Here is a 288,358-nt window from a genome sequence, read left to right on the forward strand (position 1 = left end):
ACAGGTTGCAGTTCTAACCTAACCTAACCTACTTTTCTGGCAGCAGTTTGTTTTCTGTAGAGGTCGCAGTTCTAACCTAACCTAACCTACTTTTCTGGCAGCAGTTTGTTTTCTGTAGGGGTCGCAGTTCTAACCTAACCTAACCTACTTTTCTGGCAGCAGTTTGTTTTCTGTAGGGGTCGCAGTTCTAACCTAACCTAACCTACTTTTCTGGCAACAGCTTGTTTTGTATAGGGTAGGAGTTATAACCTATTCAGTATATCATACGCTATTATATTTTATAATCATTATACTAAAAGATAGTATATACTATGATCGATATACGTTATGTATGTTATATAAACTGAATTTAGAGTATTTGAGTGTTATATAAAAAATCATTATACAAAATGAATATTATGTTAATTGACCGTTATTCCTAATAAAAATATTGTTTTTGATGTTATAGCAAACGTTCATTATATCTTGTGAATGTTATTAATATGAAATTATATATTATGTAGTTATATCTCGTGGGACGCACCCCTTTGCTCAACGCCGTTTCTTAGTTTGATAGAGACGGGAAGAGTCATTTTGGAGTATGAGCGAGATAAGAAATCAAATTTCCACGTAATTTAAGAGCAAGGTTATGATATTGACTCATTCTTTTTACTTTAATTTAGGACCAGTTTTCTCATAAGAAAAAAAATAAAAATAAAAAACAAATTTTCAGATTTGAATTAATTTTTTTACAATAAATGTTCAAACTGCCTTCCTTCAGCGGCAATGCACGCACGACATCAATTTAAAGTAAACATGTGGACCGGGATACTAAATGGCAGAATAATTGGACCTTTTGAGCTGCCAGAGATTTTGAATGGACAAGTTTATTTGGATTTTCTTCAAAATACTTTACCAGATTTATTAGAAGACGTGCCACTGAACATTTACAGAGAAATGTGGTTCCAGCAAGATGGCTGCCCAGCGCACTATGCCCGTTTAGTAAGAGAACATCTTGATGAAGAATACCTGCTCAGGTGGATAGGGCGCGCTGGGACAGTCTTGTGGCCACCCTGTTCGCCTGATTTAAATCCCCTAGATTTTTTTTACTGGGGAGCGGTTAAAGAGAAAGTGTACTCAAAAACAATTGAGAATTACGCGGTTGAATTTGTAAATAGGGGAAGATTTGCCGGGAAAATAACCCGATCTTTTTTAAGAAGATGTCGTGCGTGCATTGCCACTGAAGGAAGGCGGTTTGAACATTTAATTGTAAAAAAATAATTCAAATCTGATAATTTGTTTTTTATTTTTATTTTTTTTCTTATGAGAAAACTGGTCTTAGAACTGGCGCAAACCTGTGGTACTAAGTACTGCGGATCGCAAGGCGGCATGGGAGAGTAAGGTGCTACACGGGCGGTTCTACAAGGCCCTCACGGGACCCGACGTGGACCTGCTCGCGTCGGTGAACTGGTTACGATTCGGGGACCTCTTCGGAGAAACCGAGGGTTTTGCCTGTGCAATTGCGGACGAAGTGATGATGACGAACAACTATCGGAAATATATCCTGAAGGACGGTACGGTCGACATTTGTCGGGCATGCCGCCGTCCCGGAGAGTCACTCAGGCATATCATTTCTGGTTGTTCTCATCTTGCTAACGGCGAGTACTTGCACAGACATAATCTCGTAGCCAGGATTATTCACCAGCAACTTGCTCTTCTATACGGCCTTGTGGACCGCGAAGTACCGTACTACAAGTACTTACCTGCGCCTGTTCTCGAGAATGGTCGTGCCACGCTCTATTGGGATCGATCTATCATCACTGACAGAACTATTGTAGCCAATAAGCCTGACATCGTGATAATAGATCGATCGCAACGTCGGGCCGTGCTCGTTGACATCACCATCCCCCATGATGAGAATCTCGTGAAAGCCGAGAAGGACAAGTCCAGTAAGTACCTAGACTTGGCTCACGAGATAACCGCCATGTGGGATGTTGATTCGACGATCATTGTCCCGATAGTCGTTTCAGTGAACGGTCTAATAGCGAAGAGTCTCGACCAACATCTTGAGAGACTCTCGCTAGGTGGTTGGATCAAGGGTCAGATGCAGAAGGCGGTGATCTTGGACACGGCGCGGATAGTCCGCCGGTTCCTCTCTCTGCGGCCCTGACCACCGGTAGCTTGGGCCCTGCCCCGCTGCTGGCGGCACCCTAGGTTAGGTTTTTTATAATGTGTTTATATTAATTTTTATTGTTTTGTAAGTGTTTTTATATTTTACTTTTATATTCATATTATAAATAACCTAACTTAAGATGAGAAATGAATAATGAAAAAAATAGAATAAATTATGGAATTTGCAGTAACAAGAGTTAAAGAACCATTAAATGGGTGGATTTTTTAGTGAATTTTTAAAGTGACCATAATTTTTTAAAGAACATGAGTTAGAGTTTTTTTTTATGATAACTGTTATGACTTGGTCTATCATCCGTTTACGGCTTGACGTCGATTTCTGGGACACCCTGTATAGAAGACACAAATAAAAATACTAGAATATATATAATTAATATACTACTACATATTTCATACATACTCATAATATATAATATATAATGATGGACACTACTCGAACTCTTGTTTCAGCAGATACTTATGTAAGGCTTGTCTAATATTGAGAGGGATAAATATTCTGTGTTCCTCACCATTAACAATTGAAACAGTACATGATAATGATGATGATCCTTCCGACCGATTTCGGCCATGGCGACCACTTCGACCCCTAGTTTGCTCTGCGCTCGTGCGCCCGAAGATGGCTGACGTAGGTAGCCGATCTTCGAGCTGAACCCACACATTGAGGGCACGTGAGTACACCAGCCACTTAGTGGTAGTGGACGGCAGCAGGCTGGCGACGGAAACTGTATCTACATACATATTAAGCATATCACTTAAGTTATGTTATAAACATAAATATAATTTATTTAAAACATGTAAGTATTTAATGGTTACATTCATATAAAACAAAGACTTAAAAAATAGTGATGGTTTACATGAGCCTGAACTAGGATTGCCTGTGTTATTGTGGGTCTTATCGCTAAAGAGCAATCTCTTCCAGACAATTACAAATAGTGTCCCACAATTTTTAATCGTGTTTCTTCATATCAAATATCCCGACCAATCGAACCGCCAACTAAATTAAAACTCATTACCTAGTATTATCGAATGTGGCAATTACCTGGCATTCTATTATACTCCGGGCACAGGTGCGTGACTCTTGTACTAATGTATCACATGGAGTGACCAATCTTATACCTTATTGGGACGAGATAAGGTTTACAAATGGTTGCTTTTTAGGCCACAGGCAAGGTATGCAATTTAAGGTCAGAGCACACCAGCTGCGTGTGCGTAGACGTGTGCTCAATTTTTTTTTGTAAAAATATAATTTTGTTCAAAGTTTATGATAAGACTGATTTTTTGTGTGGCGATGGGGAATAGGTAGGTAGGGGTAGGTATCTACCTGTATGTAATCGTCTCTGTAAGGCGAAATCTATTGCGAGTAATGTCATAACAATATCATAAATTTATAACAAAATAGAATGTTAGATGGCTCAGACTAAATGCAATTAGGAACTAACAATTTTAATAAATGGTTTTTAATAAGTTTATATTTGCTGCATTTGTTAATGTGTTATATGTTAGGATATTAATTACCTATGCAATGTAAAAGAAAAAAAAAAGAAATTAAATGAATAACAGTAAAGAAATCAGGTGTATTATATGATTTGTGTACCAAATCCACAAGTTTTACGTAAAGACAATGTATTTCGAAATTGTATGTAAAAAAAATCAAGTTCTTTGAAAATGACTCGAGTCTCTACAAAAGACTCGGGTCTCTAACAAGTTAAAAAGAACTTGAACTTGAAGCAGAGGACTCAAAGAACTCGAGTCCTAACCAACACTAATTTAGATAAATTTATGATTTTTTTGAAAGCAAATAAATATATTTTTTAAAGTGGTATTACTAAAAGAAATTAATATCTAGCTTACTTACAGCATTTATTTACAAACAAGATATATACAGTGGTATTACTAAATTAATAACTGGCTTAAATCTAAATCTTGTTAAAATTTAAAATAAACATAGGACAGGAAATTGTTAGTTACACAATGGTTATTACCAGGGATGTAACGGATGTGGTTTTATCGGAACCGAAAACGGAAACAGATGTTTTCAATTTAGTTTAACGGAACCGAAAACGGAAACGGAACCGATAACGGAAACGGAACCGAAAACGGAACCGGAACCAGAATCGGAGCCTGACTTTTTAACGATGTATTCGTTTTCCCCTTTTTAGAATAAACCTTCAGACAAAGTTTACACTTAGCCGTGTCCCCACTAACTTCATCAAAATAGTTCCACTTCGAACTTGATTCCGGCTTCGTTGTGCGTTTTTTTACACACTAACATTCACCACACACACTACACACAGTCAGTAGTCAGTACACAACAGAACACATACGATTTTAATTTTAATAACACGAATAAAACAAAGTATACAAACAATTAAACAACAAATTAGCGTAGCACGTGGCAAGCGGGGCGATGAGCGAATGACTGGTATGAACCTGTTTGTTTTTGATGTACGCCGCCGCCGCGCGAAGCATTGACATCCGTTATAACTTCCGTTTCAAACATAACGGAACCGGAACAGAAACGGATGTGTAATACCAAACGGAAGTTCCGTCTTAACGGAAACGGAACCGGAGCTCCGTAACATCCCTGGTTATTACACACCTATCATAATTTTTATTTTACCGATATCGTAATTATCTAAATACTATCGTTTAGTGTATTTACCTAAAACTAGTGCAATAACAATAGTAATTAATGTACTTTATATAATGTAGTGTATAGTAATTAGCCACTCCTAACAAATAAGAAAAAAAACAAGCCGTTTGAAGCCTTATTGTTACGAGTGGTCAATTACTATGTACCTAGTGACCAATAACTACAGCAGTCGCCCTACTCAGTTTTCCAACAAAATTTCGGACCGAAGTTCATCATTTTCCTCAACCCAAGACTAATGAAGTTTATCCTTAACACAAAGGGGATTAAAAAACACGACAAAATGCTGCTTAGACGAATTAGAGAGTGATCAGAGTACCAACTCGATTAGTCCACCTCCCTAATCCGCCCAACGGTCACTTAATTCTCTTTTAAAGCAATCTTTTCGGCCGCTAAAAGTATTTCCAAACGTATAAATAATTTAACGAACGAGGACGTAAAGTTTGCGACCGCCTCACATGCAAATCGAGTCAAGCGCTTCGTCTCGCTCTACCCCATATTTGTTTAACGCGTATGCACGAGACGAGAGACCGCGGATGCAAGAGAGAGAGGGAGGCAGTCGGTAGTTGCGTTCTGCTAAGTGAATCAGTGCCCGCGCTCGCTATTAAATCAGGGCGAGAGGTGGGGAGGGGGAGTCGGCGGGTGGGGTTTGTTTGCTAGGCCGAGGGCGGTTTCAGTCTGGCGCGAACGCTCGCGCGGTGTGGATGTGCGCGCGGTGACCGCGTGTGTACGGAGTTGGCGGGAACATTCCCGCCCACAAAACGACAAAATATTTTCAGACGCTAATAAGGTAATGTGTTTGTGGTGTTTTCAAGGTTCGTCGAGTGGTTGTATAGGGTTTGGTTCGAAGTTTTGATTTTTGCTGAAAGTTTTTGAAAACTTTTTTTAGGTTATGGCCATATTATGACACTGAAATATTTTAATTTCATACTAACAAATGGAAATTACTTATAGGTACAGTGCCATGTAAAAAGATTTACTTGACCACAACATGCCGGCGTCCTTTTTATTTATTTTTTATTTGGTCATATTAGAACACATCAAGTATTAACGAAAGAAACACATTAAATTACTTATTAATAACCTATAACATTTAGCACTTAAAAGTAAACTTTTAACCCAAAATAGCGCAACAATAATAAAATAAAAATAGAGAATATGCGCTACGCGCCTACGGCGGCGCGGCGTAGCACCTGCTACGCGCGCACGTGAAAGTTTCGTAGCGCTTCTGAAGTAAGTGAAGGAAACCCTTTATCACAATATCTTGGATTTTAAACGCGTAAGTACCATCAGGCCTATTCGGATTTCGAGATAATCACAAGATCTTGAGACGATTTAGAGATCAACTAGATCTACATTAGATATCGACTAGATGTGACTTGGATATCTAAGTCATAACTTGTCGAAATCGTTCAAGAGGACCGCCAGAATCGCGGAAACGTCAAATTTGACATATCTATCTTACAAATATCTTTTAATTATCCGTATCGTAACTTGTTGAAGTCTAGTAGAAATCTAATTCATTTTCCGAATCGAGCCGTAAGTGAAGGAAACCTTTTATCACAATACCTTGGATTTTAAACGCGTAAGTAACATCACTCAAGTAACTTCATATTTTTGAATACGTTTTTATAAAGTACACAAATTTTACTAAGCGATGAACCTTATAAGAGCTACGGTATAATTATTAATGTGTCAATGGGGATGGCTTATCTAAGTTTACATAAAAAATATTGATACGTACACAATGTTCATTGATATAAATCCATTTATTATATAATAAGTGTTATAAAATGAATATAAAACTAAATTTAACTACAATTAAAATAACTAAAGCTAAAAAAAAAATTGATATATGTTTTTTTTATTAATTCTTATTTATATTCTGTCTTTTTCAATTTAATAGTAAAATATAGTTCGGTTTTGATCAACATGGGGGCGTATTTAGATTTAATAACAATCTCGGTATATTTCGCTCGCACTCATATTATTCCTATGTAGAGGGATGGAATAAGATTAATATCCAATTAATATCGTATTTTTAAAATATGAATGATCCTCACGGGTGGGCCACGGGTTGTAGCGATATCGCAGTAACAAAATCGCTTGATGCCACACGGCTAGTTCGCCTTTTGTACATCATAAAAATTTTCCTTTGAACAATAAAATTTAAATAAATTAATAGTAAAATTAGTAAATGCTGTGATATATTTTTCACAGTTCCAGTAAATATGTTACCTACCGGATTGCGGATTTGTTAAACAAATAAAAAAAATAGGTATACAAAGTAATCAATCAATCATTTATTTCAAATGCCGCCGGTACTTACCTGAAATTACATCGGTTTGAATTTTTTACATTCTGAGCATATTTTAACATAGTACTTACTAAGTTTAAGGGGCAATATTAAAGTAGGTACCTACTGGTATTTTTTAACCCTATTAAAATCTAGACAGATGCTTGTCAGCAAGTCACATCAAATCACTTCGCACTCCAATTCTTGGTTTTTAAATCCGACGCGACGGAAAAGGGGTTCCAAAACCGGCATTAGCCTGTCAATCGCCGCCATCTTTAAATAAAAGAAATGCTTCATTGCCAGGAAAGAAAAATAATATTTACAAAAAAGAATAAAAAATACAGTAGATAACTTAAAAATATTCAAATGATTACTTAACCCCATTGGATAATAATAATGTCAAACTAATTTTGTATCTTTCAAGGGAACGTCTGCGAACGACACATGCTAATAATTGCATTTTAATTTGCTTTTAAGCTTAATAATAATGTCTGTGATCTTGTAAACCTACTCTATAGTGTAAATAGTCATAAATTAAATAGTTTTCTAGTTTTTAAGATATTGACATGTAAACTTTACTTTATGTTTATAAATAAAAAATCTGAATCTGAATCTGATCAGCAATAGCTGTTCACAGACAATATGATATTATAAGACAGGTGCCCAGTCAGGTACCTGATTCAGGTAGCTTGAAATTTAGTAAACACTATAATAATAATCGTATATAACGCTATTTTAACTTGTGTGATGTCCACGCCGATTTTCCCAAAAGTTTATGACTCAAGTTTTTTCTTAGTCGGCCGCAGTCGGATATGTACATAGTACAAACAGTAACACTCTTAGCTGTCCATCGGTGGACCTTATGCCTTTTGTAATAAGGTTCACGAACTGTCAGTTAACAGTGTGGGCGATGGTACGCTTCATATCGCCGCTATACTTACTCAGCCTCGTATCTGCAACACTCATTTGATGACAAAAACACCCGTATTCCAAATGAAAGAAAAGCGACATTTCCATCAAATGATTGTTGCAGATATGAGGTGGAGTAAGTATAGCGACGATATGTAGAATATTAAATTCCAGTCAATTAATTTGAACGTCACAGTCTCAATCGGCAGTAAAGTAACGTAATAAACTTCAATTACTGCTCGATTTGCTGCATTGAAATGTGATCATGAAGGCGCCACTGCCATATGTACCTACATATATTTATTTGCGTTATATAATTTTATTGTTTAACTCACGTGCATTTAGTTAAAATGTGCGGCTGTCTGCCCTCTTATTCATAAAACTTAGCGAAACTCAATTAAATTTAGTCTCTCTGTAAAGTAAGGACACTAATCACGAAGAATTTGGTACATTGACCCGCTTGTTACTATCTCTATCGCACATGCATAATTATGCCACTGTGCGAGCGGGAAATCACCTATATAATTTTTTGCGTGCGATAGAGTAAGTAAATGGCGGGTCAAGGCACGAAATTATTCGCGCTTAGCGTCGTTACTTTAACAAACACATACCTATGTCAAAATGACGAATAGTACAAGCGATTATGATTATAAAGGGCTTGTTAAATTTAACTGACGTTTGCGTTGACAGCGCGTTGTAGACTGTTCTTAGGCTTTTGTCCAATGTTAGGACCGTATGGTGCGTGATTATGATAGCGGACGGGGTAGAAGGAATAGGTGGTAATAAAAAAAATATTATGTTGATGGAAAATTAAAAAAATAGTTTACTACCTTGAGTGTGGTTTGAACTCGCGACTTTTTAGAAAACGGGTCCAAAAGGTTTCGTCAGTATAATTATTAATTACATTTTTTAGGCAAAAAAATAAGTATCAGTTGCGCTTATACAATACATGCTTAATAAAAAGCAAAATATGTTAAATTAGTAACTAAATAATATTGTATTCGTTTACCGCGATGTTATTCATGAAGTAAAACTATTTAGATGGATTATATCATGTATAATGAATTTAAAATACATTCCGACGTTTCGAACCCTTTACAGCGTTCGTGGCAAACATTTTAAAAAGTTATTATAATCGAATATATGTAGCATTCGTATATCCTGTATGTCTCAGACTGGCACGTCACGACGCATCTCAATCTCCGAGTCAACGCAATAACGATCAATTACTGTTCCGTATGCGTACATTGGAAACTGGTCAGGCGCCAACAACCAATATGTTTATGGCCTTATTCTTAACTAAGCGTAGTAAGTAAGCTTAGAGACCTTAGAGTGCTTAGAGTGCTCACTACATACATATATGCCTATCCTTACTTAATAATAATACGTTGACATCCAAAAAAAGAAGCATTTCGTGTGTCTTACAAAATTGTCAAACATATAAAATTCGACCTAATTCGTATGTATATAGGTACCTGTGTGGCTACTACCATCAGTTTGGCACTGACATAAACGCTGTCGAGAACGTAACTTACTTTCTATGCATCTCGCTCGTACTCGCATATTAGTGCGAACGATTTGTATATTTATAAAGTAAATTACGTAGACGTTAGGGTATATGTCAGTTTTGAGACTGTCAGTGACTCATGGTACGGGTACTTGTCGATATTACTAAAAACTCACCAAACGAATTAAATGTAAATTACAGAAATTACAGACAGAACGGAACCATCTAGTTGGAATCGACCAAACTAACACTAAGCACGACCAATCTAATTACCGCGAGTAACATAACTCCGTAGACTTATTATGTAAAGCCAGTTTAAAGTTGATATTAAAAGCCTCCGCGTTCGCTAACTCGATTCGCCTGAAGTGAGGGGGTTATTCTAGATATGTGAATTATGTGCAATTTCCTGCCTCGCACAGCTAAGGGACTCCCGCTTTTATCACTCCGCTAGCCTAAGTCAATAAGTTCACAATATTACTTTACACTCTGAACACGCTACTCGCGTAACGCACAAACATCGCAGTAAGAATGCATACATGTCCCTATAAGCTCCATATGTAGGTACTTAATGTATGTGGCATGAAAACTTAGCGTGGTCCCGCTCTACTACCTATAAATGTATGTATTCCACTTGCTACTAAGTTGCTATACCTAAATGAATTAATTTAGTATTAGCAATTGGTATCGTTCGCTTCAGGAATAGCCTCATCGCATACCAATTATATGCAAGCTTCGAAACTAGGGGCGCTATAGCCTTTTGTGAATACTATAGCAGCCAGCAAATTGAGTTGTTTGCGTGTCGTTAATATGCATGTGCAATAGGGCTTAGGTGTAGTGTGAAAATTGTATGGAGGTAAGTAATGAAGAGGTATTTACATAATTATGTATTCAATGTTTGCAATTTTGTATTATGGCTAGTAATGAGCGACGTATTAAGGTAAACGTACTAGTGCTCGACATGCTAATGCCCAATAGATGACACCTTGCTGTCACTTCTATTGACAATGACTTAAGTATCAAGATGACATGTACTGGGACCGCGTCGAGCACCAGTACTTTTATCTTATGTCAATACTAGCAAACTGAATGATAATAGTGATAATAAAAAAAAATCTTAGTATTGATTAGATTTTAACGATTTTCGCACATTATTTAAAGTGAACGGGAGTACACTTATCCTTCTGTAGCCTTACCACGACTTACTTTCTATACACATCGCTCGAACTAATATGCGAGTACGAGCAAGATGCATAGAAAATAAGTTACGCGCACTCTAGCGAATATGTCAGTGTCAAACTGGTGCTAGCCGTACTACACCCTATACTTAAAACCACGTTGGGCGCCACTGTAGTAAGGGTTACTCTCCGCAAACGAAAACAACGTAGGTAATTATCTCAGTCGGCTTATTTATTGCAACACTAACTAGGTATCGCAGGATTAATGTTGGAAGGTGTTCAATAGCTTGAATGCAGCCAACCAAGCACTAATCCGGTCCTAGCATTTGACATCGATCGGTAATTTGCATCTCTGAGGTCGTATCATGATTCTGGGTCAAACATGAAACGGTGTCCGCGTCTTTTCTGTCGACATACACAAAAGTTAAGGGCTATAAAGGTTAATTTTCTTATTTAACCCTTATCTCTTGTGTATGTCTACAGAAAAGACGCGAACACAGTTTTGTGTTTGACCCTTCTACGTCGACACATCGTTAGAGTCAGACCAAGAATAGTCTGCAGCGGATTTGATAGCCCTCGCAGTGCAAGTGTTATTTTAAACGTCAAACTTCTATGAAATTATGACGTATAAATGACACTTGCACTGCGTGGGCTATCAAATCCGCTGCAGACTTTTTATGAACCGACTCTAGCGCCTTCTATCTCGGGGGTAGCGCCATCTATTGACGAGTTTGGGTACCACACTTTTATTTATTTTACCTGATGTCTCGAGTGATGACGCTATGCTCTTGGCATCATCGGAATTATCAATTTAAATACCCAGATATAAATAGGCTAGTAATCTAGGTAGATTTCATCAATGAAAATAATTACATATTACATTTTATATAATAAAAAATTGTGTTCATAATATATTAATAAGTTGCCCCAAACAGTAAAGTGTTAAGTACTTACTTACAATAAAAATAGGTACATTTAAAATTACTTAATTTACAAAATTAAGTATCTATAATTCTATACGATAGAAATTGTATACCTTATGAAATCTACGTTCGGATACTCGTCAAAACCCAATTCGTCGTACTAAACTAAACGCAACAATATAATATTGTAGCACTAATAGGGTCAGTATGCGAAGTTTATTCAATAGAAATAACGCTCAATTGCGCCGCGTCATAGTAATTGTTCGTAATTGATCTCGACGGTTCGTATTCTTCCAATCCTGTACCAAGTATTCGTCTCGGGCTAACTAGTATAAGTGTAACCTCTATCTCTATATCTTTAGGTATTTAAATAAAAGTAAACAAAATCTACCCTCAAGAGGTAGATGATTGAGGGTAGATGAAAACGTTATACGATCAAATAATGTAGGTTAAAGTCAGGTCGTTCAGTGACTGATCCAGGCGGTTTTGTAATTGGGCGGTTAACCAATAAATGTTATAAGTACCCGAAAATGTACAAATTGTTTGTTTACTTTTATTTAAATACCTAAAGATACAGACTAGTGTCTCCCGAGCGTCGGCGTGTAGTCAACCCTATGGCTGCTGCTCGACGCAACGTTGGAGCAAGTGCGCAGCGTCGCCATTTTCCATAGCGGTGACTAGACGCCGACGTCCAAAAAACGCTACTTTGGGGTGGCTCTCCTATCCTAGGCTCAAAAATTTTCGATGTATATTGATCGTGCTTTAACCTGATTTTAAAGTGACGCTGAGTCGAACTATCTTCTGGGCTTGGTGAACCTTACACAGCACATGACTCTGAGCTATACAGAGGGTTCTGTAAAAGGACGTGTATGGTATGGGAAAGATTGTCACTAACGTCGTTTAGATTGATGGCGAGAGTATGGTAAGGTATGCGGCGAAGGTATGCGTGTAATTCAAATTGTATTTTGGTTGCCACAGACTTGCAGTTGCAGAATGAAGTTTAATTTATGGTGCATTCATGCCAATTTTTATTCGTGAAGTAAAAATAAAACGTCAACTGTAAACAAGCGAAAACGAAAAAATCTATCGTAGGTACTTGGCGTAAAAGCACAAAAGTTTAAAATAAAATACTTATATCTATGTACCTAAGTATATAGGTAATTAATCATCACGCTGTTTACTTCGTTCAGTCCCATCGGACAGATTTATTTACTTTGTCTGCCTTCAAGAATGACTCACGCAGCTCACGCTATAGCTCGTTTTTTTAGCATTAGAAAGAACTTGAAAGAAGGTACGCGATCTTGACATGTCTTTTAATTGAAAAACGCTTTTTAAAAATCAGTAACTATAACTTATGAAAGCAGAAGAATATAAATGATCGTATTAGATTCATAATTGTTACATATTTGCCGTAACTTATTTTTAAAATGTGTATTTTAATTAAAAGACACATCAAGATTGTTTACCTTATTTCTAATGCTAAAAAAACGAACTATAGAACGGTCCGGGTCCGGGCCGAGCCGTATGACACTTCGTTTTCTATGATGGATGATCGGAGATCACGTGATGCTTCGATCACGCTATACAAAAAGAGATGTTGGATGCCTCGTCCCGTACCCGGGCCGTTCTAATAGTACTAGTCATCACTACACCTTATGAAACAGTCCCCCGCCGCGTCTGTCTGTTTGTGTGTTTGTATGTTTGTTCGCGATAAACTCAAAAACTACTGAACGGATTTTCATGCAGTTTTCACCTAATATCAATAGAGTGATTCTTGAGGAAGGTTTAGGTGTATAATTTGTTAACCCGTGCGAAGCCGGAGCGGGTCGCTAGTTCATAATATAACCCATTCGATGATATAATTCCTCTGTGGCTCACATTTCTGTTTTGTAATTCAATACGTTTTTTTCCATCGCACTGCCCCGAGTAACCCGTTATTAACAGTTAATTTAAACGCTCAATTGATCTCCATTACCATTTATAAAACTCCGATACCGTCGTGATTAAATATTATTGATTGTTTAGAAACAAGCGGGCTGAATCGTATTGTTGAATCGTAAAATAATTTGTTTCAATTGATAACAATGAATTTACATATTATGCGGTGCAATGTACCTGCATGTATGTACTGCATGGTGACGTTATAAATGAACTTTCGCATAAGTTGAACCTAATGCCTCTATAGTTAAATACTAGCAAGCTGCGTTTGGACCAATATAACTATACCTACTACATACCTACGCCATGGCACGCGTAGCGTAGAAACCATGAATTTAAATTGCTCTAAAAGCTCTTTATTCTATACAGACCCGTTTGTACACTACAACCCGAAGTGGATCTTGGCGTCTGACACCAAAGACCGCCATGCTTTTCTGTCCACAGCCGTTTTCTGTCCAAATGACGCCGCCGAGTTCGCTAAAGTCGTATTGCACTTCGTCTCTCCAGCGGTATCTAGGACGTCCAGATGGTCTTGGGCCATATATCACTCCAGAATACGCCTTTCAGACTGCACGGTGGTCATCGATCCGGACTATACAGCCATCGAGATCTGGCCGCTTTCGTTTCTACAAAGACGTGCGGCTCGGAAACCAGTTTTTAAATTTACTGCCCATATAACCATTCCAGTCGCAGAATCACAAAGTGGTAACTAAATGTCAGATGTGTCGTAACAGAGTCTACACAATGTGTCTAGAATTGTTTCGAAACAAAGTGTCGTCGCCGTGTCTACACTTTTCCGTAACAAGGTGTCGACACATTTGTGTGCACTTTGCGTGCGGTTTGCGACTAAATCTGACAGCAAATTTGTGACAGCAAATGTCAATATAAAATACCTCTTGAAAACCAAGGTTTGTCAAACTACTATTAGTGTCTCGTGTGCTCGTAATTCTAGTAAGTCATCATGGGCAATGCAAATGATAATAATCGACCGAAATCATATAAACACCCAACACCCGTCAACCTTTTACAGAAAAGTTTTTAAAGAAATTCAATAAGCTACTTAGGTCAGGCAACGAATGCTCCAAAAGTTGTAGAGGGAAATGCTCGGAACACAATTTTTGACTCCGTAACTCGGTTTGACAAGTTAGGAGGTGAACATATCAAAAGTCCCCGGCCGTAGCCCTTGAGCGGGGGGGAGAGAGGGGGCTCTGAAGGTCCCATTTTCCCGTTTTTCGATTATATCTCGGAAACTATGCATCTCAGCGACATGGCCACTTATACAAAATGAAAGTTAATTTCATTTGTTACAAGTTTATTCAGTCAATTTTTTCGATATGTTGAATAGTTTTTGAGATATCCGCTCTTGAAAGTTTATTTAGGGCTCTCAATTTTATCTTGATATATCTATATCAGTGAAGGTGCTAGGCCGTATTTGGTATCGTTTTCGTATAAATCTGGGGTGCTGAATCCATTTAAGATATCACATTGACACCATTCCACAAAATAAAAATAAATCTTTTTAGGGTTCCGTACCTCAAAAGGAAAAAACGGAACCCTTATAGGATCACTCGTGCGTCTGTATGTATGTCCGTCTGAATACACAAAATAGTTCTTTACCTATATATGACAGGAAAACCTATTAGAAATGTGCAGTCAAGCGCGAGTCGGACTTAATGTACGGAACCCTTAATACGCGAGTCCGACTCGCACTTGGCCGGTTTTTTTGAAACTCTTCTTGACGCTTAACCGCTGAACCGATTTCGTTGAAATTTGGTATAGAAATAGTTTGCGTCCCGGAACAGGACATAGGATAGATCTTATAACCAAAATCATCTTTTGAAGGTGTGAAAAGTGGCGTGGAAATTTGTACGGGAAATCAATAACCGCTGAACCGATTTATATGAAATTTGGGATGGTCTACATCTTTGATTTAGTTAAAAATGATGAAAAAACATGACTTCAAACCTAAACTTAAACAGTATTCTTCAAGAAGTCAATTCTGAATTCCCCCCTACACCTCATTTCACAACTTTAAAGGATGATTTTTGAGATAACTTATTATATCCTGTCTCGGGACTCAAAATATATGTGTACCAAATTTAAATTAAAACTGTTCAGCAGTTTAAGCGTGAAGAGGAGTTTAAAAGAAAGTATTTTAATAAGTTTATATGTTTTTACTTCGGAATGGTGTCAATGTGATACCTTAACTAAATTTGGTACTGCGAATTTATACGAAAACGATACCAAACATGGCCTCGTAGCTTTACTGTTGTAGAAGTCAAAATAAAATTGAGAGCCCTAAATTCTTATTACTTGGCCAAACTTGTGTAGAAGGAAAAGGTAAAATAAAAGTCTTCGGCAGGAATATAAGACACAAATATATATTTTTTTTGCGTTAGTATTTCATTCATCAAATATAAACATACCTTGATTATACTATTCTAGTGAGATCCTCATAGATAAACAAAAACATTTACTTAAAAAATTACAAGGTCGAAATGTCACGGAACTTGTGAGAGTAATACCTATGTGAAAAATATAAACTTTTATGACAAAAAAAATCTGGACACAATTTAAGAATCACCCAATTGCGTCGAGGAATCATCTGTATTTTTGCTTGTTTCATTACCTCCTCGCTTCTTTTTTGTCCTTTGTATTCTGTAGCAATTTGTTAGATCTGAAAATAAAGATAACTTGCGTCGTCACGGATGTCGATTTATAGGTTTTAGGGAGTGCAGAATTCGAAAACGATGATCATTTTATAATCCAAGATGGCGGCTACGTATTTTGTCATAAAAGTGGAATCCAAAATAGTCATCATTTTCGAAATCTGCGCCCCCAGAAACCTATAAAACGACATCCATGACGACTTTTATGACATAGTGCATGGCCGCCATCTTGGAATCCAAAATAGTCATCATTTTCGAAATCTGCGCCCCCTAAAACCTATAAAACGATATCCATGACGACTTTTATGACATAGTGCATTGCCGCCATTTTTAAATTGAGAATGTTATCATTTTCGAAATCTGCGCCCCCCAAAACCTATAAAACGACACCCATGACGACTTTTATGACATAGTGCATGGCCGCCATTTTGGATTCCAAAATGGTCATCATTTTCGAAAGCGGGGCCCCCTAAAACCTATAAAACGACATACATGACGACTTTTATGACATAGTACATGGCCGCCATCTTGGAATCCAAAATGGTCATCATTTTCGAAATCTGCGCCCTCTAAAACCTATAAAACGACACCCATGACGACTTTTATGACATAGTGCATGGCCGCCATTTTGGAATCCAAAATGGTTATCATTTTCTAAATCTGCGCCCCCCAAAACCTATAAAACGACACCCATGACGACTTTTATGACATAGTGCATGGCCGCCATTTTGGATTCCAAAATGGTCATCATTTTCAAAATTGGGGCCCCCTAAAACGTATAAAACGACATCCATGACGACTTTTATGACACAGTGCATGGCCGCCATTTCGGATTCCAAAATGATCATTATTTTCGAAATCGGCACTCCCTAAAACCTATATATCGACACCCATCTCGACTTTTATGACAAAGTGTTTTGCTACCATCTGCATGCAAGACATTTCTATTATTTTTACGTACAAAAATGGCACCCTGTCAACTTTCAATCGAGATTTAATCGATAATTTATTCGATTAATATTCAGATTAATTCAATTTCAATCTATGTTAGGTCGACTAAACTAATCGCGATTAAAATTTGAGAATTAACTTTTTTTATTCCATTAATTAGTCGAATAAACAGTTAATCGATTAATGCCCATCTCTGACCGCGGCATTTTTACACTTTGAGAATATCTGAAAACAAATCAACACAAGGAGCCATTTTGCAAATCCAGTAACATACCATGGTATAATAATATACTCCGCCTGGTACTCCATTCCCGTCTTTTCTAGGTCACCTAACTGACACGCGCTTACGTCATCATGCGACAGCGCTATATGATAATATGCGATAGCGCTATATATAGCGGCCATGTTGTTGTGACGTAGCCCCGTGTCACTCTGGGAATGGAAGACCATGTTTTATTAGACTATGTAACATACCAGTAACTTTGTTATTACTTTTGACAGCGCGTGTCATGTGTCAACACAGAGTCGACACAAAGTCGAAACATTGCAACTACTTTGTGACTGCAATATTTCTCAGCCTTAAACCATATTTATACATCATAATTAACAAGTTTGGTAGTATGTAAAGCGTTATTTCTGTTATTTAAGTATAGTATACGCATCGAAGTACTAAAAATGCTTCAAATAATATAGTTATGAACACAGGCACTGAGAAGTAAATAATTTCATTTCCGGCTAAACTAAAACAATGTGGTGGCGCGTTGATTATATTACACTTAGTTTATCAAATCACTCGAGCAGTTTAATTCCCCATAATAATTTAAGTCCTATTGTAATATAAATGCAAACAATATATAATTACGTCTTGTAATCCGTTTTAGAGATGGCGTATTAATGTCACTTATTTTTATTTAAGTATTTTTCCATCTGACAGTTTCCATTTGACAGGAACAAAATGAACGAATGAACGAATGATTTTGGCATAAAGTAGTCGCAAACCCGAAACAATGTGTGCACACGGCGACCACACTTTATGTCACTTTGTGTCATGTGTCGACCCTTCCCCATTTCTGGTAACTGTGTCGACACGGCGACGACTCTGCGACTGGAATTGTGACCGAAACAGACGGTGTCGACACAAGATGTGTCAACACCGCGTCGTAACGGCGACTGGAAATGGTTGTATGGGTGGTTTCTACAGAGTCTCCTTCGTGATTTCTGGCGAAGTTGTGGCGCAGCTCAAGCTCAGGATTTATCTAGAAGAGATGAGCAACATCTTCTGGATAATCTTTTGATGATATCTCAATCTTTGATAAGTTTCTACTTACCATCTAAAGAGCCATTTGACTTCGAACCGCAGGGGGAAATAAAAAAAATATTAGTTTCGTTATGACTTTGTCACAAATTTTTCCTTTGGGTACCTGATATTATTAAATGATATTCCGTTCTTTTGCACAATTTATTCACAATTTCATTATTCCTATATTTTGATTAATAACTTGCACGAACTAATTCAACCTTCATAATGAAATAGCCAAACTCGCCGGTCACTGCTATGGCAAAGCAAATCGTCTGAAAACTTTCTTAACATCCTATTCACTTTGTATTGTATTGTAGTTCGGGCGATTTTCCGCAACTCGACGTCTTGCGCCTATTTTGCGTGATAGGGGGTGGACTAGTCTTGCCAGCCCAGCTCCTCGAGGAATCCTATCAGACCTTTGATGTTGAGTAGGACCTCGGGGAGGTCACTCGGGGATCCGAGATGTTTTGCCCTGTATGGGGCCAATCCGCTGCATTCCAACACCACGTGAGAGGCTGTTTCTTCTTCCTCCATGCATCCACGGCATAGGGGACTGTCTGTGACACCTGTTATAAAAAGATGTTTGTTAAAAAGTCCATGACCTGTTATGACACTGGTTACCATACTCAGTCGAACCTTTCCTAGTTGAAGGAGCGCCCTTGTGAGCTTACCGTTCATGCTCGGCATGGCTTGCTTGGCCTGTCTGCATCCAGTTTGGTTTAGCCAGTGTTCTGTGTGTAGTTTCCCTGTACGTGCCAGCAGCATTGAGCGTACCTTACTAAACGGTATCGGGAGGATCGGTTCCGGGCCAATCGCCCCCGCACCCGATCCTTGTCTGGCGAGCTCGTCCGCGGCGTCGTTACCTCGGGATCCACTGTGTCCTTTGATCCATTGTAAGGTGATCTTATTGTTCTGACATACCTCCATTAGTCGTTCGTGGCATTCGTGTATAAGTTTGGATGTGACTATATGGCTTTTTAGGGCCATTAAGACTGCTCTACTGTCGGAGAGTATGCGGATGGAGGATCCTACTACCTTCCTTGCAGTGATGGCAGCCGCCGCGTTAATGATGCCCATGCACTCAGCCTGGAATACCGAGTTATGGGCTCCTAGCGGAGTGGTGATTGACATGTTCAGGTCTTCTGAAAAGGTTCCAGAGCCTGATCCGCTGTCTGTTTTGGACCCATCAGTGAAGATTCTCAGCTCCCGGGGATTGAGTCCTTCGTAGTTGTCGTCCTCAAATAATTGTATTTTGTACCTTTTGTCAAAGATGGCTTGTTTGTGAATTCGATCCGTGCCCGCCATGAGCACTGGAAATTCGCTGTATACTTTTTCCAGGCATGCTGTGTGAAGAGCTCCTGTGGTGTTAGACCATATATTGAGGGTTCGTAACCTTACCGCTGAGAGACTGGCCTCTTGTTGTATGTGTAGGTGCAGCGGTGAAAGGTTTAGCATGACCTCCATGGCTGCAGTCGGAGTGGACCTCGTGCAGCCAGTGGTGGCCGAGCATGCGAGCCTCTGGAGTCTTTGTAGCTTGTCTCGTACGTTGCCTAGGTTTGTTCTTGGCCACCAAACCAGAGCACCGTAACAGAGTAGGGGGCGGATTATAGTCTTATAGAGCCAAAGGGTAATTTTCGGGTTGAGTCCCCACCTCCTACCAATCATCCTTCTGCACTGCCAGAAGACTACTCCCGCCTTGTCTATGCGTTTGTTGATGTGATTGTTCCAGTTGAGTTTACTGTCGAGCGTTAGCCCTAAGTACTTAACTTCATCGGTCAGCTGTAGCTCAGTCTGGAAAAGTGTTGGTCTGGTAAAGTTGCCAAGTGCCCTTTTATTGGTGAACATTACCATTTCTGTTTTGGTGGGGTTAACTGATAGGTCAAAATCTCTACACCAGCGTTCTACGATCCGAAGAGCTGCCTGGGTGAGGTCGCATACTGTACTGGCAAATTTACCCGATATTAATATTGCCAGATCATCAGCGTAGCCTATTGTGTAGAAGTGTTCCTCGTTCAGTTTGGTTATGAGGTTGTTGACTACTAGGTTCCACAACAGAGGTGACAGAACTCCCCCTTGAGGGCATCCTCGCACCGCCGCTACGGCCTGCGGTTCACCTACATACCTTATTGTCCTTTGATTTAGCATGTTCATGATCCACTTTACTAGTCCGGGTTCAGCGCCGTGGCTTTCCAAGGCGTTCCCTATACTGGAAAAGTGAGTCTTGTCAAAAGCGCCCTCTATGTCAATGAAAGTGCCGAGGCACATTTCTTTGCCGTGGATGGCCCTCTCAATGCGGCTTACAACCATGTGTAGAGCCGACTCCGTAGATTTACCTGAGCTGTACGCGTGCTGGTTGTTGTGCATCGGTATGTTCTTTAGCGCTCGGTCCCTCAGGTCCCTGTCGCACAGTTTTTCCAAGGTCTTCAGCAGGAATGATGTGAGACTGATGGGCCTAAAGGATTTGGCAGCTGTGTAGTCGTTCTTACCTGGTTTAGGTATGAATACCACATTTACATCTCTCCATCTCCTGGGCACGTACCCCCAGGCTAGGCAGGCTGCCATGATGTCGGTCAGGGTTTCCTGGATGAGTCCTAGACCCCACTGTAGGAGAGCGGGGAAGATCCCATCCGGACCAGCCGCCTTGAAGGGATGGAAGCTGTCTATGGCCCACCTGAGTTTCTCAGCGGTGACGACTCTGTGCGCCATTTGCCAGTTGTTGTCCGTTGTACTGTATTCCTCGTCCTGCTGATCTGCATCGGCGAGACTTACGCATCCTGGAAAGTGAGTTACCAGGAGAAGGCGTTGGGTCTCTGCAGGGCTAGATGTGTATGTGCCATCGGGTTTACGCAGTGAGCCCAATTGTGATGTGGGCTTGTGCGCTAAGGTTTTCCTTACCCGGTTGGCGTGGTCAAGTGTTTCAATGCTGCTGCAGAAGTTCCTCCATGACAGGGATCTCCAGTACCGCAATCTCTTTTTGTACCTGGCCTTGGCTTCGTAGTAGTTATCCCAGTCCACCTCAGCCGTTGTGTTCATGGCCCTGTTGAAGAGTCTTCTGGTTTTCCCCCGGAGTCTCTCCAGTTCTGGGCCCCACCACTGGTGACCCTTTATGGCAGTCTTTGCCGGTGGTTTTAAGGGGCACGCCTTGTGGTAGCTGTCTACGAGGGTATCAGTTAAGATATTTACCTGCTGTTCTATCTGAGCCGGTTCCCGAAGGTCATCCCTCGGTGGAAGCCGGTCAAGGCTTTCCCCTAGGACCTTCCTAAAAGTGGCTCGGTCCGTTTTCCTGGGATTCCTCCGGGCGGTTGGTGTGTCTCTAGATGCTAGTAGATTGAAGCGAATCCATCTATGGTCTGAGCAGGAGGCCTCCTGGGAGACTTGCCATCCCATAATTAGTTCACTGACCTCCTCCGAAGCCAGAGTCAGGTCGATAATCGTCCTGCATCGTTTGTTTACAAATGTTGGTTCAGCGCCTATATTTAGAATGTTTAGATTAGTAGTCACAAGATATTCAACAAGTGTCTTACCTCTGTTGTTGCTGGTCTCCATTCCCCACAGTGGGTGGTGTGCGTTGGAGTCGGCCCCGATGATTATTGCGAGGCCTGATCTCTCGCAGTGGCTGACCAGTCGTTGTAGTTCGGCAGGCGGTGGCTCGTCCTCTCCGGGCATGTACGCCGAGGCGAGGACTAGGTCGCGACAGCCTGTTGGCAGTGGAACTTGTAGTTTAATCGCACACAGGTCTCTGGAACAGAATTCAGTGAGCGGTTGTGCAATAATATTGTTAGTAGTTAGGATACATGCCCTAGGGACGGCATGTACCGTGGAGTAGTAGAGCTTACCTTTCGTGTCGGACAGCCCGCGTATGTATCCATTGCCCGCCCATGGTTCTTGTAGGAGGGCAACGGCTGTTGGCAAACCTACCAGGCAGCGTCTGAGTTGGGCCGTAGCGGCCACGCTGTGCTGGAGGTTTGCTTGGATGACACTAGTTGGTGTCCATGTTGTCGGTGGTGGGGGCGGCATCTTGCATCTCCCCTCCCTCCTTGAACATGTCGGCCAACCCCGACACTATCCAAGCCGACAAGTCCTCACCCTCGGATGATGACCCGGCTGGTCCCTCACCAGTGCCAAGGAGCTCATCCTCCGAGAGTTCGGGTATCGTCGGCTTGGGTAGAGGCAGGGGGGCAACTTTCTCCCCGGAGACAGACTTGCTCTGCTCGGAGGTGCCCGCGGCCTGTTCGTTGGGGACCTGTACTCCCGTTACCCTTAGGGTGGAACCTTGCAGGGTGGGAGGCTGGTCCAGGTATTTGCCTCCGGGACCCCTGAACCTGAGGTAGACATTGCCCACCCCACAGTTCAGGGATCTCCCCCTCTCCATGAAGGCGGGGACGAGGTCTTCGGGGATTGTGAACTCGACAAACCACCCCTGGTCTTGCCGTAGTATTTGTATAATGGACCAAGACCCGACCTTGGCCCATTCGTTCTGGTACCTTAGTCCGTCAGCTGCCTGACGGACGTCTTCCCAGGACGAGTTATTAATGTTGGGTATTAGGAGCCCGCACTTAATTCTCCTTGCCATCTCCGACTGGCGAACCGCCTTAAGGGAGATGTCTGGCAGGGTTAGGGCCTGGACACATCGCTGAGACCAGGCGGCCGAGTATTCGTCTTCTGCGAAGACCCTCAGCTGCCCCTCAGCGAAGATGGGCTTGCCCTTGAATTTGGGTGGCCTGGCTCCTACGAGGTTTCTCCTCGCCTCCTCCACGATTGCTTGGTGCAACCCGCGGAGGATGGCGTTGGAGTGGTCAGCGGTGATCTTCCCCGACTTCGCGTCAGTAATGACGATCGTCAGGTCAGATGCCGCTGCTTGTGCGTACGACAACGGTTGGCTTGGGCTCACTAGTCGCTGCTTTTTGTTGTCTCCTTGCGGGGAGAAGGACTCATCTCGCATCCTTTTAGCAGCGGCTCGTGCGAGCTTACCAAGTCGTCGTTTGGAGGGATCTGCGGCCGAACCCGTAGGGCTGTCGCCCGACGTTCCAGCCTTAGGGGGTAGGGTGGAACCTTTTCCCTTCGGCGGAGGCCTGGCAGCAGCAACCTGCTTGTTCGGCGCCGGTTTGGGTGCCGGCTTCTGGGAAGCCTGCACACCCACACCGGTTGCAGAGTGTGTCGGTGTTGGTGTGTTGTCCAGTTGCTGCTCTCGCGCTAGACGAGCTGCACGCCTCTGGTTCTTGTTTTTCTTCTTCTTCTTAGCCACCCCACCTTGACATTTAACAGGGGGGGGTGGGTTAGAGGAAGAAGAATTCACAGGTCTGGCAGGGTGAGGCTTCCCAGCAGGGGGTCGCTTCTTGGACCTTCGGTCCACTACCTGCCAGTCCTGGAAGGGGTTTGGGCCGGTCTGCTCCCCAGATGAACTGGGTTGCGGACGGGCCGGGGTTTCGGTCTGACGCACTGTCACTGGAACAGCTTGTCTCGCCTGTGTGGCTTCACCATTAGCGATGGACGCTGCTGGATCAGCTTGGGGTTTTTCGTTAGACCTGGTATCCATAGTTCGTAACGATTAACTTCATCCTCATCGGCTCCCACCCTACAAGAGCCCACACCTTGGGAACGCTTACACACACATATAAAAGGTGCTTTCAGTCGTTAGGACACCGACTCGGGTATAGAAGTGAGAAGTTGGCTAGTTGCGCGACATCGGAAATGTGTGAAGGTGGGACGTAGGGTCGTCCAGGTCAGACGCCCTCCGCCCGATTCACCTAAACGCACTTCCTCAGCATGGCCTTTCACCACCGCATCAGCAGCCGAAACTGCCTCTGCGGCCCTCTCACTTCTCGCCGTGAGCCCACCTACGGTTCCTCACTTGACCATTTCCCGGACTGTGGCTAGTAGCCCGGGCTACCGTTTTGCCCGAAATTAGGGCCGAAGCAGACGTGTTCCTATTTTATTCGCATTCCTATTCACTTTATCAATAACTATAAAATCAACCTTAAGTCGTAAAACACAAAGTTGATTTTAGTATATAAGATTAACGGAAGATACGAGGTTAAGACAGTAACGTGTCGAAATTCGATACAGCGGAGGATAATTGAACTCATTAAGTCGCTTGCCAGATAAATTAATTATGTTTCACGTCCAAATTGATCTGGCCGGGCATGCGTCATTGTGGTACGAGACGAGAATTATTGTGACAAAACGAAATAGTTTGATATCACTTTATACTAAAATAGGCAAGGTCTCATTCCTATCTACCGCGAAAACCAATCGAACGTTATGTGTCTCTCTCTCACTTTTGTGCATATTCGAGTGATATAGAGACAGATTTTCGATTTTCGTTTTTGCGGTAGAGCCTCCGTTTCAGCGCCACTGACCATGTTTTCTGTGTTCAGCGCTAAATGACGAAATCTTCAGGAATCCAAAGACCACAATAGCTAAAATTAGCCAGATGTCTCAAATGATAACATTTGTGGACGCTGAATATCGTTCGGAGTGGAGATGAAAATGCAAACACGCAGAATATGGAATGCGTATCCGAGTAGTCGAGTATTCTACCCGGATAAACGCTAAGTTGAGACTTGGAGAGATGAGGAATTTAGAGAAATAACTTAATTAAAGAAAGATGCATCGTACGGCTAATCAGAGAGGACCTATGATCACATGTGCACCTCTAGCACAACTGGCCGCGACAGGCGCGAGAAGAGACAGATCGGCGCGACTTGGCGGCTTGTCGCGTGTTGGCAGCACAACTCACGCGCGAGAGCCGCGACAATCTCGCGATCAGGTGTCACTGTCAGAAAATGACAACGATCGCGACTTTGAACTAAAATCCGTAGCACAACTGCCTATTTTGAGACAAAATATTCTCTCGGCTTTATGTCAATCCGCGAGTTGAAGTCTACGCGACTTTATAACGCGACTCGCTCTCGCGGGTGGTTTGCTTGTACTTTTTTAACTGAACTCATGATAATTATAACTTAAAAACAAGTTTCATATATTATGTAATAATATAATTTGTATAATTACTTATTGCCCTAAGGGATAAGGAAGTATGGAATAATCACTAAATGCGCTTTACGCACTCTTATATCGATTAATCGATCGAATTCAGGTTCGTAAGTTTGTAAAAGTAATCCTAAGACTTCCTTACACAAAACTTTCATCAACCTAACAACGGAGCCCGCTTGCTTGTACATAAACGAAGCCGATGAGGTGGAAAGGTACAAATGTTCAAAACAAACTATCCAACTTATTAAGTAAGCCATAGTCTTAGTAGTAGTATTTAGGATCACGGTTAGATGTCTAATTTCAACAATCTCTTACTATTTAGGTACCGTTTGGAACCTTCCTCGACTTCAACAAAACATCTACATGTGGCCTGTGCCCGCTGCATCGTACTGTAACAGAATGATGTAATACGTGGCTGTAACAGGATCATGTCCGGCTCAAAATCATGCTTTGTATGAAATATTATCAGTCATCACCCACTAAACCATTCCGTCCCCTGCCAACACCATACCGTGACGTGACTGGACCAACCCGACCAACAATATTTTGAAGGAGTCGTTACGCTCATGTCATAGTCTGCGTAGCATAGGTACGGTTATCATATGGTCTACCATATTGAAACTCCTCTAGATCACACCCGCGTTCTAGATGTTTCACTTCATGTTTGACAGGGCCTGATACGATCATGCTATGATACGTTGCTGTCAGCATTAGGTATGAAGTGGGCCTTGGGGAGCTAATCATGGCTTCTATGAGTTGTAGGTACCTACCTACTTTATGTTTGTTTAATTTCAGGTAAAAAATACAGGAGTGAAAAAAAAAGCAATATTTAAATTAATAGTATATTGCTTTGCCTTATATATTCTTGCAATATTCGACTTCTTATTATTAAACCTAATATATTATTAAATTTATTAACATCTAGAACCACAATAGAGAAATTGTAAGAATCTTCTTTATTACCCTTGAAAAGTATTTTCTCTCTTCCTTTTTATTCGACATGCGGTGTAGGACAATTAAATATCACCCTGGAAAGAAAATTGGTTTGTAAACAAAAAAATAAAATATGGTCGTGACTTCATCGAGGACTATGAAATAAGCTTTTCATATCAATTTGTCAAATCATAAACAGTTACACAGTACACACACATGCCATCCATTATTGGCACAATATTTGCTTATGAAAGCAGAAAAATATAAATGATCGTATTAGATTCATAATTGTTACATATTTGCTGTAACTTATTTTTAAAATGTGTTTTTCAAATTAAAAGACACATCAAGATTGTTTACCTTATTTCTAATGCTAAAAAAAAATGAACTATAGATAGGTACGCCATAACCATTATGGTTATTATAATAGTTCACTTCCTCGGTGGTGTTCTTAAAGCTAAAGCGCTTCTCACATCTTAGTGACTTTAGAAACGGACAGCTCCGCGTTTGAAACCTACAAGCTTGCCTAGTGTGTTTCTTTTCCTGACTCTCCACTTCGGGTCCCGTTGGCACATTCCTGTTAACAATATTTTCATATCTCATGCTCTGAAAGTGGGTCGTTGTTGTTCTAAAAGGTGCGCAGAAAGTGATACGTTTATGCTCTAGCGCAGAAAAGTGGTGTACTCCTCTGCGTCCCCGTCCCACGAACAACTGGGTGGAAACAAAGTTGAAATAGTGTCTTTATTTCCTCGCCTGGAACAATTGGTAATTGTTTAATTTTACTAATCCCACGTTAATCCTTTTTTTATAAAAAATGATGTAAATTGTTAAAAACAAATTATTCTTGATTTCTTTCGTTGAATTCTATTTACTCGATTTCATAAGGCGGGAACCAAAAGGAATACGCCAAAAATATGTTTTTAAGCCTTACACTTGCTTAAATGAGCAAAGGCAGAATCTCATACAGCCACAGTTAAACGTTTGTACGATTTTAAATTGGTTTTTAAAGTTATTTAGCACTATATTCATGAAAATAAAATAAAATACAAGTTAAAAATGTATTATATTATTAATTAAATTGCTATTTAATATTTAAAATACTTTTATTATGTTATTACGTGGTGCGGCGCACCAAGGTCGCGGTGCGGCCCGGTAGTCTGTTGTGGCTTTTAGAACGAAAAAGTATAAAATTAAAAAGTAAGAGGCAATCCCGCTGATTTTCATACTAAAATGAACAAATCATTTTAAAATTACTGCAGTTTGGTAAAAAATGTGTGTTTTCGAAAATATTGCATTCTAAATGATTTTCGCTAGGGGTTATTAATCTCCCCACATGTAAAGTCTCCGATTGCAAGTAAGTCCTAAGGAAAAAAATCATGGCCGTAGGTCTATTGGGTACTTCAATTACTGATTTTGCGAAATTGCCTTGTCTTGTTTGATTTCCTCGCATTCGATATGAAAAGTAGAGTGTTTAACTCGGGTGAAAGGCACTATTTCCGTCTCGGGCTATTGGCGCTCTCACTGCGTTCGAGCGCCAAACTACCTCGACAGAAATGGGTGCCTTTCAACCCTTGGTTAACAATCTACTATTTCCTTTGGGTGCTGGGATATCAATCGTGTCTAGGATAATGCTGGACTTATTCTGAAAAAAAAAACACAATTTACAACAGGAATATGAGAACCAAACCAATAATAGCAATTCCATTAATTATAGTTATTTACAAAAATATTTTATTTAAAAGGTTTATTAAACAGAAATTAATAAACTATATATTATATATTTTAAGGAATATTATCAAAATTTAGTATATAAGGCTCTATTACTTACATTTTTTTCATATTTTTTCTCGTAATTAAATGTTGACAAAATTTGAAAGTTCCTTGACTTTGACAGGAAAAACTTAACCATCGACAATAAACTAGATTTTTTACCACCAAAGAACGAATGAAATAGCGCAACCCTGTTTCCGATTCAGTGTTGTCACATGTAAATAGCATTTATGTTTAGACTTTGATTCCATCGGGGAACACTGATGAGTCGCGCCGCGACTTTGAGTTCTCTACGCGGCTGTTGCAGTCGCGGGTACAAGTTGTGCTACGGAAATCGACAGATTTGACAGCCGCGGGAATGTCGACTCGAGTCGCGGTCTAAGTCGCGGATGCAAGATGTGCTAGAGGTGGTGATGTGATGTTATTATTTACTAGGTTACATATTTACATATGGAAGTAACAGGGTAGCTAGCGACCAGGGGGGTGATTTTTGAATTTCGTTCGCTCGATTTCGCCACTCGAAATTAGGTGAAAAACGGCGAAATGCAATTTTTTTAAATACGAGTGATTGAAATTTGGAATCTATTGGTATTGACCACTCGCTTTCAATTCTATTAGTACAATTTAAATGCCTAGTAGTGGAGATATTACCTTTAGGCAATTAAGATGAATGTTACTAACACGCCTTTGTTGGTCTGCAATAAACGATTTTTTTTTATTATTGAATGAAATATGTACACGAAATCGAGCTGCCGAATTTCAAAAATCGGCCCCTGTCTTTGTAAAGATTTTCGAAGGAGACCTTTGTATATTAGAACTGGCAAGAGTTTAATGGACTAACACGAAATTAATTGAAAAATTTGAATTGATGTCGATCTATAAAATTGGTATTAGCTATACGAATATTTACAGGTATTTGTACCTATGTGCCAATATCCCCGTGTTAGCTCAGCTGCTGTTAATCATATCTCATACACTTCGGCACAAACCAACCAGTATAACCACGACCTCCGAATACGTTTAGTTCTTACTAATCCCAGGTATCGGTTAAACTAGAGACCAACTCACAGTCGATGAAAAATGCTTGGCGAATAGACAGGCAAACAATTTTCGTTCAAAAACGGGAGTAAACACAATTTGGCGCGCAATCGTGTTTGTATCGCTTAATTCGACGACTCTCATTAATGAATTGGATTAATTTCAGTTAAAATGTCTAATTAATGTTGTGCCTGCGCTCGTTACGCGTAATGTTTAAATTTCGTTAATTATTTTCATCGGTTTAATTTATAAGTTGATGTTGCTTTTATCGTATAATACGTTGTATTTGGTCGGTTAACCAATAAATATCATAACTACCCGAAACAGTACAAATTGTTTGTTTAATTTTATTTAAATACCTAAAGATACAGAGTATAGATAAAGCCAGACCAGCGGGCTCAGCATGGTTCCATTTTTATCGACTATCACTATGCCCGTCACATTCGCACTTACATACTTGTTAGAACGTACAGGCATGGTGACAAATGATAAAAATGCGACCGTGCTACTAGGGCAGGAATATACATATATGATCACGCGCCATGTTGCGGAATTACACTGGAACTATTTTTTTTTCATGCTAAGTATACTGAATTGTCACCACATGAGAATAATAGCGCCCTCTTGGCAATGATCATATGTATATTACTGGTCAGGCTTTACCTACTGAAAATTTGTCTTTGACCGAAGTTTCTGTTTTCGGTTTTGGCATAACGAATGAACGAAGTTTACAGGCTAACTAATTCTTTTAAATAAATAATTTAAAGAACAGATAAAATCAGTTCTCACACGAACCCCGTCGCTGCCCGATAAAAGATCCTTTGCGTCACCGACAATTTCACGTGATGCCAAAAAATGCGGCTTTTGTTTTTCCTCCAATTGAATTACGTTGTTTATGGTGTAAAAGACCTACAGGTCTTTTAATGAAGTAAGTGGCTGGATGTGTGTGATTTAACCACTCGCCTAACAAGAATGTCCTGTTCTCGGCTATTCATACCGCAGGTGTTTTGTTTCGCACATTGAAGTACTTTATAAATAAAGCGCCTATTTATGAGGAGTATATTTGTGGGACATAATCAGTTTTTTGGGTTTGTCGTCAATGGGCAGATTAATATAAAAAGGTATAGTCTCGTTTTGCTTGTAATCTCATTTGTATCTTGATGGTAAACTCATATTTTTTTATAATTCAAACGTAGTTTTAAAAAAACAACTCCCGTTGTTTTCTCCTTGTTTTGTTTAAAATTATTTGAGAAAAGTTAAATAAGGGCTCACATAGACGTTGCGAGAATTCGCATGCGAGTTTCATTATATTGCGGTATTTGATCGGTCTGCTGAATTGGATATAATCTCAATAGTCTGCAATGTAACTAAAATCGCATGCGGGTTTGCGCGCCTTCTAAAGAGTACTAACATGTCAGCTAGGCGACAACAGTAGCACCGTTTTTACTTAGAAGGAATGTTTTCGATCTACTCCAGTAAATAGCTCATTATGCAAACTTGCAAAGGCCTTTTAAGTACATTCGCCATCAGATATATCGGAGCGGCCAAGCTGCTCACAAATATCTGAACACGCCTCTATTGTTAAGGCGTTAGAGTGCGTGTTCAGTTATTTTTGAGCATATATGAGATGGCGACTGTACCACAGAAATGTATGTTTGATAAAGTGGTAAAAATATAAAACCTGAGTTTTAAGTGTGACACAGGAGAATACGCCAATCTTAAGCAGTCCTATTCCCGACAGTCAAACTGACGGCTCGATTCGGAAAATGAATTAGATTTCTACTAGACTTCAACAAGTTACGATACGGATAATTTAAAGATATTTGTAAGATAGATATGTCAAATTTGACGTTTCCGCGATTCTGTCCCCTTGAACGATTTCGACAAGTTATGACTTAGATATCCAAGTCACATCTAGTCGATATCTAATGTAGATCTAGTTGATCTCTAAATCGTCTCAAGATCTTGTGATTATCTCGAAATCCGAATAGGCCTGTGAGTCGGTAATCGATTAACGACATTACAATCACTGTCAATCATTGATATAGAATAAGAACTGGATACCCAATCAGCCGCAAAAAATGGCCCCGCAAAAGTAACGTTAAAACAGATCACGCGTTACTTTTTCGTTTAGTCTTGTATGGACCGCTCAAATGTGAAGTTGTCAACAATGTCGTAAAAATATGCAAAAATAACAATGATAAAACAAGGAAAAAGCATGGAATGTATTTCTTTCGGTTAGTGCTTTGGATAGCATTACATAATTTATGTAATCTGGTGGTAATTTCATGGTTTTGAATAAATTATTTTGTTAGTACCAAAGAAGGGATGTGTAGGAACAAAAATCTAATGAGTCGATGTGAGGTTAATACTTTTTTATTTTTATATGGAATTCGTAACATATAATATTATGTTTAAATTCAAGATTTCCAAGAAAACCTATGCGACGTGCAGAGTGGACTGCTATTATAGCAAGAGATAGGGGTGACGCAGTTTTAAACAAAGGCAAAACGGCACTTGTGTGTTCAGCCCATTTCCTTGTTTCCGACATATACACGACCAATAAGGTCATCGACTAACTGTAAATGCTAAACCTGTCTGAACACAGTGACAACCACAGGATTTTTTGATAAAGACCATAACCAATCAGTACCAGTAGCGACCTAAATGTCCCCGTGCACTATATTGCAAAGAACTAAAGCGCGAAGATTATTATGTAGATCTAAAATACACAGTTATTTAATAAGTTGAATTTATTTCAAGGAAAATAATATTTAAAGACGAATGCTTACTTATTAAAAATAAATTTGTTTTATGATAACTTACAAGGGTTGTTACCATGAATTAATTTTATTTGAACTCCCGATCAAATTAAATTTGTTTCATTTATTACTTTGATTTTTCTGTACAGTAATACCTATTAAAATGTACCAAAGGGACTCTATTCGTTCATTATTCTCGTTTGACGTTGTTTGACGTAAATACAATGGTGACGTTACGTTTAGTGCCATCGGACTTAAAAGTTTTAACAGTGTTGGTACTAATGTTTACAAATTTGACACTTAATGCTTACGACAGTAAGTTCTTTTCCGTACAAAATATTTATCTTGACTCAAAATTTACGTAAGCGTTTTTATCATCAATGCAAATTTTCCGCTAATGTCATTCTGACCCACATTTTGTTGACGTTTTTGTTCCGCTCTGTGTGTCTATTTCTAATATTAAGTCAGTGCTGTCAATACCTGTCAAGACAAGCGTGTCAAGGTTGGCGCACGAGGATGCGGCGAGTAATGATAAATAAATAGGATTATGAGCCCCACGCCACGGATTAAATAATAGTTACTCAGTAGCAGGACGCTGTAATACGGAACTATATACTACAGTTTATAAAAAGATGAGGAAGGGCGGTAAAAGGGAATCGTAGATGGCGCTCGCAACCATGGTATCTTCTTTAATATCGACTTTGAGTATCAGTTAAAACCTGTAGTAAATGTTGCTCTCGAAGATGGTACTTTTAGGGTTCCGTACCCAAAAGGTAAAACGGGACCCTATTACTAAGACTTCGCTGTCCGTCCGTCCGTCCGTCTGTCTGTCACCAGGCTGTATCTCACGAACCGTGATAGCTAGACAGTTGAAATTTTCACAGATGATGTATTTCTGTTGCCGCTATAACAACAAATACTAAAAACAGAATAAAATAAAGATTTAAATGGGGCTCCCATACAACAAACGTGATTTTTGACCAAAGTTAAGCAACGTCGGGCGTGGTCAGTACTTGGATGGGTGACCGTTTTTTTTTTCATTATGGTACGGAACGCTTCGTTCGCGAGTCCGACTCGCACTTGCCCGGTTATTTTATTTTTGTATGGAATTAGATAATGCCACAGAAAGATAATTGACCGTCGCCTTCCCCAGCAAATAGATTTTTCCTAAAACCTGTGCTGTTATAAAAATGTTATTTACGTGAAACTAGAAAGTATAAATAAAATGTTAAACTTTCGCAACTACATTTTTCGAAATCCCCGCCGATTTTTAACCGACTTCCATTTCATAGAAGGAGGAGGTTCTGTATTCGGTTGTGGCTATGTTCTTTTTTTTTTATTTTTTTTTTATGTATGTTCATCGATTACTCCGAGACCCGTGGGCCGATTTGAGTAATTCTTTTTTTGTTCGAAAGGAGGTACTTCCAAGGTGGTCCCACATTAATCTGGTGCTGTTCTGATGATGGGATCCATGAGGAATTGAGGGAACTCCTCAATTTTTAAATGCACATGTAGGGTGATTTGGGTGTTTTCTTAAGCAAATCGAGCATTTTCTCTCGAAAACCACCAATTTGATGAAGTGGACCTGATGATGATGATTGTTTTGATGATAATCATGACGATTTCTTAAAATGTACGACGTTCAGCGATTATTCCGAGACCCGTGGTCCGATTTGAGCAATTCTTTTTTTGTTTGAAGGGAACTGCCTCCAAGAGCGTTCCACATTAATCTGGTGCTGTTCTGATGATGGGATCCGTGAAGAATTGAGGGAACTCCTCAATTTTTAAAGGCACATGTATGGTGATTTGGGTATTGTCTTAAGCAAATCAAGCATTTCCTCTTAAAAACTAATTTGATGGAGTGGACCTGATGATGATGATTGTTGATGATAAATGATGATGATTTTATAAGTGTAGATTACTCCGGAACCCGTGGTCCGATTTGAGTAATTATTTTTTTGTTTGAACGAAGTTACCTCCAAGGTGTTCCCATAATATTGTTGGTTATAATCTGGTGACGGAATTCATAAGGAAATGAGGGCACTCCTCAATTTTTAAAGGTACGAGTATGGCGACATCGTTGTTTTTTATAGTAACTCAAACATTTCCTCCCGTTAATAACCCATTCGATGAAGTACAACTGTAGCCTTACCACGAGTTTGACACTACATCTTCGCTATCGTCTTCGTAACTTACTTTCTATACATCTCGCTCGCACTAATAGGATGCCAGTACGAGCGAGACGCATAGAAAGTAAGTTACGCACACGCTAAGCTAATATGTCAGTGTTAGACTTATGGTAAGGCTACTGAGGAGTCGGGAAATGGCGGTTGAAGGGTTGGTGGTTCAGGCTTCAGGGTCGAGGGGTTCCGTGATCAGGGGTTGATGTGCTGTGAGGTTGAGTGATCTGGGGGTTGAGGGATTGGGTCAGTGGCGGGGCGGAGGATGGATTTTGTGTTTGTGCACTGTAGTGACAGGAATGATTACGAATTTAGTGATACGCATCATTATTATTTTCATTCATGCGTCACGCGTCACTCATAAGCTGTTAACAATGCCTTACAATTAAAAATGGAACAATAAAAACTTTTACAAAAAAAAAGAAAACCGACTTCAAAAAGGATAAAATAAAATATAATCGTTTTTAAGTATATGCGTTACTAACTGATATGTTTGAAGTCGGTGCCAAGACAAATAGTAACAATACCGGTCAAAAATAATCAGCTTTATGTCTATAAATCACATTACAACTGTACTAATAGGTATTATAATAGTGAAAGTAATTCTGTCTGTCTCTTTGTCACCTTTTCAGATAAACAACTGCCATGTAAACTGGTGAAATTTGCCATGCAGGTAAAAAGTTAAAGCCCTGTAGATGGTTCTTGAATTGTTTTATATTTTGAAATCAAGTTCTCTGGATAAGAGGCGGGAAATAACTCAGTCCCAATCCCACACCTGAGTACTATGATGGACGAAATTTAGTAAAAATTGCTGTTTAAAAAACATATCGGCAATCGCATTGGTTTTATACTAGAACAAACATGGTACGGACTGCGCCAAGGTGGATTGACAGTGGGTTCTTAGGTATCTACAGAAAGTATGATAATTGCTGTCGTGTAAGGCAATCCTTGTTATGGCAAACATTGTTACCGGATCGCCCTAAAATCATGGTATGTTTCAAATTTGGCTTGGCACCGACTTCAAACATATCAGTTAGTAACGCATATACTTAAAAACGGATTATATTTTATTTTATCCTTTTTGAAGTCGGTTTTCTTTTTTTTTGTAAAAGTTTTTATCATTAGTGCATACCTACCAAATACATAGTTATAAATAGTAGAAGACGAAATTAAGTCTAAGGCACTTGTCCTACCGCCGACGATGAGCGATAAGCGAGTAGAACGATAAACTAGAAACGAGTGAGCGAGCGGCGAGAAGCGAGTGTTAGCTCCAATAGTTTTGTCGCTCGGCTATAGGCGAGTGTTCGAGTGCGACGGGCTATTACTCGCGTCAATCGCTCGGGCGGTGCAGCGTAGCCGAACACGCAGACTGATTGGTCTCGCAGCTTGAGTTCTAACTACGAAGCGAGCATCGCCGAGCGAGTACCGCTGAGCTAGTTTTATCTTATCGCGGCGACAAACTAGTAGAGCGAGTGTTCTCGCCGGCAGTGTGAACAGCCAGCGATGAACTATTAATATATGTGTCTCTTTTACTAACACAGGATCCTGATCTTTTGTTCGTTTCTTGGGCGAGAAAATCGCCGATAGTTAATCGCTTACTCGCTCTTGGTGGGACAAGTGCCTAAAGAAAAAATCGTGTCTCTTATTTGACAGCTCAAGTATAGATGTCGCTGTACGGCCCCAAATATTTTGCGGTAACTCTGGTTCATTGACAAAAAGTGACGTTAGACAACCGAAGTTAGGTACCAGAAGGCTTACCGCAAAAGCGAAAATCTAAATTTTGCTATCTGCCTCTCTACCTATCGCACTCACATATTAGAGTGATCGAGAGGCTGATAAATAAATTTCGAGCCTCTGTTTTGGCTGTCAAACTTGAGGACCTATTCTACATAATGCACGTGTGTTTATTACAGACGGTCGGAAACCAGCCAAAGGAACTCTGTAACGAATAAACACAACCACATCGATTTGGAAACTATTGATAAGAGATACTTTCGCAGTGACATTGAACACGTAACAAGCAATAATGCCGGTGATAACAGACAGTAAGGCGGTAACGCGATAATATAATAAATGGGATTATGTCGACCCCACGCGCCGACAGGACGAGCCAATACAACGATGGTTACACTCAGCGCATACAAGCATAGGCAAAATAAAATCACCAATGCAAATTAACAATTATTAATGTGAAAGTTATTTGCTGAACTTTGCATTCAAAACAGAGAGCATTATATCGATCCATATCTATTTAAGGAGTCCATTTGCCTGAAATAGCTAGAATATTATTGAGGCCGTGGTTTTCATAGATTTTGATGTTTAAAAATAGATACATAACTTAATCTAATAACAGTAGGTATTGACATTCAGAATGCATTTTTCTCACTCTAGAATAGGTTAGAAAAACCTTATCCGTTTATCAGGCTGACTGTTCATAAACGACGAGATATGGTTAAAAGTTCTGATAGATTTTACCCTTATTAATTCCAAGTATGTAACATACACTATAGGTACCTACCTATTTACCTATTGACAGAGAGCAGAGGTGTTGTGAAGTGTATAGAGGTTATGATGTCAATGGGTGTTTTCAAATTATTTATCATATTATGTAGGTATTCAATTTGTCAATGATTATTATATAATATATATTCAAATGTCAAGAAAAGCAATATTTAAAGCGAAGTTCTTTCGGATGATATTTCTGCTTATAATGCCGATGGTTCTGGGTTCGAATCCCGGTAAGGGTATTTATTCGTGTGAGCAGGGATATTTGGTTCTGAGTCGTGGTTGTTTTCTATTTATTTTAGTATTTTTAAAATATATATGTACCTATAGCATTGTCTGAGTAAGTACCCATAACACAAGCCTTCTCGAGCTTACTGTAGGGCTGAGTCAGTGTGTAAGAATGTCCTATAATATTTATATATATTTTATAATACTTTTTTTTTAAGTATTTTGTTTCCGTCTTTGACAGCCCTGCGCGCTGACGTCAGAGCGTCGCCCGCGCATCGCTTAGCTCTATTGCTCCATTAATGTCATTTATGCTCGCCAACACGTGGGCCATTGCAATTGAATTTCATTGCCATTTTCCTCTCGCAAACAAAGTTATGTCACTGAAAGAATGTTAACCAAATTGTCTGAGATTGCTGACTTGATTTTACTGTTTGGGTATGACGTGAGTGTTGAACTATTCAAGCATTTCAAATGATAATTCCCTATACTCTGTATCTTTAGGTATTTAAATAAAAGTAAACAAAAAATTTGTAATTTCGGGTAGTTTTAACATTTATTGGTTACCCGACCAATTACAAAATCGCCTGGATCAGTCACTGAACGACCTGACTTTAATCTATTTGATCGTGTAATGTTTTCATCTACCCTCAACTGGCGTAAGGAGCGATTTGAGGGTAGATTTTGTTTACTTTTATTTAAATACCTAAAGATACAGAGTATAGCTATAGAGGAATTTGAATGAAAGACTATCTAATGTTAACTGAAACAGGCCTATTCGGATTTCGAGATAAAAACAAGATCTTGAAACGATTTAGAGATCAACTAGATCTACATTAGATATCGACTAGATGTGACTTGGATATCTAAGTAATAACTTGTCGAAATCGTTCAAGAAGACCTCCAGAATCGCGGAAACGTCAAATTTGACATATCTATCTTACAAATATCTTTAAATTATCCGTATCGTAACTTGTTGAAGTCTAGTTGAAATCTAATTCATTTTCCGAATCGAGCCGAAAGTTTGTGATTATCATTGTGTCAATGATCTGCCTATCTATATTATAGGTAAGTATCTATTGTGCTTAGTGCATATAGGTATAGGACAACCAGGGAAATAGACATTCGTGGAAAACAGACATTTATTTAGGGAATTAGACATCATGGACCGAACCGATTAAATCTATCTAGTCAGCCGGCCTAGCCAAGGTTACAATCGCTATCGCTTCGACAACGAAAAGCATTATGTCTCTCTATCACTCTTCCATATTGGTGTGACAGTGACAGTTGCGTTTCGATCGCTACGGAGCGTAAGCGATTGGCATCTTGGCTACGCGGCCAGGTTTTCTGCCTTCGCCATCGCTAAAATCAGATAGGATGACGATGAGGACCTGAATAGACTGATCTAATATAACGATTGCGATATGCCGACCGGTTACATAAACTCCCCCCGACGGGCAAAGGACACGGCGCGCATAAATCAATTAATTTCGATGAGTAAATTGCTGCTGCACCGACTGAGTCCGTTGCAACGTATGTGCACTTATGCACGTCGTAGGTGTTTTTTCGATCAGTCCATTCATACCGTCATACGAAGTTTATGAAAAAAGGTAACGGAATAAAAATAAAAATATTTAAACACTTTTTCTCTTTTATTAGGATTGTAAGATCTCGTGATTCTTAGTAGAAATAACATAAAAATACCCAAATTAAAATATTGTACAACTTTAAATAAAATGGCCTATTTTTATCCCAGTAGCAATTTAATGGTAAGGGGTCATCCATTAATATTCACACGAATTTCCCTCCCTCCCTCTTCCCCCCTCATTGTCAAACTTGTTCATATTTGACAAACCCCTGCCGCCCCTGGTGTGATGTCACATTTTTTCAACGAAATCGGCAAATCGAATTAAATAGGTTGTATGTACCTATTATTATTATTTAATTAAATCTTTTTGAAAAAAAAAACGTTACTAATTTTATAATCCAAAACCGATTAGGAAAGAAAATTAAACGAATAAAAATGATTTTCGTCCCAAAAACTTGTTATTTTACCGTACAGCGAATTAAATAATTTAAGAATAAGAATAAGAATGATTTATTGCAGTACTGTGTACATTTGTGGATGGTAATCATGATACAATTAGTTTCAACAGTTACCCATTTCGGGTATGCAATACTTAAATAACTTATGAACTAAACTTAAATAACATTGCAAAGATAATTACATACCAATTAATGCTCAAAATATTCTTTCAGACTATAAAATGTTTTATCTAATAGCCAGTTTTTCAACCTTACCCTGAATCGGTTGTCTTCAAGTGCCTTAATATCAGCTGGAAGGTGATTAAATACTTGAATAGCTGTTACAAAAGTGCTCTTTTTGTATATAGACGTGTTTGTTTTTGGTTAAATAAGTTAAAGTGATGTCACAAAGTTTGTGACTCCCCCATTCCCCCTGTCACAACATGTCACATTTTCTTGACCCCCCCCCTCCTAAACGTGTGATGTTATAAAGGATGACCCCTTAAACGAGAAAGTGGTACCATTTGCCCCATAACGACACCATATCCGTGCTGTATTTACACTAACGATTGGAAAGCGACAAAGCCAAAAATGAAGCCATCTAGACCACGATCACGAATCTAACACTATCCCGATTACCATAGAAACGAGCCGCCGATTACAGGGCGCGATCTGGATCACGGCTTAAAGATCTATAGATCTTTATTCTTGTGCGCGCGCACTGTAATTGTGTTCGGCGTCATAATCATAGATTATGCGAGCGCTTTGATTGAATATTAATCTGGTGTTATGTTGTGGGGAAATAGGTATGCGGTTTTAAACGGTGTGTTTAGTGTTGGGTTATGATAGATTTAATTGCGATTTTAATGGTGGTAATTGTTAAAAGAACAATGATAGTTAATGCTGGCCTCGCAAATCTCTGTCCCTACGCATTTTAATGATCGTATTTGGTGATGTAAATAGGTATGTTAAACATTTGTGACATTTATTTATTTACCATTAGATATGTATTTAATTAATTTAAGACAATTTTATAATGCGATTAACACTAGCAAAAAGCAGAGCTTTGTAAGGGCTCGCGGAGGTTTTCTACCTTAACGTACCGAACCGGTTGCTGTCCGGTAGGTACGCCTGTCTGTTACAGCTTTTACTTTGTCCTTTAAAAACGTGTCCAGACGGCAAAATCAAATTGCCAATATCATCCACACGTAATATACAATTTCATAAGTGCATTACAGCCTACACGGTCGCCCGGTACTTTTTGTAAGGAACCCAACTGGCTTTCCTACATAATGTTGGGTCAACGAGCCAATGTTTTTGAATTTATTTTTGCGTCCACTCCACACAATTCGACAAACTATCCCGTCTGGACACCTACTGGCGGTAATCACGCTGCTCCGCACATAAACTAACACACACAGTTCCACTAGGTACAGCCAGGGTCCAGCATCAGCTCTATCTTGGGTACTGCTCTTCCAAGTTCTCATTAAGACGTGTCAGATGACCAAAACAGCGTGTGCCTATGTTGCACCAAACCTGAGTTCCACTAGGTACAGCCAGGGTTTAGCATCAGCTCTATCTTGGGTACTAATCTCCTAAGTGCTCATCAAGACGAGTCGGATGGCCAAAACAGCGTGTGCCTATGTTGCAACAAACCTGAGTTCCACTAGGTACTGCCAGGGTTCAGCATGAGTTCTATCTTGGGTACTGTTCTCCCAAGTGCTCATCATGACGAGTCGGATGTCCAAAATAGCGTGTGTCTATGTTGCATCAAACCTGATCGAGTTCCACTAGGTTCAGCCTGGGTTCAGCATCAGCTCTATCTTGGGTACTACTTTCCTAAGTTCTCATCAAGACGAGTTGCATGACCAAAACAGCGTGTGCCTATGTTGTATAAAACCCGAGCTCCATTAGGCACTGTCAGGGTTCAGCATCAGCTATCTTGGGTACTGAAAGTACTGATCTACCCAGTGATCATCATGACGAGTCGGATATCCAAAACAGCGTGTGTCTATGTATGTTGCATCAAAGCCGAGCTCCACTAGGTACTGCCAGGGTTCGGCATCGGCTCTATCTTGGGTACTACTCTCCTAAGTGCTCATCAAGATGAGTCGGATGACCAAACCATAATGTGCCTTTGTTACACCAAACCTGAGTTCCACTAGGTACTGCCAGGGTACTGGGTCATTTTGCTGAACTGCACGCCGACGTTTCGATTGGCGTGCAGTTCCCATACAAGTTGCAGTCGGGTTGTAGTCCGTCTGTATCGGCCCTAAGTCACTGAAGTTTGTATTAATTATGCTTATCTTTATTTATAATTTTAGCAGTTCCAAGCAATAGTAACACTAAAGGCGCCATTCATTAATTACGTAAGACAATTTTTGCCAGCTTTTGACCCACTCCCTCCCCTATATAAGAAATAATAAGAATAGGCTGACCCCGTCCAGCCACCAATATAATTTATTTTCAAAAAAATATTTTTATGAATGTTTATTTGGACCTGTACAAAGCTACTTGAGCTCGTTTAAGCTAACTCTGCACCGTGTTTGATAGCATAGAGTGTGGAAGTATTATTTTAAAGTTTTTAAACGTCATAATTTCATAGAAATTAAAAAAATATCGCATCTTTGTTTCTTTGTGATCTTACTTAAGAACTATGAAAACCCCCTCCCAACCCCTTGTAAGAAAAAATAAGACATGTTCGACCCCCCTCCACTCCAAAATCGTCTTACGTAATAAATGAATGGCGCCAAAACTGTATCTCGAACTGAAAATACCCGATTTAAGTTTGCTAACACAACATGATTGATCATCACATCGTCAGCGTCACAAAACATACGAGTAAATTGACCTCCGTAGTAAATATACAGCAAGATTGATTGTTCTAGTAGGTATTCACAAAAACTTAATTGCTAAAATGGGAATCAAACCAAGTGAAGCGAGGTGGGTTGAATCCAAAATTGTACCCACTTTGGTATTTATCGTTGTTAATGGCGTAAGCGCCATCGACATTATTGAACTTGAAAACACCACATGGGTATCGTATTGTCTGAATACCCACAACACAAGCCTTCTTAAGTAGTCAATTTGTATAAGAATATCCAATATTTATTTATTACTAACGCCATCTGTTAGAGAAAGAAATAATTAACATTAGCACGAATGTTAATTCATCATTTTGCCAACAGATGTCGCTAGTAGTAATACAAAGTGTTATTACTTTATTTTATTTTTTCAGGTTTATAAAATTATATTTTTATGTTTGATAACACATCTAGACATGAATTTAAATTACTATGTTAAATTTCAAACCTAACAGTGCAGTAGTTTTTCCGTAAAGTGTACCACAAGAATGCATAGTTCGTCGATTAGTGATAGGGCTCGCTTCGCTCGCCCTAATTAGGTTAAGATACTTGCGCTTGAGTTTACCTCTATATAAATTAAATTAAATTTGGCTGTTTTGGTTCCAGCTGGCGAGCGGCGGTGGCGGCGGCCGAGGTCTCTTCTGCTACCACTGCCCGCCGAGTCTGCCACCGCACCAACACAGACTGCCCGCCCTGGAGTACCCTTTCACCGCCTCGCATCCTTGTAAGTACACGGACCACTACTGGCCTGGTCTCTTCTGCTACCACTACCCGCCTAGCCTGCCGCTGCACCAGCACAGACTGCCCGTGGAGTAGGTACCCTGTCACCGCCACGCATCGTTGTAAGTGCACTTTACCACTAATGGCCCGGTTTCTTCTGCTACCACTGCCTGCCGTGCCTGCCATCGCATCAACATAGTGCCCCCTATGGTTAAGATTAATGATTGAGATTGTGAGTACCGGTCTAGTGCCACGATTTCCCGGTTGAGTGACGACTAAATGTTCATTTTTTCTATCTATCTGTTGAAAAAAAGTACTTAAGTCTCAGTAGGCATTTTACAATGCGCTTATAACATCAAATAAAGCTACGCCGGCTCTAGACCTACACCTCTGACCCGAGAAGATTTAAATCCCTCCTAAATTGTAGGAGTGTATCCCAATATCGGACCGGCAAGAAACTCGGTAGAACTCATCTTTTCAAAACTTTTCAAAGATTGTATAACACAACAATTCAAAAGATCGAGCATTTGTTGAGACCCCAACTCGCCCCACAAATTCCCCATTTTATTAGCGCCACACGCCACCACACCAACATACTCGTAGGTCAGCAACGATTAGTTCACTTATCGGTCGGCAAACTCCTAACTAAGTTCCTCCTCCAGTCCCCACTAACTCCATTACTCTAAGTCTCTAACCTAACCTCTTGTCTTGTACCGATTTTACAACTCGATTTTCATCGCTAACTCGATACCAGTATCGATGGACGGCTAATGAATCTGTATTATTGAATTTGGAATTCGGTTACGGTTTTAATTGATTCGAAATTTGAAATTTTAAAGCGGTTAATCGGATTTGCAGTTATTGCCGTTGATACTGCGATGAATTAATGAATATTTTATTTATGTTGCACTTTATTCATTTGCGGTTTTTTAAATTTCATAAAATATAAATATGGAGATGGAAAAAGTTATAAAATATAAATGCCTTTTGATCATTACAATCAATATAATTATATCTACATACATGCAGTTAAAGTATCTCAGGGTTCAAGTTAATAAGGTTGTAAGTCAATTAACTACTTACTTGTGCAATAACTAATTAATTTATTTAAACCAAAGTACCAAATCAAAATAAATAAAATGAAAATAAAAATAGTTTTCAATAATAATTATTGGAAAAGTAGGTATAGATTTATTTGCCTTTTTGGTAACTTATAATTTATTAACAAAAAGAAACAAACATTACAATAATTATACATAGGTAAGCTTTTAGGCTGTAGCTTTGAGTCCACCGGTCCTTTTCAGTCAAATCCACATCCTCTAACTTTTACCTAAGTACCTATTCCTGCTCCATTTTCGCACTGGAAGGCTCTGACATTTTGACTTTTAAAATACAATAAGTGCATAATTTAAAAAAAGTAATCACCCAAAGGAGTCATATAATAGTACATTGTGCAACATGGGGCGTTAGTTGAATAATGCAAACGAGAGTAAGTTAAATCGCGACAGCTTGCCGGAGCGATTTATAGACTCGAGTTTGCAATATTATTACGCCCCGAGTTACACACAATGTTTTTCATCACACTTGCGATACAAAAATTAAGTATAAAGACAAAAAACTGTTAACTATGGCACTAGAAACTTCATAACTCCCTAGGGAGAACGCTTTTTCTATAACTCCCGCTAAACCTGCGTGCAATTCCACATTTACTGAGCGAGTGTGATGAAATAGTACATTGTGCAACATGGGGCGTAAGTTGAATATTGCAAACGAGAGTAAGTTAAATCGCGACGGCTTGCCGGAGCGATTTATAGACTCGAGTTTGCAATATTATTACGCCCCGAGTTACACACAATGTTTTTCATCACACTTGCGATACAAAAATTAAGTATAAAGACAAAAAACTGTTAATTATGGCACTAGAATAGAAACTTCATAACTCCCTAGGGAGAACGCTTTTTCTATAACTCCCGCTAAACTTGCGTGCAATTCCACATTTGCTGAGCAAGTATGATGAAAAAACAGTTTCATCTTAGAGTCGGACCAAAAAAAGTCTGCAGCGGATTTGATAGCCCACGCAGTGCAAGTGTCATTTATACGTCATAATTCTATAGAACTTTGACGTTTAAAATAACACTTTCACTGCGTGGGCTATCAAATCCGCTGCAGACTACTCTTGGTCTGACTCTAGTAACCAGATCACTAAAGCTGTTTAGCTCAAACTGCCCGCTAAAAAACGCCCCAAAAGTTCCAAATTCAAAAAAATCAGTTTCTTACGGTAACCCTCGCGCGAGGGGTGGTAATGTGCTAATGAATAGAAGGCAGACGAGACGGGGTGGCGCGGGGTGGCGGGGGATGGGCGGGGCTCCCTTGGGATTGGTCGCCGCTGGCGTCATCTATTATTCATAAAATAGTTTTTGAGTCGCGCCAATGTCGCTTTAACCGAGTTACGTCCTCTAACTCAATAAGGATCATGTCACTTTTGATTAGTCCCAGCAGCTTTTTTGCGATCAAAGAGAACATAACTGCGTTATTCGGCCTTATTTAATTACGCCCGTCGAAAATGACAGCCAGCGTAGCTAATTTGGATATTGTTAATTTTTAAAATCTATTAACGAATTGCTGGATGGGAGGTTTTTAAAAGCGTAGGTAAAAACGCGGCTAAGCGGATCGTTTAAAAATGCATAAAGCAATTTGGCTCTGAGTCGGGCGGTTAGCAATCACATCGCGCGATGAGCTGCGAAACGTTTACTCAACTCTTTCACTGGTGTGTATACTGAGCTCGATGGACTGAGGTATATTTACCTGCCGGAACCCAGAGGTAAGTACCAGCGGGCTTATTAACCCCTAGCATCCCACGGACCTAATACTAATTAAAACCATAATTAAATGGAACTGTTATGTGTGATTTAAATACAAACAAAAATAGCTTTATCCGCATGATAAAATAAGTGTCACTTTTAACACCACGATATTGAAAGAAACTGACACTGTCATTATAACGCTGACACTAATACGACCGTACAGTTAACTTCGCAAAAGGGGTCATCCATTAATTACATCACACGTTTAGGGGGAGGGAGGGGGCCAAGAAAATGTGACATGTTGTGACAAGAGGGAGGGGGGAGTCATAAACTTTGTGACGTCACTTTAACTTCATCAGTAACCGAAAATGTATATAAATTATTTTATACGCTAATTATCATTTAAATAACAAGTTTTTGAAACGATAATCGTTTTTATTCGTTCAATTTTATTTTTTATCAGTTTTGGGTTATAAAATTACTAATATTTCTTTTGTCAAAAATATTTTGATAAAATATTAAATAAATATTTGCCGATTTCGTTGAAGAAATGTGACGTCACACCAGGGGGGAGGGGTTTGCCAAATGTGACCAAGTGTGACAAGGAGGGGGGGAGGGGTAAAAAAACCTAGAAATTCGTGTGACGTAATTAATGGATGACCCCAAATGTAAAAAAAAAATTGCTTTTTGGAATGCACTCCATACGGTCGGAAACAGAATCAATCTTTATAGGTAGGTACAGAATAAATTTAGATGGTTTAATGACTGAATGAATGAATGAATTTATTTATTACAGACAACATTAGGTCCACATATTGTTAGTTTTGAACTTAATCTACTTAATCTATATGTTAATTACTAATAATAAATATATAAAAGTGATTTATATCTATATCCCCACGCAAGCCTATCAAAAGACCGGGATTTATAGGCCCGTGTTATCTAAGGAGATATAAATATATAAAAGTGATTTGAAAAAAATAATAGTGTAGGTTATTCCAATATTAATCTTAAAATACGCCTCTGACCACCATTCCAAGATCAACGTAACTAATTCCAACCCACTAAAAACGCCTCTAAACGGTTCTGACGTCCATACTTTAGTTTATTTAATCCCAAAAGCTTAAAAGAAATAAAACTCATCACCACCAAGGATAGTTCGCGCCGGCCGGACGCTGCCAACTTTTCAATTTCCGCTCCCAGGGATTTTTCTACGTGATGAGAACTCAATTATTAACACTCAATTAATGAAAATATTTATAATCCTGTGTAATCCCCGCTTTTGTTATTTAACATTTCTTTTTCGCCGGAATTTAATTCGGCCTTTATTAATCTCTGCGGTTTTAGAATTTGCGTTTTCGAGATTTTGTGAAGAGGTTTTATTTTGTTTGTATGAAATTATGTGCGCAGATCAAGAATGGACAAATCGTACCTACCACCAAACTATGTATGTACTTAATTTTAAGTATTTACATAAAAAATTGGTATTTATCAGATGGTGATCAACTCAACAGTACTATTATGTATATCTAACAGATAAAAACTATCAAAATAGAAATACATGAGTGAGTCAGATAGGTGCACTTCGCCTACTAATGGACAACATATCGGCGAGACGTCAGGTGGTAACACGCACCTGATTGGTTAATTTTTTCGTGATTTAAATCGCTTGTCCGTCTTGCCCGCCACCTCGTCTGGGCCCCCCTTCCCCTACCTAACCTAAGTCTGTTTTAAAATATTTTAAAGTTTAAAAGATATCACAAGTACCTAGTAGATACCTAGATAAGTTGCTTTGAGGTCTTTACGGTACCTAGCACAAATAAAGTATAAAAACATCTAATTAATAAGATAATTAAAATGTTTTCAGGAAAGTGTTCAAAACAATCTAAATCCCACTTTTCCTTACCCACTCGAAAGTGGACTTCCCTATCTATAATTATTTTATACCAACCCTTATGACACCTATAACAAATCGCTACTCAATCTAAGATGTACGTTACTTATAAAACAGACAGTTCATTTTCCAATGTAGCATAACAGTCACCGTAAGACTGTACAACTGAAATTGCGTTGTATTTGCACAGCATAAAGTTGATTTTTGAATGGGATAGGAGCCGACGCGGTAGAGTGAGTCGTTACGCAGTTGAGTCGCCAATTAGTCGCGGCACCTGTGCTTGTGTTTGTTAATAAGTGTTTGTGTGACAAATGTGTGCGTTATCCAGTTTACTACAAAGGATCACTACTCTACTACACATACTAGACGTCAAAAGAATAGAATCGCTACGAATTTTTTAACCGTTCCCATAAAGGAGTTTTTTTTAATTTTTATTCTTGCACTTTCTCTAACCCGAACTCTAACTCATGGTGTGTTTTTTACTTTATTAATCTTTGTTAGCTTATTTATCTTTAGAAGAATAAAAAAGCAGTTCGCCAATCCTCATCCTTGTCTTAATTCTCTAGAGCAGGAAGTATATAGGTTATACATACCTAAAGGCGTATTTTGATTGTATATAATAACAGGTAACGAATTTGATCTTCTTTATTCTCTGTCCAATATTTCATTTCACGTATACGTCTTCGGGAACGAGAATAGGGATTTAGCTCATGAAACTTGACACCGAATTATTATACCTACGGGTACCTACAGGTATTAGGTACTAATAAATAATTCCTCCAGATTGTTTGTTAAGAGCGCTCTTACAAGAAAAGTCGAAATAATGCAAAATTGATGATACTAGTCGACGAAATTCAGGACTTTGCGCTCATTATTAGAAACAATGAGTACTTGTTCCAGTAAAAGCGTCTTCTTATCTTTATAAATATCGTTGTAAATATTAGAAAAAGGACTTATTAAATTAGTAATGATTTTTTTTCTGATGGTCGTTTCCGAAAAACCCCGTGAAGCACTGAATGGCGAGCTCTTATTTGGAAATGTTGAGAATTTTACTCTGCTAAACCTGGCTATTTTGTATTACTAATACCCTGTACTTTAGGCATATCAAACTATATTTTTCCTACATACCTTTGAGAAAGAGAAAATCAAAGTAAAACGAACTCGATTTTCTCTCCGAAACAAGTGTCAATTCCTACGAAAATCTACTTAATATCGAAGTCATTTTCATACTCAAGCAATCTGCAACGTTTGCTTATACTGTTGGTATACATTAGTGTTTATGAAATTCTACTATAATTTTTTGGCAATTTTTTGAAAACTACTCTATATTACCGATGACGCGCGCTGCGCCAGCTCAGTGCCGCGGCAGAGCTTGTAGAGGCAGGACGTGTGTCGGTCGGCTCCGCACATTTTCAACGGCGACGACGAGGTTTTTTATCATTGTGTGCGGCGGGCGCCGTGTAAAACGCTATACTGTGTGCGTGTAAACCGCAACGAGAGACTTTGATCCTAGCACCGTTTTTATAGTATTATAATTTATAATGGTACAGTTTAATAAACTACCGGACAGGATTAAAAATATTTGAAACGACCTGACATTCTATATGTATTTATTTGACTCAAGATAGTACTCAGGGTCTGATGATGGAGCCGGAAGGTGGTCACCAGTACCAATCAACAATGCAACTAAACCACTTCGTGTTTAGGCTCGTTTTATTCGTCTCAACAAGATCTTTGACTTAAGATAGTACTCAGGGTCTGATGATGGAGCCGGAAGGTGGTCACCGGTACCAATCAACCATGCAACTAAACCACTTCGTGTTTGGGCTCGTTTGATTCGTCTCAACAAGATCTTTGGCACAAGATAATACTCAGGGTCTGATGATGGAGCCGGAAGGTGGTCACCGGTACCAATCAACCATGCAACTAAACCACTTCGTGTTTAGGCTCGTTTGATTCGTCTCAACAAGATCTTTGACACAAGATAGTACTCAGGGTCTGATGATGGAGCCGGCAGGTGGTCACCGGTACCAATCAACCATGCCACTAAACCACTTCGTGTTTAGGCTCGTTTTATTCGTATCTATAAGATCTTTGACACAAGATAGTACTCAGGGTCTGATGTTGGAGCCGGAAGGTGGTCACCGGTATCAATCAACCATGCAACTAAACCACTTCGTGTTTAGGCTCGTTTGATTCGTCTCAACAAGACCTTGGACACAAGATAGTACTCAGGATCTGATGATGGAGCTGGAAGGTGGCCACGGGTACCAGTCTACCATGTAACTGAACCACTTCGTGTTTGGGCTCGTTTGATTTGTCGCAACAAGATCTTTGACACAAGGTAGTACTGAGGGTCTGATGATGGATCCGGAAGGTGGTGACCGGTACCAATCAACCATGCAACTAAACCACTTCGTGTTTGGCTTCGTTCGATTCGTCGCAACAAGATCTTTGACACAAGTTAGTACTCAGGGTCTGATGATGGAGCTGGACTGTGGCCACGGGTACCAGTCTACCATGTAACTGAACCACTTCGTGTTTGGGCTCATTTGATTTGTCGCAACAAGATCTTTGACACAAGGTAGTACTGAGGGTCTGATGATGGATCCGGAAGGTGGTCACCGGTACCAATCAACCATGCAACTAAACCACTTCGTGTTTGGCTTCGTTCGATTCGTCGCAATAAGATCTTTGACACAAGTTAGTACTCAGGGTCTGATGATGGAGCTGGACTGTGGCCACGGGTACCAGTCTACCATGTAACTGAACCACTTCGTGTTTGGGCTCGTTTGATTCGTCGCAATAAGATGTTTGACACAAGATACTACTCAGGGTCTGATGATGATAGACAGGTACCCGTCGCCACCTTCGCGCTCCATCATCAGACCCTGAGTACTACCTTGTGTCAAAGATCTTGTTGAGATGAATAAAACGTGCCTAAACACGAAATGGTTTAGTTGCATGGTTGATTGGTACCGGTGACCACCTTCCGGCTCCAACATCAGACCCTGAGTACTATCTTGTGTCAAAGATCTTGTTGAAACGAATAAAACGAGCCTAAACACGAAATGGTTTAGTTTCATGGTTGATTGGTACCGGTGACCACCTTCCAGCTCCATCATCAGACTCTGAGTATCACCTAGTGTCAAAGATCTTGTTGAGACGAATCAAACGATCCTAAACACGATGTGGTTTAGTTGCATGGTTGATTGGTAATGGTACCTTCCAGCTCCATCATCAGACCCTGAGTACTGTCTTGTGTCAAAGATCTTGTTGAGACGAATCAAACGAGCCCAAACACGAAGTTGTTTAGTTACATGATAGACTGGTACCCGTGGCCACCTTCCAGCTCCATCATCAGACCCTGTGTATCTTCAGTGTCAAAGATCTTGTTGAGACGAATCAAACGAGCCTAATCATGTTACTACATGGTTGATTGGTATCCGTGACCACCTTAATCATCATCAGATCCTCAGTACCAGTTCGTTTTTAAACCCTCGTTGATACAAACTTTACAACCTATAGGTACCAAATGCAATGACGAAACATGTAAATAAGCGAGTAGGTACCTATAATTTCTTTCGAGTAATATACCTTCATAAGTACAAGTATGGGGCTATTCATAAATTACGTCGTTTCAAATGGCAGGAGTGGGGGGGGGGGTCTGGACATCGGATGATGGTAACATGACGTAGGAGGAAACAGATTCATCCGAAGCTTGATTTTTGGATGATTTGAGGGGTGGGGGGGGGGGGGGGGGGGGGTCAAAAATCGTCAAAAATAGATGACGTAATTTATGAACAGCCCCTATGTACATTTGCACTGCATTTAGTATTTTCGTACTTACCAAATAACAGTTTTAGAACTTTAAAAGTTAAGTACAGTTAGTGTTGTTATGGTTGATTTCAATATGCTTCGCGAAGGATCAAGAATGTTTAATCCATCATTGTAGTGCGAGTGTGGTAGAAGGGATCGGCGTACTGAGCTCGCACGGCCTGCCGCAGCGCGTAAAATACCTAAACTCGCTCAACGCCGAAATGTAATAGCGCTCTTAATGATCGAGGTAGGTAGGCATTATGTACATACTACTAAAATGATTAGTTCATAACAAAATCGGGCAAGTGCGAGTCGGACTCGCGCACGGAGGGTTCCGTACCATAATGAAAAAAAAACCGGAATAAATGCAAAAAAAAACGGTCACCCATCCAAGTACTGACCACGCCCGACGTTGCTTAACTTTGGTCAAAAATCACGTTTGTTGTATGGGAGCCCCATTTAAATCTTTATTTTATTCTGTTTTTAGTATTTGTTGTTATAGCGGCAACAGAAATACATCATCTGTGAAAATTTCAACTGTCTAGCTATCACGGTTCGTGAGATACAGCCTGGTGACAGACAGACGGACGGACGGACGGACGGACAGCGAAGTCTTAGTAATAGGGTCCCGTTTTACCTTTTGGGTACGGAACTCTAAAAAAATATGTATAACACCAATAAGTTAATAATAACATATTAATTAATACACCATTACATTTCATTATTTAAGTGTCAAAAGCGTCTCTACGTGTTGGCTCCAGCTCCGCGCACGCCTCCCAAAGGTCCGGAGTACCATTGTTCCGTGATGAGAAAGACATATAGTACATTAATATTGTAGGATTTAAATACGCACTCAATAAACCAAATTACCGCCCGAGTGCGCTACTAATTGCAATGAATAAACTTCTGAATAAAAATATCCCGTCATAATTATACCCACAGATTACTTCCTACTAGACAAAGCATATAAGACAAGTCGAAATCACCACTATCACTATACACATTGGTCTTATGAGAGCGCGACTTCTCTTTTAACTTGCGTCCATGTTTTCTCTCACAGTTTGTACTCGTGTATCTGGAAATGGTCACAAGAATTAAGTAAAGGAAGTATCCACTTCGGAAATTGACACTTTCGTTTTCATAAGAAAATGAAAGAAAATTAGGATTTTTTTCCATATAACGTAGTGGCACCAGTAACTGACAGGGAACAAGTAACCCACCACTTCAATTATCCAAGAAAATAAGAGTAGGAATTTCATAGTGAGGCAACACTGCAGTAGCTGCACAACAGTACCGTATAAATGCGCCTCTATGGTCACAAATCCCTACCCCCCTACTTAATATTATCTATTTTCTTCACAAATCCCTACTTAATATAAATGCATAAGTAACTCTGTCAGTCTATTACCTCGTCACGCTTTAAACCGCTGAACCGATTAAGATCAAATTTGGTATAGAGATAGTTTAGAAGGACAGAAGTTTTCATCTATCATTATCATCATCATCATCATTCCATGCACAGGAGAGCAGAAGCTAGTGCTTCATAAAGCGGTGTCTGCCAGAGGAAGTCTGTGTAACCACCATATTACTTTATCCACCGTATACGCTTTTATTCGCGTTGACCGCACGTAATTGATGCGATATTAATATCGGACGATTTAACGAATGTTTAAATTTAACGCCATATCCAATTAGCATTTTAAAATGCTCAGTAATGCGCACAAGAACTATTTACGGGAAATGAATTACATATATAATAAATTTAAAAGTGGAAAAAATACTGTCTTGGGTGAGACTTGAACTCACGGCCTCTGGATCGATACTCAAGCGCCCTGCCATCTGAGCAGCAAGACCTCATCCATAGCCAGCAAATCTTTCCACCATATTAAGGGTCAAGGGGACCCTAGCGACATTTACCGTAAACTTAAGAGTGTTACACTTCTTAAAACGGCTACCGGAGTTCCAAGTCATATACCCATAGTAATTTAATTTGTAACAAGCAGATGCTCAGATGGCAGGGCGCTGGATCTTATCGATCCAGAGGCCGTGAGTTCAAGTCTCAACCAAGACAGTATTTTTTCCACTTTTAAATTTATTCTAAGCTTAATAGCATCGTTCTGCTTGTTAAAAATTAAAATTAATTAATAATATTATATTTAAATAATATTCAAAAAAACTGCACTGATTATGCCGGAGGCCAATTCGAACTCTTATTTTGATGTCATTCGCCGTTGCGTCTCGAATGGAATTCATTCATAAAGTGGGTATGCACTTTTGTAGTTCGCTGTACGAACAAGTACCTACGAGCGAAATGCAAGCGCGAAATGATAACAAACTGATATCATTTTGACATTTACTGATTACCTAATGATATTGCGTCCGATAACTATCTGCAAAAACGTTTGTACGCAACATTATAAACAATTCCAAAGAAGTGAGATATAATACGAATAAGTTCTTCCATAAAACATAGCATAAAGACGATAACAAAAACTGCAGGCGTATTATGGATGGCTTTATCCAGGTTTATCCACGATTATCCACGTGATAAAATAACTTAAATAACCGTCACTTTTTAACACCGCGGGATAGAAAATGACGGGCAACGTTTTATCACGCTGTCACGTAGACAAGGACGTTCATCATATCCGTACTGATTGTATTTCAGTTTCATCACGCCAGTAGAGTTCCAAAGTCAATTAAGCATGAATTAAGCAAAAGTTCATATTCCCGAGTGTCCCCATCCCCACTGCAAGCCCGGACAGAAGCCGAGGTAATGGCGCGGGTGTCCGGTCTTTTCACGACGTGGGGTGACTCTAGCTTTTATTGCGTTTATGGTAATTTCGGTTTGTGATGGTATCGATTTTCTACATTATTGGTCTGTATAAAGAAAGAAAAGACCGTAAAATTGCAATGTAATATGATGTACTCGTTATTAGGACATAATGATATACTTATGAAGTAACATTTTCCCCGCTATTTTCATAATAAATCTTGTGACTTTCAGATGAGCGTTTCAGATTGTCAAAAAATCCCAAACTTAAAATTTGCCAGTTTCATGTCTATAAGCGACGTTTTTGTGTGGCTGCTCGTTATGTGCTTATTACCTTTACAAATTGACTTCATCTGCAGTCTGCACTTGGTTGTCTCAAGATACGACTTTTCTATATGTAGGTCAATATTGACGCTTATAGAGTCGGACCACGCTAAGTATTCACATCAATACGTCAAGTATTGAGCTTATAGGGATATTTATGCAATCTTATTGCTAAGATTGTGCACCGTGGTCAGACCCTAGTGGCAGATTATGTCACCTTATGATCGCTGTAGAGTCAAGCTCAGGCCGCGGGCTCTAGACGCACGCTGCGAGCGAGGCAGCGGGCGGCAACCGCCGCAGCCGCCGCTGTCATCCTAAACAGGTTACTCGGTTCGGCTCTATTAGACGGACTCTATACTGACGAATGATGTTGTTTCAGACACGAGTTACTCGTACCACCCGGCGATCCACGATGACACGTTCGTGCGGCGGAAACAACGGCGGAACAGGACAACCTTTACGCTTCAGCAGGTAACAAACACGTAATAAACCCACCTAAATCCCACTAGATCCATTTATCATTTCAACTGGATCTATTACTAAAAAAAGTTCTCATTAGATCCATCGGTCCGAAGTTGGATCTAACGAATAAAATTCTCACTAGATCCATTTTGGATCTACTGGTTGGATCTATAGAGAATGAAGGGGAATAACGCTGCCTTTACACTGAGGCGAAGATGATGAGAGAAGTGCGGGACCAACAGCATTGTTTGTAACAATTGTAACCCACATACCTTCTTCGCTCCGCTGGACGCTGGCAAGGCGGCACAGTCATCTTTATCACTCGTGCTCATTGGTCGATTGGCCTATCACACAACATCTTAAAGCTTTAAAAATATGCATAGTTATAGATGGTCAAGCAGATCTTGTCAGTAGAAAAAGGCGGCAAATTTGAAAAATGTAGGCTCGAAGGGATATCGTCCCATAGAAAATTTGAATTTTGCGCCTTTTTCTACTGACAAGATTTGCTTGACCAAGTATAGGTACCTACTTCATAATTCTCTTGTACAGTACCTACATAATAAGGTCAAACAGCACTTTCCGCGCGTATGTGAAAAGTACTGTAAAACGTTGTACAGTCAACAACAGAGCTATAAATACAGGCAAAGTGCCAAAAATATGTATACACGACTTTAATGTACAGGCAATAAAGTACTGTATACATATTTTTGACACTTTACCTGTATTCATAGCTCTGTTGTTGACTGTACTCCCTTCGATCGTGTTTTAATTTATCGCCACTCGTTTCAAATTTCCTCTTTTCCGCATTTGTATCGTGTTGATGATGATGATGCATCCCTCATTAGGGACATAGGGCTCGCAGAAGAATTCTCCAATTGTCACGATCTTGAGCGGCTTCTTCCAGCTCTTTCCAGCCGAGTCCAGTTGAGCCAGCCTCTTTCTCAACCGATCGCCTCCATGTAGTACAAGGCCTCCCCGACCGCCTACTGCCGGCCGCGTGCCAGCGGAGACCCTGCTTGGCCAGATGGCTGTCCGGCCTACGGAGTACGTGTCCGATCCGGTGCCATTTCCTTTCGAGGATTTCCCTTCCTATGGGCTTCTGTTACGTCATCTGCCATAGTCTGACGTTTGAGATGGTTCGTGGCCAGTAGATCCCTAGAATGCGTCGCAGGCATTTGTTTACGAACACCTGCAGACGATTGGTGACATCTTTCCTCACAAGCCATGTCTCGCAACCGTACAGCAGGACCGACTTGACGTTGGAGTTGAACATCCTGATTTTCGTACGTCGAGTTATCACGGTGGACGTCCATATAGGCTTCAGCTGCGCATATGCTGCTCGCGCCTTGTTGATGCGCGATGCACTTGTATCGTAAATAACTATTATTTCACAAGCTCACAGTTGTGTCTTGCGTCCTAAATCTTTAAGAAAGGGTCACTAAGTAACGTCCCCCTTTGGAAAAAATCTATTGTACTACATAGTAACGGTACAGTTTATGTTTAATATAGTTGGAGGAGCTGGAGACGGCGTTCGCGCAGACGCACTACCCCGACGTGTTCACGAGAGAAGACCTCGCGCTCAAGATCAACCTCACGGAAGCCCGCGTACAGGTCAGTCAGCTTTACACATGGACCTAAAGCCGACCACTGACTAACAGGCCGCCAGACGATATCGGCCTGTCTGTTAGAACAAAAATTTGACAGTTCCGAACAACTGACCGGCCGATATCGTCCAGCGGACTGTTAGTCAGTGGTCGGCTTAAAGGATGACTCACGTTAAACCGGGCTGGGTCCGCGCCTGCGCTTCCGGCGCTTACTTTTCTACGACAGCTGACCGGTGATCACGTGATGCTTTCCATAAAAAACGAAGCTCCGGAAGCTCCGGCCCGGACCCGGCCGGGTCTAACGTGAGCCATCCTTAAATCACCAAGTTAACGTCGCCAACACAAAACTTTGACTTCGAAATACCTATTACGCCGATTTTTCTCGCTCTGTATTTACGAGCGCAGCCTCACATTCTCAACTTGAAAGGTTAAAGTTGTGTCATGTAGGTAAAATGGTCATATTGCCATTTGATTAAAGGATGACTAACGCTAGACCGGGCCGGGGCCGGGTCGGAGCTTCCGGCGTTTCGTTTTCTATGGAAAGCACCACGTGATCACCGATCAGCCGTCATAGAAAATGACAATGTCGGACGCCTCGGCCCAGGCACGGCCCGGTCTAGCGTGAGTCATCCTTAACAATATGGACAAAAAACCTTGAATCTGTTAAGAGTCCCCGTTTATTAACGTAGATGCCTAATATTTCATTTTAAGTAGGTACAACTCCTTAAAATGTATGTAAAATACATCTATACCAAAATTAGCTAACCAAGACATCATAAATGTAATGTGATTACTTATTGTATACAAAATTGAGGCTCATGCAAGTTTAAGCAAGGTGCACACTGGCCATAAACCGGTGAAATACGAGCTTTACACGCGAACGTATAGCTTGAGGAGTTTATTGCATGTGGGGATGATTGTATAAATACATATGCGACTTTAGAGTCACAGACATGTTAACTTTTGGAGGTAACTGAGGGTTTTTTTTTATTTTTTGCCATTTTATATATATTGTGACCTTTTTTGCCACTTTTGTGTTATTTCTAGTCAGGATTGCGAGCCCTTTTCATCCTGATAGGAGAAAAAAAAGTGTCCTAAAATTTCCATACATTTTTCAAACTTTCCTTTTTGCACCATACAAAGTATATGGGGAAATGGTAACACAATAGGAAAATAACCATTTTTTAATCCCATTAGGATCGAATTTTCTACTCAGAATCACGAGTTCTGATTCTGAATAGAAATAACACATAATTAAGTGGTAAAAAGGTCACAATATATAAAAATGGCAGAAAATAAAAGAAACGCTCAAATGTACAATTTTGTACGTATTTATGCACTATTCCTTGAGGCCGATTCTGTTTTAACAATTCGTCAAGGTTTTGATCTTGTTATGATACGACTTTAATGATCGCTCACGGTCTGATTGGTGCGTTGGGAGTTGTTTCATTAGGGCTCATTTAGACGATGCGAGAACTCGCATCGTCTAAATGAGACGTAACCAACAGTCCGCAATGTAACTAAAATCGCATGCAAGTTCGCGCCCCGTCTAAATCAGCCCGACATATGCGCTCGCACTGTTAGATGCGTGACTTCGCTACACGCGAACTTTGTGACGCTACGGCGTAGCACTATGAGCGCAGCGTAGCAACTTTACCGTAAAACCACCCGACTATAGTCACAAAATCTCCCAACTGTAAGGTCCAAAACTAACTCGAATAACTTGGTTTACGCGTGATTATTGTTTGAATGACGGTCCTGCCGCTAAATATGGTCATAAATGGAACAAAAACCCGGAACATACTAAAAATATTGTTGCTATTTATACTAAATAACGTGTTGACCTTGTGGATCATAGTTGTAGTATTGTGTGGGTTTACGCTATACATTTTTAGCCTTATGCCTAGCCTATACCGAATTCAACAACCAATCTTTTTTTTTAATCATTTATTTACCAACAAGATATATACAGTGGTATTATTAAGGTGGTTCGCCTAGGTTACTCAAAACTTAACTCTCGCTAGATGGCACCACTTTTGCAAAATTTCAGGTTTTATTTTTTTGTGAAATGGTCATGGTATTTGTATACTTAAAAGTATGTTTCGCGCACTCTTTAAATAAATATTGAACTATTAAAATAAACATTGAATACTTCATTGTGCAAAAACCACCTTTTTAATTCGACGGAGTGTTGCTGTCACGCTTTTTCCTACTATTACTCACACATGCAAACAGTGTTTCCGTGATCCTTGTAGTAGACAATTTCACACAACGTAAGTATGTTGCAATAGCGTAACGGTATGTTCGTGGAAATACGTGCAAGAGGATTGGGGTTCAAGACTGGTGCGAGTAGGTAATTTCTTTTTGTTTATTTTAGTCTTTTTGTGTTATCTTACCTTTAAACGAGCAATTATTATATATATATTTTTATTTATATATTTGGATGATATCAGAAACGGCTCTAACGATTTCAATGAAATTTGCTATAAGGGGTTGGATCTCTTAGCTAGGTCTGATCTGTGAGAAAACGCGCATTTTTGAGTTTTTATGTTTTCTAAGCTTTGGTCGGTCTCCCAGATATTCAATCTCTTCTTCCTCGCGTGGGGTCCGCTTGGCATCTAATCCCAGAATTGGCATGGGCACTAGTTTTTACGAAAGCGACTGCCCTGACCTTCCAACCCAGAGAGTTAACTTATTGGGATTAGTCCAGTTTCCTCACATTGTTTTCTTTCACCGAAAAATAGGTATCGGTATATAAATAGGTTTCGGTAAATAGGTATCAAATGATATTTCGTACCAAATATCATTGGTACGAGCTGGGGTTAGAACCCGCGACCTCCGGATTGCAAGTCGCACGCGCTTTCCGCTAGGCCACCACCGCTCCCCCAGATATTCAGTATTAGTTGGTATTAGGGTATGTGCGGAAAGAGAAGAGTCGTAGAATGTATGGGCTCCCCTACATTTCAAGACTCTTCTCTTTCCGCACAGACTCTATCAATAAATTACTTTATCAACGTTTTCAAAAAAAATATTCAATACCTGATTTTCACAGCTTTTAGGGTTCCGTACCCAAAGGGTAAAACGGGACCCTATTACTAAGACTCCGCTGTCCGTCCGTCCGTCCGTCTGTATGTCACCAGGCTGTATCTCACGAACCGTGATAGCTAGACAGTTGAAATTTTCACAGATGATGTATTTCTGTTGCCGCTATAACAACAAATACTAAAAACAGAATAAAATAAAGATTTAAGTGGGGCTCCCATACAACAAACGTGATTTTTGACCGAAGTTAAGCAACGTCGGGCGGGGTCAGTACTTGGATGGGTGACCCTTTTTTATAGATAATGGTACGGAACCCGTCGTTTGCGAGTCCGACTCGCACTTGGCCGGTTTTACCTAAAATAAAATGAAAACATTTATTTAAGTATTTTTTTATTTTGAATTCAAGTACAAGTACATTTTTTTCATATTTGTTATCCGTAGTAGTCCCTGTACCTGAAAGAAATATAATATCATGAATCATGATAGGAAAAAATCTCTGATGTAATAGGAAGAAAGATGATGCAACAATATGGATTCTAATAATGTTATAATCGAGTTATAATTTACTTACCTGGTAGTAACTGTAATTGTGTTCTTCATTCATGGACAAAAAATCCATTATTTTCAACCACAGGAAATATTATACATTTCTTTTTTATTGCAGTGAGGATGTCCTGATTGTAAAAATCAAAGAGATTAGGTAGAGTACAATTTCTAATTATCTTTGTAAAAAATAAACAAATACGCGTAGTCATTCGCTTTTTGAAAATAAGAAAAATTAAATAAACATATAAAAAAAAACAATACGAAATTTAGGTGTAAAAAAATTACAAAAAGTTATATCCCAGCATACAATGCTGGGGATCGAACCGGGAACTTTCCGATTGAAAGCAAAAAAGCGACTGTTTGCAAAACACGCCATGATAGTTCTTAGCTAAGCTGACGAATTTCGGGTACTTATTCTCGCTTCAGTCAATTAAGTACCTGTCAACAAAATTGCACTAAACATGACGGCACTCCAAATTCGCGCCGTGGTCAGCCCGGCAACGTCGGAAATAGTATGGCAACGTCGCAAATGTATCTGTACACGACATTTGTGACACACACATACGTAAAATTGATGAAAATTTAACTATGATTATTGCATGATTTCTGTATGAAACATTGTTTTCCTATTAATTTCGCGCAAACGAATATTCGAAAGTAGATAAATGCGGAAATATTTATGTACTAATAGTGTGTAGTGACTTAATGCAATGCGATTGAATTTTGTATGAAAATCGAACCACCTTAAACGAATTTTAAAACTAGCTTAGATCTAAAATAGGCCCTTGAGGCATTGTACCAAGGATGCTGGCGGCATTTCCTCGCTGTATCGCAATGCTGATACGTTGTGCGAGGTAGCCGCCAGCTCTTCGTTCCCCAGTTATATACGTCAACCAGACGCTTCGCGATTTCTGCGAACAACTTGTGCGCGCTGGGACCCCATGGACCTAGATTTTCAACTCCAAATGGTACAAAATGGTACTCTCTACCGAGGCTCTTATATTTATTACGTTTTAAAATTTCGGCGCTTTCCGACAACCAAACTAAATTTTAATGATACAAACATACCTATGCTACAAAAGTTATCCAATAGCCACAAAAACATAGCTTTTATCCCCGATACGCAAACTTTCTAGTGGAATTCATTTTAGATATTATTTCCGTTGCATTCGGAAGATATTGGTTGGTTAGTGTAGGTACGTTCGCCTGTGATAGGTATTTGCGTAATGGAATTGACGTGAAACCCAACATTCCATTTAGGAAATAGTGCCGTTCATGTAGGTGTACAGTGCGTACCAGTAAAAACCATTACTATACTATATTTTCTAAATGCCGTTATGGAATTTATCTGAATGTCTTTAGGTCTAGCAAGAATAAATATTAACTCTGTCGCAAATACATACAATGTTTAGGTATAGATATTAACTATATATAACTATAAACTATTGTATTGTAATGTATATATCGTATCAATTGAAACGTAATTGTCACGAACTAACGATATGAAATTATGATTTTATTAAGTTCTGCGCTTTTGTGCAGTATCTACTGTTAAAAATAAACTTTATTTTACTAAAGTTTACATCGAATAGACCCCTAACTGGAAAGGGGTCTCTATTGTTTCCCAAAAAGTTTTAAGTCGTAATGTATTGTTTGTCCGCATTTTCGTTAGTCATAATTTATTTGGTTCGCGCGCGTAACTTTTCAGGATTGCCATAAAACAAACCTAACCTAACTTATCTATTTATTTATTCGTATGGCATTTACAGAGTCGCTAATTATCAATTACAATATTTACAATACGATATCTAAATTCTTCTATAGGATAAGCTTACGAAAATTCTGAAAGTTAACGGTTTCAGTTTTATGACTAATTATAATATGAAAAACAATAAGACGTGAATGATTTCTTCATCTTGTTGTCCCACATTTGATACATAACTACAGTCAGGCTGATACAACAATAAATTCCTAATAACTACATAAGATAAGTACTTACATCGCGAAGACACCACACGAAAACAAATATATTCCGCACAGCACCGGATCGGCCCCGCATGTCGCTCGAAAAACATCTAGGTAAATTACGTCATTTGCATGCAATATTTGGGCACGCGCTGCGACTCGGTTTTAGGCAAATTGCTGGGAGCAACCGGGCGTGTTTTATTTATGCCCAAATAAAAATTGCCCAATTCCGTCGGCTGAGCACGAAACTGTCGGAATTTAGTGGCTCGCTGTCGCTTCGAGGCCTACGCGAATGGTTTTTATGGCCTAAACGGGAGTTCGGAAATCGGGGCAAAGTGTTTGGTTAACCCTTAATGGGCGGAGGGGTTCGGAAAGTAATTTTCGCGGTTGTTATTTTTTGTGGCGTTTTATGGCGAGGGTAATGTGATGTTCACGCGTTTAGAGCGTTTATAGATGCGTAAGCCGTGGCTGTTCAAATGTATGTTTTATATTGAACAATTTAGCGCGGAAAATGTGAAAATGTATTAAATTACCTAAAATAGAAATAGGTATACCTATACTTTGACAACTAACTACATTAAAGAAACTCTGCGATAAATACTAATGTATACTTAGTCAACATCAGTACTGGCGGCACTAGAAATACTAACATACCAAAGAGATACATTAAGTACATAATTATATATATCTTTATAGTCTGCGCCCGTTCCTGACGCAGTCTAATTATTCTACTTAAATGTATGTAGATTGTAAAGACATATATCTTTCTTCTTCTTCTTCTCGTGTCGATGGTTTCAGACTGTACGGGACCAGAAGGTAGCGACATTTATCGCCCTGTCTGTCACATATATCTTTATGTTAACCTATTAGAGTATGATAAATACTTTTTCATATCTCATGCTCTGAAAGTGGGTCGTTGTTGTTCTAAAAGGTGCGCAGAAAGTGATACGTTTATGCTCTAGCGCAGAAAAGTGGTGTACTCCTCTGCGTCCCCGTCCCACGAACAACTGGGTGGAAACAAAATGGAAAAATAGTATCTTTATTTCCTCGCCTGGAACAATTGGCAATTGTTAAATTTTACTAATCCCACGTTGATCCTTTTTTTATAAAAAAATGATGTAAGTAAATTGTTAAAAACAAATTATTCTTGATTTAATTCGTTGAATTCTATTTACTCGATTTCATAAGGCTTGGTTCCCCCAAAAGGAATACACCAAAAATATTTTTTAAACCTTACACTTGCGTAAATGAGCAAAGGCAGAATCTTATACAGCCACAGTTAAACGTTTGTACGATATTAAATTGGTTTTTAAAGTTATTTTGCACTATATTCATGAAAATAAAATAAAATACAAGATAAACATTTCTTATATTATTAATTAAATTGTTAATTAATATTTAAAATACTTTTATTATGTTATTACGTGGTGCAGCGCACTAAGGTCGTGGTGCGGTCCGGTAGTCTGTTGCGGCTTTTAGAACGAAAAAGTATAAAATTAAAAAAAGTAAGAGGCAATCCCGCTGATTTTTATACTATAATGAACAAATAATTTTAACATTACTGCAGTTTGTTAAAAAATGTGTGTTTTCGTAAATATTGCAATCTAAATGATTTTCGCTAGGGGTTATTAATCTTCACATATGTAAAGTCTCCGATTGCAAGTAAGTCCTAAGGAAAAAAATCATGGTCGTGCGTCTATTAGGTACTTCAATTAGGTACTGATTTTGCGAAATTGCCTTGTCTTGTTTGGTATCCTCGCATTCGATATGAAAAGTAGAGTGTTTAACTCGGGTGAAAGGCACCATTTCCGTCTCGGACTATTGGCGCTCTCACTGCGTTCGAGCGCCAAACTACCTCGACAGAAATGGGTGCCTTTCAACCCTTGGTTAACAATCTACTATTGACACGTAGTCTAATCTGCTACTTTGATGCTGACTGTACCTTCTTTACTGTATATCCACTTTATCGGTGATGTTGCATTCCCTCACCCACGACCAATTTACTTATCCGACCCACACCAATACACTTATTAAAGTTTTCTCCCATCGATCAAAAACGATCCGTAATTCGCTCTCAAACTAAACTAGTCCATCCACAATTGACACAACTGACGGGCACGTAAGACCAATTTGGACACGTCGATCTCGCAGATCCACTTCCATTAGTTAACTAGCATTGTCAAAAGCCACTCTGTTGGCAAAACCACCAAAACAGTTGAGAATTGAACGCTGTACATGACCAATTCTATTGGATCTTTGACTACTCATTGGTATAGTTGTGGATGGGGTAGTTTTAAGGGGTCTGGTTGGTCTGGCGGTCTGTAACGCGTTTAAGTCGTTCATCTCGGAATGGTATTACGGTATGAGTCCCTTCGTCCCTTTCGCACCTTTCGGAACGTGTTACCGGGATTAGGGGTGTCGCCGAATGATTTGTGGCTTAGCGGACTTAGGATATTTATGGCGGCGGAAATATTGACGGAAACTTGGCAATTCGACTATGTACGATTATTTTGTGTAGTTGGATATACTGGTTTAAGGTTCAAAATATCCGCTTTTCACTGGGTCTGCGGATATTGCATTTTTAAAATAAAAAAAGGAATTCGGCTTTGGCTCTGTACAAAAAAAATGCTTACCCCTTAACCCTTATTATTTTTTCTGTTTTGCTTAATTACACGGAATTAACACTAGAGATGTGATGTGTGTTCGATAGTTATAGTCAGTAATAAATATAACTGACCGAGCGTTAGCGAAGGTCTTTATGTTTTATGTTTAAATAGTGTTCAAGTTCTTCTTTACTCTAGGCGAAAATGCACCAGCGTGCTGCCCTTCCGCCTTTGCCACCGGGCATGACATTTCGCGGCTGTCGCTCTTGCATTGGCCTTACGAGTCATATACGATAGTGCTTTACTCTTATATACTCGTACGCTGCTTTAACCATCTTGTTATTGATGTTAAAGACCAATCTGATTCATAAATCATAAATCTTAAATCTTTATTTGCAATAGATATAGTATTTTACAGATCTTAGGCTAATATATACAGGATTCTTTTCCCGGCCTAGCGCCGCGCTGGGATCCGCTTTCCTGCTCAATCTTCTCCACTTTGCCCGGTCTTCGGCATCCCCAGATGTGAGATGTGTGTTCTCTCTCTCTTTTGACGACCAGTCTGGCCTAGTGGGTAGTGACCCTGCCTGTGAAGCCGATGGTCCTGGGTTCGAATCCCAGTAAGGGCATTTATTTGTGTGATAACACAGATATTTGTTCCTGAGTCATGGTTGTTTTCTATGTATTTAAGTACATATTTATATATTATATATATCGTTGTCTGAGTACCCACAACACAAGCCTTCTTGAGCTTACTGTGGGACTTAGTCAATCTGTGTAAGAATGTCCTATAATATTTATTTATTATTTATTTATTATGTCCACTGTCACGACGTCCAGCCAGCTAATGATGTTGATATTTTTTTGTGTTTCTAACTTATTATCTAAGTACATTATCCAATTAGTTGCAATTAAGAAATGATTTAAACCACGCACTAAAACTAAAAGTGTGCGTTTAGTGTTAGTTTAGTAGAAGTACGCTCCCCTAAATACGCTCTCCGCGCAGGTACAACGATAATGCCAAAAACAAAGGCCGATAATGCTGGTAACCCTAAGAGCTGGTAATATAATTGAGTCGGCTTTCAATTTGATTCGCATCCTCGCCCGGCGGGAGTGTCGGTGATAATTCGCCCGAAAAATATAAAAAGGAAGCTTTGGGAGCAGCTGTCAGAGATATTGGATTACCGCGAGCCGCGGTGGTGTGTGGAACATACCTTTTTAGTGGGTTTTGACCGTATTGAATTTTCACTGCGACAGATTGGATGGGAACTGTCCCATAACATACCTATAGGTTGCTTTCAGACGCAAATAACAATAGGAAGCTATTCACTAAATTAGGAATCGGATTTAATAACCCGGAAGCCTGTAGCAGCTTATTAATTGTGAGTTCGATGCACAAACATATTATATATTTCTTGTAAATTTTTAATACGAGTAAAGTAAAAGTAATGGCTGTATACTCTTTCTCGTTCTCATATCTTTATATGCACATACTTAAGCTCGATTCGATACTCACCGAACAAACACTAATTTTATGATTCTCAATGGGTACTGAAATATAATATTAATACCTAATTTAACTTTACACTACTCTAACAAATAATACATATCTAAAAATGTTTTGAATGTTAGTATCATCCAAAAATATACATTGTATCTATAACGAAACAGACAGAGACATACCTATCTAAAACAACTATCAAGTTGTCTTCCAATGAACTCAATCACTCCAAAAGTGGCTTTAGAGATTTCTTACAATTAAATTTCTTTGTAAAATCACACTTCAGCCGTCACTCGTAATTATTTCGAACAAAGAAACTAAAGCGAAAAATCTAATTCAATACGACTTTGATTTAGAGTCCTCGAGCCTTTAAAACAGTGATCACGGCAAACAAGGCATTACGAGTACAATGGTGCTTATGACATCCCTTCCCACTGTGAGAAGAGGTCAACTTCTTTTAGAAAATACACGGGAAAATCCACCTAATCCTAATCATGGGAAAGTTCAAAATCAAATGCAGATATTTCACGATGGAGACCGGAGTGATTGCAACATCCTTACCTTCTGTTCTCAACCGTATTTCGCTGTTTCTATTGAACATTATGCTCAAAACTGAAGTGTGAAAGAGATGACACAAGTCTTTTTTTGTTTTTTTTTTAATGTAGGTGTAGTAGTAGGGTTGTTACCGGCGGTTCCGCGGACTCCCAGTCTGTCGTACAAATAGAGAGCCCTTACGAATTCGGCAGAAGTGTTGTAATATCACTTACTTTGAAAGAACTTAAACTTAGCTTTAAATTAAAGCACATACGCCATTTTTAATTGAAATGGTTGTATAGGGTTGTGCATTGTTGAATTTGCGACGCTTTTGAAATAATTGCTTGTTAAAATGTTAGTTTGGAGTGTTTGCGCTGTTGAAGTGTATTGTGATTTTTGTAGAGCTTTTAAACATTGTTTTAGTTATTATATTGGTTCAAGGGCATTTAGGTATTAGGTATGTAGATTTTATCATTTCTTCAGCCATCATGATTTAATTTTTTTTAAATATGTATTAATTATTAAATATTTGTTTCATAATACCTGAAATTGTAAACTTAGATTTAATGGTTACATATATGACGCTTGCATAAGTTGCATATATGATACACTTAAGACCTTTATCACCTGTGTCTAGAAATAAATAAATTCAGCTTACCCCTTTAAACCCCATAAAACCATTAAAGTAAGAAATAAAATAAGCGGTTTTACATATTATTAACAATATCAGTGGTAGTAGTTTCTCCTAAATTTTATCTATCTACGTCAAACGGTCCCTGAGAAAAACGTATTTAACCGCTTAGCAAAACTATTTAAGTGATTCCATAAGTGCTCCGTCAACAAAGTTTTGTACGGAGGGAGGACTTAAAATTATAAACCCTCAAACTAGACACTAGAACATAATTATTGTATATCTTGTTACACGTCTAATTCGCATTAACCCATATTCAAAAAACACAATCACTTCTCCAGCATCGTCTTACTCCCGATAAAAAAAAAAACAAATCAGCATTAAATCACCCGGTGTGGTGTCACATTTCAATTTGCTCGTCCAATTCGCCCCCCGCGGCCGCGGTAACCCTAGCGCCGTGTGACAATGGTTAACGATGCGACACCGACTGCTGTCTGTCGGCGCGATTCGGGAAATGAATTAGAGATTCACTAGATATGAAATAGTAAAGATATGTGACGATCGACGGCAAAAGGTACCTTATGGCGGTTGGCGCTTACGCTATTATTAACGCCGCTCCAATATTCAGCCGGGGCAATGGTACCTTTTGCCGTGGAACGTCACATATCTTTACTATTTCATATCTAGTGAATCTCTAATTCATTTCCCGAATCGCGCCGCTGTAGTAGTGGCTATGCTATGTGCAGCTGATGTAGTGCATAATTATTTTCCTTCGTATTTTCACGGAAACGTACTCGGAACGTGTGTTGCTATTTCAGTCAGTCTCGGTACAAAAAGTACTGAGGTTGACTGAAGTAGCATGACAAATACGAACCTTTACGAGAAATACGGCGGAAAACAATTATGCACTACATCTTTAGTCTTTCGTTCGTAGGGCTTTTATTGAAGGAACACTAGAAAAAACGGGTTACTTTAAACCGAAAGTTGATTTGAACTTCTGGTTGAATCATTGGGTATTATCATATTAGGTATATGGAACAAGCCAAATTATAAGTTCTGACAGGGGTTCGAACGCTACAGGATGGGCTGTAAATTGTTCGACAGATTTTGACCACAAATGACTAAAGTAGTACTAATATAATCTGATTGTAGCATTGCTGTTATCTATACACATCTATACATATTTCAAATGTATCTACCAATCATCAATATTATAAATGCGCAAGTGTGTCTGTCTGTCTGTTACCTCTTCACGCTTAAACCGCTGAACCGATTTTGTTGAAATTTGGTATGGAGATAGTTTGAGGCCCGAAAAAGGACATATGTTTTATCACAGAAATCACCCTTTAAGGGGGTGAAAATGGGGGTGGAGGTTTGTATGGGAAATCGATAAAAAGCAGATTGGATGAAAAATAAGCTACCCAAATTACTAACTCCACGCAGACGAAGTCGCGGGCAAAAGCTAGTATACATATAATTTGAAGGACCTTACATTCCTTACAACACAGAAAAATGAGAGCAACTTGACCCTTTAAAAATCTAATAAAGACATTTAACAAAAGCTTGTGAACAAAATAATAAAACAAAAAACAAGCAGTAAGCACCGCACCCTCCAAATGGGGGTTTGTCACTCCGTCAATCAGTCCGCGTTGGAACCAAACCGAGTGGAAGACGCCACTGTATTGTGACGCGTGTTTAATTGCTTGTGACGCACACAAACAGAGTTTAAGGTGCAGCGGGTTCAGCCAGCAGTTTATGAAAAAACCGTAGGGCTTTTTTTAAATCATAATACTGTTCCCAAAATTTCAATAGGAATCTTGAGGCTTTAGTAACTTCATCGATTATATCATAAAACGCAACATTAAAGTAACTATTTTACGAAATCCAAGAAATCGATTACTTTTTTTGTTAATTTCAATTCAATTTCAATTTCTTTATTCATAACAAAAACAATCAAATAAAAAATATAACAATAAAATTAAATATAACAATTCAAAAACAATCTTGCGCTCAGTGCTCATCAGGGAGTTGCGTTAAGCAGACCACTGACTAACAGGCCGCCGGACGATATCGGGCTGTCAGTTAGAACAAAAATTTGACAGTTCCGAACAACTGACCGGCCGATATCGTCTGGCGGACTGTTAGTCAGTGGTTAGCTTTAGGAGAAGAACCGGAGGTCGATTTTTGAACTTCGAGCGCTCGATTTCGTCACTCGAAATTCTGTTCTCTTGAAACTAATTAGTGTGAGTACTTTTTTGTACCGATAGCAAGATCAACCGCCCACTCCAAAACGTCAAGTGTTTAGATGATGCTACCTACTTACCTACGTATTTAGCTTAAATATCGAGTAGTTAAATCAGATTCACTACTGTTTTTTCTATGTACGACTTAGGGATTGGGGTTGGTCACTGAACTGTGCGTAAAATTTATGCATATTATTTGTGCATTATTTTCTTTGCACTTAGCGGCTAAGGTTATTAACTATATAGTTGTGAACTAAAATGTAAGCTAACATATGTCCTTTATTACTGAATAAAGATATTTGTATTTGTATGTAACCGTGTGTAAATAGGTATATTCATTCACCACAAGATTCTTCTGCTAACAATAGGAAACAACCAAATTATGGAAAATAACAAATATCTCCATTCCTTACAATATTAATGCGCAAGTTGGCGTTAAGTTTTTCATCACATGATTAGGGGCAAATTATCCCCCTCCCCCCTTTGCCCCCTCTACCCTCCGTTGCTGGGATCCGGCAAATCCTCGGTTATCCTCGCTAAGACCCGGAGAGCTTTCTTAGAGGCTAAGAAATCAAATATGGGGTTTGGATGTGGCATACACACATTTTAGGTTATGTTCAAAACTTAACTGATTTTCCATTTACTTAGACTTGATTTACTGATTAGAATATAATATAAGATATCATATCATAAATAATGATCAAAGACGTCAAAAGTTATCTATTAGGTTAGGATTGTAAATGAAATTCAATGAAGTGCTTAGTACTTTCATATCATCTGTGTGTATTCATGTTTTAGTAGACTTCAAACGCATGAAATTTTAGATCAAAATTCTTGTCAAGCGAGATGGATCTAAAACCGCCTCGTTCTAAGCCAGACTGGTCAGCAAGTCATGTCACAAAAAAACCGCACTGGTAAAAAAATATTAAATGCAGCTTATGAAAATTAAAGAATAGCATAAAGGATGACTCACGCTAGACCGGGCCGGGGCCGGGCCGGAGCTTCCGACGCTTCGTTTTCTATGGAAAGTACCACGTGATCACCGATCAGCCGTTATATAAAATGACGTGTCGAACGCTTCGGGCCGGTTTAGCCTGAGTCATCCTTAAAAGGAATAAAAAAAAACTTGTGAACGGTTTGCCGGGTAAGCCCTGTTTGATGGCCATATTTTGGAGGTAAAATTGTAATTTTTTTTTGTTTTTACATTGTCTATTCTCGTAGAAAGCACTCATTATCCTATCCCACCGATTCCCACATCCTCGCCAAGTAATTAGATTCCACGCGGAGTGGTGTAATTCTCACAAAATGGAAGATGTATCGCATCTAACCTGTTTTGGCAAATTATCTCGTGGATTATTCACCGTCTCGCGGGACTCGGCTTCAGCCAGACCGCGTTTTAAAAACGCCCTTTGATCGCGGTGCGTTAAGGAGCTTTAAATACTTTAAGATAACTTTAAGTGCCTGCTTATGCTGTGCGGCTAAGACAATGATTTTAATATCGCAAATGTAAAAGAAAAAGCAATCATTTTCATCGGAATCACATTCGTATCTTTCATACATATCTATATTTAAAAAAAACTAATAAAAAGTCAGTAGAGGCAATCAATGTTACGTTTTGAGCACCTATAAAGCGTTAAAGTTAAGTGTAGGTACTCTACCTAATAAATTGAATTGAATCTGTTGGACTTTTAAGTATAAATAGTTAAGACGGCGTGAAATTGGCTGCGATTCCAGTGCGCTACAAAATTTCGTTACAATTTTCAATTTCAACAAAATTTTGATTTGAAATTGTAGTTTCATTTATTGAACTTGCTTACGATTATAGCTAAATATATTGTCTGAATTCTAAGCAAATAGGTAAATAACACAATTTATGCATTAAGAATGCGGAAGAATGTTAAGAGATATTAATAGTTTGGTTTCGCATTTTGTTTATTTAAGTAGTCTGAAAAGTATAAAATGACAAAATTCGAAAAGGGCATTAAGTAACGGGGAAATAAAATTTTGGATAATATAATTCTTCCAAACCCCGCCCCGTCACATCGATTCTAACCATTTTCATCAATGTACAAGCAAAGCTGACACATGTAATTTCCATAGGCACATTCCACGTGTTTCAACCCTCTGTGTCAACTGCCAAGGGTATGAAATTATGTTTTAACCCCGACTCATATCGGAGCCTTTGGTTCTAAAGGAACATCATATCACAGAGTTCCATTTTCTCAGCATATTTTCAGTAGTCATTAAGCTTTAACTTTCCCGTATGAAGTGTTTTAAAACATAAGCTGCGCTGACATAATTACGCAGGTAGAAACTTTTAAGTAGGTGAGTGCAGAGACTTACGGTTCTAATGTGTGTTTAAAAGTTGTTTGGAATTCATTTTGTATGGTTAATCATCGCTTTTAAGATGAAGGGTGTTTTTGCGTTTCGTCTTTTCGCTAATAGGAGTTAAAGGGAGGGAAAATTTGTTTCTGACAACGTAGTTATTAAAGTTTCAGTATTTTTTTGTTACTTTGGTTAAATATCTTAGCTTAGGCTTCATGTGCAATCGATATCTTCTCTCTCTTCTTCTTCTTCTCAGCATATTTGCGTCCACTGCTGAACATAATATATGCCTCTTTCATGGATTTCCATGTTGTTCTGTATGCGGCAGTTGTATGCCAGGTCGGCATCGGTATGACATTAACATATAAATAAACATTACATACAGGGTAACACTTCCCAGTTTCTGTATCTTAGAATGTATCTTATAATAATTTGTACTTGATACGTAACACATGTATTTACGTTATGATCATTGATCACTATGATTCAATCATTAAATCTTAATAAAAAGGGATATTTTACGTATCATTTTGTAGTAGGTCATTAGTAGGATAATAATGTTTAAAAATGCAAAAACCACACATACCGCAAACCAATCCACTTAAAAATAAAAGAGGTGATAGTTCATTGTTGCAAAATCGCTCCGAGCGCCCTTAAAACAGCTGAATAAAAGCTTCCATTCCCTCTATAGAGCCAGACAAAGGAACCAATTGCAGACCACCCGCTAAAGAGCCATTACACACTTCACACTGCACTAAACAATACATTTGTTATTATTTAACCCGGAGTAGCGAAACGCAAACAAACGAGCCAAACTGTAGGTAATTATGAGCCCCCTACAGTGAGAAACACCCCTTACTCAAGCGGCGGAATATACCAGTCTAACAAGATACCTATTGGTCTTAAAACATCCCCTCGTTCTTTCTATACTCGTCTACTTGCGAAGGGTGAGGGGGATCAATGTTAAATGGTTGTTTTAAGTTAAGAATGACAAGGTTGCAAGTTGACATGTGTTTTTGATAGATTACAACCTTGTGAATTTTGGGCCGATTTTGTCGTTTAGTAAGCGTTGATGGTTTTCATTAAGTGATTGTTGTAAGATTAAATGGGCGAGAGCTAATTTGTTTGTAAATTGTTCGCTTAATTGTTGCTACTCGAGCTTGAAACTTATGGGTGAAGTGATATTAGCTGCGTGATTATTGGCTTAGGGTTCCGTACCCAAAGGGTAAAACGGGACCCTATTACTAAAACTCCGCTGTCCGTCCGTCCGTCCGTCCGTCCGTTCGTCCGTCCGTCTGTCACCAGGCTGTATCTCACGAACCGTGATAGTTAGACAGTTGAAATTTTCACAGATGATGCATTTCTGTTGCCGCTATAACAACAAATACTAAAAAGTACGGAACCCTCGGTATGCGAGTCCGACTCGCAGTAGTCCGGTTTTTTTTAATTTTTTGTCACTTTAAATTTATGGATTACGACTCAAAAGTTATCACAACGGTTCATACAAGGGCATTTCTCAGGAGGGCCATTTTTACGTGTCCGGGGCAATAAATGATTGAATTTACTGTTCAATAAATCTGAATTAATTTAGGCATGATCTTCAGCCTATGTTCCGTCTGGGACACTATCAAATTATTTATTTATTATTTATATAATACAAGAAAAAAAAATTCAAATGCCAAAAATGATGTTCGGTGGGAGTGTCCCGCACCCAGATTTTATGAAACAAAAAATTAAAACTCAAGATGGGGCATTAGATCGCAGTTATTATGGGTATTCACGCATAAGGTATTAGTTAACTTATCATATTCTTTATATCACAATAATGTGTTTGCTCAACTCATTGAATAAAACCAAATTTACGATGTGTCCCGGGCTAGTGCCTGATTTCGGTGTAATTTGCAAAACATGTCAGTACTCCTTCAAAGTTGTAAACCAGGAACTCAGTGTCTCAAACATAGTATGCTTTAGTTGTGCCTTAACCGTTGAATAGAGTAGAGGTACAGTCACAGTATATTAAAGTGATTTTTTAAAGGTTTCACCGTCCTTCGGTGGGTTTGGTTCTATGTTTTTTTGAGATCGGTGGTGCAATTTACTCCGAAAGTTTCAGTGCATTTATCGTTATGCAAGTGCTTAAGAAATCCTCGAAAGTACGTAAATCCATCATTATTACATCTCCTCTGTATCACTCATGCTATTTCTGCAATTGCTAAAAAGCGATTAATTTTGACATCACTGGTGTTGATTTCCTTGGATTCGGTGGATTTTTTGACCACCGATATCAAAAAAGTGATCACTGAATTCAAATCCTGCTTTGTAAACTAGCTTGTTGTACTAATTTATCACACCTTAAAAGTGCAAGATACGTTGTATAAACGTAAAATTATGTTTGTAAGTAAATTAAGTCATAATAGGTACAAAAAATCACTAGTTTACTATGAGTAGTTTTTTAAACCAGACGTGTGTTGAAACTTGTAGACCCAATGTTTCTTTCTCTGTCTTGATGTTCTCTTCAAACCAATGAAGTAAATTATGTTAATTGTCCTCTGTATCACCTGAGGCCCTCGATAACTTTAAACGTGTCAGCCATGTTAAATGAATGCAGATCCCACTTCGTTTACAATAACTTGTGTATGTAAGTACTATGCAAGGTGCACCCAAGGGACGGGATGTTCAGAACAAGGGATTAAAAATAAAGTGGCCTTCTAATGTCGAGATCGCTTCAAAGGCACTGAGCGTACCTTACTGATCGATATTTCTAAAGGATAGCCATAGACACAAATTGAACATAGCAAATGTTTTAACAATCCTCAATGTCTTACGTCTTTATGTCTAAATATAGGAGTTACAAATTAGCTCAAGTGTTTCAGAATGCTGGAGATCTCCAGCACCCTCAAATAATTAACAGGTTATTAGATCTTCAAGCATTAGTCGACCACTTCAAATAGTTTTAAATTGATGGAGTTCACGCTTTAAAACTCTGTTATTCAAAAATACTTGTTTTCCGTATTGCATCACATTGCTTTATAAGTGCATTAAATATTTTTTGAGCATTGAACACCACTCAAAAGTTTCTTGTTTATCGAGTGTAGGTAACATAAGTTTCTTTTTGATGCGTGTGCGGTCGGATTGTGTGAAACAAACATCTTCTCCTTTATGGCACTAATGTGCGAATTTGTGGTCGACATGTCTGAAACTCGTTCCAGGACCATACATCGCCCACCACCCTATTATATGAGAGGACAGTCAAATAGTGTGGGATATCTTCTAGAGATGTTGTTTTACAAGCCGTAATTAGGTTATTTTAAAATCTTGGGTCTATATCTATTAAATTTATGTAAGCTTTCGAGATCATTAGCCTTATTACATCGCTTATAATCAAATAAGAATGAAAAATATGATTAAAATGTAATATGATTGAGATATAAAATTGAAATGTGATTTTTGTGTATGCATTATTGAATTCGGTGACGCCAATTGATTTCAGTGCCTGCACATGATTTCGGTGTTTTTTCAATCTCAAATATCTTGAAAACTATAAGGTTCTAATGGAGGCCTCCACTACCAATATTTTTTATTCTAAGGCTAGATTTTAGGAAATAAAGTCGCATATCAAATAAGTTAAAAAAAAAATTTGGCACCGAAGTCAGGCACCGAAGGTCATCTCTGAGAAACGCCCACAAATTGTCTTATGTTCAATTTTACTTGACATTACTTGTACAATACACTCATGTGTGCACTAAATGTTGGTTATTTTTTTTAAATTATGGTTAATGTCATATGTTTAACAGCTTAATTCCAATGGTTGGCAGTCTATACATTGCTTGGAATTAAGATTGAAGGTGACAACTATAAGAAAATTCACATTAAATATGTTATTGGAGTTCTACAAGTACCTACCATGTTATTTTATCTCAATTGCAAAACTTTCGAATCCATAGCACTATGTTGAAATGTGTTTACCTTAGAAATTCGTAACTTATTTCAATATAACATTTTTTATTCGGAGGCTTTCTGAGTAACTTCGATTAGGATCTCGATCTATCGGAGACTTAGAATTTTAAATTTTGTCGTATACCTATCTAATATGTACCATCTCCAGTACCTACGGATATGATGGTCGTTCTTGTCTACGTGAGAGCGTGATAAAGGGGCCCACTGATTAACAGTCCGCCGGACGGTACCTATCGGCCTGTCAGTTAGAACAAAATTTTTACAGTTCCGAAAAACTGCCACTGACTTGCCATGACAGGCCGATACCGTCCGGCGGACTGTTAATCAGTGGGCCCCTTAAAGCGGTGTCCGTCACTTTATACCCCGCGGTGTTAAAAACTGACAGTTATTTTATCACGTGCATAAAGCCATCCATAAAGCGCCTGAATTTAATACTTTCACTTAAACATACCCATTTCTAAATAAACTAACACGTTATCATGTAAACTCAATTTTCTCAAAGCCTGACACGAAAATAACCGTCCACTAATCCTAACATCCCAAACTTAATAACACCTCTATTATCACTAACATAATCAAAGAACATTATCGCCAACCCTGGCTAACATCGGACAAAAAACTCCTCACACGCTGTAGGGGACTTAGGGCTGCCGCGCTGAAATATTAATTCTACCCTTAACGATAAAAACTATTAGGAGGGAGAGGATTATGGGTGGATTATTATTTTAACGAAATTAGCTTACGATAGCCGAGGGACTTGGGATATGCATAGACTATGACGGAACAGACAATTCACTGGCGAGTTGATGTTTTGCCATGATATCTTTATCACAGGTACTTTTAGTAAGTGCACAAGTAGGTACCAACCTTTAATTTTTCTATAAGTTTTAATTGCTTCAATGACCATGATAAAATTTATTATTTAGGGAGTTTATAGTAATTACTGAATAACTATTGAACTTGTTATTTAAGTAGGGATAGATTGTTCTTAGAGTTTTATACAATTTGAACAGACAACAGACAACACGTCACACTGGTAAATAAATACGAGCAAGATGCACAGGCGAGTGATGTTAAAAAGATATAAAATTGATATCAATTTGTAAATCTGAATTGGCCGCTAGAGGAATCGGTTACCGTAAAATGGGGTGAGTAGGTGCAAAACTGACATTCAAACCGCGATAACATTTTATTTTTACATATGCAAACTGAATGGTGTATAATTATAATAAGTGTTCCGGACGTTTGTATTTTAGTTTTTATTTTATTTATGGGTAGTTACATTTCATAACTTTGAAGATAAACAGGAAATCCCACCTCACCCCCTAGTCCCTCGTATTTGGGGTGAGTTGGATTTTCATACAAACGTGATTTTGGAAGATTGTTGGATCGATTTTATTTTATTATGAGTATTACTATAGCTCCATTTTAAATTGGAATACTTTTTTTTTGTAGCAGTAGCCTTAAAATTCCTACTCACCCCCCTTTCATCCCTTCTGTCCCCATTCATAAACCAATTCTCCCCGCGAACCCTACTCACCCCATTTTACGGTACTAATCTTGACTCTGTCTCTGTCATCGCAAAGCTACATGCTACGCAGTAGGCCGAAGCAATGGTTTTTCCGGCCAATATGCAAACGTGACCCGCGGCAATATTATCGTGATTATCGGCCCAATTCGAACGTTTGTGTTTGAAGAAACGTCGCTTTTGACACTGACATATCTAATCCATATCGTATCTAGACGTACCTATGTATCTTAAAGTTCGAATTCGCCCGTAGGTATGTCTTTTATGCAATTATACTCCGTAGTCCCGTCCCGCGTACTAAATACCTACATATGTATTTTAGTTATTCCATTCAAAAAGTAGACTATGTCAAAGTAATCACATTCAAACATAGCAAATTTCTCGTGCTAACTCCGTTACATCTTATAGTATAATTTATACCCTGGCACGTCTGTGTCGCTCATCACTGCGAGATTTCATAGCACTCACCCACTAGAGGGCTTATTAAAAGTAAATTGCGAAAATTGCAGTGCAAATGTGGCCCGGCGTCTGTTCGGCTAACCAGCTTACCACCGCCAACCTAACTTGATCTATCGTACCCTTGCCGTTACTTCTAATCACAGCTCAACTCTAATTGGCGATAAATTCCAAACGACCAATGCCTGACCTGTTACTCTGTACATTTTCTATGGAATGGTAGCTCATTCATATTGGTCCTTAAGTTTCGCACCCCTGTACTTTAGGGGTATATCAAAATGATATTTAATCTTTGAGTTATAACAAGGCAGCTTAGGGGTGGTAATACTGGTTGGAGTGGTGTTATTTTTGATATTTATGGGTCAAGATGTGGATAATCCTTGGATTTGGCTGGTAATGTGTTTGGGAGGATGATTTATCATTATTTGTTGCGTGATTCATTAGGTTGCCTACCTACACATTTGTTCATCAGAATCGAAGTTTAGTAATTAGTATTTAATTACACAAACTGGTCCACCGCGATATAATTTCATAATCTTAACTTCCGACGTTTCAGCTGAGTTGCACCAGCTCAAAATAAATAAATAAATAAATAATGTGTAATTAAATATGTGTACAAAACGCGAGAGTTTAAAGTATTTAGGAATTAGTTTTGTCTTATACAGATGTGTATATATTTCTTATATGTACTATGTAGATACTTTTATTTGCGAATTATAAATAATGAATTATAGATTACTTGCAGGGGCCCGTTTCTAAAAAGCTTTTAACTTCTAATACAAGTCCCTTTCTAACAAAAGCTGTCAAAAAGTAACATCCGCTTGTATTACAAGTTACAAGCTTTTGCGAAACAAGGCCCAGGTACTTACATATACAAGTTTTGAAAAGCGTTAAAAATAAACTTCTAATTCTATTAATACCTAGGTACTTAGCTCCAAATATTATTCTAATTTTTAATGATAAAGAGATGAACAATCGTGCTATATAAAAAAACCTACTCACATATATTTATTACATTTTATTTAAATTTTCAATTACTTACTGAACATCCCTGACCAGTTCCGTACTCTTCCAAGCCACTGCTCCTGAAAGACACGTGACAAAGTACTAGTTTATACAAAACCTGAAGAATGAATGAATGAAATGAATGAAAATTGTAATTTCAGGCAACTAGTAGCCCATACATAAATACGTAAAAACTAGCATACATATTTCAAAACTAAACACTACAAATCACATGTATAATTTGTGTTAGGTGTGGTTCCAAAACCGGCGGGCGAAGTGGCGGAAAGCGGAGCGGTTGAAGGAAGAGCAGCGGAAGCGGGAAGGCGTTGAAATGCTTCCGAAGAGGGACCCTGCGGATGATAAGGTAACATATGAGAGATCTTGAAGTGAAGGATGACTCACGCTAGAATGGTTTGGATCCAGGCCGAGGCGCCCGACACTACGTTCTCTATAGAAAGCCACTTCCGAGCATTATAATGACCACGTGATACTTTTTTTTATAGAAAACGAGGTGTTCGACGGCTCGACCCGGACCCGGTCCTTTCTAACATCTCTTCTTCGTCGTAACCTCATGACTGAGGGTCGTGACCGCCATAAGTTGCGTTTTCTTGGATTGCTCTCCAACCTGGCCGATCTTCTGCCTTCCGCATAGAGCCCTGGAACTTGACGCGTGTGACTGCCTCAATGGCATCAAACCAGCGTGTGGGTATTCTGCCTCTGCCTCTTCTGCCCTCAACCTGGCCACCGATCATCAACTTCTCTAGACTGTCGGGTTCCCGCCGGGCCAAGTGCCCAAAGAACCCGAGGATTCTAACATAGGTCATCTTTAAGTCGTTACATAAAAGTAGTTTTGGGGTATTTATGAAGTTTAGCTTGATAAATACCCCAAAGTGGTCAGTACAAATATGGCGCCAATTACCAGCAAGGGCAACAAGAGAACAGTACATTTAGATTAAGTTATAAGTACGTGTTTATTATCTTAATAGAAGATAAAGAACTATCTGTCATCATCATCATCATGGTTCCCGTTTCTCAAACAACACGCCTTACCCCTGCTTGGAATGAACAGGCCTATTCGGATTTCGAGATAATCACAAGATCTTGAGACGATTTAGAGATCAACTAGATCTACATTAGATATCGACTAGATGTGACTTGGATATCTAAGTCATAACTTGTCGAAATCGTTCAAGAGGACCTCCAGAATCGCGGAAACGTCAAATTTGACATATCTATCTTACAAATATCTTTAAATTATCCGTATCGTAACTTGTTGAAGTCTAGTAGAAATCTAATTCATTTTCCGAATCGAGCAGTGAATCTTATATTCTGGTGTGTTGCAGGGTTCATCCGAATGCATGTCCCGCGGCTCCGCTGAAGCCTCCCCCGTGTCGGGCGTGGCGTCCCCCCGCGCTTCGCCGCCGGTGACGCCGGGCTCGCCGCGCCGCTCGCCGCACCGCTCACCGCACCGCTCGCCGCGGCGGTCGCCCAACAGGTCACCGAGGCCTGACAGGTCCTTTCATTAATTAGTGATTAATTTAAATACCTATTGGTCCCGCCGAGACCTCTCTTGTACGCATGGTGTCGCCTCGCTGCAGATCAAAAATACGCATTTGTTCTAGAAATCGATATGCAGTTGTCACTGGTTTTGTAGCCACACACGATTATTGAATCATTACATGTATGCAAGTAGGTACATATTCCACTTTTTTAGATGAAGGTGAATCAGGAAATCATAATGAGGATTCCTGCGAGGCTAAAAATTGGCCGCGATTATATTTATTTATTTTATTTAAACCTTATTGCACAATAAAACAACTTTATGTACGAAAGGTGAATATTCCTATTCTCTATCCTATTCCTATTCCCTATTCTCGTGTCCTCAACTGGCCGCTATCCTCCTAAGGCCCAGCCATACAAATGAAAAACCCAAAATTTGCCACTGATGTTTGAACCTATAGTACAGGGATTAGAGTTGATTTTTATTTGTTTGAAAGTTTAGCGAAACATAAGAAATGCAACTCTGTTCCAATTGAATATGGTTTAAATTTCATCGAACTGAAGAAATACTATAAGTAGGACCGTGGGCCTTAGGAGGATATTCTACTTAGCCTTGTCGATAATGTTTCTGTTACTAGTACCACGTCAGAGACTAACTTACTGGTATTGCCAGGTCGGAGACCAGCTGTCCGTCGCCGGCGCCGTCCGTCGGCAGCGCGGGCTCCAGGGACGCCGCGCCGGAACCGCGGCCTCAGCACCACATCTTCTCGCCTTTCGACCAGTGAGTGCCTTATTTATTATTATTTTTGCGAGTCTACTGTGTCCCATGGCTGGGCAAATGCTTCTTCCCTTTTCAACTCGTCCCGGTTTTAAGCTACAATTCCATTTACTTTTAGGTAGACTCGAGCAACAACTTTCTTAAGGGGCCCACTGATTACCAGTTCGCCGGACGATATCAGCCTGTCAGTCAAACGCAAAATTTAACAGCTCCGAACAACTGACAGGCTGATATCGTCCGGCGAACTGGTAATCTGTGGGCCCCTTTAAAATGAAATAATCAATTTACAATATCATTACGAATGGTACAGCCTGTCCGGTTTCTAAGATCAAGTACGCCATATGTAGTTTTATTATGGAGTACTTGAGAAAAGCGGACAGGCCAACTAATAAATAGGTATTAAAAGATTTAAAAGTTACGTTTATTTACCTAATAATCCTAACATCCATCTATTTGCCTTAGCCATAACTTTTTACGGTCCGTAACGAGTTATTTAGTCAGTCGGTGGCCAGATACTCATAGTATGAGCAATTAGCAATTAAGGCTACATGTGAGGTTTAATGAAAGATAATCGTATTGCGCGCGATGTTCGCTTGACTCACGCGTCTTCATGGACTTTTGGAGAATTAGCGTTTATTACGCAAAACATTCCTTAGTGCAATAAAGATGTCTGTGATGGCCTTACTTTTTAGTTTCATAAAATACTTCATTTTTACCGACTACATCTACAATATACAATACCTAACTCGGCATGTCAAAGTTGGCATATTTCATAATCACTACACCTTATAAAACAAAATCCCCAGCCACGTCTGTCTGTTTGTATGTTTGTTCGCGATAAACTCAAAAACGACTGAACGGATTTTCATGCGATTTTCACCTATCAATAGAGTGATTCTTAAGGAAGGTTAGGTGTATAATTTGTTAAACCGTGCGAAGCCGGGGCGGGTCGCTAGTACATATTACATAAGAATGTTTTATAGAGACGGCCTCCTACCCTAGCCTAGCATAGCATAGTTAAGGGTCTTACAAGGATTTGTAGAATGAAAACATCCTATTGCAATCTTACTGCGTCCTAAAAACCTAGATATAATTTAAATTAAATTAAGGTAAATAGTAGGTAAGGGGTACCTTGTCTACTTATGAGGTGGTAGGATAAATGTAGACATAAGTATTCATCCTTATTAAGGGTCCTTGCTTCAAATGTAGGGTCACGGTGCTTGTTCATTGTACTGTATCCATTCGGAATCACGATTGATCAAATGTACGTTAAACATATTGTAACAGATATCAGCCGCTACATTGATTGACAGTGATTTAATACCAATTGAAGTGATAACAACCGTCCAATGAAGCTATTTGGGCTGCGGACCGTCAAATTGTTTAACCAAGTGCCGATGTGTTGTAATTTATTTGATTCAAGCATATTTAATAAACAAATGAAGATTGAAGTACATATTCGTAAACACTGATCAAGATAATCGAATAGGTAGGTACGCTATTTGAAAAAAAAAAAAATATTTTATGCATCCGGCTTTTACCACGGCTAAGGTTCAGCGTGCGGTTGTTTGATGCGATAAAAGCAGTGTTGAACGCATGCGTTAACGGATTGTGGGAAAAATGGCAATGTTTTACCGCGTAAACAATATATATAGTGTCATTAGATTATCTAATGTAATAATATCATTTTTCCTACATTCCTTTGATGGCATGCGTTCTACGCTGCGTTTATCGCATAAAACAACCGCGCGGTAAGGACATTAGGGTTCGGTTGTCAACCAAATGAAAACTATTAGTAAACTTATTAAGGTCTGCCATCTAACCTTCAAACCCAAATGAGAAACAAGGACACCTGGGTTCTGGTTTTTTCATGATGTTTTTCCACTGAAGAGTTAGATGATTGGCCAGAAAATAAATTGAAAATAGTAAGTATATCTGTCGATTAAAAAAGTTGACTTGAGTGACGTTCGTTGCCGCATTACTGCCGCAATTATGACGTACATTTCGTCACTCATTTTATCTAGGAGATTGGCAGAAACGAGCAGTCGTTTCTGTCAACTTCCTTGCGTCCGCCGGGCAACAACTACGTCGCAACAGTAATGCAGCTGCAGTTGACACCCAAACGTCATCTTAAAGCACATACCTAGTTAAGAGCAAGTTAAGAGATACCTAGATCATATTGTGCAAATCCGTGCTCAAGTCAATCATACTCGTAGCGATACGATGAAGTGAAATTCACTACATTAAACCTATTCGAATATACACGACGGTAAATGCGTCGTGTATAGTATGTAGATGTTAATGTTAATGTCATGTTACGTTAAATAATTAACCCATCAGAGTTCACTAAACACGTAATCGAAACACATTACTCGCATAATTGGGTTTGATTGAGTATTAGTGTAACTAATCCAGCCGAGTGACAGATAACTGAAAACAGAATTATATTGGCTGTTGGTGTAAGTGATAGGCTATTGGAGGGGCGGGATTAGTCAAAGACTGCGTTTATTTTTATTGAAGCATGATCAATTTATGAAGGTTTATTCTAGACTGTATTTAGGTGTTTATTATGGCCTCCTTTCTTTAAAAAAATTATGGTACTTAGACAAAGGTCATTTAAGAATACTAACTAAATAATACCTATACCGGGTGTGGCCTGTAACACGAGCAAATAATTAAAACATAGATTGTACTCCTCAAACGGTGACACTTTTGTGCAAAAACTTTAAATAATTATGAAATATTTAGACTCCCTATTTTTCATACAAAATAAATATTATCTTCAATGGACGCCATCGCCACGCCATATCATTGCGATTGACGTTGCTTGTCACGCCTTAAACATAACAAAATTCGCAATACATTGCGTCTTAGAATACACTTTAAAGTGTATTAAAAATCAAACTACAAGTTATTTTTAAAAGTCGCTGAACAAATGTTGGTCAGTATGTGGAGTACAGCCTACAGTTTAATTTTTTGCTCATATTACAGGCCACACCCGGTATGTAGGTACACTAGTTTGTGCGATAACGATTGCCATATATACGTAATGAGCTTTCAACCTATCTTAATTTAAAAGGAAATACCAGAGGGACAGGTAGCTGTTAAAATGCAATTAGCAAAGAAAAAAAAAACAACTTTGACCCCATTCTGACTGTATTTCAAATACTTTTCAGTTGCTTGTGAATTTATTTTACCTTATTTGGGATTTAGACATTTTATATATAGAGAAAGCTTTATTTTCGACTACTTATTATTTATGATATTTACAGATAATGGTTATATGATATTTTCGTATACACATAGTGGCTTATTGTAGTCGTTTATGCAATTCCGCTTTCGCTCGCCACTTACGCCTCAAATTCATCTTCGTTGTACAAGTAACTTGGAAGATTCCCCTAATCGAATTAACAGTTTAATTGTCGATAATAATGATCCGGGGCTAACTCGACTCCAATTGAGAAATTAACTTTGTGCTCGCTTTAATTATTCCCGACATCATTACTTAATCAAGGGAGATTGATTTCTGCTTTGTTTATACGTGACCTAAGTGATTAAAATGATGAAGGTTGCAGTGGTCCAATAGTGGTCAGTATTACTGCAATGTTCTGCCGCCAGAGTGCAGCACTATGTTGTTTAGTAAACCATAGAGTAACTTATACATACTAGGCCTTAAACAGTTTTGACAAGTATTCACAATGACATTGATGCATCAAGGCGGTTTGTTTACAGGTGGCCTACCGCGAAACGCGAAGATCGAAATTTCGTTATCTGCCTCTCTATCGATCGAATAGGCAAGAGTGATAGAGAGGCAGAAACCGAATTTTCGATTATCGTGTTTCGCGGTAGGCCCTGTGATAGCGCTTGTGACGCCCTCTACGCAGAGTTTTGCGTAATATTCCCAATTTAGTACAGTGGCGGTATCATGGTCGCATTTTTACCACTTGTCATGTCATGCGTCACTTTCGCACTTACATACTTGTTAGAACGACACGCTGACGTCGCCCTTACAGGGTGACAGGCATGATGACAGATGACAAAAAACCGACCATCTTAGCCCTACTGGCTTCGCTAATAATTTTGACGTCTCGAGCTTAATAGTTAAACCTTGAATTGGAAAAACTACTTACATTCAGATTGCTAACATAAGTACCTAAGTATCCAGTTGTCTACACAGCTAGTACTTAGGGCATACTGAAAATTCTTAGACTGGCCACTTAGAAATAAAAAATCGGGCAAGTGCGAGTCGGGCTCGCGCACGAAGGGTTCCGTACCATATAAAAAAAAAAACAAAAAAAAAAACGGTCACCCATCCAAGTACTGACCACTCCCGACGTTGCTTAACTTTGGTCAAAAATCACGTTTGTTGTATGGGAGCCCCATTTAAATCTTTATTTTATTCTGTTTTTAGTATTTGTTGTTATAGCGGCAACAGAAATACATCATCTGTGAAAATTTCAACTGTCTAGCTATCACGGTTCGTGAGATACAGCCTGGTGACAGACGGACGGACGGACGGACGGACAGCGAAGTCTTAGTAATAGGGTCCCGTTTTACCCTTTGGGTACGGAACCCTAAAAATAAGTCTTCTCTTATATCAGAATCCAGAAACTTTCAGTATGGCCCACGTATGGCGATGTGGGTACTTACTTACTTAAGTTGGGGCACTTAGTGTTCGGTGTAAGTACCTACGGATGTCTAGGTATACATATCCGATTGTTGAAAATTTTATTACTTGAGACCAAAGGTACCTACATAACAATATCCCATAGTTTAATAATATTTTATAGTGTAGTAGTTAATAATATAATAGGGTGGATTTTTGAACAAAAACAAGGCAAAATAACAAATTACAATTATTTTATTCAACGTTCTTTTAAATCTATGCGGGGTAACTAGGGTAGGGTAGACTTGGAGTTGCCAACAATATCTTTTTTAACGTAGGTACTCGTACCTACTGTAAATAAATAAATACTATAGGACAATTACTGGATTAAGTACTACTACTGACTACTATTACTGGATTACTGGACTGTAAGTATGCCTAATCAATGTAATGGCAAAGCAATACCTACAGTCAGGACAGGTTACGCATTAATTTCTTCACAGGTAATTGTGGATGACATATAGGTAGGACATCTAGACGTTTTGGTCCAAACGCATGGTATGGATGGATAAATAGAGGCGCTTCCCGGTCCGGATCCGGATGTGTCCCGGCTTACGGCACCGACTTATCGCCTCGCGTGGGATAGTCTGACCGCTCCTTAATATTTCAGTGCCATCGTCACTCGCATATTTTCGGTTATTAGAAATACGCAACAACAATACACCTCTAATGGATATTTCAAGTGACTAAAAGCTTGATCTTCTTTAGGTAGGTACCGGTACTTTGAATCGCGGGGAACCATTGATAATCATATGTAATGTAGGTAAGTACAAAAAGTTGACCACCACTATGTTTACTTTTTCTAGTATCACATTTGGTTGGGCAGTGGCCGAATCCTATTCGAAATATAAAAATCTTATCTTAATATTTTATTCATGTCTTTGAGCCAAGTTAAAATTTATATCCTTGACATACATAAACAACCACATATTTGCGGCGTTCGCGGTAGAGACCCTGGGGCCGTGGTGTCGTGACGCTCACAATCTTTTAAGGGCTTAAAAATGGCCCTTTCCTAGGCCAACGAATAGGCATAGCTATTCAGCGTGGGAATGTAGCCAGCCTTATGGGCACCCTTCCGCAGGGGACAGGTGACCTAAGATAGGTGTGTAAGTTTTATTTATTTATTTTATTCGTTTTAATTTATTTAGTTCATACTTAATTTTAATAATAGTTTATAAGTTGTGTTATTGAATAAATCTTTTCATGACGCCAAGAAAAACAAATGAATGTTAAATTGACTCATCTCGCTCTCGCTGATCAATAACGCGCATAACAAAGTAATTGCGCCAACGGGGTCGCCGCCCTTTGGGCTGTAACCCTAATAACAATACATTCTGCCGGGAATTCGGGACGAAAAGCGGCGCGCGCGCATGCCTAGCCAATTACATACGTTTTTACTAATACTATTGACCACATGGAACATTCGTAGATTGAGGCGTATTCAGATTGTTATACGCGTTATGAATTTGACCTGGACTTGCCGTTTCTGTTTGAAGAAATGTCCAAAACAAATCCAGATCAAATTCATCTGTTGTTATACAATCGGATATTAATGCCAGAAACGTTTATAAGGACCATGTTTAATAACAATTTAAGGAAGCGTAAAAAATGTTTCAGCATCCATTTTTACCTTACGGAAATAAGTCTCGATGTAAAATTTAACATCAATATTGTAATGCAAATTCTTATGTCAAACTGTTTTTCTTAATCATATTTTGTCATAACTTTTTTATTTATTAAAAATGCATGTTTATTCAATGACTGTTTCTTGTATTATTGTTTCTGTGTTATCTTATCTCCGAAATATCAAATAAAATAAAATAAGGCATTATGTAATCTTACCTGCCACATTTTACTGTTAAAACAAAAGGTACGCGATAAAACAGAAAAAATACAACAACATCACACGTTCCATACAACAAAATCACAAAGGTCAAATCAATGGTAGCCCTACAGGGTGCCATCGGCACGGGCCGAATAAACCTACCTATTTGTCACATTAATGTGGGCAATTACGGCATGCGGGCGAAGGGGTTGAACAGAACAGTAGCCGCGAAACGCACGCGTAGGGTAATTGCTGCTTTTAATTAAAGGGGCTAATGCGATGACCGTATGGGAAATGCTTGCGGAGTTGATGTAACTTGTTTCTTTTTATGAAATACAAATTTATGTGTAACGATTGGCCAATAATTATAACGTTTTGAAACAAAGTTGTACAAACATTTCTATTTTATTTATTTGGTATTTGCTAATGGCGTTATTCATAAACGCGTTACTGGCCTGAATTAGCTATGAAAATCCTATGCCTATGCTATGTCTTTATTAATCATTTTGACTTATGTATTTGTAAGAAAGGGATAAAACATAATTTAAATAAATCAGGCCCGTAAAGTTTGAATCAGGCCCGTAAAACTATATTGTTAAAATATGCTTATTATATTGTCCCACAAAATACAGTTTTGTCTATGGGGCCAAAGTAGTAGGACAATCAAACAATGTGCTAAGTTTGTTTTGTGGCGATGATTTAAAAGCTCAATATATTCATTAGTAGACTGCAATCCGCCGTAAAACCGCCACCTACACGTTAATTAAGGCGTTTATTAAGGATATCTACTAAAAGAGAAATTATATTGTGATGCGCTTGAATTTCAATTTATTGATGATGTGAATGAAAGTGTTACACTCATTGCTTCGATCAAACTTCAACCATTGTTATTGGCGTCGCTCATCAATGAGCAACCAACTGATGTTCATATTATTAGATATGCACAGGACCCAGCAACAATAGAATATAATAGAAATGCCTACTTTATTTGCTGTAAAACATAAAACTTGACCTATATCACATCTTATTCTAATATATTCTAACACCAAAATGGATGCCACTCAGCATATGCCGAGGACTAAGGATACTTAGTCATGGCGCTGGTTTTCAGGGCAACCAGAGAAAACACAATAAAAATAAAATAGAACAAAACCAAGCTAACATGTGGGAGAAAGTAAGTTTGAACTATTAATAGACAAAAAACAGTACAATATAATACAAGTTAGTTTAGTAGGTATCAGTACAGAAGAAAGGTACCAGTTGCCCTTGATTTTAAATACTGAGTAGAGCTTTACTAAAGGATGCATCACTGTACTGTACATGTATACAATAAATAAACAATAGACTCACGTTAGACCGGGCCGTGTCTGGGCCGGAGCTTCCGGCGCTTACTTTTCTATGACATGATAGGCGATCACGTGACGCTTTCCATAGAAAGCGATGCGTCGGAAGCTCCGGCCCGGACACGGCCCGGTCTAATGTGAGTCATCCTTAACACACAAATAAATGCCCTTACCAGAATTTGACCCCGTGACCTCCTGCTTCACTACCGACTAGGAGGCTGTTTAAAAAAAAAATTCACAGATTTCGTGCCTCTACGTGACGTTTCGTGAATCTACGGAATACGAAAAAATATTGTAGCTGAGCGACGAGAAAGTCTGGATAAGGAAAAAGTTACAAAATAAAACTACAACGTTGAATGATAATTATTTTATTCTTAGACTAACACAAGTATCCTGGACATAACGCATGTGAACAAACAAATTGCAAAATTTCCACACGCGTATCCAAGTTTGAATAATTGTCGCCGTGGCGCATAAGTATAGGTACATATTTCATTTTTCGATTAATAAGCAGGATATATTAATGTTCAAAGTACAAGAAAATGATTACACGGCAAATCCGTAGTCAACTCGAGAAGTGGTGATCGGCAGCGGCCCATTTGCTGCAAGATATGAAATTTTCTTGACAGCAGTTTGACGCGACGAGAGATGACCATAACAGCGTTTGTCTATGTTGCACCAAACCTGAGTTCCAATAGGTACTACCAGGGTTCAGCATCGGCTATCTTGGGTAATGCTCTACCATGTGCTCATCATGACGAATCGGGTGTCCAAAACAGCGTGTGCCTATGTTGCACCAAACCTAAGTTCCGCTAGGTACAACCAGGGTTCAGCATCAGCTCTATCTTGGGTACTACTCTCGTAAGTGCTCATCGAGACGAGTCCGATGACCAAAACAGCTTGTGTTTATGTTGTATTAAACCCGAGCTCCACTAGGTACTGCCAGGGTTCAGCATCAGCTATCTGCTAGCAGCCGCCAGCAACATGCTGAGGTGAGACCATTTCGTGGCACTTTTTCTTTTTTATGTTTCTCCCTCTCCCTCTCCCTCTCCCTCTCCCTCTCCCTCTCCCTCTCCCTCTCCCTCTCCCTCTCCCTCTCCCTCTCCCTCTCCCTCTCCCTCTCCCTCTCCCTCTCCCTCTCCCTCTCCCTCTCCCTCTCCCTCTCCCTCTCCCTCTCCCTCTCCCTCTCCCTCTCCCTCTCCCTCTCCCTCTCCCTCTCCCTCTCCTCTCCCTCTCCCTCTCCCTCTCCCTCTCCCTCTCCCTCTCCCTCTCCCTCTCCCTCTCCCTCTCCCTCTCCCTCTCCCTCTCCCTCTCCCTCTCTCCCTCTCCCTCTCCCTCTCCCTCTCCCTCTCCCTCTCCCTCTCCCTCTCCCTCTCCCTCTCCTCTCCCTCTCCCTCTCCCTCTCCCTCTCCCTCTCCCTCTCCCTCTCCCTCTCCCTCCCTCTCCCTCTCCCTCTCCCTCTCCCTCTCCCTCTCCCTCTCCCTCTCCTCTCCCTCTCCCTCTCCCTCTCCCTCTCCCTCTCCCTCTCCTCTCCCTCTCCCTCTCCCTCTCCCTCTCCCTCTCCCTCTCCCTCTCCCTCTCCCTCTCCTCTCCCTCTCCTCTCCCTCTCCCTCTCCCTCTCCCTCTCCCTCTCCCTCTCCCTCTCCCTCTCCCTCTCCCTCTCCCTCTCCCTCTCCCTCTCCCTCTCCCTCTCCCTCTCCCTCTCCCTCTCCCTCTCCCTCTCCCTCTCCCTCTCCCTCTCCCTCTCCCTCTCCTCTCCTCTCCCTCTCCCTCTCCCTCTCCCTCTCCCTCTCCCTCTCCCTCTCCCTCTCCCTCTCCCTCTCCCTCTCCCTCTCCCTCTCCCTCTCCCTCTCCCTCTCCCTCTCCCTCTCCCTCTCCCCTCTCCCTCTCCCCTCTCCTCTCCCTCTCCCTCTCCCTCTCCCTCTCCCTCTCCCTCTCCCTCTCCCTCTCCTCTCCCTCTCCCTCTCCCTCTCCCTCTCCCTCTCCCTCTCCCTCTCCCTCTCCCTCTCCCTCTCCCTCTCCCTCTCCCTCTCCCTCTCCCTCTCCCTCTCCCTCTCCCTCTCCCTCTCCCTCTCCCTCTCCCTCTCCCTCTCCCTCTCCCTCTCCCTCTCCTCTCCCTCTCCCTCTCCCTCTCCCTCTCCCTCTCCCTCTCCCTCTCCCTCTCCCTCTCCCTCTCCCTCTCCCTCTCCCTCTCCCTCTCCCTCTCCCTCTCCCTCTCCCTCTCCCTCTCCCTCTCCCTCTCCCTCTCCCTCTCCCTCTCCCTCTCCCTCTCCCTCTCCCTCTCTACGTTATCTACGCCCGTCTCAAACAGGATAGATAGAGTTAGACCAAGAAAAATCTGCAGCGATTTTGAAAGCCCACGCAGTGCAAGTGTTATTCTGCCGTCATAATCCCGATAATTCACAACAAACACCGATAACGAACTCTGCGAAACATGAAGTCATAAATGTCCTGTGAAAAATGTCGTTCTGACTTTTTGACTATTTTAAGGTTAGGCTACAGGGCAAACCCTAAACCCGATCGTCTTTGTTTTAGGCTCAAATTGTAGCTGACTAAATTGTCCAGAGCCGTTTTTCTCAAATTTTTGATATCATTCTTCGTTTCCAAATTATCGAGCACCAAAATCAAAAATTCGGAAAAAATTGAATTTTATTTTCACTATTTCGACCATAACTTTTTTTGTTTTTGACTTTCTCGAATAATTATTTTTGCACCTTACAGCTCTCGTGATTATGCGTCTTTTGAGCCTATTTTTTAATATCATATCTTTACAACTTTCCGAGATATAAGGGGATCGCACTTTTTCGTGAAATCGGACCGTATACTGGAGCGAACGAAAAGACATTTCCAATGTCAAAAGGCCTAGGTTTGAATGTCAGGTCACTAGCCTATAATACCATTCGTATGAAAGCGCTCCAAAGTGGCATTAGGCGGAGGAAATCATTCAATTAGCCGTCTAACAGCGTTTAGCGTCCAACTTAAGTGCGTTAACGAGTGCACATGCGCTATTTCACAGTAACGCGATTACAGTCCGACCAAGCTGACTCGGCACAGCATTGGCAATGACAAAGTGTGGCAATGTCATTATTAATCTCAAATTTCTATGAATATATCCCTCGCTTTATTCTATTCAGTCGGTTCAAAGTTAAGTTAGACACGAACTCTACCAGTCGGGGCATTTCTCTATAACTCGGACTAACTCTTTACCTATTTTAAATTAATTTTGCGTTAAAGATGACTCACGTTAGACCGGGCCGTGTCCGGGCCGGAGCTTCCGGCGCTTACTTTTCTATGACAAGACAGGTGATCACGTGTCAGAAGCTCCGGCCCGGACACGGCCAGGTCTAACGTGAGTCATCCTTTAAGCACAGATTTCTCCTTAAATTATTTTTTACCAACCTATTAAAAATTGTATAATTATTAAGGTTGTTTGGAATGGATGGATGAAGAGTTGATTTCACTTTGATGATTTTACTTCTAATATTAACTAATTTGCCTGAGATTATTTACTAGTTCCTATAAATTTGAGCCTAATTTAATATTAAATTACCTACACCGATGCCCAATGAACAGGGTAATAATCTAATAATGGGAACATTTTTGTATCGGAATGTGATTACAGACTTCAAGGCAGATGAAGTCGCTCGACTTCGCTTAATTTATCGCTGACACAATGTCGCGGGACATTTGTCCCCTAGTGTTCTAAATAGTTGTCCCTTAGTTCCCCTAGTATCTCTCTTCCGAGCTATATATCCCAGATGGTGATGGTGTCAGCTTTCCGTGTCTTTCGCTCCCACTTCGCCCTCTCCTCGATGCAGTTTTCGGATACTTTGCACTCAATCATATCTTTTAGCACTACGTCCTTCCATCTTGTTTTCGGTTTACCTCTGCCTCTTTTACCGGGGATGGAAAGTCGTAGTGCTAAATTTCCGACGTAGTCTGGTGGTCTCCTCCTTACATGGCCATACTATCGCAGCCTACTCTCCTGCATTTTGTCGGCGATGTCACGCACGCCCAGGTTGCCTCGCACGTACTACTATGCCTGGCTTAAAAGCTAGTTTCTAATATATTTACAGACTCGTAAGTAGATATGTGGAGATGACGCGTTTGCGTTTGTTGTCATCGCATAAACAAGGCAGCCCATTCAAGTCAATTAGCGCTAGTTAATGAGTTAATGAAACCGTTGAGACTCCGGCCTTCCTGTGTCGCGTTTATATTGTCTCTGCTGCGGTTATTGTTGTATATGGTACAGTCATAGCAAAGACTTATTCGGTAGTATAGAGGGCTATTACCATAGTAAATTTTGTAGTCACGGTACATTTACTGCCATCTATCGACACACGATTAAAACTTAAGAGCGCTATTACATTTCGGCGTTGAGCGAGTTTAGGTATTTTACGCGCTGCGGCAGGCCGTGCGAGCTCAGTACGCCGATCCCTTCTACCACACTCGCACTACAATGATGGATTAAACATTCTTGATCCTTCGCGAAGCATATTGAAATCAACCATAACAACACTAACTGTACTTAACTTTTAAAGTTCTAAAACTGTTATTTGGTAAGTACGAAAATACTAAATGCAGTGCAAATGTACATAGGGGCTGTTCATAAATTACGTCATCTATTTTTGACGATTTTTGACCCCCCCCACCCCTCAAATCATCCAAAAATCAAGCTTCGGATGAATCTGTTTCCTCCTACGTCATGTTACCATCATCCGATGTCCAGACCCCCCCACTCCTCCCATTTGAAACGACGTAATTTATGAATAGCCCCATACTTGTACTTATGAAGGTATATTACTCGAAAGAAATTATAGGTACCTACTCGCTTATTTACATGTTTCGTCATTGCATTTGGTACCTATAGGTTGTAAAGTTTGTATCAACGAGGGTTTAAAAACGAACTGGTACTGAGGATCTGATGATGATTAAGGTGGTCACGGATACCAATCAACCATGTAGTAACATGATTAGGCTCGTTTGATTCGTCTCAACAAGATCTTTGACACTGAAGATACACAGGGTCTGATGATGGAGCTTGAAGGTGGCCACGGGTACCAGTCTATCATGTAACTAAACAACTTCGTGTTTGGGCTCGTTTGATTCGTCTCAACAAGATCTTTGACACAAGACAGTACTCAGGGTCTGATGATGGAGCTGGAAGGTACCATTACCAATCAACCCTGCAACTAAACCACATCGTGTTTAGGATCGTTTGATTCGTCTCAACAAGATCTTTGACACTAGGTGATACTCAGAGTCTGATGATGGAGCTGGAAGGTGGTCACCGGTACCAATCAACCATGCAACTAAACCATTTCGTGTTTAGGCTCGTTTTATTCGTTTCAACAAGATCTTTGACACAAGGTAGTACTCAGGGTCTGATGATGGAGCGCGAAGGTGGCGACGGGTACGTCTGTCATCATCAGCTCCATCATCAGACCCTGAGTAGTATCTTGTGTCAAACATCTTATTGCGACGAATCAAACGAGCCCAAACACGAAGTGGTTCAGTTACATGGTAGACTGGTACCCGTGGCCACAGTCCAGCTCCATCATCAGACCCTGAGTACTAACTTGTGTCAAAGATCTTGTTGCGACGAATCGAACGAAGCCAAACACGAAGTGGTTTAGTTGCATGGTTGATTGGTACCGGTGACCACCTTCCGGATCCATCATCAGACCCTTAGTACTACCTTGTGTCAAAGATCTTGTTGCGACAAATCAAACGAGCCCAAACACGAAGTGGTTCAGTTACATGGTAGACTGGTACCCGTGGCCACAGTCCAGCTCCATCATCAGACCCTGAGTACTAACTTGTGTCAAAGATCTTGTTGCGACGAATCGAACGAAGCCAAACACGAAGTAGTTTAGTTGCATGGTTGATTGGTACCGGTCACCACCTTCTGGATCCATCATCAGACCATCAGTACTACCTTGTGTCAAAGATCTTGTTGCGACAAATCAAACGAGCCCAAACACGAAGTGGTTCAGTTACATGGTAGACTGGTACCCGTGGCCACAGTCCAGCTCCATCATCAGACCCTGAGTACTAACTTGTGTCAAAGATCTTGTTGCGACGAATCGAACGAAGCCAAACACGAAGTGGTTTAGTTGCATGGTTGATTGGTACCGGTGACCACCTTCCGGATCCATCATCAGACCCTTAGTACTACCTTGTGTCAAAGATCTTGTTGCGACAAATCAAACGAGCCCAAACACGAAGTGGTTCAGTTACATGGTAGACTGGTACCCGTGGCCACAGTCCAGCTCCATCATCAGACCCTGAGTACTAACTTGTGTCAAAGATCTTGTTGCGACGAATCGAACGAAGCCAAACACGAAGTAGTTTAGTTGCATGGTTGATTGGTACCGGTCACCACCTTCTGGATCCATCATCAGACCATCAGTACTACCTTGTGTCAAAGATCTTGTTGCGACAAATCAAACGAGCCCAAACACGAAGTGGTTCAGTTACATGGTAGACTGGTACCCGTGGCCACAGTCCAGCTCCATCATCAGACCCTGAGTACTAACTTGTGTCAAAGATCTTGTTGCGACGAATCGAACGAAGCCAAACACGAAGTGGTTTAGTTGCATGGTTGATTGGTACCGGTGACCACCTTCCGGATCCATCATCAGACCCTCAGTACTACCTTGTGTCAAAGATCTTGTTGCGACAAATCAAACGAGCCCAAACACAAAGTGGTTCAGTTACATGGTAGACTGGTACCCGTGGCCACAGTCCAGCTCCATCATCAGACCCTGAGTACTAACTTGTGTCAAAGATCTTGTTGCGACGAATCGAACGAAGCCAAACACGAAGTAGTTTAGTTGCATGGTTGATTGGTACCGGTCACCACCTTCTGGATCCATCATCAGACCATCAGTACTACCTTGTGTCAAAGATCTTGTTGCGACAAATCAAACGAGCCCAAACACGAAGTGGTTCAGTTACACGGTAGACTGGTACCCGTGGCCACCTTCCAGCTCCATCATCAGATCCTGAGTACTATCTTGTGTCCAAGGTCTTGTTGAGACGAATCAAACGAGCCTAAACACGAAGTGGTTTAGTTGCATGGTTGATTGGTACCGGTGACCACCTTCCGGCTCCAACATCAGACCCTGAGTACTATCTTGTGTCAAAGATCTTATAGAAACGAATAAAACGAGCCTAAACACGAAGTGGTTTAGTGGCATGGTTGATTGGTACCGGTGACCACCTGCCGGCTCCATCATCAGACCCTGAGTACTATCTTGTGTCAAAGATCTTGTTGAGACGAATCAAACGAGCCTAAACACGAAGTGGTTTAGTTGCATGGTTGATTGGTACCGGTGACCACCTTCCGGCTCCATCATCAGACCCTGAGTATTATCTTGTGCCAAAGATCTTGTTGAGACGAATCAAACGAGCCCAAACACGAAGTGGTTTAGTTGCATGGTTGATTGGTACCGGTGACCACCTTCCGGCTCCATCATCAGACCCTGAGTACTATCTTAAGTCAAAGATCTTGTTGAGACGAATAAAACGAGCCTAAACACGAAGTGGTTTAGTTGCATTGTTGATTGGTACTGGTGACCACCTTCCGGCTCCATCATCAGACCCTGAGTACTATCTTAAGTCAAAGATCTTGTTGAGCCGAATCAAACGAGCCCAAACACGAAGTGGTTTAGTTGCATGGTTGATTGGTACCGGTGACCACCTTCCGGCTCCATCATCAGACCCTGAGTACTATCTTGTGTCAAAGATCTTGTTGAGATGAATAAAACGAGCCTAAACACGAAGTGGTTTAGTTGCATGGTTGATTGGTACCGGTGACCACCTTCCGGCTCCATCATCAGACCCTGAGTACTATCTTGAGTCAAATAAATACATATAGAATGTCAGGTCGTTTCAAATATTTTTAATCCTGTCCGGTAGTTTATTAAACTGTACCATTATAAATTATAATACTATAAAAACGGTGCTAGGATCAAAGTCTCTCGTTGCGGTTTACACGCACACAGTATAGCGTTTTACACGGCGCCCGCCGCACACAATGATAAAAAACCTCGTCGTCGCCGTTGAAAATGTGCGGAGCCGACCGACACACGTCCTGCCTCTACAAGCTCTGCCGCGGCACTGAGCTGGCGCAGCGCGCGTTATCGGTAATATAGAGTAGTTTTCAAAAAATTGCCAAAAAATTATAGTAGAATTTCATATACACTAATGTATACCAACAGTATAAGCAAACGTTGCAGATTGCTTGAGTATGAAAATGACTTCGATATTAAGTAGATTTTCGTAGGAATTGACACTTGTTTCGGAGAGAAAATCGAGTTCGTTTTACTTTGATTTTCTCTTTCTCAAAGGTATGTAGGAAAAATATAGTTTGATATGCCTAAAGTACAGGGTATTAGTAATACAAAATAGCCAGGTTTAGCAGAGTAAAGTTCTCAACATTTCCAAATAAGAGCTCGCCATTCAGTGCTTCACGGGGTTTTTCGGAAACGACCATCAGAAAAAAAATCATTACTAATTTAATAAGTCCTTTTTCTAATATTTACAACGATATTTATAAAGATAAGAAGACGCTTTTACTGGAACAAGTACTCATTGTTTCTAATAATGAGCGCAAAGTCCTGAATTTCGTCGACTAGTATCATCAATTTTGCATTATTTCGACTTTTCTTGTAAGAGCGCTCTTAAAATAAAATTGAAAATGTATAAATTAATCAAAATATGTATACGGATAAATTATTTTTAATTTTTATTGTTCCATACTGACCCATGTTCTTTCACTGATATGTGTTAAAATTGTTAAATATCAAACGGTGTCGTCGACGCCATCTAGCCGAGAATAGGTCAAAGGTATGGCGCCATCTATTCGAGAATGACTTTTTCTTGATTTCCGAGGCACGTTTTTTTCTTAGACTTTATTCATCTTATACGGAGTTACATATATCTTTGGTCATAGATAACTTTAATTTTAGGGGTATAACTACGCGGTGTACCAGCGCTCGGTAGGTAGCTGTATCAATAGAGCGGCTGGATAAATAAGCTGATACCTATGTGCAGTTTTTTTTCCTTTTAAGTTTCTTCAGTAGCATATCAAAATATTTCCATTAATTCATTTCTGTATCTGTTAAAATGCCTCTTTATTTATTTTACTACAATTTAGCGTAGCGCATACTTATGTATTGCTAATAAGTGACTTATTAGTCTCATTACCGACTTGGCTTAATTTGAAGCCCAAGTACCCAAAAATCGGTCTTGCTTTTGCAACCATAATTAATATTAAAAATAAAATTATGAATTTGGACTAATTTTAAGAGTTTTTGGCAGACTACATCCTTTGGCCAGCGAATACCAAATTTAGTCAGACAGACTATACTTCTGAACCCAGCGTGCCAACACTCGCCGCACCGACTGTATATTCCAACTGCGCGGATGCATGATCCAATTGTCCGCTAAATTGATACTCTATTTGGCTCAATTAAACATTAATTAGTGCCACTAATGAACACCGAGCCGCTCGATGGTATGATTGCTTTGTATCTAAAAGGACAGAAAAACTAGAGTTCTGTATAGAGATAGAACTTTTTGTTTCTGAAGGCTAAGAAGTTTGTAAAAGGACAGAACGAATGATTGTTTTATATAATGATACGCTTTTTCTAAGTACCATGTAAAGCGGTACTGCCAGTTTTAAAGTAACAGGCTTTGTACGTTGTACATCTATTTTTATTAGTGATGCAAAAAACTAGGTATAGAATGTCCTTATCGTATTTTTTTATCGTGAGCGCGTAAATAGGTGATTTTAAATATAAATTGGTAGGGGTACAAATTAATGAATGACTATCAAGTTTTTTTTTTGACCTATTCTCAAAATATGTGAATGTACATTTTAGAGTGCGTTTGAACTTGCTTGCGAGAGCACAGTTTTTGTACGACTGTCCTGTTACCGTCATATATAGTAAAACAAATCATTTAATAGATTTTCCACGGTCAGTTGTCAGTGGCTAAAAGCAGAACTGCAACAAGAGTTATTTAATAAAAAACACTTTAAATGCTATTCATACGTCCATTAAACCGCCCTCAAGTAGCCATTACTTTATCCACACCACTTTATAAATCAAGCCGTCAATGAATCGACGCCCAAATCCAAACACCATAAAAAAGCACTATCTTAATAGCGAAACAGATTTCAATCAACGAAAACGGACAATAGGCTGCGTCCACACTCACGCACAAACTTATTCATACAGTCATTACTCGAGATATTCCGCTATAGTATGTTAGTTCCACACTTACCAACCAGCAGACATAACTTTGTGGTAGCACAACCTCCCACTGCGTTAAAAAGCCGAGTCATTCCGAGCGCCACCGACTTTCTCCGAGGGGTGCCGCCCCCGTAGCTAAAGGGCATGGCGATTGTTAACGCTAAATTGACTCAAATCTGGTACAAAACAAACGAATGGCACGTGCTAGGCGAAGCGTGTTCGAGTGTCGCTATTGATGCTAAATGTACCGTAATTGGATCTTGATTTCCGTTTGTCGTATGTCAGGAGAGTGAAGATTTTCGAAACTAAAGCCCGGATGCACTGATCGTCTCGAAATGTCTTCTATTAACTACCTCGAAGTATCTGAATTATTCCCAAATTACCTACTTGTGATATCAAGATGATGTTTATATTTTTTGGTAGTGTTAAATACATATTCGCTTCTGAAGGCTTTTCTCGATGTAGGTACTAAGGAGTTGTTTACATTTGCGGTGTAACATATATGAAAAAAAAACTACCTAACTCCTAAATATGCTTGAAAGACAATCTTATTCCAATACAATTTCCTTTCAACAGTTCATTATTTCCATTCCCCGATGTTTCTCCACTTGAAAAGGTGTCTAAATATTGACTATAATGATAGCTATTACTTCCACACCACCGGTCACTTGACTCAGGCCCATATGTATTCAGCCAAGCCGTGGGTATCCCGCTGCGCGCCGCGGGCGTCGACAATTGCGCGCGTGCCGCGCGTATAGACCCGGCTTTACGGCTACTGACGCGCACAATGAATATATATCGTTTTAATACGTTTTGTGGTTAAAAATGATACTTAATGTGCTTAATGTTGTGGGGAAATGGTAAAGGTTGAATCATTATGCTTACGAAAAATAATCGCAAGGAATGCTCCATTGCATTTTATCCTACACTTGTATCTTGTGTTTGTTTTTAGGGTTCCGTACCCAAAAGGTAAAACGGGACCCTATTACTAAGACTTCGCTGTCCGTCCGTCCGTCCGTCCGTCCGTCCGTCCGTCCGTCCGTCCGTCCGTCTGTCACCAGGCTGTATCTCACGAACCGTGATAGCTAGACAGTTGAAATTTTCACAGATGATGTATTTCTGTTGCCGCTATAACAACAAATACTAAAAACAGAATAAAATAAAGATTTAAATGGGGCTCCCATACAACAAACGTGATTTTTGACCAAAGTTAAGCAACGTCGGGCGTGGTCAGTACTTGGATGGGTGACCGTTTTTTTTTTGCATTTTTTCCGTTTTTTTTTTCATTATGGTACGGAACCCTTCGTGCGCGAGTCCGACTCGCACTTGCCCGGTTTTTAACATTGTATAAGTGCTACAGCTACCATATATGAGACCTAGATTATTGAGCTTTTTGCTTTCTTGGGGGAAATTGTTCATTCCTTTTGTTATTGTACTTAACTCTTTTTTTTATTTAAACTATAGACGATATTGTGCCTTTTCCCGCACCCATCCACAGATTAGAAACGCCTGCATACAATCGGGTGTTTAACCGATAAAAAATAAATCAAACGAACACTGTGGCCGCCCGCGCGGAAAGATTGAGTGGTCTTTTTACGTAACCCTTTGGCCGTCGGCCATAATGCGGGTGCATTTTGTACGGGTTAATTATGGGTAATCTTGGGTTAGGTGTAATGTTACTAAGTGATTACAATCTTTTTTTATATCATTAAAACTAAATTAAGAACCATTAAAATTATTTATATTTTCAACTTTAAATTCTAGTAAGTGCTTAGTCTTGTGAGTTATTTTGTCTCATATTACTTATCTATTAACAAAATCATCACAGCTCAACCACAAATCTTTCACAGAATTTCGCAACTAGGTCGGGTAATTTGTATTGAAAAAACGGGAACACGCAAACAGCTCTAAAACACATATGTATACATCGCCGTTGCTTCTTCGTGCAGGTGCTAATTTTTATCTATTGATTTCTATGATTTTTTTTATTAAATATATAGGTGGCAGGTTAGGTGGTAGGCAGGTTGTAAAATAGCAGATTTCTAGCAGTAGAAAATATGCAAAGATATAAACAAAAAATAAATAATTAATTAAAAAATTTTTAGCTTGTAAGGTTTTTATTTTATAATAATATGTATGCTAGTTTTAAGGTATTTATCTATGGGCCAATAGTTGCCTGAAAATAAAATATTTTCATTCATAAACAAGCATGCCTTCCAAAACATTATCTACATCTGCATCAAAATAGAGCGAAGTTTCAAAGAATTCCACTCCAATTTCCTTTACAATCAAACTCCAGCCGGCCCCAAACTATCCCCAGAGCTCATAATTACGCCTTATCCGATAAACTCCGAACTCGTTAGCGTAACGAAACTAACGTAACGGGAACGAAACGGGTGTAACGGTAACGTCATTACGGGCCTCTGTTCAACAAGCGCTCAAATCATAGAGCATGGAGTGTAGAAAACTAAAGTGCCGAGTGTTCAATCTACGCGGAAGTTCTGCATTCTACTTATTTGATAGGATCCATATAAAACCTTTACAATTTCATTATTAATGTTTTGAGCCTGCTGACTCTATGTTGTCGCATTTTAGAGAAAGCGAATACATAAATCAAGCCGAATTTATATTTGATTTATTCGAAAGTCAACGTCTTAATTATTGGGTAAATTATTTGCCTTTGTAATAGTACAGTCAACAACACTCCCAGCTGTACATCGGTGGACCTTATTACAAAAGGCATAAGGTCCACCGATGTACAGCTGGGAGTGTTGTTGACTGTACCTATATTCCAAGATATATTCAAAACTCTTGAATACCTACAGCTTTTGATTTTTCTCAGTTCGCTAACCTTTTTCATTTGTTATGTACTACTCTGCTTATTTCGCACTCATGAAATGTGCATATATACGTGATGGCATCCATCTTGCAAACTTCAATATTACTTATTTAAATTATTTATATTATCTTTTTGCCTGAGACACAGGATTATATTACACTTTTAAATTTAATCTAAGCTTAATAGCATAAGCTTAATAGTATAGTTCGCAGACGTTTCTGCGTGTTAAAAAATAATTTTATATTTCTAGTTCAGGCGCACGTAACAATATACGTAATAACGTAAAAGTGCACGCATTATGTAGCATTAGCAATAAGATTTTATTAATAAATTATTCTTATTCTTAAAGTTTTGTTCTTATTATTAGAGTTTTATTCTTATTCTTAAAGTCTTATTCTTAATTATGTTTATGCCTAAAGCGTCATTGTAGATCTATGGTTGTCGAATAGACCTCCTCGTTTGTCGTTGGTGTTCCAACTCTTTTTGCTCACTGCCAATTTAATTTGAGACGTATAGATGTTGGATTAGGATTCGATTTGGCGCGGCGGGCGTAGACTTCGTTAGGGCCGGACGCGGTCGGAATTGCGTTACGGTTGCCATGGTTACGGGCACGTTACGGGCGACTTTAGGAATAACCCTTTCGAACTATCACTCTGTAGAACGTATTCTGATTCTGTATTTTCTTACAGTCTGTTGTAATTTTTTTTAACTATAGTCTGTGTAGTCATTTTGTGGCACAGAAAGAGGAGACAAATTTTAAACAGATCTTCGTCTTTTCCAATAACACGATGGCTATATAATATACGTGAAGTGAATCTATAATTAAAAAAAACCTAAAATAATCATAATAATTAACGTTTCTCATAACTATCTAAGTAGAATAAGTTCCTCTTATTGTTAGAAAATCCTCCTAAATTAATAATCGCATTTCTTAATATCGAATTAATTCAGTTTCAAAAAGAATTTCTCAGATAATACAATAGGAGTTGAGAACAAATTGTCACGATGACTAAAGCAATAAGCCACAATAACTTAACTACTAGTCACGGCTGATGATCACAGTGAACACGATTAAACAGTATTTTAACTCTTAAAACATAAGATGTAGCGGCATTCTTTCAAACTATATAACTTGCTCCAGTATACAGGATGTCCCAGAAATCGACGTCAAGCCGTAAACGGATGATAGACCAAGTCATAAAAATCCAACTCATGTTCTTTAAAAATTATGGTCACATTAAAAATTCACTAAAAAATCCACAGCCTGTAATGGTTCTTTAACTCTTGTTACTACAAATTCCATAATTTATTCTAATTTTTTTATTATTATGTAATCTTGAATAATTACAGGCTGTGTATTTTTTAGTGAATTTTTAAAGTGACTATAATTTTTAAAGAACATGAGTTGGATTTTTTTTTGTATTTTTATGATAACTGTTATGACTTGGTCTATCATCCGTTTACGGCTTGACGTCGATTTCTGGGACACCCTGTATAAGTATGAGCAAGATCTACTACACGTGATGTCAAAATGTGATCAAATATGGTAAATGTATAAAGATGTATTAATGTATAATGTTTTAATGGAGATATTGTGGATCTCGTATTCGGGACTTTGTTATTAGGGGGCCTAGCAAGATGACAATCGTTTGCGCTACGACAAAAAAACGCTGTCTCTCTCTCTATCGCACTAATATGGAAGAGTGATAGAGAGAAAGAAAGCGTTTCATTGTTGTAGCGTAACCGATTGTCATCTTGGCTAGGCCTCCAGGACCGTCAGCATGACTTGTTGTGTTGTGGTTTTTAATTAATTTACGTATACCTACCGTGTATCTAACTATCCTTTTTTTCCTGTCCTTTTTTGAATGTACCTAAGTACTTAAGTAGGTGCGTAGTAAAGGCGTAAGCGTAGGCGCGCCGCGTAGGCGTAAGGGGGGGTTTAACCGTAGTAATTTTAAAAATAAATATTACTTTTTCCTAATAAATTAATGGTAGGCGCAATTGCGATGTAACTAAAGTTAAAATACTGTTAAAATATTTTATTGCGTTCCAACTTATGGACAAATTGCGAACAAATAACAAATTAAAATTAGCCAAGTTTGTGGGGGACGATCGCTCCCTTTAATTTGCATCGCGAGCGAGGCGAGGGCGGTTATTATACTTATTATATGAATGAATAGTAATCGTGACAACTTGTCTTAATGTGGGGAGACGTTTTCATTTATTAAGAGTTTTCAGTAATGAAGAAAAGTTATAGAACCGCATTCAGAAGCAAAGTGAAACCAAATTGGAATATTATTTTATGTTTCAACGTAGGTAAATATTTATCACAAGGTTCAGTAAGTAGGTGCCTAACTGCCTTTACTTATTAGTTATTTATTAAGTTAATCAAATACAATATTAACTTAAGTTAAGACTACAAGGATGTACAGTCGCCATCAGATATATCGGAGCGGCCAAGGTGCTCACAAATATCGGAACACACCTCTATTGTCAGGGCATTAGAGCGCGTGTTCAGATATTGTGAACACCTTGGCCGCTCCGATATATCTGATGGCGACTGTACTGAACACGGCTACGGTTACGGCCTTATGTATGTAATTCAGAAACTAAATTGTCAAATGGTTTGCTGCTGCTAGTTTGACAGACTAACTACAAATGCCTCTGGTTTATATCTATCGACCCAAATACTCCTAGAATATTTTGAACCACTTTATGCGTCTTATTATTTCTTTGTTTATGGTAGATAGTGTAGATACCCATCGTAAAGAGCGACAACTGGGAGCGTACCTATAATTGGCCTGATGACAAATTTTGAAATCCCTTTTAATATTATCGGTACACTTGTATTGGTTCCGAAAAACACAATATTTCAGCTATACTCATAAGATTTAACATAAATAATTGCATTTTATTATAGCTAGTTTAAACCTCGCGCGAAAACGCCTCACACGCCATTTGTGACGTTATAAATTATGGTGGTAGACATTGTTTACATACTTACAGTTACGAATTTCCCTTGAATTCGAATGATATTGTTAATTCAGCACCATATATTACGATTAGGGGTGATAAATACATTACAAAAATTGTTCACAATAAGTCATTTTATACAAAGACTCTCATACGGTTGCAATTTAAGATGAATTATTTAGATACATGTAAATTTTGAGTGAAAATCACCGAACGCCGGGTTTACTTTTTAATTTTTAATTTTTTCTAGTTACGACAGCCAACATGGCATGGCATGGAACTATCATAGTTCCATTCAGCCAAAAAAATTAAAAAGTTTTTTTCTGTAATATCGTATTATTTAGCGTTTTATTTATATAATAACAAATAAATATTTACTTTATATCGTGTAATAATATTTTTTGGACGTAATAAATGTTTAGTGGCGAAATAATATTTTTTTTGAACTTCCAAACTCTTTGGTGAGGACGTAATGGATTACAGTCAATGAGGTTGTCTATGTTGCTCTAAGAAATATGTCATACATTGACGACGTCAATTCTTAGCTCGCTTCTGATTCGCGTTTCAGTCAAAATGGCCGATTAGAGAATTTTGCAGTTTTATTTTATTGAATATATTAATAATCCTAATGTTTATACTGAGATTGGGCCATTTTTTAGAATCGTATTTACGTATATGTATCTTTGAAACCATTATTTCCATGATTCTTTGTTACTGTCATCAGGCCAATTAATTACCTATTATAGACTTCTCGAGGCATATGTCAAAGGTAAATATACACTGCTTTTACGTACACCTAGCCAGAAAATAGCATTACTTACTACTTTGTGATTGGATAATTTTACAGATGGCTGTATAAGTGTCGTCATACCAATACAAATGGGAATTCAAGCTAACATTGGTATTAGACATAGACACCAATTGGTGTCTATGCTCGCCATTAAACTTCTCATACGTATGTGTTCCTCATATGTTCCTAATTCGTAAAGTTAAAACACAAACTCAATACAAGTAGGTAGTGAATAAGGCAAACAGGCAAGTGTAGTCGCCCCGCACCAGTCAAAGGCAAGCAATTCCTCACAAATTGCGTTTCGCATCCCACGGGCGCCCGCGCGCCCTTATCGAGTTTGCTCTCAAAGAGCCGCCATTTTTAAAACTTCCATCGACTCAGGTACATCGATTCTCGGCCAATTGTGGTAGCTTTGTTCTCCTTTATAGGGTTGACGAAGTTAGAGAGTTTCGGCGCACGAATAATTTGTGTTCCCGACTTCAATGCGATTACGAGTTGCCGGAATCCGATGGTAGGAATCGAATGAGCAACCGCTCCAGCGACGCTGGCGAACTTGGTTTGCGAATTATAATATCAAGCGGCGATCGCCGGATAACTCAGCCAAGTTTGGTGATGCTAATTCGAGCTGATTTATACTTAACTAGGTTCCTTCTGCGAGTTCGTTCGCGTAGAAGTTACTTAATAAAAACTTTCGATCACATTTTTACCCCCTTATGGGTCGAATTATCCTCTCCATCTCCTACGAAGCTGATCAAATCCCGGCGTAGCTATTTCATTGTGCTAATTATTTCTTAGTTATAGATGTTTTATATGTATTATCCACCTCAATTTAGCCCGCCACTCAAACCATATTGAGCATACTTTGATTCGAGATTAATTTGTGTTTTGTAAGATAGTCCCATAATATTTATTTAAAAAAGTAATTACTGGAACACACGGACGGCTAATGAGCCCATTTCTATTCAAACAAATCGGTAACTCGGTAACGCGAAAATGCGCGACTTGGAGCTGTTTAAACGCAAAACAGCGTCGCGCAGATCCTTGTTAAGAGATAAATTAGAAAATTCGCGTCCAACGTGGAAATGTATTCGCGGATCCAATCTCTCGCTCCCTCAGGCGCGCTCGTAATTGCTTAAGAGAAAAATCCAAATGAGAAATGAAAAGGGAATCCCTTTTCCAAGGAAAAATTATATAATTGAATATCTCTTTCGTAAGTATTATGAGGTATAAAATATGATAATTGAGTTTTTGCCTACGGTGGGCGAGACGAGCTGAATGCATAAATGAATGAGATGGTCTTGTTTGGTTATGCTGTTTCAGATGTTTTCATGCTTATTATTATGTAGTAGAATTTGTGAATTTTCATTTTTTATATATTGAGTTGGCATTAAATTAGTTTACAACGAAGTCACTCTAGTACCTACTCCTAGATACTTATCTATGAATAACATTAAAGTCTTTGCCTTCTAAATTAGATACTAATAGATCCCACTGTCAGTACATCACTTTCTATAACTATTGCTATGTCAAACAACAAATTGCTTTTCGTCGGTATACAATTTTATTTAATTCACTAACAAATAAGGATCCTATTCTTACAATATACGAGTATTAAGATACATCATTATCGATTTTCCCTAAACTAAACCTCAATCAAACACTCAAACAACAAACAAAATCAATTGGCAAGTGTCATACCGCCCCATCCACTTACGACATCAAAGATCGAATGTATCGTCAGAATAGAAAAATCGCAATCTGATTTCCGTGGCCCGGGGCCGGTCGCAATCTCGCAATCACGCATTTGTCGTAAGGTTGTTAGTCGCGACTGAGTCGTGACTCGCCTGCTTATGCGGACGCAATGCGACAGCTTTTGCAAATCTGATTTTGAATGGAGGTGATTTATTTAATATGAGAATATACCTAGATAGGTAGGAAAAGAGATAAAGAGATATTCGGAATATATGTTAAATATACAAATGATATCAATTTGTTACAGGGCAGCAAATTGAAAAGCTATTTGATACCTACCTATCGCCATTTGCAATGCATAATATTTACATAACTTTATTTATAGTAGAAAGACTTACAAGCTTGCGGAACACAGCGCTACGTACGCTATTTAAGTATCATACAAAACGGAACCATACATGATAAAAACTAGAATAAACACTATTTATTATCAAAATAGGCATTTACACGGGCAACTTACTACAGCCTACTATAAATCATGTCATGCTCTAACTTTCCGCCTTAGGGCGGAGCCCACACCCCCGATAACTGTTATTACACAAACGGGTATAAATAATAGGTTCCTGCTCAGGTAGGGAGCAATTTCATTCCTGAATAATGTATGAAAGTCCGCCTCCTAAATGTGTTACGATTTTTCATAATACCTTCTTTTTGATGTTGCTATCGCGCGCCCTCTATTGGCGATTCTTTGCAGTTTAGTTTTATATTCCTTTTACGGTTTATGGATATGAGAGTGTTTTGTTTAGGTTATTACGCTGAATAGTAGATATCGTTTATATGATTGATGAAATTGAATCGAAGAATATTAGCTGAAATGGTTTTTTCAATATATTGGACTATATAAGTATGGAGCAACAGTATAAGAGTTACTTATACTGTTGCTCCCCATACTTATAAAGTCCAATATATTGAAAGTAATTCATTGGACTACTATACAGTGTGTAAGTCTAATACGGGCGATAAATTAAATCGGACATAGTATTCATTAGTGTAATCATGAAGTAAAAGGTTTAGGTTAAGTTGCAGTTCATTACGAGCCCATAATTAATTTTTTTTTAATTTCTCAGCAGCAATGTACTGTAAACATGGTTGCGGTACCGAAATGTCAAATGTTCATTAGCAATACAACAATAGCATTTACAAACTTACCTATCTGGAGGAACATTCACAATACATGTTAGCATTACACTGCGTTTAATGTTTTGTAGTTATTTTGGTAGATTAAAGTACTACTAGGCATGTTAAAAGATATTAAATCTTATTTATTTATCATGTTTACCAACAAGAAACTGACTTCATTTTAATCAGTCACGATAACAGCACTTGACGTGATTATTTCTAATCTGAGCAATAGACAAGAACCTTTGATAGCACACCTTTTTTGAAAATTAATTTAATATCAGTATCTCATAAGTGATTATTGTGTATTCATTTCGTATTTAATTTGCCTGATTTTTTATACCAGGATGGCGGAAAATAAGCATACGGCCCGCCTAATAGTTGTACAGTTATTACCAAAATTATTTCGAGAATTAACTAAACCGTCTAAACCAAGTCTAAACACCACAAAACTTGGTACATTGTGTGAAAACGTGGTAAACTCTTTGGTGGAATTGCAAGTTTCTTATTTTATTTCAACTCTGATTTGACAATGTCAGTCTTTCGATTCAAAAGTAATCGTATGTTATAAAAATGCCTCGTTTAACAACTTTTACTGCTCCTGAATTAATGGGCATGATTTTAATTTACGGTGAAACACTACAAAATGGTCATCGAGCGCTAGCTGTGTACAGAGAGCGATTCCCTCATCGGGTTGTACCAAGAAACGCTCGAGTAATTGTAAACGCGATACAGCGAGCTCGCGAAGGATTGTCCGTAACTGGAAGGGTGGAGGGAGCAGCTATTCACGATGAGCTTCCAGTTCCATTGCAAGACCGAATCCTTCGCCATTTTGCACTTAATCCTGAAAGTAGTACAAGGGATGCAGGAAGACGATTTAATACGAGTTGTTATTTTATGGAGTCAATCAAACGTCGTTGCGAAACCTGTTCTGAAATACAAGGAAGGCACATCGAGAATAGGTATTTGCGGCGAAACCGGCAAAACTAAACTCAGGTTTCTCAGAATTTGTATTGTTGTAAATTGTGTTTTTTAGTTTTCTTTTTAGTTGGTTTTCTTTAGAAGTATTTCAGCAACTTCAGTACATTTCAGTTGTAATTTCAATGGGTCGTTATTAAAATAAATGATTGCTTTAATAAGATTTTTTGATGTAATTTGATTTTAAACTAGGTAGTCATTTCGTCAGATAAAAAACATCATACTTATTTATTATTTACCCACTCATGACAGTTAATGACATTACATACGCAATAGGAGTTTTTGAAAGTAACTGTCAACGAGCGTTTAACGTGAGCGTGTTTGCATTACATTGCGGGCTGAATTATTTTGTATGGACAAAATTATTGTTGCAACTTTAAGTAAATGTTATCTAATTACCTTTACTTTGTCCTATACTAACCACCGTTAAGAGATTCGCCCGTATTAGACTTACACACTGTATAGTAATATATTAAAGGTAAATTACCTAAATGTTACCGTGTTGTTACATTAAAGTTAACTGCGGTGTGGACGCACCTTAGGGTTGCCAGATGGTCGGGATTTGGCGGGATTCCCCGATTTTTAGCATGTATACCCGATTCCCGACAAAGTGAAAATTGTCCCGAAAAACAGCTTTACGTTATATAACAATAATTTCAAGTTCCGAACTGACGTCGAGTGTAGTGCCAATAATGTAAAATATCGTTGTTTTTAATACAATTAGGTACTTTAATTGGAATGTTTTTTTCCCGACTTAAGTCCCAAAATCCCGAAAAAAATATATTTTTTCCCGATAACAGCGCCTTTCGATCTGGCAACCCTAACGCACCTATATGTAATGTAGTTACATTAAGAACCGAGAACACTCATGAACCAAGTAAGTACAATCTTTACTATCGCGCTATAATAATGAACAGACACAATACACATATCTATTACAAGTAAACAGTGATCATTAAACGTAATTACGCAATAACAGATGATTACAATTAATAGTAAGTTGAATTTATGTAAATGACCCTCATATCGCGCTCGCTCGTGGTGGGATTGTGTTTCGTCAGGATCCGTTAATTGGAACCCTTCCACAGCGGCTTAATTAATACAATTTAAACGCGTAATTAGAGGGCACACGTGAAATGCGACTAGTGATGGCACGCAGCGACATATATCGATATCGATTTTTACTGAAGATACGCCATAGGATCATACTAGAGCATAAAACATACCACTGATGCAATCTTAGCACTACTCTCTAAACTAAAAGCTATGTTTTACTTAGTCTTAGTTGCCTAAACGTTTTAGGCGTAGTGCTCGACGCGGTCCCAGTACATGTCATCTTGAAATTTAAGTCATTGTCAATAAAGGTGACAGCAAGGTGTCATCTATTGGGCATTAGCATGTCGAGCACTACGTTTACCTTATTAATAATTTTGTGTCATTAAGAGCAGTTTAACAAAAATACTAATAAAGGTATTAGGTACGCTTATGTGTAAAGAAGAACACACTTTACTCATTTAACTTGCATCAATATTCTTTAACCATATTTTTCCATACCTAAGCCCATTTAATTTTATAATTTATTGATCCAGAACCTTGAAGCTGTAGGTAACCAGTTCGCTCTTTATTGTCTTGATTGATGATTATTACTGAGAGGCAGATTTTAGCGCCGTCATTGTTTCTAAGTAATTACTCAATCTCAATGGACTGAAATCGCAATTTATTCGTCGAATAAAATAGTGGTCTCTTGTGGCCTATATTAGGTGCCTTCTTGTTAATTATTACGTTTTTAGTTTAGTTCTTCGAATTCAGAGTTAAAACGAGCCACTCGTTAGTTTATTTTATGGGGTCATTAATTGACCGAAGCGAAGCGAAGGTCTACGTTTTGACTCGGGCATTTTGCTTTCGTATGTCCGGATGTTCTCCTCTACAGGTCGCAATTCTTAACCGATTCTCGTGAAATTTTGTAACCGAATTTTATGACTAAATAATTTTTTTTCGTCAATCCGGTTTTTGGAAATTTTAAAAAATGGCGGAGTCGTGATACCTGGCGCCTAAACAAATAGTCGTATCGATATCATAAGAGTTTTTTTCTTTTTGAGACATGTTTACAGAGTTAATAGCAAAAAATGCAGAAAAAAATTATCGCTGGTTTAGGCGGTATTTAGATATTTAGTTTTGTATTTCCGGATGTTCTCCTCTACAGGTCGCAATTCTTAACCGATTCTCATGAAATTTTGTGACCAGATTCTATGACTAAATATTTTTTTTTTGTCAATCCGGTTTTTGGAAATTTTTAAAAATGGCGGAGTCGTGATACCTGGCACCTAAACAAATAGTCGTATCGATATCATAAGAGTTTTTTCTTTTTGAGACATGTTTACAGAGTTAATAGCAAAAAATGCAGAAAAAAATTATCGCTGGTTTAGGCGGTATTTAGATATTTAGTTTTGTATTTCCGGATGTTCTCCTCTACAGGTCGCAATTCTTAACCGATTCTCATGAAATTTTGTGACCAGATTCTATGACTAAATAAAAATTTTTTGTCAATCCGGTTTTTGGAAATTTTTAAAAATGGCGGAGTCGTGATACCTGTCGCCTAAACAAATAGTCGTATCAATAACATAAGAGTTTTTTCTTTTTGATATATGTTTATAGATTAAATGGCCAAAAATTCAGAAAATTTGTATCACTGGTTTCGGCGGTATTTAGATATTTAGTTTTTACTTGAGAATGAGTAGCTAAATTTCGTCAGCTTTAGTAAGAACTATCATGGCGCATTTTGCAAACGTTCGCTTTTTTGTTTGCATAGGGAGGTCCCTGGTTCCATCCCCAGTAATTGTATGCTGCTACATAACTTTTTGTATTTTTTTATACTTAAATTTCGTATCAATTGTTGTTTTTTATTTTATTTTTTTATTTTGAAAAAATGAAAAAAATCGTATTTTTTATTTATCAAGCGCGGGCTAAGCGCATTCGTTTATTTTTTGCAACAGATGATGGCTTTTTGCGCTTTAAAGAAAAATTGATTCTTGAATATACGGCGCCATACCTTTGGCCTATGCTCGTCTAGATGGCGACACCATTTTATATTTAACAATTTTTACTCATATCAGTAAAAGAACATGGGTCAAAATCATATGGCGTTCTAAAAATAAAAAAAAACATTTATCCATACATATATACATTTATTGATAATTTTTTTTCATTTTAATTTTAATCCTGTATCGAAAGATGGCAGTAAATTTACTGTGACTACAAAATTTAGTATGACAATAATCCTCTACTACATATAGGGACCGTGCGCGTTGGAGGGTCTGCCATCTTGTGGCCTGAATCGGAAACATGTACATTGCCAAAACAAGTTCTACCATCTATCGTTCTTGTAGGTACGTTTCCTTATGCATAGTAGGTTCTGTCATCTTGTGGGCTACATCGGAAGCATAAACGTCACATTTACGCCTCACGCCAAAAATCTGACGGCTCCTATGCTACCCCCTATTTATAATTCACGCACGCCCACTATAGGGACCGTGCGCGTTGGAGGGCCTGCCATCTTGTGGCCTGAATCGGAAACATATGTGCACATGTACATTGCCAAAGCAAGTGCTACCATCTACCGTTCTCGTAAGTACATTTCCTTGTGCATAGTAGGTACTGCCATCTCGTGGACTACATCGGAATCATAAACTACACATCTACGCTTCGCGCCAAAGATCTGACGGCTCCTGTGCTGCCCCCTATAGTTCATGCACGTCCCCTATACACTTTATTCTCTTTAGATTAGATATTTAAATTCTTACTCGAGAATAAGTAACCAAATTTCGTCAGCTCATCTAAATGCTATCATAGCGCAGTTGGAAAGACGCTTACAAGCAAGGATATGGGAATAGGTACCCGGTTCGATCCCCAATAAATGCAATTTTTTTTATTTATTTTTTGCACTTAAACATCGTATTGCTGATTGATCAAGTGAGCGCGAAGCGCGAGGTAAGCGTATTCGTTTGAGTTTTTGTTTGAATATTTTTTTAGCGGTTTTAGTTCAAGGGCATGGCTGTTCCAGGAGTCAATTTCCACTTACGTTTATAGCATGGGCGGTCACCATCCATAAATCGCAGGGGTTAACATTGCCTAGGGTAGTGGTCGACCTTGGGCTCAGGGAACTAGCTGTAGGTTGCTCGTACGTTGCGCTTTCCCGGGCTCAAAGTCTAACTAACAATAATGTTAGTTAGACTTTGAGCCTTTTAATTTGGATCGCCTCGCTAAAATGGCCCATAATTTCCGCAAATAATTTTTTCTTCGAGGCAATTACTCCGTTCTCATTTTTTCCCAGTGGAATTTCTTCGCTTTATTTAATTTTTCGTGTACATTTTTTCATAAATTAAATTTTCCTTTTCTCAATTTATTCCCTTTTCTTTTTAATCCCAGTAGTTAAAATAACCAGTAGGTTTTTTTTCACTAACTAAATATTCTCTATCTCCACATTTTCTCTTTTTTTAATGCTAGTGGTAAAAATAACCAGGTTTTTTTCAAATAGGTAGGTTAGGGTTATTTTTTTTGATGACCCTATAAACGAAACTGCTCCCAGAGATAGGTAGGTTAGGCTTATTTTTTTTTGATGACCCTAAAAACGAATCTGCTCCCAGAGATAGGTATGGTTAGAGTTATTGGCTGACAGCGTTTGGTTTTTTACTTGTAGTTTTTTAGATTATGTTTTAATTTTAGTGTTTTTGATATTTGTTGTATGTGAAATACCTACAAGTAACAAATATAATTACTACACTATTAACATACAGTAACAAGAAAATATTATCCTAGATTTTTAAAAGAACGAAAACTATAAGGAAAAGATTAATTTAAAAATATTAAAAATAGGCCATTGCGGAAGAAAACCATTGGGAAAATATGGGAACGGAGTAATTGCTACCGAGAATGAATGATTTCGGGAAATTATGGACAACGCAAAATATGAGAACGGAGTAATTGCCCCGAAGAAAAAATGATTTTCGGAAATTATGGGCCACACTCGCGCACGAAGCTTCTTAGTTGCAATTTACAGGTTAATTCAAAGGTAATGTTGGTTTCCTAACATAGGTAGAGTTAGACCAAGAAAAGTCTGCAGAGATTTTGACACTGGCACAAATAACATTGGCACTGCGTGTGCTGTCAAAATCTCTGCAGACTTTTCTTGGTCTAACTCTATCCACTTTTCTATACAATTAGTATGGCGACGTGTATACTTAAGGAGCATCGACCGTACACTGACATCGGGATGATATTTTTATCATGTTATTTAGTAGTCATCGTGCGTCTCGCTTGCGCCAATACATGTACGGACAAGAACGAGTGAAATGCACGATAACTAAATGACATCAGTTAGATGTCTTTCTGATATCAGTGTAAGTTTGAATTGGCCTGTTAGCCAAAAATTGTTTCGTATGTCCATATGTTTTACTCTACAGGTCGCATAACTAAACCAATTCCCGAATTTTGTAAGCAATTGATAGTTAAGTTTTATGGTCAAATTAGATTCTCTAAATTCTTCAAAACAACGGAACCATACATTTATTCAGTTTTAAACTCTGCTCGCGAGGTCTACAGCTCACAGAGCCACTAGTTTACACTGTTTTAATGCTCATCTTTTTACGATTCTATGGCCAATAGCCTGTTTATTCTTCACGTATGTGACTTTGCTTACAGAATCATGTAGGTACCTATATTAATTCGCCTAAATTGTGTGACTAATTTTGTTGGTAACGTAGGGTTCATGAGGTTAAATTAATTTGGTCACAATCATAATATTAGTATGGATAGCTGATTCATTGAAGGGTTATGCTATTGTACCTTGACAGATTCGACATGCTTACATTTAGACATTTTACATAACCAATAAGTATTAGGCATACTATATGTACCTACTATGAAGTATTTTGAACAAATTAAATTATTTTTCAGAAAATATTTTTAATTTGTTTTTATCAAGTAGAAACACTACTATATAAATTATAAACTGAAATAAATGTCATATACTAAGAAAAAGTGACCAAGGCCTCCAGTGCCCCAGGCTGGAATCGAACCAGCGTCCTCTGCTATCGCGGCAGGTGCCTGAACCACTCGGCCACCGGGCCACAGCGACATTAGTCAAATTTTCCAAGTATATGCACTTCCTACTGAAGGCTTGTGGCGCCCCCTAGCCATCTCTAAGGTAGAACAGTATGGTTCGAACCTTCTATCTGGATCATTCTCATGATGATACCGAGCTAGCGAGAGAGATGGCGCTGCCAATCAATACTATGAAGTATTTTGAACAAATTAAATTATTTTTCAGAAAATATTTTTAATTTGTTTTTATCAAGTAGAAACACTACTATATAAATTATAAACTGAAATAAATGTCATATACTAAGAAAAAAAAAAAAAAAAAAAAAAAAAAAAAAAAGAAAAAAAAAAAAAAAAAAGTGACCAAGGCCTCCAGTGCCCCAGGCTGGAATCGAACCAGCGTCCTCTGCTATCGCGGCAGGTGCCTGAACCACTCGGCCACCGGGCCACAGCGACATTAGTCAAATTTTCCAAGTATATGCACTTCCTACTGAAGGCTTGTGGCGCCCCCTAGCCATCTCTAAGGTAGAACAGTATGGTTCGAACCTTCTATCTGGATCATTCTCATGATGATACCGAGCTAGCGAGAGAGATGGCGCTGCCAATCAATACTATGAAGTATTTTGAACAAATTAAATTATTTTTCAGAAAATATTTTTAATTTGTTTTTATCAAGTAGAAACACTACTATATAAATTATAAACTGAAATAAATGTCATATACTAAGAAAAAGTGACCAAGGCCTCCAGTGCCCCAGGCTGGAATCGAACCAGCGTCCTCTGCTATCGCGGCAGGTGCCTGAACCACTCTGCTTGATTGGCAGCGCCATCTCTCTCGCTAGCTCGGTATCATCATGAGAATGATCCAGATAGAAGGTTCGAACCATACTGTTCTACCTTAGAGATGGCTAGGGGGCGCCACAAGCCTTCAGTAGGAAGTGCATATACTTGGAAAATTTGACTAATGTCGCTGTGGCCCGGTGGCCGAGTGGTTCAGGCACCTGCCGCGATAGCAGAGGACGCTGGTTCGATTCCAGCCTGGGGCACTGGAGGCCTTGGTCACTTTTTCTTAGTATATGACATTTATTTCAGTTTATATGTACCTACTTCAGTAAACAATTATTTTATCTATCTCTTAAATTCAATTAACCCCAAATAATGCATAGCGACAAACATGCAAAACAATGCGCGGATGAAGACACAATATTCTAGAAATCTAGCTGCTGCTGCCTCGCCAATTTTTTTGCGATAGTCTTATGTTCTGCCATATGTATATGCATTCAATATCGACAAACTGTCGACGTCGACATCTCCCCTCCCTCGTCCAGTTGTCTCGTCTCAAATGGTTCGTCTGCCCGTTTTTTCATCCGCATTAATTTATGCCTTTTTTACGCAATAACGCTTAATTGGACTTTATTTATCACTTTAATTTTTCTAATTTGATAACTCTCGTGGTGTTTTCATTGGAATTTATGACGTGTCCGGGGGAAGATCTCAATATCAATTTAAATGCATAATTTGAACAAATGCGTTTCAATTGTAGTTATGAGAACAGTCTTTATTTGTTTAAATCGAGCGCGGCGTCTCTCATCGGTGATAGGTTTGATTTACCCGCTGACTCGATAAACGAATCGCGTTATTATGTGCTTCTGTATGATGTCTTAGGTACCTAATCTACGTAGAGATATAATATATCTGAATTGTCCGTTTTTAAACTTTAATTTCAGATTTTAGACTAATACGCTTAGGTGTTTAGATGCTAAATCTCAGATGATACAAATATTAATCTGTCTCAGTTTTAAATCTTCATTTTAAATCTTCAATCTGTCTGCACTTGCATGAAGGTGCAAATAGGAAATTATTGGATCGTTAACACAAAGTCACAAACACAATACGAGCTTTCGGGTAGTCAACCGGGTAGGTACTAGCAAAAGTGAAATGACAACGCATATCGAGATCGAGACGCGACACGAGAGAGACTCTATTATTATCTTTCTAATTATTGCTGGCAACTGTAACGGAGTTTTAGTGGACGCAGTCTCTAGCGTTTAATGCCGCGTAAAATTCATGGTGGGGGTACGGTTATCGATATGACCTGTCAGCTGTTGACAGTGACATTTTTTCTGAAGAAACCGAAAACATAACCGTTTCATAACAAAAATAAATTGTCTGAATAGGTTTTAGGTAGGTCTCCCTTTTCCTTTCGTGCAAGTTGATTTGGTATGCCTGGCCATAATCTAAGTTTAAGGTAATGCCTCATTTAAGGATGACTCACGTTAGACCGGGCCGTGTCCGGGCCGGAGCTTCCGGCGCATCGTTTTCTATGGAAAGCATCACGTGATCGCCTCTCATGTCATAGAAAAGTAAGCGCCGGAAGCCCCGGCCCGGACAGGGCCCGGTCTAACGTGAGTCAACCTTTAGACGGCGCGCGAACTCGCATGCGATTTTAGTTACATCATTGCGGACCATTGAGGTTACATCAACTCGGCCGACCGATCAAATAACGCAATGTAACGAAACTTGCATGCGAATTCTCGCACTGTCTAAATGAGCCCTAAGTCTATTAAAACTAATATCTTAGTTGAGGGTCCTTTAACCCTTTACCAGGCTGACAGTTCAAAAATGACAATCGAATGTCAGTCTTAATAGAACGTATGTTTGAACGTAATCTAAAATAGAACATATGTTTGAAGTGCCGTATGTGGGAAACATATATCCCTTAGCTTGGTAAAGGGTTAGCATCAATTACTCAATATGACTTCATAATTTAATGTGAATTAGAATTTATCTAAAATGCTAACTATTACTCGTATTATTACCTAGCTGCTATTCTTTCCTTCTTTTGTTTCTTTCTTCCAGCAGCTTAAGACAAAGCTCCTTATTGCACTAATATAAGTACTCGCAGTACAACAACTAATGTCGTTGGCTTACGGCAGGCAGTTTTTAAACCTGTAAGCAGTTTAAAGCCCGCGGGGCCGGGTACATTAGCGGCCGCGGATTTGCGCAAATGTTATTATTTCTAGCGGATTACCGGATCCACTGACTTTTGGGGTTCGCTGTTTGGTTAAAACCCGTCTTGAACAAAAAAGTCAATAAGCAGTGATTTTTCGGGCGGTATTTTTTAAAATCTCTATACTTATTACTTATTTGCTCGTACCTACCTCAAATCAATCTGTGCAATTCTTAACAAAATTATCAAAAATAGTAAGTTTGTTAAAATAATTGTGAGATGAAGATTTGCTGTTGACAAAACTAGTAGAGTTGTGTTTATAAATATGGGTACATACATTTTTCACCTTAATCCAAGACAAAAAGGTGAGAAAATGTATAGGTGTATTTATTAACTCGGCTGTACAATAGCCTCATTACCTGAGATAAGTGTCCACAAGTGATTAATCTTTAATTTATTATTTTAGAACGTACTTATACAAAACCACATCACACGATTAGACTGTCAATGAAATAATTTAGTACGAAATATTAATGATATATTTAAATCAAGTACTTTTTCTGTAGGTAAATTACAAAGTCGCCTAAAACATTTTTTCTTAACCCTCTGCATCGACTGTCACGACCTCGGGCATGGGGTTGATGAGCCCTGTTTGCGTTGTCAGTCCGGATTATGTTATTATATTTAATGTGCCGCGAGGAGGGTTTGTTGCAATGTTGGTTAAGATTTGTTTGATTTGTGGTCGGACACATGTTGTTTTAGATCATTTCGTATCAAAAAAAGGGCTGGTTATAAAACTCAGTTAAGTTGCGAAAGCTTGTACAGCTGGATGGAATTGGATTAATATTTAATTTTCTGTTTGAGAAAAGAAAAGTTAGATATCGCCAAAACTAAAGACACGACAATTTTTCAAATTGCATGGTATGTCCTCCTATTTTCGTCAGGTGACAATGACAACCAAAACTCAATAATTACTACGACCAGTTCATTAGCCATAGTGAACCGTATTATTACCAAAATAAGGTTGATTTTTGTTTAATTATTTTTTAGTAATTAGTGAATTTTTGCACAATCGTTTGTGCAGTCGTTTGTACAGAGAAGAGAAATTATCCTACCCTAAAAGTTGTTTAGATTTTATTGCTTTATTGAAACCGAATAGGATTGGAGGTAAATATGCCTAGCTACATGTATTTACATTAGCAAACTATATGAATAATTTACCCATTATTTTTCTGCTATCATAGATCTTTTAAATCTCGATTAGAGCATCAAAACAGGGGTAACAGGGTGCGTAGCCAACACGCCACGCTCCGTAGCAGACGAAACGCAACCGTCACTGTCGCACTATAATGGAAGAGTGTGGAGAGACACAAAGCGTTTCACTGTCGTAGCGCAAGCGATTGTCACCTTGGCACCCAGATGAGGATGCTAAAATCATTTGAGTTCCGCTAGAAACGCTTTGATAAATCCGTCTTTCGTATCTAGATATAGATAGATATTTTTCTCTACATTCATGAAATATAGGGCGTCTGTATTACTTAAGAAATTCAGTCCGTAGGTGGGTCAAACAGATCACTGTGTTATGTCTTTCCTGTAGACATACACGAGAGTTAAGGGCTATAAAGGTTAATTTTCTTATTTAACCCTTATCCAAGTGAAAAGGTCCTCCTTTTATTTAGAGAACTATGATAAAATCATTGCTTACATGCCCACAAGCTCTTAACTATTGCCCACAGGAGAGAAAAATGCACTGTTCGCGCGAACACACTAGTTTTCTTCAAAATTAACCTTTATAGCCCTTAACTCTCGTGTATGTCTACAGGAAAGACATAACACAGTGATCTGTTTGACCCAGGTAACTGATTAGAATTCCCTACCCGCGAACCCGTTCCTCGTAACCCGTACGTAACGTAATATATCCCATGGCCATGTGTACACTTGTCTTGTACAGTTGTACACTATTCACGTAAAGGACTAGTTTATTTATTCCCGCCCGGCGCGGACGCATTACCTGATTACGTACGACACCAGCCGTAGGGTTGGGGACACGACGATGGTATACATACCCCCTTATTCATAAAACTTTACGGGCCTGATTTAGTTAAATTATGTTTTATCCCTTTCTTACATATACATAAGTCAAAATGACAGATAAAGACAAACGATTATTAATTGAGGTTTGTAGCGTTTATGAATAAGGAGGATAGTGAGGAAAACATGATTGGGTAAACTATCCAATGATTGGCGCTGGTAATAAGTTTTAGGAAAATATTAACTAACTGTAGAAATTTTCCTAACAATGCCTTCAAATAACGCTTACAATTAGATAGATGACCCTACTTAGGTACCTAACCTAAAGGTCTTTGCGAAGTTATACCAAATTAATTTATCTGTTCCGTGATTTATCGGAATATTCTCTTTATTTTGGTGACAGCGTATTGTAGGTAAGGAGATTATCACTTTTTTTCACACTTTAAGTTGGATAACCTTTACACGATATCGCCAATTAGGTAGTAATATCTGGGAGAACGAGCTTTGATCAGAAAACATATAACAACTCAAAAATGCGCGTTTTCCCAGAGATAAGACCTAACTAGATCGATTCATCGCCCCCGAAAGCCTCCATATAGCAAATTTCATCGCAATCGTTAGAGCCGTTTCCGAGATCCCCGAAATATATAGGTATATAAATAAATAAATATACAAGAATTGCACGTTTAACGGTATAAGATTAAGATTCAGATTACAGTATCCAACTACAGTATCCAAATCTCAAGTACCTATTTTAAACTGTTTTCAGTAACATTGTAGAACTTAAATATTTCTTAAACAGATTGTTAGTGTCAAAGACAACGCAATTGAATTTACGCCATACAAACTACCTTTCATGTCGTTCTCGTTACTTACATCACTTTTCTAAGCCCCGCGACCACAGCCCCCAGCGCCCGCGGTAATTCTCCAAATGGCTGTAACTCGAGCCCGGCCGGTTTAAAATTGAAATTTATATGCGCGCATAATACATGAGGGATTACGGCTGGCGGGGGACTTCTTGAGACATCACTGACGGAAGGGAAATTTATCATTAGATATTGGGCTGATTTGTAGTGCTTGGTAAACTAGGTAAAAATGTTTTAAATAATATAAAATTTTGATATGTACCTACCTATACCTACCGTTTTAGAAAACCTTAGCTATCTCCGTGGTTAGGGAATAAGGATCATTATTTTAAATTGATATTGGACGAACTTATTGCTCAGAAGGAATAAATAGCGTTCCAAAATTGCAAATGATCTTCTGAACTCACAGATGTTTTGATGATGCAAAGAAAATGTTTTTAGACCTTCCTACCTTTCCTTTAGTCACAGTTATACTCGTAGTATAACTATTATCGTGGTCTGTGCTTTATTTTATGAATACCTATCTGCGCAATACCTACAGGGTCTTAAGTTTAAAAAATATACACAAATACCAACGCTGCAGGGTAGAACAATTAGTGTTTAATTTAGTCCACACGAAATTCTCTTAAAACACCCCAACCATCTGGCCGAAAGATTTGAAATATTAAAAGCTATTATTTATAAAGCCATTATAAATATTAAAGAATCTATTCTTAAAGTGTAGACGACGTAATTCGGCTGGGCGAGGCGATTATAACGATTAAATATTCATTAACGAATTTTTCTTTTTAAAAGCTGAAAAAATGGCGTAAAAAGAAAATTGCCAATTAGGATCTCCCCGCCTCCTACCTTCGCTTAAAATTGAATTTTCTCCTCAAGGAATGTATAAAGTGAGTGTTAGGATGTTTAGCAAACGAATGATATGATTTTGATGTCTGAATGTTTTATGGTTCTTTAATATTCGAGATGTTAAATAATTGCCTTGATGGCAACTGAAAGTAAATTAGGTATTTACTTGATGTTTCTGTTTGGCGTGCATTATGTTTTCTTAGCGGATAAAATATAGTTATTAGACGCCTATTGTGTCATCCTTGATATGTATTGTTTTTATATACATATACCTATTATATGTGTAGCACAAGTAACATTCTAGTTTTGTACTATTTGAGTGATAATTTCGTTTGATTTCAGATAAGCAAACAGCTTAAATAAATATTTAAAAAAATAACTTTTAACAATGATGCTATATTGTTACCAAAGTCAATTTTCTACTTCTACTTAACATTTTGTCCTTTACGCCATTTTAACCACCACAGATGTCCTATACGGCGCTTTACCTAAAAGGCGTACAATCTTTACAGTGACAAAGGTTGATACGCTTTTACAGTTTTGCAACTGTAACCATGTAATAGGCACCCTGCTCCGTAGGTATTCGCTGTGTTAGCGCAGCCTCGTTCAATTATTCATGCAATTAACTGATTATAGCGACATCCGGCGACACCGCCCCTAACTACAACTAGTGTATAGCAGTGTAAGGTTACCTTGCTGGGTAACCGCGTAAGTGTTATGTGAAACAATGTTGTTTTAGAGCTGATTAAATACGAGTAAGTGAACGTTAAGTTAGCGGCGGGGACGTTACATAATAAATTGCTGTAAGTAACAAAAGTACCTACTACTTATCTAGTACATTGTGCATGCAATAAGGGAGGTATAAGCAAAATTGTTAACTAGAGTAAATAGAAACACGATGCTCTTGGCACAGAGTGTTTTTATGACGCTAGTTCACTATTTCTGAACGACATGAATTACTTAGGGCCAATTTTATAATTCAAACTTTTTTTTTGCATAAGATTGTAGAATTACGGAATATCGTCAAATATGCCTCCATATTAGATATAAGATAATGATAATCTTCCAAGAAAACATGCCTAAACCCTTTACCGACGCCGTCACGACATAATCTCACATCCCCATCACCACATGACGTACAGACCAACCAAACTTGACATGACATACACCCTTTTCAAATTAAGCGACAGAACAGCGCCCCTGCATGTAATTACTGTCAATTTATCACCATACATAATTAATTTTCATTTGTAGCAAGTGTGTATTCCGTTACGCTATATTTGATCATTTATTCACGCGGCTTCAAAGGCGGCCAATTAGATTGGGATAGTGTGTAAAGTAAACTATGCTATTAAGTAAGCATAGTCGACAATCAACTCAAGTAGGCTGAGAACTTTTAGAATTAATCAGATTGGAGACGCTTGGTTATTGGAAAGTACCCGTGAAGGGCTGAGCTGTGCATCTTTGACGTGTCAAAATTCAGGTCATCAAATAATGAGACTGTAAATGTTTTATTGAAATGAGAAAGAGCCCTTGAAGAGCCTCGCAGAAGGATTTAATTTATAACAAAAACTTGCTCTCGCTCGCTCTAGTGTGAATCGCTACATGAATGTGTTCTTGCAAGTGAGACGCACTAACATTGAACTGTCATTATTATCAATATTATCAAACTGCACTCGGGACTTAATCGCGTATTTAAGTTTTAAAATTTACCTCCGACGTTTCGAGGACGGCGTTGTCCCCGTGGTCTCGGAGAAGACTCTAAAAAAACTAACAAAACTCTAAATATTAAGTCCCGAGTGCAGTTTGAAAATGTTTAATAATCTTGAAAGTTTAAATCAGTGATTATCAATATTGAAATGCCGTTTCTGAATAAAGCCTCTTGTTGGTTCGAGGCTGCGCGTGCTACGCCGTAGCACTATTATTCCGCTTCGTAGCGAAAATTTCGTAGACGTTACAATCGTGTGGTAGGTTCAAAGGCTGTTGATGGCGAGTGGTATCAAAATATCGCTATCCATCTTTTCTAGCGATGGCGCCATAGCTTTGGCCTAACTCGTGTAGATGGCGACACCTTTTGATATTAACAAAAACACATGTCATTCAAATGCCTTTCTAAAACTTTTAATCCTGTGTTGTAAGATGGCAGTAAATTTACTGACTACAAAATTTACTTTGACAATATGCCTCTATACTAAATTCTCTTTGCTACAACTAACCAATGCTTAACAATGCAATGCTTAACGAAATATACTGCCCGATTCTAACTTTAAGATACGTCAATTAATAGATCTAGAAACGATATGGATTAGATGTGTCAGTAAACGTCACATTTGACACTGACATATCTAATCCATATCGTTTCTAGATCTATTAATTGACGTATCTTAAAGTTCGAACCGGACCGTTGTTAGTAAATTGTTTCCACAGCAATTCCAGCTCGGTACTTAGGTCCAGCCGCGGACGTAACGAAGCGTCCGCACTAATTGGTTTCAGCGACATCTACCGCCTTGAGGAGCTAATATGAATATTCAGGCGAATTGAATTGTACCTCACAAAGGGAATCAATTTGATCCTTAATGTCTTTTAGTAGTTTTGATTAATAATTAACGAAGGAGATTTGCGTTTTGACGTATTCTGAGAGCGAGTTTTAAGATAATGGATTTGATAATGAGGTTTTACAATTACTTAGGTAGCTTGAAGCTGTCGTTCTGTCCTATAATCTGATTTTCATCTATACACAGCTCAAATATTATTTCCTATGTACAGACGGTAAATAGTATCGACACCTTTTTAATAATCTTACACATTTTTGGTTTACTTAAAATACATTTAGTTAACCAAACAACGATTTGAACGATTTAATTAGTATTTGTGTCTTAGTCTTCTAAAATATTCTTTATTCTCGTAACGTAATGTATGCTTTATTTGAATACTTTATTTTCTATTCTAATGAAAATAAAGTATTCGAATAAAGCACACATTACTACGACGGTTTCGGTCAACATTGTACCTACCATTTTTTTCCCTAATTCCCACATTTTATATTTAACTCACGCCACGACACACATAAACCACCTTAATATACAAATCCCAAATGACATCAACTTTTAAAACTCTGACATGAAAGCCTCGCACTTCACGTGATACATTTAACAAGCTCTTTACCTCAAAAGCAAATGCAATAAATGGAACAACATCGAAGCCGGGATGAAAGATAAAATCAAAGTGCTTTAAAGGCGACACATTTAATTTGGCTCGTGCCCCGATGTGGCACAAGCTACGAGTTGGGAGCGATTAACACATTCAATACCACTAAGTGCTACGGGTTACGCTCGTAGCGCGTAGCCACGGTTTCGTCGTATGTAGCGCGTAGTCGCTACGAACAGTGTACCCGACAGTCGGGTTCTTGGTGTTGAATGTGTTAATGAATTTATAAGTTACCATACGCATATATACATCCAATTCTTGGGATTAGTTGCCAAGCGAACCCCATGCTCCCATGAGCCGTGGCAAAATGCCGGGACAACGCGAGGAAGATACGCATATATACATCATGAGATGTATAGTCAGCTGCAGAGAAAAGTGACCCCCTGCATAGAAGTTTGTATGCTAAGCGAATATAGTACCTATTGCTTATTCGCTTAGCATACAAATACGCTTAGATTCTTTAGCAGTTTACGGTTCACTTTAGATTGGACAACACACTAAACAGTCTAAACACATGGATTTGGGTATTTTGCTTATAGTGACTCTTGTGCTTTCATTCTGAAAGCACTACTTGGTGAAGCAAAAGTGCTAATGAAACATACTAAAATGTTATGTATAACCGAACATAAATCGAACACTTTAAACTCTCGCGTTTTGTACACATATAATTTCATTGTTTTTACCTTAAATTCTGACGAGACTCTTTAGAAGTCTTTCCGTGACCACAGCTGGTGCAACTCAGCTGAAACGTCCGAATTTAAGGTAAAAACAATGAAATTATATCGCGGTAGACACGTTTGTGTAATTAAATATGTGAACATATATCTTCTTATGGCTAGTTACCTACAAATGCAAATTTATCTGACTTTTCTCACTATACATGTTACTCGATATTTAACACGCTCACGCTAACGCACACGCTCCCGCTCGCGCTCATGCCCTCCATCCACTCATCAAGTATGCACTAAGGGAATGGGCGAGCGGCGCGACACCTCGTCGTTATTTCATTGTCTGCAGCGTCAGGCTAACCGGATCACTTGCTTGCTTGCCAATTATTTCACCATGGCTCTGGCCTTTGCCCAGTTTGGGTAGCGCGTACTTATATTCGCTTTGTAAAAGCCAGCCAGGCTTTGGAGAAATGGAGAAAACATCAACTTTGCTAGTCGTGCAGCAGTGAAGAAATGAAGAGTCTGTCAAGAGTTTAGTCATTGCCTCGCAAATGGTGTTTTTATTATTATTAGGATAGCTTAGTGTTACTAACATAACATAATTAAGTTTAGCATGTAAGGTAAGAAAAATAATATAGGTAGAGTGTTTCTTTTCGCCTACACACTGTCATGCAGTTTGGCGAAGCTTTAAAGAAAATATTTTGTATTTAAGCATTAGATTACCTACTAATTAATGGATCTCACGGTCAGGTGAAATCAGTGAAATCTCGATAATCCGGCACTTCGATGGTCCGGTATACCCAGTAATCCGGCACTAAAATTGGGGTACAAATGATCATTCTATGTCCTAATTTACTATGTGCGCTTACATTATCACACTTCAATCTATTTATAAATGGCTAAGTTCCAGATAACAGTAGAATTTTATATTAATTTAGTAGTTTAATTATAAGCTTTATTGAATGTAGTTACTGGTGCATACAAACTTAATATACATAACTAGAAAAAAAAACGTTTAATTAAATGTAGGTATTTCCACGACATACTAAAAAACACATCAAAATAATATGCAGATTTGCTCTAACTTCCGGTAATTCGAATTTTCCAGTAATCCGGCTCTCTTGTGTCAGCATTAGTGCCGGATTAGTGAGATTGTACTGTATCTAAATCGCTAAAATAATTTGCAGTACAGCTGTATACCTACTGTACGAATGCATAGCTAACCGAAAGCGTATTAGTTGATCGGTTTAAAGTTAAAACCAATATTGGCGTAATTACATGCCGCGGTAGGTATTTGCAATTAACGCGCGGTAATCGCGTCACCGTGCTAATGAGTTGCATGCGAGCTCGTGTAATTGGTTAATCGTAATTAGTTAATTAGGATACCTGGATGTAATTTATTTAGGTATTAGAGCATTATTTTTGAGAATCATGACGCTTTATCTACCTATTACCTGGCAAGATAAAATTAGCAACGAGGTAGTACTCTCAAGAACGCGTTGCTGCAGCTTAACTGCTATGTTAAAGCACAGAAGACTTCGTTGGCTCGGTCACATACATCGCATGGACCCTGGGAGACTACCACGCCAAGTAATGCTGGGTCAGATAGCGGACGTAAAAAGACCTGTAGGGCGCCCAACTCTACGGTTTAAGGACTCATGTAAGCGTGACATGGACAGTTTTGGCATTCGGACCGAGGGCTGGGAGAAACGCGCCGAAATGAGACCGGAGTGGCGTCATGACATTCAAGTCGGAACTTCTAAGCATGACGATGACTGGCTGGAGAACCTTAAGCGGAAAAGTCTTCGTCGTGCTCTACCACCGCATGCGGACTCGCGTTTTGTGTGCGATCGATGTGGAAAGAAATGCCGCGCTGCTATAGGACTTTATAGCCATCAACGGCGATGCGGGACCCTATAAACACACAAGCGCCGCAACAAACATCTACAACAGATGATGTGGCCAATGATGTACCGTAAATAGTCATATCCCTAGTTCAGTTCGTAGTAAATAAGTACTTAAGTATAGATTTTATTTCTCCGATGTATCTTTTTCTGAGATAAACAACTTCAATGACTTTATTTACCCAAATGTATTTTATTTTAAGACAATGGTATTAAGTTAGGTTATAATTTGTGTTCATTCTGTTCGGCGGTTTAGGAAAACCATGCATTTAAACGCATAAAAAAATTACAAATGAAATATCAGTCAAGAATTCTTTAAGAGTATGATAAGCAACCAATTTATTTATTTTTGGGTTGAATTTTTTACGATTCGGGTCTTCTATGCCGTAAACGAATTTAGGCTTACGTACCGTACGAACGTAGGCCTTTTGTAAACGAATTATCTATAAAAATCCTACAATTTTAATACCTAGCTATGCTTTGATTTGGTTAAAAAGCGATTGTTACCCAAGCCAAGCGAAATTAGATCCTATGTCAATCCCACAAGGACACATACGTTGTCAGTTTAAGCATTTTCTTCGCCGTGACGAGGCGTGGCCGGCCCGCTTGGCTGCCCATGGGGTGTCGCGCCCTCGCGATTCGGGAAAACAGCCCTTGCATCGATCGCTGCAGATTGGGCAGATTTAAAGAAGCCTGCATATTCTATGAGGACGCTGCTAGGAGCATATACAGATACATATAGAGATTTTGAACTCTTTTCAAATAGCTAGAAACTTTGGAAGTGACCCACAATAAAACCATTACAGTTAGACCAAGAAAAGTCTGCAGCGACATTGATAGCCTACGTAGTACAAGTGTTATTTATACGTCATAATTTCATAGAAGTTTGACGTTCAAAATAACACTTGCACTGCGTGGGCTATCAAAATCGCTGCAGACTTTTCTTGGTCCAACTCTAAAAGAAATAATATTATGAAACCTAAAGAGACTCATTTAGGACCAGCGTCATCAATGTATCATCATTACTTACAACCTGGACCATCCTTACGTCTGTGTAAATATAATTGGCAGAAAGTATGACTGTGATGCATAGCCCAACGGTCTGTATCGCACCGTGAAGGAAAATATTAAAAAGTACAACTTTTACACAACACCTCTAGAAAATATTATTATTTTGTTTCCAAGCTATTATAGAGGTAGACATCCAAAGTTTACCTGTGAAATAAACCGACCTAGAGGGTACCTATATTATCATATAATTGGTTTCTTAGACCTTTTGATTGGGTATTGTGGCAAAGATTTCTTGCTACGAATACGAATGCGCGTAGTACCAATGACTACGACAAGCGGGTATAAAGTAGCGTTCACGCATCTTCATTGAAATAATAAAACAAAGTATGTATAATTACATGAAGTATATTCTAATTTAGATCCTGTTTTACATATTGTATTGAATTTTTCTTTATTGTTACAGTTCAAGCGCCTACCGAGCATCGCCTGCGGCGGCGGGAGACGCGCCCCCCGCGCCGCCGCTGTTCCTCCCCCCTCACCTCAGCCACCTCTCGCAGCACCTTAACCATCTGTCGCAACCCTTCTTCCCCAGCTTGAAAGGTAAGAGTAACTACTTACATAAGTACAGTTTATATTCATCAGTGAATGAAAAATAATCTACCTAGACATCGGTATCTAACACTCAAAAGGCAGACAGAAAGCAGGGAGCTCGAGGCATTTGCAGAAGAGGGAGCTAGAGGAGTTGGGTGTAATGCTAATATAATTGGGCAGGTCAAAGTAACACAAATCCAATAGCTTGGATCTGGAGAAAATCAGAAAACAATCCCTACCGGGCTACCCAATTGGTAAACGTTTAGCTATACGCTCCACATACATACCTACAAAACTTAAACCCTACGAGAACTTGCAAGCCCTTGGCATATGCCTTTTCGGTATCCAAACCGGCCTTGATTATTACTTACGCTGTCGTCGCCATTCACTATAGAGGGTCGCTTGAGGGATGTTTTGAGGCCAATGCTTTTTACGCACATCCAAGCGTACTAGTTATTTTTATTTGTACCTAAATAGTCTAAGCTGGTCATTTTATTTCTAAACTCTTTTCCCTCAGGTTGGGGCGCCCCCTGCCCCTGCTGTCCCAAAGAGGAAGCCCGTTCAACCAGCGTGGCGGAGCTCCGGCGTAAAGCCCATGAACACTCGGCAGCGTTACTGCACTCCCTGGCCTTCCAGTCGCGGGCGCTGCTGCCGCTGCCGCTGCACCTGCCGCCGCTGCCCATGTCGCTGCTGCCGCACGAGCCGCCGCCGAACCAGTCGGAGACACAGAAAAATATAGACTAAACCCGTAACAGTCGGATAGACTAAACACGTATTAGCACGCATTTTGGAGGAGCGTAGGAAGATATTAACCTTTTAACAGCCACAGACGGCTAAGGCCATCATCGGAAAGTCTTGCCACGGACGCCAACGACAGCTACAAACGTCAGCTTCGCCAATGCAATAGGGACTTACGCAGGACTCCGTAAAGTTCAATTTCACTTGAATATTGGCGATCGCCTGGCGTCCTGGGCACGGCATATTCCTTCGCCGTCTGGCGTTCAAAAAGTTAAAGGAGCGTAGGAAGATATTAACTAATTTAGTGTTAAATTTAGCACGCGAAATGGATCGTCGAATAACAACAGGAAATACAGAGATTTAATACCAGCTTCTTAAAACCAAAATCTCACAAATGAAGATTTTAAAATGATTATTCCTAATCAACCTTGTTGTAGTAGGCCGGGGTCGAAAATCTATTAGCTCGTGATGCAGGTTCAATATGGGATTTTAATTACACACCAACAACCTGTATTTTACCTGTGGTGTGGATTTTAATAAATGTTATAACCTCTAGCATCCCACGGTCCTAAATTCCTAATACCTACCCTTCATTACCTCCAATGTAATTTAAATCATTATTAAATTGAACAGATTTGCTTTTGTTTCTTTCGTTCGATTTAAAACAAAACAAATTCAATTCTGTTTTCTAATGCACATTGTTTCAAAGAGTGCCAATTTTTTTTGTATGGTTGACTAGAGGATAAGGCAGACTTTGTATATAAGTTCGTAATATCAATTGCGAATACAATACAGTGCGACAGTAATTTAAAACAAATGTTATGTTAAGTATAAACTTATTAATCGAGGATACTGTGGATTCTTGTGCCATATATATTAGTCGTGCCAAACTATGTGCCATAACCTTTAGCTTAGGATATTTCTTGTTCATTCCATTAAACTGTAGGGGTGTTTCATGAAACTACACGATTTGAAAGTGTAAGTGCCAAATTGTAATAACAAGTATCAGATAGTATGCTGATGAGGTTTTCAAAAGAAAAATAATAATTAGACATATTACCAATGTTACGATGCACTGCAGTGTCAAACTGAGTCAATACTTATTTTATTAGACGTAGGTAAATATTGTAAGATCACATTTACCTATTCTGCTGTGCGTTGGAATCTTAAATAGTTATTACAGAAATTTAAAACCTACTTATACCTATTTGGAATTATTAATTAGTTCTTGTAAATACTTTTATATCATTGCAGTATTCGACCAAAAGCTGTTGTGAATATTTCTTTTCTATGTGTCATATATAGGAAAAAATGTAAATAAATCAGTCATTGTTTTCATCATATACGAAATATGAAAGATAGTGTATAATATTATATTTAACATAATACTTTTACTAAAAACTCCATTAGAAAGCTTTATTTGATGAAAACGGTGATTTTTATTGTTCAGTGACTCGATGTTTGTACGGTGTCTGTAGTTAAGTAGTTTTGTAAATAAATAACGTTTAAAATAATATGATAATTATTGTATTATATATTATACTTAAGATTTCTCACAAAATAACAGTTCTATCCATTGAAAAATCGGTCTTATGCCAATCTTATGTGGTACAAGAGGGCATTATGATCAACCGAACGGATAGTTTCCAAATTGTGTCGATAAACTTCGGATCTTAAAAAGTGCATATCGTCGGGTGACAAGCACGTCACTAACACCACTGAAATTATTGGACAATTAACCGTGTTACAAGTGTAATAAAGTGCATTGTTACTTTAATTTTTTGATAGTACTTAGTGACTTTTGCTTGTCACCCGACGACATGATATTAATTTCATTGTATATTATTAAAATCTCTATACAGGCCGTGCCTGGCACTTTCAAACACGAACATCTTTTTCTTGATGGCTAATTTCGCAACCCTCCGGCCGCTACGCTGTAGGCACTTCGTTGCGCTACGTAGCCATATTCTGGTATGCACAATAAAAGAGTTAATAAGTAATAAACAAAGATATTGTTTTGTGTGTTTCGAAAATTATCGATATTCAATCGCCATCAATTTAAGGGTAAACAAGGCAAGCATTAGAGTGCACGTTCAGATATTTTTACACACTTTAACTGCCCCGACAGTCCCGACACATCTTGGCAACTGTCTTCCCTTCCTGTATGTCCTTATTGCAATAATACTTACCACTCGGAACAAATGTTAACACAGTTATGATATACATATAACATAGTATTGTAAGTAGACGTACAGTCCGCCCCATATTGTACATAGAGAGCCGGGAGACGACCACTGCACTATGCACGAACCGTGGAATTGTTGGGGCCGACTGTACTTGTATGATAATATAAATATTATACTTAATATATACGTACCTTAGGCACATTTAAATACCTAGTTGTTTTAATTATTGCAAAATAAACTATTATGTACATGATATTTTGTTTGTTTTCTAATGTCACCCTTTGAATGCCAAAGAGCCCACTGATGAACCTTTTGAACGCCACAGACGGCAATTGACGTCAATGCAAAATCGTGACAACGACGCCAAAGACGGCATTTGACGTCGACCGTGTTTTGATGAAAATCTACTGAAAAACACCCCACTTTTAGGTTTGCATTATTTATTCACAAAACTAAATTTTAGCCCCGTGGCGTCAGTGGCACGGCAAATGGATGCGCCGTTTGGCGTTCAAAAGGGTAACAGTCCGCCGGACGGTATCGGCCTGTCAGTTAGAACAAAATTTTGACAGTTCCTAACAACTGACAGGCCTATACCGTCCGGCGGACTGTTAATCAGTGGGCCCCTTTAGAGACGTCGCGTCGTAAGTTATAGTGCGTTATTTATAACGCTTAGATATGTGTTATACATACTTTCATACTTGCTAGCTTGTAGGTACCAATGATACACATAAGTAATACAAGTATAGTAAGTAAGTGATGACGTGACAAGTAGGTAATATGTATTTTAGGACATGACACAAAGCGGTCGAAACGTACGAACATGAGGCACGTTAAGTGTCAGTAAAAAAGACATTTTTTTAACTTTACAAAAAAAACAAAGGAGAAGTTATTTAAAGTCAAAAACTTTTCTCCTTAAGTTTGCTTCAACATGATTTGCTGCACCGCCACGCCTGACAAGCGTAAATTACATTGGAAAACCATTTGAACTTGTAAAATGAGTTGTTACAAGTATGTGGTACCTGGGTAACCTAAATTAACAAGACGTATAAATTATATTTTGTTCAAATATTTATAAAATAATTTCGAATTAACGAACTCAAGCGTATAAGTATAAACTAGAATGGAGAAGAGAGTTATATAGTCTGTCAAACCACTTTATCAGTAGATAAGGGCGCGAAATTAAAATTTTGTATGAGACGATAACCCTTCGCGCCTATACATTTTTTAAAGTGCCGTTTTTTTCTACTGACGGAAATGGCTTGACCGGAAATTTAAAATGACAATGAATAGATTACATGTTTAAGGCCAACTAGCAGTAAGTCTGACAGCAAGGCAGGAAGATTAGCAAGGCTAGCAGTAAGTCTGACAGCAAGGCAGGAAGATTAGCAAGGCTAGCAGTAAGTCTGACAGCAAGGCAGGAAGATTAGCAAGGCTAGCAGTAAGTCTGACAGCAAGGCAGGAAGATTAGCAAGGCTAGCAGTAAGTCTGACAGCAAGGCAGGAAGATTAGCAAGGCTAGCAGTAAGTCTGACAGCAAGGCAGGAAGATTAGCAAGGCTAGCAGTAAGGCTGACAGCGAGGCAGGAAGATTGGGTTGAGTTGTATAACATTGCGGTAGAACTGTATACGAACAGGAACCGATGGAAGCAAATCGTACTACTTATCCAAATGACGTCCGATGATCACGATTTTCTGATAAAAAAGTAGGTATGTACAGAAATAGAGAGATAAAAAATTCTGGTGAATGACGGCATATTATTGAGCAAGAGTTCAATAATATGATGTATGATATAAAAATAAGTAATTTAAATAAACTAATCCTCGAGTATAAAAACTGTAAAAACAAGTCTCCAGGGGCCCGTTTCTCAAAAGCTTGTAACTTGTTATACAAGCGGAAGTCACTTTTTGACAGCTTTTGTTAGAAAGGGACTTCCACTTGTATTACAACTATTACAAGTTACAAGCTTTTGAGAAATGGGCCCCTGGTATTCTGTAAACATATTGCCATGACAATTTTCTTATAACTTGACCATAATTGCTATCCGCGGTCATCACACACTGGGGCTTCCAAACCCGTACTAATTTAGTGTAAGAACGATGTTCGGTAGTTCACAAGAGACAGACTGCCCGATTCTAACTTTTAGCATTTTAGATACCTCAATCTAGAAACGATATGGATTAGATGTGTCAGTGTCAAAAGTGACGTTTTTGTTTGAAGAAACGTCACATTTGACACTGACATATCTAATCCATCTCGTTTCTAGATCTATTAATTGACGTATTTTAAAGTTCGAATCGGGCCGAGAATTTAACCACGACACATTGTCGTTACGCCTCTAGGTATACCTACTGGGAACACTACGGCACCGGCGTAGCGAGATGACTCCATAGCAGAGTAAAAAAAAGAATTGGGTAAATTAGAAACACTCGTTCAGAAACACTTATCATAAAATTACTTCTGGCCTTTACGTAGACATCTTGCAATTTATAACAACACTCATTACTACCTAGCTACCTACGCGTCTGTCGTCCATTTCGTAAAACCCATTATGTAACTCCTACTGTCTCCTCCATATTATTATATTGTTATGTATATCGTAAAACCCATTATTTCTAATGATTTACAGCATTTTTGCAACAGTTCGAGCAAGAACAACAGTATATCTCGGAGTTTAGCCATTTTTCATTAACTAATGAAAATGCTTAGATTTTATGGGATGTATTTATGAACCAAGTTTGGCAATAAAGGGTTTGTTTCTTACAAACTTGGGTTATGCTTTCTCAATTGTGGTGATTAGTTTGCGGGAGTTTTTTGAACAGATGTCAATTAAAGGAAAGAGTGGATGAGAAAGTTGGAAAGGGAAATTCTAAATAATGTTTTTACCGAATGCAAAAAGTAGAAAGTTCTCAATTCGTCGAAATCGGGATGTTTCCCTACTTTTCGAAGACGACTGGACCGATTTAGTTTTTTTTTATTCGAAAGAATGCACTTTCGAGTCGGCCTTCTTCTTCTTTATTATAATATGCAAATGTTTGCAATTTTGATCTTCAAATTAATGGAAGTATTTTGTTAGTAATTCGTATATTTCCTGGAAAGTAGTCACACGAAGAGAAGTCATCATCACCATCATCATCGTCAGCCTACTCTCGTCCACTGCTGGACATAGGCCTCCCCTATTGCACGTCATTGAGCACGATTTTTGAAGATGCATTTTTGAAGAAGATGGATTTGAGATTTGATTTTCGAAAAGAAGTACATAGTACTAATTGTAATTGAACGTAAACCACTACTCAGTGGTTGACTGATGAAAACAAAATAATGTTAACTGTCAATTATTTAACACTCAAACTGCAACACAGGATTCATTATATTGATGATATCCACATTGATTCGAATCCAACTCTCTGTGATGGGAACATACGTATTTATTTAAAGACACATAAGTGTGTGTATCAGGTGATCATCGCAGTAAACCGCAGAACTAGCCAAGATTTATGCGCCAAGTTGCGGCGCAGGTGGCGAGCTAAGTTCGCTATTTACTACCGAATAAACATTGCTAACAATGCAAGTTTGCACTTTATGTGAGCGGGGGGTCTTGGGTGTAATATGAAACAACGTAATCTTGTGTATTGCTTTTATTTTACTTTTAAAAATGATGTTGTGAACATTGAGTTGTAGGTACGTACCGTTTTACAGTGGTAGCACATTATTGTGGCTTATAAAAACAATCATTTGTATCGAAAATTAATAAATACTTCCAAAGCGGACCTGCCACTGTCTGATACTTACCTACCTAATACATTAAAAAAGCAGGCATATCTTATTTTTATGGTTCATTAAAACAATACTTATAAACACTACACTTACATATAAAAAGTAATTGTTATCAAAATGTAAAGACTGTATGTTCCATGATTCTAAGTGATAACTAAATACAAACTAGTTATCCTGCCGCTACATTCGCTATAACATATTTCTATCAAAGCACGTAGAATGTTGCACGCTGTTACAGGATTTTAGCTAAACGCTAAACCTAATTATAAACTAATACTAACTACGAATATACATTAGCTATAACAAGTCCTTGGTGCGTACGTTCCGCCGCACGGCGTTGTTGAAGCCCTCCCGGTACTGGTAGAACACGCTGCTCGACGATATCACGTCGGGAACAGCATCTGCGTACCGAAAAAAATTTGGTATACAGTCTTGGTAGCGAACTATTTATATAATTACTTTAAAATTGCATAGCGTCGGTTTCACTACATTAGAATCATGGGCAACGTATCAGAATAATAGGTTTTGCTACGAGAAAGCAGGAATCTAGGTTGTTAAAATCATTAGCACCTGTTGTTAAAGCCATCATGTCATTTCTCATACTCTGAAAGTGGCTCATTGTTTACCTAACGAAGCGCGTTGAAAGTTATACGTCGAAAAGAGTCTAAAGCACAAACTGCGGCCAGAAAGCTGGGCGTCCTAAATAAGGTGAAGCGATACTTCACACCTGGACAGCTTCTAACACTTTACAAAGCTCAAGTCCGGTCGTGTATGGAGTATTGCAGCCACCTGTGGGATGGCTCGGCTAAATACCAACTCGCCGCTTTGGACTCAGTGGAGCGCAGAGCCAGGAGGATGATTGGCGACAAGAAGCTAACGGCTAAGCTTCAGTCTTTGGCCCATCGGCGGAAAGTCGCCAGCCTGTCGGTATTCTACAGGTTGCACTTCGGGGAGTGTGCCCAAGAGCTACACGAGCTTATTCCACCGTCCCCATTCTACCATCGGACTTTTAGACGCACGGCCGGTTTCCATCCTTACTTGGTAGATATTCCACCAATTCGCACGAAGCGCTTTGCTTCTACTTTCCTTATGCGCACTGCCAAGGAATGGAATTCCTTGCCGGCGTCTATATTTCCGTGTTCTTATAACCCGGCAACCTTCAAATCAAGAGTGAACAGGCACCTTCTGGGCGAGCTCGCTCCATCGTAGGCCACGTCTACGCCTCGGCTAGTCTGTGGCCATGAGTAAGCCCATTCATAATAATAATAAAAAAAAAACGTTTTGGCCCTAGGGCGTTTTACTTGTTACTTTCCAAGTACTTTTTTTTTCCATTTCACATAACGCTAATTGTTATGCCTGGTTTTGCTTTTATTAAACGTTTTTTTAGATTACCTAAATTTTCACTCAACTGACTACTTATTATAATTCTTTATAAAATTCAAACAATAACGATTGTTACGCTATTAACTAATTACTAAAACGCCAATCAAATATTCAAACGTAACTTTATTTATACGTTCCCATTCCGCAATATGTAACGCATATGTAAAGCGTGTAGCAGATGCCGCCGCCGCGTTTATATCAATTATACGGGGTTCTAAGCTGCACTAATGTTGCAATAACGGCGAGTGATAATTCAGCCTAATCGAAACTAATGCTGTGTTGTTTATGCTTTTATGAGCGTGGAGACATTGCGGTACAATGTATTGTTATGAATACACAGCGGAACCTCGATAACGCGAATCAAAAGGATAACGCTAATAAGTTCAGCAGCAGAAACTGGTAGAGAATGCCTTCTGGCATTAAGTTCGCCTTTTGTAGAATTTTTACTGTGCAGTAAAGTTTAAATAAATAAATAAGTTCATGTTAACGAGGTTTCGTCTTATAGAGAGTATCGACTTAGAGAGGTCCTTATGAGTAGTTTTTATTCATCTTAAAGAGGTTCCGAATTACAGAGGTAAAACGAATGAACAATTCGTATTAGAGAGGGAACTATACAAACGCGTAAAGGACAGACTTATTATTTTCTTCGGAGTACAGAGGTTTGTAAGTAATGTACTGGATAACCGTGAAGGGAATCGGTATTTACTTCGTCTTATTGAGGTTAGTTGAGGCTTTTGTTGTTCAGTGTTTTTGAAATAATCGGTAGTACCTTACAAAATATTACGTTAAACAGTCTGTAAACTGCAGTTGGTACCAAATACTTGGTACTACATAAATGTATTTCCATATGTATAAAGTCCGAAAACCCATTTTTGATTATTTCTATCTGTCTTGTCTTATGGTCCATATATTCCCTAGTGCAGCGGTCGGCAACCAGCGGCCCGCGGGCCGCATGCGGCCCGCGAACCTCTCACTTGCGGCCCGCGAGGCTCCCTGGTTATTTTCTATGTAATATTGACAAATGACAATGTCTGATAAAGTCATAAATATTAACAAAGTGCGGCCCGCGTCCACTTCGTTAACTGCTATGTGGCCCTTGGCTGCTAAAAGGTTGCCGACCGCTGCCCTAGTGTATGTGCTATTCTGTCCGGTGGACAAGACTGTTCAATATGTTTTCACTTGATTACAAAACAAAAGCGAAAAAGACCAGTGCCCTGTTTATCAATAGCTTGTAACTTGTAATACAAGTGGAAGTCCCTTTCTAACAAAAGCTGTCAAAAAGGGACTTCCACTTGTATTACAAGTTACAAGCTTTTGATAAACAGGGCACTGGTAGCTGATTACAAAACATAGAATGTTATCTAAAATGTTCAAAAGAGACTAATAGTATATCAAACATAAAGTAGTTCATAAGAAAACTACCTATCCACCAACAACACGAATCATCTACATATCCTCTCAGCAAACCGAAAATAAAGCAGACTCACACAGCAAATTAATTTCAACTAAAACCTATAACAATAAAGTCCAATTTCGCCTGCGTTTCCCATTACACTCGCAGTATGGATGGTTATGTATAAAGTCATATAAAACGCCATTCGGAGTGTTTGCGCTAGTTAATTACTCCATTGTGCGCTAGATGTCGTTACATAATGCATATTCTTTATTAACATACGCTTCATTATTCCCTGTGTTAGCTTTAAGTGCTTCCCGGTGATAGAGAATAGGTTAATTTTAACCTAGTAAATACCTAGGTAAATGACGCCTTTGATACGAATTTGTAATAGGATCGGGTAAAAACATTATAAATGTTTGAGATACCTACTTAACATTTTCATTCCAGGTAGATAAATATTTTTAGGGTAATTTCCCTTGAAAATATTTTTTTAAAGTGAGTCGCACGACAACATATTGACATTGCCGGCCTAGGCCGGCAAAATGAGCACTAGCTAAGCCTGAGGTGTATGTATGTCACGTACACGCCACCTGCCCTAGCAGCTCATAGAATTTTTTGATTGATCTTTGCTATTTCTGCACATTTTTAAGCACTTTCCATACCTTAGTGAGAAAAGGGACCGTAAACCTATCCGGTAGGTATATCTCTACATGACTGTTGATCCCTAATTTCTCTGTCTCTATTATAACTATAACACTCGGTTAAACCCTTGAAACTACGCTAATCATCACACATCCATTACAATAAACAGTGGAATCAAACAGCAAAGTCGATTTCCCGGCCGCCCGCGGCGGGGGAGCGGAGCCGAGCTCGGAACAATTAATTTATACGCCGGCTCGTTATAACTTCGTCTCATTGTACAGTGAGACTATTTGATTTGGGACTTTTTAATCAACTGGGAGCCCGATGAGATTTCCGAATTTGAAATGTGCTGAGCGGGCTTCAATTGTTTTTATTGTAGACTTATTTGAGAATTAAAAAGTGATTAGTGTGTGCACTAACTGAATATACATTTTTGCCTTTCTCGTCAGATGTAATTGTTAGGAATTGGTAGTGTGATAAAGGTACAAATTCAGTAACATTTTCACTAGATAAGCACGAGGCGATACAGCTGTAGAACTTAACACATTCACTGCCAGCGAGCCGCTGGGCGAGTTCACCGTTCGTAGGCGTTTTTGCTACATACGGGTTTTCCCGTATGCTAGCAAGAGCTACGCTCGCAGCGCGTAGCTCTTGCTAGCACTGAATGTGTTAATAGATTTTATAATATTATTGGATCGGTATCGTGTTGTCGATCGGAACCTGCAATTCGTTTTTTTTTTGTTTAGGACAATGTCCGTTTTGTTTCCTTCCACTTTGACTTTGTTAGAATTAGAAAGTATCAAAACGTAAAGCACATATTACCAACGGGGTTAATGTAGACATTGTATTAAGGTTTCATCTTACACCACACACCAATGCCTAGGCATCCCCCGCCAAGTATAATGAGCTCCCGAATCGGATTTAAATATTAAATATCAATTCCGACTGTACGCGCCAGAAACAATATAAATGTAGACGCCGAGTGAATTTACATTCAATCCCATTACGAATCGCGTTGAGATTATTAACCAGTCACCTTAACGATGGGGGGTGGTGGGGGTATTGCTGCTAATTTAAAGAGGACTATATCCGTGGGAATTAAAGGGGTTTTGTGACGTTTTAAAATGGGAATGGCTAGGAATAAGGCTTGGCGCAGATACGATTATGTACTTATAGGAATTTGTAGATTGTAAAGGCTTGGTTTTAAGAGGCTATTTTGAAGTCAGGAAAATTTGACGATGGTGAGTAATCGTTATGGTCCCTGTACATAAATAAGTAACATAATCAGAACAGATAACCATGCCGATGGAGCCTCTCTGCGTGGGGTACTTAGTTCCTCGTATCTACTTCACAAAACTCAGCTTTGTGACCTTGCACTCTAATACGCGCGCAAACGCGTTACTGGCCTGAATTAGCTATGAATCGTTTATCTGTTATTTTGACTTAAGGTGTAGCGGACCAATTTCGACTGAGTAATTTCAACTAATCGAAATATCTTCCACGTTTTACATTATTAACTAGAGTGCCATATATGTCCAGATAGCGAAAAAGATGTGTTATGTGTGACTCTAGTTAATAATGTAAAACATGGAAGATATTTCGATTAGTTGAAATTATGCCGCAGTCGAAATTGTCCCGCTGCACATTATGTATTTGTAAGACAGGGATAAAACATAATTTAACTAAATTAGGCCCGTAAAGTTTAATGAATAAGGGGTAATTATCTAACTTGGTTATAGTAAAATCGACGTGTCATTTCGCACTTCAATTGTTTTACGCAGCTAACATATTACATTTTTTGAAAACGGATTATTGACGGCAAATAGGTATGGCCCGACGGCAAAGTTGGTCTTCAAATTGGTTGCAGATCCGATCCGATGTACTTACTTACGGTACATCGCTATACATGCATAACGCTATTTATCTCACACACAGTGTGATAACCGCGTTATACCTCAAAAACAATTCCCAATCTATTAAGCCACGATCGGCGAATCGGCGGGCTCAGGTGCGCGAGTCGGCGTCGGCGCGCCAATGAATATTAACAACCCTTTCGCTGCCGTAATTGAGAATAATAGGCGGACGTGCGACGGAGATTAACGTTATGTGATAAAGACGGTTGCGGGGACCGACTGCTATGTGGATTATGAATTTACGACAATTTCGGTAGGTATATGAAATGTTGGAGGATTAAAACTTTTTTGAAGGTAACGGTAAACGTTTTTAAGGGCGTTTTGTTCACTATACTCTGTTTCTTTAGGTATTTAAATAAAAATAAACCGAATCTACCCTCAAATGGCTCCTTATGCCAGTTGAGTGTAGATGAAAACGGGGTCCCTTTGTTTGACATAATTATTGAAAGTCATACTGTAATGATAGTCAGATTATCATTAGTCATAATTCTGAAATCGTTAACTTTTCAGGATTTTCGTAGGGTTATCCTATTGATAGGTTAGGTTAGGTTAGGTTTGTTTTATGGCAATCCTGAAAAGTTACGCGTTTCTGAGAAAAACCAAATTATGACTAACGAAAATGTGGTTAACAATACATTATGACATAAAACTTTATGGGAAACAATAGAGACCCGATGAAAACATTTCACGATCAAATAATGTAGGTTAAAGTCAGGTCGTTCAGTGACTGATCCAGGCGGTTTTGTATTTGGTTGGTTAACCAATAAATGTTATAACTACCCGAAAATGTACAAATTGTTTATTTACTTTTATTTATATACCAAAAGACACAGACTAGGTATAGTGAACAGCGACCATCTTACGAAAAAACTGTTTGAAGATGAGTTTGTGGTGAAAAAAAGGCACTAAAACATGAACATTTCTTTACAGGACATTGCATAAAATTTTAAATCACTCATAAATTGAGGAAATACGTTTACGAGTTACAGCGTTTAAATATTGTAGTAAATATCTATTATTAACCTCTAATGTCTTGAATACTTGAATACCATTCGAAGAAATTGAACTCATTTATAAAGAGACTCACCTGATCTTTGCACCTGAGACAATGGGACTATGCGCCCGAAGAAATCCTTGTGTACCTGCAATAAATATCATAATTATTAATCTAACATTTACTTAATGAACCTAAATATGAGGAGTGAAAAGGATAGACAAAAATATATCTAGAGTCGGACCGAGAAAAGTCCGCAGCGGATTTGATAGCCCACGCAGTGCAAGTGTCATTTATACGTCATAATTTCATAGAAGTTTGACGTTTAAAATAACACGTGCACTGCGTGGGCTATCAAATCCGCTGCAGACTTTTCATGGACTGACTCTATGCAAGAACACGATACAATATAGTTTTTGATTGCTACAAAAGAGAACGGTAACTGGTACTGAACGGCTATTCTCAACAATTGTTGTATAGGTACTATTAGAAGTATTAGAACAAATTAAATTATTTTCAGAAAATATTTTAATTTGTTTTTATTTCAAGTAGAAACACTACTATATCAATTATAAACTGAAATAAATGTCATATACTAAGAAAAAGTGACCAAGGCCTCCAGTGCCTGCCGCGATAGCAGAGGACGCTGCCGGCCTAGCCAAGGTTACAATCGCTATCGCTTCGACAACGAAAAGCATTATGTCTCTCTATCTCTATCACTTTTCCATATTAGTGTGAGTGACAGTTGCGTTTCGATCGCTACGGAGCGTAAGCGATTGGCATCTTGGCTACGCGGCCTGGTTCGATTCCTGGGGCCTCCAGTGCCTTGGTCACTTTTTCCTAGTATATGACATTTATTTCAGTTGTCAATTGTTGTGTTTAAACTACTTTAAAGAAGCGAGCGCCACACGGACTTCGTAAAACCTTTTCATGAAGTCTGCGGATAGCAGTCTATGGCTAAAGGTACAGCCCTAAAGAACTCAACACGCCTCACAGCCAAGCACCACTCGCCGCGACACTAACCGCGGCCGCTAACAACTTGACACTAACGACGTGACACTAATGACATCGCGACTAACGACATCGGCGTGACGACTCCGCTAATTGTAGACGCAGGCGCCGCGGGCGTTGCGCGCCGGCGTGCTTGAGGTTATGTTTTTCTATTTTATATGTAAGTAGAAAAGTACGGTTACTATTACACATTTTTATTTGTAGGTACATTAGGTACAACTGCTGTCTCTTATTACATTTGAACGTTAAGATACGTCAATTAATAGATCTTGCGTTATGGATTAGATGTGTCCGTGTCAAAAGTGACGTTTTTGTTTGAACAAATGTCACATTTGACACTGACATAGATTTAGATTTCTATATTTCAAGATGAAAATTACACTATAAATTTGCTACATTCGTCAAAATTATGTTTATCTTCTCATCATGATCGTCAAAAATTACATTATAAATTTAAAATAAAAAATAATAGATTAGATTTAGATTTCTTAGATTAATTTATTAATATGAAATAAGATTAATTGTGTCTCCCAATAAGGATCGTGATCGTGATTTGTACATGACAAAGAAAAACATGTCAAAAAAAATATCTAATATCATATCTAATCCATATCGATTCTAGATCTATCTTAAAGTTCGAATCGGGTCGTAAGATTTTCAAAGGTCAATTAGAATTTAAAAGTAATGAAAATAAGCAATTATTTTTAAATGGTGACAAAAAACCAATACGAATATTTATCAGGTTCGACTTCGAATCTCTAACTCGCTATACTAGAGTTCTTTATAACAAAATTCTTAAATCGAATGCAGTGGAATCTCATTTCTCGCAGACATGTGTCTACGCAATGCAGTGCTACGTGCCGTAGCGGAGCCTCGTAGCATCGTAGCAAGGAGCGTAGCCCGATGAGAATTCACCGAGAAAGACGGGGATTTATTACGTTACTGCGTTATGATATCAATGTTGAAATGTTCGGAGCAATAACCTTGCTGCATCAGAATAAAGTTAATAAATTTATTTTAAAAGATATAGTTAACGAAATACCAAGTAGTATTAAGGTGAATAATTCCACCAAAGATATAAAGGACTGGTAAAAACAGTCCATATTCTCTATCAACGATTGTTATCTTGCCTAGGCCCCCAGGTCTTGAACAAATATTAAGCCGAAGCTCGGTCTGGCTTTGCTGGTATTTTAACGGTTCGCCACTGGTAGGTACAGTCAACTGTAAAAATATGGGTGCAGAAATTATATTATATGGGACATATTTTTGAATAAATTGGCTACACCCATATTTTTACAGTTGGCTGTACATAATTAGGTTATACATGTATATAATCCTTAAAAAATTCTTATTTCCCCCATTATAATCTAGATCGTACGAAACAAATCCCATCGAGATCGGTAACTAGTGTATCGGGATGCGAAATTGATAGGCAAACAGTATCAGCGGCGGACGGCGGCAATATGAAACCAATTACTAGTTTGTTAGAGGCGCCGAGCACCCACAATACTATACGGGGTTGGTGCAAGGTAAGAGCGAGTACCGTAAGGGCTTATTTGGACGACGCGAGAACCTGCATGCGAGTTTCATTACAATGCGGGTTTTGATCGGTCGGTTGAATTGGACGTAACCAACAGTCCGCAATGTAACTAAAATCGCATGCGAGTTCGCGCGCCATCTAAATCAGCCCTTAAGGACCGAGCGCGTTGAAGGGAAGGGAGGGAAGGAAGGGAAGGGACTAAGGTGCATCCACACCGCAGTTAACTTTTGTGGGGCAACACTCTGCAACAGACCGTAATTAGGTAAGTTACCTAAGGGTCGATACAGACGGACTGCAATTTGTATGGGAATTGCACGCCGATAGCAAGCCAACTGCAACGTCGACCGGTCCTAATGCTACCGTGGTGCACATAGTTGCTCCGCAAAATTTAACTGCGGTACGGTTGCACCTTTATGTAACTTAAATTGAAAATTATAATGTTGACAGAGATATTTCAAAAAAATATTAATTAAAAGCTAAGTAGCGGCCTACACAAAAAATCCTATCACGGTACTGACGTTTAAATCAAATCGGTATAATATCACTGGTGCATCCCATTATCGTCTGATTAAAACGGTTGTTATTATAGCTAGTAGCTACGCGATAATGCAGATTCGATTTTCTATAAAACTCAACAATGTATCAAAATATATAATCATTTATTTCGCACGAAATCGCAGCCGCTTACACTCTACACCACGCGTCAACCTCGTTCCAGCGCAATATTTCCGATTACGCGGGTAGGCGGGCGGTAAATCGCGACATCTACCCGCATAAACACAATTTCGCACTCATAAAAGTTACCGCGCGACGCCGCGATGATATGCTCGATCAAAATGAAGGTGTATTGTGGGATTACTTGGAAACTTTATTATGGGTTGGGCAAATCGCGTTGGAAAGAAAGATGTATTGTGAAGATTTGTTTTTGGGGGTGTTCTGTACCTAGTAGTCTTTACCTAGCTTCGCACGGAATGCGGCTGTAGCAGTGCCACCGATAGCCAAGGTAATGGTTTTGATATTAATATATATCATCGATTTTTCGGATTTCAATGATTAAGGTGTTTTGTCAACGTATTTATGAATAAGAGGGTTTATCTTTTGATATGCCGGATCGCAAGCGGGTACCTACTACATACTGCCCGATTCGAACTTTAAGATACGTCAAATATTACGCTTCGGATTCTTTTCAATTTCTGACGCCATCATCTATGACAATGGGCATAGTGCCCTTGCACTTGTATTATGTTCTCATTTGTCTCCTAAACCTACCATATAAAAACCGGGCAAGTGCGAGTCGAACTCGCGCACGAAGGGTTCCGTACCATAATGCAAAAAAAAAAGAAAAAAAAGCAAACAAAAAACGGTCACCCATCCAAGTACTGACCACTCCCGACGTTGCTTAACTTTGGTCAAAAATCACGTTTGTTGTATGGGAGCCCCATTTAAATCTTTATTTTATTCTGTTTTTAGTATTTGTTGTTATAGCGGCAACAGAAATACATCATCTGTGAAAATTTCAACTGTCTAGCTATCACGGTTCGTGAGATACAGCCTGGTGACAGACGGACGGACGGACGGACGGACGGACGGACGGACGGACGGACGGACGGACGGACGGACGGACGGACGAACGGACGGACAGTGAAGTCTTAGTAATAGGGTCCCGTTTTACCCTTTGGGTACGGAACCCTAAAAAGGCTCCAGAATTGCATTACGCGCACTCCCCAATGCCCGCCGCTCGTAAACTCAACCGCTCTATTTACGAGAGCTGGCAAATAGATACCCGCCTAGTTCCAACTGTGAACAATGAAAAATGACCGGCGGGAAATTGCTCGCGATACGGTGGGGCCGCATTCGGGCTTGGAGTGGGGAAAGGGTAATTTTATATTTGTAGTTTTGGCCATCATCAATTGTGATTGTGCGTGAAAGGATTAGTTGTAATGATAGCAGTCGCTCAAATACTGATTCCATCTTGAAGATGTTGGAATATAGCCCGTAAATCTGGTGGATAGTAAAAGTACCTCTTTTACTATCCACATTAACAGTGCCATTTTTATTGGAGTTCATGTTGGTGTCGTTGGTGAGAGTTTGAGGTACCTAAAATACTTTTTTTCCATTCGAGCGATTTACGTTGCTTTTCAGTTGTTGTTTGTTGTTGCGCGAACTCGCATGCGATTTTTAGTTACATTGCGGACCATTGAGCTCACATCAATTCAGCCGACCGATCAAATAACGCAATGTATTGAAACTCGCATACGAGTTCTCTTACCGTCTAAGGGCTGATTTAGACGGCGCGCGTACTCGCATGCGATTTTAGTTACATTGCGGACTGTTGGTTACGTCCAATTCAACCGACCGATCAAAACCCGCAATGTAATGAAACTCGCATGCGAGTTCTCGCATCGTCTAAATCAGCCCTAAATGAGGCCTTACTCAATGTGTTCCATTGACTCATTTGACCACACAAAGGCGGCCGCCTTCAACTTCTGGGGTTAAAGTATTGACCAAATTTAATCAAATTGTCAATGTTTTCAATTAGGTATTTATAGGCTCTTTCATTTCGATAAAGTTTGAAGGAGAAATCAAATGCTTCTAATAAATTTTGTAGGCTTACATGACGCCAACAACGCGATTGTTTTAAAACTCCTTGCAATAAGTCAGCTAAATATACTTGTTCGATCACTGTGGTATATATTACACACATGTTAACAAAACCCAAACCCTAATTAGCAAAATCAACAGCAACTTTACTTAAAAAAGTCGTCAAATCCTCACTCGTTATTACCGACATGTTAAACGAAACCCTTATTAGCCGCACGACTACACTAGGTATCTGTTCCAATTGGGCCGTAATTCTCATAAAACAAGCAGCCTGCGGCCCTGCGTCGTCGCGCACTCTATTTTCCTATTTGCGCGGCAGATTGGTTCTGATTGTATTGTTTGTGGGCGGGACCCCGCAGGTCTGTAGATACCCTACCCCTACCCTGGTGCACCCGGCCGGAAAAATGTTATCCGCTCCTGAAATATGTTTGTGATAAATATTTGAAAGTATGGATTGATTTCGAGTACAGGTTTTGTAATGCCAGTTCAGAGTTCCTCTGGCTATAGTCTGTATCTTTGGGTATTTAAAAAAGAGTAAACAAAATCTACCCTCAAATGGCTCCTTAAGCCAGTTGAAGGTAGATGAAAACATCACATGATCAAAAAGTCAGGTCGTTCAGTGACAGATCCAGGTGGTTTTGTATTTGGTCGGTTAACCAATAAATGTTATAACTACCCGAAAATGTACCAATTGTTTGTTTACTTTTATTTAAATACCTAAAGATACAGAGTATAGTACTGATACTATTTTGAATAACACTTTGTTACTTACTATCAAAGCCAATTCCATCATATTTACATAGAATAAATAGAATATCACATAGAATAGAAAGAACGTACACTGACATCGGAATGATATTGAATGATGTCAGTAAGTTATCACGCGTCGCGCTCGATACACGTACGAACAAGTACAAGCGAAATGCAAGATAACTGAATAACATTTAGATGTCATTGTGATAATAAGTGTACGTTTGAATTTACCTGGTTTTTACAACAGAAATCTTGTACTTTTAGTATTTATTACGATATTTAATAAATAAAAAGCTCATTGCGGTAAATAACGTTCCGCCCCTGGTATGTATTGCTCTAAGAACTTTTATGCCCGACCATGAAATGATGGGTGTTAAGGCATCGGATGTGGCACCGATATTACGCCGTAATGGGCAATTTGCGAGGCTCTCTGAGTGGATACGTTCAAGTAGGCAATTCAGTTTTATTTCTTATGCGATATTTTAGCATTTTGTAAACTTATTCTATTTTTTATGAAGTTTAAATATGGTTATCACAGTTCTGAATAAAAAAATACAGTTTTGGAATGGAAGGTTGATATGGACGGAAATTGTAATAATTTAGTTATACTCTAGAAAACCTCGGTTTTGGTGGTAGATATCAGTTTAGTTATTGGATCAAGGCATAATATTGCTACATAGTTCGTTTGAGTTTTACATATTACAAACAACAGAATAGTTTTATTTTAGTTTGTTAAATTGTATAAATTTTAACGACTTAATGTTAAACTCTATTCTCAAATGGGATACTCTGAGCAACCACATCGTCGACCAATATCGTCCATGCAAAATTGATGTTTATATCATTGTCATAAATCTATGCCTCCTTTAATAGCCCTATTACCCCCTTGTTTATCGAGACCTCATTGTTTTTCTATTGATATACTTACGCCAGTGGTTTTATCGCATAGGGGTCAATAGAAGCAAACAATGCCCGGGACAAATAGCCTTTAAGCACATAAAGAATTCAGGAGAGGACGAAAAAAACCGGCCAAGTGCGAGTCAGACTCGCGTACGCAGGGTTCCGTACCATTACGCAAAAAACGGCAAATAAAACATGTTTGTTGTATGGGAGCCCCACTTAAATACTTATATTATTTTATTCTGTTTTTAGAATTTGTTGTTATAGCGGCAACAGAAATTCATCATTTGTGAAAATTTCAACTGTCACGGTTTATGAGATAGTACAGCCTGGTGACAGACAGACGGACAGTGGAGTCTTAATAATAGGGTTCCGTTTTTACCCTTTTGGTACGGAACCCTAAAAATATATTGGTTACACTATTTACTATGGAGGCTTTCTATCACAGATAATAGAAGGAATATTTTTCCTTAATACCCACTTAGATTAGTTATGTATAAGAGTTTTATGTAGAAAGCCTTAAGGGTGTTTTTGGAAAAGCAAGTTATAGCAAGATAGGAATTTTCGAGATTCATGTTCTAAATAGGCCTTTGAAACGATTATGTAAAGGGGTTGCGGTACTTTGTGTGGGCAGTATGTAAATAATTTACTATTGGTAAAGAAAAATCTGTTTTAGATGATATTCCTCTTTTTCTTTGGACAAAGGCTTATAAAATAAAGTGTACAGGTAATATATAAAATATAAATGTTTCTGAGCTATATTTCAACTATGCAAAATAGAGCCACTTTAAATAAATAAATAAATATTATGTATAGGACAATTTTACACAGTTCTACCTAGTCCAACAGTAAGCTTAATAAGGCTTGTGTTGTGGGCATTAGATGACAATAATAATACATAGGTATATATAATACTTATATACGTAGAAAACATCCATAACTGAGGAACAAATATTTGTGATAAACACACAAATAAATGCCCTTACCAGGATTCGAACCCGGGAGCTCCTGCTTCGTAGGCAGGGTCACTACCGACTAGGCTAAGAGGCCGTTGTACTTTGATAGACAAAACAATGTTTGTTTTTACTGTCATCCAATTTATATTTTCCATTAAAAACTAAGAAATTGTGTAGATCTTACGAGTATATGTATATATAAATGGGGAGAGACGGGAGAGAAAAAAAAATAATCAAAATAGTAGTAAACTCTTTATAAAAATTCACGATCGATATCGGGTCGAACAGAAAGGACTTTTACGCAAACTGGGAATTGTTCAGGCTACGTACTTTATTTTTCACTTAATAATCACGTTAATATTTCTAACCGTATTGAAACCGAATTTTGAAATACAGTTTGTTAAACATTAGTGCGAAAATCTGTATGTTTCAACCCTAGCAAGTAGATCCTATTGTATGACATGACATGTGTCAATTTAAAATGTAAATAACTTTGTAGGGTTGTCACTGATATAAAATATATCATTTTAATTATTTTGTTTTTACTTTTAAATCCAGCTTTACGATGATAATAATTCGATGGTATATCACTTAAATAACACTATCCTTTCAGCTCAGACTCTAGAAATGTTCCACCCAGTATATATAGGTACGGTACGTGTTCTTGCTGCACATACAAAATGTACAGTATATTATAAATTATAGCCATACTCTCGTGGGTTTCAAAGAAACTCTTAACAATATAACTCCTAAAGTTAGGCAAATAACAAAGCGGTATTATAAATTACATTCGATTTACCGCTTCAGCTAATAGCGGTAACTTCGGCACCGATATCGCAGTTAAAACACATTTATCAGTATTGAAACTTTAAAAAACAGTGCGTGATTTTATTTGACAGTACTAAAGCCTCTTCAATCAGGATTGAAAAGACAAGAGAAGGGAGACCTAGAATTACTTATCACAGCCAAATAAAAACTAATGCGTCGTATGAGGAAATTAAAAGACTGGCACAAGAAAGAAATGATTGGCGATTACTCCACCGACAAGAGCAAAGCTCTTGAGTTATGATAATGATGATGATGATTAAAGCCTCTCACAGACGGAGCGATAATACATATATTAGTATACCGTAAAGGGGCCCACAAATTACCAGTTTGCAGGACGATATGAGCCTGTCAGTTGTTCGGAGCTGTCAAATTTTAGGAGCGAGGATATATTCAACTTACTTACTCCAATGGAAGGAAAGTGGACTTGAGCCGCACGCCAAAAGCCTTGATGTATTGAACTTTTCATTTATGGTATTGCCCGGTTTATATAGTATGCTTTGTGTAACTTTTTAAAATTATGAGTCTTTTTAATTGTGGCAGACCCAGAACAAGACAGGTTGTAGTAGCTAAAGGACATGAGTGAGTGCAAGTTATCCGAGGACGATGTCGTGGACAGGGCGAAGTGGAGAAGATTAAAAAGGAAAGCTCCCCCCCCCCACCCCACCACCATGCGGGATAGATAGCTAGGAAGAGAGAGAGTCTTTTAAATTGTGAGGGCTTTCTTATGCCAACATTGCAGTCAGATTACTGGTTGTAATACTTGCACTGTACCGCAGTATTCCCCGCTGGCTGGTGATCGATCGGCTATCAATGTCCACAGAGAATTTAAAGCATAATCTTATTTTTTTATCGAGAGCCAGCGATCTAATTTAAAAAGAAATTGGCTGTGGAAAATGTTGAGAGTAATTAACTTTCTTGTGTATTTAACGCCAGAGTCGATTAGACTCTTGTCGTTTATTTTAAATTTGAATCTTTTCATTTAACTACCCAAATAATCTTCATTAAGGTAACTTTTTTTTGTAATTATTTTCTTAAAAGAAGATCAAAAACTATACCTTTAGAAACTAGTGCCCTCTTCTTTTCATGTTTTGTTATTTTTACTTTTTCGGTGAGGGCATTCATTTGCGCGATGAGTACAAATATGTTGTCATGGATGTTTTATATTCATTTATAATTGTATATAATTATTTTTATATTTATAAAAGTATGTACTCATAACACAAGCCTTATCGAGCTTACCAGTGGGCTTAGCCAATTTAAGAAAAAATTACCCATAATATTTATTAATTTTTATTACTGTCATCTTTAGTTTTTAAAGCTGAAGATTGAAGAATACGTTCTAAAGTCCCTAAACCATTGAAAAAGCATTTATTAACCCCGGTCAGCACAAAGATTCACAAGTGTGCACACTAACCACACAAAAGGGATAAACAAACTGTAATTAACCCGTTGATTTTCAAGTCATTTGGCCGCAAGGCACTGGCTCAAAGCTTGCGTTCTTTCTACAAAACGTCCTAACCGCCAAGCGTAGCCTTAGTAAAACCGTCGTTTTGTTTAAGGGACCTTTCATAATGTTTGCGTTAATCAGATAGGGGATAGAGCAATATGCCGCATGTTTGCTGACGGGCATAAAAGGCGATTATGCTGGGTTTTTATGCGGCAAATGTCGCTTTTGAGTTAGGGATATTGAATTTTGTGTTTACACTTACAGGTCTTTAGTCTGGCAGTAGTGGTGAGAGAAAGCTTTTGGGAGTTTTAAAGTGTTCATTTACTAAGTAGGTATGTATATCAATTTACTTGAGCCACGATTTCAAGAAAATGCTTTTTTTCGAATAAACTATACAATAAGAGCCTCGGTAGAGAATACCATTTGGTACCATTTGGAGTCGAAACTCTAGGTCCATGGGGTCCCAGCGCGCATAAGTTGTTCGCAGAAATCGCGAAGCGTCTGGTTGACGTAACTGGTGACCGAAGAGCTGGCGGCTACCTCGCACAACGTATCAGCATTGCGATACAGCGAGGAAACACCGCCAGCATCCTTGGTACAATGCATCAGGGGCCTATTTTAGATTTAAGCTAGTTATTAATTTCGTTTAGTAGTACCACTGTATATATATTGTATGTAAATAAATGATTTGAATTCTAATTATTAAAAAAAATATTAATATTAGGTAATTATTCGACTAATTCGATTCCTGGCGGCTTAGCACGGTCGCGTTTTTATCCCTTGTCACCATACCTATCACGTTCTAACAAGTATGTAAGTGCGAAAGGGACGCGCATAGTGATAGTCGATAAAAATGGAACCGTGCTGAGCCCGCTGGTTTGATTAGGTAAAGATGGTTTTTAGACATATGTAATATGAATTTTTGAATGGTAGTCAATCGCCCTACGTCTGGGAAAGGATATATCCTACAATTTTATTTTACTACCTACTTTAACAAAAATAGTTTAAGATCATTACATAGCTAATTTCAGCTTTAGCACTAAGTCACGAACAGACGGAATGACAGCGAAACTAAAAGGGTTCCTTATTGGCCATTATAGAATCCAGAGAAGTAAGTCCACGAAATCTCCGCCCCAACCCATCAACACGATCAGTGGCCGCGGAAGGGTTATTTATCAACCATATGACGATAAATGACCTCAGTAGCGTCACCTGACATGTTGGGTTTAAATGATAATTAGGGATAGAGGAATCTGAATCCAAGTAGGTATGTACAATCTTTTAAAATAGGACTAAGAGTAGGCACTAAGTAATTCCCAAGTTTTGTGACTATGAATGCGAAATAAATTAATATAAAAACCGGCCACGTGCGAGTCAGACTCGCGCACGAAGGGTTCCGTACCATTATACGCAAAAAACGGCAAAAATCACGTTTGTTGTATGGGAGCCCCACTTAAATATTTATTTTATTTTGTTTTTAGTATTTGTTGTTATAGTGGCAACATAAATACATCTTCATTTCAACTGTCTAGCTATCACGGTTCATGAGTTACAGCCTGGAGACAGACAGACGGACAGACGGACACCCTTTGGGTACGGAACCCTAAAAAAGAAGAAACGAAATGGAAATATGAGTTAATACTCATTACAATCTGAGAAGTGTGAATCATACTAAAGAAGAAAGCTAAACCTTTTAAAGTTACAAACATTGTGAGCTAAGGAAAGTTACGGCCCGATTCTAACTTTAAGATACGTCAATTAATAGATCTGGAAACGATATGGATTAGATATGTCAGTGTCAAATGTGACGTTTCTTCAAACAAAAACATCGCTTTTGACACTGACACGTCTAATCCATATCGTTTCTAGATCTATTAATTGACGTATCTTAAAGTTCGAATCGGGCAGTTAGCCGCAATCTTAACAGCAAAAGTATAGGTTGTGACAGATGATCAAGTCAATAAAACATTTATTATCTTACCCTCTATGAATACATCTCAGGACCCTACTTTCGCAATCTCGCATCTCATCAATACATTATTTTTTAAATAGCACTTTACTACAATTACTTTAAAGTTTAAATTATTACAAATAACGAAGCGTAATATGAAGCCGTTACATTTTATCCGTACATTTGTGTTAACGCTTACTTAACAACCCCGCACTGGCTGACAAAATTTGCCGACGGCTATGCACATGGCTTCCAATTTTTAAAAATTATACGCGTGTTTAAATTTCGAACCGCATTATTTGAGCCTATTTGAATTTGGAACTCCTAATCGGACTAGGGATTACCAGTCTTTAAATGACAATTGGCAAGGACTTTATTCAAAGGTAATAAAGATTAATTTGGAATGGTTGGTGGTTGGTGTTATGTTTGTTTAGTGACAAGATTAGTTACAATAATAGTGCGAGGGTTGTAAATTGGGACTTTGGGACTGTAATCCTTGTAATGCGGACCGAAATGGAAATTACGTGGTAACGTCGTAAACGGTAATACTGTTATGGCAAAAATCTTGTTGTCTTTATTATTTGATGAAGATTGGACAGACTGGAAAATCTGATAATGGTTGCGGATAAAAAATTCGTTGAAATTGAAGATTACTTAACTAAAAAATGCTGCCAGATAAAAGGGTATATCTATAATATTTTTATCTACGCACATATCATTAGTGTTCTAAAATGCATTCAGAAACCGTAGGAAATGACCAGCATTATTCCAACCAATTTTACTATGAGAACTTTCTTATCTGTGGTAGTAGGTAAAATCTGTACTTTAAAGTTATTATAGATGGTCAAGCAAACCTTGTCAGTAGAAAAAGGCGGCAAATTTGAAAAATGTAGGCGCGAAGGGTTATCGTCCCATAGAAAATTTGAATTTCGCGCCTTTTTCTACTGACAAGATTTGGTTGACCAAGTATACATTATAGATTTTTGTAAGGTAATGAGTTTAAATTTGGGACAGCTGTCAAAACTCAAGTGGGTGTCTATTCCAGTATCCATAGATATTAAAACAATTATCGATACGAAACGTCAATTCAGTATATTTTTTAAATATAAACCGTACGACATTTGATCCCGAGTGACATGAGAATAGGGACTTCATTCGTTTGTCTATGAATTAAAAAAAACTACGGATGCGTGACATGTGTGAAAAGTTTTCATTTACCGCCATTTGACGTACAGTTTATCTTTTAATTAGTTTTAGGTATAAAAATAATTTGTTTTGTTGTTTTTAAACAAACTTTAAGCTAAAGTTTCGTGTAAAATGAGTGATAAGAAGATACTTAGGAGACGCCACCTCTCAAATCTGCGAGTTCCGCCAGAGAGCAACGATGGATGTCGGCTCAAATATGGGGTTAGTGAATATATAATAGAAGGTAATAATATGTGTGTAGATAAAGTAGTGTATGTAACTGTACATAATTACAATTAGGCATTATAACACTGGCGATCAATTATTACAACACTCGTGTGATCCTTTTAAGAAACTCACTTCGTTCGTTTCTTAAACCCACACTCGTATTTTAATGACTTTCATTATGTAGCAGTCGCATAAACTACTATTATTCGTAACAATGTACCTATAAACCTATTGACATATTTGTAAGTCAGAATGAAGGTACAGATGTGTGAAATATAATAGCAGTCAATAAGAAAATTTTTAACTATTAATCCACAAGACTAATTCCATGCACTTTGGCTTTAATACACCTTCTTAATAAAGTACCTAATTGTTCTCCACGCTATTCTGGGCGTTATTCCCCAGACTTAGCCACCAAAATGCGGTGATTAGTGTTGCAATGAATGGCATAGACGTTAACAAGCACTTTCATGTGTCCGGCGGCGACTACGAAACGGTTTACATGCATGTTCAGTCTGCTCTTAACATGAAATTAAACAACAACTATCAAACGTATATAGTCCCCACTTTCTTCGCTCTATATTGACTTTATGCAATAGTACATTTCAATGCAAGTATTCGCAATGTATTCGGCGCCATACGTTCTTCAACACGGCTAGCCGTAATGTAATACGGCGGATTATACGATCTGACTACGACATATTCACCGTCAACTGTTAACGAACGAACGAAGACTGCTGCTAGTGCTGCTTATACCTTGGTCTGCTAGAAGAACAAACCCCTCCATTCTCAAAGAGCTCTATATCGCCACTCATCTCTTCCCAACATGCCATGGGTGAGCCCTTAGATTCTTCGGACATATTATCCAACGCATGATGTGGAGAAACACATGAATTTAAACCGAATGAATGGTAAACGTGCTCGAGTTAGAGCATGTGTGAGATGGTCGAACGCTATGAAGAGGTCGGCTTGCGGTAGTCTGCACCGTGCAGTCCATACGGCTTATGGCCGCACGAAATGGAGACAAATTACATGTGGTCGCGAGCCTCAGCAATGAGAAAACGAGAAAGAAGATACGTCTCAGTAAGCCTGCTTGTACGACAAGAAAACCATTAAAAAGAAGCATAGAAGTCCACTATAGTCTAACAAATGTCAAGGATATGTGGAGTTCTGTTTTGTAAAAGTACTTACGTCATTTTTAATAGCCATGGAAAGCTTGAGAAAACGGATAGTTAAAGATCGGATCGAAGGTCATTGGGACCAGGTAACCTCTTAATGCAAGCCAGTTACTAGGGTAAACAAGTTATTATAACTATCCTATATTCATTTACAAACCCTTTTTACTCACAGCATATTCAAGCTATACGTAGTTAACTGACGGGTAACCTGCATTGATAAAATTTTCAAGAAAAACAACAAATTAATGAATTTTCTTAAAAAACCCGAAAGGCAAGGTCACGCCGATTTCACGCCGAAAACACGCCGCCGCCGCCGATTTTTTGGCAAACGCCGCCGCCGATCCTTTTTTAATCGGCGCACATGTCTATTTACGAGTCCCGAGATATACATTTGCGAAAAAATCACAATAAAACAAATATTGGTTATATGAGTATTACACTTACAGTTACGAATTTTCCCTTGAACTTGAATGATATTGTATATTATACAGCACTATAAACTACGTTCAGCGTGGATTTACATTGCAAAAATTAATCACATTAACTCATTTAATACAAAAACACTGTTACAGTTGCAATTTAAGTTAATTATTTTGATACAACTAAATTTTAAGTGAAAATGGCGGGCGCCGGTTTTACTTTTTCATTTTTCATTTTTTCTGTTAACGACAGCCATCGTGGCAATGATAGTTCCGTTCAACCAAACAATAAAAAAATTTTTTTAGTGAAACATTGTATTATATAACTTTTTATTTATATAATAACTAATAAATATTTACTTTGTATCTTGTAACAATACTTTTTGTACCTACGTAATAAATGTTTAATGCCAAATTAAAATTATATAAAGTTTTTGAACATCCAAACTCTTTGGTGTGGACGTATCGATTACGGTCAGAATTAAATTTAAAAAAGCTGGAAAAGTAAAAAGCGCTAGTTCGCAAAAACCAACTTTGCGAACGCTGAACAGCTACGTAAAGTAGCACTTTTTGAGCAACTGTATTAAAAAAAATGTTTATACCTATATGTATACTTATACATATATCTGTCATGTCGCTTGTGCAATGGGAAAGGTCGTAAAAGCAAGTGGAAGATTGCGTATAGGATGGACTCTTTGGAAAATTCCATAGGTACATTACATAAATAAAATTCACCAATGTAGTGCGTTTATATGTAGTAATGTACCTATGGAATTTTCCAAAGAGTCCATCCTAGACGCAATATGACGTAGACTATTTTTTTATAAAAACTGAAACCGAACTGGTTAATATAACAAGAAAACTATACATGATTGGTACATTGTAAATTGGCTGAAATATTCCCAAGTATTCTAATTTATAAATTCGAACAAGTTGCGTTATTTCAATTCCCCACAAAAGCGCTGCAAAGGGGTAAATTAAAATATTACATTCGTAAAAACTATTTTTAAACTAAAATTTCCCAATTTCGAGGAAATCGCATTTCAAAATATTAAACTCCGGTTCGTTGGTAAAATCATATTTCATATTATATTAGTTTTTAGTTCCAACTCGTTCAAATACAGAATGAGTCTCAAAAAGAGCTGGAAACTATGTTTCAATCGCTTATAGTTGCAGGATGAAATAGATTTAACTATAGCACTGGTAGCCTAGCGGTAAGAGCGTGCTTTCAATGCAGAGGTCGCGGGTTCAATTCCCGTCTCGTATTTACCAAGGACTTTTTGTGACTTGTGTACGATATATAATTTGATATTTACCAGTCACTTTTCAGGTGGGCCTAGTTTCCTCTGGGTTGGAAAGTGAGATGGCAGTTGCTTTCGTAAAAACTAGCGTTTACGCCAATTCTTGGGATTAGTTGCTAAGCAGACCCCAGGCTCCCATGAGCCGTGGCAAAAATCCGGGACAAACACAAGGAAGGTGATGATGAATAACGGTAATGTCTTAACATTTTTATTAGTGATTGATTAGCTTCTACCCGCGACTTCGTCTGCGTATAGTGATGTTTTCATCATAAACTATCATAGGTGTGTCGTTCTCAGAGACCAAGCATCTAGAAATATCCTAAATAAATAGTGTGATTCGTTACAATCTCGCCGCGAAGTCTAAATAAGCTGCATTGATGCAATCCCGCACAAAGGGTTGCCAGCGTAAAAACTAGCTAACAAGCGGGTGCGCCCGCGGCTCTCTAATTCACAATTTGCCGCTCGCCCGGGAACGTTCTAAATTCAAATTTCACCATGTTCCACAAATGAATTCGTTCGGAAAAAGAATTTATGCAATAACGGCTCCCTTTTGACGACTGGGCGAGAATAGGTTTTAGATGTGGAGTTTGTAATGGAATTTGGAGTAACTTTTTGAATAATATATTCAATTACATTGCCGCCATAATACCTACCCACTCACCTCATTACACCATAAATCATCTGCAATAGACTAAAAGGCTAGGTATATGAAGTTTATAAAAAACATGATTTTGTAGTCCACCGAAAGTTTTACTTTAAAAACGTTAAAATCTTTCTTTAACTTTACAAATAAATTTTCTCAAACATGCAATGAAATATTGATGTTATGTTCCTTATAATAGGCTGCGAAGTATGACGTTTCAGGTGCGGCTAGGACAAAAGGTCGTTAATGGAATTTCATACACATCTTGCAGGCCTAGGCCGGCAAAGTCCTCTTTTTTAATTTTCATTTCACAGATATTTGTGACACAGCATCGTGGCATTCATCCATAAAAAAAAACTAGAGGCAGTATTTGCTTTATGGTTCGTAATGACACTGCCACTACGCCTATAAAAAAAAAACAAAAAACAATGTTGCTATAATTTGCAGTTTTATTTGTATAAAATCAACATGAACTTAATAAATAATACATTCAATAATTTTATAATTTTAAATTATAAATTTAACTACACAAATAAAAACATTTAAAATATTTCATCTAAACGTTAGCGGTAAAAAGGTCTACTCAAACACGCGTAGTTATATTTTTTAAATTGTTATGGAGGTAAAGTTACTAAAGTTGAAAAATATTCATTCTGTTTTATTGGATTTATGGTGCGTTGTTGATTTTTTGACTTTAATATGAGTAATATTAATTGTAATCGTAGGTGTTGGAATTGGCAGCGTAAGCAGAATTGATTTTAATAACTTGCTGCCTCTGCCGCCAAGTCAAAGACGAAGTATGTATATATATGGTTGCTTATGGCAATTTTATTATTTGTGAAACTAAGAAAAATGGCTTACAGTTTATTAGAAACAGTTTTGTGGCATATTTTAAATGAATGTAACTACAAACTCGTCAACACTGTGGAAATTATACTTATTTACTCCATGCATAAAGCAACGATGTATGTGAAACATGATATCAACATGAAAGACTATGTAAACTTATGTGACGAAAACGACAGTCAGGCGGATACAAGGCGAAAAAATCAAAGATACATGAAAATATACGGATAGTAAAAATACACGACTCGTGTAAAACATACGCGTGATAATGATATAGGTACGTGTTGGTTATATTTTGGGTGTAGTTTACTTTTAGTTTTTTCTATAAATAAAACTTGGGTTTCGTGGATTTTTTATTTTATTTATTTCATTGCATGTTTGAGAAAAGCACTATACATACCTCGGCGGGAAATGGGGTTGCCCGCGCTCAGACCTATCCGGCCTCGCTTCGCTCGGCCGTCTATATGTCTTCGGCCGGCAACCCCTTTCGTCCCGGCCTCTGTAGTAATGTACTATTATGCAATGGGAATTTATGAGGAATCCCTTTCCTATGTCGGTGGGTGTAAAATGTCTAAATTAAAAATCGTAGTTTGGTGTTTCGGTATATTATATTTATTAGGTTTATTTAATTGGATATTTATCAGGTACCAGCATTTCTTTTACTTGTTATCAATGTTATCATAGTAATGTAAAATCACATTTAAGTGAGTCCATAAAAACTTTTCCAAACCCCAAAGTAAATATTTTAAAAAAGCAACTGGCTGAAGATAGATTCGCCTTTGCCCATTAAAACCATTTTTGCCGAAAAAGAATAAATCGCGCATCCTTACTCTATGCTTCGTTTCGGTTTGGTGTTTAGACTGGCAACAAATAGGGTTGGATTGCCCGCGGGGCGGTGGGTGGTTCGTTTTCCAAATTCGGATAATGCCATAAAGACTGCGGTGCAATCATACTGTTACCAGTGTAATGTGCCGGTTGTTAGGGAATAGAGAATAGGTACGAGTTTCAACGTATGTAAGTGTATCGTTAACGAATAAAAACTGTTAGAAGTACCTTATACTTCAACATTTAGTTAAGTTTAGTAATTATATAAAACAATAAAGTTAGCATTGTTAGCAATTAATAAATAGTATTTTTTAATACAACGTATTGAAATAGGAGTATAGCAATAAAACGCCTTTATGAGAAAATATGGGTGTAAATTTTTTCGATGCGAGTTTCCAATGCAATATTTTTTTTCTTAGTGTTTTAACGCAATACTACATTTATTTGATATCAGAGGGCATACCACGAACAATTCCTTTCTTTTGATCGTCTATTTGCGTCTCTATCGTTCGAACGTACAAAAATGACAGCGAGGCAGATAACGCAATTATGATTTTCACACTAGGTATCCGAAAATGTACCTTACTTTATATTTTATTAATTATATTCCAAATGCCATCATTTATAAAATTTAAACAGCTCATTAACAGTAATAAGAACCAAATACTGACGTTCCAACCAAAATTGAATACCAACGTCGAAAACCAGACAATCATCCATCCAAGGCGCTTCAACATTCATCAAACCCATAATACCATTGATTACGTAAACCGTATAAGCCTTGCCTACCCTCTTAAGCCCTCTCATAATAGCGGCAATAACACTCAGCCTCGGAAAGAGTGCCCCTATAATGCGCCAAGTAAACGAATATGCGGGGAAATTGCTCTGAGCCCGGCAGATGTGATTGCGAGCCGGATACTGGCAATCATCAATCGTGCCCCCCCGCCTAGTCGTAAATCACACCGACAATGGACGGAGGAAGTTCTTAAGAAGAAAAACTATAGGTCATATCCTTCCGGGGAGGCGGCCAATCGGAAGCGAGCGCTAACCTTACCCCCCGCTACAGAAAAATCCTCCTAGCTATCTTGAGTGTCTTGCAACTCACACGCTTAAACCGCATCAGTCTGTCTCTGTTTTTTACAACACTTCAGAGCGAGATGCGGTTAGTTTTTCTAAAGGTTATTCGTATTTAGTTTTCATCAGTGGTGTCGAAGGGGTTATTCGGTTAGGGCGAGATTTTTCCACGTCCGCGGCGCGACGGCGCGCGGTCCGTCACCCGGATTATAAGAGCGGATCGCGAATGGATCGCCAGGCGTCGGTTCGAGACTGAATTATTTATTTTGATAAGCTAAGGGTGTGTTGAGTAATTCTGTTGGAGGTTGGGACACATTGACTTGAGCGCACGTAGTTGAATTTTATACTAGAGCCCATTTTTTGTGCTCGTAATGAGACAAAGACAGATAACCAAGTTACTACATGTATTTACTTTATTTTTAGCCTATAAGTAATTATACGAGTAAAACACATATTATATCCGTAGCTTGTATTCTTTATCATGTTTTTATCAAACAACAACACATTTATGATACTTAATAATTTATCATTGTATGAATCGAATGAAATGCAATGACACATTGGGTAGACTCTAATGGACAAATGTAAAATATAACTAATTTAATCTTAATTAATGCTTGATTGTACCGACTTAACACGACGACAAGAATCAAGTATAAAAATATATTTCTTTATTCCTTCCATTAACCCTAACTTAACAAAGCATCTAAAAATCCCTTCGCACTACTCGTAATCTCCGCATAAAGCTCCTCACCACCCTAAGGCTATAACTGGTATAGACCAGTATAGAGGGGGAGGGTTATTAGCATCTATTACCGAGTGCGAGTACAAAAATGGGTATTCACGCCCATGTAATAAATTTACTCGCTGTTAACTCGCGCTGGACCTCCCGTTGCGAGGGAGGATTCTGGAGAGCGAGAAATGAAACGATAGTGTGAGAGGTAAGAGTTTTGTGGGAGTTTTAGTGGATGAGCAAGTTTTAGAACGGTATTGACTTTGGTCGAAAATTATGTTGGTTTTTAATCATTTTAAATGTCTTCTTTTTTATCTATCTATAATAATACCTCTAACTTTAAACGATTCTTGTATATTTATTTATATGTACATATATATATTTCGGGGATCTCGGAAACTGCTCTAACGATTTCGATGAAATTTGCTGTATGGGGGTTTTCGGGGGAGAAAAATCAATCTAGCTAGGTCTTATCTCTGGGAACACGCGCATTTTTGAGTTTTTTTTTATGTTTTCCCAGCAATATTTTATTATAACCAGTGTGGGTACTGGGTTTAGTGCATCCTGAAGACCGACCTGTCAAAAAGGGACCCGTCTGAAAATCAGCGCTGGGTATATATGTCGGAGCGTGACTCCAGAAGGACGTATTGCAGCGTTACAGTTCATAATTTTAGACGCCTGACTTTTAGACTTCTGGACTAGTTAGTAACAATTTCAGCTTCAGTATTTTTTTTAAAGCTAGGTATCATTTGTGAATACCTACACACATGCGGTTTGTTCACATATGCGGTTGCGATATTGCGTACGTACAGTCGCCATCAGATATATCAGAACGGCCAAGGCGCTCACAAATATCTGAACACGCCTCTATTGTCAAGGCGTTAGGGCGCGTGTTCAGATATTATGAACACCTTGGCCGCTCCGATATATCTGATGGCGACTGTACCTAGCCTTAGTATAGGCATCGCCAGGAAAGTCGAGATCAATGATACACACACAGCTAGGTACATGGAGTACTAATCGCAAAAACAGTACTGAATGAATGAGTGTGACTTAAGCGCACGACATTAAGCTCAAAAATTAAAAAAAACTTGAAGAAGCTTTTTGGTCCATCTTGCAGATGGCGGTTTAACTTGCTATCGGTACGAAACAAGAATACTAATTTCAAAAACTCTAAGTAGGTACATGATTTCGTTGTTGTGTGGGAATTCAACTCTAGATTTAGTAAACGACCGACGCTGCAACCTCTTACGATTCTATAGCATTTTTATTGCAGTTAGCGTCAGAATAAGGCCGCGGAGCGCACGCGACCGGCACAGCGCCGCTAAAGTGCTGGCTCGCGATGGGCAAGAGCGCTGATTGCTTGGATTTACTAAGCGTAAATGAGATTGGTGGGCGTTTAGCAGTTTCGTTACAACATTTTACTTTTGTGTCGATGTGTTAGTTAGCGTCAGAATAAGGCCGCGGAGCGCACGCGACCGGCACAGCGCCGCTAAAGTGCTGGCTCGCGATGGGCAAGAGCGCTGATTGCTTGGATTTACTAAGCGTAAATGAGATTGGTGGCCGTTTAGCAGTTTCGTTACAACATTTTACTTTTGTGTCGATGTATTATACGTATTTTAAGCTTTAGGCAACCAAATAAAAAAAAACCGGGCAAGTGCGAGTCGGACTCGCGCACGAAGGGTTCCGTACCATAATGCAAAAAACGGCAAAAAAAAAACGGTCACCCATCCAAGTACTGACCCCGCCCGACGTTGCTTAACTTCGGTCAAAAATCACGTTTGTTGTATGGGAGCCCCACTTAAATCTTTATTTTATTCTGTTTTTAGTATTTGTTGTTATAGCGGCAACAGAAATACATCATCTGTGAAAATTTCAACTGTCTAGCTATCACGGTTCGTGAGATACAGCCTGGTGACAGACGGACGGACGGACGGACGGACGGACGGACGGACGGACGGACAGCGGAGTCTTAGTATTTCCTTTGTGATACTAACGTAAGAAAAATACACTATGAGTCTCTTTGCCTATTGTTCCAGTGACAAACTATCCTCGCATAACTATAATGTTACAACGACATTGCAGAGACTATAGACTGTAATAGTCTGTATTTTTAAATATTTAAAAAAAAGAACAAATCTACCCTCAAATGGCTTCTCAAGCCAGTTGAGGGTAGATGAAAACATTACATGATCAATAATGTAGGTTAAAGTCAGGTCGTTCAGTGACAGATCTAGCTGGTTTTGTATTTGGTTCGTCAATCAATAAATGTTATAACTACCCGAAAATGTACAAACTATTTGTTTACTTTTATTTTCGTACCTAAAGATACAGAGTATAAGTGTGGAAATACCTACCCCGATAAACGTCATATCATATTTTTATAGAATTTTGATGTTTATGATAACTTCTGAATATGAATTTTGATGTTTATGATACCTACCCAATTTGTAGTAGGTATGTATTCTATGTTAACACGAAATTAAAAAACAATATATATAAACTGTTTCAAAGAGTTGAACCCCCATAACAGCATAACTAAACTTCCTATAAGCAAGCTCGCAAAGCAAATTTGCCCGGTGCAAAAGCATCCTAATTCAAATTGAAAAAACATCGGGCTAAGTAATAAATTATGGCTTGAATCGACGGCACCGCGGCGGCCATTAGCGGGGCGGCAACTTCAGGAAAAATGGGGGAAAGGCGCGACGCGCACTGACTTAACCACAAAAATAAATAACGGAAAAATTTAGATATAATAATAATTTAGCCTATATACGTCCAACTGCTGGGCACAGGCCTCCTCTCAATTACGAGAGGGTTTAGGTTAGGTTTTTCCATCACCGGAAAGCTAGTGGTAAATATAAAATGATATTCCGTACATAAGTAAGTAAATTTAGATAGCTCGGCAAAATTATAGCAGCGCCGTCAGGCACCTGATTCACAACGATGATAAATGATCACCTGATAATTGTGCAATACCTTACATATCAGATCTCGATGGCCATCGTGCTGAAATATAGTCCCCTGGTTATGTTAAAGCTCATCTAATAACTTGTCGTTGGTGTAGCAAAAATCCTTTATGAAAACATTGAAAACCTCAACTTAATCGGCCCATGGTTGCGAACCTTCCTATCCAGTCTCTCACCCAAAATACATATGTATCTCGTCTCCTTTCCAGCGCAGAGAAAAACAGTACAGTCCTAAGTAACAGTTTTTTATGGAATTTTTAACTGGTCAACTCAGTAACTGGTAATTGTTTTGTTGCGGTTTTGATGTTTTACTACATTTGACGGAAAGGCGCAGTGTACGCCGCCCTCAACCCGACCCTCCAGAGGAATTCTTACAGACTTTTTAATAGAGAGGCGGCGGCCGCAACCCTTTTATTTTGATTAGTTATTGTATTTACCGCCCCTGGCGACCGGTATTGACAAAAATTACCCCCCACCCCCACTTTAATGGGAATTAAAAATCCCATCCTGACGTTTGATTTTGAACATTTTTGAAAAGGATTTGCGGAATCTTATAATGGACTTGTTTAATAATGAACGAGTTTATAATCGCAATTGTAATCAAGATTTTTAAGGTTGAGGAAACTTTTTGGTTTATTTGTGCTGTGGTGAATTAGACTAGGAAGCATCGTTCAATCGTACTGAGTTCGAAAATAATTTATTGCTTTGTGACGTATTGGGTAAGGAAGTACCTATATGTATAAAGTTATCCTGTACACGGGTTTTAATTCATTAGGTACCTACTTATCTTAAATGACGTATTTTTGTAATAGATAAACACCCGCGTACTTGCACAAATACGAACTACAAATTCATATCGAGTTTACAATTGATTCGAAATTCGAAAACACAAAATCGGGCTAGAATCTTTATTAGCAACTGCATAATTTCAGAGCACTAGCACCACTCGCTCTATTAGCAACCATGCAAGTATATAACAAATGCAATAACCATGTATTTCAGTAACTATGTAAGCACGGATGTGTTCATTCGCGCAGTTAATCATTTCTTTTTGTGCGCGCCCCGCCGGAGATTGCTGCGATTACGTGACCTCTGCCGGCAAAGAGATGCGAGACAGACGAGGCATAATACTACTTACATATCTTTGTATCAAATTACATGTACATTACTAAACCCTAGTGTATTGTTAACAGTAAAAGTGGAGGGATACCAAACAGCTAAAGACATAAGTATATTGATTTAAACTAACAAGATTTTCACTCAAACTTTTATAAAACTTACGTTTATTTATGGCCTGACGTTTCGAACCAGACGTTACGTTCGTGGTCACAGGCAGACTGGCGAGGAATTGTATCCTGGACAACAAAACTGGACGAGGCTAAAAAGCTCGCCTCAAGTACCGCTGGAGCGCGTGTCACTGTTGATAGCTGGCAGATCATGCCCATAACCGTCCATCAACAAGAAATTCAAATTTGTGTCGGACTCCAGGTAGAGAAAATCTACCCGCCCTGCGTGCAGAAAGTTGGAAGGAAATCGCACTTGAAAACAGACTCACAAATAAACTGATACACAAGAGACCATTCATGAACCTTAATACAATGACAAAAAGTCCAGTTTACGTGTGTCGTTCCTAGTATGTGGTCAGATACAGTGTAATAAAAGCAGTGACCCATCTATAGCGTATCATCATCGCTCTACAAGACGCGCACAATGCGACGCGGATCTGTAAACACAGTCGCAATTAGCGCGATGCCGAGTGCTGTGATGTGTCGCGTATTGACACCACGCTACGGGATTCTCGTATTTATGTGACACTAGCCTTGGCTCGCGACTTTGACCGTGTAGAACACGTAATAACTTTCACGGAATGTTTCGATTTTCACAAAACCATTTAAAGTATGCTTAAACAGGATACATATAATCACGTAAATTTAGGTTACGCAGAGTTTTAGAGCAAGTATTTCAAGTCCAAAATGTTCACTAAACCCAAAACTAGCCCCGAAATGTTAACGCCTCTAGCAGTTCTAGAGTCTGGCTACCAAATAATTTGGCGGGAAATTCAAAAAATCTTGAGCTGGTCACACTTTGTGTAGTAGGAATTATAGTTTGATACTACAAAATATTTTTGATTTTCTGTGCACACGTAAGGTGCTACCTAAGGATATAAGTTAAATATACGTTGACGTGCACTCAAAGTCAGCTCACATAATTACTACCACTATGTAAAAGTACAGTCAACGATAAACACATATGTTAACATTTTCTCACCATATACCATTGTAACAAGGCGAAAAATGAAATGTAGTTTAAATAAGACCTTGCTTGATAATACCGTAATATTAAGCCATCACCAAAAAAATACATAAGTACTATGCCAAATATGCTAAATGCTAAGTATCAAAATATTTATAGAGCACCAACCTCCTAATTTGTTTACATTTGTTTAGGAGTTGTAAACATTGCAGTTTTTCGTTATACAACGGTACACGTTGACTTCGCACATTGTCGTAAATATTTAAGAGCTTAAATAATAGTTTGCGAACCTCACTCAGTATATACATTATTAATATTATTTAAAACAATTTGAATGAATGACATAAATTGAAAACTGACTTTTAGCTTTTGTTTTTAAATCATATACAATTAGTGATACAACAACGAAATATCTGTCAACAATTTTTGGCTAGCCAGACTCTAGATCCTGGCATTGTGGTTCAAAATAATTAAAATGTCATCGAAAATATTGTTCATATTGCCAAAACTTGCCTCGGATTCTCGGATGACCGTATGAAAAAGATTCCACCTCAGGATATGCTCAGGATCAAAATAATCAAGTAAGTAGGTTACAAAATGTCTCCTATATGTGAAAACTCGCATAGCCGCGCCGCCGCGGGCGTCCCGCTAATATATGAAAGTAGGTACCTAAGCACCTCCTACGGTATCAAAACCTTTCCACATAAGGATCAAAAGAATCTAAACTCAGGTTACTTGCATTATAGGACCAAAAAGTCTCTCCTAAAACGTTGTTGTCGCCAAAACTCGCATCGCCGCCGCGGGCAGCCCGCTAATATATTCCATCAAGCGGGTAAACCGCAATCTGCGCGCCGCCCATTCAGCCGTAATGAGCTTCTTTATCAGACCAACCGTTCTTTGACATTCTAATTCGAGTGGGAGTTTAGCTGCGAGTGTGGTGGACGAGCTTTTCTAATTGGTTGCCGAGATCTGCTATACGATCTTGAATGACATATGAGTGTCTATAACAAATTCAACGCCTTTTTTCGATGCTATCGTATTAAAATATCGTTGGATCGATTATTACCGGATTGGATGTTCAATGGATAGAATTAAAAATTTCTTTTATCAGACCACTCGTTTTAAACAGTGACTCTATTTATGCAGTTATTTTAATGCATGTAATTTTGGGTACAAGTTACTCTAACGCAAACGATGCGCTAGAGTAACTTGTGCCCAAAATAACATGCATTAAAATAAATACATAAATAGAGTCACTGTTTAAAGGCTTTCGCTTCTGCGCTTTCTTTTTAAGGGATGAGTGGCCGCAAATGTAACACGATTCTCAGTTCGGAACGAGAACATGCAATTTTGTGTCGCTCAATGATAATATTGATGACACACTACCCTTGACTTAATCTTCTATTCATGTCGCTCACTGACTTGATAGTCAAACCCCAGTAAGCCCGACAGCATCAGCCACGGAAACTAGTATTCACCCAATTCACCCTTAAATTAGTTTGTGTAAAGTGTAAACCATAGATTCCTCCAGTGGTCGCGTTTCGCGATCTTCAGCCTCCCTTTCCCAGTTGGTGGGATCGATCTGGAGGAAGACCCTGGGTGAAGGGGTAGTTGCACACGATGAAGCGTGGTTTAACCTTCTTCACACTAGGCGAGAACTGAGACACCAGCGCGTCGTTCTCCCACCTTCGTCACCGCGCACGGCATTCTCCTGCCAGCTATGCGGTCGCGGCTGCCGCTCTCGCATTGGACTTACTAGTCATATGCGGAAGTGCCGCACTCTTATGGACGCTGTTTCAACCATCATTTTATTGATGTTACAAGCCAATGATGATGAAACCATTGATTATAACCCACAGACTTCATTTATCGATGCGTTTACGAACCGCGACAACAGAGTGAGTGGTCTGATTTGTATGGAGGCACCAATGTATTATTTGGTGACCATACCTGGTCATAGGTACTGAACTAGTATGGAGGCACCAATGTATGGTGACCGTCGGTAAGTACGATCACAGTAAACAGATATTAAAGGGCTATAAAAAATTCACAGATTTCGTGCCTCACACGACTATCGAGCACATTGGAAATGAATCTACGGAATTCGAAAAAATATTGTCGCTGAGCGACGAGAAAGTCTGGATAAGGAAAAAGTTACAAAATAAAACTACAACGTTGAATGATAATTATTTTATTCTTAGATTAACACAAGACGTATCCTGGACATAACGCATGTGAACAAACAAATTGCAAAATTTCCACAGTTTGAATAATTGTCGCCGTGGCGCATAAGTATAATTACATATTTCATTTTTCGATTAATAAGCAGGATATTTTAATGTTCAAAGTACAAGAAAATTATTACACGGCAAATCCGTAGTCAACTCGAGCAGTGGTAGCCACATCGCCGTTATCGTCACTCGAGTCTTGATCGGCAGCGGCCCATTTGCTGCAAGATATGAAATTTTCTTGACAGCAGTTTAACGCGACGAGAGATGACCATAACAGCGTTTGTCTATGTTGCACTAAACCTGAGTTCCAATAGGTACTACCAGGGTTCAGCATCAGCTATCTTGGGTAATGCTCTACCATGTGATCATCATGACGAATCGGATGTCCAAAACAGCGCGTGCCTATGTTGCACCAAACCTGAGTTCCGCTAGGTACAACCAGGGTTCAGCATAAGCTCTATCTTGGGTACTACTCTCCTAAGTGCTCATCAAGACGAGTCGGATGACCAAAACAGCGTGTGCCTATGTTGCAACAAACCTGAGTTCCTTTAGGTACAGCCAGGGTTCAGCATCAGCTCTATCTTGGGTACTACTCTCCTAAGTGCTCATCGAGACGAGTCCGATGACCAAAACAGCGTGTGCTTATGTTGTATTAAACCCGAGCTCCACTAGGTACTGCCAGGGTTCAGCATCAGCTATCTGCTAGCAGCCGCCAGCAACATGCTGAGGTGAGACCATTTCGTGGCACTTTTTCTTTTTTATGTTTCTCTGTATAAGTTTTTATTTTGTGTTTGTATCTGTCTATCTTTCTATCTCTACCTCTATCTCTACCTCTGCCTCTGCCTCTACCTCTACCTCTACATCTACCTCTAGCTCTACCTCTACCTCTATCTCTATTTCTATTTCCACCACCACAAGAATGCATAGATTGTCGAATAGTGCGTTCTGACTTTTTGACTATTTTAAGGTTAGGTTAGGTTAGGGTTGGTGCGACATGGTGGAGGCGGACCTGCGCGAACTTCGAGTCAGCAATTGGCGAGAGGTCGCACAGGACCGAGAAAAGTGGCGCTGTCTTGTGTCGGAGGCCAAGTCTCATTTTGGGTCGCTGAACCAACGGAGTAAGTAAGTAAGTAAGTAAGGTTAGGCTACGGCACAGTACACTAAGAACAGTAGTGAATCTAAGGCCGCTCGGCAAGTTATTTGCCTACTCTTGCGTTGGCGCTTAGGGTTGTCGCTTTTACTTTTAGTTAAATATATTTGCGTATTATGAGTAGCACTACGTTTCTATTTATTATAATATAATGAAATGTTCTATCAATTCATAAATGAAGTATAAATAAAACGCTTTTTAAATATTAACATTAGGAAATGGCAGTTATTAAAAAAATTATAAATTCGATACAGAAAAATATTCCTCCGGTTTCTGCATGTTCGGAACGCTTTATTGTTAGCGGTTAAAGTGAATCCTCATCCTTACGTATAACTTTAATAGTAAAAAGGTTTTAGGGAAGCATGGGCAAGTAGGTATTATGAAGAATGACAAGTCCGGGTTTGAGGAGTCGTTATTGAGACACTATATTTTTTTTCTACTGTACGACTGTAATTTTTGAATTAAGATTTCTTATACCAAACTGCAAATGGGTATTTTTAATGTACGGGCTCCCAACTCAACTATAATATTCATTTCGATACAGTTTAGTCAACTATAATGAAAATTACCAATCACAGCTCGCCGCGGTGAAGAGGACGAAACAAAACCATAGCTCAAATTAATTATTTATTTTAGGTTGTATAGTAGAAACAATTGGTTCATAAATCAGAAACGCGCATGTGATACCCTTAATATAGCAACATCCATAGACTACGAAAACCACTTAGTGTTGCTTGTTAGTCTCCATAGGCTACGGTGGCCAAAATCGAGAAAACAACTTTTTTGTTGATTCGTAGAAAAAGTATTGTATACAATAGTGATATAATTAAGCTTTTCAATCTAGTACCTTACTTATACTATTGCCTCTGTTCATAGTCATGATCAAAAAAATTAAGGCGTACCGTCAGAGCAGACAAATGCGAGCGGGCGGGTAGCGTACTCGAATGCGCGCGATCACAGTCGCGGTACGGCCCACACTGCTGCCACCGTATTCCCCCGTATATTATGCTAATGTGTGCGTGGCAGCGCGTGCGTACACGGCGCCCGGCGCGCACGCACACATTCAAGCCGGCAGCGGCACATTTCTATGAAGATTCACTACTGTTCTTATACTGTGGCTACGGGGCAAACCCTTAAGCCGATCGTCTTTGTTTTAGGCTCAAATTGTAGCTGACTAAATTGTCCAGAGCCGTTTTTCTCAAATTTTTGATATCATTCTTCGTTTCCAAATTATCGAGCACCAAAACCAAAAATTCGGAAAAAATTGAATTTTATTTTCACTATTTCGACCATAACTTTTTTCGTTTTTGACTTTCTCGAATAATTATTTTTGCACCTTACAGCTCTCGTGATTATGCGTCTTTTGAGCCTATTTTTTAATATCCTATCTTCACAACTTTCCGAGATATAAGGGGATCGCACTTTTTCGTGAAATCGGACCCTATACTGGAGCGAACGAAAAGACATTTCCAATGTCAAAATAATCATGCAACTAACCTGAGGAGCAGACTTGGTGACTTCCTTGGGTTTTAACCTTTGCAAGTGGTTGGGTAATGGAACATCCTTCTTTGGTAGCGGCTCTTTGATCGCTGGCGTTGCTCTACTGGTTCCTTCTGTGCTCTTCTGTGTACCGCTCACTCTGTTAGCCTGCGGCAAGAAACCATTAGTCCGTCAATATAAATTTTCGTTTTTTTTTTGCATTTTTGCCATTAAGTATTTAATTTATGTCCGAAATGTCATTGAAGCATTGGCGGTAAAGCGTGCGTCTTTTCAAACTTTCGAACCGAAAGGCGCGGGTATGAAACCCGAATTGTAACAGTTGCAACAAAAACTCCATAGGCTACGGTGACTGCTTACCATCAGGCGAGCCGTATGCTTGTTTGCCTCCTATGTGGTATAAAAAATAAAAAACCCTTGAGATTGGTGTCAGTGTCGTTATTCAATACAGGAAAACATCTTAAGGAAACCGGACAAATGTACAGGTCGATTCAGGAAAGCTGGCACAAACGCAGCTTTCGTGAATCGATCTGTAGTTACCGGCTACCAGGCTTCCATAGCAAGCGTTGGCAAAAAGTCTGGACAGTGCAAAGATGATGAGAAAATGATAGAAACAAGATTATTAATTACCATTTCTTCGTTTCTGCGAATAACCTCCAATTGTTGTTCGCGAGCGATAGCCTGCCGCACTGGCGGCGGCGGCCGCGCTCTATCCTCGTTACCTGACAAACGAAAAGACATTTTAATACCAAGCAATAAGACGCAATTTCAAAAGACTTGTGTAGCTATATGTGTGCGTAATACCTGCGTGATTCTCAGATTAGCAGCTATGGATAACAAATATGACTTAATAAAATGTTATATACAGAAATAATTATAAATTAAAAGCAGTATTTTATTTTGACATGGTAGCACTTTTTCTCGGTAACATTTAATGGAACTCTGAATTTTCTTCAAACTCATCCGATGACGTTAAGAATTCGTATAAAACTTATGTACCGGATCTCAAAAGATACATTCACGCGCAACGTAATACACTACGTATTTTCGGGAGTTCTTTGCAGCATGTTAAAACAAGAAATCACTTATTTCGATGTTATTTTAAATCCTGGTCACGGCACCAATTGAAATGATGTTGCACGCTCGAGCAAGATGTGGTGTGGCTCAACTCGTGGCGTAATAAGTATCTTCTATATGAACTCACCAAAGAAGGCGATCTTGTGTATATCGGGTTCTAACACGAACGCGTACAGCCCTTCAGGCGTCCTTTGCTGTACGTATTGTAGGCCGTAGTCACACATGGCACCCGCGCAGGCACGCAGGGCTTTGCGTTCGTTTTCGGTGCATAGCTGTCAAAAACTCAATGTTAGGAAATCGTATGTTTTTTTATTAATTACAAAATGATTCTTTAAAAACCAGATGGTAAGAGACACTGGTGAGATTGCCGTATCCTTCAAGGTTAAGTAGTCAACGGCTCTACTAAACACAGGTACCGGGTCCAAAGCCCGGCAACGGCATTTATTTGTGTGTTTATTACAAATATTGTTCTTGAGTTATTGGTGTTATATTTATGTATCTAAGAATTTATTTATTTATATAAGTATGTATATTGTCGCTTAGTGCCCATGGTGCACAGGCTTCGCTTAGTTTGAAGTTCGATCTGTGCAAAATTGTTCGCATATATTTTTATTTATATATTTGACAAATATAAATATTATTTGTTTACTGCTGCAGTAACAGGAAACGAGTGATGTCACTGTGAACCTTCTTAATAAAAGTGAGTGTCGGATTGAAATTTCATCGACATCGACAACTACAGCGACGCAATTTATCAAGGTAATTGACAGTAACATTTCTGCTGCTGCACCGCTGCACCATGAATGTAACATTACCTGTACGTTAGCATTACGCAGCACGGGCGACAATAAATAAGGCAGGAGCGGTATGAGGCTCAGTCGCAGCGCCGTACGCGACAGCGCGACACTGGCCGCGCAACCTCGCGCTACAGACGACATTGTCGCATCCAGCTCCGTTTGTAAACATTACCTGTACGTTAGTAGTTCGCAGCACGGGCGAGAATAAATAAGGCAGGAGCGTTACGAGGCTCAATCGCAGCGCCGTACGCGACAGCGCGACACTGGCCGCGCAACTCGCGCTACAGACGACATTATCGCATCCAGCTCCGTTTGTAAACATTACTTGTACGTTAGCAGTTCGCAGCACGGGCGACAATAAATAAGGCAGGAGCGGTACGAGGCTCAGTCGCAGCGCCGTACGCGACAGCGCGACACTGGCCGTACAAGCTCGCGCTACAGACGACATTATCGCATCCAGCTCCGTTTGTAAACATTACCTGTACGTTAGCAGTTCGCAGCACGGGCGAGAATAAATAAGGCAGGAGCGGTACGAGGCTCAGTCGCAGCGCCGTACGCGACAGCGCGACACTGGCCGCGCAAGCTCGCGCTACAGACGACATTATCGCATCCAGCTCCGTTTGTAAACATTACCTGTACGTTAGCAGTACGCAGCACGGGCGACAATAAATAAGGCAGGAGCGGTATGAGGCTCAGCCGCAGCGACGTACGCGACAGCGCGACACTGGCCGCGCAACCTCGCGCTACAGACGACATTGTCGCATCCAGCTCCGTTTGGCGGCGGTACATCTGTCAACATAATATTAAATATAATACTTAAAAAAAAAGCTTTGTAAAAAATTGTTTGTATGGGCTGGGCAGCTTCCAGAGAGCACATGTATATATGTTAATAAATAGTTTTAATTTACTATATGTACTAAAATAGTTTTAATATATTACGCCATATATGCTTAATAATTTTTACTAATTAAATTAGACAGTTGAAATTTTCACAGATGATGTATTTCTGTTGCCGCTATAACAACAAATACCAAAAAACAAAATAAAATAAATATTTAAGTGGGGCTCCCATACAGCAAACGTGATTTTCTTTTTGCTGTTTTTTGCGTAATTGTACGGAACCCTTCGTGCGCGAGTCCAACTCGCACTTGGCCGGCTTTTTTTGTTCGATGTTGGTTTGCACGGTATAAATCGGTGTACACTGCAAATACCGACCTCTTGAGCTTGAGTCGGGAACTTGATTCTCTGCGGAGTTCTAGACGCTAATAATGTGTGACACCTGCAAAAATAAAAATAAAATAATAATCCTTATTTCAATAACGACAACCATTGGTTACAGCGAATGTTCGTGATTTTTCTATCGGATAAGTTGTGGTAATACTAGTGCCAACGCTAATTCTCGGGATTAGTTGCCAAGCGGACCCCAGGCTCCCACGAGCCGTGGCAAAAAGCCGGGATAACGCGAGGAAGACGTTGAGTAAGTTGTGGTAATTGTATAAGAACTCAAGGTCTACGCGAGAGTAGGTAGTTCTCGATTATTCCTTTTATTACATTTAAAATAATAATTTTAGTTTAGTTTGAAGTTTAAATTTAGTTTAGTTTCAAGTTAATTTTAATGTAGGTAATTTATTAATTTAATGATTGAGTATGTTTAGGTATAAGTTTTATTTTCTAATAGGATTTGTTGTATTGATGGTTTATGTAATACATATTTGGATTATTGAATTATTTAAAAGTATATCAGTATACAAATGAAATGTATCTTACCTAGCTATACACAGCGGTAGAGCGCCGTACAAGGAGTAGTTCTGTGTCCGCAGCGTCCACGAGTAAATGGTGTCGTAGAACCGAAGCCAGGAGAGAGTTTCACAAGCTATGAGGAGTTGGGAGTTGTCTAATATTCCATCCGCTATTATAGAAGGTTTACCCAGCTAGGAAATGTATCTTACCTAGCTATACACAGCGGTAGAGCGCCGTACAAGGAGTAGTTCTGTGTCCGCAGCGTCCACGAGTAAATGGTATCGTAGAACCGAAGCCAGGAGAGTTTTACAAGCCATGAGGAGTTGGGGGTTCTCTAATATTCCATCCGCTATTATAGGTTTACCCAGCTAGGAAATGTATCTTACCTAGCTATACACAGCGGTAGAGCGCCGTACAAGGAGTGTCAAGGAGTAGTTGTGTCCGCAGCGTCCACGAGTAAATGGTGTCGTAGAACCGAAGCCAGGAGAGTTTTACAAGCCATGAGGAGTTGGGGGTTCTCTAATATTCCATCCGCTATTATAGGTTTACCCAGCTAGGAAATGTATCTTACCTAGCTATACACAGCGGTAGAGCGCCGTACAAGGAGTAGTTGTGTCCGCAGCGTCCACGAGTAAATGGTGTCGTAGAACCGAAGCCAGGAGAGAGTTTCACAAGCTATGAGGAGTTGGGGGTTCTCGAATATTCCATTCGCTATTATAAAGTTTTACCCAGCTAGGAAATGTATCTTACCTAGCTATACACAGCGGTAGAGCGCCGTACAAGGAGTAGTTCTGTATCCGCAGCGTCCACGAGTAAATGGTGTCGTAGAACCGAAGCCAGGAGAGAGTTTCACAAGCTATGAGGAGTTGGGGGTTCTCGAATATTCCATCCGCTATTATAGAAGGTTTACCCAGGTATGAAATGTATCTTACCTAGCTATACACAGCGGTAGAGCGCCGTACAAGGAGTAGTTCTGTGTTCGCAGCGTCCACGAGTAAATGGTGTCGTAGAACCGAAGCCAGGAGAGAGTTTCACAAGCTATGAGGAGTTGGGGGTTCTCGAATATTCCATCCGCTATTATAGAAGGTTTACCCAGCTAGGAAATGTATCTTACCTAGCTATACACAGCGGTAGAGCGCCGTACAAGGAGTAGTTCTGTGTTCGCAGCGTCCACGAGTAAATGGTGTCGTAGAACCAAAGCCAGGAGAGAGTTTCACAAGCTATGAGGAGTTGGGGGTTCTCGAATATTCCATCCGCTATTATAGAAGGTTTACCCAGGTATGAAATGTATCTTACCTAGCTATGCACAGCGGTAGAGCGCCGTACAAGGAGTAGTTCTGTGTTCGCAGCGTCCACGAGTAAATGGTGTCGTAGAACCGAAGCCAGGAGAGCGTTTCACAAGCTATGAGGAGCCGGGAGTCCACGCGAGCTTGGAGGTAGTTCTCGAAAATCCCATCTGCTAGCCTGGAATTTTTATACAAGTTATTTCTGATTTATGTAGGGGGCAGCACAGAAACCCCCTGTTTATGTGTGCTGACCATATCAAGTTATTAATTCCGATTTGTGTAACACGTGTGTGTCCGATTTGTGTTATAGTAATAGGGAGTATTACTGCAATGTTCTGCCGCCAGAGTGCAGCACTAATTTGTTTAGTAAACCATAGAGTAACTTAAACATACTAGGCCTTAAACAGTTTTTTGACAAGTTTTCACTATGACATTGATGCATCAAGGCGGTTTGTTTACAGGTGGCCTACCGCGAAACGCGAAACTCGAAATTTCTTTATCTGCCTCTCTATCGATCCGTCGATCGAATAGGCAAGAGTGATAGAGAGGGTACCTAATACTCCCTATTGACAAAAATGTACCTGTCATATTCCCCGGCCGCTTGTACCGTCTTCAGTATATCCTTGTCCTTGTCGTTGATGGTGAAGATGGCCTGCAGCCCTTGCATGAGGCTCTTGTGGCAGTCCTTGGTGCCTATGGAGGCTCTCTCCACGTCCGCCACCGTCACCTGCAATCGAAAAATATTATGTTAACCCACAGACAAGACATCCTCCAGACTGAGCATAGTAGCTCTACCCCCTCTGCCACGCATACGGTAGTTTTACTCCATTTTCGAGTCGAAAGTGTCTTTGTGTGACGTCCGTGTCTTTGAACGGACCAATCACGGCACGGGACCTCGCTCACCTCGTCCCCCGCACCCCAGTATTTTTGGCAGCATCAGTTTCACGAAATAATTGCTCTAAACTCCGTCTAGAGGATTCCTAGTCTATGTGTTAACCTCTACCAGCCCACCATACAAGAAAAATTGGCAGTCAAATTCGAGTCAATGGTATTAGAATATAGAATTAAATTTGTTTTCCTTTCAAGTGGACAAAATCTAACAAAAATAACTCTGTTCTATTAAGTAATGATTTACATAATAGTGTTAAGGGTCATTGACTGTACTTGATCTTAACCGCACTTGACTATACAATTATACTGTATTTGATTCCTACTGTGCCTGACTTTGATCGTAGAGGGGTGAGCAGTCAAATCCAATAAGTCAAGATGTGTTTTATTCAAATAAGAACTCCATGCACATCACATATACATGGTTCTAATTTGAATGAAAAAATACCTCAATTTATCGGGTTTGACCGCTCACCCCTTGCCGTGTCAATATTGCCTACAAAGACTGTATACCTGACCTTGACCGTACTTTAACTAGTATGAACTTGACCCTGAAGGAGTCTGACTTTGGCCTACATGGCCTACTTGTCCGTACTCATCTTGACCTTACTCGACCTTGACTGCCTAATTTGTGCCGATGTCCTTTTAAAAGGACAAAATCACGCCATATTTTGAACTGATATATCTTTCCAATTTGAAAACAGGGGAGGCAGACATTGGGAGGCAAATCTTAGCCACAGGTGACTTTGACCGCATCTGACCTTGACCGTACCTGAGCGCCCCCTTTAAGCTTGTCAAGGAAGCTGAGCAGATGCAGCGCGGCGCGCACGTCGGGGTGCGCGCGCGCCGCCACGGCCGCCGCCACGCGCGGCGCCACGCCCGCGCCCGAGCGCGCCGCCGCCAGGCTCAGGCGCGCCGACAGCCGCGGCAGGGACACGGTGGACACTTGGAGTATCAGAGATACCGGCCTGGAAAATTACATTTTAAAATCAACATACAAGAGTCGTTACACACAGTAGAGATATCTAGGGCAAACCTTGGCTTATCGGTGATACTTGGTAATTCGGTGATACTCCGTTATAATCTTACACAGTTCTCACCATGAGGAAATGCGAGCTATAAAATCGTTGGCAGCTGTCCGTTTTGATGTTTGCAATGGAGTTGGCAGCGATTTAATTGCTTACATTTCAGCATTGTAAGCTCAGCGTAAGATAACAACGCATTATCACCGAATTACCAAGTATCACCGATAAGCATTTCTACGTAGTGCTGCATCCCTATCATCAACAGGAGCTTGAGCAACACGCTTGGTCCTTTCCTTAACGAGTATGATTTAAAAGAACGAACCTGAGGCGAGGTCTATGGTTAGTCTTACCATAGAAATAAGCGAGCTTAGAGTGCTCACATCGCTCCATGCATAGATAAAAACCCATTTAAGTTTTAAACGAGCTATGGGAAAACTTATTAGTAATAAAATTTAAACTTATAAAGTATTGAGTGTACTTATACGAGTTTTATTCGTCAGATTTCGATAAAATTTGGTGGATAGATAAGATAGTACAATATAAGCGGTATTTTCACAGTGGGTGTGTAATGTTTAATATAATTATAAAAAAACTATCATACATTTGTTATATATAATAACGCCATTTGATATATTATTGTATGTTATAAATGTTATAATGTAATTTTTATTATACGTTTCCTTTATTATATAGTGATTTCATCTAAACTGTCATTTGTATAATGAATAATGTAATATAATTTTCAAATAGTATATAGACATGTTTTATAATGACATTTGTTATATTATATTTTTGTATAACGTAATACTTCATACAATTTTATCAAGTATAAATACATTTATCGTATAATATTTTTTGTCATATTTCATTTACTGATAACGTAAAGTCTAACATACTTTTTATAACTACTACGCAGGCCTACTGCTTTTGCTAGCTATTTTATTCTAGGGAGGTCGCAGTTCTAACCTAACCTAACCTATTTTTTCACGGTTTTCGTTCTGCGGGGGCCGCAGTTCAAACCTAACCTAAACCACTTTTTTGATAGAATATTTTATTCTACGGAGGGTCAAAGTTCTAACCTAACCTAAACCTCTTTTTGTTAGGTAGTTATTCGTTTATGCGGAGTCGTAGTTCCAACCTAACCTAACCCATTTATGTCATGCAACTATTATGCTACATAAATAATTATGTGATGTAACTTGTTATAACAAATAATATGCTTTAGAGTATGTAATAATTATGGCAATGTATATTAGACGAAGTGTAAATATACCTTATGACCATTATACCAATAATAACATTATGTATACAGTTAATTAGGTATTACGGTAGTATGCCATTTATTACGTTATACAAAATAACGATATATCAAACTATAATATATGAAAAGTAATTATAACAAATGCAATGCACCCTTTCACAGTATATCCTAAAACGTATGGTATTTTCGTAACTAAACGGAAATCTACATACATTTTTTCAAGAAAATTCGTGATTTTCTATTTATAGGGTAGTAAACGAAGCAAGTTGTTGTATGGAGACCCATGCATTAATTCCTCAGTCGATGAAATTTTGCTTGGTTATTGTATAGTATGAGCCGAAACTAACATTATAAATATCCAAAAAAAAAACCGGCCAAGTGCGAATCTGACTCGCGTTTCTAGGGTTCCGTACATAATTCCGACTCACGCTTGACTGCACATTTCTAATAGGTTTTCCTGTCATCTATAGGTAAAGAACTATTTTGTGTATTTTTTTGAAAATTTTAGACCCAGTAGTTTCGGAGATACAGGGGGAATGGTAATTTTTTGGCTATTTGTATTTTCTTAAATAACTTCGAACCTATGTATTTTTAAATTATACAAAAAATATGTCCATCTTTGGGTTACTAATTTACATATGTGTACCAAATTTCAACTTAATTGGTCCAGTAGTTTCCGAGAAAATAGGCTGTGACAAACAGACAGACAGACCCACGAGTGATCCTATAAGGGTTCTTTTTTTTCGTTTTGAGGTACGGAACCCTAAAAACACTCCTAAGTTAGGTATTTATACGTAAACATACAAAGCTGTTTATTTATTTAACCGAGTAATTCCTCCGTCCGAAATTTTTTTACCAAATAAGTTATTGGTATTTCTGCTGGGATTTTTTTTATTGTTATGTCATATATTGTTGCAATACGTTACATGAATATTTCCGGTGGAGACGAAAGTTTGAACGGAGCATTTTTCCGTAAAAAGATATTAACGATTTAAGACTTTAGGTATTTACTTAAATACTATTACTATTATTCTTTGGATATTTATACAATACTTTTTATTTATTGATACTTTATCATACTGTAAAGTTTTTTCTGGCTGAGGAATTACTGCGGGGTCCACTACCTTTATTTACTACACTATTATTCCAGAATGAAGAGCTATTGACACCAGCCAAATTTCATCGAAATCTTAATCACGGTTTTTCAAAATGACGGTACCCGAAGCAAGGTAGCGCCCCGAGCGTCAAGCGCGTATTAACGCGGCCGCTGCACTGCGAGGTAAATCCAGCGCTGTAGCCGCTGTGCGGAAGCGAGACACGAATAAAGTGAGTAAGCCTGCCGTCATACCTGCATGTACAACACCCGAATCGATCCGATCCGTCACGAGCACTCCATCGAGTACGGCCACTAAATTAGCGATCCAAACTGCGGCTGATACTTTGGATTCACCGATCCCAACGCCCAGTGATGGAATTTCACTGCCCATGGATGAATCGCAATCTGAACCACTCAATGACTTTCAATTAGTAACGAGTAGGAAGAATAAACGTAAACATCAAAAACGGGAAATTATCGTGGGAGCTGGAAAGGAGGACGACAACCTGAAAACGGTTGAGCGATTAAAATATATTCAGGCATGGTCATTTCAACCTGACACAACGGTCGAAAATGTGACTAACTTTTTGAAGAAAACTGCAAATAGTGTCGATTATTATGTTGAGAAACGCACTATAAACTCGACCAGACATGCATCTTTCATAATTGGAATACCCGAGAATCTTTTCGAGCGTTTCAATTCGCCGACAGTGTGGCCCCCGCGCGTTAGCATCTCCGGGTGGTTTCTTGTGCGCCCCCGCAAGCGGCGGGGAGAACAAGACGGCAGTAACGTCGAACCCACTCGCACATAAGTCACTTCTACCGCACCCGCGGTCTCCCCCTGCTCCGACGCATCATAACAAACCATGGTCTAATAAAACATGGTCTTCCATTCCCAGAGTGACACGCGATTACGTCACAATAACATTGCCACTTTATTTCAACATAACATGTTACATGGGTACATTATACCTATGGTTAATAAGTTAAAATATTTCTTTATAATTTTCATTTATATGTATTTTAGCTTAAATTTTACAATAACACGTCATTTTTAATTACTCGTTAGCAATATCTTCCGATTCACGAAAGAAATTTCAGACTTTCGGGTAATTCTGTTTATACTACTGGCACCACAGGATAGCGCTGTGGACATTTGACAATTCGGATCTAGATAACTTCATGCCCTGACCGTCATCCTTGTCGAACGCGTGTTAATTGTTATTTCCTTCTCGCTCAGTGTCAGCAGTCGCAGTGTTTTCCAAACTTTTCACGTCGTAAGCTTGGTAATTAATGTGTAACTGTGAATTAGTTTTTTAAACGTTTGTCTTGTATAGATAAATAAAGTTTAATTTAATACATTAGATTTGTTTTATTTTACTATGTTTCTACATAAATAACTTAAAATTAATGCCTTTAAAATAATTTTCACCGTTGGTTAAAATTCTCCCACATTTCAAAGTTTGAGAACCTGTAAACAGCATGATGACGTAGGCGCGTGTCAGTTAGGTCATACGCGAATCTCGGAATGGAGTACCAGGCGGAGTATATTATTATACCATGATAACAAACAAACTACAAAAACTCCGACATCTGTAATTACACCAGCTGATCTTGCTCATGCGTCAAGAAACAAATGTAAACAATTGCGAATTATCCAGCAAAATGTCCAATGTTTGCGTAACAAAGTATGCAATATTGAGTCGTTACTCAAATCAACTTTAAAATATGACCTACTTTTAATGACAGAACATTGGTTGGTAGCTAACGAAATAAGCGTTACAAATATAATGAATTACAACCTCATCTCTTCATTCTCGCGTTCTACCCGGCGACACGGTGGAGTGTGTGTTTATGCGCATAATAGTGTGACATTACTTGAAAGGAGTGACCTTTGTAGTTTCTCGATCGAAATGCATATTGAAATAGCCGCTGTTCAACTAATTGAGACCAATTTAGTTGTATTATGTATTTATCGCTCGAATACTGAGGGAGACCTTACTATATTTTTAACTCAATTAGAATTGTTATTATTAAAAATAATTAATGAGGATTCGTACATTTTAATAATGGGCGACATAAATATCGATCTTTTGCAAAGATCTAATCATAAACGTCAGTTAATGGGCCTTCTGGATCTCTTTAATATTCACTCAATTGTCAGTTTTCCTACTCGAATCCAGAGAGCGTCCAGGACATGCCTAGATCATGCTTATACTGATTTGGCGAAAGAGTCGGTCAAAACATTCCCGTTAGATCTCGCCATAAGTGACCACCGTGCCGTGGCTGTGGAGGTGTCTATCCGAGATTTTAAACAAGTTACCCGACATGCTAAAAAAAGGTTAACTTCACAATCAAGAATGAACAACTTCCTTGACTCAATTCGACAATATAATTGGTCAACCTTTTTAAACAGCGATAATTTAAATTTCAATAGCCTTTTAAGTGTTTTAGTAGATAAACTAAATGCTCATTGCCCCATTAAAAAAGTCATGTTATCAAATGAGAATAAATATTGGTCTAACAGCTTAACTGAAAAAAGCAATGAATTTTTACTATTATTAATTATGCTACAAAAATTTTACCCCAAATATATACAACTTACAAATTTCATTTTAGCCTACAAATGTAGGCATAACAGCCTTCTTAGAAAAGCATACTACTTGTCCGTGGTCCGTGATACTCCGTTGCGGCCTGATATTGCTAAGGCGATGCATTTTTTACGTTGTGGTGTGCCCCTGGTGACGGAAAGTATGTTTTCCGTACCCTTTACCGTAGAGGAACTGGTGAAATTGATAATGCGGATTAAACCTAAGGATACGAAAGACATCTATGGCCTGCCAGCTCATACCTTACGCGTTCTACCGGCTTGTGCCTTGCAAGCACTTTGCCACCAATTTAATAACTCCGCACACAACGGCACCTACCCTGAATCCCTTAAAAAAATAAAGGTCACACCGGTATACAAAGGGAAAGCTAGTAAAACAGAACTAAAAAATTATAGGCCTATTTCGCTGGTCCCTGTAGTCTCAAAGGTGTTCGAGTTGGGGGTTTGTGATCGCCTTATGCGTTTTTTGAGAAAAGGGGACAGCCTCTGCAGACAGCAATATGCCTACCAGGCCGGTAGGTCGACGACGGGTGCGGCTCGCCATTTGCTACGTACCGTTTTATGTCACTTAGAAGGCAGGAGGCGGGTGGCTGTCGTATTTTTTGACTTATCGCGCGCTTTTGACCTGGTAGACCACGGACTTATCGCGAACAAACTCGAGCATTATGGTGTCCGCGGTGTACCACTTGCGATTATTACTTCCTTCTTAGCGAACCGATATCAGGCTGTGGAGGTGAATAGTGAGAGGTCAGTAGCTGAGCCGATCGGTGATAGATCAGTTCCCCAGGGGTCTAACGTAGGCAATAACCTGTTTGTTCTACTTATGAACGATCTCCCCCATGACTCACCTACGGTTGATTTTGTCATGTATGCCGACGATATTTGCGCTATAGTAAACGCGGAAAATAGGGCACAACTGTGCGAGAAAGCCCAATCTGTCACCTGTAGACTCTTAGAGTGGTTTCGGGCAAACGGAATGATCCTAAATCTAGATAAGACAAAGCTGTTAGAGTTCGATCTTAAACAACCTGTAGCTGCTTCTACCGATAATATAGGTAAACAGCCTATGCAGGTAAATGTGGAAAATGTGCCCCTGCCGACAACTAATGACGCATGTTTTGTTGGTTTCATCTTTGACACAAATCGATAAGGTGTGCGCCAAATTAAGTTCTGCACATTTCGTCATTTCTCGCCTTGTGCCCAACCTGTCACGCCCAAACATTGTCAAGGCCTACTACGCGTATGTCCATTCAGTCCTTTCATACGGACTAGAGCTGTGGGGCCTCGCTGCAGGCAGAGACCGGCCATTTGTCATCCAGAAAAAGATTATTAGGACAATGGCGAGAGTTGCCCCAGATACACCTGCCCGCCAACTTTTCATTAATTTCCGCATTTTAACACTCCCCTCCCTGTTTATTCTCGAGGTGGCAAAGTACGTCCGAGCGAACTTGTCTTCGTTCCCCAAGAAACAGTGAAACAGCAAAAGATTCCGGGACATTCGCCAGCATGACTTGGACCAGCCCACTCATCGCATTAGGAAGACTGGCAATAGTATACACGTAGTTGGCACTAAAATTTACAATAACATCCCATGTGACATTAAAAACATGAACACCATTTCGGGTTTTAACTCACGATTAAAATGTTTATTGGTTCGGAAGGCCTATTACTCCCTAAATGAGTTTATTAACGAGAGCAATGAGACCTGACATATATTTATTTTTTACTTATATAAAAATATGAACATTCCATCGTTTATTATGCAAATTGACATGTATTTTTTTTTTTTTTAGTTAATTCTATATTATCCTTAGTTCATTAAGTGAATTGTATATATAAATGACAATGTATGACCATTACTGAATAAATGATATGATATGATATGATATATGGTATTAGTCTTACCTTAACGGCCTTAGAGACGTGGCGTACAAATTATTGCATATGGCTATGACGGGTCGTCGTAAAGGCTGCGTCTTGGCCTTTTTCTTTCCGGCGGCCGCTGCGGTCGCCGTGCACCACTTCACTAACAATTCGACGGTTGGCAACGGGGCACCGTCGATCTCATCTGAAAGATATGAATGGCGTTATTCATAATCTTGTGTCAAATCTAGAATAATATGATAATTGTTTGTTTATTCCTGTCTGTCATTTGCTAAGTATCATGAATAAGGGGGTACACTCGCCATCAGATATATCGGAGCGGCCGAGGTGCTCAAAAATATCTGAACACGCCTCTATTGTCAAGGCAGAGGGCGTGTACAGATATTTTTGAGCACCTCGGCCGCTCAGATATATCTGATGGCGACTGGTACCACAGTACATTTTAAAGTCTCATTTATTAAAAGCATTAACAGTCAAGTTATAAATAAAATCATAAGGGTTATTTCTCTATTTGATGATTTAAAATGGTTCTACGCTGGCCTAAGTTCCAATTGGTAAGGTTTACAAAATTTTGTATACTGTGGGGTCCTAAGTGACAGAATACTTGTATGCTTATAAAATTTACATTCGAAATAACGGGAAAAAGAAAAATTTAAAGATTAGTTTACCTAGTATAAGGCAATTGGGTCTCCGGTCGGGGTCTAACACAGACCGCATTAAAGTAGCATTGTGTAGCGCTGTTCTAAACGCATCCGTACTGCGCTCGTCTGAAGCGTTTAGTTCTACGGGCCTGTAACCTGCAAACAAACATGAATACCCGATTCTTATTAGATTACCTCTACTATAAACGACATTGCGAAGCATAGGTATTCGACTCGATCGTACGAACCGAATAGAAATATAGAAATAGAAATAGTTTGTTTTTATATAACTTACGATAGATGGCAATGACTCTGAGGATATATTTAATCCAAGTTGTAGCGCATGAAATAAAAATGTGCACTGACTTAGATATCCATATCCATAAAACACGAAATCGCTTTTAATGCGGCCACGCTCATTGTCGTATATAAGAATTTGCGGGGTCTATACTCTGTATCTTTAGGTATTTAAATAAAAGTAAACAAAATCTATTCAAATGGCTCCTTAAGTCAGTTGAGGGCAGATGAAAACATTACATGATCAAATAATAAAATCAGGTCGTTCAGTGACAAATCCAGGCGGTTTTGTATTTGGTTGGTTAACCAATAAATGTTATAACTACTCGAAAATGTACATATTGCTTGTTTACTTTTATTTAAATACCTAAAGATACAAACATAGTGGATACTTAGGATTACCTACAGATGAAATTAACCTGTATAAAGAGAGGCATTTGCTTACCCGCGAGCTTGGCTAGCAAATGCGCTAGCGTCGTTTTGCCCACGCCAGGCGGACCGCACAACAGCGCCACCTATAAAAATTTAAACAATACTATTTAGCATTGCGTTTGATATCAATGTGATTCAACACAGCAGTAGTCATTATTATTATTTTAATGTGGTTCTCTGTTGCAACTCTTTTAATTCTAAATAATATATGTATAGAAACCTGTGTTATTTAAATAAATCGCACCTTGTGCTATAATTCCCAACTGGAACTCACCCGCGCGCTTGCTGGATGTGGTTCTCTGCTGCGGCTCTTTGGTTGTGAATTCCTTTTTGAATAATAATATACGATAAACCCTACCTTATGGTGCGGTCGACCGTCTTCATCCACCTCCGGCTCGGCTTCCTTCTTGCCTTTCCATTTGTTGGTGAGCTGGAATTCGCCCGCGCGCTTGCTGAACGTGGTTCTCTGTTGCGGCTCTTTTGTCTTCACTTCTTTTTTGAACACTATCTGAAATTAATTCGGTTTGATGTACAGTAATAAATGTTAAAGTGGAATATAAGTGTAATGCTTATGGCCTCAAATTTTTATACCAAGAAATTGGACAGGTGGAATACCTACCACCCGTAATCCACCTGTCCAATTTCATGGTCCAATGTGTATTTGCGTCTCACATTTTGCTTAATGAGAGAGTGAGAGAGAGAGCAATGCACATTGGACCAAAAAATTGGACAGGTGGATTACCGCACTATCTAAGATGGTATAAAAGTTGTAGATTCAAAGCTCAACTTATTATCAAATAATCAAATAGTAAACGGTTCCAAAATAACCCCACGCGGCATTTTCTATGTTTACTGATTTTTTTTACCTTATCCCACAAATGCAGCCAGTGCAAAAGTGCCCTATTAACTGGCTCTTCTGACAGCAGATCCACGTAGGACTGTGGTTTGAACTTGTCCATGAGATAGTCATTTTCTCTGTCTCTCAACAATGTGCTGTACAATCTTACCTTGTCCCACAAATGCAGCCAGTGCAACAGCGCTCTGTTAACTGGCTCTTCTGACAGCAGATCCACATAGGACTGTGGTTTGAACTTGTCCACCCACATGAGATTATCATTTTCATCTTTCTCTACAACCTGCACCTCCTCAGGCTGGACTTCTTTTTGTTTTTGTTTTTCTTCCAACTGGAAACAAGAAAATAACTTTTAAGTACAGCTACTAATAAGTACAGCTTTTCAAGAACAGATATTCTCAACAGGCAAGATCACCAATTAGGCTTTTTCTATATCTAGCAAATATTTTTTGTATGATTCTGACAATGGCACATGATCAGATGCATACTTACAAGTTTCCGAGCCTCGGCCCATGTGCTTCTATAGTTGACATGCAGAGAGACACTCTCTTCTGTCATTTCCAGTGACTTCTCCCACGAGTCTTCAGACTCTAGCCTTACATAGAACCTGTCTCCGTCAGAGTTGGTTAGCGGCATGAATGCCCATCTGAAAAAAAAAAAAGTAAATTACATTAATTCATACAAGCACATTTACATTGATATAAACTCAGAGCAAACTCTCAAACAAAAGCAAAATGCATATTTTTTCATTCATATTTCTCTACTCTCATGTCCAATCTCTACAATCCTACAATAATTACTGTGTCTGTTTGGCCCAAGTATTGACTGGTAGATTCTCTAACACATTGATTCCTCAATTTTTACTCTTTTTTGGTATATAGTACAATAAAGTTTAAAGACATAAATAAATTAATGTGAAACAATATTAAGAAGTTTTTCTTTTATACCATATAAACAGTAGCTCAATTTCAATAATTCTAATAGCTCACACTGCAATCTTCTTGCCAAAGGAAGTTAGATTCAACCCTGTTATTAATATATAAACAAATATTCAAATTTAATAGGCTAATCAGCTTTCTGTACCCAGATTTTTGTTGAATACTCAAATAAATACCTTGGTATATCCAACGAGATATTGTCTTTCACATTAAAGTTGGGCTTCGCCTCACCCTGAAGCCTGTTAGAAGGCTCCAGAACCAACTGCCGCAATCTCCGACCTTCTAGGATCTTCTGAATCAGCTCCTCGTCTTCTTCCTCTTCAGTTTTCTGCTTTTTACTCGGTAATAAAATATCATCTTCAATATCCCCTATATCTCCAAATAAATCATCTACTGTCCGTTTACTTGAAACCACAGGTATAGGTTGTGTAGGTTGACTTAAAGGCAGAGACTTTATGCCATCTATGTTTTCTTTCTCTACATTTTGACTAGCGAATGTAGGCAGATGTTTTTTCACTGTTGGACTAGAGAAATCTAAACTTCTTTTAGCTGGTAAAGGATTTTTCTTTACTACATTATGATCTGAAAAAGAATGCTATTATATGAAAAGTGTATGGTATTTTTAGTAAAGTCAGAATAACTACTCTAAAAATACAAGATGTGACTGTGATATGACTTGGAACTCCGGTAGCCGTTTAAGAAGTGTAACACTCTTGCGGTAGATGTCGCTAAGGGTCCCCTTGACCTATAATATGGTGGAAAAATTTGCTGGCTATGGATGAGGTCTTGGTGGCTCAGATGGCAGAGCACTGGAGTATCGATCCAGGGGTCGTGAGTTCAAGTCTCACCCAAGACAGTAATTTTTCCACTTTTAAATTTATTCTAAGCTTAATAGCATTGTTCGCAGACGTTTCTGCTTGTTAAAAATTAAAATTACAAGATGTGAGTCTAGCTTGGGCCATTTATAACATGGGTTAACTCTTTTTTATGACTGGCAAAAGTGTGCCATGAGCATGACTGTGGCTTTAGCTTTTAAACTCTTTAGAGTAGTTGGAATACAGGATATTACTGCAATGTTCTGCCGCCAGAGTGCAGCACTACCAACTCAGTAAATTCATAGACTAACTTATACATACTGTGCCTTAAACTGTTTTTTGACAAGTTTTCACAGACAATAAAATATGACATTGATGCATCAAGGCGGTTTGTTAACAAGGGCGTAGGCGGGAAACGCGAAAATCGAAATTTAGTTATCTGCCTCTTTATCGCTCGAATATGCAAGAGTGATAGAGAGATTACATAACGAAATTTCTATTTTCTTGTTTCGCGGTAGGCCAAGTGTCAATGTGGTTTGTTTACTGTATGTGCCACAAAGGTGCCACCTACGCAGAGCTTTCCCTAATATTCCCTATTGCCCCATATTTGCGATTGCCCTTGCTGAACTTAACTAACAATTGATATTATATCGTCATTTAAAGAGTGTCTGCAGCTTACATTGGTCTTGGGCCTTGATTTCCTGTTAGATCCTTACGCTGCGTACAGCATCATACTGTATGAAAATACGGCAAGTTTTCTATATAACCGAACACTCTACGAAGCGTAAAGTATCAACGAGAAGCCAGGGCCTTATCAAATACTCCTCAATGATTCTTACCTGAACTATCTTCGTCGTCACGAAGCATTTCAAGCTCATCGGCGTACATGAGCTCGTACTCTTCGTCGGGGTCCGGATAATCACCCATTGTGAATAAATTAAATAAACCGTGTGTAAAACAAGCTGCACAAAACTATTCACAAACAGGTATTCAATAGAACAAGCTGTAAAATCGTAAATATTATTATTTAAATTATTTAACGATACATGCCGCGAAATGAAAACAAAATCATAGGTATGTAACTGTCATGAGTGTCATGCCAGCTTGCGTGACAGCTGTCAATGTTAAAAATCTAATCAAATTTGTTGAAATTAAAGCGTTATAAAGTTGGTCCTAAATAGCTTCAGTTCGAGGACTGTTTCTATTCGACACAAGATGGGGCCACTAGTCGTTACAAGTACCGGGCAAAGAGAATATAATCACTACGTTTTACGTACCGGGTGCGTAGACAAGATGCCAATCGTTCACGCTCCGTAGCCGTAGTAGCGTAGCGTACTTATCTCTCTCTATCACACTTTCATATTGGTGCGACGGAGACAATTGCGTTTCCTTCGCTACGGAGCGTTAAAGATTGGCATCTTGTCTACACACCCTGTACACACACTTACTAAGCCACGTAGGCCAGATGGCGCTGGCAGCCGCCGCAAGTGGTTGCGTTCATGGTATAATAATATACTCCGCCTGGTACTCCATTCCCGTCTTTTCTAGGTCACCTAACTGACACGGGCCTACGTCATCATGCGACAGCGCTATATGATAATATGCGATAGCGCTATATATAGCGGCCATGTTGTTGTGACGTAGGCCCGTGTCACTCTGGGAATGGAAGACCATGTTTTATTAGACTATGGTTGCGTTCAGTTCTACGAGGCCGTGCCGTACAGCTGCGTTCGTGGCCCACCAAAATGGACTCGCCGGAAGACCAGCGCCGACTCTCGGGTCAGCATTATGCTGAGGCGAGCCCATTTCGTGGTAAACAATTTGTAATTATGTTTGTATTAAGCATTTAATTTTACTTTTGTATGTACACTAAGTTTATCACGAAAAATAAATGATTTATGATTTACTTACTAAGCCTGCTAAAAACAGAACAAATTGAGTACCGTAAAATGGGATGATTAGGGAGAAAACTGACATTCAAACCTCGATAACATTTTATTTTTACATATGTAAACTGAATGGTATATACGGGTATATATAATAAATGTTCCGGACGTTTGTATTTTAGTTTTTTTATGATTTTGGGTACCGTCAAATCAATATAGCCAACTTTGCCACCAAGGGAAACTTTGCCCAAAACGATAATTTTAAACAAATTCGTTAATGTAGAAAAATTTAAAATATTTATGGCCACCCTGCTATTTTTAGCAGAAAATAGGTTAAATTTGTGGCAAAACTATACACCAAACATGTGCACAACTTGACTTGGGAATTTTCAACGAGTTGTCAAATATAGGGTATATTTCAGCGGGCAAAAAATTGTTGAAAAATGAATGCAAGTAGACAAAAATTGAGAACCCTATGACAAATATACTTGGTCAAGCAGATCTTGTCAGTAGAAAAAGGCGGCAAATTTGAAAAATGTAGGCGCGAAGGGATATCGTCTCATAGAAAATTTGAATTTCGCGCCTTTTTTTACTGACAAGATTTGCTTGACCATCTATATTTCCGGGTTGCAGTTATAAAACATGAAGCATAGATTATGTCCATTGAGGTTAATCTAAAAAGGCCTAAAGACACAAAAGTTTTGGCGGTGGGCAATGTAATCCGGTAATTTACAGACCTATGGATGCCAACATTGCCCACCACCAAAACCGGCTTAGGGTTGTCACTTTTGACAAATTTACCCAACTTCGCAAGAAAAAGAAGGTTATGTTTGTACACTAAAGTAAGTTTATAAATATATACCTACTGTATTTGATTGGTCTTATTGTCCTTTATTTAGATGTTTTATCCCTTTAACGCATGAAAAATACACCAAAACTCATATTTTAGGCCATTAAACTATTGTAACAGGTTTTCTCTAAAGTGACAACCCGAGCCTTTGTAAAATGCTTAGGTGAGTCTTGTATGGAAATGGCCAAAAACGGGTAGGCAACATTGCCCACCAAATTTATTCAAAAGTTTTTACACTTATCGCCAAGTTATTAACAGGGAACGGTAGGATTGCCCAAAACCTTTAAATGATCCTTAGAAATCTTCATCATCATACGAGCTGTATTTGAATACCAAATTGCCGTGGGCAATGTTGGCTCAAACCCCGGATATCTTTGCCCGCCCTCTAAAACGCCAAAAAGGGGGATAAAAACATGTTTAAATTTTTTTTCACCAACAAGGGTACTTTGCTTCTTAAAAACAGTGAGCAAAATGCGATTTTGCTCACTGAGTGAGACAAAATGACATTCAAGTGACCTTTATAGCCAAATATCATTTCAACATGCGGGGTCTAATACAAGTTCGATATACTTGGGTTCTATTATCTCTGTCCCTCTAGGTATGTTCTCAGTGCTTAGGGTGAAAAATTTTGTGTACTACACGAGATCAAAGTTATTTACATCTCGTGCGCTTTTGAATCCCTTACTACGCTCAAGATTCTAAATTAGATTCACTCGCTACGCTCGTGAATCTATTATAGAATCTTTCGCTTGCACGGGACTCAAAATAAGCACTCGAAGAAATATCAAACTTTGATCTCTTGTTGTACAAATAACTATTTTCTTCAATTAAACTGATGCGTTTGATCACTATGGACATGCTGAGCAAAAAAAGTCATATGATGTGATTTTTTTTTCAGAAATTCGTTTTTTTTTTTTTCTAAAAAAGCGGGCAAAGTTGGCTATAATGACGGTAGTTCCATTTCATAACTTTACCGATAAACACAAAATCCCTCCTCACCCCGTAGTACCTCGTAGTTGGGGTGAGATGGGATTTCATTCGAAGGTGATTTTGGAACATTGTTGGATCGATTATTTTTCTTATGAATAACACTATAGCTCCATTTGTAATACGAATACATTATATAGGTAGCAGTAGCCTTTAAAAACCATCTCACGCCCTGGCATTCCTTCTCTCCCCATTCATAACCCTACTCTCCACGCAATCCGTACTCACCCCATTTTACGGTAGGTACCTACATTTATATCATTCGCGTGTCCTTACCCTTACGCTCACCAGCAGGATCTTTCACGATCAAGTTCAAGTTCAAGTTCTTTATTTGCGTTCATGTTGTACATATGGGTATTAAATAACAAATGAGTTGTTTCAAACATGAGCCCTGCAAGGGCATAGCATTATTACTTAACCTAACTTATACCTAATACAAATAAAAATGTAAAATTGTAATCTTATTAGAATAGGTACATCTTAAAACTTATCATTTAAATATTCGTCGACAGTGTAGTAGCTTTTGTTTATAAAGGTTTCTTTTAATTTTCTTACAAATAAATGTTCTTTCTTTTCTTCCTTTATATTTTGTGGTAATTTATTATATATCTTTATGGACATTGATAGAGGGCCAGACGAATGGAGTTTTAATCGGGAGGGTGGTGGTATTAACTTTGATTTGTTTCTTAGTGTATAAGTTAGCTGTACATCTTCACGTTTGGTATATAATTCTGAATGTTTACGGACAAATTTGCATATTTCTAAGATATAGAGGCTAGGTAGGGTAAGTATTTTGTGTTCTTTAAAATGAGGTTTACAACTATCAGTTTGCTTTATGTTTACTAGTATGCGGATAAGTTTTTTTTGTAAGATGAATAGGGAGGGAGCATCTGTACTGTTGCCCCATAGGATTATTCCATAAGAAAGCCAGGAATAACCATATGCATAATATGTTGTAAGTGCTGTTTCAAAGTCTGTGGTTTTCTTTATTTCGCTGTGTGTGTGTGTGTTTAATGTGCGATTTCCATGTTATGTGACTATCTATGACTATTCCGAGTAGTGTAAATTTATCAACAACATCTAACTGTAATGAATTGTGGCTGTAGTTAATAGTTAATGCATTTTTCTGGTAGGGGTAAAAAGTCATTAATTTTGTTTTTTGGTAGGTAGTTTATTTCAAGGTGGTGATCATGCATCCAGTCTGAGACATTGTTAAGAATATTGTTAATTTTGTCGTTTATGTGTGCTGTATCTTGACATGAGGTAAGTATGGAAATGTCATCGGCAAATAATATAGACTGTTCTTGTAGTGTGTTTGGGAGATCATTTATGTAGCATAAAAATAATAGGCATCCAATTACGCTGCCCTGAGGATCACGATTTCAGTAAGTACCTAACTCTAATGCATTTGTTAAGTTAGCAAGGTTTCGCTACCTATTTATCGTCTCATAAGTATTTATCTTGACTAGAAAATAGACTAGATGACGCCTCCTACCACTGTTGTTAGGGTTGCCAGATCGAAAGGCGCTATTATCGGGAAACAATAGAATTTTTTCGGGATTTTGGGACATAAGTCGGGAAAAAAAAACATTCAAATTAAAGTAATTGTATTAAAAACAACGATATTTTACATTATTGGCACTACGTCAGCTCGCTCGCTCGACGACAGTTCGGAGCTTGAAATTATTGTCTTAAAACGTGAAGCTGTTTTTCGGGACAGTTTACACTTTGTCGGGAATCGGGAACACATGCTAAAAATCGGGAAAATCCCGCCAAATCCCGACCATCTGGCAACCCTAACTGTTGTTGGGGGGAAGGGGGGAGTAGGCAAGGTAATAGTGGATGGAATAATTACCTGATAGTAGGTATGACATTAATGAAATAAAAATCTGTATACGAAAGTCTTTTTTAATAATTGGGTATATTTACAATAGAGTAATTAACAAACGTGAATTACATGAGTAGGTAATATTAGAAGAGGTACCCGATCAGTAATACCTTCGATTATTATGACACCACACGTTCCAAATATCAATGTTATGCTATAGGTAATATCAGAGGGATGATTCTCAGGTAATTTGTACAACGTTTCAAACACTAAGATGAGTACAAGGTACAAGGTGTGTGATGCGCTTCGAGTAACAGCAGGTTTTTAAAGTGAGAATGGTGTCATGCCGGAACCACACTTCGCTATGCGTTATTTGTTATGCGCGTTATTCGGCCGCATACGAGACGAAGTGTGGAGGTTTCATTCGTCTATATTTGCTATATTTGCCCGCATAACGCATAAGCGCGAATAGCAAATACGCCTATCCGTCCACCTGTCGGTTTTTTGACACACTTCAAAGGACACAAGGCACCAAGGTTGGCACACCGGCACGAAGTGTGGATGCCGTGTTTGTTGTTCGCTCACATAACAAATATTTGAGCGAATACAGCGTAGTCGCATAACAAATAACGCATAGCGAAGTGTGGTTCCGGCATCACATAGTCTAGTATTCAATCTTCTACCTAGGTATACAGTCGCCATCAGATATATCGGAGCGGCCAAGATGCTCACAAATATCTGAACACGCCTCTATTGTCAAGCCGTTAGAGTGCCCGTTCAGATTGTTCAGATATTGTGAACACCTTTGCGCTCTGATAAGTATATCTGAAGGCGACCGTACTTAGCTTCCCTTCTTTTTTCGATTATACGAGTATGCCACTAGTACCACTAGCCCGATATTTCTAAAATATTTGACTAATTCATAACAAAAGTCAGTACTTAAAGTAGTTACTTTAGTCCAGAGCGGACAGCGTTTGAAACGTTGTAAAGAAAGTTTGAGAATAACCCAGAGATCACTGGAATTCGACGTTAAGCTGTATCTGAACTTATCACTTATTCACTAATAATTGGAATGTACATATAGCCTGATACTGTTTCCATGAAAGTAAACATCGGAATAAGAAAATAATTAATTTCTATTAGGATCTCGTCCAAAAATAAGTGCATTCTCAAGATAAAATATAACATAGCTCTAACAAAACTGACTAGTTTCAACATTATGCTATTTAAAACAGAGTATTATAAGGTACTTTTGAATTTCAATACAGGTAAATAGGAAGTTTTAGATATTCAGACGGCATCAAGATCATGTCTTATATAATAGTCCAACGAACATCCTTATATTCTTATTCTACCTTTACTAGGAGTAACATCGTGCAGCAGTAGTGAAATCTCATTCTTAAGATAACATTCCATTTCTGACCGCAGCTGCACTACTGCTCCGACACGTCGATGTTATTGTCAATTTCCATAGTAAAATCAATGACAAGACAATGAATGACAGTAACGTCGCAACAGTAGTGCAGCTGTCGTTGGAAATGGACTGTCACCTGTTCCTAATTGTTGACAGCTAAACTCTTAACTGATCATCGATGGACCTTATAATCTTTACAATAAGATTGAAAAATTGTCAGTTAAGATTGGACGATGGTATGTCGTTCCTTGGAATCACTAAAGTGTCATTTTATGGAACTCGCTAACTATGTAAATAAAACCGCCATATTGAAATTGTATCTGAAATTCTGAATGATGAATTTACTAGTGACTTTACATAGTTAGCAAGTTCCATAGAATGACACTTTAGAGCAATGTAGGTATCAATTAGCTTGAAGACTGAACTTCAAATACAAAAGTTGAAGTCACATTTGTTACAAAAATATGGAGATGCACCGGATATCCGGTTATTATCTGGTATCCGGCCCTCTTTTTCTATCCGGCCGGATACCGAATAGTGACCTACTATCCGGCCGGATACCAGATAGTAATATTGCTTAATTTTGGAGTCAACAAATTGGATTTAAGAAACAGTGACGGTCATAATCATACTCGTTTATTATTTTAAAACATTTTAAACATTCCGCTATTGCACGCGCATTCATTTTCGAACCTAGAAAGAAATAAGTCCACGCGAACTTTCACTACGAAACAGATCAAAGCCTGCACAATGCGCACCTGAAAAACCGAAATGTAGGTATAATTTCGACGGCCGTATATTCTGCGGCCGGATACCGGATATCCGGCCGATGTTCAGGCCGAATATCCGGTATCCGGTATCCGGCCAAACAACTATCCGTTGCATCTCTACAAAAATATCTCTCGGACTCTAATATCTAGACTCCATGTTAAAATATTTTTGAGTTAGTTATGAGCTTAGATATTTTTTCCGCTTTCTGTTAATAGGTATACCTACTCATCAGTTGAGTTTGTTTTCGCTTTATTAGGTATAATTAAATAAAGCGAGACATTAGACACCGATAATTTTAATTATTAGCTGGCACGATGTTCTCCTTAGTAAAACTTTAAATAACCATTTTATCGGAATGTGTACTGTTGACCAAATAAATTATTGCCTTACAATATCTAACCACATCTAAGAGTAAGTACAACAATCACCGGAGTAAATAAATAACAAAACGAAACATATCACAAACACAAATCTAATTCAATAAACATCACAGACATCTACTTCCCCTAGTCGTTAATGAGATTCCAGTTTCATTAAATACTGCCACTTTCGTACCTTTACTAACGTAAATTTAACTACGGCACTCGGTGAAACTGTTCATTAGCTACAATCACTCATTAATTCGATTAAGTATAGATAGATTCATAAGAGCCGGTGCGCGATTCGTACAAAATGTGAAATTCTCATTTTAAATCAGCGCCAGCTTTGCTGAATCGATCTATACATCCATTTTTATTAATTTCTCTAAGCTACAGTATTTCACAATCATTTCAAGAAACTAATTTTAAAGGAAAACAATAAACGATGGCTAGAAATAGATTACCTATTAACTTAAGTTTAATACCGCAATTACATTAATGCGGTCGCCGCATGCGACTGACTAAACACATGAGGTATACCCAAAGTTGACCGCATGGGCGCATTGCTTAGTTTAATAAAACATGGTCTTCTCTTCCCAGAGTGACACAAGCCTACGTCACAATAACATTGCCACTTTATATAGCGCTATTGCATATTATTATATAGCGCTGTCGCATGATGACAGGCTTGTGTCAGTCACGTGGTCGGAAGAGAGTACCAGGCGGAGTATATTATTATACCATGGGCGCATTGTTTAACCACACAAGTTATGCGGCGACCGCCATATTTAGTGTAGGTAATTTCAGCTTTAAGTACGTTGTCTTTCTCAATCTTAGAAAAAAACTCTATCGCCCTGTTCTGGAAACATTTTCTTGAGTATACGTATTTATTAGGCTATTGCGTTCGTTTAGTAAGTACGGTCCACGATTCGAAATTCATTAACTAGTTCCAGGCCTGTGGTCAAGCTAGTCACACCGAGTGCCCTAGGCCTCCGCCCATCTTTCCACACCGAACAGACCAACCCCATTTAACCACACCAGACTATTTATGACTTAACATATAAATTTATTCGATATTACTGTACAAAACGCTTAATCGTTCGCAATATTTGACCTATTTGTTAAATATACTTCAACCAATGGTTCAATCGCCCCGCTTTAAGCTGACGGCCGTATTTACGTACACTTCATAGAAGGATTCACCGGATTCCTTTATTTTACTGACGGTTCCCCGCTATTGCATCCTCCCGCCTGCTTCTAACGACTAACTAGGTATATGGCATGCGAGCATTTCACTACATTACGAAACTCTTAACTTACTAACTAACCGCTGTTCTATTGGACTAAACGCCGCTCGGCAGCGGCCCCAGAAAGTATCATTACCAGACAAATTACCTACGTTAACATTACAGACATTAATTATGTAAAATGCAGCAATCGAATTCGACACGGCACGTGTAGGTTATCTGACCCAGTAATAATAGGACGAACAAACGCGAGTCGTGTTTCCGGCCTCGTTGGTTCCGGAACGTGGTCTAACAGTCGTAGTAGCTGAATTAATCCACGATCGATATGACACGAAACTTCCGCATTTAATAAAGCCTCTAATTATTAGCGGCTCGGTGCTTTGCAAACTTTATCGGTCAATCAATTTCCTCGCGTTTTCTTCCCCCGTTCGCGCTCACCAGTCTTATAGAATGAGTACGATTTTAAATAAATTCTTGGTCAATCGTCACGGCGGGATTACATTCTTGAGCAAATAACATCGTCGATATCATGCTGCACTTCGAACAACATAAACTTGCTCGTTTTACTTCAGTTTAAATTCAAAAATGAGTATTTCCTACCAAAGCTTTCAGGATCCTTTCACGGTTACCTACAAATAAATATCTCTCAATTTCACTACATTATCCAAACAGTTCAGACGTAACTACAAGAACACTCCACTTAGAAGTTATTAATTGGCTCGTGTGGAGCTATCCTAAGCCCGGAGACTTTATCTAAGCCCGTCCGTGCACGTCCGGTGTCAGACGATTGAACAAGAGCGGTCGTGTAGTGCCGACATCAAACGCGACTGGGGCGGTCAGTCAGGGCTAACCTCAACACCGCGACCTCTGTGTGTCAGGCGGCCGAGATGGCGTGCGGCGGGGCGGGGGCCGGGTGCGCGGGCGCGGGGGGCGGGCTCTCGACGGCCCCGCAAGCCTTCAACTCGGTGAACACTTCAGTGAAGAAGCCGGGCTCGGAGTTGATGCGGAGCATGCTGAAAGAGAGCCGGTCGACGATGAGAAGGCAGCGATCCCAGAACTTGTCCTTGGAGTCCTCGACGAGGAAAGGTTTGAGCGGGTATGAGATCTCGTTGCCCATGTAGGAGTAGGAGAGGTAGAGGCAGGTGAGCACGACGGCTTGCAGCTCCTGAGGGCGCGCGATGCGGTCGCCGTCCACCAGCTCGCGGACCAGCATGTACACGAACACCACGTTCGCGGGGTTGATGAATGCCACGTCCTGGAATACAATAATTTTATATATAATTTATTGACCAAAGTACTAAAGCTCATTATGGTTGGATCGGGCTTGATCTTGATAAAGACTTCAAAGTTTCAAAGTGAGGATGTTCAATTGTTCATAGTTAAGTAAATAAGTAGGTTTTAAAAAAGATTTTCACATCACCCATTCGAAAAAGTTCTTTTTCTTCCCTATACTAGCAGGGATCAATATGACACTTTTCTGCTGTAGGATACGAGTTTATTTGTTATGTGCATAATTTTTTTTTAGCCTTAATTATATTTTCTCATAGGTGATGTGAAAAGCAGTATGTGTTACATGCTAATATCCCTCGTAGCGTAGTGACACTCAAGATTCTATTCTATTATTATTCCTTCGGCATTCGGTTCGGGTACATTTCGAAACGTCAGCTTATACACGCTACATGAAACCGAACGAAACTAAATGCAAATAAATGCCTCTTTTTTACGATCAAGTGTGGGTGTAAATGATACAACTTTAATGAAATTAGAATAGAGCTGGGTTTTGCATGTTTTATTTCAGGGCCTATCGATCGTAGCCGGGTCATTAGAATAAGTACAAGAATCCTTTCGTAGCGTTGCGTGATTCAGACATAATTTAATACCATACTCTTGTAATACGCTCACTAGATGGCATCACGGGTTTAAGTCGAGGTGAACTCGAAATATAAATAAAATACAGGCTGTTAATCCGGATGGAAGAGTAAAGGAAAATCAGAAATTCTAAAAGTAGACCTAGCAGTAGAAACATATTCTTACGTAAAATCTTTTACACTAAAAATTTTTCATGAAGTAATGTTTAGCTTTTTCATATACCTAAGCCTATAAAATACGCCTTATTTTATGAACTGACACCCTGGGCCTATACTCGTAGACTAGTTTGCCTCCCGATAACCGTTCAAACCTGGCTGAGCCAAAATGACAATCGTATGCAGAAAACGAAACGAAACTCTAAAGGCCCCAGTACACAATGGGCCATCGCCGGCCACTCCAAGGGACGCATTTATGCGTTAGAGGGAGCAAGTGATATTGCTATCTCATTCTACCGCATGGCTGCGTCCCTTAGAGTGGCCGGAGATGGCCCATTGTGTACTGGGGCCTTAAGATAAACGTAAATAATGTATGGAAATGATTGCGTTTCGTTTCGTTTTCTGCAAACGATTGTCATACTATTAAGGCCCCAGTACACAATGGGCCATCGCCGGCCACTCCAAGGGACGCAGCCGTGCGGTAGAATGAGATAGCAATATCACTTGCTCCCTCTAACGCATAAATGCGTCCCTTGGAGTGGCCGGCGATGGCCCATTGTATACTGGGGCCTTTAGAAGTATTAGAACAAATTTAATTATTTTCAGAAAATATTTTAATTTGTTTTTATTTCAAGTAGAAACACTATACATTATTATACACTAGTATATAAATTATAAAAGATAAGATAAAAAGATAAAAAATAGTTTATTCGACTATAAACTGAAATAAATGTCAGATATGTACTAAGAAAAAGTGACCAAGGCCTCAAGGCACTGGTGCCCCAGCCTGGGCAACGATTGTCATATTGCCTGATCCGATGACCGCCCGGGGTCATAGCACTCATAGCCCCTTAAGACTCCAGGGTAAATAATGTAAATGCGCCCCTGGTGGTTTCTGTCTCCTTAGTCACTATTCCATTTTATGCATCACTGCTTTTTGAACTGAACAAATGGAATATGTACCTATACGGTTCTAAGACAAATACTATACCTAATACAAATTCTTCGTGACATCTTAAAGGCTCATTTAGACGGTGCAAGAAATCGCATGCGAGTTTCACATTGCGGTATTTGATTGGTCGGCTGTAAATGTCCATGCCGCAGTCCGACCTCTTAGACGGGGTATTCATTTTGTAATTGGTTTGGGTTTTGTAGGTAAGTATATTTTATAGTTTGTATTTTTATTTTATTTCTAGTTTTCATATTGTTATTATGATTTTGTTTCTCCGTTTTGGATTTCACGGGCCTATAAATCACGGTCTTTTGATAGGCTTGCGTGGTGATATAGATCCAACACGTAGAGGCCCCTTGGAGAGCTTTAATATCATGTAAAATGACTTTTATTATGATTATTCTTGTTTAATCAATAAAATTATTATAAAATACAAAAAAAAGTCTACAATGTAACTAAAATCGCATACGAGTTCGCGCGCCGTCTAAATCAGCCCTTACCAAAAAAATGCCATGGCAAAGCAAATGCATGTATGCATGTGGGATAAGACAAACATAGTTTATTTTGCTCGGGGCAAGAGAAACAGTATGAGGATTCCCTACAAGTGTTATTCTTGCCCCGGCGTTTCACTTATTCCTAACCTTACTTATAACAGAAAAACAACTTCGCATGGATACAAACTTGTACATAGTTGAAAGTCAAATGTCTAGACTAAAACACCGACATACGCAGTTCTCATTAACTTACGGCGTTGAAATGAAAATTCCGATCCCTATAAATATACCTAGAATAAATGTAAACAATCATAAACAAAAATATTACCTAATATACAATTTTTCGATTAAATTGTCTATTGAGTGATTTTTATGTAATAGTGTAACGCATAAGTCACTAACTGTATACCTACCTAATAAATGTTGTAATTTCTTTCCTATTTTAAGAAAGTCCTCGTCAGAGGTATCGATATAACATCACACCACTTACTCAATAATTCTTATTGATTTTCCCCAAAATAGTCTCAGGCAGAATAGCTTGGGGCGGTTCGAATTTATAGGTCGTAAAATGCAGCTTACGGTTCACTTATCGGCTTGTCGAAGGAAACAAAATAAAACGAATATTTGTTTAGTTGCCAGGCAACCTGATATCGGAGATACTTTAGCTTGATTCCTAGTTTATTTATACTTCAATGGAAATGGTTTGTTATGTAGTTGCGAGATGATTACGTCTACCACCAGTTTTGACATTGACATAACGCTCACGTCTACGTAATTTACTTTCTGTACATCTCGCTTGCACTAATATGCGAGTACGAGCGAGATGCATAGAAAGTAAGTTACGTAGACGTGAGCGTATATGTCAATGTCAAAACTGATGGTAGACGTAAAGGTAGCTTAGTTTTGTGACTACACTAGTTTAGTATTGACAGTATTTTTTATTGTTAACTCACTGACTCACAGTTAAACCATCTACCGCACAGTATAATAAAATAATCTACCATAAAACCTTCTCAGGAACCATCTGAGTTCAGAAGTAGACCTAGCTGGGTATTCGAGCTCCAGCTGTATAAGTCTGTACCTTTAGGTATTTAAATAAAAGTAAACAAACAATTTGTACATTTTCGGATAGTTATAAGGTTATAACATTTATTGGTTAACCGACCAATTACAAAACCGCCTGGATCAGTCACTGAACGACAAAGAATATAATACTCACTGAACGACCTGAGTTTAACCTACATTATTTGATCGTGTAATGTTTTCATATAGCCTCAACTGGCTTATAACGAGTCATTTGAGGGTAGATTTTGTTTACTTTTATTTAAATACCTAAAGATATAAAGTACAGTTCTATGATAATAATTTTCTTGATGGAATAACCACCCGTTGGAAATATAAGTCTGAGAAAACTATTTCATCAAATCAAACCCAATTCAAATAAATTCTGACGCCGGGTAGCACAAATTTAATGAACTTAGATATTACCAAATACCTAAATAAACACGCAGGTAAGGTAAGTGCTAAGAAATAAAATATTTTTTCTAGAAACAAATGAATGGCGCATTGTTGGAACACGAGCAATCAATGAAACATTAGGTACATACCTACGTAAACCGTAAATATCGTTCTTTGACGCGAGTTCTTATTTTTCTGACCTTGAAGGATAAGTGGCTGTTTCTATGAAATAGTCGTGACTAATTTCGCTTTATTCGTGGTGAAAGTGACTTCCTTCCTTTGAAGCTAAAGAAGCATAATCACAACCAATATTCTACGCAAGAATAAAGAAAACCTACGCAGGAATCCTACGTGAAAAATGCTTCGCTTTGGACCTGGGCATTTTCATTTTAACTTGTACTTCAAGATATTTTTTTGAAGTGAAAACTTCTTTAGCGGCGCTGTGCACTTTTTGTGATGGGGAAAAAATGTTAAACTCGCGACAGGTCACGTGACCGTAAGATTCGTAAGACGTAAGACGGACACGTGACCTGATCGAAAAACTGTTACAATGACATTGAGTTTTCACTTCTGCCGGCACTCCCGGAGTGCAACCCGTTGCGTTTTTTTAGTTTTAAGATATATTTTATAATAATATGTATGCTAGTTTTAAGGCAGGTAGGTAGGTAGGTATATAGGGCCAATGGTTGCCTGAAAATAAATATTTTCATTTCATTTAATTTTAAAGCGCGAATTAAGTCGTGTTTCAGCAACGTCTAACCGTCTCATTCCTGACAATGTATGGGATTTGACATTGACCGTCAGTTTTGTGACGATTGCTAACTGGCCTTTGGCCGTTGGTCCTAATTGGCCGTACAGTTTTTAAAGTGAACATGCCCACTTACTTATACTGTGGTTAAATTTATGTATGTTTTAAGTAACGTAAATTTTGTGGAATTGTTAACTTGCTTAATATTTTAAATAAATAACTTTAAATTTAAGTAACTTTGGTAAACAGAGATATTTTATCTTTGTACTAGTCTCAGTGTAACAATAATTTGTACGTAACAATATAATACAATCGGGACACGCTTCCTATTGTTCGATCCATAGCTCCATTTCTTTTGTGTCCAACACCAAAGTGCTTTTCTGTTCTAATTTTTAAAGAATTTTTCCTCTTACTTTGCAATGAAACTAATGAAAAGTGAGCAATTTTTAAATAAAAGGTACCATCGACCCGATTCAAACTTTAAGATACGTCAGTTAATAGATCTAGAAACGATATGGATTTGATATGTCAGTGTCAAATGTGACGTTACTTCAAATAAAAACGTCACTTTTGACACTGACACATCTAATCCATATCGCTTCTAGATCTATTAACTGACGTATCTTAAAGTTCGAATCGGGCAGTATCTCTCTATCGCAGTAATATGGAAGAGTGATCTGCTTGAGCGATCGTCATGACTCATGGTCGTGTCATATATCAAAATCAAATCCTTAACAAATTGATCAATAAGAATTGGCCTCCTTGTTAGTGCCTACTCTCACGGCTCGATTCGGAAAATGAATTAGATTTCTATCATTTCTACTAGACTTCAACAAGTTACGATACGGATAATTTAAAGATATTTGTAAGATAGATATGTCAAATTTGACGTTTCCGCGATTCTGGAGGTCCTCTTGAACGATTTCGACAAGTTATGACTTAGATATATCCAAGTCACATCTAGTCGATATCTAATGTAGATCTAGTTGATCTCTAAATCGTCTCAAGATCTTGTGATTATCTCGAAATCCGAATAGGCCCGTCATACTTTAAAAAGTTTATACGTCTCTTGACTCTCTAGATACAATCGTAGACCTAGTGCTACGAGCTACGACTACGACCGTAGCGATTTGTAGAGGTCTACGCAGAAGATAACCTACCTATTTTCAGATTCCATAATCGTACCGTACCAATTTATCTTACCCTACTTTCTCAAGAAATATGGCGTCTATTACTGCGTGAGATTTAAAGAATTCACCGCACACCGCTCGTAATGCTGTCATTTTTCATAGTAGGCCATTTTCCCGCCAGGAGGCCGTTTTCCGAACTTTTCAAACTTAATTTTTGATATCAAAATGGTATCATTTTATTATCATTGGCCCATGTGTCTCGTTCACGCCAATACATGTACGATCATGTACTAAATGAATAGAGTTAAACCAAGAAAAGTCTGCAGAGATTTTGACAGCACACGCACTCCTTCTTCCTCGCGTTATCCCGGCATTTTGCCACGGCTCATGGGAGCCTCGGGTCCGCTTGACAACTAATCCCATGATTTGACGTAGGCACTAGTTTTTACGAAAGCGACTGCCATCTGACCTTCCAACCCAGAGGGGAAAGTAGGCCTTATTGGGATTAGTCCGGTTTCCTCACGATATTTTCCTTCACCGAAAAGCGACTGGCAAATATCGAATGATATTTCGTACATAAGTTCCGAAAACTCATTGGTACGAGCCGGGGTTTGAACCCGCGACCTCCGGATTGAAAGTCGCGCGCTCTTGCCACTAGGCCACCAGCGCTCTCAAAATCTCTGCAGACTTTTCTTGGTCTACCTCTAGCTTTATTCTAATGCACGTTGATTTTTTTCTTAAATAGATAACTCATTATCATGATGTACTTAGTTAAATTATATCATTTAGATATCAAAATGTACTTTCGAAATGGCCTCACGGGCAGTTCATTCAATATGGAGGCGGTGCGGTGCGTGCGGCCGATCGATACAGTTTGCGGTAACACGCTGCTTGTTTTGAATCAAGCCTTTTGTTTGTTGGATTACAAGAACAAGTAGAGTCCGTCTAATCTAACTTTGCACCGATTTGTATCATAATAGTTTTTATAAAAAAATACAAAAGTAAATGATGACATATCCACACTTTAGGCCCGATTCGAACTTTAAGATACGTCAAATATTACGTCTAGATACGATATGGATTGGATATTTCAGTGTCAAAGGTGACGTTTTTTTAAACAAAAACGTTAATTTTGACACTGGTAGGTATAATCCATATCGTCACACTTTATTGAGATGTATACAAATTGTTCACACAATTTTGCAGGTTGATGTATCTACAGGAATTTCTGTTATTTCTTAAGTCACTCGTGTATTTTGTGCCATAATAGGGTTAGGAGTATATTGAATGACCTCTCCCAAGATGTCCCCCTTTCCTTTTGTAAAACGTGCCTTCTAAGTACCTATAGTTACAAAGTTACACAAGAGAATTGTAAGTCGATTTTATTTTTAGACCATTTTGTGACATAAGTATTCTGTGAAAGGGAATTTTTAAGAGAGCCGATTTGCGAAAGAGTAGGTATTATTTTGTAGATAAACGTTTTGCATAAACGAATGGGTTTTTGCCAGTGGGGTATTATTTCTTTAAGTTTCCACTTTTGCATAAAATACTTACAAAAAATATGATTATTTAAGACTAATGACGCTATTCATAAATGCCTGTCAAGCCCTTGAAATTTTTCCGTCCTTATCTGTCATTTGCGTGTGTTAAAAAACCGGGCAAGTGCGAGTCGGACTCGCTCACGAAGGGTTCCGTACCATAATGAAAAAAAAAACGAAAAAAAATGCAAAAAAAAAAACGGTCACCCATCCAAGTACTGACCACGCCCGACGTTGCTTAACTTTGGTCAAAAATCACGTTTGTTGTATGGGAGCCCCATTTAAATCTTTATTTTATTCTGTTTTTAGTATTTGTTGTTATAGCGGCAACAGAAATACATCATCTGTGAAAATTTCAACTGTCTAGCTATCACGGTTCGTGAGATACAGCCTGGTGACAGACGGACGGACGGACGGACGGACGGACGGACAGCGAAGTCTTAGTAATAGGGTCCCGTTTTACCTTTTGGGTACGGAACCCTAAAAAGGACAAAATTTAACAGAGGTTTGCTAACTTTTATGAATAAGGCAAGGGGCAAGTTATTAAGTTCCTACTTAGATATCTATATTAAAAAATTTCGTTTGAGATTGAAAATAAAAATGAAAAACTTAAAAAAGTGCTGTTTCCTACAACAAACAAAGGAAGATAGTTGGCATATTCGATGTGTACAGTCACCAGCAATAATATGTTACACAACGAAGGCCGCAAAAATATGTGACGCGCTCTTATTGCACTACTAATAAGATCGTGTCAGATATTTTTGCGGCCTTCGTTGTGTAACATATTATTGCTGGTGACTGTACAACAGAATGCTACGAGGGTTGCCAAAACATTTTCTTGGACACTGTTTTGTTAGATACCTACTTTCATTATAGTCAGCAAAATAGTCAGTGATTGACTATCCTACAGTGCCAAATAAAAAACATTTTTTCAAACAGTGACAGCCTGTTTAAAGTAATCCTACATTATGGCTTTTTCGTCGTGTTGCACTTATAGCTCTTACCTTTAAAGGTCACTAAAAATCACCTGGGCGATGAATAGGTACAAATTTACCATCCCATGTATAAATTGTTTGTCGATTCGGTTTATGTAATTTTTTCAAAATTTTGGAACCATGGGGGTTCGCAAGGTCTGCATGCGTCAGTTCCTTATGTATCGGGTCATAGGTTAAGTTAGTTAGTTAGTTTTGTTTTACTTTAGTCTTTCATTTTAATACATTACCTATTTAGTTTTAAGTATATAATATTAACCCTAGTTTTAAGTTTAGTAATAATGATATTAACCCCAATGGACTTTCGTCTGAAATAAATGATTTTTATTTATTTATTTTTATTTAGAGCCACTAGTTTTCCCGTATCCAGATAAAAATGGCTTCCCACTCTTCCCAGCCAACATAAGTGCAAACACGAAACCTCATTACAGTTTGACCTACTTGAATAATATCTGGTCTAAGCATCCGCAGCCAAGGCAGGTGTAGCCTGAATTCATTACCCCAATTTGCGCGAACTCCAAGTGACAGTTTGGGTTTACGGCCGCCATTTATTAGGTAGATACTATTTTATCATTTAGCACATCACTTGGGGATGCCAGATTTTTTTTTGTAAAAGGGTGACGTTAGCCATCAATGAATTCTCAAAAATGTATACCAAATAAGACAGTTATGCGCATTACGCATTGCATTTATTTTTTTACATAAATGAAATATCTATTTTTAAATCATATTTCGACCTTATTTATCCGACAGCCATAATATCCGACAAGTCGCGAAAAATACAAACATCTGGTAACACTACTACGTACTAAGGTGGTGGTAGGTGGTACTGGTGCTCGACGCGGTCCCAGTACATGTCATCTTAAAACTTAAGTCACTGTCAATAGGGTTCAGGCGGAGTATGTCACTTTCTTAAGACGTCACATTCTGAGGACGTCACATTCTGAGTTCGTCACTTTCTGAGTACGTCACTTTCTGAGAACGCCACTTTCTGAGGACGTCACTTTCTGAGTTCGTCACTTTCTTAGGACGTCACATTCTGAGAACGCCACTTTCTGAGTACGTCACTTTCTGAGTACGTCACTTTCTGAGAACGCCACTTTCTGAGTACGTCGCTTTCTGAGGACGTCACTTTCTGAGAACGCCACTTTCTGAGGACGTCACTTTCTGAGTACGTCGCGTTTTTTAGCATAGGTACGATTTAACAGTATAATATATACCTGCACGAAAAATGTATACTGCCAGCAACCAGATTAGCTGTTCGACATGCGGTCGCTTTTATATCCTACATACCAATACCAATCTCTGTTTGCCTTACGCCTGACTGGTAGAGAATTCCATTTGGCAAAACGTCCTATGTTTCGTGCAATAAAGTGAAAAATAGAGAAATAAATATTAAAAAAACAATCTAATTATGTTTAAAACATTATTTAATTCAGAATACTTAGAAACTACAAGCAGCAAAACATTTAGCCACAGATTGGAGTTAGGCCGGCAACAGCTTCGATTGAATACACATAAATGTTTCGCACAGTAGGAACCATGATTTTATCATTCGCCGCTGTGATTAGCTGGTGAAGGTATCATGGCAAGCTCGCTGACACTAGTAGAAGGTCATTCTCACAATTATTTACATTTAAACGGACTGCCGCTCCTTTCGTGACAACATATTCTTCAACATACCGCGTCTTCTGTCATGTCTCCATAAACTCACGTCTTTTTTTCTGATGATAGTGTACATTTTGGATATCTGCGTATAAAAATCAGCTCTTGCAGTTTTGGTTCAGACAATATTTCTTCTCGTGTAACCTGTGAAGAATAGGCGTCAAAGGATTTTTTCTTCATATCGGCAACGGCATATTTAGAATATATGTTCAGCCATCAATCACTTCTCCGTATGAAGTGATCCATACTCTCATAGTTCTCATGTTCTGCATATATTTAATGTAATTTATTTGTTTGTTTTCTTCCTATATAGGTTACACGATGAATTTTTAAATTAATATAACATTGTACTTTTAGCCTGACAATAAAAATCTATCATGTCGCCGATTTGACATCGCTGATTTTTTTTCTATTTAAAATCCGAAACTACAAAAAGGTTATAAAGTTTGTCAAAGGACTGTCTCATTTCAAACATAGACAGAGATAAACATACTATCTTTGTCTTACACTAGTACTAGCACCCAAAAGAAAAGGATGAGTGTAGTTTTTATTTTTCTTATTTAATGAAAAAATTTGTTTGACCACTTACAGGCCGTTAACTCTCAGAATGAACTTCGTTTTTCGGGTAAAATCGGACGTATTCGCGTAATAGAAAATGACAGCGTCGTACTGATTTAGTTGCAACTTGCAATCCAACACTCAAAACTATACAGGGTGGTCTATACCACAACGTCCAAATTTTTTTTAGATTCCTCAATTCAATTATAGAATATGTATGTTAGCCGGTTTGTCGTAGTTTTCGAGTTATGAATTTTTGAACTTTTAACTTTTGTTAAGAAATTCCGGGCCGAACAAATTAATTTATTTAAAAAAACTATTGAACTTTTTTGAATGTTTCTTTTTATAACATAATCCTTTACAAACGACGCAGTTGCTAAAAAAATCAGCATCCTCACTTGGCTGCGAGTTGGAAAAAAAGACAAAAGTCAAAGTTTTACGTTCAAGCAGGTCAAGTTTAGATTTTACCTAATTAAAAAAAAACATGCGAGTTCAACGACTTTTGGTTATTTTAGAAACTGCTAGTCCCTAAGTTTTTTTTAAAGGTAAAAAAAAGTGACAATAGTCATAATTTGACAGAGTCACCGGTCAAAGGAATCGAGGTGGAAAGTTCCCAAATTAGTAATCTGATAGCCCACGTAGTGAAGAATCTAAAAAAAACAACGGGATGCACTCCGGGAGTGCCGGCAGAAGTGAAAACTCAATGACATTGTAACAGTTTTTCGATCAGGTCACGTGTCCGTCTTACGTCTTACGAATCTTACGGTCACGTGACCTGTCGCGAGTTTAACATTTTTTCCCCATCACAAAAAGTGCACAGCGCCGCTAAAGAAGTTTTCACTTAAAAATTTTGGACATCGAGGTTTGTACCACCCTGTATAGATTAGTTAATACCACCATAACTAGTAGGTAAATATTTAGATTCATATTAAAATATGTGACTTTTAAGTACCTACTGTATAATTATTTACAAATTAAATTTAAAATTTTTGTTTTAATTATTTTTTTTATGTTAAAGTAAATTTTAATTAAAACTAGAGATTAAATAAAAAAAACACAAACTATAAAAAATATACTTACCTACAAAAAAATATGCCTGTTATTATTACCACTCTGTATAATTTCAGCGAGAAGTAGTAAATGACGGTGTGACGTTCTGCTTTCAAATTCTGATTCTATTTTATTTAGATTATGACAAAAAGTCAAATAGCAATATAGTCATCAACCAAATATTAAGCATAACGTCATTAAATTAGGGCTTGTTTTACATTGAGACAATAGGTATCCCTAACTTCTTGCGAGTGAGTAAGAAAGCAGAACAACAGTATCACCTTCGCGTGCTACCGCCGATACCCGATGTATCTTTCTAAAATCCGAAGGTCATTCTGAGAGTTAACGGACTGTAGATAATATGTTGCGCTAGCTTCGACCCGCGACTTCATCTGCTTGGAAATATGATGATGATGATGATATCGTACCTATGCTAAAAACGTGACGTACTCAGAAAGTGACGTCCTCAGAAAGTGGCGATCTCAGAAAGTGACGTCCTCAGAAAGTGACGTACTCAGAAAGTGGCGTTCTCAGAAAGTGACGTACTCAGAAAGTGACGAACTCAGAAAGTGACGTACTCAGAAAGTGACGAACTCAGAAAGTGACGTACTCAGAAAGTGACGAACTCAGAAAGTGACGTCCTCAGAAAGTGGCGTTCTCATAAAGTGACGTACTCAGAAAGTGACGAACTCAGAATGTGACGTCCTCAGAATGTGACGTCCTAAGAAAGTGACATACTCCGCCTGAACCGTCAATAGGGGTGACAACAGGGGTGTGATCTATTGGGCATTAGCATGTCGAGCACTAATACCACCACCTTACTACTACATATGACGAAGGTCATGATTTAATAGCCAAAACACGTTACTTACGATATTCAAATTAAGGTGAGAAGATAAAATAACTAACTGCCGTATTCGAACTTCAAGATATTCACAAGAGACGACACGTACTAGATCCATTCTAGATACGTTATAGTTGCAGCGCAATTCGGGCAACCAATGTCACTTTTACGTTAGATAGAGTACGATATCTATTAGATGTGAATTGGATCTGTAAGTCATATCCTGTGGAAATCGTTCAACAGTATCTCCAGAATCGCGCAAATATCAAATTTGACAGGTTAGATCTTAACATATCGTTATTGTATCTTGGTGATGTCTAAAAGATGTCTAATAGATGTCTATTTCAAAATCCGAATCGGGCTATAAGTCTATTTATACGTAGCGAAATTGGACTTCAGCAATGTATGTCACCTACCAAACCTTATTTCCTTTCCCAGATATTAAAATTACAGTCCAATTTCCCAAATTTGACCCTGTATCTGTGGAATATAAAAATGCAGCTAACGCATTCACTGCCAGCGACCCCCCAGGCGGGCGCTCAGTCTGTAGTCGCTTTTCGCTACATACGGGTTTTCACGTGTTATTGGCTACGCTCGAAGCGCGTAGCACGCACGCGCTGTCACTGAATGTGTTAACATAACGCGCTCTCCACACGGGCAGTCTAAAGGGGCCCACTGATTAACAGTCCGCCGGACGGTATCGGCCTGTCAGTTAGAACAAAATTTTGACAGTTCAGAACAACTGACAGGCCGATACCGTCCGGCGGACTGTTAATCAGTGGGCCCCTTAACAGAAATTATTAGAAAATTTATCATGTATGGATCATAGTTATCTCAAATAAATGTAAGTATTTTGATTTGATATTTTTATGAAAGGCAATTTTTTCCGCGTTTTCGACATTTTCCGATACATCGAATCGAATGAAGTACTAAACTTTTGGTACTGTACTCTCTAGTACAGTCAGCTGTAGAGAAAGAATACCCCCCTGCATAGAAATTTGTTTGCAAAGATTCTAATCTAATAGTATTGCTGACTGTACATATACCTATACCAGTAAGACTAGGAACAAAAGACGATTTAATTTCTCTCGAAGGTAAACATAATAGAAGTAAATAGTGCAACGAGGACAAGGCTATTTACTCTAATGCGACGAATGCAAGTTCAACTGACCAATGCAATACACTGGCAGCGAGAGTGGGAGGATATGTCTGCAACTATTGTGGTCCTCGTCTAATACAAACAATTAACGTAGAAAAGAAGCGCGAGTTTTTTCACCACTCTAGGCACTTATGACTCAGATACCTATGACTCTATGAGGTTGATAGTTTGCCATCTAAGGCGCATGAGATTTCAATCGTCATATCATTTATTCAGTAATAGTCATATAGTCAGTACGTAAGTAGCTATATCGAGGAAGCATTATTAAAGTTCAACCTACAATAACTCGAATGTTTAGCTACCTATTTACGTATTATGTACCTAAAGGTTACTTTAAGAGGACCTTTAAGTGTTACCTACGTACTAAAGAAAACAAAAGGGATTTTCCACCCACACTTTGCGACGCGACGAAATTTGTACACTAATTGTGAAACGTTCTATTTCCACCCTAATGCCGCATTATATAACAAAGCCTTCAAGTGCTTTAAAGGGATACGGAATTTAGGGGAATACGGTAATGACGCAAGGGATGCTAGGTGAATGAACGGCAGTGCGGCTGCGCGAGGGTTGTTTACCTGCCATCCCTGCAACAGCAGCGATCTGTCCACCGTCCGGAGCCACATCACCGCATCCCCCGCTTGGAAGTCCCGTAGCCGGTGACAGCGAGTGTGCAGGAACATCCCCAGGCACTTGAGCAGCTCGGAGGTGGAAGCCTGGATGACGGTCTTGCGCGGAGCCACCGGCGGCCCCACCGCCGTCGTCGGCAGCTTCTCCGAGTAGCAGACATTGTTGTTGAGCGCGTTAGTCCGCGCGACCTCGGCCGATGGCGGCAGCGGCGCCGCGACGGGCGCGGGCCGCGCGTATATCGTTCCCTGGACGCTCACATTCTTGTTCCTGTCCAAGGGGGCATTGTCTGTTAAAGGCGCACGGAACGTCGTCACGCTCTTCGTCTTGCATTCTAACTTTTTCTTATTGTTATTGGCCGTCGAAAACCTCTTCCAGGATAAGGCGTTTATGAACAGCGAGTGCTTTTTCAAGTTTTTCTCGAGCGCCGTTTTCTCGGAGATGATTTTGGCGGCGTCGTCGAGGGTGGCGCGGCGCTCGTCGCGGGGGACTTCCCTGTTCTCTCTGTTTTTGGCGTTGTTGAGTCGTTCGTAGGAGTAGGCGAGCGCGGCGCGGTCCGGCGGCGGCGCGCCGGCGGGCGGGCGCCGCTCGCGCGGGCTGAAGCTGAGCACGGTGCCCATGAGGCGGGCGCGCGTGCTAGGACCCCGCATGCATGACGTGCGCGGCCGGCGGCGGCGGCGGCCCGTGTGGGCTCGATAGGGCCGCGCCTGCGCGCCACGTGCCGCCCTATCGACCGCGGGCGCGCGCACCCAGCTGACCGCCGACCGCCGACCGCCGCCCTCGACGTCGCCAGCGCCCGGTAAACAAACCCGCGGAACCTTATTCTCCAATGCACATTTTGTATAGATACAATATTGGCAACATGTTACATCCGGGCACTCGCTCGCACTTAGCTCGCATCCATATGTGAGCGAGTGCGACACACTAGTATGCACAGTAAAGTATTGAATGTATGTTTCCTAGTCCCGTCACTATCACTGATTAAGATTGAAGTAACTTCAGGTTTAATTTCAATGTAGTCTCGCCACCTTCTTATTGCACGATCGATAACCCAATGGCGTATTAAGCGGATGATTGACTCATTGCAAGGATTTGTTTTGGAAACCTTTCATTATAATATTTATATCCCTAATTTGCCCTATTAGTTGGTGAATATATGACTAATTGGTCGTTCTTCATTCCATTATTTTGTTAAGCCATCTTTTCAGAAATTATATAATAATGCGGTATTTAAACTTCCAAGCGCGATCTGAGTTGGCCTCTGGCCTAACTAACTTCAATTAAAGTCAGCGTTTTTCCCTCTAGAGAATTTTCAGTGGAAAATGTAGGTTGATTTGAAACTGACCCGAATATAACGTAGATATTCAGTTATAATAATAAGTAAACTCGTTTCCTGTTGACCTACATACAATAGGGGTATGAAGATCATAACATCAAAATTGTCATCATTAAATAAGCCTGTCGCCGATTTTTTTAGTTGATTAAAGCATTTTATGGCTGATTGTGATTACATAGTTAGCTGGATTTAAGTAAGTACCTACATACCTTTATTCTATATATTGTTTTTGTCCAAATGTGGTCTCATATAGAATCTGAAATGTCCATCAACTCGAGCTCGGTCTGTAAGCATTGGAACGCAGCATACTGGGCGTAGGTACGTAGAACTGACCGCAACAGAAACACAAACTAGATAGGTATTCCCACAAAAGCGGCGCGCTCATTCTTTCTTCCGTGGGTATTCCAAAACCGGCATCGTGTATGAAAGCTATGGCAAGGCCGCCAAGCTAAAGTGGGACTAGACAAAGCACGTCTGCTGAAAGGAAGGCTGGACCATACTATCCACAGACTAGATGCCACAGGAGGGATCGATATACTTATCTAGCAAAAGGAAAACCAAGACAGAGATGGCAGGACGATATGTGTAGACAGATAAGTTAAAACACGTATTGCATTAGATGGCGGAAAAGAGCGGAGGTCCTTGCCAAGAAGTCGGATACTTAAGGATAACGTTAGACCGGGCCGGGGCCGGGCCGGAGCTTCCAGCACTTCGTTTTCTTTGGAAAGCACCACGTGATCTCCGATCAGCCGTCATAGAAAATGACATGTCGGACGCCTCGGCCCGGGCACGGCCCGGTCTAGCGTGAGTCATCGTCTCCCTATTAAAGTGCGCTTTTTTTCTCTAGAGAATTTTCCGTGGCAATGGCGAATGTAGGTTGATTTGGGACGAACTGACCTGGATACAATTTTCATTGTAAAGTGCTTTCCCCGTCATAAACGCTGCAACGGACGGAGCTGAATTTAATACCTAGCTTTCTCGTGATTTTTAATGCTTTCATCTGTGAGAAGGCTGCTGATATGATGGAAATAAAATGCAAGGCTGTAGTATGGGATAGGCAGTTCGAGTTAGACCAAGATATGTCTGGGGCGATTTTGATAGCACACGAAGTGCTAGTGTTATTTTAAACGTCAAACTACTATGAAATGATGACGTATAAATAACACTTGCACTGCGTATGCTATCAAAATCGTTGCAGACTTTTTTTGGTCTAACTCTAGGTGCTTTAAAAAGAAGTGTACAGGAATTTACTAGTAAAAGGAGGTACAGCTACAGTAACCGCTTTCCATCCTTTTCATTGGGTGAGCTGTATGCTCGCTAAATCTACCCGCACCAATTGAGAAACCCTTTCCACATACCATCAGGGTTATTCCTAATAGATTACACCCCATTTTTTCAACAGACAACGAAACAAACCACCCAGACAGCGTAATCCGCACGAGCGCCCGTGGCCAAGGTCGTCTTAATGCGCTTAGCCGAAGCCCTGCAACATTAGCGCGCAGTTCGCCACCATAATCACCAACAGGCTTAGACCCCTCGTGTGTATCGATCAAGGAATTAGCAGGGGTCGTGTTATCTTGGTTGAGTGCAGTCAGTTAGACGCCGCAGTGATTGTTGTATTGATTAGAGCAGCCATTCTCAAAGTGTGCTCCGCGGAGCCCTAGAGCTCCACAAAGTTTAGCCTTTGTAGGGGCTCGTCGAGAAAAAAAGAAAAATATCAAAACCCAGCTCTTCTATATTGCTGGTCCACAGTTCAATGGTGACGAACGATTATTTTTAATTTGGGGCTCCGTCAAATATTTCGCTTTTCAAAAGGGTTCCATCAAAAAAGTTTCAGAACCGCTGGATTAGAGCATGCATCGAAAGGGTGGTGGGATGACTATCCGATCATAAAGTCGTAAATCCTGCGATTTGTAGGGCTGCTATTATAAAAGATGAGCGCGTGACGCCTTATTCTAATTAGTGCCAGTACTGGGCGCTGGGCGATTTATGTAAGTGTAAATAAGTATCGTATCGTAAATTGAAAACATGTTTTCTTTAGGAGTTTTCAAGAGGTTTCCTCTGGTCTTTAGTATGTTAGATGATAATTATTTACACAGCAATTCTGCATTGCTACAGTACATGTACATGGCATGGTCATGGTACCTACAGGACATGGCGCTGGGTGGACGACATCCGACGACACGGGGGTCAGGACTGGATGAATCGGGCATAAGATCAACAGGAGTGGAAGAGGGAAGAGGCCTACATCCAAGATTGGATCGCCAAAAGGCCTCCATGACGATGATGATGATGACAGGACATGTTAAAATCAATGTCAGTTTCCTGGAGTGTTTCGAAGCAATCAATCGGCTGCCCAGCGTTGCTGCTGCAGTCACAATTACAATGTAACTTTAAGTGGACCTTATGCCATTTGTAATAAGGTCCACCGATGGACAGTTAACAGTGTGGGCGATGGTACTTTTCAGCAAACCAAGAAAATTTTTTTTTAATTTATTTATATATTTAAATTTACAACTTACGTACTAAACATTTATATTCTCGCCAAACTGTTACGTTTGATGGCGAGATGCGCTCAGTTTTTATACACTTAACCTATTTAACTAATTATATATTTAACGTAGGCCACACATGTATGTATATAATATACAAAATACAAACTATTGCTTCATAGAAATGGCAAATAATGTAAACAAATATGTCAGGTGATTTTCACTGAAATATTAAAAATTAACATATACTTTAAAAGGAAATATATTTTAACAAAATATTTAAGTGTATAAATTGGTTTGTTTACATTATTTTTTCATTTTATATTGAGAAGATATTCTTTTAATCTAGTTTTTAACATGGATTTACTTAATTTAGGACTTTGTCTCAGTAAGCTAATTTTATTTAATATTTTTGGTACCAGGTACTTTGAGCTTCTTTTGCCATAATAGTTTTTAATAATAACACAATATAACATAATAACATAATAGTTTTTTTAGTTTTCGTTTTTAATACGCCATGCAGCGAGACAAATCGCCATTAATAAATAAAAACCCCGTTTCAAAGGTTTCCTCTACAGTGATTCTCTATTCTGTGCATAATCTCCTTGGCCCTAGGCGATGCACTGAACTGGCGATGGGAATAACATCCAACTGGCATACGCCATTTTGTAAAATCAGACCGGCCCCTTGCTTAGTATGCTACACATTACACTAAGCCCCCTACACGCACTAGACAAAGGGTTGCTATCAAGGAGATGTGCTGTAATCTATGTCTAGCCTGTCTTTGATACGTGCCAAAGCCATACCTATGTCTACTATATTTACAGTAGCGATTATTAGACAGTTTTTACTTTATTTATTTTTAAGTTAACCCATTAATTCATGGCAAAACCAAGTCAGTCAAGAAATTAAGACCAACCAGGATAACTAATTTATCCCATATTTCACTAGACTTGTGTCGACCGTGATTACCATTTGTAATGTTTTCGAGCTCCCGATATTTCGACGCAGTTGCATGCATCCTTGTTCACGCGTATGGGGTTATTCATAAATTACGTCATTTCAAATTAGGGGGGGGGGGGGGGGTCTGGACATCGGATGATGGTAGCATGACGTAGGAGGAAACGGGGTCATTCGAAACATGATTTTTGGATGATTTTAGGGGGAGGAGGTCAAAATTCGTCAAAAATCGATGACGCAATTTATGGACAGCCCCTGTCTGAAGATAGCAGGTGGGTGTCTAGTGAAACTAACCGTGAATTATTCAAAACTGTTATCCCATATTTAGCAGCTTGAATCACAAAAACATGCATACGCATAGAGGCTATTGATCGCTGATGACGCATAGACCACTTTACTGATAAAAGTTCGGCTCAAGTAAGTACAACTGGCTTAACGACGACGGCAGACGACGTGGTGGAATATGTTCGCAAGAAGATCCGTTACGAGCTCAAAGTGTTCCAGCTGCGATCGCGCCATTACGTGCACTTCAGCTCTTTCGTGGTGCGCGTGCCGCGGCCGCTGCTGGAAACCATCGCGAGCGCGGACTTCTGGCCGAAGGGTGTGGTGTTTCGGCGGTTCCGTGGGAATCTGCCAAATCCTACACCGGAACATGCGACACAACTGAACACCGCCGTGTCGCCGAAATAATTTTTAGCTTGTAAGATTTTACTATTGACAGTAAGCTCACTTTATTTACTAACTTTGACAGTAAGCTCACTTTATTTAGAGCTTACTGTCAAAGTTTTTATACGTGTGGCCTGTGGGCCAGTTTCAAGCTGAAGACCTATAATACCCTGCGTATCCAATATAATAACATTTTCAGAATGCTGTTTGGGCTTCCTCGATTCTGCAGCGCCTCTGGGATGTTTGCCGATGCTAGCGTAGAGGACTTTTATGCCATAGTAAGGAAGAAGACGGCATCTGTGGTGATGCGGATGAGGGGGAGCTCAAATAGCATCCTGAGAATGATAGCAGAGAGGTGGGACTCGGATATTCTCCGGCGATATACCGACCTTCATGTCTTACGACCTAGAAAATAAGTATGTTTATTATGTTTTAAGTTTACTAATGTAGTTTTATAAGTGTCTTGTAACTAACAATCTATGGATCTCAGGAATCTGAAAATAAATAATTTTTATTTTTATTTTATTTATTTTATTGTACGAGCCTTAGTTGCCTGATAATAAATTATATTTAATTTAATTTAATTTTAACACTTGGTGTATTGGTGTGAACTGTAATGCCGTGTAAATAAATGTGTCAATAAATAATAAAAATAAAAATTAATGTATCTGGCATAAACTAAAGATAATAAAATTATATTAAGCTTTTTATAAGTTATTAAAATAGGTAGTTTCCGGTTCTAAATTATTTTAAATTCGTAATTTTTCTATTGTCTGCCCAATAGAAAAAAAGTGATTGCCTTCGACTTTTTAACCGACTGGACGACAGCAAATACCTGCAGCGTACGGTCACCATTAAAAGTAGCAGATTAGACTACGCGCTAAATGTATCCACCATCCTCTAACAGTTTAATAAAAATAGATAATTCTCTACGTATATTTACGTTGAACAATTAGACTGTAAATAAAAACGATACTTTAGAACAGCGGTCGGCAGCATGCGGCCCGCGAACCTCTCACTTGCGGCCCGCGAGCCCCCCTGGCTGTTTTGTATGTAATATTGTCAAACAACAATGTCTGATAAAGTCACACATATTAACAAAAGTGCGGCCCGCGTCAACTTCCTTATACTATGTGGCCCTTGGCTGCTAAAAGGTTGCCGACCGCTGCTTTAGAATGTGAAGTGTAGAGTTTTATCTCTATTTGGAAAAGTTTCGACGCACTTTTTCATCCGCTACTATTGATGCTGACTGGCTATCTATCCAAGAAAGCATTTTACGAATTTTGCCTACCAATAATTTTAACCAAATTACCTACCTACTGTAATGAATTTTGTAACGACTAAGGCCCACTTGCACGATTCCACTAACCTGGGGTTAACCGGTTAAACCTGGAATTACCATGGTTACCAGTACAATTCGACACTGGGTTAAAAGTTTAACCGCTTAGCCTCGGGTTATTGGGATGGTGCAAGTGGGTCTAATTGACTTAACTCTTTGTCCCTAAAACTAAACATAAAGTATTCCGTTTTACTAAAAACTTTAAAATTACATCCTGTTGGCAATCAACTTCAAAAGCTCTTTAAAATTGATCCGTCACTTAAACATAAAGCTAGAAAGTGTTATTTAAATTGACTAGACATTGCTCAAAAACGATTTTGTCTAGTCAATGCGTCCCGACGGTCAGTGACAACAAAATCATATGCAGTGAGACACTGAAGAGGGCTCAGAATAATGAGATGAACTTAACTACTTACTGCATAGACTACAGCCAGACTGCAACAAAAAAAGGCGCAACCGGCCCAATCGGGCCCAACCCCTAATAGGTTTACCATAAATAATTATGAATACCTCTACTACATAATACATTATGCAGACCCCAAAAAAATGTACCGTAGAGGTAGATTCAAATTTAACAATTTGTTAGGTATTGGAACTGGATTTGATACGACCTTGACGAATCTGGCTCCTTTTTTTGTAGCAGGCGCTGATTTCTGAAACTGTATCTGCTACGCTCCGCCCGCCGTAGTGGCAACGTCGTAGCACGCTGTAGTACTCGGAGATGAGATTTCACCTCGGGCCACGTCCATTTACATATAGTAAAATAGTAATTGCTTGTTATTAATTTATATAGATCGTGTCATTCACGAAGACTGTCGGCGCGATTAGGGAAATGATTTAGAGATTCACTAGATATGAAATAGTAAAGATATGTGACGTTCCACGGCAAAAGGTACCTTATGGCGGCTGGCGCTTGCCCTATTATTAACGCCGCTCCAATGTTCAGCCGGGGCAATGGTACCTTTTGCTGTGGAACGTCACATATCTTTACTATTTCATATCTAGTGAATCTCTAATTCATTTCCCGAATCGCGCCGACAGTAAAATAGTAATTTCTTATTATTAATTTGTACAGATCGTGTCGTTCACGAAGACGTGTCTCGACTCGTATTGTGAGTAGCCAAGATGTCTTCTTTCTACGATCGTAGGGCTGTCATGGTCGGCTCTTTATTATTTATCACCATGACTGTCACGTACTAACAAATATGTAAGTGCGAAAGTGACGCATGGCATGACAGGTGATAAAAATGCGGCCATGATACCGCTGTTGTAGTAGGGCTAAGATGGTCGGTTTTTTTATCATCTGTCACCATGCCTGTCACGTTCTAACAAATATGTACATATGGCATGACAGATGATAAAAATACGACCATGATACCGCTTCAGAATGTTTTTTCCATGTAGAGAATAAATCCCCTGCTAGCAACCAAATTATCAGTTCTTGTTCTAGAAATACATATTTGGGAAGGTCAGTAGAATAATGATGAGGCCAGCCAAGTGCTTAATTCCGAGTAAGTAACAGAAAACGTGAGGTATTCTCTTTATGACTCACTAATACCACCAATACTATGACCTTTCAGCTTTAAGAATTAATGCTATAATTGCAAGTGCTTAGTGTCATCGTCATCATCATCATCATATCAGCCAGAGGACATCCACTGCTGGACATAGGCCTCCCCCAAAGAGTGCCACAATGACCGGTCTTGCGCCAGCCGCATCCAGCGAGCGGACTCCCGCGACCTTAACCAGGTCGTCAGTCCACCTTGTGGGGGGTCTACCCACGCTGCGCCTTCCGGTACGTGGTCGCCACTCGAGAACCTTTCCGCCCCAACGGCCATCGGTTCTACGGGCAATGTGCCCCGCCCACTGCCACTTAAGTTTAGCGATTCGGAGGGCTACATCGGTTACTTTGGTTCTGCTGCGGATGGCCTCATTTCTGATGCGATCACGCAGAGAGACTCCAAGCATAGCCCTCTCCATTGCCCTTTGGGTGACTTTGAGCCTTCTTATGAGGCACACAGTAAGCGGCCACGTTTCAGTTCCATATGTCATCACAGTGCTTAGTGTGCGTCAGATTATTTTTTATTTATGATACTGCTATCATTTCTATTTCTCTCTTCTTAGAAATCTAGTAGAATACGTGTTTTAATTTTATAAATATTTATTTAGCTGTATTGAGAACCTATCCTTTTTTTTAACTCGGGTAAAATAGAATTTCATTCCACGTTTAGATGAAAATGTCAACATACATTCTCTCATCTCAATAACGATACACATCACAGCAGTCATAAAGTATTAGTTCCAGACAGATTATACCCAACATCATGGGGAGAGGGTGAAATATTCTCCCTATCAACTAACAAGCCAAATTCAACCTTAAATCTTTGCTATAAAGCTCAAGTTATCACGGTGTTATTTCCCATGTCATGGGGTATCGAAATGCAAGTTCGTTGACCTTTGCGAATCTGAATGAATGTAAAATGACTTCCGTATTAATTAATGTCGGTATCTGAGGGGTGCTTTTGTAATAAATTAAAGATAAAATAAATAAAAAATATCACAGAACTATTTTACACGGATTAATCTAGTCCTACAGTATGCAGGCTTGTGTTGTAGGTACTGGGGTCTGGGACTTTAATTTTATAAAAGCAAATTTTGAACTAAATACCTACCTAAAACATTTTTTATCAGTTTACCGGGAAAAAAAACTGTTCAATTTAAGGATGACTCACGCTAGACCGAGCCCGGGCCGGGCCGGAGCTTCGTTTTCCATGGAAAGTACCACGTGATCACCCATCAGCCGTCATAGAAAATGACATGTCGGACGCCTCGGCCCGGTCTAACGTGAGTCATCCTTTATCTTTATGATAAAATATATTGCCCATAGTATAATTATTTATTCCTACTCGTATTTCCAAAAATAAGTCTACCTAAGACAAAGCTTTGTCCACTTCATTGCCGCTACCTATTGGTAGTGATTTATATTCTGCTGATGTTCAATATTCACTACCAATAGCGGCAATATATACTTATAGCAAAAAGAATAGATAGTATAGAGGGGTCCTGTCATTGTAAATTTTGTAGTCACTGTAAATTTACTGCCATCTATCAACACACGACTAAAACTCAAAATGAAAACGTATAAAGTTATCAAAAAATGTATATATATGGATAAATGATTTTATAATTTTTATATCATTTTGATCCATGTTCATTCACTGATATCTATGTGTTAAAATTGTTAAATATGAAACGGTGTCGTTACGCCATCTAGCCGAGGATAGGCTAAAGGTGTGTGCGCCATCTATTCGAGAATGACTTTTACTTGAATTCCGAGGCACGTTTTTTCCTTAGACTTTATTCGTCTTTTGCTTATAGTAAGTACTTATTTTACAGGATTTGCGGTTTACCTACGTTTCATTATTGGTGCATTCATAACGGGGGTGTTGGCCACAGGTGGTAGTTCGACCAAAACATTATAAAGGCCGTAACACACTATCGCACCGCACCAAGAAAGAGATATCGCTTTCTCGCTCTTACTTATGGGTGCGTCGCACAATGACCTTGGTGCGGTGTGATAGTGTGTTACCACTATAATACTAGTGTCCGACCGAAGGTTCTGTTTCGGTTTCGGTTTCGGCCAGTTTCGGCCAATAAATCGTGTTTCGGCTGTAGTTTCGGTTTCGGCCAAAAAACGGCCGAACCTTTCGGCCGGGCCGAAACTTACGAAATGGCACTTCGGACAAAGACTAAAAGTTGGGGAATAAGTAGGACAACAATAGTAATAACCTACATATCGTCGGCCTAATTCGCAAACCTCGTAACTCAATCTGACCAAATTTTACAGGAGGCACAAAAAACTTAATTACCAAAAATTTTGCAGGAAGACTTGCTTAGTTTTTTTTACATAATGTTAAGTTAAATTTAGCTGTCAGATTGTTAAAACCAATTTTTGTTTAAATCACCTGAACCTGGAAAATTTGGAGTCTTGAAAATAGAGGATAATCTTTTGATCTGAACAAGGTAATTGTGGATCAAAAAAGATATTCTTTTATTAAACTTTAAACAGAAAAGCCTCTTTACGCAAAACTGACGTGCAGTCACAACACCATTGCAGACTGTACTGAAGGGAGTGGCGGGGGGGGAAATACGAGTTATTCCTTTTACAAAATAGCGGTCGGGAGTTGCGAGGTTTTCTATTTTGCTTATTAAACGTAAACGGTTTATTTTTGGTACCTATTTAAGAGTTTTGCCGTTAGATGCGTTCATAATAGAACTATCAAAAAGTGTCAAAACATGATTCTCAAAAAAAAAACGCCATCGCAAACTGTACTGAAGGGAGTGGCGGGGTGGAGATACGAGGTATTCCTTTTACAAAATGGCGGTCGTGAGTTGCGAGGTTTTCTATTTTGCTTTTTAAACGTAAACGGTTTATTTTTGGTATTTAAGAGTTTTGCCGTTAGATGCGTTCAGAAAAGTACTATCTAAAAGTGTCAAAACATGATTTTCAAAAAAAATTGAGTTACGAGGTATGCGAATTAGGCCGACGATATACTAGGGCTTCCAATACCGGGATCCCGATATACCGGGATCCCGTCTGTTTAAACGCATTTTTGAATACCGGTATTTTTTAATGCAATACCGGGATCCGGGTATTTTAAAAAACAAGGAAAATGGGCCGATTATAACGTTTAAAATCCATTAAAATGATTAATTCGGCTGTATCGAGAAGATTACTTGCCCATTTAATTAAAGAAGATCATTTAATTGAAACAAAATCTGTGCGTATGCGTTAGATAAATATTTGGTGATGAATTCTGAAGTTCAGGATATGATATTAATATAATTATTTCTTAAAATTATATTAAAAAGTAGAAAGAAATGAGCAAGGAATTGTAGTTTGGAAAACGAATTTTTGGTGGCAAATTTGAATATAGTTGGCTGGTTTATTAGGTTGAAGGTTGAACTTAAAATGTGACTGGTGAAGTCAACAGATAAAATTATTGCCATCCTGGAGGGTGAAATTATAATTATTGCAGTTGGCGATTATTGTTTAATATCCTGAGCTAAGGACATACATATAAGTAGAGTCTGGCTACTGAAATATTACACAAATGTTTGGCGGGAAATTCAAAAAATCTTGGGCTGGTCACACTTTGTGTAGTAGGAATTATAGTTTTGATACTAGAAAATATGTTTGATTTTCTGTGTACACGTAAGGTACCTAAGGATATAAGTAAAATATACGTTGACGTGCACTCAAAGTCAGCTCACATAATTTCTACCACTATGTAAAATACAGTCAACGATAAACACATATGTTTACACTTTCTCACCATATACCATTGTAACAAGCCGAAAAATGAAACGTAGTGTAAATAAGACCTAGCTCGATAATATTAATCCATCACAAAAAAAAACAAATACTATGCCAAATATGCTAAATGTTTCAAAATATTTATAGAGCACCAACCTCCTAATTTGTTTACATTTGCTTAGGAGTTGTAAACATTGCAGTTTTTCGTTATACAACGCTACACGTCGACTTCGCACATTGTCGTAATTATTTACGAGCTTAAATAATAGTTTGCGAACCTCACTCAGTATAGACATTATTAATATTATTTAAAATAAACCGCTTATAAACCGCAAACAATTTGAATGAATGACATAAATTGACAACTGACTTTTAGCTTTCTTTTAAATCATAGACAATTGGTGATACAACAACGAAATATTTGTCAACAATTTTTGGCTAGCCAGACTCTATCTGCTGAAACAAGAGTTCAAGTAGCGTCCATCATTATATATTATATTATATATTATGAGTATGTATGAAATAATGTAGTAGTATATTAATTATATATATTCTAGTATTTTTATTTGTGTATTCTATATGTAGTTTATCAGAATTATTAGTTGTTCAGTTGTTTTCCATCGTTCTAATAAATTCCTCTGTTCTCCTTGCACCATTTTTTACATATGTCTCTGTTTGATCCGATGGTTGATTGGTAGAGAATGCCATTAGGCATTAAGTCCGCCATTTGTACATTATTTCTATGTTCTGTGCAATAAAATTAAAATAAATAAATAATATCTGGTGTTACAGTGAGCCTTTTTTTAATAAAACTCAAAAAAATTAATCAATTCATAGTCAATACCGGGATCCCGGGATCCCGGTATTGATGAAGACAGTTTCGGTATTAATACCGGTATTGAAAGAAGTCCGGTATTTGGAAGCCCTACAATATACTGATCCATATATATATAGGTACAGAAATTAATTGGTTTATTATTATAAAACACAATTCCACCAATGAGGACGCCACTGGACGGTCGACGCAGTCTTAAGAGTCTTAAGAGGCTTAGCCGTTGTTGGCCGAGTATCAACTCGGCCCGAGTCGAACGATGTCTTTTTCGCTCTTATTCAGTCACTTTCCTATCTACCTCTAATGGTAAATTTTAAGCGAGGCTAAAGGCTACGCGCAAGTAGTGCCGCAAAGTTTATTTTCTCAATAGTTAATATTTTGCTAGGCTAAGTGTCCCCAGTACAGTTTTTCATACGAATGCTCGACCTTAGCCTCACTTTTTACCTCAATTTACCATTTGGTTTGTGTTCCACATGTCCTCTACTTCAGCTTAGCCTTTCGCCTCGCTGCGCCATGCTCGGCCTGCGCGTCTCGCTTTTTAATACAATGGACATTGGTTGGAGTCTGTGCTCAACTACTTATCCTGAAGCCTGAAGCACGGCTTTTACTTCGCATGAAAGTTCGCCTCACTGTGGCACTTCGGACTTTTAGGCCCAGGTGAAGATCGGTACCCGGCCTTGCGATTATCATCATTCACTTGCCCTTATCCCATTCATTTGGGGTCGGCGCAGCATGTCTTTTTCTTCCATAAGGTAAAGGCACCTATTACCGTGGTAGTTAAGGAACTTTTCAAAAGAGATCCAAAAATTAAGGGTATCAATGCTGTCTAGCAGCCAGGAATATTTTTTTTTCATCAGAGTATTTAATGAACTTTCCGTTTCACACGTTTTTGGATTCATTTTGGGTTATTACATATATGTATTAAAATATTTTTTGAAGCCAAAATGACCAAATCTTCTATTACCGTGGCAAGGGACAGGCTGTGATTCTATTACCGCGAATTGAGCTTTCATTACCGAGGGTACAATTGGCATGATTTTTCTACACTCGTTAATAGAAACCAAACTCAAAATTCGAAACCTAATACCGAGGGTTAAAACGATAATAACGACGTGGGTTCTGTATATTATTTTTGTGTCATTAAGTTTAATAATGACACAAAAATAAAAAATAAAACTATAGGAGTATGTTTAAAAATACCAAAAATACAATACCAAATAGTCACTCGGTAATAGTTAACTCTTTAAGAGCCTATTACCAGCCTATTACCGACCCATTCGATGTTTCTATGGGTCGGTAATAGATTTCTATACATTCTATCACCGAGGGTAATCTGATCATACCATCGGTAATAGGCTTAAATTGGAGTTTGATTAAACCTAATTCCGACCCATAAAAAGAATAAAACACAGATGGTTTTTCAAATCAAATCAAACACGTATATTACAAGCTTCTTATAAAGACAAAATCACATAACCGGCAAGTAAATTTTAGGTTTTATTTATTTAAAGTTGACAGATTAAGGGTTCCCATAGAAACAAGGAAATAGTTGCTGAAGTTTTTGTTAAAAATTAAGGGTTAGTTGAATACTTTCCATACCACGGAAATAGCTCTTTAATAGCGTGAATAGATCAAGATTGGAATAAATAATAGAAATTATAAAACTGATAATTTGTACCAAAACTAAAGAGTAAATAACCAAACTACCACTTTTTCTATTACCGTGGCATACCACGGAATTACTTACCACAGAAGTAATTGGCGCCTATCACCGCTGTATTTTATTTTCCATTTTAAACGTATTTCCCGGTCAAAAACTAAGTTAAAAGTAATTCAAAATCGTGTAGAAAACAATAAACAACCTCTTAAAAGGCATTGCACTAGTTTATTTGCCATAACTATTACGTAAAACACTAAGTAAGATTGGAGTGCACTTACCTGTGGCGTCACGCGTTTGTATGGAATAACCGGTTCTTGCGCCGCCGTCGCACAAACTGACGAATCGCGACTTTTTTGTTACAATCACACAAATGCACACTAATGGGCACGATAGATCAATGAATGAGCTTGTTTTGTGTATGCTTTATTTCTTAGGGAATAGATCTGTTTGCTTGCAAAATGCGTATTTGTAAACACCGCGGTGTTAGACGTCGATTTTGATACCCGCGTTAATAGCCGCCGTTACCTTACCTCTCTCTCGCTCGTCATCTCATCATTCACTTGCGTTCGTTTCATATCATCTCTCACACAGTCCATCCACCTTTTTCTCGGTTTTCCACTCCCGTTACTTCCCTTGCGATATTGTTAACAAAAAATTTCGTGCTCGCTGCGCTCGCGTTTTCGATTGGTTTTTTGAGACCCTGTATCTGATCTACATGTTAGCTTGACTGGTGAATGAATAGAGTTAGACCAAGAAAATTCTGCAATGATTTTGATAGCATACGCAGTGCTACTAGTGCAAATGTTATTTATACGTCATAATTTCATTGAAGTTTTGGCGTTTAAAATAACACTTGCACTGCGTGTGTTATCAAAATCGTTGCAGAATTATCTTGGTCTTACTCTAGTAATTTTCTTAAAAAATTTGCTTAAGTAAAATCAATTTCAAGGACATTGGGTGTTGACAGCCCCATAATATTTGTGTAAAAACGGTTTTATGGAATTTTGTCAACGATTTTAACAAGTCTACAAAAGTTTCGGTTTCGGTTTCGGCCGAAACTAGAGCCAAAGCCGAACATTCGGTTTCGGTTTCGGCAAAAAAACATGTTTCGGTCGGACACTAACATGTACCTATTTCCAGTTTAGGTACTCTAAGTGATGTGGCAATTTTATCTCAAATAATTCCTTAGTAAAATAATTCAGTTTACCTATTGAAATTAGACGTTGTTTTTAAGTGTACCAAATGAAACAAAACATACTCATAATATCAACTTTATTAAAAAATTGGCAGTCAATGAAATTTGTAATATCAAATTGTCTCAGTAGAAGCCGAGTAATAAATTTCAGCCAAATAAATTTTATCATTAACAGAATATTATATTTACAATATGTGTTTACAATGTATTAAATGCTTTGGAACAACAATTAACAAGATTTGTCATATTCAAGCCTTAACTAATCTAAATTCACGAGAAATTAAAAGAGTCACTTTGTACGGCATCTCCAAACAGAGTTACCCTTTTCATCATGAGTGATAGCAAAATCAACAATACTTTGCTGTCGTCTCATCATACACAGTGAACTGGGAGCAATAGTTTGGGGTCGCGTCTTTTAATAACCTTTAAGTCTTTTAATAATCTTTGAGGTAGGGCCCTACTGCTACAAACGAAAAACTAAATTTTGTTCTCTATCTCTCTTTCGCTCAAATATGCAAGAGTGATAGAGAGGCAAATAACGAAATTTGCGGTAGCCCTACCGCAAATGAATACCTCTGATGAAGGATCAAAATCAGCGACAAATAATACCTATAAATTTACTAAAATACGAGTAGTAAGGTCACAAGACACAGATTTTTAAATAAATCATTGTTGAATTAATAAATACACATCGCATTATAAGTATATTGAGAACGCAGTCTAAATGTTCGCAACACCACTTCAGAAGTAAATTATAAACTAATTAACTTCTATTCAATGGCACTTGCTGTTTTACTATTCTATAAACTAGTCGATTACTAATTTATGCGTCTTACGCCATCTGATACTATTTACAAAACACCTTTGCCATTTAAATAAATGTAATGAAAATGGCAATGGATTGCGTTTTGAACGCACTACCAACGGTTCAGTCACGCTTAAAGAACTATGTTTAAAATCTTAAAACTAATGTATTGATATTAAAAACCTTTAAAATTTGTCACAGCAAGCCACATTTGCAGAAATTACAAATGCTTTACAACCTCTGCAATCGCCAAAGACAATAATGAAAGCCTGCTGCAAAGGCGTAAACTGCAAATACATAATTACTTATCTATGACTCCATATTCTTAGCAAAACAGGAGACTCCCTGAATATGTAATTGAAGTTACATGTTCGTGTTATCCATTTGTGCGCGAAAACAATAACCTCAACTGTGCCTGACAATTGAGCTATTGTGATTTTGCTTGCTTAGTATATGAGGTCTCTTATGCCTCTTCCACACGACACAATCTTATAGGAATTACGACGCTTCAAATAAAATTACATCGAGTTTAAAAGTCATAACTTTTAAAAGTTTAGAAACTTAATATAAGCTTCTAGAGATCCATGCTAAACGTTTCCTGTGACTCGTCGAACGAGATGGAATTCGAGCGGGTATTTTTCTGTGTTGGCAACACTGAGACGTTGCCAGCGCCGGGGTTTTTCAACATGGCGGCTGGTAGCGAGCATTTCGGCGGCGTCTGAGAGATTGGAGACTGCCGCAGAGACAACATGAAAGACCTTTCGTAGACTATCCTGGTGCCTGGAAAAAAGAGAATAACATAATTATTGTGTGTTCAATATATCAGTCCTTGATTATTTAGTTTTCATAATGGCATCTACTCGTACATAGTACTACTAGTACCTACAAGACGTCATGGAACGCCAGGAATAAGTTAGTAAGTTTTGCACCGTACAATGTTCCAACTAAGTGTAAAATTTATGTATTTTATGTAGGTAGTAATTGAGCACGAGGCTCGAGTCTTCCAATTCAATGTTTACACATGCGCTTGCACACGTAAGTATATTAAAACAAACTATTTCTTGTCTATTTAAACAATCTTTAACTACTATAAACAAAACAGATATAAACCGCTTGACGTGGATGGCACAACGTGCCTCATTTTATTATACCTAGTCATTCCATCAACTTACAATGTGAAGCATACCGTATAGGTAAGGACTTAAAGTTTATAATATCTTGTAGCATATTGTCTGCCTTCTAAAGACAGCTTGACCATAACTTTCCCTATGTCGTCATATCTAATATCGTCGGGTGACAAGCAAAAGTCACTAAGTACTATCAAAAAATTAAAGTAACAATGCACTTTATTACACTTGTAACACGGTTTATTGTCCAATAATTTAAATGGTGTTAGTTAGTGACTTTTGCTTGTCACCCGACATACGATATGTTCTTGTTATCTTTATCATCAGTTTGTTTGGAACCCGACATTAAGTGCCCTCGATAAAGTTATTCTATTTACAAGCAACCTCTACAACCGTAGCCATTAGCAATTTAGCAGTAAGGCTATTAGTGAAGCTTATGTGACAATAAAGTGATGTTCAATACATATCTTCAATACCTGGAATTGCTTTCCTTTCGTAATGTTATCAGTGTTTTGCACACGCAATTTTGCGACCTTAGATCGAAACACGATTTTTATACTGAAAACTGCCGAAACCAAAACTTTGGTTGGATAATCCTTTGCGCGTAGATGTCGTAATTATTTGATGAAAGCTATGAAAAACTGATTTATTTCCTGACATTTTTTGGTAGGTATGCTATCATTTACTGTATACCTACTAGAGATGCCCCGAATAGTGAATTTGGCCGAATACTGAATACCGAATACTCGGCCCCCCTCTCAGCCGAATACCGAATATTCGGCGACCGATTATTCGGCATGACATGCGAACATTTTGAGTCACAATTATTACGAAAACTGTTCGCCAACAAAGCACAACGTTTGCTAAGATATATTTTTATGTTGAACAGAATTAATGAATGTAGTTAGAGTCAATAAAATCAGACCCATGATAAAAATAAAATATTTTGGAATCAACAAATGCTCAAAAACGTGCCTTTGTATTTAACCACTTTCCAAGAATACCTTTTAAATATTACATAAACATAAGTATACCTAATTTAAACTTTCACGATTATTCAACATTATCAAACTGCACTCGGGACTTAATCGCGTATTTAAGTTTTAAAATTTACCTCCGACGTTTCGAGGACGGAAACTTAAATACGCGATTAAGTCCCGAGTGCAGTTTGATAAGTATACCTAGTTTTTGGTTATTTTTTTGTGAAATTTTTCTTTTTAGGTAGGTGCAACAGATATTCGGTATTCGGCCGAATAGTAGGCAACATTCGGCCGAATACCGAATATTCGGCAAAGTGGCCGAATACCGAATAGATGCCGAATATTCGTGGCATCAATAATACCTACTCTACATGCTGCGGCTTAAATACGTTTAGGTAACATTAGGCATTAAATTCAAGAAAATAATATTAATGACAGTCTGTGTAACGACAACCCTTTAGGCGACCGATTCAGATATAATAATATTTTATTTTAATACGACCTTGATGATCGCTCACGCTGATTGGTGCATGTGAAAAGAAATGAACGTCGTGCGTGAGATGCGCGCCAATCACCAAAATAATCTTCAAGGGCGTATCAAAACCAGCAAGCGCTGGTAGCCTATAGCGACCGTTAAGAGCGTGCGTGCGACTTTCAATCCGGGGGTCGCGGGTTCAAACCACGACTCGTACCAATGAGTTTTTCTCAACTTATGTACGAAATATCATTTGATATTTACCAGCTGCTTTTCAGTGAAGGAAAACATCGTGAGGAAACCGGACTAATCCCAATAAGGCCTAGTTTCCCCTCTGGGTTGGAAGGTCAGATGTCAATCGCTTTCGTAAAAACTAGTACCTACGTCAATTCTTGGGATTAATTGTCAAGCGGACCCCAGGCTCCCATGAGCCGTGGCAAAAATGCCGGGATAACGCGAGGAAGAAGAAGTCGTATCTTAACCACTTCAAACCATTATAAATTGTTATCAAATTAGATTCGACCTCCAGGGTTTTATTATTTGACTACCTAACAACTCAAATGTTATTTCTACGTGTTTGTTTTAAGTAATACCTACTAGTGAAGTTACACGTGTATTGTATAACTCTCTTAACACTTTTAAAGCTAAACCGTCGAGTTTAATATCTCTGTTTACTCAAATTCTCGCGGTCAAGGTTACAGAACGCGTGTTGTACAAAAACCATGAAAAAAACAGGCGAATGTAATCATAATACGTCTTATGTCAAATGGAGTAAGAACTGTGTAGTACGTATTGTTATTGTGGTTTTATTTGACGCTGTGTTATCCTGTAGTGCATTTTTTACGATAATAGGTAAGTACTGCGCAGTTAACAGTGAGTAGGAAAATAATACGATTTTAACCGCATGGCTTAGCGGGATAAACATTTGATTCAATAAGAGTTTATTGACCACAAAACGTGTGTACCTATAGCAAAGATTAAATGAAAAATAATACCCACAATTGTAATATAAGTAGGAACCTACTTGTAATTAAGTTTAATGACAACTTTAGTGGTTTTTGCTGTGCGTCGTACTCAAATGAATTTACGTTTGTCTCTAGTACCTTCTAGTATTTTCACATACCTATCACAATCAATGTTCGTCAAACTCCTAATAAGTAGATATGTTAAACTAAAGATGACAAGGCTTTTTAACTAGATGTTAATAATTTACACACCAAATATAAGCAACTCGTGTAAGTTTTAGTAGTTACCATACACAAAAATAATCCATTTACGGTATGTACTTTGTAATCAAGCGAGCAGTTTGGGCAGCCTTGGGGCCCGTTTAAACTCGTGACCTCATCAGCATATCGCCCCCTGTTGCTAACCTACCGCTATCGATAAAATACGAAGAAGCTAATATGAGACATCTTAAGTTTTTGTGGATACACATAAATTAGGTACTTGAAAACAAACCTTCAGTATCGCCAAATGTCACTTTGCACAGTTACAACACAAAGAAACTCTCTCTTTCATTTCTTTCCTTTTAGTGCTACGTACTCATAACTTTGTTCGCGGAGCACGGTTTTAGCAATATGCTTACTTGGATCGCATTTTATAAAGGCAAGTAACCAGTATTTCTAATCTCTGTCTAGTTCACTTTCTATCAAACATACCATAGTCCATAATATCCCCACTGTGTGGTATGAGTTGTTATAGAAAGAAAGAGTTATACATAGAGATTAAGGTTACGGACCTTTTACAAAACGGAACCCTGGCTTACTACCTGGCTAACTACCTGGCTTTTTATACCACCCTTCCCCTTACGTATTCTTATTTATAATTTTTAAAATTTTTACAATAGGAATCGAAGTTTAATTAGCTAAGATACCCATAGGTATAGATTTTGTTTAGGTAGGTAACACTTACCTACAAATATTATTGACGAAAATGTACAGTTAATGTTAGAGTAGGTTAGAGTATATTTTGATTTAGGAGACTATATATAAACCATGCCTTATTAACATTAAGTTCTGTGGTGTGACATTGATAATGTTTTAGGTACAGTCAACGGTAAAAATATGGGTGTAGGCAACTTACTCAAAAATATGTCCCATAGTTCTTAATTCACTGACATAAGAGTTATGGGACATATTTTTGAGATGATTTGTACACCCATATTTTTACCGTTGACTGTATATAGCCATAAGTTGGTTATTTTGCGAACATTATTGCTATGTTACTTCGTGAATATTATTAATACTTTACTTAAAGCACACTTCAACTAAGGAATCGCCGTAGCCCGTGATGTGAACTCTGGTGAATTTAGCTCTAAGATTACCTACTGCGTTTCCATTTAAAACAAAGAACATAAAATGTCTTCGAAGACTAAGATAAACTACTGTGCCAAATGTACAAAGGAAATCAAATCTAAGGATTATTTAAAATGTCAACAGTGTGGAAGTTATTACGACGTGACGTGCACTACAAATGTCAGTATCAAGTTCTTCGACTTAATGTCTAAGTTGGGTAGACAGGCTTGGAAATGTCATAAGTGCCGAAATAACAGTCCGAATACTGCAAAGGGCCAACAAAAATTTGCATCTAGCTCCAGCAGCGTACGCTCGCCTATAAAAACGCGACGGAAACCGAAGGTGGTCCAACCAAGTCCTTTTTCGGAATTGTCTCAAAAATCCGAATCCGACTCAAACTTCGACTCCCAAGAGCATGATGATACTGTGTACAGCCTTCCGGACCTATCAACAAGGCCTACGGAGGATGTGCAAGTACTGGAATTAAAATCCCAAGTGTCAGACCTATCCGAACAGCTGGCCAGCGCTCGCGAGGAAATCGACCGCTTGAATTGTACTATTACGAAAATGACAAAAGATTTCGAGGAGAAATTAAAGGAAATAGATGATCTGCACAAAAAAAAATTGGAAGTAAACAATACACCCAAAAAATCATCCAAGAAAAAGAACTCGAGTCAATTCACAACTGATTCTTTACTCAGCTCCACCTCTCAGGAAATTATAACCCGTGCTCCAAACACGGAATCAGGTATTTTATCCACACCAGAACCAGTCATGCAAGACTCCTTAAACATTTCTGCTGCTAATTCCGAGGCTATTTCTGTCACGGGCATTGAAAAAGACAATGAAGTTTTGCCCAAATGTAAGGTCGATACTGTCGACACTGAAAGTGACCATGACTCTTCTTCTACGGCCGCGGAAATTCCAAATAGAACAGAAATAAATAAAAGTAAAGTGCTGATTTTTTCAGATGAAAAATGCGTATTTCTACGGAGATATCTTCAAAACCACCTCGGTGATACACACATTGTTACGGCTATTGTAAAACCAGGGGCATCAACAGACAAGCTGCTAGAATCTTGCATAACTCTGTGTAGGGATTTTACCAAATATGACTATGTCGTTATAACAAGTGGCCAAAATGATAAAAGTCTCATGAAATTACAGGCAACTCTTTATAACTACATGGAGCGATTATCTCACACTAACATTCTACTTAGCGATGTATACCTTAGCAAAAATCTGAATGTTCCTAGTATCAGCGAAATGTACAAGTTGCTATGTATTGAATATAAACAATGGTCTTATTTTATAAGTCCTTATGACGGCAATAGAACTTTTAGAACTGGTAAGTTAAAATTAAGTTTTGCATTGTTAAATCGGATACTTAGTCTAAACTATAAGTATGAATACTATACTTTTAAGGACACTCAAACAAAACCGGAATCAGATGAAAATATAACCGGAAAACCAATTAACATTCATAACGAAAGTGATTTTTTTCGACCCTAAAAAATGCACTTTTTCAGTCTTCCATCAAAATGTTCAAGGCCTAAAGTCGAAAATTGGCGAACTAGAAATTTTAACAGAATCCATAAACATAGATGTTCTCTGCTGTTCTGAAACATTTTTAAAAAATAATGAAGTTCGCTCTCTTCAAATTAACGATTACATGATGGGCTCACAATTCTGTAGAAGCAAGATGACTCGAGGCGGGGTCTGCATATATGTAAGAAAATCCATAAACTTTGTTAACCTTGAGTGGATTTCTGCTCTGTCCAAGGAGTTGCATTTCGAAGCTTGCGGCATTTTAATACCTGACCTAAACTGTATAGTGGTGTGTATATACAGAAGTCCCGATAGTGATATATTGTATTTCTTTGAAAGTTTAGAAGTTCTACTTGGCAAATTAACACTGCGTTCTCGTAATTTTAAGCGCAAAGTAATTTTGGCAGGTGATTTCAATATCAATTTATTAAGTAACGATTCAGCAAAGCACTCTTTCATTACTTGTCTACACAAGTATAACTTTAAGGCCAAAATTATAGAACCGACTAGAATCACGATCACATCTCAAACGTGCATTGATAATTTAATCTCAAACTTTCGACAATGCACAGCTAAAGTTTTAAACTTAGGTATATCTGATCACACTGGTCAGATAATAACTTTTCCTACCTCACATGGTTTCAGAGAAAAATATTGGTTTATAAAAAGTAGAAAAATTGATAAGCATCTGGAAATTTTTATTAAATACATTTCACAGGTTAATTTTTCCGACGTATTTGAGAAACAGGACTCCAATAGTGCTTATCAAGCGTTTATAGACATGTACAAGTTAATATTTGACTTAACAATACCTCTTGAAACCGTTCGTAAGACGTACAAGAGTAACCCAAACTGGAAAACAAAAGGTATCGTAAAGGCGAGTAAAACTAAACGCAAAATGCACTTGTTAAGTCAGACGCACAATAATATCCAGATCTTGTCTGATTATAAGATGTACTGTAAACTGTATAAAAAAGTAATCCGTCGCGCAAAAATGATCACAAATGACAAATTTATTTATAATAGTGCGAATAAATCTAAAGCTTCATGGGCCCTGATTAAGCAATATACTTCTTCCGTAAACCCTTTAAAGACAACGATGAAGAAAATAACACATGATGGTATTAGTATATCGAATCCCTCAACGATAGCCGAAACTTTTAACCATTTTTTTGTCAACCAAAATTCGAGTAATGTTCCTTGTGATAAATATAAAAGTATTTCTGAAACAGTCTGTAAAAGCATCTTTCTGAACCCTGTTGACAAAACTGAATTAAAAAACATTGTAAAATCGTTGAGCAATAAAAAAAGTTTTGGTCACGACTCTATTCCAGTAAAAGTAATTAAAACAAGTATTGATTACATCTCTGATCCTTTGATACATATTTTAAACCTAACTCTTGAGACGGGAATATTTCCTGAAGATTTAAAAAAAGCCTTAATTAAACCCTTATATAAAAAAGGTGAGAAGGATCAAATTAGCAATTATAGACCTATTGCTCTTCTTCCAACTTTTTCGAAAATCTTCGAGAAAGTTATCTATAATAGGTTATTGAGCTTCATACAAACAAACAAAATACTTAATCCAAATCAATTTGGATTTCAGAAAGGAAAATCTACATCATTGGCAATATTTAAGATTTTCATGCACATATGGGATGAGATAAACAATAAGAGACCATGTTTTGCTCTTTTCTTGGACCTATCTAAAGCCTTCGACTGTGTAGCTCACGATACTGTTTTATGTCAGCTAGAAAATTTAGGAATACGAGGTAGCGCTCTGAAACTTTTAAAAACTTACTTATGTGATAGGAAACAGGCGACAGTTATAGAATCGTTTAATGATGTAACAAAATCCATAGAACAGGAACAATCATGTTTTGAGACTGTTAACGTAGGAGTTCCTCAAGGAAGTGTATTGGGTCCACTTATTTTTCTAATTTACATTAATGAATTACCCAAAATTGTCAACGAACCATGCGTTCTATTTGCTGATGACGCCACACTTTTATTTTCAGGATCATTATCAGAGGAACAACTTGAAAACAACATAAATAACACACTAGGTGTTGTAGTTGAATGGCTAAAAACATTAAACTTGAACGTAAATTTAAACAAAACAAAGCTCGTTCAATTTAGAAATTATAGAACTTCGGCTATGTCCATCTCCGTAACACAAGGAGCAGAGACAATAGAACAAGTAAACAGCGCTAACTTTCTGGGAATTACAATAGATTCTCATCTTAATTGGAGATCTCATATTGCAGATTTAAACTGTAAAATTGCTAAAACAGCTTATGCCTTATCTATACTCTCTGAAACATGTTCTGAGAATGTTGTTAAGAGCGCATACTATGGGAATGTATATTCACAACTCACGTACGGTATTATTTATTGGGGTGATTCTGTGGACGTTTTAACTACTTTCAGGTTACAAAAAAGATGCTTACGAAACATGTTTCACTTGGACTATCGTCACTCGCTCAGAAATGTATTCAAGGAAAAGCAGCTTTTGACTTTAACTGGAATCTACATACTCGAGCTTTGCCTCTTTGTAAAGCGCAATGGAGAGTACTTCATAAAACTGTCCTCACTTAATGACAAATTACGCATGCAATATAAATACAACTATCGTATTCCAAAGGCCAATAATAAACTAATGGATAAAAGTGCCTATATTGCTGCAATAAAAGTTTTTAACAACTTACCTATTGACATAAAGTCAGTCGAAGGTAAACAATTTAAAACTATCTTAAAAAAATGGCTTATTAATAGAGTCTTCTACAGCATGAAAGAGTTTGTCGATTATGATGATAGAGTATGATGCATGTAATAACTTTGTTACTAGTTATAGGTTAGTCAAAATTATATTGTACGTCCGTGATGGATAAACTGTTGGTTCATAATTGTAGTATTGTCAACATCTTTGTACACAGTTATACAATAAACTATTATCTTATCTTATCTTATCTTATAAGTAGGTACATTGAGATAAATTTTGGGATAGGTTACTTTTATGCGACATTGGGATGGACACGGAAGAATCATCTGGGGGCCGATTTTTGAATTTCGATCGCTCGATTTCGTAACTCGAAAATCGGTGGAAAACGGCGAGTTGCTAATTTTTGAAATACGAGCGATCGAAATTTGGAATCTATTGGTATTGACCACTTTATTTCAATTCTATTAGTAGAATTTAAATGCCTAGTAGTGGAGATATTATTTAATGAAATACACGAAATCGAGTGGTCGAAATTCAAAAATCGGCCCCCTGGTTTTAAAGTATCGCCATTCGCCAGACTCAATCCCAAATGCATAAGGAACAGGAAACACAAATACACATAAATAAAAAATAACTGTTTTGACCCATATAAATACAATGTAGCTCACAACTCAAAAGTAGGTCATATCGTATTTTAATCCGCGACATGCAAACGTGACATTTCCTACCTCGTTAACACCTCAAGGCCCACGTGACCACCACAAATAAACCAATTTAACCTACAATCAAACGGTGGTTACTAATTTACCAAGCCATGTGGCATTACATAACCACATGTGTAAACAACTAAACACACAGACCACACAGTTGAAGATAACTTTACTACCTGACCTTGACGGAAATACGCGTTTTTGCGGCCCCAACCGATTTGTGTTTCAAATTTGGACATTTATTATTCTCAGACAGACGTTAAACTTGAATTTACTTAGGAATAAATCGTTTTACAATTCGTTTCACGTTGTGTACCTAATTGAAGATTCCAAGCAGGATTTAAAGTTAAGTAGCTACTTATAAATTCTTACTAAGTCATAACTATTGAAGGTATATTGAGTCGATTTGTTCGCCACTTACTTAAAGCAAGTTCTGGCGACAAAAGTTCCATGTCGCATCTAAATTTACGCTCGTTGCAATTCAGTCCCTCTCGAGGTTAATACAGCTAATGGACAAATGCATCCTGAGGTCACTGACCTAATCAATTTAGCAACATGAACTACATACACCTAGCAACATATAGGTATAACCGTGTCAACAATCTAGACAACTTTATCGCGGAAAGATAAAATATTGAGCGCGAGGCAAATCGCGCAGATAAGCCACAAAATTATGTAGCGAACCTACCTTAAATAATGAGGAATTTTATATTTGGAATGGCATTTTGTGCTTTAATAACATTAGATAAGGATGAAATTACAATTACAAATTACCTCCAGGGGTAGTAGAATATATGGTGCCTCCAGGCGTGCTGGAATAAACATCAGGCATCTGCGCCGGGTCCGAGATCAGCACCCGCCTCGTCGGGATTGACTGGCTGTGCGTCGCTTGCCTCGCAATAGGGGACGCGGACATTGTGTTTTATTTTTTTACTGGTAAAGTTCAAAATTCACAAACACTGGCACACTGTCGGAGGAGAAATGAGCGACTGAGCCGGGCGCTGGCGGGGCCTAAAATAAATACGTTTGCCGGCGAACAACGCGCACGTATAGGCAGCGTGTCGCACACTTGCGCCCCACATCAAAACACGCTGAGATTATTCGATAGATGTTACAGTGAGTACGCGATGTGAACCTCTGTGAGGCTAATAAAACTTGTGATCCACTTCCAACTGTAACCTTTTCACCTTGCGGGATAATGGGTTTGGCAACTGTCACAGGTTTTTATAGATGGCGCCAGCATAGGTTTTACCCGTCCCTAGTTTTGCTTTATGAGATTTGCTTAAAGCGTTCGTTTGATCCTAGCATCTAGGCCCTAGATGCTAGGAACCGAACCCTAGATTCTAGGGCATGAAATTAAAAACAAAACACAAGAATTTGAGACAATTCGTAGGATTGACAGGTAAAACCTATGCTGGCACCATCTGTAAAATACTTCGACCGGCCAACCCCAGGCTACTACCTTCCATTGACAGACGTCCAAGGACAAAAAGCTTTGGTACCTATTCTAACAGAAATATATGTATGTTTACATCGGTCAGTCGACTGTCGCGTCTAGAAACACGTGGCATACACCATCTGTGTCCACGCACACTCGAGTCCCCAATCTTACGATTACCCACACACCCACACTGAATCTGCTATATGCGTAGTTTTTGCAAAGTGTAAGTCATGTGTTGATTAATTTATATTCGTGAATTGTTATCGCGGGGCTTCAAGGATGGGCTAAATAGACTAGTTTATTATATTAAAACGTGCAGAACCGGTTTTTTACCGATAGATAGTGCTACTTTATCATAAAATAGACTCAGCTCTGATAGACAGCGCGATTTGCTTTAGGGGACACTTTGGGAAGAAATCTCCATACAATTTCACCCGTTTTCATTGCTTTGAAGTGTAGTGAGGAATTATGAGCGACATTTTCCCAAACTTGCTCTAGATTGAACAAACTGCCGTATTCGAACTTTAAGATATTGACAAGAGACGACACGTACAGTCGCCATCAGATATATTGGAGCGGCCGAGGTGCTCAAAAATATCTGAACACGCACTCTAACGCCTTGATAATAGAGGCGTGTTCAGATATTTGTGAGCACCTTGGCCGCTCCGATATATCTGATGGCGACTGTACTACATCCATTCTAAATACGTTATAGTTTAGATATCAACTAGTTCTCTCTTGCAGCTCAATTCGGGCAACCAATGTCACTTTTACGTTAGGTAAAGTAAGATATCTATGTATTAGATGTGAATTGGATCTCTAAGTCATATCCTGTGGAAATCGTTCAAGATTATCTCCAGAATCGCGCAAATGTCAAATTTGACAGGTTAGATCTTAAACATATCGTTATCGTATCTTGGTGATGTCTAAAAGATATCTAATAGATGTCTATTTCAAAATCCGAATCGGGCCCATATCCGTTTAATTTCACCCGATAATACTTGAACCCCTCACTCCTCTCTAAATTTAATATTTGCCCATACAATAGTCTAAATAAGTTTTTGGCAAAAATTTCATTTTTGGTACAAGCTTTTATCGCCGACTGTACTTTTTTTTCCACAGGCAACTAATACTCATCGAGACTATTCTAAAAACCCCAAACACAATTAGGTTTCGTTGTTTTATCACAGAGTTCCTATGGCCACCTCCGGTCTCCATCATCAGATCAGCTCGATGACATCATAATATTGCATTGTCACCCGACTTACGTATGTATGCAAAATTTCAGCTCAATTGAAAATCGGGAAGTGGATCAAATTTAACTTGCAAGATTTGATTACACACAGACAGACAGACAGACAGACAACGGGCAGGTGAAACTAAATAAAAGCTTGTAAAATTTTGGAAAACGAAACTACGAGACACTTATCCCTACTAATGTTATAAATGCGAAAGTAGTTCTGTCTGTCTGTTACCTCTGTACGCTTAAACCGTTGAACCGATTTACATTAAAATTGTGATGGAAATAGTTTAAGGCAAGGGCGCCGCCGAGGAGAGTGGGGTTCAAGTATTATCGGATGAAATTAAACGGATATGTTCAATCTAGAGCAAGTTTGGGAAAATGTCGTAGACGTACATAGGACTGTTTTTATCAATCAAAATCATTATCATCACTACATGGTGGCCAAAAAATAAGCGATTCGGGATTGGTCCCATAGTAAAAGTTGATCAGTATAATCCCAAAACCTCCGTGGTAACGGGAATGCACTTATTTTTTGGCCACCGTATATATCAGTATATAAAAACTACACCAGCTGTTGTTCACACAATAGATAGTCTCGTAGTAAGATCCTAGAAATAGACTGTTGACCCAAATCGATTGTTTACGTGTGCTGAAGTATTCTAGGTGCGGAGAGATGTGCGAGATGTACGTTACGAAACCTCGTACACAATAACATGGGCACGTGGCGCTTACTTAGCATTACATATGTGACGTTCCACGGCAAAAGGTACCTTATGGTGGCTGACACTTACGTCGCATAGCGCCGCAATAATATTGGAGCGGCGTTAATAATAGCGTAAGCGCCAACCGCCATAAGGTACCTTTACACGTGGGACGTCACATATGAATACCTACTTATTCTTATAACTCACATACCTAGCTACAATACTCGTGGATTTCGGTATGACACAGGACGTCTCTCCTGTGGAACATAGGTACCTACTGGATCTGGTACACTAAAGGTTTGTTTATTTTCATGACAAAGCGCAACTGGATTAGTAAGAGAAGTTAAATCTTGAGTAGGTAATCTTGGAAATAAAGTCCATTTATCTATATCTACGTGGGTCAATTTCTGAACTCGATTTTTTTTCTGTCCGTGATGAAAATCGGGGGTTAGCATCAGATAATACTTACCATTTTTTTTTTACATAAAGAAGTCACACTTTCACACCGAGTTCCATATGAATTCACTGATTAATTGGTTTTTAGAGTACACTTAAAAATACATAAAGGCTCAAATTACTACTCCCGTGCCCTGTCCGGAATCTACTTTTGAGCATAATGAAAAATCCTACGAAAAATTGTACATTAGTATCACTAATTTAGTATCAAATACTTAAACTAGATGATATTTACTATCACTGAGCACATACACTATTAACTTCATTGTGGTAAATAGCTCGTGATCGATGTTTAAATTTTGTCCGAGCGCGCGAGGACAATTTCGTCGGCAAAACTCAAAGGGCTCTGACAGCCGACGTCTGTATTTGAACCGCCTCGTGTCCCGCCTCACCTGTACTGGCAGTATTCGGCTGTCTCTCAAAGCAAGCGGATGTACGTCAAGCCGCGGCGTGTTCGAGCAAATCGCGTAATTATTTCGGAATCCGGGTGGGCGACAATTTTTTTCTAATTTCGATGCCCTTTATAAATTTTATTTCCCACATAGCTTTTCAATAACAATTGTCATATTTAGGAGCCCTTTATGTATCTTTATGTTAGCGATAACATAACAGTTTGGTCAAACACGATTTAAATTTTTGGCGAATTTTTTTATTACGGATTCCAATTTCCGTGCCCTAATTCCCATGGAATATTTACCTAAAACAGCTGATTAAGTGGCACGGGAATTAGAAAGTATTACATATATTGTCAACAAATCTTTTATTGGGGGCACTGTAAGTTAATTGGCAATGTTTACGTCATATTATTATTATATATATATGTATATTGGCATTGAATATATATTATATGTAATAACAATATGACGTATATCTTTGTATTTTACATTTAAGAAAATCTTAAAGAATGCACAAAAATCTGTGAACGGTTTTTAGTATAAGTACTATAGTACATACAGGGTGGACCCGAATAACTCGGGCAATTTTAATACGTAAGGTAAGGTGGGGTAAGACGACACCGGGGTAAGTCTCACTTGTATGGAATCCTCGTACTGTTAGTCTTGTCCCACCTTACCTTATTCATTGATCATATTATAAAATTAAAATATTATATAAACATAAAACTATTTTTGGAATTATTACATATTATAATACCTGTACCTAAGGTTACATAAAACAAAATGAATCAAATTTGCAATGTTCTTTTTTGTAAATTAGACAGCTGACAGCGTATGACATATAAAGTTTGAACATCTGGGAGACCGAGCTTTGCTCGGAAAACATATACCTACCTAAAAACTAAAAATGCGCGTTTTCCCAGAGATAACACCTAGCTAGATCGATTTTTCACCCCAGAAAACCCTCATAGTTCCTCATAGTTGTTATAAATTAGCTTTTCTAATACAAGAATAATTAAATATATCCTATTCTTACTAATTTATAAATGCGAAAGTATCTATGTCTGTCTGTCTGTTATCTTGTCACGCTTAAACCGCTGAACCATCAAGATGATATTTGGCATGGAGATAGTTTACCCCACCTTACCTCATATGTGGTCAAACAATTTTTTGTGTTATGAATTTATGAAGGCAACATATTCGATTTCTTCAGATTAACTTACACAATAACTTCTTCTCACTGTGCCCCTATTTATTTCTTAGTATCATTTCCTATACGGTCATATACCAGATCAAACACCTTGTACCTATCTACATGCAGATACATAATGACACTTTTTAATGAATAGTTTTGTATGTAAGGCGGACAAGTTTACGCAACTACTCAAAGTATTGTTTTGAAATATGTACATTTTACTAAGAAAGAGAGATTAGTTGCCATTAAAATAAAGGAAACGATTAGTCAAATACGTAGTTTTTAGTGTATCATACTTTCGTAGGTTTGTCGTCCGAAACTAAAATTAAAGAAGGTAAATATGTTCGATGCCGCTTCAGTATGGTTGCAGTATATTATTGTAGATTAAAATATACATAAATAATAGTTTTAACTACCAAAATAAGTTAAGAAAACAATTCCTGGGCCATGTTCTAATTTCCGTGCTAGTAAAATCTAATTCCCATGGACACACTAATTCCCGTGCCCTGACCAAAATTTTAAATTGAAATAACTTTTATAGTTTTATGAATATTTTTACCCAATAAGAAAATTAAAGTTTATTATATTTTTTATCAAATTATCAGCATATTTTTTTTTGTGTAATGTTGGTATTTCAAAATTCCATGGGAATTAGACAAAAATGCTCGTTTGGTGAAATTGACCCACGTAATGGACATATTTGACACTAGCTGTGCTCGCGGCTCCGCCCGCGTGGAATTCGGTCTGTGTCAGTAAGCGGCTAATTTCTAATCCTAATTTCTCTCCCTCTCCCCTGGAGGCGGAACTTGAAGTAAAGTTGACAGATGGATATGCTAGAGGACTGTAGTCCAGATAAAATATTTTACAGTTAGGTACCACTAAATAAAACTACACTCCAAAATCAATAGTTTTTTTCGCCCTTATTCAAATTTTACACGTGATTTTAACGACAGAGTAGTAGGTGTATATCGGACGATACAGTAAGGCAGCGGTCGACAACCCGCGGCCCGCGGGCCGCATGCGGCCCGCGAACCTCTCACTTGGGGCCCGCGAGCCTCCCTAGCTATTTTTATGTAATATTATCAAACGACAATGTCTGATAAACTCATAAATATTAACAAAGTGCGGCCCACGTCAACATCGTTAACTACTATGTGGCCCTTGGCTGCTAAAAGGTTGCCGACCGCTGCAGTAAGGTATACGCGCGCGAGCGAAAGCGAAGCAGCCTGCCTGGCTAGAGCGCCACTCACCGTGGTCTTCTTCAGACTCCTGAGGAAGACCGCGTGCCGTTTGTAACCTCAATGCGTTGCGAGACTTTCGCGAATGATTCGATTTTTTTCGGGAAGGCATGGAAATGCGTATAAAATGCGAGTCCCAAATCGTTTGACTCCGCAAACGACCAGTGCCGGATTAAGATATTTTGATGCCCTAAGCATTTCTAGACCATGGTGCCCCCTCTACCTAGGGTCATCAAGATTACATTGATTTTTTTTGGTGAATTGAGTGACGTTCATTGCCGCATTACAGCTGAGAATGGAAATTAGTCATATCAATTTATCACGAAAATTGACAGTGCCGCAGCAGTAACGTTGCCACAGAGTACCTAATGCTGCTGCAGTCGCCATATCTTAGAATATTATTGAAAACGCGAGCGAAGCGAGCGCGAAAATTTTTCGATATAAAAACGCAATTTTAATAGAGAGTTGTACATTTTTACTTTTAGTATGGAAATCAGTCACATAATTTTATCACGAAAATTGACAGTGCTGCAGCAGTACGTAGCAATAGAATAATGTTGCTGCAGTCGCCACCCGAATGTCACCTTTGTCATATCTTAGAAAGTAATAGAAAACGCGAGCGAAGCGAGCGCGAAAATTTTTCGATATAAAAACGCAATTTGATCGACAGTTGTACATTTTCTTTCAGTATGGAAATCAGTCACATAATTTTATCACGAAAATTGACAGTGCTGCAGCAGTACGTAGCAATAGAATAATGTTGCTGCAGTCGCCACCCGAATGTCACCTTTGTCATATCTTAGAAAGTAATAGAAAACGCGAGCGAAGCGAGCGCGAAAATTTTTCGATATAAAAACGCAATTTGATCGACAGTTGTACATTTTCTTTTAGTATGGAAATCAGTCACATCATTTTATCACGAAAATTGACAGTGCTGCAGCAGTAACGTTGCAACAGAGTAATGCTGCTGCAGTCGCCACCTGAATGTCACCTTTATCATATCTTAGAAAGTGATTGAAAACGCGAGCGAAGTGAGCGCGAAAATTTTACGATAAAAAAAAACGCAATTTGATAGACAGTTGTACATTTTTACTTTTAGTATGGAAATCAGTTACATCATTTGATCACGAAAATTGACAGTGCTGCAGCAGTAACGTTGCAACAGAGTAATGCTGCTGCAGTCGCCACCCGAATGTCACCTTTATCATATTTGAGAAAGTTATTAAATCGCGAGCGAAGCGAGCGCGAATATTTTTCGATATAAACAACACAATTTGATAGACAGTTGTACATTTTTACTTTTAGTCCCAACCAGGCGCGAATCCAGGATTTCATACAGAGAAGGGATGGGACAATTTTTTATCAGTCTAGCTTCGCATAGGGCTCTATATTTAAGGGTCTCAGCGAGGTTGTTTGATGCAAGAGAGGTGAAAAGATGCAAGAAAGCAGAGCTTGGAATTGACCAAGTGAATTGAATTGGCGAAGTGTGAGCAAGGCCAGCTGCGAAAGAGGAAAGCTTGGATTTGGATCCACGCCCAAGTGTAATTAAGGCAGAAGATCAACTTTGCCGTAAGGCAGAAGGCCTCGCATAAGACCCAACGCCGAACTGCAAAAGAGTGGCTTGAAATCGAATCTCTGCATGTAATCACGTCTCTTCTACTGCTCGCTCTTTGGCTTCACTCGAAAACGCTACTTGATAGGATGCTTTTAGTTTTCGGCTTTCACTGGGTCCCTTATAACACTTTGACAGTTAGGTCTCAGGATCGTGGCTAAGGAGCAACTCGGCTTGGCCGACAAATCTGGCGTGCAAGCTTAGAGAGCACAATTCGCTATAAAATTGGTAACCTATGTCGAAAACATCGGCTGGCCGTAAGCCAGAAAGCAAGATTTTTCCCATGACTTTAAGGGCCTCCGCGTAAGGTCAAATCGAAAGCCTACGTTGGAGATGTTCTTACGTACCCTCACTCTCTTACTTGATCCCTATGACCCTTCGTTATTAGATGGGTAGGTACTTGTAATACACGTATAAAAGTTTCATGTAGGTACCTACTCCACGACGACTGCAATGCTGATGCAGCCTGTGCGTTTTTTTGCCTACGGTTTTGGTGCCCCCTAGACGTGGTGCCCTAAGCAAGTGCTTAATTTTGCTTCAAAGGGTTAATCCGGCACTGCAAATGACAGAGGTCAATGTTTTTTTTTTTTCAAAGTATTCCTTCCTGTCCATTATTAAGTGCTGTAGGTATACTTACGTATGAAGTATGAATATGGATTTGATATGGATGCGATATATTCATGACGGAGAAAATTAATAATTTTAAATAAATATGCAATTATACTGCGTCAAGCAAATCTTGTCAGTAGAAAAAGGCGGCAAATTTGAAAAATCGCGGGCTAGCAACACTGTGTTCGAATAATTCCAAAATCGCGTGTCACCTGTGTTTTATCTGTGGCATGTGGATCGCCATCTTGTTTGTTGACATTCTGAATCGTTTTTATTTCAAGAGATATTTCTGCTGTGACCATTAAATACCAATATATTTAATAAGATTGTGCATGACCTTAAGCAAAGGTAAGCCTACAATGTACAATCATGCTCGTTGATAGTGAACATTACTAAAATTTGAGGTTATGACAAGTACTGGAAGAACATTGGAAGAACTTGGGAACTTTTAAGATTATGTGCAGTTTTTTTTTGTTTTAGGGTCAAAAGGCATAAATCAAATTAAAACTTATGCCTAAATCTATCCAATAAGACCACACATTGTGTCCTGGAAACCGTCCATAGGCCCACATATCTTAATATTTTCAGCGACTGATTCGACTACATATTTACAAAGGTAAACTTTTAAAACAGCATTAAGAACCTTGATTATATCGCCGCTCTTTCGCAACATTACCTAATTCTTACATATGTTTGTTGCAGGATTAAATCTCGCCCAATATGAGGCGTTTGTAGTAGGTAGTTTCTCTTCAGAAGTTCAGACGATACTTACCTACGGCGGTTTATGTACCTACAGCGCAACCAAGACGAAAAATAAATTTATTATTTAAAAATGTAACAAAAATATTGAGAGCAATGGAATAGATTATTCTTATGTTAGTCATCAAGAAAATATATTATTTAGGCTAATTTGTTTCATGCACTCAGGTACTGCACATATATACCTATGGGAAATCCTAGTTTATACTTGTTGAAATAGGTAGGTACAGCCAGCAGCAGAAGTTGCTAAGCGGGCCAGGTGTACAAAATGATCTTGACGCAACTTTATTATTAAGAGAATAAGAGTGTGTCAAGGTAATTTTGAATACCTGGCCCGCTTAGCAACTTTTGCTGCTGACTGTATTTATCTTTTTAAAAGAAGTTTTAAGTCGCTTTACATACCTGTTTGTGTTCAATAAAAGAAAATAACTTAGTCAGCATTCATTTGGAGCACTAGACGCAGTGTAGGTATAATTTTAGAAAAGTATTTTCACATTTCCAAAATGACAAGTCTTGAATAGCCTAATGTTCAAGTAATAAAATTTCTAAACAGTATTCTTCTGATATATAAATGCCTTTTTTTATTATCAGCATACCAAATATAATTTAGCCGATACATGTAACATTTTTAGCCCATACACAAAACAAGTTAGTTACCAAGCTAGCATGTAAAGAGTATCACTGAACTATAATTATACATACACAACATAACAATATTATAATTGTGTTATATTTCTCAAACATATTTCCTAAACTTTAGTCTGGCAAACACAACTAGCCAGTTAGTCAGAACCAAGAAAATTATACTCATAGCTTTAGCATAAGACAAAGATAGCGACATGCGTGGACACCCTGGCACCGTCCCACCTCAGTTCAACATCTTTGAGAGCTGGCGGGGCGGCCACAGCTGCTGAGGCGGCAAAATGCCGCAAATATATAGCGCTCACTGACCGGCATATATTTGCGGCATTTGCAGTCGAAACTCTGGGACCGTGGTGCCCAAGAGCTCACAAACTAATCCGGCAGATATCAAAAAAAATCATCGAGGTCACCGGGGACCGTAAGGCTGGCTCGTTCCTCGCCCAACGGATTGGCATAGCCATCCAAAGGGGGAACGCAGCCAGCCTCATGGGAACCCTTCCACAGGGATCGGACCTGGGTGATCTAGCCTAATATATACATATTGGGCTAGGTCACCCATGCTATGTTTTATTTATTTTTTAGGTATTAGTTTTAGTTTTGTAGGTAGTTTTAATTTTAGGTTATCTTTTATTGTAATAAGTTTGATATTAATTATGTTTATGGTTTTAAATAAAATATAATTTTAAAGATCATGGATGAGACAAAGATAGTATGATTCCCTTTGTCTGTGTTTAGACAGTCCTGGGCCAAACAACATAAATAATCTATGCCTGCCACAGAATCCTACAAATTATAAATTGAATAGTTTTCTTAGCACCATGAAATAAAATAGGTACCAAGGGTAAAATTAGACAAATTACTGTTAAACTAAACTAAAAATATTTAGTTTACCCAAGAAATGTTTATTCTAAGTTAATTAAAGTTATATAGGGAAGATAAAAGGAGTTAACTCCTTATGTTTGGAAACTTAAATTACACATTTTGTAACAAATCTGTTTTATGCTTAAGATGCAGTATTATGATGCTTGGTTGAAGTGACCAGGTAACCTTGGTAACTTCATTATATTTTTTCAATGAATGCCCTGAATTACAGTGTAGGTAAGTTAAAGTGACCCTTCTTCTCTTACATTTAAATTAAATAAGCACCCAAATATCATTTGTTTTATTTTTATTATTATGTATATTGTACAATATATACCAATCAAAATATTACAGTACACTAATTTACATTAACAAGTGGCATATTATATTGTAAGTATCAAATATTCCACAATATCCATTTTGCTATGATTAAAATTGAATTCCAACTGAGAAATCTAATAATATATTAAAATCCAGTAGGACATCTACCTGCGGAAGCAATGATTTTATTCATACATTCTAGTTTAATGGCATAGTCATAGTCCGCTTCTAATTGTAATTTGATATCTTCAAATTTGTTAATCATTTTGACCATGGCTTTTACTCGGTTTTTAGATTGTCCGTCCATATTAAATAACAATATCTAAAATTTTCAATAAACCGCAAGTGACAATTTGAATCGACGTACGTAGGGCGCGCTCAGCGGAAAAAAAATCATATTCGTTTTGGTTCGACGTACATTGCTGCTTTTCTTAGCGCAATACTGCTCTTTGAGTGTTGCCCTACTTTAGTTTGCTTTACATTGCTACTGACAAGATTTGCTTGACGCACTATATACGCGTGTGATATGTGTTTATTTTACCACTACGTAACTATGTAAACTCATTTTTAGTTTTCTTGATTACTTAATGTTTACTCAGTTCCCCAAAAGATGGCACTGTGCAATGAGGGGCAATTAATTTACTGCCGTTTAATTTTGTTGTATTATTAAATCAACATAATTATTCAATTAAATTTGTTGATATCCGTACCCTCTCTTCTTAACTTAGAGTTAATTTGGCAAAATCCTTCCTCGGTGGCTTATTCATGTCAACACGTATTAAATTCAGCGCCATCTGTTAGTTTACCAGGGTACTCTATAGTGGTAGCACACATGAAAAAAGTTTGCCCCTCCTTCCTAAGTAGCGCCATAAGATTCAGGGGCAAACTTAAGTCAATCGTGTGTTGTGGCTACCCCCCCTTTTAGGGGTTGAATTTTTATAGCCTATAACCTGGCCGGGGATGTTTTCGACAGATTAGTAAAGTTTGCATCAAAATCCGTTCAGCCGTTTTCACGTGATGCGCGTTCAAATAAACAGACAAACAGATAAACAGATAAACAGACAAATAGACAAAAATTCTAAAAACTGTTGGAACGTGTTCTGTTATCGATTCTAAGTATCCCCATCCCCAGCCAACTTTTTTTCGAATATCTTCCATGTACAAACTCGACCCTCTTCAGCTTTATTATATGTATAGATAATCGGATATGCGTCAGGGTCTCTGTTTGTGTTAGTGTCACATCACGTGGATGTATTTTTTGCAATGTGTAATTTATTCTAGTATCAATAATATCTACATATTACGAAAGAGAAACTATTCTGACGCAACATCTGTTATTCGAGAATCAGTTGTTTTATTGACAAGTAAAAAACAGTAGATTTACTTACTTTGTAATCCGTATCATAACATAATAACTAACTGCCGCTTGTATTGTCAAAGTCATAAGGAATAGTCTATCTTTTCAAAGTAAATTGTTAACCAAGGGATGAAAGGCATCATTTCAGCCTCGGACTATTGGCAAACTACCTCGACAGAAATTATGTGCCTTTCATCCCTTGGTTAACAATCTACCATTACAAATAATCTTACTAAGTTTCTTTCACTGATAACGTTGAAATTGTAAACCATTATTTCTGAAATCTAAATCATATCATATTTTTATAGGATAGGATGAACAAGCTCTCTATCTCGATATCTCTTCTTAAGCTTTTTTCCCCAGTGATGGGACTTACGACATACTTACTTAATACCTACTACAGTTATTGGGAATTAAATAACTACTGGACAAATGCCTTTGTGTCCTTTTCCATTCCTCCCTTTTTACAGCGGCTATTCTTTGCATGAACAGGACTGACCGAATATATATAAACATACCTACACATGTGAAAAAAAATTAACCCGTTAATTAATAATTGGACCCATAAATTGGGCCAACCGGAAACCGTTATCATTAATACGAGTAAGCACATGGCCCTAAACGTAAACAGGATAATCTACACATGCGAATTGTGAAGTACTTGTGAAAAACAATACTGTACGGTTACCATCAGTTTGTCACTGACATAAACGCCGTCGAGAACGTAATTTACTTTCTATACGTCCCGTTTGCACTAATATGCGAGTGCGAGCGAGATGTATACAAAGTAAATTACGTTCTCGACGGCGTTTATGTCAGTGACAAACTGATGGTAACCGTACTGGAGGCGCACGGTGGGCTGAAAATCGGCCTCCATAGAAATAGAAACCGAAGTCTTAAATTTGAACTTTTTTTTATTGGAATAGCTTTTGTTAGGTTTTATTATGTTCCAAAATTAATCTTAGCTAATTTGGTTGGAAAAATAATTAATTATAATTTTTTTTCAAAATCTTTGTATGGCGCGTATCAGAAAAATCGAGTTTTCTCCGAAAATAAAAAGTTAACCGTAATATCCTGACAGATGATTTTAAAACCAATTATTTTTGATTTTTCCACATAATTAGAATTTTCCTACGGGGTGCACTTTTTTTTTAAAAAATCGATATATGTTTTTTATTTTTTTTATTTAATTTTTATATTTTAATACGGTTATACTCGTTATTTTGACTACAAAAAATGAATTTGAGTTTGATCGATCCAATAACTTACGCGTAGTGAATTTTTGTTCTAAGCAAATGTATGGAGCGTACGAGTATAACGGATTTTTTTTCAAAAATTAAAGGTATACCGTATTATCCTTGCAGATGATTTAAGTACCAATTATTAAGGATATTTTGACATAACGTGAACTTTTCTACCGTATGCATTTATTTAATAAAAACTAAAAAACTTATTTTTTCATGCTGAAATATCTTTATTCATTGTTTTAATCAAATAAATAAAAAACATACAAGAGTTACAAGTAGAAAATTGAAAATAAAACCATTACATCCTTTACATTATTACCCTTGTATCCTCTTTATTACATTATCTTTGTACTTAATGAAACAGTATTTAACAAATGACACATTGACAACTGATGAGTCTAAAATTAATGATCATTAATGAGGTCCGGTTACAATCGTTAGTAGATACTATGAATGCAGTTTAATCATTAAGGTTTTAATCATTATGCTTATAATTAGACGTAAAACTAATTACAATAACAATGATATAGAATGGTGGTGTTCATTAGTACTTGCAATAAATAGGTAAGGGGTACATTTTATATTTTAGTTCATCTTGAGCTTCTTAACCGCTAACTTATACGACCATAAACCATGGACAGTCTTATTACGAACTTGGACTTGTTTGTTATCCTAAAATCTCAAGGATCTAGTTTAAATCACGAAGCTTTGTCTGAAATAGTGCTAACTAAATCAAACCTTAACCTATCAGAAGAAGATCGTGACACCTTGAAAGCTGCTACTGACATCTATGGAAGAAAAGCCAACGGAACTCAGAAAAATTTAGAACAATGTATAATTTTTGGACAATGGATAACAAACAAGTCCAAGTTCGTAATAAGACTGTCCATGGTTTATGGTCGTATAAGTTAGCGGTTAAGAAGCTCAAGATGAACTAAAATATAAAATGTACCCCTTACCTATTTATTGCAAGTACTAATGAACACCACCATTCTATATCATTGTTATTGTAATTAGTTTTACGTCTAATTATAAGCATAATGATTAAAACCTTAATGATTAAACTGCATTCATAGTATCTACTAACGATTGTAACCGGACCTCATTAATGATCATTAATTTTAGACTCATCAGTTGTCAATGTGTCATTTGTTAAATACTGTTTCATTAAGTACAAAGATAATGTAATAAAGAGGATACAAGGGTAATAATGTAAAGGATGTAATGGTTTTATTTTCAATTTTCTACTTGTAACTCTTGTATGTTTATTATTTATTTGATTAAAACAATGAAAAAAAGATATTTCAGCATGAAAAAATAAGTTTTTTATTTTTTATTAAATAAATGCATACGGTAGAAAAGTTCGCGTTATGTCAAAATATCCTTAATAATTGGTACTTAAATCATCTCCAAGGATATTACGGTATACCTTTAATTTTTGAAAAAAAATCCGTTTTACTCGTACGCTCCATACATTTGCTTAGAACAAAAATTCACTACGCGTAAGTTATTGGATCGATCAAACTCAAATTCATTTTTTGTAGTCAAAATAACGAGTATAACCGTATTAAAATATAAAAATTAAATAAAAAAAATAAAAAACATATATCGATTTTTTTTTAAAAAAGTGCACCCCGTAGGAAAATTCTAATTATGTGGAAAAATCAAAAATAATTGGTTTTAAAATCATCTGTCAGGATATTACGGTTAACTTTTTATTTTCGGAGAAAACTTGATTTTTCTGATACGCGCCATACAAAGATTTTGAAAAAAAAATTTTAATTAATTATTTTTCCAACCAAATTAGCTAAGATTAATTTTGGGACATAATAAAACCTAACAAAAGCTATTCCAATAAAAAAAAGTTCAAATTTAAGACTTCGGTTTCTATTTCTATGGAGGCCGATTTTCAGCCCACCGTGAGGCGTAGCGCCGCGTAGCACTATTAACGCATGTTTTTATAATCCGAAATGGGGCGAATGTACCCTTAACTCACATACAGCAATTCTTGGCGTCTGTTTAATTCACGTTTACCGGCTGATTAATCATGCATCATGCTTATTTAAGGATGCCTCACGCTAGAACGGCCCGGTTCCGGGCCGAGGCAACCGACACTTCATTTTCTATGACAGGTGACCGGTGATCACGCGCCGTATAGAAAACTTTCGCTTTTTTTGACGACCGGTCTGGCCTAGTGGGTAGTGACCCTGCCCTATGAAGTCGATGGTCCTGGGTTCGAATCCCGGTAAGGGCATTTATTTGTGTGATGAACACAGATATTTGTTCCTGAGTCATGGATGTTTTCTATGTATTTAAGTATTTGTATAATATATATATCGTTGTCTGAGTACCCACAACACAAGCTTTCTTGGGCTTACCGTGGGACTTAGTCAATTTGTGTAAGAATGTCCCTATAATATTTATTTATTTATTATTATTTATTACTTATGGAAAACGAAGTGTTGGATGCCCCCTCCCGGACCCGGGCCGTTCTAACGTGAGCCATCCTTGTTATCTAAAAGCAGATATTGTTTTCGTAGTCCGATATTTCGGGCCCCACTAATCGTCCGTCAATTAATTTAGCGCCGCGTTTTGCGATTTTGTTTTGTTTTCGTTTCGCCAGGAAACTGCGCAGTGACATTTACAATATTGCACAACATAGTGGACTAGACACCATAATAACGCCATAAATTTTAATAGCTCTGTGTTAATACCTAAGGTTTTATTGATATGTTTAGTAATAGTACTGTCTATTGTGACTGTTTTAGTCGTAACCTACATAAATACCTTCGAGCTAAATTATTTTACTTTACATTTTTTTTTGGTTACATAATACGAGAATACAAACTTCTGCTTCCCTTGTCTTATTAATTACTTAGTAATTAATTGAGGCGTTAATTTAAGCTGTAATGTTAAACAAATAAATTTTGAAAAATAAATAAAGAAGAAGACGCGAGTAATAAAACTCTTAATCATTAAACAGCAAAAAAGTCACCTTATTCAAATACTTCTTTCAGGTCCTGCTGACATAACTAATGCGGGTCATAAATTGGCTTTTATGCCTTCTCAGTTGCAACCGAATTGTTGGTATGGACTTGCGGACCGAACCTGGCCCGCAAGCTATAGTCAGGGAACCCTTATCTAAAATCAAGACGATCTATAGAAAGAACAGGTTATAATAAGGTATAAATTAAAACTTCACGTGTCACACGTAGCTCTTACTCTACTAACTAAATAGTTAGATCATAAAAACGATATCAAAAACTAAATCAGGTCGCCGTGATAACCGTTCATTGGTAGGCAATGTTGGCATTGATTGTTATCAACTTATTATACATTCAAGCTCCTAATGTAACGAAAAATCCCTTTCAGGGGAATCTTATCACTAATCTACCTACCTAGTTACCCAGTATTACGCGTAAGTTGAGTCTAGAAAATGTTTCATGTTTGTATGAATTTAGCCTTCGACATTTTTTTTATTCTAATAATTGAAACGTTTTCTTAACTTGCAATTGCAACGGTAAGGTATTTCTAAGTAGGTAGGTAGGTAACTATCATGGTATTATAATATACTCCGCCTGGTACAGTCACCTGCAATAATATGTTACTCTTCGAAGGCCGCAATAATATGTGACACGCTCTTATGGCTCTACAAATAAAATCGTGTCAGATATTGTTGCGGCCTTCGTTGTGTAACATATTATTGCAGGTGACTGTACTCTCTTCCCGTCTTTTCGTGGTCACGTGACTGACACAAGCCTACGTCATCATGCGACAGCGCTATATATATGATAATATGCGATAGTGCTATATAAAGTGGCAATGTTATTGTGACGTAGGCTTGTGTCACTCTGGGAAGAGGAGACCATGTTTTATTAGACTATGGTAACTATTTAAATTTTGATTTGTGAGCGGTTACTGCGACTAGGCCTCTGTGTAAGTTTTAATGATAAAATGGTGTCCGTCACTTTCTATCCCGCGGTGTTAAAAAGTGACGTGAAGTGGATAAAACCATCCATAATACGCCGGCTGGGTAATTTAGACAACAGTATCATAAACCGTTGCGAATGTATTTTATGGGAATTATAGGTACACCTTTAAAGCAAAGTGATAGCGAATATATCATTTACGGAAAGGCAATAAGGACAATAATTTTATTATACACAATATATAAGCACGCATACCTATTAACCTATTAATTATGATTTCATTCTTATCTTTGGCAGACGACAATTATTTTTATAATACATAGATAGTTACATACATGCTGGGAAGATAAAAGTAGTTTACGAAGACATAGATAAGGATAACATTAAATATGTAAGTATATATAATACGAGTAGGAGTAGGTGGGAATAGGTATGGTGATTAATAGGCAGGAATGTTGTAATATTTAACATTTTTATTTTATTTAGAAAACAAAGAGCCTTTTACAATTAAGTCATACAAAAATGACTAAGAATAGGCCTAAAGTTTCAGACGTTACAAGTAGACTATTACAATGAATTATAGGTTACTTAATTATAAATTACCCGTTTAGTTATAACATATAGTAGGAGATCCCACATATGGTCGCCCTTCACCAGTCTGTCTGACGGATGAAACTATGAAAATATGAAAGAAAATATATTCCAGAACATAAATAAATAGGGTTGCCTAAAGAAATACGGTCAAGGCTATTTTTAAATAATTTTTGAAAAAAATTTTTTTTCGGCAAATTTTTTCCGATTTGTCTGACGAACGAAATAAGTTTCAATGGAAAGTATACAACTTGTACAACATAAATCAACTAGGTTGCCTATCTTTTTCCGGTCACTATTATGTGGTTGCCGTGTTTAAAGAGGTGATTTTATATCGATATTTGCACTCATCTGTCTGACGCTTGCATTATACATCAAAATGATGGTAATTTTATTGAAAATACAATGGTATAGGGTTGCCTGCGAAAATCCGGTCACAAATAGCCATATTGCCAGGCTTTTAATTAAAATAAGAAGGGTCTTTTAGCGATAACTCATAAACGGCTTAACTGATCAAGTTTATTTAAATTTTATTTGATTGAGTTTCTTAAGCACTATTTCCATGATTTATTTATATTTTTTGGACACATGGTTCAAAAATTAGAAGGAAAGACCTTTTTTTTTTAAACGATTATTTCCGAAATGATTCACTTTATCAAGAAATATTGTTTAAAGACCCCTATTTATTTTGAAAGGCCTATCCAACGACATTCCACACTATAAGGTTGAAACAATAAAAAAATTGTCACACACATTTTGTTTCTTTCAAAGCGATTATTTCCGAAAATATTCACTTTATCACAAAATGTTCTTCTAAAACCCCTATTCATTTTGAAAGACCTTTTCAACAACATCCCACACCATAGGGTAGACACGAAAAAAAAAATCTCACGTACATTTTGTTTCTTTCCAGGCGATTATTTCCTAAAATATTCACTTTATCAAAAAATGTTTTTTTGAAAAACCCTATTTATTTAAAAACTCATATCAAATGATATCTTACAACATAGATATCAAATGAAAAAAAAGAAAAAAAATGTATGTGACCATTTTTTTCGCTTCTACCCTATAGTGTGACATGTCGTTGGATAGGTCTTTTAAAATAAATACGGTTTTTTAGAAAACATTTTATGATAAAGTAAATATTTTAGGAAATAATCGCCTCTAAAGAAACAAAATGTGTGTGACAATTTTTATATCGTTTCAACCTTATAGTGTGGGGTGTCGTTGGATAGGCCTTTTAAAATAAATAGGGGTCTTTAAACAACATTTCTTGATAAAGTGAATCATTTCGGAAATAATCGTTTAGAAAAAAAAAAGGTTTTTCCTTCTAATTTTTGAACCATGTGTCCAAAAAATATAAATAAATCATGGAAATAGTGCTTAAGAAACTCAATCAAATAAAATTAAAATAAACTTGATCAGTTAAGCCGTTTATGATTTATCGCTAAAAGTCTTCCCTTCTTATTTTAATTAAAAGCCTGGCAACCCTTATTTGTGACCGGATTTTCGCAGGCAACCCTATACCATTATATTTGCAATAAAATTACCATCATTTTGATGTATAATTAGGGCTTGCAATTCGAATATTCGAATATTCGAATTTGTCGAATATTCGACCTGTTTTGATATTCGAATATTCGACCGCTCAGGTTTCGAATATTCGAATATTTTTTATTAGTATAAAAAATCTATTTCATCCGCTGTAGTTACAGTTTCTGTGTATTTTCCGGGTATTTACAGTGAATGAGGAACGATAGGTACCCAAATACGAAGGAAATAATATTTTTACTGTATTCCTCTCGATAGACTTCGTGAATACAGTGAAACTTAACTCAATTTGAAAGAAAACGAAATCAAAAAGTATGTTATTTTTACGGTGCGTAAGTTTTAAGTTATAAAGGTCATTCTGTTTATTCAGTGCAAGCGTGCGTTAAGCGATTTTTTGAAGACTAAACCTTGCCCGCACTTATCGCAATTCTCAAATTTGATCATACCAAACCTGCCCAAGTAGGTAATCTAACTATGCACCTTTAGCTAACGAATAGTCCACCCAGTAGTCAACTAACTTTTTCCCTTAAATATTCCAATATTATACAGGGTGGAAAGGCACGACGATCCTTCCCGGAAGTATAAGGTCGTTTAAGTGATACAGAGACTATTGGTAATGGTAAGAATCGTTAATTGAGTAAAAAATAAAAATTGCAAAAATACTACTTTTTAACTGTGGTGATAACCCTATAGCATGTGCACATGACGGCTAGATTAAGGATCTCCGTCGGGAAAGCTCGGGACTTTACACTTTTTTCCGATCGTTGACAGTATCGCAATGATGTATGAATGACGCATAAATGTCAAATAAATCAAATGCATGCAAAAATATTACAAACAATTTTATTACTTTCTTAGATAATTACTTTTTTCCAATATTTAATACTATCTTCTTTTCACATACGGTGTTCAAATGTACCTCCGTGTATTACAACGCCGCCGCAGCCCGTACCCGAGTATGTTGATGCGATATAGTGTATGCTCTTCGTCATTTATCCTCCGCAGTAAGCACCAATTAGCCTTTGTCTCATTTCGTCCGCAGTTTCACATTCCGTTTGGTTTGGTACACCATATCTTTTACACAGCCCCACAAATTTAAATAGCCACGAGCATCTAACATTTTTATTTGAAGAATATGACATTCAATAAGTATAGTTCAATGAAAATTTAATTTCAAACATCAGACGTCTTGTCTATTTCCTACCACGCAAGAAGGTTTGTTAGTTTGGTATTGAAGAAGTATTTATTCTTGATTTATTCTTAGTATTTAATTTTTGCAAGTTCATTTGGTGCAACTAACACAACCTACTTGTTATTTTTAATTATTTTAGATAGTTTCCAATTATTCGAAAATAATTTTGTGAAACGTGTTAAGAAACTAAAACCTTTTTATCAGTCAAGGAAACCAGAGATATTTATAAGACGATTGCGTACTTTTGAGTGGTTGTCAATGTCACCATTTGAACTGTCGTTGTAAACAATGTTGTGGTTAGTATTATTAATATTAAGGAATAACATAACTATTTCATTCAAGTATTGAACAAGTGGAACCACTAAGAAAGCGAAAATCCTGCAATGATTCTTACCGTGCTGTAAGCAGACCTAAAAATGGTTAGATGGCAACAAATTAGCATAATTTCCTGTCGAATACTGATTGTTTACAAGTAAGTTCATTGACCCTGTCACCTGTTAGGGTTAGAACAAAGTAGTTTTTTGCGTGGATGTTTAAAAGGTCATAATTTAGAAACGGTTGCCCATATTAACATAGTTTCTATGGAGAAAATATAGAGCTTAGGCTAAACTATCTCCCATTTCCGGAAAGGATCGTCGTGCCTTTCCACCCTGTATAATTAAGTCGACCTTTAGGAATAAAAACTTGCCAAAACAAACAAGTCAATAAAGATTCAAAATACAATGGAATTAGGTACATGCCTTTTTACAGGCCTCTGAGTGACTACAAGTTAATTTAAATCAAAAAATAATTACCTACTAAAAAAAATATCTTACATACCTAGGTGTTTGGATGGTTAAAGTTATATTATTTCACGCAACGACGCATTTATAATAAAAGTTTTATCTAGAAATATTGAATACGTCTTATTTTGGCGTTTTCTTGTTTTTATAAATGTGGGCATCTCATAGTAGGATGATAAAATCTAGTTAATTTCTGCAAAATATCATTAGTTTTAGCAATATGTGAAAAAAGCTTTTGAATAAAACGATAATAAACCGATTTCTCGTCCTTTTTCTTATTTTTTATAATATTCGAATAAATATTCGAATATTCGAATATGTCGTCAGAAAAAGTCGAATATTCGAATACCTGAAAGTTTCGAATATTTGCAAGCCCTATGTATAATGCAAGCGTCAGACAGATGAGTGCAAATATCGATATAAAATCACTTCTTTAAACACGGCAACCACATAATAGTGACCGGAAAAAGATAGGCAACCTAGTTGATTTATGTTGTACAAGTTGTATACTTTCCATTGAATCTTATTACGTTCGTCAGACAAATCGGTGAAATTTGCAGAAAAATTTTTTTTTTTCAAAAATTTCTTAAAAATAGCCTTGACCATATTTCTTTAGGCAACCCTATTTATTTATGTTCTGGAACATATTTTCTTTCATATGTTCATAGTTTCATCCTTCAGACAGATTGGTGAAGTCGACCATATATGTGGGATCTCCTACTAATACAAAACAATGCAAAATATTTACTAGAGACAATCAATTATTATCAATTTTTTTAAAATAAAAATATTTTTTTTATGAATAGATTTTACTTTTGAATCAAGTGCAAGCGAGATGCGCTGCGAGTGATGTCAAAATAAGACCAATTTGTTAAGTTTGAATTGCCATCCGAATCAGTATACCACCAGACACCAGATCTGATAATCATTGCAGGCGTGTGCCTCTGTGATGATGCACGAATGTTTATTGTTTAAAAAAACCTGGCAAGTGCGAGTCGGACTCGCACACGAAGGATTCCGTACCATTATCTATAAAAACGGTTACCCATCCAAGTACTGACCCCGCCCGACGTTGCTTAACTTCGGTCAAAAATCATGTTTGTTGTATGGGAGCCCCACTTAAATCTTTATTTTATTCTGTTTTTAGTATTTGTTGTTATAGCAGCAACAGAAATACATCATCTGTGAAAATTTCAGCTGTCCAGCTATCACAGATCACGAGATACAGCCTGGTGACAGACGGACGGACGGACGGACAGCGGAGTCTTAGTAATAGGGTCCCGTTTTACCCTTTGGGTACGGAACTCTAACAACCTCTAAAACTCTCAACCAACCTCGCAACCTCTAGTAAATCAGCAAAAGGCAAGAAGCTACCGTAGCAAGACGAAAATAAAACAATAGTTCGGTCAGTGGTATCCAAACAAAACCTTGGTTCGGTGTCCTTGAATGATGTCACGCGCCATGCGACTCCGCAGCGCCCGGTGGCCCGCGTATACTTCCAGCCCATCCGAGCTAGATAAAAAAACCATAATATGTATACCTACTAGGTATGTACCTACATACCTACAGATTTCATTTATACCAAATAAAAGCAAGGTACTTAAGTTGTAAGATATTCCCATTGGTTATTTCATGATGTTTCATGTTTAAATAGGTAGGTACAGTAAGCTGCAGGGTTAAGTAACCCCACCTGCAAACAAATTTATATGCAGAAGGGGTCACTGACCCTTTGCAGCTTATTGTACCTAAGTATATGACTGAAAGTCAACTTCATAAATCAAAAAGTAAATAGGTAACTAAGGCACGTGGCAGTCGCCCCCGTCGGGGCATCTCCAAGAAAACCAAGTCTTCAAAACTCATTGCCTGTTTTACAACGTCAATTCGTCGACACACTTCAGAGTAGCTACAGCAGCCAAGGATTGTAAATATTTAAAGTTTGTCGTGTCTTATTCAAGTGGAACGCGTAATTATATTGCAAAGTAATAGACGTATAAGGACACGAGTCTTGTCCTCACAGTAAGTCTCGACATCTTTCGGGCTTCGTCAATTGCTTTTTTAACTTCAATTTCATTTATGAGGTAGGCATCATGTAACATTAAAGACCATAGGTTAGGTTCATAACATTTCATGGCGTGCTTGCGATGACCCGTATTTATTAGGGGTGTTGCGGGCCTTTGGCTTTTGAGTGCCCCGTCGACCAAGCAGTGATCTATTGCGACGGCTCTTTTAAGTTCATTACTAATAATGCCCGTTGAATCCAGTAAATAAGTTCAAGATCCTTTGGGCCTTAATGCTCTTGATGACACGTAACATACGTAACGCGATAAACCACCGTTTTTTTTTCTTATACGAAGTACCTGCGTTGTAGATAGACTCTTATATTATTCGCATCAAAGGTTAAAGTAAACAGATTGCTTAAGAAACTGCGTTCCTACTGTTTTATCGGCAAAACTTTTATTCGCTACGGAAAATCACCAATGTCGAATTGATAGTAAATCCAGGTAATATTTTCTTATGACATAGGTATTTGCATTTGCAGCATGCGCAGTAAAAAATAAGTTCACGTTTCTTCATACTGAGGATCGTGACAAAGTAGTTCTATTTCTGCGAAACAGTTTCCTCCATTTGCCTCCTGTCCTGTCCCCCGCAATATGTTTGGCACCACAGGGGTAGTAATTTAGGCGCCATTTAGAGTGGTCCGTTTCACGATTTCTGGCTTTCAATTTTGGTTTTTAAGTCCTTTATAGGTAATGGTGATTGCAAGTAGTAGAAAACCTCTCACAGTTCTCCGGGCTAATTGATTCAACATTTGCCACCGCCAACCATGCCACACAAAAAAAAATGTATAAATATAAATTTAAAATTTGGGCTTTCGTGTCGTAAGCCCAAACTTTTCTCATTATGTGACAAAAATGTAGCTGGGCAATATGTGACAAATGTAAGCTGATATAGCCGCCGGGCAGCGCGTCAATATCGTAGCCATTGTCATGCATAGCCAATCCACAACACATCTACATTTCTTTGCTAGACAGTACAAAAAGCAACACTCTTAACTGTACCTTTTGTAATAAGGTCCACAGATGGACAGTTAACATTGTGGGCGATGGTACCTACCAGTCATCGGCGCCGTGTTATTCTATTATTCAAGTGTAACCTTGACCGTGCCCGCGAAAACAACCGAGCATACAGTTGGCTCCGCCGAGGAATTCTATTGTTTTCCCATTTCCAAGAGAACGCTTAGGCGCATTAATAATTTATTTTATCGGTTTTATAATGTAGCAATATTCCTATTGATGGTTCAATTAGGTGGAGGTATGTAAATTGATTTTATGTAAATAATACGTGGCTATAATAACCAATAAAATTATTTGTAGAATAATCCATTTCGTTATCGCTGACGTTATCATCATTTCACCCTCAAGATGACCTCAGTTGGACACAGCCTACCTACGGGCTATTTTTCCAAAATACTATCTCCCCTGCCGCCCCGCCCTTATCTAGCGTACCTACTTCCTTCTTTTATTACCAAATGGACGCCTTCTTGCTATTGTACTTTTACTTGTACCTGACTAATTTTACTTGTAACTTGTATCATTCAAAAACAACTGTAGGCATATTTAATTAAGCTAAAGTCGAGTTGGAATCAATCGACGCTATATAGACAAATTGCTTTAAGGGTGGTATTCCACCTATCTAATTTCTTTGTCCAATGTGTTTCCAATTTGTCCAATTGCATCTCACATTGTGCTTTAATGAGAGAGTGAGACGCACTGGCATTGGACAAAGAAATTGGACGGGTGGAATACCACCCTTAGGCATTCAGTTGATGATGGCAGAAGCCTAACTTGTACCTATTAAATATTATTAAGACAACGAGAAATTTAAACAAGGATTGATTATACTTACATTACATAACTTAATGCTTTCACATAGGTACCTACTTTCATCCATCAGTACCAGATTGTACTTATTGATTTATGTTTCTCGTGCTCTCTTCTAGAAGTTACTGCGATTCTTAATAACTACACGATTAGGTATTGTTGAAGGGTGGCCTCGGTTCCGTTTACGGTTTAAACTGAATTAGTCGCAATCACAAACATGACTAATTGCAACGTGCAATGGCCACAATCTGAGCTTCTTGCTAAAAATGCGATAATAAGAGTTTTAAGGAACGTTAAGTACCTACGACCTTGAAGAACACTCACGCTGCATGCGCAATGAAATGATAGTGCGTGAGATGCTCGCCAACATTGACTTACCTATATATTATTAATTCGTAAAGACGGGCCTTACGGGCACTAAGAATGGTGCCAGTACAGCAGTGTCATTTTGGGTTAATTCGAATGCCAATCGTGCAGTCTACCGCACCTAGTTGAGACCAATCGTGCGCGTGATGCGAACTCATCAACCAATCGCGTTGTAGCATTCCACCCAGTTACACCAAACGAGAATGTTCGGTCGAAATACTCAGAATAATATGAACGGGCTATCTTTACTTTTGAAAACTTTGTGCGCCAATCACTAAGACATTCGTTAAGGTCGTATCACTCGTATCAAAACCATGACAAATTGTTGAATTAGAATCGAAGTCATAGTGTAGTACTTTGACATCGAGTCTAGCCTAAGGGCTCATCTAAACGATGCGAGAACTCGCATTGTGAGTTTTATTACATCGGTCGATTGAATTGGACGTAACCAACAGTCCGCAATGTAACTAAAATCGCATGCGAGTTCGCGCGCCGTCCAGATCAGCTCTTATCTTGCACAGTATAAAACCGTGAGTTACCCTTTCCGTTTAGGCACGGACCCGAGAGGCATACGTGTTTTTTATACCGTGGCCTTGAGAATGTTTACCGTTGCTCGTGGTTGAACTGCGCTGCACTTACATAACCGTGACCAACCGTGACTAAGTGTGACACGCCTCCTTGTTTACAAACATTACAATAACATCTTTAAGAAATAGGTACCCATTAAGTGATTTATTTGTTATTGAATTACGACACTGCAGCACTTTATAATTGTATGTTAATACTTATGTTACACAAGAGTTTAAATAGGTACTATGTTTTTAAATCTTTTATTTTTCGATGAAATGTCAAGCCAAATTGAGCAAAGTTTAATTCTTGGGAAAAATCGTTTCCCCGGTCACCAATTAATTATTATAAATATTATCCTCTAACACTCTAACGAGTCTAGCGTCCACTAGTAAGTACCTACTAATTACTTCCAAATGTTTAATGAACATTTAATAATTATTAAATGGGACAAAGTTTAGTTCTTTTTATTAAATTGATTCAAAGACTGCCAGTTTTTCTTGAATGGTATATATATTAGGTATACAGTAAAGTGATTAGTTGCGGTCATAACATCGCGATGTGTATCAACTTTTACCAAAGATCATGATACTTACGTCCAACGCACTTATTTTCTGTAACTGGTCCCTTTTGATGTTATTTTACGGACTAATACAACAAGGCTAAAATATATAGTAGGTATGACTAATTCCAAAATATTTCAATAATATTGTACAAATAACAACAAAATCAATCGGTAATCGTAATGGTGAGACCAATTTTCCTGTTTAAGATTAAGGAACTTAACCGTAACAAACAAACATAACTAATTCTGGCCACTGGGAATTACAACAAATCTGTTTATAATGCGAACATTGTTAACGAAGTAAAATGTAAAATACAAGAGTTTGCAGAATAATGGTGTTGCGAAACTGGTAATTTTAATATGAATGCGGACTTTGAATGTAGACACACCGGTTTGCTTTCGTCTGCCCGAAATACTAGGTATTTAACAATGTTCGAGACGAATATTCTATTGTGCAGTTTTCGCTATTCTTCAAATGCGATTTATTTTGTGCCGATTTTTTTTCTGCAAACGATGTGCTACATTTTCATTATTTCACAAAAAAGGGTGTAGCTGGTTTGTTAGTGCACAACACCTTGCATTTTGAGACTATGCGCTGAAACTTGGCACAGTTGATTCTTAGCTGGTCTTGAGCAGATACAGACCGGGAGCCGTTTTTTAGTCTTTTCTACTTTATTCTTTTTTTTTGTTAGAAAGTGCATTGTTTTTGTTCTAAAAACAGATTCCTCATCCTTAATTTATCGGAAAATGATATATCACAAGCCCTAATAGGTATAGTTTTAGAGAAATGTTGCTCCAAGTGAAGCGCGGCATCGTCGAACTTCCCCCCTCCCCCCCCCCCCCCCCACTAAATGAGAGGTGGCTCTCGATGTCTCCCGGTCTGTATCTGCTCAAGACCAGCTAAGAACCAACTGTGCCAAGTTTCAGCGCATAGTCTCAAAGTGCAAGGTCCCCATACAACGGTGTGCAGTAACAAACCAGCTAGTGGGAAGTAAATAAAGCAGTGCGCGAATTACTTACAGCTACATGAGAAAATATTATACCGGGTGTGGCCTGTAACACAAGCAATAAATTAAACTGTAGGCTGTACTCCTCAAACCGACCAACATTTGTTCAGCGACTTTTAAAAATAACTTATGTTTTGATTTTTAGTACACTTTAAGGTTTATTCTCAGACGCAATGTATTGCGAATTTTGTTATGTTTAAGGCATTATCCTCCTTCCAGTCCTTTAAGTCCACGGCCTGTAGGTACTTTATGTAGGTAAATACCATCCTTTACACTGTTAACCTAAACCTTATTGCTCTTGGCCCTCCAATATACAGGGTGTAATCGTTAAGTGTAGCCAGGCGATAATTCCGTAAATATAACAGATATCAGAAAACTTCAAATTGATATCGAAAGTGCGTTACCCAATGAGTAAAATTACATTAATAACTTTTTTTAAATAAAAACAGAAATATCCCAAACATTAACTTCAAACCCCCCCATACATTTAGTACGACGACTCACCCCTCAAAGAACGTCGCTGTCGTAAGAGACGTAAGAGATAAAACTGCTTGAGATTCGTTATTTGCGATAATAAACTGTAATAAAATAATAAAACTACCGTTTATGAAATAATAAATCTAACATTTATTTTTTAAGGAAATACATTTTTTGTTTACAGTAGTTGCTCGAAGTGACGCCCTTCTTGTGCGATACATTGACGGGCCCTCTTAAATGTTTTCAAATACACTTTTCTTTAAATTTGCGGTGTAATTAAAAAATAAATGTTAGATTTATTATTTCATAAACGGTAGTTTTATTATTTTATTGCAGTTAATTACCTATCGCAAATAATGAATCTCAAGCATTTTTATCTCTTACAACACCGACGTTCTTTGAGGGGTGAGTCGTCGTACTAAATGTATGGGAGGGTTTGAAGTTAATGTTTGGGATATTTCTGCTTTTATTTAAAAAAAGTTATAAATGTAATTTTACTCATTGGGTAACGCACTTTCGATATCAATTTGAAGTTTTCTGATATTTGTTGTATTTACGGAATTATCGCCTGGCTACACTTAACGATTACACCCTGTATAAGGTCCTCCAATGGTGAGTTAAGAATGTTAATGTTAGTGGGTCAAAAACAATACTGTGTTCGCGTCTTTCCTGTAGACATACACAAGAGTTAAGGACTATTAAGGTTAATTTTCTTATTTAACCCTTATCCACGTGAAAAGGTCCTCCTTTTATTTAGAGAACTATGATAAAATCATTACTTACATGCCCACAAGCTGTTAACTATTGCCCACAGGAGAGAAAACTAGCGTGTTCGCGTGAACTGTACATTTTTCTCTCCTGTGGGCAATAGTTAACAGCTTATGGGCATGTAAGTAATGATTTTATCACAGTTCTCTGAATAAAAGGAGGACCTTTTCACGTGCATAAGGGTTAAATAAGAAAATTAACCTTTATAGCCCTTAACTCTTGTGTATGTCTACAGGAAAGACGCGAACACAGTTTTGTTTTTGACCCTAGTAGTACATAATGCAGGCTGTAAATCGTGGCCTAATGTCCCGTGTATGCCAATTCATAAGGTTTGTTGGCACTAAGTGTGCATCTTACCTTCCAAGTTGGCAGACTTCCGATCTTCAGATGACGGGTAATTTTTCTATCTTAGGGTGGTATTCCACCTGTCCAATTTCTTTGTCCATTGTCGTTGCGTCCTACTCTCTCATTAAACAAAATGTGAGACGCAATACACATTGGACAAAGAAATTGGATAGCTAGGTGTATTACCATCCTTATATGATCATTGTTTATAAAAAAAAAGTCGCAGGAACATATATTTTTCATAAGTTTTAGAAGGAATTCCACTAAGAAAGGTCTTTTTGTGATCGTAGTCTGAATAAAAAAGTAGGTAAAAAATCAAACTATCAAGGGCTGTTGGTTAAAAAAAGGCCAAAATCCAAAAAAATCTTAATAAATATAAACTACTTACTAACTAGCGAATTCGAGTACCCCCGGGCAAAGGGGAAGATGATACAATAACTCGTGTTCGGGCCACTTGTGCCTATTTAACCCTACTTAGGTAGAAACATGGAATCTAACCTAGAGTCAATGTCCTCTCAGGTTGTTGAGGGTCAATGGACCAATAAAAACACACTTAAATAAAATTAGGTACCACTAATTGCCAAATAACACGACTAAACGACCACGTTGGATTCGAATGATAGTTATTTTCGTAGTGTAGTTAAAGTCTGTCAAGGTTTTTTTTTTATGTAGGCGTAGGTGCGCTTTCCATAGAAAACGAAGCTCCGGAAGCTCCGGCCCGGCCACGGCCCGGTCTAACGCGAGTTATCCCTTATCGTCGCATAGAAGATTTGAATTTCGCGAATTATGTGACATTTTTGGTCACACCCGTTAGTCAAAAATCACATACAACATGCTTAACATACCGATTTCTAATTGCATCATTATGGTAGATAATACCTATGCCTTGAGGACGACTGACAAATAAATAATGCTATATTCCCATTATTTTTATAGTCGTGTTCAATTCAACTGAAATCCAACTTTAGGTATGCTTCAAAGAATTAAATTCAAATTAAACAACCCTTAAAATTACCTTTAAGGTTAATCTTTTACGTCACTTAATAGGTACGAAAAAAAAACTGATTCACTCACTCTTGAAATCTATTTATTTCAAAAAATATAAATATTTACGTAGTGCGAGAAAACACTTCGACTCGCCGCAGCGTATAAATATCAAAACATGCGGAAGTGAAGTTCTTGGGAATGAAGATGAAAACAACTCGTAGTTTTGGCAAGCTCGTATGGCGCTTTTGCAAAATCTTGTATTTTTAACCTTATTATTCAATAATAAGGTTGAGTTTTCTGCTGCGGGATGGATAGGATAAGAGCTTGGAGATGTTAGTCCCATTGAGGGTCAACTACCACTTCATTAGTGATTAACGACATTAATCTGTTGATGAATACGCATTGGATTTGTTATTTTAATTCATTCAACAGCATTTCATGGACGGTTAAACTATAATATCTTAGTATTAAACTACAAGGTCAGATGGGGTAAGACAAACACTGGGGCAAAAGTAACACTTGTAGGGAATTCTCATATACTGTTTCTCTTGCCCGAGTAAAATAAACTACCTATGTTTCTCTTACCCCACATGACATCATATACTTATTAATAGTCGTGGTACCATACCATAGGTACACTAAAGTGAGTGACGGATAAAAAGAGCAAAGTAATAGATACTTATAAAAATACTCGATTATAGAATGACTTACGTTAGACCGGGCCGTGTCGGGCCGGAGCTTCCGGCGCTTCATTTTCTATGGAAAGCATCACCTGTCATCTGTCATAGAAAAGTAAGCGTCGGAAGCTCCGGCCCGCACACGGTCCGGTCGGCCCGGTCTAAAGCCCTTGCTACACGGTAGCCGACAAGCCCCCAGACCGCGTGGGCTCGGTCCGTCCCGGACCGTGTAGACAGTTGTTTCCAAAAAAATTGACCAAAACTGACCAAGGACAGACCAAGGTCAGACGGTTAGAAGGCTTGTCGGCGACCGTCTAGCAAGGGCTTAACGTGAGTCATTCATAAAGAATTCTTCATGAAATTCAATTTGGTTAATCATCGATTACACACAATATCAAGTTTACTGAAAAAGTCCTGTTAAACACTGATTTAAACTTTTTGTCCCCGTGGTCTCGGAGAAGACTCAACCGAGACCACGGGGACAACGCCGTCCTCGAAACGTCGGAGGTAAATTTTAAAACTTAAATACGCGATTAAGTCCCGAGTGCAGTTTGATAAAAGTCCTGTTACTCTTAAATATCAAATTCAAAGTCAAAACAGAGGCAGGCTAGAAAAAGCAGGCCGAAAACAATAAATAAACGTCGGAAAACTGAGCAAGAGATGGATTAAGAAATATTCAGTTGATGTGAAAAATAGCATACATTTTTCCCATTTTATAATAAGAAGTTATTAATAAAACTGTGTGGACCTATGCTAACAGGAATTTTAAGAAACAAATATGCTCGGAATTAGATTGAATGGGCTCAATGGGTTGTCGCAATCGTGTGTTTTGCCAAGACCGTAACATTAGTTCCTTGTCACTGCGTAGCTGCCGACGCAATACCGTCCACGACCTTAATGCAAAGACATAAGGTTCACAAAAGGTCAGTTATATAGATATAAGTATTAGAGATGCCCCAAATAGTGGTTTTGGCCGAATACCGAATATTCGGCCGAAGCGCTGAATATTCGGCGACCTAATATTCGGCATGACATGCGAACATTTTGAGTCACAATTATTATGAAAACTGTTCGCCAACAACGCACAACGTTTGCTAAGATATGTTTTTTGTTACGCTAAACCGGGCCGTGCCCGGACCGGGGCGGGCCGGTAGAAATGAATGTAGTTAGACTCAATCAAATCAGACTCATGATAAAAAAAATTGTAATCAACAAATGCTTAACAAAACCGGTCATCGTACTTTAGAACTTGCCAAGAATACATTTTAAATATTAAATATACCTAGTTTTTGGTAATTTTATTGTGTGATTTTTCTTTTTAGGTAGGTTGTGCAACAGATATCAGTATTCGGCCGTATAGTAGGCAACATTCGGCCGTATAACGAATATTCGGCAAAGTGGCCGAATAGGCCGAATACCGAATTGTTGCCGAATATTCGTGGCATCTCTAATAAGTATTGCTGTTAGGGAGCGGACGTCATGATATGAAAATACGGGCTAAAATTAAACTAGGTATTATTTATATAAACGTACTTACCTACTGGGCTTAAGCTCGTTCTATTAATGCTCGTAGGTCAGTGGTCTCGGAGTTTTCCTGTCTGTACAGCAATGTGATTGCGGGCGAAAATATATGAGAACAGCAACAAATTATATATGATATGATTAGTTGTTTGAGAAGTATCCTAATATATATTTTTTTTATGAAAGGAGATCTCTTCAGATAATATACGAGTCAGTACCCTTTAATTAAGATACTAGAATATGACTCAGTTCTTATTGATTTAATATTACCCCTTGATTATTTAATTTTATAATTTCTTCTGTTGCAACCCATATATTGCAAATTTAGTTTTAAGTAGGTACTTACTATAGAGTTTCTATTTAAATCATGCAGTTATACAGACCTACAGGAATTTGACGCAGTTATTGAATAGGTAGTTATACATAACGTTTCCGCAGCAATAAATAAAATTGTAAGGAATGCGTTAAATTGGCTACTAAAGCGCACAGTGTTTTACAATCTTTGTAAATTTCAGACTTTGTTTCATCATTTCAAGAAGATATTACAGATTAGAGTTTTAGACTATAGGAGCCTTACCATGACTGCCTTATATTAGCAGTGTGAAACTGAGATATTCGTTATCGTCTGCGTAACTTACTTTCTATACATCTCGCTCGTACCTCGTACTATTATGCCAGTACGAGCGAGTTGCATAGAAAGTAAGTTACGCTCACGCTAGCGAATATGTCAGTGTCAAACTGTGCTGGTTTTACGGTATACGTTGCAAGCAGTGTTGCAAGTTTTCATTAAATGGGCCCCAAATATATGGCACGTTGTGTGCCTGGGTAAATTGAGCATGTGTGTGTAGCCTATTGCTACATGCAATTAGTAATATTGTTTCCGACCCCAGCATGACACATCTGCAATGCGGAACGGTCACTGCCAAGGTCTCGGTGCCATGGTTAGGTAATGGTAACATTTTGATAAGAACATGCGTGGAAAATGAGGAATGTCCATTAAGATTGCCGATGTAATAGCGTCGTTATTTTGAGATTGAGGCTAATTTCCTGAGATATTTCTGTACTAGTTCGATTAAATTGGATTTCTTTGGAATACTAGCTGTCCAACATTGTATAAACTATGAAAACTGCTACTTTTATTTATAGCTTCGTTTTTTTAATCCGTGGCGTAAATAACTGGCGTAGGCTTGCTCCCAATATATTCAAGAAAATCTTAGATTCCTGTACGTACTCCCTATTAGACCGGACGCCCCTTCCGTACCAGAGGCCGATGGCATTTTGCTCGCTCTGCCCTTTTGTACCTTTCGCCAATATTTCAACTCATCAAAGTTCCGAAAGTCAACGTATCTCCGATGGTGGCATTGAGTGAGCGGTCAATGGCAAGGTTACTACGGCGGTTTACTGCTCCGAGCATTTGAACGAAGTTAGTCAATGGATGGAAATCACAATACGAGAATAATGGAAACAATTAAGCTGTTACATATTAATTTTAGCTAATTCTAAATATATCGGGTGGAACAGAACGAAGGACTTTTACGCAAACGGGGAATTGTTTAGGCTACGTACTTTATTTTTCACTTATTAATCACGTTAATATTTCTAACCGTTTTAGAGATACAGTTTGTTAAACATGAGTGCAATAATCTTTATGTTTCAACCCTATCAAGTAGATCCTATTGTATGACATAACATGTGTCAATTTAAAATGTAAACATCTTTGTAGGGTTGTCACTGATATAAAAATATTTCATTTTAGTGATTTTGTTTTACTTGTTACTTCAGCTTTACGATTATAATAACTCGATTGTAGATCACTTAGATAACATTATCCTTTCAGCTCAGTCTCTAGAAATGTTCCACCCTGTATGCTTTAATAATGGTTATAAATTATCAATTAAAAAAGATCGGTTGTAACACTTGCAACGCATCTTTAATAATAATAATCATTCAAGTCAAAAACGTAGAGACATAATTTGCATTTTCATTAATTTAACCCAGAACGGGGTTATTCGCGGATGGTCTAGAACGCTAAATGACTAGTGTAATATTTTGCCTATATCACTTTTAGTCTACATCGCGAACGGTCCAACGCAAAATGCCTACATCATTTATCTTTACGTTAGCGATGTCGACGGAGCCCCGCTGTCGCGGGGCTCCTATTCTGTGCGGTTTGGCCTTCGGCCGTTTGAAGATAACTAACGAACCTAGTGTTAGTGTAACTAGTGTAAGTGATATAAAAAAGTGGTCATTTTGCGTTCTAGACCGTTCGCGATGTAGACTAAAAGGGATATAGGCAAAATATTACACTAGTCATTTTGCGTTCTAGACCGTCCGCGACACTACCCCAGAACGGACGATTCTAACATGACCTGCATTCCTAACTTAAGTACAGTCGAAGTCCTTTGTCCTTAGTAGCCCAGTCGTAAGCACTGCACGGATGTCCGCACCTCCACGCAGCGCCATATTTCTGCCAGGGCAGGAACGGATATCCTTTTCAGACGTAACACGGGAGTATTCAGACTCGTGAAATATCATACCAATTGAATTTATTCTAAATATGCCCCCTAGATAAGTTATTAATTCACAATAGCGTAAATGAGTTACCGTTGATCTAATTGTATGTCGGAGAATGGCTGAAATGTGCCATCTATCGCCTTCAAGAGGCGTTTTGTCATGCAAACCTTGACAAATAGAGCAAACTAGGGTGTTACGTACACTTGAGTGGCGTTCGACGCAGTTCCGCCAAGACGTCATAGAGTGCGCTCTTAAAACAATTGAAGTCCAGAACAATTGAAGTTATGCTGTCAATCAATCTTCAGAAGGAGCACGATGAGAACGAACGGGAGAAGATGACGTCTGTGGCGGCTCCTGGGTCTAATCCACTGGTTTGCTTAAGATAAGAAACGTAACGCGTGCTGTGATTTGTAATGAGTCTTGTGCAGTAAAGATTGTGAGTTGAACATCGTATTTCATTGAAGGCCCTCGTCATCCACGATTGAAGGTTCTGATGTGCTGCCGATAGTATGATACGCCCACAATTCCCGACATCAGAAGTGGAAAATAAAGAAGTATCGTGATGGAAAATATTTGAAGTGAAATGACAGTTGACATATTTGATATTTTATAAATTGTGATCCAGTTTTTGCATTGCTTTTTATGTTATGTTGTGTGAAATTTTGGTGAATGTTGTTAATGTTGTAACTCTAAGTAATACGTTTACAGTCCTTTGCACCATGAAGGATGAAGCTAGTTGCTGCGAGATCTCCCGTCTCGCACGGGTTGGAGCTGCGGTTGCAGAAACGTGGGTGCCTTAGTTTGTTTACAGAAGCTGAGAGGAGCTGCATATTTACTGGTTGCCAGACTGTCGCTGGAAGTTGGAAATCGCGTGAGTTGCGTCCATTGTTTTATGATTTGTAACTGTGTTGAGTGTACCTCACAAAGCCGGCGTGATGGGTTCTAGTTAGGAAAATATGAGAACAGATACCTACCTACGAGATATCTACTCTAGCCTTTAATGGTCGGAATCAGAACGTATGTAAAAAAACTTTTGGTACGTAGACTTGTAATCTGCTGTTAAGACGATGTAAGGCTGTTTAACGATTTTCTGAGCACTATGGCATGTAATACCATCACAACTTGAATAGCTTCTAGCAAAATGCACCTTAATTTTTTTGTGTGGAGACGTACTATTTCAAATTGTGTCGTGGACCAAATAATATTATCGTGAGAAGCGTCACGAGTGGTTGATGCCATTATTCGATCACACTGTGAATATAAAATTCTCACCTTTAAGTATGATTTCTATTTTGCTAGCTTGTGCCTATGATGGTGGTAAGTATGTGCGTGATTTTTTTTTTGATATGAAAAGTAAACCGAGAACTTAATGGTAAAGTTCATGACCGTTGACGGATAGTTCTGACTTAGTTTTAATCATGTGCAATTGTGCATTCCTTTGATTACTTAAAATGACTTCACATCCAAAATTAACTAGTCAAAACGAAACGTAAACGTAATGAGTGAAAATTGTGTGTTCCTATTTGAAGAACCTAAATGGTGATTATTTTAACCGCATCGAAGCCGAAGGAATCCTTTTGTGGTCATTTTTGCAGTCAGATTTTTGAGTTTTTCAGTACCTACAGAACAATTTTAAATTTGGACCCGACATTTAATTTTTCAATAATTCTGTGATTCAGTGATATGTTGTTTGCGATGTGTATCTGTCAAAGGGCCATTATGATTATCAAATTGAATTTGATGAACAATGATAAAATAATTTAAAATTAATTGATTAACTTTGGATTCGATTTGACACTTGATTTGACTTACTTATCACTCAATGGGTTAAGATAATTTTGCATATTGCATGAATAATAATAGTTGAGTAAGCAGTTTGAGAAGGATATTATTGATTGATTTATTAAAACACTACCTATTTAAAGGGACACATTTTGGGATTAGATTTCTCTACGTAGGTATACCACTTTCCGCGTTGGTTTTATGACATTGTCGTAAGAAACGAAACGTGAAGTTCATGCCTCTTTGAGGATAGTTTATTTGAGAGGTTCATCACTTGAGTTGGCGGTCGCAACCGGAACCTGAGTTGTCCAGAGGGCGTTTGAGGGCTGGCTGCTGGAGGGCACAGTCCTATTCGTAACTGCAATTCATGGGGGTTTCGGACCGGGCGATGAGGCTAGCTGTGTGTTGGAACCAAGCTGTTGTAAAGCCAAGGTGTTGGCACTGTTATTTGGAAGTTGGTGTTGACTTGTAGGCATTGGTTGATGTATGATGATGATGTGAAAAGAAAGTATTAATGATTAATTATGTGTGTATGCCAAAGAAAATAAAAACGTGTCAATGATTATGTGCAGATAGACACATTTTTAGTTTTTCGCTCGACACTCAAAGCTGTGCGCGCGTGCGTCCATTAGGGACAAAACACACGCAACGTGATTTAAAACAAATTTTAAAATTCCTCATATTATGGTTAAAATTATTGTTCCCCTTAAATGTGAAGGCAAAGGACAGAACGGTTTTGGCATGCTATTTTAGTATGTTTCGGTAGAAGGCAGCAAAAATGAAACTTGAAAAAAAGGGAAAATAACGCTTTGTCTATTACACTTATTATCCAAAATTATTAAAGTATGTTACTACGTACGCTATTACGCACGTTATGGAACTAGTACAAAAAGTTGTTCGTACTCCTTACAGTAATTATAATGTTCCTTATGATCTTTTACGAAACTAGCTGTCGATGTTTATCGAATAGAGTCGAACGCATTTATTTTCTGTTTGATCGATAAAGAAGTTAGCAAAATTTGAGTACCTACCTACAGCGGTTTGATTTAGAATAGAAATTCTGCCACTAATACCTGTTACGCTAGATCGTTCGTTGTAAAACGAGTTGTGAACTTCTTTATTAATTTCATGCATGTTCAACCTTTTTGAACCTCTTTGAGAGCTATTTGGTTTGAAGTATTGTGTCAGTCAGCTAAAGACAAGTCGTGTCAGTGTGTAAATATCACATAATGATCAAGTTTTCTTGCCTTTTTCTTAATAAAAATTATGAAAGCGATAAAAAAAAATACAATTTGGTTTTCGTAGAAAGTATAATACTGGACTTACCTGATAATAGGTATATCAAGTTTTGAAAATTTCTCAAGCTGTCTTGTAAATGTGTTGTCCGTACAGAAGGAATAAAATAGAGAAGTCGGTTTAAACTGAACTGAACGCAATTTTGGTACGTGTTTAAACTATTTAATATGAGAATCGAATAAGTAAACTGTCGTAGTCCTATTCCGAAACTTAAAATTACGTGTCGATTAATTACAATATGCTTCTTTTTGTTTATGGAATTAATGATTGTGTTTAGGAATACACAAATAATTAATGGTGCCAAAATTTAATCAAAATATTCAGGGTATGGTAGAAAGCTGGTTTGAAATCAATTGACCTGGCTCAATCTTTTTATACTTAGGCGGGTGATCGAACGAGCGAGCGAAGCGAAGTGAAGTTCTTACATTCAACTTGGAACACACGGCTGGCTAGAGGCACGTCCCGGCATTTCGATGTTTTTAAGCTGAGCTATCAGAGGATAGTTTGATACACAATAACTTAAGTAAATTTGTTCTAATTTAAATGAAATTGGGTAAACGTGTAGTTGAGGGGCATTGTATTTTAGTCATTAAATTATGAGCAGGCTCGATCAAGGTGTTATTAAGTTAGAAGAGCTTAAAAGGCTAGAAAGCTATTTGTGACGGGTCTTGCTTTTCTGGTCATCTTATTTGCAAGAAAGTATGGTCGAGTTTGGTATCAAATGAAAGTGCTCGGCTTTTATAATATTGTTTTTAAGTTTACCATTTTTAAATAATTAACAAGATAAAAATAAACATAATATAGGTATTTGACATTTGACAAGAAAGATAACGGCTTACCGCAGATACAGTTTATTTTAATCTCTATGGTGTTGTGATGGGCTCCGCAGACCTTGCAATAAATCACATGCGGTTTTCGATCCTTTGCCGACTAAGTAGTAGGTTCATTAAATTGATCTAACTTTTTGGCGAACCGCGAGTTCTCAGTTCGGGGCGAAATACTAGTTTAAATCAAACTTACTAAACATTTTAACCATGAGATAACGGAGATGATACACGCGTCTTGGGTGAGAGGCCATTGTGTGCGTGCGGCCAAGTATCTTTCAAACGGATAAACTAATTTCATCGCTGTTTTCTGTGATCTTAGCTAACATTTTGAGGTAATGATTAAAATGGCAAATAGATCTGGATCAAGGTATCAATGAAATCAAATAAGAAAATCTATTAGTGGGAACACTAAACTTTTAGGGAATACTAAACGTTTAAGTAAAGAATAGGTGCGCAGATAATGTTCATAAAATCAGTTAAATATGGAAAACCATTTATTTTCGAGAACTCAATACAAGATGTGTTTCAACTGAGGGGAATCTCTGTGGTGAGGTTCATTTAAAAGCTAGTTTGTATTGTATCTTTATGGTGATATTATTTTCACGCTGTTTGGATTATGGTGATATTATTTTCACGCTGTTGCATTTTAAGTCTCTTAATGAATTGTTCGAAATGTATCTCTACCCCATTTCCGTTGAAATATGGCCTGATTGAATATCGTGATGCTACTGATGCTGAACTTGTTCATTCACAACAATGATCTATGTGCGTGTTATTGAAAGAGTTGAGTTGAGTTGCCTGTCAGTATCCAAAAGTTATGGAGGAACTTACTTTGGTCAGGTAGGCCGAGCAATGAGCTTAGATACCTCAGATTGTTGTATTCTGTCCGCAGATGTATGCAGTGATGCATACAATGTCAGGATGCCGTGGTGGTGCAGATGATCTGCGCTCTACAGTCTCTTTTGGGAGAAGAAGATCTCATCTTCGCTCTAGTCTACCAGTGAAAATCATAAAGGGGGATGGATAACGTACGGAGGGACCCGTACAATGTCAGGTTGGCCGTGTCGGAGAATGGCTGAAATGTGCCATCTATCGCCTTCAAGAGGCGTTTTGTCATGCAAACCTTGACAAATAGAGCAAACTAGGGTGTTACGTACACTTGAGTGGCGTTCGACGCAGTTCCGCCAAGACGTCATAGAGTGCGCTCTTAAAACAATTGAAGTCCAGAACAATTGAAGTTATGCTGTCAATCAATCTTCAGAAGGAGCACGATGAGAACGAACGGGAGAAGATGACGTCTGTGGCGGCTCCTGGGTCTAATCCACTGGTTTGCTTAAGATAAGAAACGTAACGCGTGCTGTGATTTGTAATGAGTCTTGTGCAGTAAAGATTGTGAGTTGAACATCGTATTTCATTGAAGGCCCTCGTCATCCACGATTGAAGGTTCTGATGTGCTGCCGATAGTATGATACGCCCACAATTCCCGACATGTATATAAAAATTCATCAATAAAACCATACCAAATGTTATCGTTATTAAACATCGATATTATACCAAATGTTAATAAAAGCAGCCGAATTGAATTGACTCTGACCAAGAATAGTGCCACAAAAAATGCGTTAATTTCAACAACAACACCTGGCAATGAACTTTCTACAAAAAGAAATTACAGCTTGTAACCTTATTTGACAGGTTTGTTATGACTTGTACGTATGGTAGAGCACAATTGTTAAGAAAAGGGTTTGGCTTTAATTTCAAATAAATTCTCTAGATTTCGGTTAAATAAAAAGATCGACTCGAAAATTCATTACCGTCTTCAATATGAGCCCAAGGACGAGAACAGGCAATTAAACGCAAATAAACGTAAACGTGGTTTATTACTGGAGCACGAAGCGGAAACAACGGTTATAGCCGTCTTGACGGTTGCTATGGTGATTCGGGCTTCAAATTTTTATTTGCTTAACAGCATATAGGACAATATTACACAGATCGACCTAGTTCAACAGTAAGCTCCATAAAGGATAATTCACGTTAGACCGGGCCGTGTCCGGGCCGGAGCTTCCGGCGCATACTTTTCTATGACATGACAGGTGATCACGTAATGCTTTCTATAGCAAACGATGCGCCGGAAACTCCGGCCCGGACACGGCCCGGTCTAACGTGAGTCATTTTTAATGCTTGTATTGTGGGCAGGGGCACTAGACGCCGATATAATATAATATGTAGTCACATATAAAAACTTATTACTGATTCCTATCAATACATAATTTGGGAACAAATATTTGTGATAAACACAAAAATAAATGCCTTTACCAGAATTCGAACCCGGGACCTCTTTCTTCGTAGGCAGTTAATACCGACTAGGCTAGGAGTATATGTATGTTACATACGCAAATATTGAGATTGATACACTAGTTTAAGTAGTAGCTGGGATTAAATGCTTGCCTTGTCTGTAATGGAAGTAAAGTTTTTTTGTATTTAAACTGAAAGTAGGAGTCTAGATTATGGTGATTCCACAAAAAACACGGCCGCGAGCGTATAGAATTAAAAAGTAGGCAAGAATTAAGTAAGTTGTAATCGCCATAGACATCTTTGCCTATGCCTAAATCCAACTATAACAACAAAACTACTATGAACTCATAGATAAAAGATAAGAACAAGGAAGTCTATACTTCAATTTCAAAATCTGATAAGAATTTATGCGAATTCTAATAATTCGCACTTGCGATAGATAACTCGTCATATAAAACTCACCCCTCGACACTTGGAATAAAGTCTATTTTCCAAGTTCACAATTCCAGAATGCAATCAATGGTTATTGTAAACACAACCCAACCTAATCCCAAACTGATAACGATGATAGAGTATCAGACTAAACAAGTCTTGTCGTGATAAAGGTTTAAAAATAAAATAAAAAGAAGCTTCTTGTCATATCGTATCACGCGAGCACGACGCATGGTAACCTTGGGGCTGATATGACACACATTAAACATAATAAATCTAGATTTTAAAAACCCTCGATAAAATTATTACAACCCCATCTATGCAATTGAATCAACTAAGAATGATCACTGGTGTATCACAAACCCTTAACAGAAAACCGCAAATAATCGATAATATTAACTTTTCCTTGTATGTACATCTATGAACTAGTAATTTTTGTGAAGAAACATCCAGATATATTTCGATGTCTTAGTAGTCAACGTCTGCAACACATGGTCTGTGCACATCCATCGAGAACTGCTCTCTTGTCAAAAAGCGTTCTCGGTATGGCTCCTAGAGTTTATAACAAGTTACCTGAATATACCGGGTGTGGCCTGTAATATGAGCAAAAAATTAAACAGTATGCTGTACTCCTCATACTGACCAACATTTGTTCAGCGACTTTTAAAAATAACTTGTGGTTTGATTTTTAATACACTTTAAAGTTTATTCTAAGACGCAATGTATTGCGAATTTTGTTATGTTTAAGGCGTGACAAGCAACGTCAATCACAATGATATGGCCTGGCGATGGCGTCCATTGAAGATAATATTTATTTTGTATGAAAAATAGGGAGTCTGAATACTTCATAATTTTTAAAAGTTGTTGAACAAAAGTGTCACCGTTTGAGGAGTATAATCTATGTTTTAATTATTTGCTCGTGTTACAGGCCACACTGTGTATAAGGAAAGTGTGTGACATAAATATATTTAAAAAAACTGTAAAAGAATTTTTGGTTAGGAAGGCTTTCTACTCATGTAATGAATTTCTCATTGACAACCTTTACTGAATAATTATTATTAAATTGAAAATGTGATATGTATAATGATAATTTTTTTTTATGATTGTTTAATGATTTTTATATTATTAATTGATAATTATTTGGACATTTTACTTAATTTATTGTTTGACATACACACTGCCTGTAAATCTTAATTTAGTGCATGGTGCATGCTAATTGCTATTAGCAATCAAACTTCATTTCGTATGCCCTTGGGTACGACATAGTGGAACAATTTTCCTTTTTTTACCATCATATGCAATATCATGTTGTGTACACCTATGATCGACGAATAAAGCATTTGTATTTGTATTTGTATTCGATCGATATGTTTTAGAGATAAATCATAAAGCATTTCGAGGGGTGAGCAATCAAACCCGGTAAGTCGAGATATTTTTATTCATATAAGTACTCCACGCACGGCACTTATAGTTCTAATTTGTCTGAATGAAAAAATATAGCATAAGGCTAGCTTAGAAGAAGGGAATTAATGACTCTGATAAGACGAAATCAAAATTATACCTAGACAAAAGGAGAAAAGAAAGCGATCAAATACCTATCTCTCTTAAGTCTTACGATTTTCTCAGTAACTTTTCCGCTACTTGGCTTGTTCCGTAGCACTACGTCGTAGCACGTAGAAGTTATCTCCCGTTTTGCAGCAAAAACTCTTCATAACTATATATATGTGTATTAGGTGTGATATAAATAAAATATCACTTTATGCTGCGTGAAAGAGTGAAACTTAGTAATGTTAAGCTGACAAATCGTCAAATTCATGATCCGTTAGCGAACATAGGTATTTCATTACAATTCTACGGATGCAATTATATGAAATAAAGAATTATGAATAATAAATACCCATAATTTTGAAGGACACTGCAACGGCAGTTGAACTGCATACCTGCAAGGTTCATCCACAAATAGCAGACGTCAATACAATTGAAAACGCTCCCGCCTCCCTCACAACTAACAAATTGCAGTTATTGCCGACACGGGCGTCATAATGATCGAACACGAGTCTTCATTCTCACTGAAAAGAAATAAAAATTGTATTGGTAACGACTCTCTCGCTTTAGCTTACTGATAAATGACTGTGTCGGAGGAGGACGCGTTAAAAATATGAATTGATTTATGTGTTGTAGAATGGACGCCCCGACCCCCGTACGATGAACTAGTTCTGCATAACCTCACTAAGGTGACAGTCCATTTCTAACGACAGCTGCACTACAGCCGGCCTAGCCAAGGTGACGATCGCTTGCTCTTCGCCATCGAATCGCTTTGTGTCTCTCTATCACTCTTCCATATTAGTGCGACAGTGACAGTTGCGTTTCGATCGCTACGGAGCGGAAGCGATTGGCATCTTGGCTACGCGGCCTGTTCATTTTACTATGGAAATTGACAATAACACCGACGCGTTCAGTACCAGTAGTGCAGCTGCGGTCAGAAATGCAATGTTACCATTATGTAGATTCAGCTAGTGCCGACCGATTCAATTTCGTTTCGATGTAACAGGTTAGGGGATCCTATTTCAAAACTCGACCGTTTTAGGTACATGTTAAGCATTGAGCAATTAAACATAAACATAATTTATTTAAAAACCACGTATTTCATGGTTACATTCATATAAAACAAATACTTAAAAATAGTGATGGTTTACATGTGCCTGAACTAGGATTCCCTGTGTTTCAGGCGTGGTGCTATTAATTATGCTGAAGTGAACAATATTATCAATTAATTAATTTAAATACTTTTCTTAGCAAATTGAACAAGTGTTTGTTTTGCAGCTTGTACGAGTATAATACCTATTAGTTGAGCTAATTAACCTCGACCTGGCCTACTTTAACCAAGCGGTAGGTACCGAGTAATTACAATTATTTTATATGTCAACTAAAAATATTGTTTTTTTTGTAGGTCGGCAAGGACCGAGTAACAGACCATGCTAACTACACACAGACTTTGCAGTGACAATGTATGGAAGAATCACCCTAAACGTCAAAATGGGTGCCGAGTTAGCTTGGATTGACCCTAGAGCATTACTGATTATGCATATCTAAAGAATGTGACAATACTTTCGCTAAAAGAAAACAGAGATATACCGCCGTACGTGTCTCCGTACACGATCCGGTTAGGAAATTAAATTATTTTCAGGGCTGAAACAAAGACGAGACGGTAAGCACGTAACCATGCTATAAACAGAAACCCTGCACGCCACGGGTTGATGTACTGTACTGCAATTAATGCGTGCCAATAGGTCACAAGCAGTTTCTAGGTCTTAGTAGTAGGTATGTAGGTTTTGGCTTCAACATGGCGAGATTGCACGATTGATACCTGTCTAATAAATACGAAGATAACTAATAAGCGTGAGGAAGATATATTATGTATTAAGTACCTACCTATATATACAAGTGATTCTGTGAGCTTGGCTTAGCCGTTTTCAAAACTTGCCAAGAACTAAATCGACAAAAAAATCCATTAACGACTCTGCTCACAAAATTTCACGAAAATAAATGCGCTAACCTGTAGATAAAAACAGCCAGACAGACAGACATACCTACGAAAGCATTTTTACCCAAGGCGCTTTGCTCCCTCTTTACATAAGCTCGGTCAATAAGGATTTCCGATCATCATAATCATAATAGCCTTTATTGCCGAAACTAGTGTCCGGATTAGTGTTCAGCGTGTCTTCTGACACATAGGCCTCTCCCAGCTGTTTCCATTCGTTTCTATCCTTTGAGATGATGGCGCCCCCTATAGACTTGATGTCATCCATCCATCTTTTAATTGGTCTACCTCTTTTTCTGTTACCGTCTCGTGTTTGCCAGTCTGTAATTATTTTGGTCCATTTTTCCTTACTATCTCGTGTCATATGTCCTGTCCATTGCCATTTTAACTTTCTTAAAATATTACGTCTTCTACTTTTGTTTTTGCTCTTATTTCTTCTTCTCTTTTACGATCTTTTAATGTGATGTTCATCATACTTCTTTCTATTCCTCTTTGGCAGGTTCTAAGCTTTTGGAGATGTTTCTGAGTCAGTGCCCAAGTTTGGCAACCATAGGTTATAGGTTATACATGGGAGGATACACAAGTTAAAAACTTTTTTCTTAGCTGACATTGGAAAGTGCTTACTCTTAAGTATCTCCTTAAGCGACCGAATCTTTTC

General features: G+C 38.4%; 4 protein-coding genes across 4 annotated transcripts; 1 reads left to right on the top strand and 3 right to left on the bottom strand.

Moving 5' to 3' along the window:
- Nucleotides 1–795: 795 nt before the first annotated feature.
- LOC134797327 (dorsal root ganglia homeobox protein) lies at nt 796–130,271 on the top strand. The gene is made up of 10 exons (XM_063769548.1): nt 796–981; nt 5,409–5,609; nt 42,389–42,506; nt 54,496–54,587; nt 56,088–56,189; nt 78,766–78,879; nt 79,859–80,028; nt 80,689–80,796; nt 129,385–129,521; nt 130,030–130,271. Exons 1-10 carry the CDS (start codon nt 796–798, stop codon nt 130,254–130,256), a joined length of 1,455 nt encoding a protein of 484 aa, XP_063625618.1. The 3' UTR covers nt 130,257–130,271.
- Nucleotides 130,272–136,055: 5,784 nt separating this feature from the next.
- On the bottom strand, nt 136,056–191,752 carry LOC134797471 (chromosome transmission fidelity protein 18 homolog). Its single transcript, XM_063769705.1, has 18 exons — nt 191,534–191,752; nt 190,056–190,461; nt 189,434–189,587; nt 189,096–189,272; nt 188,447–188,596; nt 188,102–188,171; nt 187,387–187,515; nt 186,740–186,902; nt 179,617–179,812; nt 178,538–178,683; nt 177,967–178,134; nt 176,146–176,209; nt 175,564–175,719; nt 174,261–174,405; nt 173,687–173,778; nt 173,057–173,206; nt 142,631–142,685; nt 136,056–136,610 (listed from the first exon to the last, which is right to left on the bottom strand). The coding sequence occupies exons 1-18, from the start codon at nt 191,619–191,621 to the stop codon at nt 136,507–136,509; spliced, it is 2,613 nt and encodes an 870-aa protein (XP_063625775.1). The 5' UTR covers nt 191,622–191,752; the 3' UTR covers nt 136,056–136,506.
- Nucleotides 191,753–199,588: 7,836 nt separating this feature from the next.
- LOC134797472 (cyclin-dependent kinase 5 activator 1) lies at nt 199,589–215,971 on the bottom strand. Its single transcript, XM_063769706.1, has 2 exons — nt 215,224–215,971; nt 199,589–201,291 (listed from the first exon to the last, which is right to left on the bottom strand). The coding sequence occupies exons 1-2, from the start codon at nt 215,920–215,922 to the stop codon at nt 200,911–200,913; spliced, it is 1,080 nt and encodes a 359-aa protein (XP_063625776.1). The 5' UTR covers nt 215,923–215,971; the 3' UTR covers nt 199,589–200,910.
- A 15,158-nt stretch (nt 215,972–231,129) lies between these two features.
- On the bottom strand, nt 231,130–242,764 carry LOC134797476 (eukaryotic translation initiation factor 4E-binding protein). Its single transcript, XM_063769712.1, has 2 exons — nt 242,505–242,764; nt 231,130–232,654 (listed from the first exon to the last, which is right to left on the bottom strand). Exons 1-2 carry the CDS (start codon nt 242,644–242,646, stop codon nt 232,449–232,451), a joined length of 348 nt encoding a protein of 115 aa, XP_063625782.1. The 5' UTR covers nt 242,647–242,764; the 3' UTR covers nt 231,130–232,448.
- Between the last annotated feature and the right edge of the window lie 45,594 nt (nt 242,765–288,358).

This window comes from Cydia splendana, chromosome 15, assembly GCF_910591565.1.
Source record: "Cydia splendana chromosome 15, ilCydSple1.2, whole genome shotgun sequence".
Lineage (NCBI taxonomy): Eukaryota > Metazoa > Arthropoda > Insecta > Lepidoptera > Tortricidae > Cydia > Cydia splendana.

Excerpts from the sequence above, each read along its gene's own strand:
- LOC134797471 (XM_063769705.1), bottom strand. The coding sequence starts at position 191,621 with ATGGGTGATTATCCGGACCCCGACGAAGAGTACGAGCTCATGTACGCC. Across the intron at positions 189,273-189,433 it reads GGGCCGAGGCTCGGAAACTT|TTGGAAGAAAAACAAAAACA; the intron begins GTAAGTATGCAT and ends TCTTGTTTCCAG. Across the intron at positions 188,172-188,446 it reads ACGGTCGACCGCACCATAAG|GTGGCGCTGTTGTGCGGTCC; the intron begins GTAGGGTTTATC and ends AAATTTTTATAG.
- LOC134797327 (XM_063769548.1), top strand. The coding sequence starts at position 796 with ATGTGGACCGGGATACTAAATGGCAGAATAATTGGACCTTTTGAGCTG. Across the intron at positions 78,880-79,858 it reads GGGACCCTGCGGATGATAAG|GGTTCATCCGAATGCATGTC; the intron begins GTAACATATGAG and ends GGTGTGTTGCAG. Across the intron at positions 80,029-80,688 it reads AGGTCACCGAGGCCTGACAG|GTCGGAGACCAGCTGTCCGT; the intron begins GTCCTTTCATTA and ends TGGTATTGCCAG.
- LOC134797476 (XM_063769712.1), bottom strand. The coding sequence starts at position 242,646 with ATGTCCGCGTCCCCTATTGCGAGGCAAGCGACGCACAGCCAGTCAATC. Across the intron at positions 232,655-242,504 it reads ATATTCTACTACCCCTGGAG|GCACCAGGATAGTCTACGAA; the intron begins GTAATTTGTAAT and ends TCTTTTTTCCAG.
- LOC134797472 (XM_063769706.1), bottom strand. The coding sequence starts at position 215,922 with ATGCGGGGTCCTAGCACGCGCGCCCGCCTCATGGGCACCGTGCTCAGC. Across the intron at positions 201,292-215,223 it reads TGCTGTTGCAGGGATGGCAG|GACGTGGCATTCATCAACCC; the intron begins GTAAACAACCCT and ends ATTGTATTCCAG.